Source organism: Rattus rattus, chromosome 8, assembly GCF_011064425.1.
Source record: "Rattus rattus isolate New Zealand chromosome 8, Rrattus_CSIRO_v1, whole genome shotgun sequence".
Taxonomy (NCBI): Eukaryota; Metazoa; Chordata; class Mammalia; order Rodentia; family Muridae; genus Rattus; species Rattus rattus.
In genome coordinates this window covers 36,479,510-36,767,867 of record NC_046161.1, presented here as the reverse complement: position 1 = coordinate 36,767,867, position 288,358 = coordinate 36,479,510, and the positions used below count along the sequence as shown (strand labels likewise).

General features: G+C 46.7%; 1 protein-coding gene across 1 annotated transcript; it reads left to right on the top strand.

Annotated features, from left to right (window-relative positions):
* Positions 1-52,551: 52,551 nt before the first annotated feature.
* Sorl1 (sortilin related receptor 1) lies at positions 52,552-212,405 on the top strand. Its single transcript, XM_032911077.1, has 48 exons — positions 52,552-53,011; positions 70,164-70,280; positions 78,554-78,679; positions 85,269-85,430; positions 87,478-87,545; positions 95,629-95,809; positions 106,309-106,410; positions 107,402-107,571; positions 110,550-110,742; positions 114,185-114,302; positions 114,491-114,564; positions 120,608-120,696; positions 129,575-129,753; positions 132,227-132,413; positions 136,142-136,270; positions 136,759-136,844; positions 141,354-141,526; positions 143,051-143,182; positions 144,946-145,037; positions 146,619-146,865; positions 147,491-147,629; positions 151,915-152,088; positions 154,062-154,175; positions 157,713-157,835; positions 161,295-161,414; positions 167,729-167,854; positions 170,448-170,555; positions 172,571-172,702; positions 174,059-174,190; positions 175,108-175,242; positions 176,307-176,462; positions 180,601-180,750; positions 186,395-186,526; positions 187,057-187,183; positions 187,323-187,492; positions 189,297-189,409; positions 189,937-190,041; positions 191,159-191,231; positions 193,343-193,425; positions 194,467-194,566; positions 195,909-196,093; positions 198,192-198,311; positions 199,449-199,613; positions 201,271-201,445; positions 202,446-202,552; positions 204,918-205,110; positions 207,083-207,295; positions 208,429-212,405. The coding sequence occupies exons 1-48, from the start codon at positions 52,727-52,729 to the stop codon at positions 208,494-208,496; spliced, it is 6,648 nt and encodes a 2,215-aa protein (XP_032766968.1). The 5' UTR covers positions 52,552-52,726; the 3' UTR covers positions 208,497-212,405.
* The last annotated feature ends 75,953 nt before the right edge of the window (positions 212,406-288,358 follow it).

Genomic DNA, 288,358 nt, shown 5'->3' with positions numbered 1-288,358 from the left:
AGATGACAGCCCATCATAGCAGGAAAGTCATGGTAGGAGTTAGCTGTATCACATCCACAGTCAAGAGCACACTTGGTGTTCCGCTACCCTGTTCCACTCTTACACAATGGAGACTTGGTGTTCCGCTACCCTGCTCCACTCTTACACAACAGAGGACCTGATGGTGCTGCCCACATTAAGCTGAGTCACAACAATCAACTAAGATAATCAAGACAATCCCTCCACAGACATGCCCACAGGCAACCTGATCTAGGCAATCTCTCGCTGAGATCCTCTTCCTGAGAGGTTCTAGTTTTGTCAAATTGGCAGTTAAAAAATCACCACCATGGGGACACTATAAAATGGATCTGTGTTAGTTATTTTTCTCTGCACTGTGATAAAATACTCAAAGTAACATAGAGGAGGCTGGTTTTACTTTGGCTAGTGGTCTGAAGGCAGATAAATCATAGAGATTAGGAGAGGGGTAGGGAACTTTGTGATGCTGGAAGAATGGAATGTCTTACTCACAGTTCAGCAGACCAGGAAGCTGAGGGGAAACTTAGGCCAGAATTGGTCACAAGGCCTTCCTGGTAACCTACTACCCTCAGTGAAGATTCACTTTCTAAAGGTTTCACAACCTTCCCCAAACAGCACTACCACTTGAAGACCAACTATTCAAGTACAGGAGCCTTGAAGAACACTATCCATTCAAGTCAAGGTGATCTACCCCTGACTGACAGATTCACAGTTATCTCGTATGCAGAATGCATTTAATCCAAATTCAAAGTCCCTATAGTCTTACAGTCCCAATGCAGGTTAAAAATTCAAAGTTCAATATCTCTTCTAAAGTCGAAGGCAAGCTCTTAATATAAATCCCTCTTGGCTTTTGTAGATCCTTCAATATATACTGTTATAAACATTCCCAGAGGAGAAACCGTGTCTACACAATCCATAAATCTAGCCGGGCAAACATCAAGTCGTAAAACTCCATGTCTAGCATTGAGGGGTCATGCAGTATCATCTGGACTCCTGTAGGCTTGGATATCAGATTCCTCCAGCTCTGTTGCCTGCAGCACTTTGAGCCCCACTCTTAGACTGGATCCATTCCAGGCCTCCAGCTTCACTCCAAAGACAGCCCACACTCCTGGCATCTACAACATTCTGAGGTCTCCATTGCAACTCAGGCTTCATCTTTACAGTTTTACAAAACCGTCTCAGGGCCTCCTTGAGAAAAATCTAACCCTGCTACACCTTGCCTGACTCCTGTACCTTCCTGCAGTGCTGGCAGAAGCCCTGTGACCCTGTCCCTCTGAAGTTTTGTATGAATTCATAATGGACATGCACATCATGGACTTGGTCATCAGCACCACATGGGCATCCACTAAGTTCTGCTGCCATCCTGTGATGTAGGTACCCTTTTACCACAGCTATGTAGCAGGAATTAATAAAAAAGCAATACCATCTCACACTAGCGCCAGCACCGGCAGGCCACACAGCATCAGTGGGATGTTCTCATCTCGACAGACTCTCTGACCTGGAGCTCCAGAAACATTTCTACCTCTCTAGCTAGGTTCCCTTAGCGGGTTGCTGCCATGCTAGCCCCAGCAAAATCAAAACTCTAGAGTCTTGTAATTTATCAATCAGATTTATATCAATTAATTCTCACCCCACAAAATGTCCACGCAATAAACCCAGAGCCAAATGATATTGATATAACTGCCCACCTAGATAAGGCAAATTGTCCTGTAGTTATCCATTCCTTATAAGATATTTATAGCTACCTGTGGCTATTTTAAAGCCTCACGGATCTGGATTGTCCTTCTTTTCCTCCATCTTGGTTCTTCTCTCTTCTTCTTCTATATCTCCTACGTCTCAAAACTCTGTGCCCACCTTTCTTTTTCACTGCTCAATCACAGGCCTTGCCTTATTTATGCCTGCCCTCAACTGCATATGGACATCAACCCACACAGCTACAGTGGCCTCTGTGTATATGGTAAACCTGGGGAACACTTCTTTTAGGGGGGTTCTTTTTTAGTAAGGATCCTCTATAGGGGTATCCTCTAGTCAGACACTCTCCTCTTGAAGGAATCTGCATTTTTATACGATAGAGCCTTTGATCTGGGGTTGTTGTTCTAAAGATGCCTTTCCTTTTCTGGTGTGGAGTAGGAAGTTTCTCCTCACTTTCATTAATCTTTTTAAAAACAATAATCACTACTGTGGTGTCTGTCCCAGGCATTAGTTTGCTCATGCTCCTTCCCTTGCTAAACTACATATTATTTTTAAAAAATCTTACATAAAGCAGGCTAAGAACAGAGCATGAACCATGCCACAGCCTGAAAACTATCCTGTCTTGGAACACTTCCTTCACCCAGCATATCTTTCCCTTTCTTTTGAATTCAGTCTCATTCAGATTTTTCAAGACATAGGCAGATGGTAGGTGGAGGGTCTGGCAAAACGTTCCATGAATGGCTTCTCATCCGATGCTCTCCCATAAAACATTCTGAGTCTGGCCATCATCATCTGCATTTCTGTCTGCATGCGGGTCCTCACTGCAGCCAGAATAGCCCATGAAGCCCTGCTTATAGCACTACAAACATTTTAGCCCACAGCTTTAAACTCTTGCACATCCCCCAAATCAGTTCCAGAGGCTGGCGACCTGACCCACCTGGCTCAATTTCCCAGAGCCACAGTGGTGAGCCGATGTTTTGGTACAGACTTTCTACATCAGTTACTTTTCTGATCACTGTGATAAAAATACACGAAAGGACTAATTTGAGGAGAGAGCTATTTGTTTGGGTTCACAGTCTGAGGGAGCACTGGCATGAGAATCGTTCTCCATGGTGATGAAAACGTGCGGTGAGGGAGAAAGATTTATTTGGTCCCATAGATTGAGGGGACACAGTCCACTGTGAAAGAAAGTCACGGCGGCATGTGGCTTTGTGTTGATGGAAGCATGTAGCTGCTGCATGCTTGCATATCGGCAGACGAAATTACCAAGCGCTTAAGCTGGAACTGGGGTCCATGCTATCCTATATGCCCATTAACAGAACTCCCTTCCTTTGAAAGAGTGTTGTGGTTTGAAGGTGAAACGTGCCCCTCAGACTTGTGCATTTGAATATGGCTGTCCGGATATTAGTGCTGATTCGGGGGCTCTGGATTCTCTTGAAGGTGAGAAGCCTGCTGCACCACACATTATTGCTGCCACAATGTTCTGCCTGAACACAGGCTTGACCACGATGACTCCGCCGGGCCATGCACTGAATTCTATGAAAGAGATGAGTCACTATAAATCTTTCCCGAGAACTGAAACTATCTGCAGGGAGCAAAGGGAAATTGGGAGGGACAAGGAGTTGAAGAAAGAAAGAGGAGATGAGGGGACATGTTGAATAACATACATTTATATGAGAATGTCTCTGTGTAACCCAGTATCTTGTACAATGAATATTTACAATGAAATCTTAAAAATGCATAAGCTGTAGAAGAAAAACCACATTATTAGAATTCATAAAAATGAAAAAGACTCTTTCCTTCCCTTAAAAAACAATTTAAAGGACTCTCAGGTATTTGTCATGACTGCAAAACCCTGAGGAGCACAGTCTGACAGTCTGATCAGGGCTGCCTCCAACCTGCATAGCCAGCACCGTATGTAGTAGAATGTTTTTCACAAACCTGGAAACAGAGAGAGCAGCTGATGTTACATTTCATTTACCACTAATCAGTGAATAAGACAGAGAGAGAGAGAGAGAGAGAGAGAGAGAGAGAGAGAGAGAGAGAGAGAGAGAGAGAGGCTTACAGATCGAAAAGGTGGGAAGGTGCCCTCATTCAAGGCCAGTGTGGTAATGTACGTGGGAACTGGTTTCTTTTTTTTTGGTTCTTTTTTTCGGAGCTGGGGGGGAACTGGTTTCTTTACATCAATCCCAAAGCTCACCTTGCTGGAAGTAAGTGAATTCAACTCAGCAAGGTCACAGGATACAATGTTGACATCCACAAAAAAATCAATTCTATTTCTATACGATACCAATAAACAGTTTGACATAATTTTTGAAGCCACTTATAATAGGGTTGTACTGGCTAGGGTTTTGTCATCTTGACATAAGTCAGCATCATCTGAGAAGAGGCAACTTCAATTAGGAAAATACCTGCACCACCAGGTTGACCTGTAAGCAAGTCTGTGGAATATTGTCTTGAATGGTTGATGGGAGAGCTCAGCCCACCTTGGTCGTATAAGAAAGCAGCATGAGTAAGCCATTAAGAGAAAGCCGGTAAGCAGTGTTCCTCCATGGCCTCTCCTGCTGGAGTTCCTGTCCTGACTTCCTTCTACGATGGACTGGAACTGGGACACGTGTGATGGCTGTTCTTGGCTGTCAGCTTTACATCTAGAATGGACTAAAACCGAAGCGACTGGGCACACCTGTGTTGGGCTTTGTCTTAATTCAGTTCCCCAAATTACATGGCACTCTCCACGTCCAGACACTGAGAGTCTCTGTCTCCAATTGGGTTTTGATTAAATCAATAGAAAGGCAAATGCCAATGGCTGGATAGGGGGAAAGAGAGGACTTTTTGATTCAGGGAACCAGAATCACCATGGCGGGGAAGCAGAAAGATTAGAATTAAAGGCCCAGCAACATGTAAGAATTTGGGAAAATGGCTCCAGGAACCACTTTCCCTATTGGGTTTGGGGTAGCAAAGATAAAATATAGATTTAGCAAGTATTAATTTGAGAATACTGGAGAGGAGTGTGTGCTAGCCGCAGGGAGGTTTGGAAATGCCCAGCCGTTGAGCTAATCAAGGCACATCAAAATATAAAGGGTGTGTGTGTGTGTGTTTGTGTGTATGTGTGTGTGTTTGTGTGTGTGTGTTTGTGTGTGTGTGTTTGTGTGTGTGTGTATGTGTGTGTGTTTGTGTGTGTGTGTTTATGTGTGTGTGTGTGTTTCAATCGTGAATACAGAGCTCTTGGGTGGGTGCAGAGCGCACATAACCTGCTGGGAGCTTGTAGCAGATTAACTATTCACCGCTATACACCTGGGAGGGACTTTTCCTTTATTAAATCATTTGAGGTGAGATGATCCACTTCTAATCTGCATTTTCTAAGGTGGGGAGGAGAAAGCGTTTGCTCCCTGCCTGCTCTTGCTCTTGCTCTCACTGGCAAGTCCGTCCTTTCACTAGCAGCCTACCTCTTTGGGATTTGGCTAATACTGAAGACCAGCTGAGATATCCAGCTTTGGGGACTGAGCAACTACTGGATTCTTGGACCTTTCATTGATAGGTGACCATGGTTGGATCACTTGGATATATGCATATGTGCGTGTGCGTGTGTGTGTTCATTCTATGTGTATTTTATACACTCATTCTATCAGTTCTGTCCCTTCAAAGAACCCTGACTAATACAGACATGTAAGGGTTTATTGACCCTTTTCCTCAAGTTGCTTTTGGTCATAGCCTTTTATCACAGCAACAAAGAGTAAACCAGGCAAGGGTGAAAAAAATCCCAATGGAATGAAGTTAGTGAATGGTGCGTAGAGCCTCCACCTGGGAAATTCCAGAAGGCCTAAACACCAGAAATGTACCATGAGAGTCAGAGGGGACCATTCCAGAGAGGCTCTGGGGACACATGGCTGCCGGTTACTTATTTTAAATTAAGAACTGGTATGCAAATTACTACACAATAATAATATGCCAGTGATAACAGCTGTTGCTTGTTAGTGCCATGACTCCAATTCTGAAAGGGCAGTTCAGCTCTTTGCTCTCTGTTTCAAATGGCTTCTTGTTTTCAGCTGACTGAAAACATTCAGTCTGGTCAGTTCCTATTGACCTCCTGGGTCTCCTCCCGCAGACGCACCTGACACTCCCCTCACACCAGACTCATTGCTGTATTGTAACCTTTGATGGTCCCTTCCTTCAGTGACTCTGCACCCACTCTTATCCCCATGCTCAGCTGAAACCCCGCTGCCAGTGTCTTCTAGTAAACTCCACAGTGGGGTATACTTAACAAATGTCCTTCAAGTATCCCCAAGTAGTTGCTGGTAAATCGAAGGGAGAAGTGCTTCATTGACACCGATCTCGGGGGAGAGGGTAAATGGACACATCTAACAGCTGAGGGTAGAATGGATGTCTAACTAGTACAGGCAAGTTTCCTCCACAGAGGACGGCCTCTTATTAACATTGTTGGGATGAGCTAAGGTCACAAACGTATACATTTGAAGAATCCGAAGAAACAAGGTTATTAAGTATTTATTTATGCCCCGAATTATTTACTTACACAATGGCAAACATTCAGTCTGTAAATGGTCCATGAAGCTTTGGATTTATTTATTTGTTGACTTAATTTTTTTTGTGGTACTAGGACTATCTATCTATCATCTATCCATCCATCTAGCTATCTACCTACTTATCTCTATCTATCTGTCTGTCTCTCTGTTCATTCGTCTGCCTGCCTACCCATCTGTCTGTCTGTCTATCTATCAATCAATCTATCTATCTATCTATCTATCTATCTATCTATCTACCTATCTATCTCTGCTGTGGAGAATCCAAGAGGCCCATGCATTACAAGCATATACTCTACCACTGACCTACATTCCCAGAGTGAACCTGCCATTTTAAATAGGTCCAACTGAGGTCACTGTGTTGCCATTTATCCAAGGCTGGTTCTCTGAGTGTCCAGCCTGTGCAGTTTCTCAGAGACTTGATCATAGAAGGACAGGCTTGGTCTCATGTTACTGTGTTAATGTGTTGAAATTATTAATCGTCTCGAAGGTCGGCATCTATATTTTCCTTTTCCCCTAAGCTGCACAGATCCCTACAGAATACCCAGTCCCCTTTCTTTGAACGTCTCCTGCCCTGAGTCAATTCTGTTGGCTGGAAAAGTCTAGAAAGACCTATGTGGGGATCTGGGAATTGTGATTTCTCAACTTCTCAGCTTCAGAATGTCTTCTGTGACTTACTATAATTCCTACTAGGAGAGTCTAGAAGTTTCTAAGACAGTTTGTTTCTAAAGCATTTGTCATAGAAGAAAATCATGACTCAGTAAAGTACATCCCTACAGTTGCTACATCAGAAACCCATGTATTCTTTTCCAGTTACCTTTTCTATGGTAGCAAATGAAATTCACACAGAGAATCAGGGAAATGCATGGAACCTAGGACATATGACCCGGGTGGAAGCAGGTGGGATGTAGATTTTAGCTGTCTCGAAGGCAGCCTTCTTTCTTTGTTCTTTCACTACAATATTCTCAACTTCCTCTCTGTCTCAACACCATGGTTGACTTTGAGGTAATATCTTTTATTTAGATAAATAAATAAATAACCTGGGAGGAGGGGGCATAACAGGTCAGTGGTAGAAGCCTTGCCTAGCATAAACAGGCTTTAAGTCCAGTTAAGGTAATGGTGACTCTTATTAAATAGCAGGCCAGCATTAGAGAAATGCACTGCTCCCCATATCTTGGAGGGCTGTAGCTAGGCACCATGTTGACAGGGTGCCTGTTGTGTGAGATCTACCCCAGGAACTGAAAACAAGGAAAAAATACAAATCAGAGAGCCTCAGGACACCTAGCCACTGTATCTGGGTGGGACACAGACCAGAGAGGCAGTCACAGAGAGGGGAGGGTTAGATACAAACTGTTAAGAGGTTTGAGCAACAGTGAATTATCCAAATTATCACTATTTAGGGTCTGGTGTGTGGTGACACTGTCCTCTGTGCTGGAAAGCAAGCCCTTTTGTATCCGAGGATGTCTGAGCCTGACCCTGGGGATGGCTCAGCTCTCCGAGCCGCTTTCCTTGAGGCAGCTGAAGTATAGGAATAGGTTGTGTCTCCATATAATAAAATTGGTATATGACAAACATACAGAAAACACTAGTTTCAATAGGGAGGAAATTGAAAAATTTCATTCAAAATATTCAGAGCTAGAAGATTAATGAAAGAAAGGAAGGAAGGAAGGAAGGAAGGAAGGAAGAAAGAAAGAAAGAAAGAAAGAAAGGGGATAAAAATAAGAAAGGAGAGAGTCAAACCACTGTCATCATCAGACAACATGAGCCTAAAGACTCCACCAGAAAACTCATACGCCTGAAAATCACTTTCATAAGAGTAAGAAAATTATCATACAAAACTCACTAGTGTCTCCATGTACCATTAACAAACATGCCGAGAAAGAAATCAGGAAAACCCTTCTATTCACAGCCCCTAGAAGAAACTTAACCAAGTATATGAAAGACATCTACAGTATAAAATATACAGATCTCTCCTCATGTTTATGGATTAAATATTTGAAAAATTGTCAGAGTAACAAAACAATCTATAGTTTCCAAGAAATTCCCATCAAAATTTGAATGATTTTCTTCACAGATCTAAAAAAAAAAATACCAAATAAACAAAGCAACCCCAATGTTGGAGGTGTCTTAGTTAGGGTTTTAGTGCTGTCAACAGATACCATGACCAAGGTAACTCTTACAAGGATATTTAATCGGGGCTGGCTTACAGGTTCAGAGGTTCAGTCCATTATCCTCCAGGTGGGAGCAGGGCAGCATCCAGACAGGCACGGTATGTGAAGAGCTAGAGTTCTACACCTTCATCTGAAGGCTGCTAGCAGAATACTGACTTCCAGACATCTAGGATGAGGGTCTTAAAGTCCACACCCACAGTGACACACCTATTCTGACAAGGCCATGCCTCCTAATAGTGCCACTCCCTGGGTCAAGCATATACAAACCATCACAGGAGGTATCCTAACACCCAATTTCAAATTATACTACAAAACCCTAGTAACAAGAACAGCATGGCATGAGTATAAAACATAGATCTATAGACCAATGCAAGAAAGTTGAGGTCCCAGGACACAGAAGTAACTCTGTGCTTCTAGGACCATCTGATACTGGATAAAAGTAGAAAATTGTATACCCGATAACCAACAATCTTAGCCAGGAGAATCAGGATGTCTGCACGTAGAAGAATGAAACAGGAACCTTGTTTCTCACCCTTTACAAAAATTAGTTCATACAGACCAAAGATTTGAAACTACTAGAAAAAAAACAAGATAAACATTTCAAAGCAGAGGAATTTTTAAAGGAAAATTAGGAAAGGAATTTTTAAAGAAAAGTGTAACAGCTCAAGAGAATAATATCAAGGATTGGTTTTTAGGACACTAAAACCTTCTGCACCACAAAAGAAACAGCAGAGTGAAGAGGCAGCACACAGATTGTTAGAAGATCTTTATTTATCAGTTACTTGCTGAATAGGGGATTAATATTTAGAACATACACAAAGCTTTGAAGAAAACCTCAAGTAACAAAATAATAAATAACACAACCAATAAATGGATGTTTCCTATGGTAGTCCGAATGGATACCTCATAGACTCATATGCTTAAATGCTTGGTCCCCAGTTAGTGGAACTGTTTGGGAAGGATTAGAAGACCTGGTCTTCTTAGAGGGGGTGTGGCCTTGTTGGAGGAGGTGTGTCACTGGGAATGCACTTGAGGTTTCAAATGCCCATGGCAGACCCAGTGTCTTTGTCTTTCTGTCTGCAGATGAGGATGCAAAGCCCTCAGCTCCTGCTCTAGTACCATGCCTGTGTGCTTCTTGCCATGATAATAATGGACTGGGCCTCTAAAACTGTAAGCCAGTCTCCACTTAAATGCTATTTTGATATAAGAGTTGTACTGGTCACAGAGTCTCCTGAAACAGTAACTAAGACACTCCCTAAAAAATGAAGTACAAGTGGCCAATATATACCTGAAAAAATAGTCGACATTTTTAGCCACCAGGAAAATGCACATCAAAACTATACTGAGATTCCCTCTTAGCTTGGGCTGAGTATCTGTCACAAGGAAAATAAGAAAAACACATGAAGACAGTATAGGATATGGAGAGAGGAAATTGTTAGGCTCTAATGCTGGGACTTTAAAAGAGCCAAACTACACAAGAAGTTAGTAATGGAGATTCTTCACAATGCTAAAAAATCAGGCAGAAGAGATGGCTCAGTGGATAGGAGACTTGTCACTCTTCCAGAGGACCCAAGTTCAGTCCCCAACACCCAGAACCAACTGTAACAATCCAGTGCCCTCTTCTGGCTTGTTCAGGTGCCTGCACACACACATCACACACACAGATACATATACATATGCATATATATATCCAATGTTTTATATATATATATATATATAATTCAACAGTAGCCAACAATTAAGAAGCCTGCCTACCTATATTTATTGCAGTTTTATTCATAACAGCCAAATTGTAAAGTCAGCCTAGGTGCCTACCAACAAATAAGCAGACAAAAATGTATATACAATGTTTTATTCTACCACAGAAAAGATTAAAATCACACTTCTGCAGAGAAGTGGGAGTTAAGCAATGAGCCAGATTCACAGAGACAAATATCAAGTATTTTCCCCATATGAAGGCTATGAAGACTCTAGATTTTTAAAAACGTATGCCTATGGTGCTAACACTTGGGAGGCTGGGCATGGCTGTGATTAGGTTAGGTTGATGAGGTGGGACGTGTCCACTGTAGGCAGCACCATTCCTTATGCTAGGGTCCTAGAATGAAAGAAGAGGGAAAGTGGAGTCTGATCGTAAACTCAAGGTTAGCCTGAACTGTACAGAGAGACTCCATCTAAATGAATAAGTAAACAAACACATAAGTGACATAAGAGTAAAGGTAGGACTATTTAGGAGAAGGAGGCAGTGGGGGTTGGGAAGTGAGAAAACATTGTTGCATGCGATTAGCACTACTCATATTGCCCAGTGGCTGCGGTGCAAGTTCTTCACTAACCGTCCCAATGTTCTGGATCCCCTAATGAATGACACACACACAGCCGTATATTAATAGGCCTTAATCAGCTCAATGGCTGAGCCACTCTCAAACTTCCATGTTGCTAATGCTTCCTCTTAATACTCCTGAGTTATTACTTACTAAAATCTATATTACGTCTTTGCTGTCCTAGACCCAGAAGGGGGGAGGGAGGGCTCTTACACGATTGGTACTCTGTCTTCGGAAGCTCTCAAGCCTACATCTTACTCTTTTCCTGGCATGGTGACTCTTCTTCTCTTGGTTTCCCTTTCCTGCAAATCCTGAAGTCCTGTCTCTGTCTTCCTGCCTAGCCATTGGCTGCCAGCAACTTTCTTTACCAGCAAGAACCAACTAGGGGCAGGGACCCTCAGCACCTTACATACAGGTTCTCATGCAATTTTGGGAACCCAAAGAACATAATGCAGACCTTAGACCAAATCCACAACAAGGAAAGGTAATGGAGAAAAATCTGATCGAATTAAGTTGCACAGACCTATGAAAATATTGTAATGAAAATTCAGCTATTCTGTACAGCAAAAATGTGCTATAACAAAAAGATAGCCTGTAAGTTTTTTTTACAGTCTTACTTCATTTTTGGTACATCTCAGCTGTCAGGAAACATTTCCTTTAATAAAGAGTAAAACTCTGCCTCGTAGCAGCACACTTGAAGCAAGAGAACGAACGTCCTTCCTGACCATAAGCAACAGCTGCATTTCTCTGTCTGGCTTTCAGAAAACTGCAAATAACGTTATAGCCGCCACCCTTTAACCTGGGCTGGTCTAATTTTGGTTTTGCTTTAGATTTTTCACAGTTCTGCTTAGTATTGCTTTCCTCATCGCCGTGATAATATATCTGACAGGAAGCAAGGCAGGAAGGCTATGCTTTGGCTCACAGTTCCAGGGTATGGTCCACCATGGTGAAGAAGGCATTGAGGCAGCTGGCCACATGGTACCCACAGACAGAGAGCAGTGAATGGTGCTCTTCCGGTCTCCTCTTCCTCTTTATTCAGCCCAGGACTCCAGCCGATGGCCTGATGCCACCAACAGTGGGCAGATCTTCCTGCCTCACTAATCTAATCTGGGTAAACCCTCACAGCCAGAGAGTGCTTTTGAACCCCATAAAGTCGAGCACCAGTTGTCTCCATATTCTGCACTGATTCATTTTCTAAGCACTTTATAGGTTCATCTGCGTCTCCAGTAAACTTTGGAGTGAGGAAAAAAAAATGCACTTGGTGGTTGTTGTTGCTGCTGCTGCTGCTATTGTTGGTAGTAGTAATAGTAGTAGTAGTAGTAGTAGTAGTAGTAGTAGTAGTATTAGTAGTAGTGGTAGTAGTAGTGGTGGTGGTAGTAGTAGTAGTAGTAGTGGTAGTAGTAGTAGTAGTGGTGGTGGTAGTAGTAGTAGTAGTAGTAGTAGTAATAGTGGTGGTAGTAGTAGTAGTAGTAGTAGTAGTGGTGGTAGTAGTAGTAGTAGTAGTAGTAGTAATTGTCATTGTTGCGGTGGTTTGAAATAAACTTTCATGCAGTCCAAGCCAGCCTCACGTTAGCTATAGAGGATCACACACACACACACGCACACACACACACACACATGGGATGATCTCGAACTCTAATCCTCTTGCCTCCACCTCCCAAGAACTGAATTGCAGGTTCATACTCCTGTGTCCACCTAACTCGTTTTAAAAGGAAAGAAAGAGTTTGAAACCAAACATACCACATTGCTGCTATTCTCTCTCCTCCCCACTTGCAGCTAGGACTATGGGTTTTATATGGATGCCTGGCTTGTTATGTGGGCGCTGGGATCCAAAACTCTAGTCCTTACAATGGTATAACAAGCACTTTTTACCACTGAGTCAACTCTCTAGCTCCATACCATGTTTTTGAAAAAATGTTTTAATTAAAAGAATTCAGCAATAAATGTCCAAAATCAGAAAAAAAAAAAAAAACCTGGACAAAATAATGGTGGTGGGGGCACAGGATAAGTACAGAAACCAAGGCTTCAGGTCACGATAAAAAAAAAAAAAAAAAAAAAAAAAAGCCATCTGGGCCTTGCTTAAGTAAGAGAGTGTAAGAAGGCAAAGAACCCCATTCCCTCTCAGTTGTGTTGGAAAAGTACAGGAAAAGGCTCTGATTGGCCAATTGGATCATTGCCTGTCCCTGGGTAAGAAAAAGAAAGTGCCCTTGGAGTACACAGCCTGAGGTGAGAAGGAAGCATTTACCTCCCAGAAGGAAAGAATGCTGTACAAACAAAAATAAAAATGCCCTCCCGAGGGGGCAGGTCAAACTTTGGAGGAAAGTGAAGAGGATTATTGTTTGAAAGGGAAAGAAAGGTGGAGATCACTACATGATAACAGAGCCGACTGGACAGCAGTAATTCCAGGAGAAGAGTGTAATCGCCTAACACAGGTCCCTGTGGTCCCCTTTCTCCAAAGGCGTATTACTCAAGACCTCCAACAGACACCTGACACTGTAGATGTTACTGAACCTTACACATATCGTCCCCCCACCAGCCCACGGTAAAGCTTGATCCATAGACTAAGCACAAGCAACAGCAGTAAGTAATAAACAGGAAGGTGACACGGGGGCATCTTATTGACAAAGTTACGATGCCCACCCTGGGAGGGTAAAACAGCACAGTGCAAGATGTCAGCGTGCCACACGGAACAGCGTGCAATTTAAAAACCTATGAATTTTTTATTTCTGGAATTTTCCATTTAGTATCTCAGACAGGAGCAGATAACAAGAAACCAAAGCAGGGGAATGTGGCGCTGAGGATAAGCGGAGGTTGTTGCTTTGTTGGGAATTTTAAAAAAGATTTATTGTCTCTTGTTCATCGTTTTCTGTAGTATAAGCTGGCTTCAAACTCCTAATTAGCTCCCTGTGTGCTGGAGTGTGGCTTGACACATGGTTGCTTTTTTTCTTGACGTTTTGACTTTTTGTTTCTCTCTCTTAGGTGTGTGTGCATACAGTGTATGTGCACATGTGTGTGCATACAAAGTATGTGCATGTGCCGGTGTGCATACCTGTACCTGGACTCACAGAGAACAGACAGCATGTCCTACTGAATCACCTTCTCTGACATGCCCTGGGGCCAGGATCTTTCACTGAACCTTGAGCTAGGCTGGCAGCCATCCCAGCAACTCCTCTGCCCCTAACCCCCACGGCATTGTGGGTACAGACACCTGTGCAGCTATATTTCTGTGGGTCTGGTGATCGGATCTTTACCTCAGTGAAGATCCACACCCTAAGCAGTCTTCTCAGCATGTGTTTTCCTTTCTTCTAAGGAAGACAATTGAGCAACAAGGACACGTTAAAGTGTTGAGTATGTTTTTAAATTGATACCTATTAAGATGGAAAAATAATAACTATTTAAATCTTGTCTGCTTATTTGTTTGTTTATGGAGAGGGCCCTGTTTGGCAACCCTTACTGGTCTGGAACTTACCACAAAGACCAAGCTAATCTAGGATTCACTACATTCCTGCTTCCTCAGCCTCCCGAGTCCTGGGGTTACAGCCACAGGCCACCAAGTTCCTTAATCCAATCTATAATAAATTTGAAAGTCAGAATTCCTGATAGGTGGACATGTGCCCAAGAACATATGTTTCGAAAATTAAAGTAGAAAGCGCTTTTGACCGTTGCGATGGTGTTAAGTGTCCACTCGATAGAATCTAGAATCACGCTGCCAATCTCTGTGGGCGTAGTCTTGATTGCGTTTGAAGAGGTGGGGAGGCCCACTGACTGTGGGCGGCAGCGTTGCCTGGCTGGGATCCTGGACCGAGCTGCATTGTCCATTCATTGTTCTTCCGATTTCTGATTGTGGATCTGATGCGATCAGCTGGTACAAGCTCTGACAGCCTGGATTTTTCCCACGGTGGTGACCGTATCTTTAAACCGTGAGTCAGAGTGAGTCCTTCCTCTCTTAGGTTGCCTTGGCCAATGGTTTATCATGAGAATAGGGAAATAAACGAAGGGTACCAGTCGTCTGAGAGTGGAGATGAGCTGGCTGAGGCTGTCGAGGTTTCGAGCCTGGCTGAAAGGTCCTGTGCATCTCTGGCCTTGGCATCCAGACCACAGAGCAGATATTGCAGGCAGGCATGCATGTAAGATCCCTGTCTCCACTGTCGGCTTGAGCCCTGGGAAAACCCAAAGGAAGATATCCATTTGTCCAATTAGAGACATTGCAAGCCACCCCAGTGCCCACAGACCACAGGCAAGGAAGTCTTAGCAGCCTCTGGGACCCAATATGGTGGCTAACTTGTCCGCAGGAAGGCCGCGGGGAGAGTTGGATTTCCTTGTGGTCAGAATCCGTGAAGTTAACAGCCCGAATGTAACCACGCCAGCTTGGAACAGAGTGCAGAGAATTGACGGAGATGAAGCTAGCCTCTGTTGGATGCAGGCCAATCTACCTTGTAGGAAAATGTGCCTGCAAGGCTCTGAAGCTTGCTAGGATAGACTTCGCCTCCCCTGTGTGTCAGAAAGGTCTGATCTCAGTCCACCAAACAAGCACAAAGTCGCAGCACAAACACCCTCCCCAAACCAAGCCCTCAAGCAACTGCCTCCCCCGGGGCCTTGTGAGACAAGAAAGATCAATGAGTCTGCCCAACAGGTAAGTGTATCTTGGGGCCCTCTCAGGCTACTTTGTTGTGTTTTCTCAGAGGGCTTAACTTGTTTGCACAAAATGGAGAGCTACTGTTCAACATTGAACTTTTGCTATTTTGCCTTCCAAAAAAATGAACCTCGGTGGGCATTTTAAGAATCAGTCAGCAACTATTTATCAGGCCTCTAACAACCTGGGAGGTGTTATACCAAACCATTGTGAGTTCCGGGATGTTGTAATTAAAATGTACGGGAGAGATTCTCCATCTGATAACCAAGATGCCTAAGTATACTCTTTCAGTGAGCTTTGTCTTCTCACAGCAAGTGCACCAGGAGATCATGCTCTTTGCCCAGTGGTGATATGTGAGCGGAAAGTCATTTTATAAAATATTTTCTTTGGGCTTCACCTCTCGGGTCTGTGGTCCATTCTTTTGATATTGCAAAGATGTGGGAAAAAAATGGGTACTGAAAGCTTGAGGACTGTCTTCTCTGTCTTTCCTTTTCTTAAGAAAAGGAAATGAAGGGAGATGGAGAAATGGCTTCAGTGGTTAAGAGTGCATTCTGCTTTTGCAGAGGACCTGAGCTCTGTTCCTAGAACCCATATCTGGTGGCTCAGAACCACAGATAACTCCAGTTCCAAGGGAGCTGAGGCCGTCCTCGGGCCTCTGGGTGCACTACATTCAAGTGAACATCCCCGTATGTCCATAGTTGGTGGTGGCGGTTAAAATAAAAATAAATCCTTTGAACAAAAAGAGAAATTGAGTCTATTCACTCACAAGAAAAGTTATGTGTGACGGTCTAGAGCAACTATTACAACTTTAGCTATAATGGCCTCGACTTGGCACACATCAATTGACAAAGGGATACCAGTCTGGGCTACACCCACCTGTAGACGATTACCTGACCATGTGAAGGAATGAAGTAGTGACAATCATTTTCCCGTGGAGGGGCGTTTGAACTGAGTGAAAGACACCACCGACAGAGGATCATCTAACCTAAGATTTCATTTTCAAGAAAGATCTCTGGGAGGCAGAGATGGAGTGAATGAGCAGTGTTCCTCATGCTGAGGGTGAGGACAAGGCATGGAAATGTCCTATAATTGGCTCGGGGTGGTACAAAACGCCATGCCTTACTCAGAATCACTGACTTGTGTATTTAAAGTGGGAATTTTATTAGTAGTTAATGATGCTTCAGTTATACTTTCAAAAGAAAGAAAGATGGGTGTGGATAAAATGCTTGCTGAACAACTATGAGGACCTGGAATCAAATTCCCATAACCAGGTCAGAGCCAGTAGCGGACACATCTGTAATCCCATGACTCCGCAGAGAGCTGGGAAGCAGAGGCAGGAAAACCCCTGGAGGTTTGCAGGTCCAGTAGCCGGGCTTAGTCAGTGGAAAAAGCCAGGAGCCCTGTCCTAAACAGGGTGGAAGGCCAGGACCAGTGTTTTCCACTCTCCTCTGACATCGCCGTGTGTGGTGTGGCTTGTGTGTGTGCGCACTTGCATTAACATACATGTGCACGTGAATGCACACACAGGGAGATTTAAAAATACATAAGAACGTGTGCTGTTAAGTAACCAAATTTACTTGGGGTGAGTTGTGAACCTCAGTTGTAAAGTAAATACAGTAAACAGAGTTTTTTTTTGTTGTTGCTGTTTGTTTTTTAATTCCTATGGCTAAATCAGAGACATAGTGGCAGCACCTGGGAATGGGCATATATTTCTGTAGTGACAGACTGTCCTTTACAGAGTCTGATGGTCACTTCTCTGAGAATGCTGACCCCATCCCAGACTGTTCCCCATACTTACATCCCACTGAGAAGGATGTAGAAAGAGGTATTTATCTTCATCAATGCTCAAAATAAATTAATACCTAACAAGTTAAAGTGCTTTTTCTTTTCTCAAAGTTTAAGCTGATAACAAAAAGAAAATGGAGTTTCCCTTCTTCATAGTGGGTTTGAAAATCCCCTTCAGGTAAGAGTGGTCCCGACCCTCACCAGGATATTTCTCTTTGCAACAGCTAGAGACAGTTTCAGAAAACTACACCCAATCAAAATGTAGAGATCCCAATCCCAATGGAAAAAATCTACAATATAGCTCTTGCATGTAAGATTAGGGGTCACTGCGGAAGAGAGGCAGAAAGATCATAAGAACCAGAGGATGGGGAAATTTCTGGAATAGTGTCAGAGGCTACTCCGGGAGCTGGACAAAAACAACAACCGTAGACATGCTAAAAGGGGTGGGGAAGAGGGTCATGGGGTCTCATTGCAGGAGCTGCAGGCAACTGGAGAATGCTAGGCATGGGAAAGACAGTCTTCGCCAGCCAGCCAGGAGCGCACCAATTGGTTATTCCACACCAAACGGTCAGCCCTGAAGATATACGTGTATGCATGCAAGTATCATTATGTAGACTGAACAGGTTGTACTTACGTGTTTAGGACTATGTTTAAATGGATGCATATACATATGCCTGTGTGTAAAAACAACTAATGAAAAAAGACTGTGAATGTGAAAAAGAACAAGGAGAGGTGCATGGGAAGGTTTGCAGGGGTGAGGATGGGGACTGATGTCAATCCAAAATCTCAAAGAGTGAAAGAAAAGTTGAAAACCTTATATGCACAACTTTTGTTTTGACTTCGAGTTTTTAGCAAGTCCTGCGTGTGACTGGCGAGAGTTGGGCTGAGTAGCATCCACAACCCACAGATTATTAAAAGGCAGTTAAGAGATGGAGAGAAAGCCTTTCATGTGGGAGCATGCTGCTGTCTCTCACTTCCCTCCCTCAAATCCGTTTGATCCCAAGTTGAGGACAAATAACACAGTCGGATGCTGGGTTTTCAGGTTTGCAGATATACAGTGCCAGCTTCCACACCTGTCTGAATGGATCCCTGTGTGTTAGATTTCTCCTGTACAGGGTTGAAAGCCTGCTCTCTTTGCTTCCGGTTCCTATTTCCCTCTACAGCTGATGTTGATAGCCTGTGGTTTTTCTTTTAGCGGCTGTACCAATGACACTCTCTCACGCCTCTCCTCTTCTGGCCTGGCAAGGACACCTCTAGAATGAAGAACGATTTTCCCCTTGCACTGAAAGGAAAATTAACACAGCGAGACTTTTAACACTGAGCGCCAACAGCTGTGAGAGATGGTTCAGCAGTTAAAAGCACTGGCTGTTCATTCAGAAGACCTGAGTTCAATTCCCAGCATCCAAAGGTGGCTCACAACTGCTTGGATCTCCAGTTTCAGGTAACCTGACACTTCCTTGGGAACACCTATACAATTGATTTATACATCATACACATCATACGACACATACACATACACATACACATACACATACACATACACATACACATACACATACACATACACATACACATACACATACACATACACACATACATTCTATTCCAGGGGCAAAGGCAAGATTGGGGACCTGTAGCTATTGCTTTGAACAAACTGAATTGGAGATGAACAGGCTGAGAGAATCCACGAGTTTCTCAGTTGCTCAGTCCATGAGGTGATCTGCTGGAATCCTGAAGAAGCGATTTTAATACTAGGGAAGGAATGCCTGGGTCACAGGATGCCTCGTTAAGAGCATACCTGAATTTGCCAGCAAGATTGAAAGCAAGCAGGCAAAAGGCTTCAGCATAGCAGGGAACTAGGTTTGCTAATACTCTGAGAAATGCTAGTTGACCTAGAAAAGACAATCGTTAAAATCCATTCCCATGGGCCGTACAGAAGGATGGAGAGATTGGTCAGTGGTGGCTGCTCTGAGGGATGGACTGAAAGACCAGAACCAGATTGCCTCTCTGGGTCACAGGAGGAGGGTTGTCTGAAGACTAGGAGTAGGCTCAATGATCTATGTTGGAAGAGCATGCTCTCACTGAATACAGAATAGCCAGGTTGAAGCCTAATGTGGAACTCAAATCCTGCCTGTTAGTCCCTGTGGGAGGACTTGGGGAGAAGTCACCAATGTTGTCTTGTTATGAGGATCTGGCCATTGCAGCAGGTTGATTCCAGAGAGGAAGACAGATGCTCAGTCTGAAATGTTAGCTGGGGGAAAATGGGAATCAATTAAAACTATGCACGTGTTTCACATATTGTATTTGGGTGCTCTTTAGCCATTTTGGCTTTTGGATATAAATATTCAGAGAATACCTATTGCAAACACTTGAACTCCATTGCTGGTGACTGGCCTAGATTTTATAAGGGTATTTAAACAATATTAGACCGGTTTCTAGAGTTTATTCAGGTCAGTGAGCTTGTCTAAAGCATTAGGGGAAACACCACCTCTTTTTTTTTTTTTTTTTTTTTGTCCAGAGCTGGGGACCGAACCCAGGGCCTTGCACGCTAAATCCCCAACCCCGAAACACCACCTCTTACTTCAATAAAATAAATCATGCTAGCCAACAGGGCCTCCCAGATTTGTCATATAAGTTAGCAGTTTAAAAAAATATAACTTATAACAAGTAAGCCAGACAATCAGATCCCGATGTCTGACACCTCCTTTCTAATTGTCGCTAAAGCCTGACTCAGGCTGATGATGCATGGCTCAGGAAGGAAGGAATATTCAATCTCAGACACTAACCATGATAACTAGATCAGAACTGGATACAGCAGAACTGGATCTCTGATGTGACGCAATGGCCTGAAGCTATTCCAGGTTTTCATACCGGTTCATCAGAGGTCGGGAGAATCGAAACAGTGCTGAAGGCAAAGGGAGAGGCCTTCTGCAGGGGAGTGATGGTATCACAGAGGAAGGAACCTTATGTAGAGCCTCCCACATCCAGTGTCTAAGTCCCAAAGGCTTAGGAAATCAGAGACCAATAGTGAGTGAACAGAGGAAGGCTATTTCAGATCTGAGGGAAAGAAAAAACGGTCAATGAACAACGGGAGAGGAGAGAATGTTTACTTCAGAGCAGGGAGAAAGGACAAGAGAGCATTCTGGAACTGCAAGTGGATTCCCTTATTTTTTTTTTTCTTTTTTCTTTTTTTTCGGAGCTGGGGACCGAACCCAGGGCCTTGCGCTTGCTAGGCAAGCTCTTTACCACTGAGTTAAATCCCCAACCCCAGATTCCCTTATTTTTAAAGGTCAAATACTCCACTGGTTGCTATTTATTTAATTATACATTGCTGGCTCTTTGTTTCCACCTCTGCCTATCAGGAGGGACAGTACTATGGATATGGGTGTACACATTCTCCAAGGTCTTGCCTTCTATACTTTTGAAACATATATCTTGAAATATGCATCTAGATTATATTGTTATTAATGAGACTCTTCGAATTGAGAATCCTCAAGAAAGGCAGAGACAATCCAGTAGTTCCTAGCCTTACAGTCAGATCCAAATTCCCTCCCATAAGAAACGTGGTCCCCGAACCTCTCAAGCATCACCTCCCACTGTACTTCCCAACATTATGACGGTTAATGTTGATCGTAAATTTGACAGAATCTGGAATCATCTAGCAGGCAAGCCACACTGTGAGTGGTTATTTAGATTGTTAGCCTCTGGGGGTGCCTTGAGGGATTATCTTCCTTGGGTAATTGAGGTGGGAAGACCCGCCCCCGGAAGGAGGGCAACCCCCTTGCTGGGCGTGGCTCCTGAACTTCAGGGAAGCAGAAAGCATTAGTGACTCTAGACATCATGCGACCACCTTCCTCAAGTTTCTGCGGTCTGTCACCGCCTTGAAATGTGAACCTCTTCTCCCCTAAGTTGATTTTGTCAGGCTTTTATTTTGTTATTCACAACAGCAGAAAAAAAAAAAAAGCAATCCCAGAATGATTGACACCAGCCTGTCTACAGCTCCTGGGACACCACTGAGGGGAACTGACCCTTCTTCCTTTGGCTGGAGTAGCATTGCAAATCCATGACTTGCTTTTTGTCTCGACCTCCAGCCACTTGGTATCCCATCAAAGACAGCCTGTCTTAACTCCATGTAAACTATAATAAGCCACTTTCTTCTCATATACACATATTTAAATTTTTACCCTGATATGCCTTTTTTTTTTCTTTTTAAAAACGGGTCTTACCATGTAACTCTTCCGGGCTTGGAACTAAGCTATGTAGACCGAGCTGGCCTTGAACTCACCAAGGCCTGCCTCTCTGCTTCTGGAGTCCAGGTATGGCGAGTCTTTGTATGCATGTGCATATATACACATCAGGTAGAAATAAGTTTCACAAAGGCAAGAATTTGTGCAATTTCAGAATAGATAAGATTGTCTAGAACATATGTCCAACACATATCTGTTGAAGGAATGAATAATTCAACTTAAATGGCATTTTTTCCCTTTTTCCTTTTCCTTTGTTCAAGCTAAAAAATTTCAGTGGATAAGAGAAACCGGCCACCGAAACAGAGATCTGTTGTGCAAAAGGTTGTAACCTGACTTAGCATTTCTATTGCTGTGAAGAGACACCAGGACCATGGCAAAACTTTTATAAACAGAAACATTTAATTGAGGCTGGCTTACAGTTTCAGAGGTTCAGTCTACTATCATCACGGTGGGGAACATCACAGTCTACATGGCAGCATGTAGCAGACACGGCACTGGAGAAGGAGCCCAGAGTTCTACATTTGATTCAGCAGGCAGAAAGGGAAAAAATGCCACATTAGGCCTGGCTGGAATATCTGAGACCTTAAAGCCCTTTGCTAGTAACACACTTCCTCCAACAAGACCACACCCACTCCAACCAAGGCCACACCCACTTCAAAAGACCACACCTACTTCAAACAGACCACACCCACTTCAACAAGGTCACACCCATTCCAATGAGGCCCCGCCTCCTAATAGTGCCATTCCCTCTGATCTTATGGGGGCCATTTTCTTTCAAACCATCTTATAACCCAATCCCAGTTTTTCTCCCAGGCACACAGCAGCAGCATCCAGTCACTTATATATACTCACTCACTCCTCTTTTCTAATCTACCCCCTCTCTGTACTAGAAAGTTCCACCATGCCGACCTCTAAGATATATATTGCTGTCCTTGTCTAGGCCTGCCACTAGCAGTCACTATTCTCTTTGACCCTTAACTGGTCTCCTCTTTTCTGTTCTTGCTCCATTCTTACCCAGTTTGCATACACCGGCCAGAGAGGGATTGAACAAGCTGGCCAACCAAGGGCGAAATGTTATCCTGCCTAAAAGTCCTTCAGTGGCTACACGTAGTCCGTGTATTAAGCTCCAGAGCTCTGTTCAACATCCCCCCAACCCCTAGCCCATTCCTAGTGACACACTTCCTCCAACAAGAGCATACCTACTCCAACAAGGCCACACCCACTTCAAGAGACCACACCTACTCCAACAAGGCCACACCCACTCCAAGAGACCACACCCACTCCAACAAGGCCACACCCACTCCAAGAGACCACACCTACTCCAACAAGGCCACACCCACTTCGACAACTTTCAACTCCTCCTTTGTCAGTCTTTTTGCCCCTGTGTTCTAGCCCTACTAGTGTGTATGTAACATTTCAGGACTTTGAGTTCATTCTGGCCTGAAACTTTCCAACCTGCTTGCCCCTTTCCCCTCTCTGTAGACCACTCTTTGGATTCCGGCCCAAATGCCACCATATTATAAAGACATCTGTGCTGGTGTGACTGAGAATGGCCCTCATAGGTTCATAAGTTTGGATGCTTGGTGGTTCCCAATTAGTGGAACAAATTGAGAAGGATTAGGAGATGTGGCCTTGGTCATGAAGAGCTTTTCCACCCATGCCCCAGTACCTGAAATAACAACTCTGAGATGTATTATTTATGAATAAATGCCTACGCCACAAGCTTGAGCTTGTTCCCTCGACTAGCTCATGACTTACTTAACCTGTTTATTCTATTCTAGGAGTGCCACATGACTGGTTACCTCTTCTCGGTTTCATACATCTATCTCCTCAGAGTCTGGGGCAAGTCTGTTCCCCTGCCTTACCCTATCCCACAGTTCCTCTCTCCCTACTAAAATTCCCACCTCCTATTTTCTGCTTTAGCTTATTGGCCATCAGCTTTTTATTGACAGATGATGCCTCCATACAGTACATGAGAGATTCTCTTTATAGTCTTGCTTAAGGAGGTGTGTCCTTGTTGGAGGGATTGTGTCACTAGCCATGTGCTATGGAGGTTCCAAAGCCCACACCAGACTTGGTGGTGTGACCCAGGGTGCGGCACTATTTGGAGGTGTGGTCTTGGAGTAAGTGTGGCCTTGTTGGAGGAAGTGTGTCACCATGAGCATGGGTTTTAAGATCCTCATCTTAGCTGACTGGAAAGCCAGTCTTTTCCTAGTGGCCTTCAAAGATGTGGACCTCTCAGCTCCACCTGTACCATGCCTGTCTGGACACTGCCATGTTCTTGCCTTGACAATAATGGATTGAACCTCTGAACTCGTAAGCCAGCTCCAGTTAAATGTTGTCCTTTATAAGAGTTGCCTTGGTCATGCTGTCTCTTCACATGAATGGAAACCCTAAGACTAACTTTACATATGAAATGTTTCCTGCAAGCTCACAGGTCCCCAGCCGGTGATACTCCTTGTAGGAGATCTAGGAATTTCTGGAAGAAATAAATCACTGTGGGAATGCCATTGAAGGTTATGGCTCCAGTCCCCTCCTCCTTTTCTCTCCATCTGCGTGAAGCGAAGAAGCTCTTCTGTCCCACCTCCTTGTTCCTGTGATGTTCTGCGTAAGTGCACGGGGCCAACCAGCCATGGACTGGATCCTCTGGAAGCATGAGATAAATGGTCCCTGCCCACTTTAAGTTGTTCACACTGGGTATTTGTCATTGTGACAGGAAAGCTAAGAAGAGGCACTGCCTAGCCTCCAGAGTGGTTTAGTTTTACTCTGTATTCCCTCCCTCCCTCCCTCCCCCTCCCTCCCCTCCCTCCTCCTCCCTCCCTCCCTCCCTCTCTCCTCCCTCCCTTCCATCCTTCCCTTTACTCCATTCCCTCTCTCTTTCTCTTTCCTTTCTGTTTTTCCTTCTTTCCGTCTTTTTCTTTCCTTTACTTCCTTTTTAATCTTTATCAAATTTAGTTAATATTCCATTTTTCTTTTTACTAATGTGGCCATGTTAAACGACGTCTCGGACAGCGTCTACTACCTGCCTCTCACTCTGGTATGGTTATTTCCCTATGACAGCACTAGAGAGAGAATTGCAAGTCGAGATTTTCATGACTTTAAGGGGTTGCCCGTAAGTCACGTCTGTTTTATCTGGTTTCCATCCACACTACCGTGTGTCCGGGCTTTGACTTTCTTCAGCACAGGTAAAGAAGCCAGGGGTCCCCACTGAACCCCACTCACAGACTGTGTTCCACCTAGCATTCAGAGGTTCTCTTGGCACCCGAGGAGCAGTGTGGAGCATCCCCCTGCTAATGCATATTTTCATAAGGAATCCAGGTGGGATCAGTCCCTTGGCTATTAGCTGAGGCTCTGTTCTGGTTCAAGGTCTATTTGATTTTTAAACTTCTAGAAAATTGGATTTTCCCCAGGTTCGTGTTTTATCCCCCTTAAGTGTCCTTGCTCTCGGTAATCTCAGACTCCTCCTCCTCCTCCTTCCCCTCAGGTATCATCCCTCTTTCCATTTCTAATACAGCTTCACACTCAGGAGAGAATAATGCCATCCACATTACCCCACTCTGCACAAGCCAGCCTATGTCCCAAAACGCCAGCCAGCCTCTGATGCATCTTACTAGATAATGTGCCATGCGGTGTCTCCACTCTGAGCAGACTCAGACCAGAGAGACAAAAGACCAGACTCAAACTGGGGATGCGAAGAATGTTGTTTGTAGGAGGCAAAGTAGCTTTTGTCTAATAAAATGAAGCAGGAGCGGTACTGCTGCAAGGTGTGGATGCAGCCTTGTGGTGAGCGGTGTCTGCAACGCAGCAGGAAGCAGCCTGCTACCAGGTCCACAGGCTGGGTCCGTGCAACCACATCCCTGGGCACTATGTCCACCTTCTCCGAGCTATGCTTGCTACACGACCACCTCACTGGGAACTACCACTAATCCGGAACCTTCTGCCTCAGGCCTAGTTCCACATTGCAAGGGCTATTCTGAGTGTACTAGGACACCACTAGATACCACCATTCATTGTCTGTCCCCAGGTCATTTTCTATCCTACAGCCCTGTTTGTTTCTCCAGAAACTTCACAGAAAAATTACCATATTTAGTTGCTTGCTTGCCTGCTGTCTGTTCCCACAAAGAACCTGTAGACCCCTAAGGGTCTTTATATCTCATTGTTACTGTAGCCTAGTGTCATAGATACTGCTCATATTTATATATTTATATATTTATATATTTATAAACAATAAGAATGAAGACAGACGGGTTGGAGATTTAGCTCAGTGGTAGAGCGCTTGCCTAACAAGTGCAAGGCCCTTGGTTCGGTCCCCAGCTCTGAAAAAAAAAAAAAGAATGAAGACGAAGACAGACTGATTGATGGACAATGAGTGAAAAATTATTTGTGCATATGTAGCTGACTCTATGTTTATCTTGCTATGGGTTGAGTACTTCTTATTCAAAACACTTAGGGCCATTGTGTTTGAGATTTTAGATTGTTTTCATGTACATAATGAGATTATTTGGGACACAAATCTAAACAGCGGGTAATTTTACATAATATTTTTAGTATTTTTTTGCATGAAACTGATTTTCACGGTGTGTAATTTTCCCCACACACAGTCATTGTGGCCCTTGAAACTTTCAGATTTTGGAGCATTTTAGATTTCAGATGCTTGCACTAGGGTCACTCAACCCGTGCGTGTTGCCAGCTGTTGAAGCTGATCAGGTGACAGCAAAGGCTGGGTAAAACTATCACTATCTAAAGCTGTCACCTGATCAGCTTGGAGCCCACTCCTTGGCAGCTTGTTTATTCTCTCCAGGAGAGCAGGGGCTTTGAATGTGTATCTGCAGTCGTTCCGTTTCTGTCCTTGGTCAGGCTAGAAAATCAAGTCAAATGACAGGACGAGCGAACATCACCAGACACAGTTATTTTATAGGGAAGTTATAACTGTACTGTAAGGATTTTCCCTAACCAGTGGCATCCCTAGATGAGTTTGACATGACAATCATTGTGTCTCCCTGGACAGCATTTTCTATGCGGTAAAGGTAGGACCAAAACAACAAGGCTCACGATTTCAGTCTGTGTAATCTCTATACACAGAGCAGTCTGTGCTCCACGTCCCCAGTGCCTGAGAAATTTTCATGCAGCCCTGAAAATGCAGGTGTATAAAATAGGTATGCAAATTGCTGATCGTAATGTTAATAAATCATAATGAAGAGTATTTTAAAACAACTCTTTGATATATGAGTTTGTCATTAAAATCAAAATAATAACGAGATGTATGTGCTTGTTTGTTTACACACAAAAAAATGAAATCTTGGCTGAAGGTTTGACGTTGGGGATGCAGGGCATCATCAGCTGACAGAGTTGATCAGTACTGTGATATGATTATTTATTGTCTGTGATGAGAACACCACTTTGAAAAATCCATAGTACAAAAATGGCAGAAGTATGTTTAGGGTCACTCCAGAAATTTGTTAGAAATTCCATCCTAATCTCGAGCCAAAATTTCATTTCATAATTTTTCTTTTGAGATTCATGTCACCAATTTTTTTTTAATACCAACCAATCTAACACAAAACAACCCAGAGATGTACCAACTTGACGCACCTGAGGAATGATGGTAGGAAAATATTAAAAGTCTTTGTTTTCCATAGTTAAGCGATTAGGTTTCTATGACAACAGAGAACTTGGCTTGTACTATAAAAAAAAAAAAGTCATTCATAACAGAAAATAATCTTGGATCTGAGCTTAGGCATTTCAGGGACTGTTCTTTGGCGTAGGCTGTGTGAGGGCCAGCGCAGAGCAGAATGAACAGGTTGTGTGGGAAACCAAAGCTACGACATCATGAGCTGGAACTCGGTCACACCTGGGAGTTGTGTATATCTGATTTGAATTATAATTATTTTTTTGTGCCTGAGCATACAGAAACTTTTTACTATTGCCAAATTTTTATGACCACCCCCTCTCAGTTCAGTTTTGTGACCTCATATGGGGTCAAGGACCCACAGTTTAAGAAGAGGGGGTCTGTTGGTCAGCACATAAGAAGGAAAGCTCCCAGGAATTTCCACAGGGTTACTCTGGGGAAACTACCTATGGGTTCTCAATCCAGAAGAGGGAGGCTAGGTGGGAAAGGAGAGACTGAAGCCAGGAGTATGGTGCCAAGGGTCTCAGAATACCTCGGACATAGTTCAAGTTCCTATGCCCCTTTCAAAGCTAGAGGATGCTTTGAGAGAGGCAGTTGGACTGAAATCCACGAGCCAAGAAGTGAAGACATAAGATTCCTGACTGGGTGAAGCAGCATGCCCGTGGGGCAGTCATTTCACCCAGGACTGTGGGAGAATGAATGGCGCTAGGAAACATGGGTCCTCTCCTCCATAGCCAGCAATAATTGCTTCCTGCTTCTTTCTCTTCCTCTAATCCTTCAGTGTCACATTTCAATCAAACTTTGTTTTGGGGGGGCAAGAAAAGTCAGTGTTAGTCTAGGTATGGTAGATGCCTATAATCCCAGCACTCAAGAGGTTGAAGCAGGGGGATCACTGTGAGTTTAAAGGCTAGCATAGGCTATTATGGAGTGGGTATTAGGCCAGTCCGTGGTGGATATCAAGATCCTGTTTCATAAACAAAATAAAGCAAAACAAAACAAAAAACCCCACCAAAACAAAATAATGAAAATGAGGAAATGAAGGAAGGAAGGAAGGAAGGAAACATCTGTCCTAGCACAGACAGAACAAAAAGGACTTTGTGTCACCTCTCGCACCCCAATTAATTTTCGTTCTGCCTAGAGCCCCGTGTGGACAGTTCTGAGGCACACCACAGACTGAGTGGGGATGACCAATTAACACTGTCAATCATGGATGAGGGATGCCTAGTTAGCACTGTCAATCACAGGTAATGGCGAGAGTCATGACAAAATGTGCCGTGCCAAACCTCTATCCTGTGAGGCAGAGTGAATTAGTCCAAATTCTACAGTACTTGTTCGACACCATGTGTAGCCTCCGTGGCTTTATTTTCTAATTTAGAAGAGAGGGCTCCGTCTGCTGGAAAGCAATCTCCGATGTCAACAGAACGAGAACGATATTTCAGAAGCTTCTCTAATGGAGGCCACTCATCAAACAAATACACTTCAAAGGCTCAGCTAGCAGCTTTAAGAGGTCTGAATGCGTCTTTCCCTTCCTTCCATCTTTGATTTTTGTTTGGTTCTTTGGGTGTTCTTAAGAGACAGTGTTTTGGGAGTTGGGGATTTAGCTCAGTGGTAGAGCTTGCCCTGTAAGCGCAAAGGCCCTGTTAGGTCCCCAGCTCCGAAAAAAAAAAAAAAAAAAAAAAAGAGACAGTGTTTTGCCAGACATGGCGGCCCACACCCTTAATCCCAGCACTTGGGAGACAGAGGCAGGTGGGTCTTCTCAGAATTCAAGGCCAAACTGGTCTAGATATCGACACCCAGGACAGCCAGGACTACAATGAAAGGCCCTGTCTCTAACCAAAGAAACCAACAAATAACAGAGTCTTGTTATATACAGTAAAATGGCCTGGAACTTAGGACCTCTTGCCTCCACTTCTCAGTGCTGGCATAACCAGTGTGTATTACCACACCAGGAAGAGCGTTTTCTGTATCCCTTACCGAAAGTTCCTGTGCATGTGTTAGAAAGGTTAGGCTTTTAAAAGTGACCTTGCCCCCAGAGAGCTAGTAAGAAGTGGCCCAGTAATTATACCTCAGCGGCATCCTTTGTGCACCTCCCCCCTGCCCCTTTCTCTCATCTGTGATGCTGAGATTCAAGGCCACAGCGTAGCACATGCCAGGGAAGTGCTAATGTCTTTTCTTTTGAGACAGAAGAACCTTCGACACAGAAGTCATGGATGCAGGAACGCATTCATACCCGAAGATTCAGAAAATTTCAGGTGCTGTTGTCAACAACCCCTGAGCCCAGTTAGAACCTGATTGAAACTGTATCCACAGCTCGTGTTTATATCATAGAAAGACCCTTGCAAATCAGATTTAGGAAGGATTGGCCAAGAAAGAGATCCTGAAAGGAGTAATCCTATATTAGGTTCCTGAAAGATCCAACGGGAGCTGGCAAGGTTCTGAGAATAGGAGACTGGGGTTTTCATTTACAAGTGCATTTACTCTAGCTTTTCAGATGAGCTGAATATGTAAATGTCTTTGAGCTGGAGAAGCCATACAAAGAAATCACTTTTTATTCCTTGAGAAAATTCTATTATGCTCTGTTTAAATGACCAAAACTCCAGGGGGCCTGCAAAGATTATTAAAGAGAAATTGGTCATTAAATTGAGGCTATCTTGTAGATGAATTTTAAAAATCAAGCTGTCAAACCCCTCACTGGAAAATAAAGGGGTTGTCATTGGATTATCACAGAGGAGCTCTGAGCAGCGCAATGCAGCTTCTCTTTTGTCTGTCCTTGTGGTTTTTACCCCAAAACGGATTGGGGAACTGAGAGCGTAAGCAAATGCATACAGTAAAAGTAATGGCGTGACTTGCGGGGGAACATTTTCGCCCCCTCAGGTGTGTCTTTAGCCTCTGGCTGAGGAGGCAGAAAGACAAGTTGGTGAAGTGGGGTGCTATTGAGTCACCCATTTACAAAGAACAATTCATTCTTTGAAAAAATATAACGTTTTAATCACACTCACCCTCCCCACAACTACTCCATCCAGCTCCACCCGGGGCCTTCATGTCTGTTATTATTACTGTTGGTATCAACCTGAGTCCAGTTAGTTTACTTAGGCCACTCATGCATGGGCATAGACCCTGCCAGCAGCCACACTCCCAGAGAAGAGTGACTTTCCCTTGCTAAGCAGCTTTCAGCCACCAAGAGCCCCTCTACTAGCGGTGAGGCCTTGGGACCTCCTTCTCATCCATTCTGGGATTTGATTGACTTGACCTTGTGCAAATGTTGTGTGGACAATTATAGCTGCTGTGTATTTATGTGTTCGCCAGCCATGTCGTACTCAGAAGACAGTGTTTCAGAGTTCTGTTCCCGTCCCTCATCCATGTTTCCTGAGCTTTGGCTCAAAGAAGGAGATTCATACAGATGACACATCCATGGCTGATCACTCACAGTCACTCGTTCTTAACGTTTTTGACCAGGTATGATTTTCTGCATGAACCACTACTCTCTGACCAAGGTTGAGATCAGACAAATCTATGAGTATAAATATAAATACAGAGAATGTAGTCTGTCAACATGACCATTAGTGAAAGACTCCCTGGTACCTATGAGTCTCCAAGTCATGGGTTTTTTTTTTTTGTCATGGCTTTATAGTACAAAACTCTTGCCTTTGGAGCAGACCTCAAGTCCAATCAGAAAGCTCCCGGTCACCCTGATAGCCATTATTCAACTAATGCTCCAGTAGGCACGTCTTTCCTGGCAGGTTGGTAAGGTTAAGATCACTGATGGTTTTCCTCCCCCAGCAGCCTGCATGGCACCTTCCAGCGCCGTGAACATTAGACGTCTGGGAGAGAACTTCCGAGTCAGTTTAAGATTCCACCCTTATGCATTTAAACCTAGATTGCAGTGTCCGGGTGGATCATCATCCAACACCATGAAGGGCAGAGAGTTCTGAAAAAATGATCTTCAACCTGTTCATAACGCCATGATGATGTCAAACTCCTTTCCCAATCAGAACCTATACCAGACTCCACAGATGTGAAGACAGTTGAGTTGAAGAGTTTAGAAAAGTCTGTTAAAACAGCTGTTTGTCAGTCTTCCAGTTGAAAAATAGCTTCTGGCCATACTCCATGGCCTGAGCACATGTCTCCAAGTGACCAATTGGACATGTCATTCTCCTGACCTAGAGAGATGGACCTGCAGTACCAGCAGTGTCTTCTTCAGGTCTGATAAGTAGAACGGTCACCGAGGAAAGACAGTTCTGTTTCTCTATTTCTCTAGGAGTGCCACAAGCCAGGGATAAACAGGGATCATTCATGATGTCAGATGGAAACAAAACAAAACAACCTTCGTCAAACAAACAGAATTGTGTTTATGTAACCAAGAAGGGACAATTTTATGCTAGGCTTTGGACATCTGGATCTAGCCAAGCCTGAGGTCAGTTAACTTCTTAGGTTTCTTGATGACTTGAGCCAGAAAATTTCATCTATCACTGAGGCTAGTGTTAGTTTCTGTTTGCACATCTAGAAAATTAATACAGAAGGAAGGGAATGGGGGAAACCAAACATTGTGCCTGTTCAGGATCATGTGGGTCTGAGAACCATCTAAACACAGTCGGTCTGGATGTTGCGGTGTTTAGAGGACGTGGCTCCTGGTCACGCACTTCCTTGTTTCCAGCTTCCTATAGCTCATCTCAGTTTTGTCACTCCCTCCTTAACCTCCCTTTCTTTGCTTCCCCATCCAATCTATTTGTCTCTTGGAATCCACCATCATCCTTAGACATATCACCCAATTTCAGTCCTCTGTTTTTCTCCTATGTAGTAAGCATCTCATGGCCAGTCTTCACATGATGTCAGAGGGGTTATTTGTCCACCCAGAATGCTTCTCTGCAGCTCCAATGAAGGTCCTAGTGTCAGGCAGGGTCTCTTGGCTCCGTAGGATAGGAGGCATTTTAAGTATCTAAGGACAGGAAAGGGATGGGTGAGAGAGAAATTTTTCACTTTGTACCACAGAGGCCTTCTGTTCTGTAACTACTACAGGCCTCAAAAATCAAAGATTAATTCAGTCATGAAAGCATTTATCTGATCTAAATAAGAAATTCATATTCTCCATTATCGTGAATTTGACACCAGAGAACAGTAATTCTGACTCATTTTTAAAAGAAAACATTTATGCTTTCACTGTCCTGAGTTATCGTCCAATCAAAGGGACATAAATCTCTAAATTAACAGAGAATCAAGGGCTCCAGGCTTGTTTCTGTTTTCTGTCACTGAGGTGGGGCCAAAATAAGAGGAAATACCACTTCAGCCGGCCTTCCACTGTGCTCGAAAGATAGGGATGCTCCCATGTAAGAGTGGAAGAAATAAAATATTTAGGGAAAGTTACTTAAAATAGCCTTTGTCCATAAGCTGACCTGATGCTAAAAATCAGAAACTAAATCAGGCATGAACTCAGGAAGGTCTTCCAGTAAAACAGGCAAGAACATAGTTTGGAGAAGTGACTAAGAATCATTTTTTTAATTGAGTAGGAAGGGTTCAAATTGGGTATTTATACTTAAATATTACTTGTATATTAACTGACACATAGCTCTTAACCATGTGCCAGCAATCATTTTAAACCCTTTAAACCATTAGACCAGGAGGTAATTCAGAGTGTACTATTATTTTAACAGTGTTTTGTTAATAGCAACACCATCAAGAGCACGAGATGCTGGACCGAAGGGTAGCTAGGAGCATTATTATTTGCAAATGACATATCTAATAACGTATGGTCACCCAAACGCCGCAGAGAATCCATAGACTCAATGATAAGATGTGAAGAGCCCAACTAATAAATGGGCAAAGGATCTAAACAGACACCGTGCCATCACTAATAGGCAGGTGGCAGATACGCTTGAAGAGGTGCCCGTGTGACAAAGAGGCTGTGAATTAAAACGAACAGCAACAATGGCAGATAACGCTTTTCAAGTGCTTACTGTATTCACGCCGTATGAATCTCATTTAGCCTGCACCACACACATAGCAAGCAGGTGCTATTGATGGACCAGCTAAACGATCTGTGTTTCAGATGTATTCAGCTGAAGAATTTGTTCCTGGATATTTATACTCAAACCCCAAGTCAAGACATCGCTATTCGTTATCATACATGTGTGAAACTGACAAGAAACAAACAAGTAATGGGGGAGGGAGTTGAGAGCCTTGTTTCAAAATCCATTGTACTAATAAACCCAGGAAAATGTGAGCTCAGCACATCTCACAGCCTCCTATTCTGATCTTGAAGTTTGTTTTACCTTTGTTTCCACAAGACTTGGTGCTTGGGGAATTGCAAGCCAGGATCATCACAGTTAACTCAAGCAGGCTGTAAACTAAGAAGAGGAATGTCATCTGGGGACGATGCAGTAGCTGGGGGGACAAACTGTTCATTGCAGAGAAGTCATCAAAGCATGGGCAGATGTAATGCTAACAATTTCTAAATGATCGATAGCCATTCAATGGTTAGGATACATGATCCCATAACAACATACTTCCTTCCTGGAAGAACAACATCAGTCACCCTGGGGTTTGGAAGTTTGCCCTGGACCACCATTTTGTATGCTGTGCTAAGCAATGCTTGTGCATTGGATGATGGAAATTATAGATAACCAATCACAGCAGGACCCGAATCGTGGCAGCAATAGTTATCGCTTCCCTGTGACTGTTGAGGTCTGTAAGAACAGAAGACAAACGAATCAATAGCAGGGACAAACTGTTCAGTTGACCCCGGTTACATGACTATTTTATGGAGAAGAAAAACCAAGACTTGAAGAGATTAAGTAACTTCCCAGGGCACACAGTTAAAAGATTTGTGTCTCCATGTGTCTGAGCTAAAAGCCTGTGCTCTGAATTACTGCACTCTAATCTATTAATATTTAGCCACTTTCAATAATTCACTATTTCAATACAGTTTTACATTCTTACACAATTGAGGAAAAAAGGCAAGTGTATCCAGTACCTATTCATATTTAACAAGGCTATTACCCAGGTACCACGCATCTCGGGGAGCTTATTCCCACTGGACACAGGACACGAGAGCAACAGAAGGGCTTGGGAAAGTCCCCTTTGCAAAAATTCACACTGAGGAAAATGTAGGGCAAGGTCACAGTCAGGATAGAAACTTGTTTTTAGGGACAGTTATTCAGATCTTAGCTTTAATGCTGTCCGTTTGACAGGTCATTGTTATCGGAGCATTCTGAGAGCTGGTGATGTAGATCAGTTAGCAGAGGGCTTATCTACCATGCACAAAACCCTACCTCCAATTCCCAGCTACTACATAACACTGGATAGGTAGAGTGAGTAGCAGATTTCTGGAATCTCAGCAAGAAGGTAAGAGGCAAGGAGATCAGAAGTTCATGGTCATTCTTGGCTATATGGTAGTTTGAAGCTACATGAAATACATTGCTACATGAAATCCCACCTCAGAAAGTGCTCCTCAATGACACACGCGATCAGATATTTTAGGAAGAATTTGGTGGGCATGGTGGTGCCCACTTGAGATCTCAGCATTTAAGAGGTAGAAATAGCAAGATCCTTACCTCATCACTATTTTTGGCTATGCATGAAGTTTAAGGTCAGCTTGGGTTGCATGATACTCTGCATCAAAAGATCATGGGGGACATACAAGGAGTGGGCACTGTCTGGACAAGTCATTGGAGCCAAAACAGGGTATCTGTCTATAGGAGCACAATCCAAAAGGAGCTGGGAGCATCTGAAGAAGAACCCAGCTAATCCCTGGCTATCCAGATGCCAGAAACCGGGGAAGTGCCCTGATCTCCTTGGCACACTGTGGTCCGCTTTACCAGTGACTCCAGTTGGCCACAGTCAACTGGAAGCCAGAGCTCCTGGGATCCCAGTGATACAGCGATACCGTCAGCCTCCTGAAACACAGACAGTGATGAAAACGGTGAAGACTGTGATATGAGTAAGTGAACAATGTCCAGAAAACTGATGGTGGCTCGGGTCGTGCAGATCCTTGATCTAGATCATGGCTCTGGTGAGTCCCTCCAATTGTAGTCCAGTACCACTTTAGGCATTTGATTAGTGAGAATCTTGTAATTCTCTCTCAATCTTTCTCTATCCACTCTGTATTTAAAGAGGACTCTCGTGCAAATAGGTCAGTCCACAGGTTTGGTCTCTTGTATGCTCTTGCTTTGAAGGCCTCTCCCAGTTCAAACGCAAGTTCAGCATTTGTACCTGGCCTTGACTTCTAGGGACTTCCTGCTGTTTAAGCCAAATAGAATGCTTACCTTTACCTGACTTTCTTGGTCTCTATCTCTGTGTCTCTCCCTATCTCTCCAGGTCCCTCTGCCTCAGCCTCTATGTTTCTGTCTCTGTCTCTGTCTGCCTATCTGTCTATCTGTCTATCTGTCTATCTGTCTATCTGTCTCTGTCTCTGTCTCTGTCTCTGTCTCTCTCTCTCTCTCTCTCTCTCTCTCTCTCTCTCTCTCACACACACACACACACACACAGTACCATATAATCACTAGACCTCCATTCTGAGGTAGGCTCACTAAAGTCTAAGCAACGTCAGTGCCTGATGACAGATGTGGCTCTTGTTTCTGGGCTTTTGCCAGCCCAGGTGACTGTTGTGTAAGAAACCATGTGTTTATTCAGAGCATCAGGTGAGGAGAAGGAAGTGTCAAGCATGGTGGCCCAGTTCACAGTTCTCTTTAATTCCCTCTAAAGCCCTTGACGCTTACATTAGGCAGAATGCCTTCCCCTGCATGGAGTCCCACAAGCCTCACCTTGACTAAAGCATGCCACTGCAATGCTTGGCTTATCTTGCCCTTTCAGAAAACCGCCCATGAACTCTATAAAATAAACTCCTGTCCGTTTCTTCTTCCGTATTGCCTTACAGGACAACCACTACATTCAAAAGCAGAAATATGAAAACCCACAACACAGGCCCTTCTTTCGCAAGAGCCTGACCCTCGTCCTCAGAGCAAAACAAGAAAGAGGGAAATGAGTTCTTAGCATTTTCTTAATTAGTGATTGATGGGGGAGGGCCCAGCCTGCTGGGTGGTACCATCCATGGGCTCTTGGTCTTGGGGTTTATAAGAGAACAGGCTGAGCAAGCCAGGGGAAGTAAGGCAGCAAGCAGCACCCTCACGCGTCCAGCCTCTGCATCAGCTCTTGCCCTGTTTGAGTTCCTGTCCTGACTTTTATTGTTGATGTGGAAGTGTAAGCTGAATAAACCGTTTCCTCTCCAACTTGCTTTTTGGTCATGATACTTCATCACAGCATTAGAAACCCTAATTAAGGCAATCAGTACCAGAAGTGGGACATTTGATTTAACAGACTTAACCATGTTTGGGGAAGGATTGTGGAAGGACTTTGAAACTTTGGGCTAGAAAAGTCATTGAGTGTTGAGAGCTCAGTGAGCTGTTCTTGAGGAGCTTGGAAGATAAAAATGTTGAGAGCAGTGCAGAGGATGGAGACCTGGCTTGTGAAATTCCAGAGAAAATCTTAAAGACTCTATCAGAGCCATTTGCTATTTTGAATTGAGATTCTGTTATTCTGGTCAGCTGGGGCTGAAGGGTCAGCCATGTTTAACAAAAGACCAACACCGTTGAAGTAAACCTTTGCGTTACTGGGGCAATTGATACTGCTCAGCTGGAGCTAAGAAATTAATGGTGATTAAGAAGAGACCAGCATCACTGAAATGAAATCTTCTGAGAAGTGTTTCTTGAAAGTAAAGAGAAGCTGTGTTCCAAAGATGGCCAAGGTTGTACCTCATGTTGGCAGCTGGACTTGGTAATATGTGAGAGTCACCCAGGTAGTACTGGTTTTAAAGGCATGAAGGGGTCATAAAGAGCATCTGAGGAGTGGCTATGTGAGAGGCTAGGATAAGCCATTGTTGAAGGTGCAGCTTCAATGGCAGATGAAGACCCAGGATTGAAGGGATCATTCAGAGATGTTGAAGTTTGAAACCATAAAGGGAGTCTATGAAACGCTATTGGTGAAAGTGCAGCCTAGTTGCAGCAAAGGAAACTAGCACTTTTTGAGATCCCAGTATCATGGGAAAACCATTAAGAATAGCAGCAGCAATGGAGTGGAGCCAACCAGAGCCTAGAAGACAAGTTGTATGTGCTGCACAGGACAGCGCTGGAGAAGTGGCTCAAGCTCCTTAAGGGAGCCCAGAAGATCATGAGTGAGTCCCAGATAAATAGACATTGTGTTGTTTATACTGCTGGGATTTGCTTGGTTCAGATAGACTATGCCCTGGTTCTTCCCTTTTGGAGAAGTTATTTAATTTAATTTTGATTTTTTTTTTAATAGGAGCCCACAGCTGAATGACTTTGAACTTTTAAAAAGAGAATTTTGGATACTTATATTTTAAAGAGACTGAAAATTAAATGTGTCAGAAATTGTAAAGATTGTGGCACCTTTAAAGTTATTTATGTTTTTAATGTGAGATCTTGGGGATGAATAAGAAAGGTGTGGCTGAATAGTGATATGTGTGTGTGTCAAGTTGACAAAGTTATGCTGGCTGGTCTTCTGCCAACTTGACACATAAGCTAGAGTTATCTTAAAGGAAGGAACCTTAGTTGAGACTATGCCATGCCAATTGGCTTTTTGGTTATAGTGTTTCAGTGCAGCAATATAAATCTTGACTGAGTTACTCAGCATGGGGTCCAACGCCTATTTAACCAGAGGAGTTTAAAAGAAACTTATAGGTGCTTGTGGCTTCCGCTTAGGACCTTCAGGGAGTGGGGGGAGTTGGTGGGCTATGGAAGGAAGCTGACAAAGGGAATGTGTAAACACCACATGTTTTAAAGATATGGGAGCATAGAAGGCTTGGTTTTCAAAAAAAGAAATAATGTAATTTTCAATAAGGAATATTCAGATGGTGCCAGGAAGAAGGCTCAGTGGTTAAGAGTATGCCTTGTCCCCTCGTTCAATGAGCCAGATTTTGATTCCCACTACACACATCACATGGCTCACAACCACCTGTATCTAACTCCAGAAGATCCAAGAACTCTGGCTCCATGAACTTCTGCACATATTCCTACAATAGACACACATAATTAGAAATAGAAATAAATAAATGAATAAATAAATAAATAAATAACCTGATCCCTGTATATAAAAAAGAAAGCATCAGGAAAGAAATATCTCTTAAATAGTTATGTTTATGTGTATGTATATATGTGCATATGTGCCTATGTATGAATGTGTTTTAGATGGGCACTTGTGTGTATGTTCCTGGGACAAATTACACATACATGTTTGTTCATGTAATGGAAAGAGGTAAACTCTGGTATCTCCCTTGTTCATTTCTTACCTCGGTTTTTGAGACAGGGTTTCTCGCTGAACAAGGAATTCACTAATTGGCAAGACCGAGTGGCCAGAAAGCCCCAGGGACGCTCCTGTCTTTATGTCCCTGGTTCCATAGGATAAGCATGAACTACCACACCCAGCTTTTGACACAGACCCACATTTAGGCTCTCCAACTGCTCTGGCAAGCACTTTACCAACTGTCCCATCTCCCCAGTCCCAGTTTAAGGTTTTGGTAATGTGTGAGAGCTGACTTCTCAGAAGTTGAAGAAGGCAGCATTGCTTTGTTAGTTCAGGATCCTGCATGTTTAAAACCTGCAAGTTTAAAGTCCAAGACTTTTGCTGTTTGTTCGTTTTGTTTTGTTTTTAGTTACTTAATTTGAACTTTTGATCTCAACCTCTCAACAGTATCTCTGACAAGCATTAATTTAGTCTAGAACTGTACATGCTCAAGAACAGGATAGTGGGAGGGGCCATTCCTTTTAGTCTTTTATTTATTTTAAATTAATTTTTAGCCAAAACATAATCAATCACAGGGGAATACACAGATCTGAGGTATAGAGCCCAATGAGCTAAATGAATGTACTTGCATATCCAAGCACAATCAGAAAGTAGAAAACTGGGCTGGTGAAATGGCTAGGTGGATAGAGGTTCTTGCCACCAAACCTGAACAACTGAGCTCGGTCTCCAAAATCCTTATGGTTAAAGGAGAGCTCCAACTCCTACAATCTGTCTTTGAGCCTTTACTTGTATACAACTCTTCTCCCATATACATGCTAGATAGATAGATCATAGAGAGATAGATCATAGATAGATCATAGATAGGTGGATGGATTATAGATAGATAGATCATAGATCATAGATAAATCATAGATAGATCATAGATAGATAAATCATAACTAGATAAACCATAGATAGATCATAGATAGGTGGATTATAGATAGATTAGATCATAGATAGATCATAGATGATATATAGATAGATAAGTGGATTATAGATAGATAGCTAGATCATAGATAGATAAGTGGATTATAGATAGATAGATCATAGATAGGTAGATTATAGATAGATCATAGACAGACCATATATAGATCATAGATAGATAGATCAATAGATAGACCATAATAGATAGATGGATATATTATAGATAGATCAATAGATAGACTATAATAGATAGATAGATAAATAGATCATGGATAGATAGATCATAGATAGATAGATTACAGATAGACCATAGATAGATAGATTATAGATAGATAGATAGGTGGATTATAGATAGATCATAGACAGAGAGACCATATATAGATCATAGATAGATCATAGATAGACCATATATAGATCATAGATAGGTAGATAGGTGGATTATAGATAGACCATAGATAGATAGATAGATCATATATAGATAGGTGGATTATAGATAGATCATAGACAGATAGATAGATAGGTGGATATAGATAGATAGATAATAGACAGATAGATCATAGATGGACAACATTCTCCTCTTGGGTCCCCCTCCCTCCCTCTGACAGGCAGCTCCTATTCTCATTTTTCATTTCCATAGATGAGTTCTGCATGTTGAATTTCACATGAGTGAAGTAATAGGTACGCTTTCTCTTGTGTGCCCAGTTTTTTAAAACAAAACCACTTAACATAGTGTCTCTGGGATTCATCTATGTCACACGTTTAAATAACCTGTTGCTTTTGTGGTTGGACACTGCCTCTCTGTAATGAAAGTACCTCGGTTTTCCATCTTCCTCTTGTGAATGGGCGTTTGTCTTGTTCCAATGCTGAACTGTGAGGAAGAAAGCTATTGTGACAGTCTCATAGGACTTTTGGGTTGACTGTGATTTTATTTATCTTATAAATTCTGAATCATGAAGTGGACTAATAATATTTATATGAAAATGCCAGGTTGGGCCTGGAGACGTAGTTCCTTTGATAGAGTGCTTGCTTAATGCATCCACATTCACAAACCCTGGGTTTGATCCCCAGCAGTGCAAAATCAGGCAGGGAGGCACATGCCTGTGATTCCAGGCTACAAGAGACCCTGCCTCAAACAAACAAACAGACAAACAAACAAACAAAACCCAAAACCAGCCAAGTCAAACCAAACCAGAACAAAACAAAACAAAACAAAAAATAGAGATAAAACCAGAAAATTTGAGCTTTCCAAATGGCTGAACGATTATGTAATTTTTTCACCAACACTCTGTGAAGTCTCGGCTGCTCCTCAGCTACTCTACCATTTGTCACTGGGCGTTTCTGGGTTCAGTTGTTATTAGTCCAGTGGGTGTGTGGCCATAGTCATTGTGGCCTTAATGTGCACTTCCCTGATAAGCCACAAAGCTGAGCATCGTTTTTTAGGCTCGGTTTGGCTGTGTGTGTCTTCTCTTTTGCGAGGTGTTGACTTGTTCTTTTTGCCTATTTCAAAGGTGCTCTGTTTGTTGTTCAAACATTCTGTTTGTGAGTGCGTGGGCACGGTGGAGAAAGTTTCCAGCTTGGAGTCAAACACGTGGGGGCTTGCATATTGACTCTGAGTGTCTTCTTATTCATGTATTGTGTGTGTGTGTGTGTGTGTGTGTGTGTGTGTGTGTGTGCAGGTCAGAGGTCAATGGGGATCTTTTCCTTAGTCATTTGTTTTTGTTTTTGTTTTTGTTTTTGTTTTTTTTGAGACTGTGCTCTTTACTTAATCCAGAGCTTACTTATTGACTGGACTGACTGGCTGCTGGGTTTCAGAGATGAACCTCTCTCTGCCTCTCCAGTTTTAGAATACCAACACACTTGCCTGAATTTTCATGCTGGGATCGATGCTAGAATTGATATCCTCACGCTTGACTGGCAAGCATTTTACTAACTGAGGTCTACCCAGATCTATCTGTGTATCTTTTAGAATAGTCCAATGTCTCTGATCTTTAACAACTTTGCCTGTACAGTAAAAATAATTCCTGTCACACAGGCTTGTTTCAAGAGTCTTAAACAGTGGTTCTCAAGCCCTTTGGAGGCTGAATACCACCCCCCCCCTTTTTAACAAGGATCCCGTAAAGCTATCCCGCATATCACATATTTAAATTACGGTTCTGAACAGTAGCAAAATTACAGTTCTAAAGAAGCAATAAGAACAATTGTGTGGTTGGGAGGGTCACTACAACGGGAGGAATTGTATGAAAGGACCGCAGCATTAGGGAGGTCAAAACCCACCGTTCTAAGAGATCGTCAATGTTCCAAGAGCCCAATCTAAGTCTCAGCACATGGTAGACATTTAAAAGGACGTTTTAAAAAGGCAATGGTTATTCTGAATGCTTAAACGATACAGTGGCATTGCCTCTATTAGGTTAAATTTATCCAGCTCTTCAAGAGGGCCATACATTCCTATTTCTAGATATTGGTGCCAACTTCCATGTAAAAATTCTAAAAATTGGGTAAGTAAAAGGCACCGACAAAGCATTACAAGGGGTACAATCTAGGGGACTGGATTGTACAATCAAAGAGACCCTTGACGGGTCAGGCATTAAAGGTCCAAACCATCCTAAAAGAGGGGCTGGTTGCTGGGGCTTAAATAGTGGCCTGGCGTTGCTCAGGGGTTTGAGAGTGACAGTTTACCACTGAGTAAATAAATCCAGCAGCGTTTTAAAATAACAATCATTGCAGTTTGCCTCCTAGCTATCAGCCCTGCTCACTCTTACTTCCAGATGATTTTGGAAGCAACCAATCAGTGCCCACTCTTACTTCCAGATGATTTTGGAAGCAACCAATCAGTGCCCACTCTTACTTCCAGATGATTTTGGAAGCAACCAATCAGTGCTCACTCTTACTTCCTGATGATTTTGGAAGCAACCAATCAACGACTGCTTCTCCGTATTGTTTCCCACTTCTAACAGGAAAAGAAACGTTGACACGTGGGCGAGCACAGGGCTCCTCAGAGTTAGCCTCTGTGTCCTAACATCTCTTGCATGTAAGTAGTCGAGGACTAGCTTCTGACCATCAGGATGTGAGAGAAAGTGATGCATACACATTGATTCGTGCCACATTCCCTTTCCCCCTGGCTTTCGATGAAGAGCTGGTGAGCCTCTGTGCACCACAAGACAAAACAGACAACCGGAATGGCAGAGAAATGAGGTAGGAGGAACCTGAATTGCTGGCAGCCGTGGAGCCAGCAGAGACTAATGTCGGAGGGAAAGAAACACGCTTCCTGTAGAAGCATTAGCATGCTGGGGCTCCGCGACAAGTGACTGAAGCTTTCTCTCAGCTTATACAATGACTCTGAAAATCCTTTCCCTACTGCCCCAACCCTACCCTAGTTTTCCAACACGATCACTCAATGACACACATTGAAACTGACCCAGATTAGGCTTCTCATGCCTGTTTTTGACAGATAAAGGAAGCAACTAGGTTAGTTAGAATAGCCAAGGTTAATTGCTCTCTGGGACCCTTACTGCAACATTTGGACGGTAGCAACCTCACACCGGACCCCGCTACACATGTGAATGTTAATTAAACAGTTATTAGCAACAGGGCATCTGAAGCCCCAGCTCTTAGATATTTTCATCACACCTTACTTGAATGTGGTTTTAGCAGATGCAAGAAAGAACATTCTAGAATCGGCATGCAGTTGTAGTTACAGCTTGTAGCAGGCTGCCAGAATCCTTAGACACAAGGAAGCAGAGTGGGTTAGAGGGTAAGATGTGTAGTCAATGCACCCTTTTTTTCCCTCCCCCATTCTGTCTCTCCCATCCCTTTACTTTTGTGGGTATGTGTATATGTGCACGCGAACATTTGTATGGGAGTGTGTGTGTGTGTGCATTCGTATATGGAAGATAGATAGCACAGTGCAGGGAAGCATCAAGTATCATTCCTTGCTAAAGATGGCCAGGGAGAGCTAGGGACCTGCTTGTCTCTTCCTCCCCAACACTGGCATTACAAAGACATGCTACCACACCAAGCTTTTGTATGAGTTTGGGGGACCAAATGTATAGCCTTATGTTTGTCAAGCAAGCTCTGTACCCACTGAGCTATTTTTTTCCAGCCTAATTTTTCTTTCACTGTGACAAGGTCTTATTCTAGGCTGGCTAAGAGCTAACTGTGTAGTCTAAGCTGGTCTCAAACTCATAACTGTCCTGCCTCCGCCTCTCGAGTGCAGGGACTACAGGCAGAAGCCAGCACACCCAGTTTAGTTCCTATCTCTGAGACTAGAGGACTCGTGCTTGTGTATGTGTGTGGCCTCGCAATGGAGCAGTGTGTCTTCACTGACATTTTGACAGGCATAATGCCTAAGATACTTCCGAATTTACTGAGAGCAGGTTTCTAACGCTCTCCCGGCCAATTAGCTAGCCACTAATGAAGACCATTCTCTATATTGTTATGCCAATTGTGAAAAAAATCACTTGTATTGATTGAGATTAGGATACCCAAAGCACTTGTAATAGCTACTCAGGAGTGTGGCCTGTCTTATCCAGCTGACCACAGTGGAGGCATGAATTCTTTTATTTGCCTAAATGGCTCCTTTAGGGTAATGTCTAAGCTAACGCAACGCTATCTGGCTGGCTGTGTTAAAGCATTGTACATAGATTCTGGGCATCAGAGAACTGAAGGGATTCCCGTTCCAGGAATCCACACTTGCAAACCTCTATTCCAGTTTCAGTGATGTTGGAGGCTTTTCCTTGTTCACAGTTGCTCTACTATCTATGACTGACTGGTACATGCTTTACCAAAAACAACCCTGGGCAGAACCCATGCCGAGGGTACATGTAAAAGCCCTCATTAGGAATGCATGTTCTGGGGCTGGGGATTTAGCTCAGTGGTAGAGCGCTTACCTAGGAAGCGCAAGGCCCTGGGTTCGGTCCCCAGCTCCGAAAAAAAGAACCAAAAAAAAAAAAAAGGAATGCATGTTCTGGGGCTGGAGAGATGGCTCAGCGGTTAAGAGCACTGACTGCTCTTCCAGAGGTCCTGAGTTCAAATCCCAGCAACCACATGGTGGCTCACAACCATCCATAATGGGATCTGATGCCCTCTTCTGGTGTGTCTGAAGACAGCAACAGTGTACTTACATACATGGAATAAATAAAATAAATCTTAAAAAAAAAGAATTTAAAAAAACAAAAAAAGGAATGCATGTTTGGGGTTGGGGATTTAGCTCAGTGGTAGAGCACTTGCCTAGCAAACGCAAGGCCCTGGGTTCGGTCCCCAGCTCCGGAAGAAAAAAAAAAAAGAAAAAGAGGAATGCATGTTCTTAGCGTGATTAGCCTGTGAAGCATCTTGGACCGGAATCCATGCTAGACGAGAACACCAGCTATCACAAACCAAACCTGAATGGAGATAATCGTGTTTGCAGGCGCAACGCGCAAGACTCCAGTCAGGGGGCTTAGAGGGGATGGCTCAGCAGACGTGAGCGCTGGCCACTTTTCTAGAAGACCTAGATTTGATTCCCAGCACCCACATGGCAACTCACAAACATCTGTAACTCCTGTTAGAGGGGATCTAAAGCCCTCCTCTGGCCTCTTGAGAGAAGAGTGTCAGAAACGGATGTGGTACACACGTGTGCAGGCAAAAATGATCATACATGTGAAGTTAATAATAATTATTATTATTATTCAGCAGACCTGGCAAGCCCAGTTCTCCAGAGCATTCTTGTACAGTAGAATTCCTATGGGTTTTATCCCCATGTTAATAGGAAATTGAAGCTGGTTTTTCTAGAGTTCCCAGAATCCTGCCCTTGGAATGTTATTACACCTGTGTACGACCCAGGCAGAAAAGTGAAAAAGAGAGCAAGAACACAGATTTGGATCGGTCCCACCCAGGCTAAGTGATCTTCATGATTGTGTCTGTTTGCTGGTGTGTGTGTGTGTATGTGTGTGTGTGTGTGCCCCTATGTGCCTAAAACTTTCATTCATTCATTCGCATTCCTCCTCTCTCTCTCTCTCTCTCTCTCTCTCTCTCTCTCTCTCTCTCTCTCTCTCTGTGTCTGAATGGCCATTAAAGAAAAATGCTGGCAATTGAGCTTCGGGCCCTGTGAGTGCTAGGCAAGGCTTCTACCATGGACTTACACTTCTCTGCACCTCCATTAGATTTTTCTTTTTTTTTTTCTTTAACAGTTACCTATTGCCTGGTACCGAGATAGAAGAAAACACAAACAAACCTGCATAAAAACCCGCCAATGGCTGAACGGCCAAACTGACGTAACAACTGTATCTAAGCTGAGCTTTGCAAACGACAGTTGGTGTCAGTGGAAGAGCAGACCTTCTAGGCCAGGCGTAGATTTAAACCTCAAGGGTCTAATCTCACATAATCTTTTAAACCTGCGGAGGGAGGTTTCCAGAGGAAGAAAATTAGGGTCCTGGGATGAGGTAGCCGGTCCAGACGGAACTGAGATAAAATCCAGTTGATTCCTGATGTCAAGCCTCTCGTATCCTATAATACCTTCTCAACCTTTTGTTCTGTTTTTAGGGAGGAAAGGATTCTTGGGAGATGAAATTATAAGGAGGAAGAGAAGAGGGTGTGTGGATCAGATCTGATTGACGTTAGTGGGCAAGGGGAAAAAAAATGAGGACACAGTGGGTGTCCCCCTGCTGGGAGTCTCACGAGGCAGATGGGGAGCAGGAACCACACACCGTGCTTGGCAGGCTGCGAAGTGTTCGGTGTCGTCATTATCACAGGATAGCAGCCTTTTTGAATTAAGAATAGTCCTAATTTGCACTTCGTCGGGTTTTTCATTTACATAATGTTAGAATGCAAAGAAAATTCATACACAAAACCCACTGCTAATTTAGCACTGAAGTTCTTGTTTAAATACACACTGAAAGGGAAACGCGTTTCCCACTTACCCATCAATGGAGGAGGCTGGGCAGTTTGCTAGTTCGGGCGTGGCAGTCAAATCCCAAATGACATCATATGAGCCTCTGAGCAGGTCTGTCGGTACGATCCAAGCCCTAATCGCTGTTTCAATAATTTATTTAGCATGGAGGACTTGATGTCATTTATTTAAGGGCTCTGAGGAAATGTATTCTTTTCTGCAGGTCCTCATTAAAGGTGCTTGCAGCTTTGAGTCTAGTGGGAGGGGCGGCTTTTAACAGGTGTTAATTCAGCTGGTGACACGGTGTAAAATTGTCAGGGTGATGGACATAGAGATGCGGATGTCTGATCAGACTGCAGTACCCTCTGCACAGATTATATGCAAGGCAAACAGGTTCCGATACCCTGCGGTCTACCTGGGCGTAGGCTGAGGTGGTATCATGGGGCTTAGATTTCTTGCAGCAGCCGCAACCCTAACAAATTGCATTCATATATTTCCTTACCTCTTAAAAAAAGTCTCTTTACTCTTTCAGACACCAAAAAAGTGGAGTACTGCAGTGTCCTCTACCTGTTTCCCTCCCTTGAAACATATACCTGAAATCTCCAGTCCAACTTCTCTTCCATCCATGGTCGAGCTCTGGGCTTTGCACCAATGAGATTCCGCCTCAGCCCCTCAAATATCTTTTACTTTGACTTGACACCTCACAGAAGTTGCTCAGGATGTCCTTGAACTTGCAATCTAAGATCTTAGAACTCTAGAGCCTGGGGACATAGTTAGCTGAGAGCGCTTACCCAGCATGCACCGGGCTCCTGACTAAGTGGCTCAGAGGAGGCCATGCAGTAGGACCAGAACTCAAAGGCAACTTTAGAAACCCCTAAGTCCTCCTCCACGGGGCTTGGATACTAGAAAACAAGTTCTCCCTTAAACATGTCTTCTAGAAGATTATACAAAACAGGATTGGATAGATCAATCTCTCGGGATTGAACATGGCCACACAGATGAATCTATTCTCTCAGACTAGAACACGGGCCGAGGTGCCTGGCAAAGGCGAGAGACAGTGGTGACTTGGAGGATGAAACAGGGCTGAGGGCTGGGGAGCAGGCGAGCCCCTTACAGGCTCTTCTTTCTGCCTTACTGCAGGGGAAGGCCAGGGAGACTGTAGAACAGATAGGTTTCTGGAGGTTACAGGGGTGAAGGGGTGGGAGTAGGGAGCGCGGAGTGGGGGGAGGGGGCGGGTGTTCAGTAAGATGGGAAAAGGCAGGAAATAGTACCATGGCCTGACTTTTCCCGGAATAGTGTTTACTCCCATTTTCTGGTTTCATATGGGACTTTTCTGGAGGTGTCACTGTTGGCACCTTTGTAATACCCACAGGCAATTTTGCAAGGTTAATGACATGGAAATGCTATTATAATGAAGCCGAGTACAGTTAGCTGGTTTGACTCGGTCTTGTGTCTTTACTGTTGAAATAGTCACATGATACCTGGCTACAGTACAGCCTTGTGGTGGCCTCAGCCCTAAGGTACCGTGCTCCTAGCCTGTGTCTTTTCTCAGGGTCTACGTAGCTCCCCTTCCTGTTTCCTGTGTCCTCTTTCTCTGTGTCCCTGGTGGTTCCCTTTGTCAGGGGCTGTCATCCTTGGCTGCAGACCTCAGAGAACCGTGAGTTAATAGCCCCAGGTAGTTTTGAATCAGGCGCTCTTGCCTGCCAGCTTCTCACTTTCTCAACAGCTACCGGCTAGAGAGATGGCTCTGTTCAAAGAGTCACTGTGAGTTAGGATGGAATCGAACCCTGTTAACGATATGCAAATATGAGCCGCTGCTATGCAAAGGAAAGTCTATTTCCAGATGCCTCTTTACCAACCTAATGTATTCAAAGGTGAGCATCTAAACTGCTGGTTGTGTTCTAAATGCCTCTCTACCCCAAACTTGGTTTGTTTTCCTGGGCTCTGCCTTGTGTGCTTGCTTGTCTATTTAATTTTGCTTGCTCGTTTTGATACAGGGTCTTTCTATGTAGCTCAGGTTTGCCTCTGAAACAAGGGTGCTGGGATTACAGGCGTGTGTCCTCACGGTCAGCAGCACTGGTCACATCACCCACCACTACTCTGTCACCTCTGTTCTCCATTCATCCACATGAGTCTGTTGGAGATTGGGGGTGGGGTGAGGTTGGGGGCAGGGGGAGGAACCGCTCAATATGGCCGCCTGGCATGCTGAGCGCTTTGGGGTTGCAGCATTGGAAAGGGCCCAGAAGCAGCCTGAGAACCAAAGTGTGGCTGACTTCTGTTCCCCTACCCCCACCCCCACTAGACTCACAGAAGCCTGAGGGGAGCTGTCGGTGAAGTTCCCTTATCTGACCAAGGGAAGTTACTCAATAAGAGAGCAAGTAGTAGTCTTTAACACCCTTGCTGGAGTCTCAGCAAACAGATAAACTCGTGAGAACGGTCTATCAGCCTATTGTGCAAATTCTGGGAAATCCTAGCCGGGGCTCCATTGCTGCGCAATAAGAAGAATTTCCTTTGCAGTCTGCTTCCTCCGCCCCTCTTTTATAAAACTTTGCAATCACCTCCCAGATTCTACAGGCCCCTGAGCTCAGAGCGGTGAGCTGTACAAGCGCCAACTCTGCCCCTTCCTCGAGCCTCGCATAGTGTGTGGCTCCCATGGAGAGTGCGCACAGTCAGTCTGTGTATCTCTGTTGCTAAAAAGACCGTTATCAGCTTACTTCTTAGTGGGCCTCTAGAGGGAGAGACACTATTCACCTAGGTGCGGGGTGAGGCGAGCCAGGGTCCAGGGACTGGTGGGGAGTATTTCCAAATGTCACCAGGTGAGAAAGGAATGAAAGTATGTTGTCAGGATTCCCACCAGCCCCGTTTGTCTCTATAGCTGGAATGATTGCTGTTTTAAAATCCCTCCTTTCTTGTCGTCCTTCCCCTCTTTCTCTCACGGAGCGGGGGATACCGAAGTCTGGGTCTTGGGTCTTTTAAGTAAGCACTCCACCCGTGAGCTATATCCATGTGGATGTCAGGAGACAACTTGTCGTTTAATTTTTGCCTCCACCACTTGGGTCCTAGAGATCAAACTCAGGTCGTCAGGTTTGACAGCAATCGCCTTTACTGGCTGAGCCAGCTTGTCAGTCCTTGGTCTTGTTAAGTTTCATAGGCTTATCTCAAACTCGAGACCCTCTTGCCTTAGCCTTTGCTGGGATTATAGACCTTAGTCTCTCTTGTGCTGGAGAACGGGTGTGCTCCACCACACTCGGCATTTGCTAGCTATTTCATTCATTCATGTGTATGCGAGTGGTATGTGCTCTTACACATACGTGTGTTTGCATGTTGGTTTACGTGCGTGCACACACAAAAGACAGATCCATGTGTGTGCGTGTGCGTGTGTGTGCGCATGTGCATTAGTGCACAAGTGTGCCACCCCCCCCCCCCATATAGCGATCAGAGACAACTTGTTGCAGACATTGGTTCTTTCTTGCACTACGTGGGTCGTGGGAATTGAACTCTGGTTACCAGGCTTGGCAAAAGCAACTCGCCTTTACCTGCTAAGCCATCCATGTACGGATCCGTGCATGTTGATTTTTTTGTGGTGATGTGGTCCAGCGTCAGAGCAAGGCCACTGGGAGGGAGGGCAGAGAGGGCTGGAATACCACCTCCCTTTTGTCTATAGCCCTGGAGGGATGGAGGAAGTGCAAGCTTGTTTACAGCCCAGATCTGGTTTTGAAGTTAGGAGAAACACTCTGCTTGTATTGCACCACTCAGTTCCGACTCCTGCTTTGCGTGAGCTTGCCCTGTGGCTCGTCCACTCTCAGACCTTGTAGGACTCCCAAAGGGAGAGAATGGTCAGCCATGGAAGATCTCATTGACCAAGAACCTCCCCCCAACCCGCACCCTGAAAAGCAAAAACAAAGGAGAAAAAAATCCTCCAAAACCCCCCCAAAAAAACAAAACAAAACAAAAAAACAAAACAAAACAAAAGAAAAACAAAACAAAACAACAAAACAAAACAAACAAACAAAAAAAAACATGGAGGCACTTGCTGCAAGACCAGGACCATCATCACAGCCCTCAAATGCTGCCTGCACACAGCCCTTTTCTGTGGGGATCTTCAAGGCTCTTTCATATACATCTCATCTCGTACTCTGTCTAGAGAGGTGGGTAAGAACTACCATCTCTATTTTATAGGTGAGAAAGCAGAAGCTCCAGGGAGGGCATTCAGCTTAGTTCCCATAGCTAGAATTGGCCTTTTGACTTCAAAACTCAGTGTGCTGTCTTTCTCCTGTGCCCTGTGGTTCCGCAGCCCACAGTCTCCTGGTGAGCTGACTCCCCACCTAAGAATGGCTTAGAATGTAGATAATGATTAGAGAGGAAGGCATCTGAGGAGTAAATTAACCGTGTTCGAGCGTTCTTGCCAGTTTTATAGCATCGAAATCACAAATCCAAATCAAAATGAGCGAGTAGCCGGTCCCGCCCTACTAATCCTCCCTCGAAAATTGCCACCTGAAGCTTAAGCCAGGGAGGGGTTCGCAGGGGCAGACCGCTTTGTCTTCCACACAACAATTAGAAGACACACAGGGTTGTTTTCTGCCGAGACTCTAACTCACACAAGACGCTTCTCATTAAAGATAGCTTGACAAACAACCAACGATCAAATCACATGCAGGGGGTTCTGACTGTAGGCCGCTCCTTTAGGTTTCTCAAAGATGGCAGAAGTGCTGAGGACCCCTGAGTGGGTTCCCATCCCATAAGGTGATACTAAATGGGTAGGGCTGGTCTTGAAGGGCAGCGGGCACTGGCAATGGTTCAGTGGCTTTGTTCTCCGTGGCTCAACAATGACATCGAGTTGGAGGGCAGAAAGACAACATCTGACTGGGGGAGGCAAAGGGTTGTGGGAGGGTGGGAGACTGCAGAACCTCATGAGCTGGGCGGGGAGGGGTCTGGGAAAGACCTATGGGATGGAGTTAGGGCAGGAGAATGCTGGACTGAGGAGGGTGAGGAGATGCTGGCCTTCTTTCACAGGTGTAGGCTCAGTTTGAGCTCATGGGTATAGAGACTGGGAGGGAAGTCTGTGAACATGGTGTTGGCACCTTCTCAGCTTCCGGCGAGAGTCTTATGCTGCATCAGCCCCCGTGTAGCAGGAGGGCTAGCTGTTTCAGTGATAAGACAAGAGGGCGGCTTTGCTTTGCGAGAACTGTTTAAGGCTGAGCTAAAGCTCAAATGCTGCACTGACTGAACAAACGGACTCCAATGACAAAGGCCTGAGTTCCTCTCAATAATATAATCGACTCTTAAAGGCACCCTTCTCTTAACACTACCACAATGGTAATACATTTCAACCCCGGGGACAAACCCAGGTCAGATCAAGACAGCTTCTGGCTGCTGCCCAAGGCCGTGGAGATTGAAGTGGGGAACTAGATTAAGCTAACTAGAATGAAGATGAGTGACAGAACTAAGCTACTGGCTTGTTGAAGAGGCAGAAAGTTGGGGGCATGAGATGGGGGTCTGAGAAAGACCACCCCTTCCCTTCTTTAAACCAATGGATTCAGCAGCACAGCTCTGCCTTCCGTCATCTCAATAACCAGGACCTGAATCTGGAGAGACATAGGATGAAATACAGGGTAATACTTAACGGCTCCCAGCAGCTGGGGAAAAATGTGTAAAAGCAGTTATAGCCTGGCTCTTGGAGTTGATTTTAAGGTGCATTAAAAGGGCAACCCCTCCCCCTCACCCCCGTATCTGTACAGGTGTGGTCTTTACAACATTTACAACTAGCAGTGTGTAGCTGAAGGGACACACTCTCTTCTTAGCCCTGAGAAGAGCTCAATGCTGGGACACCTTAAGGGACCTTAAGCAGGAGGTAGGGCCCTGGGTCATGCCTAGAGTGGTCACCCAGGTGTGGCAAGTGTAGCCTAGGTTTTACTGCTTCTGGGCAGGGTGTTTGTCTGATGTACTCTGCTGGACACAGGGGTAGTTCAACTTGATCAAGGGTAGTTTGAGCTGTGGCCACTTCAAGTACATTTCTGTGCCATAGTTGAAACCATGGAAGTTTCACAAACCCGGAAGGTTCATCTTGACTTTTGTTGTTGGTGTGCTAAGGGCTAATTCTGTGGTTTGCTTTCCACTGGCAGTGGACATGAGGCCAAGGCCCAGGAAGGTGGTCAAACGGGTGCACAAGGTGCAGAGGTTGACGGAGATTTAGGGCGACCAGGGTACCCCAGGAGCCCGGGGAGTAGCTAACTCAACCCAAAGAAATAGAGCACGGCGCCCACGCAACTCTTCACTGCGGCACGGAGGGCGAGGTGTGCGCGCGGGGACCACGGTGCCCTCAGGCGGGCGCTCCCTGCCTTGACTTCCCCATCCCAGGGGGCGGGGCCGCAGTCGAGGCGAGCGGAGAAAGTGCGCGAAGGGGACGCGTTGCGAGCGCACACGTGACGGTGCGGCGCAGAGCGAGCGGGACCCGGCGGCGGCGGTGGCCGTGGCTGCGGTGGCGGGCGCAGTGGAGCGGCCCGGACGGCTTGGAGCCCCAGGGAGCGGCGCGCGCGGCCCCGGCCCCGGCCCCGCGCTGTCCCGGCGCGCGCTGCACATTCTCTCCTGGCGGCGGCGCCGCCTGCGGGAGCGTTCGCCCGAACATGGCGACACGGAGCCGCAGGAGGGAGTCGAGACTCCCTTTCCTATTCACCCTGGTCGCTCTGCTGCCCCCCGGGGCTCTCGGCGGGGGCTGGACGCAGAGATTGCATGGTGGCCGAGCGCCCTTGCCCCAGGACCGCGGCTTCTTCGTGGTGCAGGGCGACCCGCACGAGCTGCGGCTGGGAACGCACGGGGATGCCTGGGGGGCGAGCCCAGCGGCCAGGAAGCCACTCAGGACGCGGCGGAGCGCTGCTTTGCAGCCCCAGCCTATCCAGGTGTATGGACAGGTGAGCACTTCTGCAAGCCACCTCCTTCCAGCCCCTTTCTCTCCCAACACTTCCTCACCCCCGCACCCATCCTTTGCAGTCGCTTCCCAGGTGCTGGCACCGCTCAGGGACTTCCTGGCTGGCATGTTTGTTTCATTTCTTTTTCTTCTCCTTTCCACTCCGTACATCACATGAGTACAGCCGTCAGCACTCTGGTCGCATAGATCTTTTCCTTCTTCTTGCCGATTTTAGCAAATACATTCCAGGTAACTCGAAGGGTGCAGCGCCTCTCTTCCCTAGCCTGTATGCAGACAGACCAGTGTAGTTTCCGGCAGGTTTTAGAGGGGTACAGCATAATTTTTACATCTGGATAAAAAACGGGCATACCCCTTCACCCCCATCCCAACCCCGTACCATCCTTTGGCAGCTGGGGGTGAGAACCCTGCAGTTGTAAAGCACTTAAGCAGAATTGCAGAGGAGGGATTCCCACGTTTATCCTCATGGACCCCCATAAAGGTGGGCAACTCTCAAAGCGCCACAATTGCCCCTTGTGTACCCAGCAGATGTATGTGTGCCTGTGAGCTCGTGAATGTCTGTATGTAAGGCTGGATTATTTTCGTTGGGAGTGTGGCATACCACCCCACCCCCTTTCCTTGCTACCCCTTCAAGGTGATGGCTTTATTTTCGATAGAAACTATCTCTTATGACATTCGGGATTTGAGAGTACTGCAAGAAATTTGCTGGACTTAATGTTCGTTAAAGGATTTATTTCTATCCAGGCAATGGGTTTATTAGGTCATAAGTAACACACATTTCGCTCATGGCCCCCACTGACTGCTAGGGATGGCAAGGAGGTCCCTTAGTATCAACGCTGAGGGGATTAATTTGCCGGTGTTATTGTCTACTCAGAAGCTCCCTGTCCTTCAGTTAAGATTGACATCAGCAAAGCTAGAAGGTTGGTGGGAGAGAAAAGGTGGGCCCAATGGAGGTGTCCAACACAATCGCATCCCAGCGAGACTGTTGCTTTCCAAAGTACAGACTGAGTGATTAGCCTGGGTTCTGCCTTTCTTCACTGATTTTGGCTGTAGCAAAAGTCTTCCTTCAGGCCATACACAGAGTTAAACAATCAACTCCCGGAGCCAGAAGGCATCTCATAAAACATGCCGCCCTATTGTGTTGTGTTTTGAGGGAAGAAATTCAAGCTGTGGGAGGTGCGTGACTAGTCCAAGGTCACATAGGGAAGGGCTGTTAAGTGCTGTAGTTCTCACCTGCCTGGTCTCACTGACCTTTGGGTGCTGGGGGGGTCACCTTGTCTCTGCTCAGCGCTTCCTAAACATCCCCTTTCCAAAATAAAATGTACATGGTTCTGAAGACAGCGGGATGGTGGTGTGTGTGTGGGAGTAGCTGACATCTGTCCACTACCAGACCACCTGGTCCTGGGCAGGGATGTATACTAGGTGACCTGTAACTGTGTGTGTGTGTACTTATGCTTTGGTGCATGTGTGTGCATGCGTGTGCATGCGTGTGTGTGTGTGTGTGTGTGTGTGTGTGTGTGTGTGTGCATGTGTGTGTTCAGGGCTCAGACCTTGAAGCCCACCTGCCCTGCTCTTGGGCCCAGATCCTTCTGCCCCCCTTTTCCACCCCATCTGAAACTTCCTTCTTGTGATTTGGGCGTCAGCAAGATTGCTCTTGGCAGGCATGGCAGCTCGGAACTGCCCTGGATGGGTCTCCCCAGTCTGCCTAGCTCTGCTGTGCTCCTAAGCTGGTGGGCTCTGTTTGGAAGGAGTGAGGAAACCGTGACCCTGGATGCTCAGGTCCCCTACAGCCTAGGTTTTGGTGGAAAGAGGCACCTTCTAGTCTCTCTCCAGCATTCATGCAGGTGCTGTTTACTTCCTCCTTCCTTCAGCTTTGCTGTGTGAAACTCTCCCAGGGATTTAGAGCAAACTAGAGATGAACTCTGTTCTTGTTGGGAGCCACTCCAAACACCACCACCACCCCCTCCCTGCGCTTCGCTTTCATGTCTCCAGGCCAGCCAGACTGGTTCCATTGAAGGATGCAGATCCAGCCAACAGTTGAACTCGGAATGAGGAATTCCCACAGAACAGTGAGGATCCCTCCTGTACCCTTCCTCACTGGGGCTGGCTTCCTAAGCCCTCATTGCCTGTTGCCGCAGACTAATGAAAAATAGCGTTAACCTTCACAGTTGAGGAGTGGACTCAGACAGAAGGAAGAACTTTACGGTGTGGCATTTCTGCCACAGACTCTAACCTGGTGCAGGCCCTTCGGACTACAGGCTCAGGGAGCAGTGGCTGAATGGCTCGAGGCTCGTTGGGGCTCTGGAGTAATGCATGTCTCTTTGGAATCACCTTGGTAGCAAGGGTGGTTAGGTGCCTCTGTTGTTCCTGGGACCCAGGTATGAATAGTGCCTCCACCCCCCCGCCCCCCAAATGCAACCGTGTTGTTAATCTGTATGCTCGTTTGAACTCTCGCCCCCCACCAAGTTATATACATTCCCTTCGGTTCGTAAACCCAAAGAATTGCAGTGAGCAGTTGTCTGAAGGGGATGTGTTTTCTCAAAACGAACAAACAAAAACAACAACAAACCAAGAAGAAAATGACTGAAGGAGGCAGGGGAGATCATTGTAAACGAACCGGTGCTAACCAGCAGACCTGTGCACACCCAGCCAGCCCTGACCCAACACTGGCAGGCTTACCAGACTGAGTGAGGCCCTGAACATGGAGTGATAGCTGGGGACAGGGAGATTTAGGTGCTCTGGTGAGGGTGAAGGAGTAGGGGGGACATTTGTTAGGGATGGAAGTGGAAGCCAGGGAGAGGGTGAGAAGGCCACTAGCTTCAGGGGGGACAGAAGGAAGGCTTTGCCAGGGAAGATTTGGCTGAGAAAAGAGGCCGTGTTGGCTTGTCACGTTGGATTGCCTCTCTCTTCTTTTACCCTCCTCAGTTTATGGAGTAAAGGTTTTGTTATTTTTGACTATATTCCTTCTTAGGATTTTCTTCCTTGGAAGCTTTTCTAATGTGGGGAGGCTGGTCCTGACATGATCACCCAGAAACACATCTTTAACAGTAGAGACCAACAAACAGAGCAGATATTAGGGCTTTTCTATACAAGTTCAAATTTTACAAGGAAGGCCTATTCTTTAAAAGGTCCAATTAAAGATGGAGAAAGCAATAGTTTATAAATATATAACATATTTCATTATTATTGACAATATTCATCAATAAATGTATTGATAATAATTATCCATAATATTAATGATTTGATACTATATAAACATTTAATTAATTTGTATATTAAATTGTTTTGCTCGTGTCGGGGGGTGGGGGTGGTGCTGGCTTAGCCCATGCTGGCCTGAAGCTTAGCATAAAACCCAGACTAGCCTCTCACCGGTGTTCGTACTGTCTCTGCCTCCAGAGCACTGGGTTGACTGTGCTGCCTGGTTCAGTCCCTAGTTCTTGCCACACTGGCTTCTCGCCTGCTCTTTGCAATCGTTCTTGCTTCGTGCTCCTCCCGAAGGTCCTCCTCAAGTCCTCTCTCTGCTTAGAGAACCCCCTTTCTGTTTTCTTCAATCCTCCCAGGCCCTTAGTATTTCCAGCTCTGTGGGAACAGTTCTATGCCTGCTTCCCCCCCTCACTGCCCTGGGTTATAATTAATGCCTCATCTCCCTCTGTGCTTCTCGGAGGGGCCAGGATTTGCCCCGTTTCTGTGCTTCACTGTATGGGAGACCCTTGCTAACCATCTGTGGGCCAGTTTTCTACCTGGGAGAAGAGGCGTAGGGAGTAGGGAGCACATTAAGTTATGTAAAGTTATTTATAAGCAGGAGCTAGGGGAGCCCACAGACCGACAAGTGCTTTGACTCACTCCATGGTGCTGAAGCAAATGGGACGGCCCTTTGGGAGCGTAGCCCTGGTTTTTCTGTGCTATCTGGGAGTTAATTCGAATAAAGACCTAGGGTTCTATTTTTGCAGCGCTCTCCCCTTTAGGGCTCTCCTACTGGTTTTTGCTAATGGTGTTTTTCATTTTTGTGGGGGTGGGGATGGTCGGAGAGCCTGTGGGTGGGGCACAGAGCCCAGCAGGGCTTACAGGTTCATTTTGCCGGCAACGAGCTCCCTGTTCATAATTCTCGCATTTTAGAGGACGGAGAGGATATAGTGTCCTGGTTTGAGACTAAAAAACAAGGTGTCCATTACAACACGAGGGCCTCGGACAAAAAGGCCTCCTCTGGGGAAAGAATACTGTTTGGTTTTAGATCACTCTGGTGCCGATTCTTACACGATATACTTGCTTGGGAAAGAATTGGCCGGTTGATCCTGCAGTTAGGATGCTTGACCTGTGGGCTTCCAGATGAAGCCGAGAAGGCAGCAGGTTGGCTGTGCCAAGCCGAGTTCTGCGTCGGTGAAGACCTGGTTGGCCTCTTGGGTTGGTGAGGGATGTGACCTCGAAAAACCTCTCCTGGTTGCGCCTGGATTTCTTCTATTGAGCTCTGGGCTGTGCCTGGCACTGTTTGGTTCCTCCATCGGTAGACGAGAGACTAGAACAGTGGAGGCTTTGAGGTGGAAGGGGCGGAGAAAAGGGGCCCAAGGAGAGACACTGAGAATTCAAGGCGTGGGAAGAGAACCTACCCTCTGAGCTTCCTTGGCCTCCAGCAGATAATGCCTGCTAACAAAGCCATTGTGTGAAGGAATGTGTGGAGACAGGTGAATCCTTTTGAGTTCTCCCGCATCACAGGGCTCAGTTGGCAATGCCTGTTGCCAGGCGTCTGTTACGATTTCAGAAACGTAGCACGAGTGCGCACACAGCCGAGTTATCAGCGGCCTTCTCTTACCTGCAGCCCTCAGTGTCACGAACAATGAGGTTAATTTAAACTCTCAATACATTCGTGGGGTAGCGACCATGGGTGGTCGGGATGTCACTCGAAGTGTCACATGCAAAATAGACAATTGCTCCTCTTCCAGGCCAGGTGTAAGAGCGTCCTCCCTCTTCTCTCCCGTGGGCCAGAAGTGCCCCACTGCAGAGCCCCCTCCGAGCTTGCAGAGGATTCAACAGTCCCTAGAGGAGTGGAACCTCACTTTGCAGGGACATCAGGATACAGGGGGCACATCACAGACCTTAGCTTTGCGTTCCTTCTGACACTCTTTCCATCGAAGTCTGTAAAATGAAGTCAGTGCTTTTGCTTAGTAAATTGCTTTGAGACCTGGGTCCTCGAGGTGTATCCTAACAGCACCGCACATCCCGCAGCAGCCGGGAGCAGCTGTTCTTGGAGCCTTGCGTTGTTGATTGGAGTCTACTTCCGTAGAGATCACAGGCACTCTCCTGGCGCCTTCCTTACTCCAGGGCAGCCATAGAGCAAGCAAACCCTGTCCGGTCCATTGTGGAGAGAGGCAGGGCTAGTCTAATATTCTGAAAAGCATGAAATTAGACAAACTAATTTTATTTGCTTTTGCATGTCTATTTAGTTTCTCTTTTAAAGCATCAGTTTACCTTCTGAATGAAAGTTTGCTCAGGTGAATGTTAAACGAGTTTGCCTTCTCCACATCACCAATAGGGGAAGTGGTCCTATAAATCTATTCCAGGAAAAGTTGGTGTGTATCATTTACAGTATTTGACAATTATGGATAATTGATGGTTGATGACACAGAACCGTTCTAAACCTGGGGTGTTATGTGGACCTTTCTTTCATCACCCCCCAGGGTTGAGTTTATATGATGGGAAGGAGAGTTCTGTCTCCTTGGACTTGAACATTTGGGGGGTTGGTATTTCTCTGGGAATCGTCTGGGGTTCCAGGGAGGAGGTGTTTTCTTTGTTGATGAAGAGCTCGGCCTTCCTGCACATTCTCCAGGTAGGCCGAGATCCGCTGGCAGATGGCACATTCAGTCCGGCCACGTACATGCAAAAATCAATTTCCCCCAGTTTAAAATGAGTCACAGTTAATTTCGACCTAATTTATTGGTTTATCGACTTGTGAACCTCGGGCCTTCGAAGAAGTGGCCTGGGTGGCCCTTTAGCATCCGAGCAGCTGATGGTGCCAAAAAAGCAGGAAGAGCAGGGTGGGCTGCTGCTTGGGGTCAAGATGTGGGATGTCCTATGTTCCTGGGAGATGCTGGGGGCTGAAACTGGAAGACAGCAGTGCTCTGTGCACAGTAGAGTGGGCTCTGTGAGCGTGGGACTTGGTGACAGGCAGAATTGCAATTGTGAAATAAAGAGTAATTAAAGAATCCAGGTGTCCACTGGGTAATTGTGTGTGTGTGTGTGTGTGTGTGTGTGTGTGTGTGTGTGTGTGTGTGTGTTTCTGAGGACTGAACCCAGTGCCTGGTGCATGCTAAGCACATGCTTCTCTAAGAGATAGACCCTCAGCCACTGGTAATAAAATGGCGACTCCAAGCCCCATCACTGCTGTTAGCAGAGAGCTATCCGATCCTGTGTTCTGGCCTTGTGACCCATCTTCCCATGGAACACTGCTGAACAGGATCTTCCGCAGTGTTGAACATCTGTGCGTTCCTGTGTCTGCGAGGTGAACCATGGGTAGTGTGCCTGAAGAGCTGAATTTCTCTTCACGTAGCATTAATGAATTTGAAGCTTAATAGCACATGGAGGTTCTGGTTATTGCTGTCCTGCCACCTCTGTTAAGTGGGAGGAGGCCCAGGCATCCGAGCTGTAGGCACCTTCTGTTTCACCCAAGAGAGAGGCTAATCATAGACAGAGGAAGTTGAAAACAAGAGTTGAGTGCTTTGAACAAACCTTAGGTCCTGGAGGCTGCTGATGGCCAAGTTGTAATGGCTAGGACGGGCGGGCTGCCTGGGCCACTGTAGAGGACAAGTGGACACTGTTCATTTGTGGGGTTTGCCTCTGCACAGTTTGCCTTCCTTCAGGCCCTTGGAAGGCTGACCCTTCAGAAGAACTCTTTAAACCTGTGTGCCTCTTTTCTTGTGCTGTTAACGGTGAGGCAGCCTCTTTGTCCCTGTCCCCCACTTCCTGTGCTCTTACTGACTTACCCCAGTGGGCCCGGGTCTGTCTTTCATCCCTTAGACCCTTCAGGCTGGCACAAAGACAAACAATAGAGGTGTGTGGTCTTCGTCAGTGTACTGACGCTCCCCCTCCTTCCTTGCTGGCCCTTTAACGTGCCATTGCTGCTGCCGCCGCCGCCACCGCCGCTGCTGCAGGCTCTTGGCTTGGAAAATCGGGACCCTTCAGGATGATTTATCTGCAGGCCCCTGAATTAGATTAAAAACACAGCTAAGAATTCTCAGAAAGGCAGGCTGATGTGATTATATCCCAAATCTGAGTGGCAGACAAGGGCAATAAAAAGACGTAGGATATCAAATGCGGTTTGTGCCATGTAGAGACCCATGTACGACGTTCCCCCCCACCCTTTAAAAAGAAAAGAAAAGAAAAAGAAAACAAAAACAAAACACCTGAAGAGGACCTCAGGGCTTTATTTACTTTGAAAGAAGACTTATCTGTGGTGTGGACAGCTTGCCCCTCAGTACTGACTGAAGGGAGGCCTGGGGAAGTTGGTTAGAGTAACTTTTATGTGGAATAAGTGGGTTGAGTCAGTGACGGTTGTAGGACTCTAAATTGCTTCATCTTTCATCCCCTTTGTAAGCTGGGGGATGGTGTCCCACACACGGGCTCACACTCGAACGCATGCACACATACACACACACACACACACACACACACACGAAACACATGTATGCACATGTACACACATGCCACACACATATACATAAAACACACACACACACCACGTATGTGCATATGTACATATACCACACACACATATATGGAAACACACACACACAAAACACATAGACATGTACACACGCACACATGATCACACAGACATGTACAACACACACACAAAACACACAGACATGTAAGCATGCACACACAATTTCACAATACAACATACACACACAAAACACACAGACATATACACACGCAGATAATCACCTATACAACACCCCCCCCACGTACATGCATATGTACACATGCCACACACACATATATGGAAAACACACACACACACAAAACACAGACATGTACATACACACACACACAGGATCACACAGACATGTACAACACACACAAAACACATAGACACATATGCATGCACACACAATTTCATAATACAACACACACACACGCACACGCACACGCACACGCGCACACACACACTATCAGGAGCCACTTGGAAAGAAGTTGACTCAGAGTCTGTCATCCTGGATGCTCATTGGCCTGGACCCCATGGAACCTTGTTTGTCTGTTAACTGAGATGTTCGTGGCAACGGAAGCTTAACAATCCTGAGACCTAGGAAGGTCAAAACTGGCCTCCTGGGTCCAGGTGAAGGATGTTAGAAGAAGGGACCCTTGATTCTAGGTAGTGGGGACAGAGTGGAGCTGGGTAAGCTATCTGGAAGGTGAGGCTGTTTGAAGGAATTTGAATATTTGATACTTGTGCCCAATTAATTGAGTAATGTGACACCATACCTAAAATTTACCTCATCTGTGTATATTTAGTTCCCTGGAAGTCCCATATTGAGTAGTTATAAAAATATATCTTGCAGTTAACTATGCATGGGGGTTTGCTGGAATTGGCAAGGCATGCTGGGGTGGAGATGACAGGGTAACTGCAGAGACCAAGCTGGAGGAGAAGCATTAGGTGTGAGAGTTAGAGTTGGGCAAGCAGAAGAGAGGTGTGGCCAGCTCCTGTCACCAGGCTGAGCCTCTGGTAGTTGCAGGCCATCTCCTGTTACTGAGAACTTGGCCTTCCTTGCCTTTTGGGGGCTGAGCTGCATGTACCTCTGGACTGGTCGTCTTGTGTGTGTGATTCTTTTTCGTGTGGAAAAGCAGCTGGCAATGGGGTCTCAGGGTTTTCTGCTCTGGGATGACAGGCTTAAATCCTGTGCCTTTGGGGTGAGGACCTTGTTAGGGAGTAGTGTCACCTCATCTTGGGAGCTGGACTTTGGGCTTCCCACCTTCTGAGCCTTGTTGTCAAGCCTGGGCGAGGCTTCCCGAAAGTGCCCACAGCTACTAGTTCAAAAGTCAGTGTGCCATGTGTTGTCTTACAGTTTAACGCACGTCACGCCTTGCTCTTGGGTTCCAGGCCTGGTGATGCCAGTGTTAAGTTTTTAATGTGGCGCCATGCTGTAAAGAATGGCTGATTTGGGCAGAAAGTCATTGGGGCGAGAAAATGAATGGCACTTTTGGAGGTCAAGGTTTACGAAGCACATCCATGGTTTATATCTTCTTCTTGCAACAGCTCCGTGAACTTGGGAAGACTTACTGCTCCTCTCCATTCCCAGGATATCCTGTAGCTCAGAAAGAGAAGCGGCTTTTCCCAGGTTGGGCAGCTAGTGAATTGTGGAGACCAAGTCTCGAACCGAGTTTCTGATTTGTTTCAAATTTATGTGACACCATTGTCTCCTATACATAATACATGGGGGCGTCCTCTTGGGTAGAGAATTATGGCTTGCTTTCTAGTTTCCCTCCCTCCATCCCTCAGTCCCTTCATCTCCCCCTCCCTCCTTCGCTGCTTCCTCCCTCCTGTCGCTCCTTCCCTCCCTCCTCCCCTCCCTCTTCCCCTCCCTTCTTCCTTCCCTCCTCTTGCCTTTCCTTCCCTTCCCTCCCTCCTCTCCTCCTCCCCTCTCCCCTCTTCTCCCTCTTTCTTTCTGTGTAATCCTTAAGTCTCCTTCCCCTAAACCCCATGGTTCTCATATAATCCTCTCTTCTCCTAGGCTATTCTGGCTACACTGCTGTTTTTTAACTTTCTCGAAGATGGTAGATTTTAGGGCTCTTCCAATCCCTGAGTCTTACTCTTTTCTAGATTTGTGCGCCTCTCATTCTGAGCTGGCCTCCCATCCCTAACTGCTCCCTCCCCATCTTTGGTTTTATTAGCTCTTTCAGAAAGTGTCATTGTCCTCTCCACATGAAGTCAGGGCCTGTGTTTGACAACTGGAGTTTAAGCACTCATTAAATTTGTTACTTGGTGCTTCTCCCTCTACTAATTTGAGAGAAGTGAGGCAAGACGGAGAAGTCTGGTGCTTTCCTAACACCTAGGGTAGCATCTGGATTACAGTAAATGCTCAATAAACATTTATGGAATGAACCAAGTAAGCAGTTATTTATAGCAAAGCTGTGGGAGCCAAATAAGAGAGTTTGGAGAGAGTGGGTGGTCTGGAACCCCCCTGAGAGCAGTAGAAGTGCCTTTGGGGGAAGAGGAAGCAGGCGAACTGATGGTTCAAGGTCAGCCTGAACGTCATGGCAGGTTCCAGGGCAGCTTGGGTTACACAGCTGGATGCTTGTCTCTAAAGGAGCAAGTGCATGGCTCTGGATTCTGTTGGGAAACCCTCACAGGAGACAGGTGAGCCACGGCTTCTGTCGTATACTTTGGGGGATGTTTACGGCGTTTGTATGCCTAGCACTGGAGATCCCGGTCGCATCTAAAGTCAGTACGAAATGTTCCCTGTAAATCTCAGAGCAGAGCCTCTCCAGTCGGCAGTTGTTAGGTGTTCTCTGAGCTTCCTTCTGGCTCTGATAATTTCCTTTATTATCTTACCCACGAGTAAAGGAAGGGACAGATTTTTTTTCCCCCTCCAGGTTCATTTTACATTGGAGCGCTCTTGGAACAAGACGTGCCATTGTCTGGTGACATTGTTCACCTGGAGGGTGTGGCATGGCAGTGAATGACAGGTAGGGATGATCCTGCCAGTTAGTCAGAGTGTGGCTATTGTCCTTCTGGTGTGGCAGGAGGAGATGCTAAACCCCCCCCCCCCGGTCTATGCATCTCTCTGTCTGTCTATGGCAACCTCACAGCTCTGGTGGAGATGGTAGCGAGATGCCGGGTTTTAGTTCAAGGTCGTGCTTTTGCTCCCTCATCTGTAATAAGTGCAGCCGGACTTTGTCAGCTCCGTGGCTAGCGAGTTCTGTTGAGCACGGGCCACAGCTCGAGCCAACTCCAAGGTCAAGTGAGTGCGCTGACCCCACAGACAGGGTTGTCTTCAGGGAGCCCTCGGATGCTGGATTTCAGTCCTCCTGAGGTAGGACGTCCAGGGAGTGTAATGAGCTTTCTAAATATAGTGGAGACTTGGTCGGGAAAGGGGACACTGGAAGCCAATTTGCAAAACTCACATTTAGGTCGCCCGGTTGGAGAAAATCCTTGTTGTTGGACATGGGCAGTCCATCATTGGTTTCTGATGGACCCCACCCCATGGTGTCAGGTACTTGGGTCGGTTGTGGGGTGCGAGGACTCAGGAGATGCTGACTCAGTCCTCAGAGTTGAAGGGTATAAGGGTGTTTGTTTTATATCACTGTTCAATTAAAACAACAACAATGACAACAACAACAACAAGGACAACCAGTTCTTTGTATTTCATGGCCAGGGAGGCTGCCTTGTTTGTAACACCTCGGGATGTGTTCTAGGAAGAAGCATGTAGGAGGCATGATGATGTCGAGCGGAGGGTGTCTAGGACATGTTCAGCCAATGTGAAGGAGGTCATGGCAGAAGGAATGAATGGAGAGAGGTGGGGCTCCATCTTCCCGAGTAAGCATCTAAGACCAGACAGGTTTCCTGACAACCCCTCATCCTGTCTTCAGCCCTGCAACACTAATTTCTCCCAGAAGTCCTTGGTATGCTCTCAGAGGTAAGACGCGATTAAAGAGCCTACGGGGTGCCTGGCGTCTAGCAGAGCTCAGTGCACACTTCATGGGGGTGTACAGCACTCCCTTGTACACCTAGCCATTTATTTCTCCCCTTCTATTTATAACAACCCAGAGCCCAAGGAATGGACAGCAGAAGGGAATCTGCCGCACCCCTCCCCCACATCTGAATAATAAGAATCGAATCTTCGTAGCCTAGGATACCCCTTCGGATCCCTTGGATCCCTAGGGCGTGCTGGGGGACTGAGAGATGGCCAGAGGGCGTGGCGATGTTTGGTAAAGACTTTGAGCTATGCCAAGGAATGCGTGATGGCTGAGAGCCTGCAGTCGCTAATGGTCTGGAGCTGAGCCTGTGACGGTCACTCCAGCTGGGGACAGCAAGGTTGATGTGGATGCGGTGACTCTGCAGATGCTGTTTACAGCGCTCTGAAGTATCGCTTTGGCCAGAGACCCTGTCCCCAGCCAGCTTCCATTATGACTCATCTAATCTGCGTATTTTTGGTAGCATCAGGGCTCACTGTGAGCTGAGAGGAAATAAGTATTTCCTACAAGTAGGAGGAGCTCCTAGGTATTGGATCTGCACTTGAGGAGTGTAGTGTTCTACACGGGTCATAAAAAACGTTTTTAAAATGAGGTGGAATTTACATTACGGCCATTGAAAATCCAGTGGCATTCGGTACACACATGCCTTGTGTATCTATTTCTCTGTCCGGGTCCGTGACGTTCTCCGCATCCCAAAGAAAATTAGATATTCCCTCCTCTCCTCTTCCTCAGCCTCCTGGCAGCTGCTCACTTCTTTCTCTCCTCATGGGTTTCCCTGCCCAGGATATTTTATAGAGACTGAGTCATGCAGTGTGTGACCCTTTGTGCCGGGTATGTTGTATTAAAGCAAGGAATTAGCGTCGCATAGAGTCGTCATTAACAACCACGCCAAATTTCAGAAGTCAAGCTTTCTCCCCAGCTCCCCACCAAAGGCCGTGCTGACTCCTCTTCAACCCATCAACACACACAGTGCCTTCTTCGCTTCTCGATACCTGGAAGCGGGAGACTAGGGCAGATGCATCATCTTCCAAACGAGCCACAGGCTTTTTATGTGTTTTCCAAAGACTCATTCATGGGCTACCTTCAGGGGCTTCTGAATAAGTAACTCTGGATGGGACGGACAGGGCTTTTGATCTCGGGCCCTGGCTCTCTAGGTCTCTAGTTTTTAACCAGGTGAATTCTGGGATACCGATCCTGGGCCACATGGCTTCTAGGGTTTTGATTATGGACTTGGGGACCTCTGGGTTTGATACTAGAGTAGCCTCTGGAGGTCTGAACCTCCAGGGCTTTCATCCTAGACCAGGGCCTCTTGGGGTTCCCTTAAACCCTTGCCTGCGAGCCTAGCAGAGGTCCGACAGGCCTACAGATTTAGTTTGTCATCAAAGATGGAGTTTTTCTCGGAGACCCCTGTAGCGTGCAGTCATACCTTCCCTTCCTCCCCACCCCCACCAGCAGAGGCACTCGGCCCCTCTCTGTTGCCTTTCCAGCCCCAATTAATTGTGTCTCATTTATCAGGCTCCAGCTATGCCCTGCAAGCCAGAGACAAGAGAAGGAAGGTTGTTCACACCCCGGGGTTATGGTTATGACTGACTACACATCAAGGTTATGTTCCTGGAAAAGTCGCACTCCCACCTTCTCCCACCCACTGGCAGGCCAGTGTCTCCTAGATCAGCCTGTGGAACTAAGTGGGAGAGGCTGGTGGAACCAGTCTGCAAGCCTGCAGCTGCTGTAGAGGGCAGGTGACAGGGAGAGCTGGCCGCAGCGCGGGCAAACACACTAGAAATCACCAAGGGGATCCAGCCACAGGAATCTGTGGGTTCTCAATGGTGTGGGCTGCCCTGGGGGGCTGTTGGTTTCTTGGCCACAGTCCTCTGGGCACTGCATCCTGCCTTTTCCTGTAGTCCAGCCGTGGATGGGAGGAAAATAGACTGCATGTCGTGACCTTAATAAAATTTATGGCTTGCCTACCTCCTTCTCCTGGCTCCCTTGCCTGTCCTTGGGGTGCATCGATTCCTGCTACTGATTTGGGTCCTGTGCTTTGGAGGAGGGGGGATGGGCACCTGGGCTGCCTTGAAGATTAGTGGTGACTCACCAGGGAGTTATTCTCATGACTGGATGTGCTCGACATCTTTGCCAAGGCAAGGAGCTGAACCGTTTGTGCGAGTGCCTGGTGACCCTTGGACACGTCTTTGCTTGCCAGGGAGCCTTCTCTTTCCCTTCGCTGGGCTGCCCTTTTCCAGTCTGCTCTTGGGAATAAAGGGGACATCAGATAGAAAGGGCTTAGAAAAAAGCGCTCCACCAAGCTCACCCCTCAGAGGCCCTCTTTATAAGAACCCCCCTTGGAATATTTGGATGCCTCTTTTTGTGCCCATTTCATCCCTCATCCCTTAGGATCAGATAACAAAACCTATGTCCTCTGCTACAAAGCCCCCAGCAAGTGCTGTCAGACCTCTTCCCAACTCTGATCCTGTAACACTTTGTAGCCTGTTCAAAGTGTCCTCCGATTGTTAACCCGCCAGAGGGAGGGCTTCGCCCTGTCTTTGAGGATGGCCAGGTTGCATACGGATGGGTCACCTTTTCATCTTAGATCTCATGGGAACTTCAGGCGATTGATTCTCCTAGGTTCCTAACCCCCTTTTCTGAGTGCCATTTACATAGGTGTCTTGTTTGTTCTTCTCTGGTTCCTAGGGTGCAGATGGCTTTGTAGGCAAGAGGGTTTTGGCCTGAGTATCTGAGGTGTCTGTGCTGGTGGGCTTCTGAGCCATCAGTATTTCCAGTTTCTTCCCGGAAGCCTAAGTTGGAAGGGAGGGGGAGGGAAGAGAAAGCTACAGGAAAGTTTGAGTTGTGGGGGTAGGAGGGGGCATGGGAGAGTCTCTTAGCTGTTTTTTTTTTTTTTTTTTGAGTTAAATAATTTATTTCTTGTTTTTCGATTTGCACATTTCTGTTGATGCTTGCCTGGACTTATCTACTGGGAATGAGAAGTGCAGTTCGGAAGGGAAATATATCTATTTCTCAAAAATATCTACGTATCTCAAGTGTCTTTTTATTTGAAGCGGTCTCTCTTCAGGTTTGGTTCTTGGATCAAATTAGATGCAGGTGCTTAAAAGCCGAAGCCGGCCGTTACAGATTAGTTAGCTCCTTGGTGGAGCTGGCTGCCAAGTTTGTGGCCCAGGTGTTTTTCTTCTCCCTTGTGACATCTGAAAGCACCCCCACGGAGTGGGTGGAGGAGGAAAGGAAAGGAAAGGAAGAGGGTGGAGCTGTGAGAGAGGCAGGTTTTCTGCTAGAGCTCTGCAGTCGGAAGTGTGGGCTCACTCAACGTGAACTCCTTAGTCCTAGAGCTAGTGTTGGTGCTGGGCAGATGAGCTCTCCTGGCGCCCGCCGGGTCCCTTAGGCTCCACCTCCCTGCCTGTGGGTCTGAGATGACTCCGGAGGCTGGCAGAGACTAAGCTTGTTTCAGAGTACTCTGAAGGTTTGGGGAGGCCTTGTCCTGCTTCTCAGTGATGCCCCTGGAGCTTGTCGGCTTGTCGGTGTCCCTACCGGTTGGGTGACATGTAGAGCTCAAGTGTTCTGAAAGGCGAGTCTTGGAGCTCATCTCTGTCCTTGCATTGGTGAACTAAAGCGAGAACACATGGTTTCAGAGCGGTACAGCCACAGGTACAACAGGGAAAGGAGAAAAGGCCACACTGCTAATTTTCCATGTGGTAAGAGTGAGGTGAAAGAAAGTTCTTTGTTCCCTTTTGTTCCCTTCCTCAGTTTTAACAGACAAATCTTGAAAGCTTTCTATCGTCAATATATCCCTCAAATCCGATCAGTTCCTAGGGAGTGTTCCTGATCATTGATTGGCAGGCCTGTCTATTGGTCAGGCCCCCAGGCTCTTTCTCTGCTCGAATCTGGGCCATTAGGATCTGGAGTTGCCACCTGTGGATGGGGAAGGACAACAGGACTGTGTGCTTATTTTTAATTGGCACACACTGGTCTGTGTTCCTGAGGTTCAGTGTGAAGCTGTTTCAGTGTGTGTGCAATGGTCAGATACTTGGTACATCCTCGGTACAGCAGGGAACTGATAGGCATCCCAGTCAGAGCCAGTCATTTCTTGGCATTGAGAGTATTTAACATCATCTCCATTTTGAGTACAATTAACCGTTGCTGTCAGTGATAGTCATCCTACTGTAATACAGAATATCTGGTATTTCTTCTGATGGGTGAGATGGCTCAGTGGGTGAAGGTGTTTGTGGCCAAGACAGATAACCTAAACCTGGAACCTACATGGTTGAAGGGAGAGGTCTGACTCCAAGGAAGTTGTCCCGTTCTCTGACCTCCACACATACTGCACTCATGAGCGTGTGTGTGTGTGTGTACATGTGTGTGTGTATGTGTGTGTGTGTATGTGTGTATGTGTGCACATGGAAGCATGTGTGTATGTGTGTGTGTTGTGTATATGTGTGGGGAGGTGGGGGTATGTGTATGTGTGTGTATGTGTGTGTGTGCATGTGTGTGTGAGTGTGTGTGTGTGCTTAGGCTTGTGTGTATGTGTGTGTGGATGTGTGTGTGTTTGTGTGCATGTGTGTATGTGTGTGTGTTGTGTGCATGTGTGTGTGTGTATGTGTGTGTGTTTGTGTGTATGTGTGTGTGTTTTTCTGTGTATGTTGTATGTATGTGTTTGTGTGTATGTGTGTGTATGTGTGTGTATGTGTGTGTTTGTGTGCATGTGTGTGTGTATGTGTGTGTGTTTGTGTGCATGTGTGTATGTGTGTGTTTGCGTGCATGTGTGTGTGCATGTATGTGTGTATGTGTGTGTGCATGTATGTGTGTATGTGTGTGCATGTATATGTGTATGTGTGTGTGCATGTATGTGTGTATGTGTGTGTGCATGTATGTGTGTATGTGTGTGTGCATGTATGTGTGTATGTGTGTGTGCATGTATGTGTGTATGCGTGTGTTTGTGTGCATGTGTGTGTGTTTGCATGCATGTGTGTGTGCGCGCTCAAATATAAATAAAAAAAACCCAGTTATTCCTTCCATCCAATGCCCATCCTCAATTAGTTGGCCCCTCCCCCATCCCACTATTTCCAGCCTATAGAGAATTTTTTTTTTGAACAAATAGTGTTTACAGTTTTACAGGTGCACATCACACATGCAGAGTAAAGATCAGTGAAGCTGGGGACTGACGTCAACAAAGATGAAGCAAAGCAAAGGAGTCCCGTGGGCAGTGCTATCCCAGGAAGCTTCTCTGTAGTCTGGCTAAATCCACAGGGTCACTGTTTGCAGAAGGGGTTGGTGTTTCTTCCTGGGGAAGGTGCAAATGGTAGATTTTGCAGGGCAGTAAGAAGAGTCTGCCCTGACCCCACACTTCACATCTCAGAGTCCGAGTGACAGAGGAGCACCAAGAGCCTCGATTTGGAATGTGTGTGCCTGTCACTCACCACGGGTCTTGATTTCCTTTTGGTCTCTTTCAGGTCAGCCTGAATGACTCCCACAATCAGATGGTGGTGCACTGGGCTGGAGAGAAAAGCAACGTGATCGTGGCATTAGCCCGAGACAGCCTGGCATTGACAAGGCCCAAGAGCAGTGATGTAAGTACCTGTGGAACCCTGGGCCTTCCTGCTACTATTGACATGTCCCTTCTGATCTTCTAGGTTGACATGTCAGAAAAAATCGTGGGGACTCAGGGGATGGATGGTATGAACTATATGACAGTGAAGAGATACGGAAAGTAATGAGTGCATCCCTCGTGTGCTGAACGCAGGGTGGAGGCGTCCAAGGAGATGTGTGCAGTGTAGGGTGGCTTCTGTGAAGTCATAGGTAGTTTGCCTTGGTGGCTGCAGATCTCACAGGTGGCCTGCACTGATAGCTTCACAAAGGGCCAAAGAGCCCTCCAGGGCTGAGCGGCTTGGAGCTGGTCCAGATCGAGTCCAACTGTTTTATTTTTTTTCCCATATGCCAACAAGGTTGATGAGCTGTTGACAGACTCGGTCTCTTTCTTCTTTACTCATCATATACCACCCCTTTATCTGCATGTATATCCAAGCTCTCTCTATACATCTCCTATGTATGTCTGTCAATCATCTATCTTGTATCATCTATCTCTCCATCTTCTGTTTATCGTCTATCATATTTGTCCATCTATCATCTATCTACCTATATCTATATCTATGTCTATGTCTATATTTATATCTAATCTATCATCTGTCCATATATCTAACAACATCTCTATCAATATCTGTCATCTGTCTGATCTATTTTTCTTTCTTTCTTTCTTTCTTTCTTTCTTTTTTTCTTTCTTTCTTTCTTTCTTTCTTCTTTCTTTCTTTCTATCATTGATCTATATTGTTTGTTTGTTTGTTTTGTTACAGGGTCTCACTCTCTAGCATACTCTATAGTTTCCATAACTGTCTCTTGGTTGGCCTTGAACTTACAGCAGTCCTGCAGCCTCAGCCTCTCCAGTGCTTGGATTATAAGCAGGAGTCACCATGCCTGCCTGACACGAATTCTCTTAATTCTTAATTTCCACAGTTTCTGTTGATGATTCTTGTTTTGGTTAAATGATTTGAAGACATGAAAACAATGTTTACAAACCGAGACGCCTGTGCAAGACCCCCAGATCCAGGATGGGAGGGAAGGCACCTCCAAGGTTTACTTGTTTTGTTTTTGTTTTTGTTTTTTCCCTGAGACAGGGTCTCACTGTGTAGCCCTGGTTAGTCTGGAGCTTTCTATGCAGACCAGGCTGGCCTTGGACGGTAGGTCATTTCTGCACCTTTAAAAGAGACACAGGCTTGAGAAACACTGTCTGTCTCTTCACAGCAGTGTGGTGTCTGGTACTTGGTGAGTAGTAGAGAGGCATTCGGAAGCAGCAGAAATACTTCTCAGGGCCGTGCTGAGACAGGTCCTAGGACCTGGAGGCCATGCAGGTTACTGGTCCAGAACAGCCAGATCTCCTGAGCACGCAGTCATATAGGTCACTGGTTTTACTCTGCAGTATTGGGGATGGAACCCAAGGCCTCACACACGTTAGGAACCCCTCTACCACAGAGCTTTCACTCCCAGCCCAGAAGTCTTTTTTTGTGTAAAACTTCCATGTCTTACCAGTTGGTAGATGAAGTATAGATCTTACCGGTACCACCTAGGCCAAGTGAAAATTTAGGGTCAGAGCTGGTCTTTGGTTCCCAAGTCTACATATAGTCCAGGCTTCTCCTTGTGTGCAAAGCAAAGGCCTCTGCCTTGGGGAGGGTGTCTACCATCTTCACAAGGACGACCCTGGGCCTAGAACATGCCGTAGGCCTTCCATTCCACAGTATTCTGGCCAGAGGTCCCTATACTCTTGGTGTAAAGGTGCTCTTGGGATTCGCCGCGCTGTCTGAGAGCTCCCTGTCTGTGTGTCTGCTGCCTGGGTTGGGTGTGTGCAGAGGGAGTCTTGGGATGTTCTCTAGAGAAGTTGATTAGGGTGGCCACAGTCAGGGAGGCTTGAAGAAGGGCTGGCCCCTCAGCTGCAGGCTGTGCAGGGAGCTTTCTGAGGCATTGAGCATGGGGTAATGCAGACAACGGCTAGTCTGGGTGTTTTGCTTTTGAGCAAGGCTGGACTTGTTTGGGGCAATGACTTAGACCAATTTATAAATAAATATGTTCAAGGTTTGCAAGCAGTAGCTGTGGTCACACACGGGTGGCCGTGCAGGAATGCCTGTCGGCCGTGGATGCGCTGTAGTTGCCCGTGTACATGTTTAGTCTAGTACCTCTTAATAGGAGACCCTTTTAGGCACCAAAGCCAGCCCTATGCTATTCTATGCTGAGGAAACTTCAGGGTATTTTATGCATGAAAAATAATCCCTTTTCGACAAAATATTTGTCTTTGCGAAGTAAGTAAACATATTTTAGCGTTTTTAAAAATATTTTGGGTTGGACACGCAAAGGGGCATAGGGTACAAGTGAATTCACAACGGGTGATTCAACACATCAGTAGGGGAGTGAGGAAGACCATCATGAAAATGGAGGTCCTATCATGGATCTGACTTAGAGTCACCAGAAAGACCCGTTTTGGTTTTTTTTTTTTTGTTTTTTGTTTTTTGTTTGTTTGTTTGTTTGCTTGCTTTTTTTTTCTGTGCCAAGCATTGAAAGGTCACGTCTCAGACCCTCTCAGTCTTGAGTGAACCAAGAGTGGTGACCACCCAAGTATTATTAGCCTGCCCAGCTCAACTCTTACTCTGTGGAAATGTTTATGTGTTTTGAAGAGTTTATTGGAGCCATTATTCTACAATGACAATATGAGAGAAGATTAAATGGAAAGGAAACTTAATGTCCAGAGCTAATAAACAGAGATGGCAGAATGTTCCTCTGTCCGAGTACGAACGGCATTAAAGAATTGGCTGCCGAAACCGAAACCGAGATGTTCGGATGTGCAGAGTTAGTGCAAAAATAAACCGTGACTCAGAGGCCAGAGTCGGTGGCGCTGGCAAGGGAGCATCCAAATGTTCCTTAAAGAGTTCTGGAAGCAGGGGTCAGAAAGGCCCCACCTGAAGGGACAGAGCTAGTGTGCAGGTAAGGACCTGCCTGCAGGGCAGAGAATGGCTGAGGTCAGGAGTGTTCTGTATGTAAACAAGGCTGGGCCTGGATACTGGGACCCCAGATGGCTTGCTCTTGAGCAAAGCCAAACTAAACCACCTGTCGTCAGTGATCATTAGCTGAGGACGGTCTCCTGCCAAGGTGACCTGTTCCTGCAGCGAGCTGAAGAGCCAGCCGCAGCATAGGGTGTGCCTCACCCCGACTGTCCCCAGTTCTTTATCTTTGCTTTCTGATGATACGTTCCGGAAAGTACTCATGGGCCAAGGCGATCATTCCAGCACTCAAGGGGCTGAGGCAGGGGGATTGTGAGGTCAAGCCTAACCTGGGCTACAGAGTGAGGTCCTATCTAAAAAATAACAAATACAGTACCTCCCATCCCCAATAACAATCCACTAACTACCAGCAGGCACGAGGGAGTACTCAGGGACAATGTCATTGATCATAAATGCTACCTAGGGACCGTATCCACCAGAGGGTCAGAATCAGCCGAGATGCTGTGAATAATAAGACTCGTTCTCCTTGTCTGTGGACCAGTGCGATATTATGATTGGTTCCCTCCTGAACCAACTAGGTGGCAGAACTCGCACCCTTCCTAATGGAACATCAGAGAGCCTCTGAAATCAGAATGCCTGGGCTGGAGTCCTGGCTCTGCCATTTATAATTTGACTTGGGGTCATTACATTATCCTTGTCTTTTTTTTTGTTATTGTTGTTGTTGTTGTTACTATAACAAGATACTTGAGGCAATGAGCTTATGAAGAGAAAAGTTCATCCCATGGTGTTCAGTTCTCTGGTTGGAAAGCTGTGTGTACAGCCTAGGGCTACAGCGCAGTGGTTACAGAAACAACTGCTTGGGCGTACATGGTTCTGGGTTTGGTTCTCAGTACTGCAAAAGCAAACAGCTCCTCTAGTTCCCAAGCACTGGTGCCTTCGCTGGTTAGTGTTTTTCTAAACTTGACACAAGCTAGAGTCGTTTGACAAGAGGGAACCTCAACTGAGAAAACAAATCACCATCAGACTGGCCTGTAGGCCACTTTGCGGGGGCGTTTTCTTGACTATTAGTTGATGTGGGAGAGCCCAGAACACTGTGGGCGGAGCCACCCTAGGCTAGGGGTCCTGGCTTGTAGGAAAGGCATGCTGAGGGAGCCAGGGGGAGCAAGCCAGTGAGCAGCATTCCTCCATGGCCTCTGCATCAGCTCCTCCCTCCAGGTTCTTGCTTTGAATACCGGCTTTGGCTTGTCTGGATGGTGAGCTGTAACCTGTAGGCCAAACAGACCCATTCTTCCCTAATGGGTTGCTCTTGGCCAATGTTTTTTTTTTTTTTTTTTTTCCCCACAGCAACAGGAAGCAAACCAGAATGGTAATCAAATACGGTCTTTAGGTCATCATATAATGCGGCTCAGAAATGCTGAGTGTCAGGCACCACCCAGATTCCTTTTATAATTTTTAAAATTTGTGGCCATTTGTCTTTCTTTTCTTTCGCTTTTTCAACCCCTTGGAGACTTGCTCTCACATTGTAGTCCAGGCTAGCCTGGGTCTTACTGTGTAGCCCAGGTTAGCCTGGAACTCCTCTTTTCTTCTTACCTTCCCCTCCCTCATTCTGGGATTATAGGTGGGAGCTGCCAGGCCTAGACATCACTCAGAATGGTCCCGGCCAGTGTCTTGCCTGAGCGTTTGTCATGCCCCCTAAGACGATATCAGTGCTATAAAAGACTTGGGACAGTGCCAGGAGGGGATGCCTCTGACATTTCAGTCTCTCCTCCTCCCCTCCATTATCATTACATAATTTTGAACTATGTGGAACATCATTCACTTCAAAGGATCATCTTTATGGATAAAGAAATGATCTACTTGGGACCTTGGGGCCAAGGGACCTTAGTAACCCACCGATGTTAGTTCTTTTTTTCTTTAAGGAACAGTGTCATATTGAGGTCAGAGAGGGACTAATCAGTGGAGAACCCTGCGTCTGAGAGAAAGCAAGCTGTATAGGCTGCAGACTGCGAGCTCAGGTTTAACTGGTGATGGCCTCGGGCAGTGAGAAAGCAGCATCCTGCTGCCCTGAGCAGAAGGCAGTCCTAGATGGGATTTGTACTGGGGGCGGGGGTGCAGTACAGAAACTGGAAAGCCACCATCTTACTTAGCACTACTCCAACTCCCAGAGGCCTTTTGTGTGCCGTCAGCGTGTGGGGGGTAACTGTACCCAGCCCTGAGAATGCTCCGTGTCTGCCTAAGAGAAGGTAAGAAGTTACAGGCACAGGATAAAAATAGCTTGTTTGAATTGTTCAACCAGGACGAGGCGAGGCAGGTTGATGAGCAGCCCGAGATAGGCTTCAGGGGTAGGGTGAGTTCTTGTCAACTTCCTCTTAACCTCTATTAAATGTAATACTCAGGAGGCAGCCTGGCTTGTTTGTAGGTATCATGAGGTAGACATTTTACCGCCACCTGCCCCGTGGCAGCCCTGTTGTTGAGAATCTCAGGAGGTCTATGTATTCTGTCTGCCTAGGTCTCTTCTCCCTTCTAGCTAGACTTCCTGACATTAGTGTGGAGAAGGGGGCCATCCCCATGAGGGTAACTTGCAGAGAGAAAAGACAAGCAGGCTCGGACTCTCGAGAGACCGGCAAAGCCTTACCAGTGATGACCAGTGTGACCCTGGGCGAGTCCTTTGCAGCCGAAGCTTAGATTTTATTGTCTCAAAAGGAAGAAGTAACAGTGTCTCGGCTGTGTCTGTGAGCGTGTCCGTGATTCTGCCAATTGTGAGCTGAAAACGTGAGGGCAGAAGGTGGTGTCCACTCTGAGCACAGACTCTCTCCCCTCCCTTGTCATTGTTAAAACAACGCAACACAAGCAAGTGTCCATTCACACATTAAAAGATGTATATTAATTATCTGAGTTATGGTAGGCTGTTTAGAGATCGTTTCAAGTATGTGGGAGACTCTGTGTAGGTTCCTTGCTATTTTATCTTGGAGACTCGTGTGTCACCCACCGGATTTCAGTATCCATGGGGACTCTGGAACCAATCCACTGCAGACACTGAGCACCATCTTCTCCGTGACTCACCAATTAATTCGGTTCACTCTCTTTGTTCATTGACTCTGCATGTTCATTTACTCATTCTTTGGTTATAATCGCATTTGTTCGTTGCATAAGTCTTCGTTGACTAAGCTGTGTATGTTCACTGCTACCCCGAAGCTACACGGAGGCAGAGGCCAGATGTGTAGGAGGGAAGATTACACACTGAAAAATCCTGCCTCGATGTAAACACAGGACCCCATGTGCGCCTCTCACAGTGGGTTTTTTACCTCACAGGGTCTTGGAGTTGGAAGGGTCCTGGCTTAGCTTTCTGTTTAAGAAGCCGTTAGTTTGCGACATTCAGCTTCCCAACCTTTCTGGGAAGCCCATGTCCATTCTTGGCAAGCGCCTGGTCTTTTGCTGATAACTCAGGTTATCTGTGGATAATCTACCTGCTAGCTGGCCCTGTGCCAGCACTGTCCCGTGAACACCCGGTTAGAGGCAGAGACACCCCGCCTCCTTTCACCTTGACGTGTATTAGATGGTAATGACCTGCTGTTCTCGGTTCCCTGTGTACAGCCTCCTGTCCTTAACCACACGTTCATGGTTCATGGCTTCATTAACAAGCAAGCATTCGCATGTTTACACACCCATCCGCGTCTGATGACCGTGTCTTCTGGGTCTATGTGTGTCTGGCGCCCAGTACTGGACTTGGCTCCTGTTGAACCCTCAAGGCTTATTTGTAGTTCAATCAGATGGGTGGGGATGACAGCTACAGTTTCTGGGTTGAGTCCAGCCAGTCTCTCCTTGGAAATTGCCTGCTGTTTTTCCTTTCATGCCTCTCACAATTACCTTTCCCCTAAGTAACTGAAACAAACAAACAAACAAAAAAACAAACAAACCAATGACAACAACAACACTGTGATCTTCATCTGTCAGGTTTGTGTTTCGTCCCTTGATTATATTAATATTTCATATCTCACAGACAGTAAAGTCTAGGTTACGAATACAGTAACCTAGGTTCTAATAATACAGTAACCACTTTACTCCTCGTGGCCCGAGATAATAGTGGTTTTGAGATCACTAGCTCGAAGACAGACAGCCTTGGTCAGGATCCCCCTCTTTTTTTTTTTTTTAAAGGTTTTTTTTTTTTTTTTTTTTTTTGACAGAGCTGGGGACGAACCTTGGTTGCGCCTTCTAGGCATCCCCACTTTTTTTAGATTTATTTTATTGTTTATTTATGCGGATGCCTGTGCATGCAGGTACTTATGGAGGTCAGAAGAGGGTGTTAGATCCTGAGCTGGATCCAAGCGGCTGGTTGTGAGCTCTCTGAACTGAGTGCTGGGAACTGAACTCCATTCTTTTGGAAGAGCAGCCAGTGCTTAGCTTTAGCCACCGCACCATCTCTTTGGCCCCCTGTCCTGTCGACGTCCTCTGCTGTTACCTAGGCAAGTCCCCGATCTCACAAGCCCCATGGTCTTCTCTGTGCCATGGCTTTGCACAGACAGCATTGCTCTGATGCGTCTCTGTGGTTACTGTATTATTAGAAGCCAGGAGGCAGCGGAAAAGCAAGTTGTTGGCAGGGTCCAGGATCTCGCTGCTGCTGCTGTGGTCTCCCATGCTGTAGAGTCGTAAAGCACTGGTGGGTTCTGTTACCGATGGCACCTCTGTGTATACGCGTGTGCCAGGGGTCGTATATTCTAGACAAACGCTGTGCCTCCCCCTCCAGCCTGCGGGCATTTGAACCTCTGTGCGTGTTTTATCCCTCAGCACCTTCTCCATTTGCACTCACTGGAGGCCGTTGATGGGTTGTTTCTCTCTTCAGGTATGGAACGCCGATTTCCTGGCTAAAGGATGAAGAATTCAATTGTCCTGATTACCTCCTGGGGATATTTCAATAAGATGCAAAAAAATTTCCAGTTCTTTTCCTCCCAGAACTCATTCTTTCTGCATCTAGACTGGAACACTTCACTCAGCAGGAGGAGGCGTCCTATTGACAGTGTTTGCCAACTGATCCTGGGCCCTCAGAAGTGAGAGGACTGTGTGGTCCAGGGGTGCTTCCTATTGCTCTGGCCTGCCCTGACTTTGAGGACAGTCACAGAAGTCACTTGCTTCTCCTTCGTGGGCCATGTGATGCTCATCAGAAGTTCGTGATTGGTCGCCCCAGGGGACCAATGCTCTTTCAGGGTCAGGGGTCAGATGCTCGCATGAGGAGGTGCAGCTAGAGGCTGTTCTGTCCAGCTCTTCACTGACTCCTGTTCTTTCCCCTTTTCTGTGTGTTCCAGGTGTATGTGTCTTATGACTACGGAAAATCATTCAATAAGATTTCAGAGAAGCTGAACTTTGGTGTGGGAAACACCAGCGAAGCCGTGATCTCCCAATTCTACCACAGCCCTGCCGACAACAAGAGGGTAAGGAGGCTCTGGCTTTGGCGCACTGCATTCTGGGAAGATGGCCGCCCTGAAGGGGAAATGGACAAACAAGGGCAGATTCAAGCACAGTAAATATGTCAACCAGTAAATCACCCAGCTTTACTGGCAGCTGGAGCATTTCCTAGGTACACGGTGCCGATCCTGGGCTTCCAAGAGTGGATGCTGAACTATTGCTTTTGTCGGCATTATCGACACGTGTCTGCCTCTCTCTCTCTCTCTCTCTCTCTCTCTCTCTCTGTGTGTACACATGCATGCATGTGCGCCTTCCTTGGAACTTTATATGGAGAAAGAAAAGAAACTCTAAGAAGCAGGTTATAGCCGTTGCCCGTACCTCATACCTTTCCCATTTAGCGTCCCAGTTGCCTTGTTTCTTTGATCAGTAGCCACAGGCAGAGCATGAAAGGAACCCAACAGCCTACTAGGCTTTCCTGCCACTTGGTATCTCTTTGCTCTGGGAGTTATATTAGACCCCATGTTGCTAGAGGTGGAGGTTTCATGGCTTCTAGGAAATGCCCCAAGGTAGAAAACAGCCTCCACAGTAAAAGCTTCCTGAGGTGAATGGAGCTGCTGGGTTCTGCCTGTCCAGGAAGGACCCACTGGCCAAGGCCACAGAGTCCTTCCAAGGCCTTGATGTTGGTTTCTTAGGTTGCCTTGGGTCTCTTAGCAGAGGCTGCGTTAAAAAGATTTAACAAGTCACGAGGTTGCCCTGACCAATCAGAATAGACCTTTCTAGAGGGAGTTAGGTCTGGGAGGGTCCTTTCAATGACTGGATTTGTGGAGAAGGTGTCCTGGCATTATCCACTCCCCCAGTCCTCCTCCCCCCCAATTCCCCTCCCCTCCTTCATGGGGGCCTGGCCACCCATGCTTTAGGAGGAAGTGCTTGCGATGTTTCTAGGTGGTGGCTCTTTACCAGCATGGTTGTTACTGGATAAACAGTCCTGCCTGGTGACCTCAGAGTAAATGGACAGTGAGCTGTACACTTACCATGGGGAAAGCAAGGAGAAATTGGAGGAACTGGCTCTGGTCTGCATTGCCGCTCCTGCCCCTATCTTATGATGAGTCAGGCTGGGCTTGAGGGTCCTAGAGGTGAGGAGTGGCCACCTTATTATGGGATCGTAAGAGGCGAGATGTTGTATCCAGGATGCTAAGGGGCTGACTGCTTCTTCTAGATAGTTCTCTGATTGTCTCTGTCACCAGGGTGTGCTTCCCTGATGATTGTCACTGCTAGATCTCCACCCCACCTCACAGCTTTGGCTGAAGTCCTGGCCTGGAAGCCCCCTTCCCCGCCCTAGACTCTCCCCCTTTATAGCGCCCCCTCCAACTTAGCGTCCAAATGCAGGCAAAGTGATCTTCCTTCTCGTTTCTAGTTAGAGCACAGCTGGCAGACCACAAAGCTGAACACAGGAAGGATGCTCTGAGTTCCTGTGAACGAGTTCAGAGCAGAGAGAGGGCCTGAGCTTTGGGGGGGTTTGAACCGCAGAGAGGGTAGAGCACCTGACATGTCGGGCTAAGAGGGAAGCAGGGATATCTGAGCGGTCACAATAAAGAGACCTCGGCATCGCGTGGAGACGTGGGGGCAGTGTACAGCTCAGGTGCATGGTACATGTTAGGGTTCTCATGGCAAACTGGCCATGCATGCTCTGGAGCTGGCAGGGATGCGGACTCAGAAAAAAAGCAACTGCCTTTTTGGGGAACAAAATGACAGTTGGAGGTGAGGCCTATAACTGAGGATGGAGGGAGGGAGGGAAGGAAGGAGACTTCTTTTCTTAGGGTGTCTACTTCCCCACTCCCCAGATACCTCTGGAAGGAAGTGATGACATTTACTGTACTGGTGGAGCTTCTTTGACCTTTGTCCCCTGGAAGGCAAACCTTGCCCCACTAGACTCTCAGCGCTTCCTGAGAAAAACCACACAGGGCCGGGTGCCTTGGTGTCCAGAGTACAGTGCTGGGCCCAGGCTCGTCACCTATGTAAAGATGCCCGGTAGGGCTTTCAGTGTCTTAGGTGGCTATCAGCAGCAGCTATGGAAGGTCTGGACAGCCAGAAGGGACAGCGTGGATGGCCTGTGGGTTGGGAAAAAGGATAGTCTGTGCCTTTCTTTGCCTTGTGATGGAGACACAGGCATGTATTCTATTGCTGGCTTCTTGGTCCTGCGTGCTGCTCCCTGATGTGATACGCAGGTCTGGCCGTCTGGAAGCTCTCCCGGCCTTGGAGGCCCCCACAGTCATCACAGTCACACAGGCAGTTGCTTTCTGTGTCTCGGTCCCTTGACAAGGGCCATGGAGACGTGGTTGGCTTTAGCAGTCTGACCTTAGCAGGAGTGCAGATGAATCTGGTGCCTCTCCAGGCTGAGAGTGGATGTAGGGAAATAGTAAACAGTCTGTTTCTCCTCTTTTCCCTTGCTTCTGTGCCTTCTCTGTGCTTCAAACTCATCCTCGTGACTAGGTTTCTGCATCAAAGCTGGAGAAAGCCCACTGCGTAGATAAATCCTGTAACTTACTATCTTCAGTTAGGGTTTCTATGGCTGCAATGAAACACCATGACCAAAGCAACTTGGGGAAGAAAGGATTTATCTTAGTCACCGTTCCAAATAATCAAAAACAGTAAGGGCAGGAATTCAAGGACTCAAGTGGGCCAGAAACCTGAAGGGAGGAGCTGATGCAGAGGCCATGGAGAGTGTTGCTTACTGGCTTGGTCACATGGCTTCCTCAGCCCGCCTGCTTTCTTATAGAGCCCAGGAGCACCAGACCAGAGATGGAACCACGCACAACGGGCTGGTCCCTCCTCTATCAATCACCAATTAAGAAAATGCCCTACAGGCTTGCCCATTTCCCGTTCTGATGGAGGCCGTTTCTCAATTGAGACTCCTCTCCGATGACTCTAGCTTGTGACAAGTTGACACAGAAACTGCCTTACTTTGTCTTCACAGGAGTACCTCTGGGAAGCGAAGAGATTACAAACAGGCTGCTGAAGCTAGGGTAGGCAGACATGCTTCTGAGATCTCAATTTAGGAAGCAACTGGTAGGTCAGGCCTCTCGACCAATCTGTGCGGTTGTTCACCAGGGACTCTGCCAGCCAGGCGTTTAGAGACTTAAGACTCTTAAGTCCTCAGAAGACTTAGGTAGGACATTCTGTTCTTTCCTACCGTGTGCCCTAGCATCAAGGTGTACAAGGTGCTGTGGGTGGTGAGGGAAACCTGTTTCTAAGGGGAACAGGGGGATTACTTGAGGTGATAAGGCCCACCGGTGTGCTCTGGATTAGGAATGGGGCTTAGGGTAGACAGTTGGTGTCATTAGTGGGAGCAGAGTTGTTAGGTGGAAGGTATGGGTGAAGAGACTCCAGAGAGCCTGGCTTATGGCATCTGTGCAGAGTGTTCTGCATTGCCACTCGTCTGCTGTTTGGAAGTAGAAGGGATTGAGTTTCACCTTGAGGACTGTGGGGAACACTGAGAGAATCTTTGAGTCTGGGAGTGGTGGGCAGGAACCTTTTGGGAAGCGTGGCTCCTTCTAATATGTGTGATGAATTAGATTAGAAAAATCTGGAAAATGAAACATCTTTAGTCCCTCATAATGGGATCGGAAGGAGGAACCATGACACCTGGCTTTTTGCGGGTGCTGAGGATCCGGACTCAGTTCCCCATGCTTGCACAACAAGTACTTTGTTGACCGAGTCATTGTCCCAGTTCCGAGAAGCTGCCTCTTAACGGTGTCATCAGTTAACATTGCCTCACTAAGGGTGAAGCTTCTAATCTGTAAACCTGTATAGGACCAAGCACATCTGAACTGTAGCAAACCATCCGGCATCTATTGTTAAAGGCAGGGTTTGAGGCCGTGTGGAAGAATACTGCATTGGCAAAGGACATAAGATTCTGAGCATCCAGGCAGGGAGATGGAGATGAGGAATCTGCAGGGTTGTCATGGGAGGAGCATGGGGGCTTGGGGTGGGGGGTTGTAGAAGGTGAGCTTTCTGGGGGAAACCGAGGGGCATTTGAGGGGAATAGGCACACAAGTGAGTTAAATCCCACAGTGAAATGCTTTGAGATCAGGAAATGCTGCGTCTGGTTCGGAGAACACTAAGGATTGATGGACTGTTAAATTCTGGGCTCTGCACCAGCTAGATATGACTTTGCTCCTGCGTCATCTCGGGCATTTAGCTGCCATGAGCTTCAGTGTCCTCGTTATTAAAAGGGGGAGGTGTGACGGGATGACCCAAAACACTGAGTCACTGCGAATGAGGAACAGTCTAAACAAGACGCAGCCTGGGAAACTTCTAGCTTCCTGCCTGTCGTGGAGCAAGTGTTCTTCAGAAAACGACCAAATCAAACCCACCCAACAAACAAACAAACAAAAAAATGTAGCTTGTCATAATCAGTATGGCACTTTACATTCACAAATGGGATATTGTAGGAAAGGCATGACACAGATTTCTGGAGCAATCCTTCCTGATTGAAAGCACCACCTTCCCAAGGAGCCGGGATGGTTTGGGAGCAGGGAGGCAGGGCTATTTTTAGGGAAGACATCCATGGCCAAATTATGATGCTCTTGCTAGGATCGTAATTGTTTTTATTGCATTGAGTTTGCTTAGAGTAGTTCTTGCTTTCAAAACATTTACTACCTTTTTCTCAGATTTAATGAGGCTTCTGCAGAGTGTGAGATTTACATTAGATGCTGGGGAGGAAGTAGAGGAGAGAGAATGCAGGAAGGATATGCAAAGAAGGAGGAAGGAGGGGCCTGGTGCAGGTCAGCTTCTTGAGTGAGGGCTGATGAGGGGGGTTTGAAGCTGTTAAGTAGGGAAATGTCCTTGGACTGACTCCCTTGCACTGGCTGCCTTGTAGAATGTGAAGAGTTGGTTGTGGGTGGTGCTAGGTCCCTTCTGCTCCAGTTCTGTTTCATTGTCTGGTCCTTGGGGCCACTGTTGTTCTTCTGGGAGCATGGCTGTCCCCCACCTCCCCCCCAACACCCTGGTTCCTGTCTCCTCTGAGCTTCCTAGGCTCGTTTCCCAATCTTAGGCCTCTGAGCCGTCATCAAACCCTACTTTCTGCCCAAAGTCACATTCCCCCAGACCTGCAAGGTTCTTTCCTTTTAGAAGTTATACCTTCTATGCTGATGAGTTTTGGTCAACTTGACACAAAGAAGAGTTGTTTGGAGAGAGGGGACCTCCACTGAGAATTTGCTTCCATCAGACTGGCCTATGGTCAAGTCTGGGGGGCATTTTCTTGATGAATAAATTGATATGGAAGGGCCCAGCTGACTGTGAGTGGTACTGGTGCTACTCCTAGGCAGGGGGTCCTGGGTTGTATAAGAAAGCAAACTGAACAAGCCACGGGGAGCAAGCCAGATAGCAGCTTTCTTCCATGGTTCCTGCCTCTGCTCCTGCTTGAGTTTCTACCCTTGACTCTCCTCAGTGATGAGCTGCAGTTGGGAAGTGTAAGCCAAATCATTTTTAACATGGCAACAGAGAGCACACGGATACACCCAACCACTCTTCAGTGACCCCACCTCTTCTATGTTGTAACCTCTGACACCTGGGACTGGACGGGTTCTCACAGTGGCCCATCGGTGTCACCGCTCACTCACCCTCCATCTGGGACTAGCTGTGGGCATGGCCACCTCTCACATAGACTCTGCCACCCAGGAAAGGATCCTGGACCCTGACTGCAGCACACCTAGCATATGGCTGACGGCGTCTGCAGTATTCACACGCTGGCTTGTACCACCTTACTCTGGTCCTCACCAAGTCTTGAGGTGGCAGCTGCCGCCATCTTGTTTCAAGTCGCTGTCCTATGAAGAAGTAAAATAAGGCATGGTCCCTGCTTCTCACACCTGCTTTCAGCAGCACAGTTGGTTCCTGGGGGTCATGCAGTCATCTGGCATAATAGTGAGGGGGAGGAAGGGAAAGAGGAGGGGGGGGGGGGGGAGGGGTGGGGAGAGGGAGGAGCTTATCTTAGATACAGAGATTTTAATGGTTTTCCTGGAAAGGTGTGACCTATGGCTGCTCAGAGGATGCATGGAATAATGGCAGTCCCATCTGAGTTCAGCTAATCTGACAGGCAGGATATCTATGTCCTGGCCGCCAGTAGTCACCTTCTGACTGTGACCGAGTGGCCGGCCAGTGAGCAGGAGTGACCAAGTTGGCCAAGTCAATGGGAAGGAATTAAAAAAAAAAAACAAACACCAGAAAAGTTTGCCAGCCTCATGACCTGGTTTAACAAGCTTCCTTTGTGGTCTTGCCTGGCCTGTCTCTGCAGTCCTTTCTATGTGGACATGAGGGACAGGGGACAACCTCTGGTATTGGTCCGCAGGCACGGCCCAAATTTTTTTCACTTAAAGATATGTCCTAATGTGTGGAAGGCAGGGGCCTTCCAGCTGCGCTCTCCCTGCCCTGCCCCCATCCTAACCGGGCCGGTTTGCTTGCATCCAGCGTCTTTTAGTCCTCATGAGATGTAGAGGAAGAAGATGAAACCCTGTTAGTGCCACGCCCCCTGATACAGGGGAACTTGCACGTGGTTTGGGGACCTGTCAGGTGGCTCTGGCCAGACACTGCCCTGAGATTGCCTGTTCTGTCTTACAGTACATCTTTGTGGATGCTTATGCAGAGTACCTCTGGATCACGTTTGACTTCTGCAGCACGATCCATGGCTTCTCCATCCCATTCCGGGCGGCTGATCTCCTCCTTCATAGCAAGGCCTCCAACCTCCTCTTGGGCTTTGACAGGTCTCACCCCAACAAGCAGGTAAGAACCTTCTGGAGCACAGATGGAAGTGTGTGCGTATGCATGTATATAAGTGTGTGTGTGTGTGTGTGTGTGCATGTGCGAGTATGTGTGTGTGCACTCATGTGTACGTGTGTGTGTGTGTGTGTGTGTGTGTGTTTCTTTTGAAATCCCCTGTTCTGTTTGGGTGGATTACGTGTCCTTTTCATGACCTCACGTCCTCCCACCTCTTCGCTTGGGCTTAGCCTTGGTAGCTACTATTTCACTTGCCACAGCTAAGGAAAAGTATACTCCACTTGGCACTCTCTCTCCATGTCCCTGCCAGCACCCAGGGCCCAACACTTGGCAGGTCCTGTGACTGCAACACCAGGCAGGCCTTCCATGGTGTATATGCATCTTTGCAAGCGTGTGGGGTAAGTCGAGGCCCTGATTTGATTAGAGAGAGTCACATGAGAAGTCTGGGGCCTGGGCTCTTCTGTGGCTTCTGGGCATATTCCTGTTTGACTTCTCTGTTCTGTGCTGCTTTGATTTTGTTTGACTTTTGACAAACCAGGATTGAACCCTCAGGCCTCTCACTCATCCTCATCTCTGCCCCACCTTAAGCACACTGCACTTGCATTTGAACTGGTTATAAACATTAATAGTGTATTAAACGCTAATAGCCCTCCCTTTGTGTTTGCGAGTGCCCATGAGTTCTAAAGTGAATGCTGTGTATTTCCCATTTTGAATCAAGTTTGAAGGAAGCTATCAGGGGAGGGAGAGCCTGTAGAGGATTCCTGTCTCAAGGCTCAAATGTGTCGTGGTGCGAATTCTGGTAAGGCATAAACCTGTGAGCTCTGCAGGTCCTGTATAAGTTCTGGCTGGGGAGGCTTGAATGCTTTTGCTCAAAAGAGCCTTGAAACTGTTCTTTTGCTCTGTGGTTGTTTAGCCAAAACACAGATCTGTTTACCATTGGAAGCCTCAGGGAGTAACTTAAGCTTAGGGGCAGGGTCAGTTTACCAGTAGAGGTGGACTTGTTAGGTTTGGTCTCTGGCTTAATCTTTTCTGCCAGGGACCATGGAAGCCTCTGGTGTCTACAGGTTGAGGGGATTTGATAAAGACGAGCCGGTTAATTACTCACCGGCCAAGTTCATAGGTTCGGTTGATCCTGGTCCTCCGGGCTCAGCCAGTGCCCGCTGCAGTCACCTGAAGTGACCAAGGCATATTACGTAATGCTAGGTATCAGACCCAGGGCTTCTTACAGGGCACACAAGTATCCCGCCATCAGGCCATTCCCGCAGTCTACAGATTGTATTTTGATTCTTTTTTTTAAGTCTATGTTTCTTTTTTAGAGCATCTTACCACCTTAATTTAACCTTTTTGTGTGCTCCCTTGATGGATATGGGTTACATTTATGTGGTACAATATCACCACTGCCCAGCTCCAGACCGCTGTCTTGTAGAACCGAAACGCTGTCTGTGTTAAATCCATACTCCCTGCATCTCCCACCCCCAGCCCCTGCTGGCCGCCATTGTGTTTTCAGTCTCTGATCTTGGCCCCCCTGCATCCCTCATAGAAGAGAAGCCACGCGGTTTGTCTTTTTGTGTCTGGCTGACTTCCCTTAGCACAGTGTTTTCAATGTCCTGGACTCCAGTGTGTGTCAGGACTGCCTTCCTTTTGCAAGGAGGACCATGCGTTGTTGAGTGGACGTCCTGCAAATCACTCCATCTGTCCCTCAGTGGATACTTGCCTTGTTTCCCCAATTTTTTTTTTTTTTGAAGCGCTAGGGAAGGAACCCTGGGCCTTGCACACGCTAGGCAAATCCCCTGTTCTGACACCTCCTCACTTAAGCGGTGAGACAACCCACAAGTGGCAGGCAAGTTGTCCTCAGTTTTCCCGCAGCTGCTCTAGAAAACAGATCCGTCCGTCCTTCCTTCCGCTCCTGTTTGCTGTGCTGTGCCTGAGTGCCGGTCCTCGAGTTGCCCCGTGAAGGGCTGGGGTTCAGTTGGTGCCAGGGGTTGATATCATACAGCGGGACACGCATCTTTTCCCATGTCGTGACCGCTTCTTGTCATTGTGGTGGCTGCAGCTATGGAAGTCGGATGATTTTGGCCAGACCTGGATCATGATTCAGGAACATGTGAAGTCCTTTTCTTGGTAAGTTTTTTGCCACGAAAAAAAAAAAAAAAAAAAAAAAAAAAAAGGGAAGAATAAAACAAAGAAAGCCTCCTGTCTCTTAGCTCCTTCAGCTTGGATTAGTTCATTTGACATGACTGGGACCAAAATATCTGATGGGAACAGGAGGGTTTAGCTCCTGGTGTCAGAGGCTGTTGGTTTGTGATGCTGGGGGAGGATGGTGGGTCAGCTTATGGCAGCAGGAGAGGCTGCATGAGGCTGTTCACATCCAAGTAGACCAGGAGACAGGGGAGGAAGGAACTAGGGACAGGATATGACCTTCAACGTCCTGATCCTAGTCACCTTCTTCTGCCAGCCGGGCCCTCCCTCCTATAGGTTTGACAGCTTCCGTCTGGGGACAGTGCTCAGAATAAGCAGACTTAAACTGTGCACGTGGACAGTGGATGGGCTCTTTGCTCTCATGTGAAATGTGGGGCAGTTGGACCGAGCAATATCCAGTTCTGTCCTGAGGAGAAGAACCTGGAACAAACTCACTGGTTGGGGGTGAGGAAGGGGAGGCTTTTCAGTTGGTTAGAAAGCCTGGGGTAACCTTGAGGCTCTTGCGTGTCTTAGAGCTCCTAAATGCTCCCACATTCAGGGCATTCTATCACAAGTGGGATTTTCCGTGGTATAAAAGTTCTGACTCTGGATACAGTTGTGGAGGAGAATGTAATTTATTGAGTCAGAAGAGGCATTTGGCGTACAAGCCACACATTTTGGTGGGAGTATGCAAGTGCCAGGCAGCTCTGGCTGTCCGGATCCAGGCTGTGGGTGACAAGCGGGAAGCAGGAATAGCATGCTGTAGATCGTTGTAGAGAACGGGACTAGCCGACTGGAAGCAGGTGTGTATTATTATGGTACTTGGAAAGGGAATAATGAATTTTATGTTTGGACAGTGTGTTGTTTCATGTTTGTGAAGAGAAGTGGTGTAAGAATCTTCAGTATGGAGGGACGGCCATATGACTCAGGAGGTAAAAGTATTTGCCACCAAGCCTTTTTACCTGAGTTTAGTTCCCAGAAGCCACAGGTGGAAGTATAACTCCTACACTTGATCTTAGCCAAAAGGCCGAGAAGCGATAGGAAGTATAACTCCTATAAGTTGTTCTCTGAGCTCCGTGCAATGCTTGCACTGTGGTCTGCACACTCATACACACACACACACACTGATGCACATACACAAACTCATGCACACACATAGTCATATACACACACTCATGCACATGCACACACACATACACACACAGATGCACACACACAAACTCATGCACACACACACACACACACACACACAGATATATATAAAGCAAAATTAAGAATCTGCAGTGTTTGAGGAAGGAATTTGTACTGAATTCTGAACGCACTAGGTAACCACCGAAGGTTTTGAAGAGAGTGAGGCAGGCAGACTGTCTGTCAAGAATTCCTGTGTCTAAGTACTGCCACTTGTCACCTTGTACTATGACCACAGTGGAACTCAAGATCTTGACCACAGGTATTTGCACATGTGCAGCGGTTGGGGACAGATTCTTGGGACTGGGTTATAGGGCGAGTGGGTGTGTCTTATCTGGTTGTTCTGTTCCCATGAATAACAGAGAGAAAGGACAAACTGATGTCTCTGGGATTGACTCTTGATTGTCCTGTTTGCCGGGGTCCTTGTTGTTTTGTCCAGGGTGTCAAGGATCAGTTGAAAGATGTTGTGGATGGGGTTGGTGGAGCATACCTTTGATCCCAACACTCTGGCTGCAAAGGAAGGCAGATCTTTGTGTGTTTGAGGCCATCCTGTCTGGTCACATAGCCAGTTCTAGGGCATCCAGGGCTACATAGTAAGACCTTGTTAAACAAAAGAAAGAGGAAAACAAAACAAGAGAGAAAGGAATGGAAGACATTGCGATCATTGACTCTGCATTTGTTTTAAGCTCCACATGTTCTGCATCTGTATATCTGGGGGATTCAATGAGCCGTGTATGTATGTGTGGTATGTGTTTGGGTAAGGGTGGGCAGACATGTTTGTCTCGGTGTATGTACATGTAAAAGGCTTGGAGTTGTCATCCATGTCTCCCGACATTACTCTCCACCCTATCTCTTGAGAGAGGGTCTCTGTGTATCCAGAGCTCACCGTTCTGGCTAGTTTAGACAGCAAAGCAATCTTGCCCCCAAATCTCTGCCTCCAAAATGCTAGGGTTACATGTGGACCTCCACACTTGCCCACTTGAAGGATCAGAATGCCTGTCCTTAAGCTCTCCTGGCAAGTGCTATGGCCACTGAGACACCTCCCCAGCCCTTAAATGACCGACCTTCTTTGCATACTCAGAACCGTCTGCTCAACTACGGCTTTACCTGAAGCTACTATTGTAGCTCACAAGACTCAGCTGTCTCTGGGGTCACTCTTGTCTCCCGGTAGCCCATCCTCAGAACACAGGCAGAACAATCTTTTTGAACCAGGTTGGACCATACCTATCTTTTTTTAACCTTTGTGTATGTATGGCATGTAATGTTTACATGTCTGTGTGCACATATGTGTGCAGCAGGTATGTATACATGTGAGGTGAATGCTGGCTGTCTCCTTCCATCACTTTCCCCTGTATTTTTAAGGCAGGATCTCTCAATGAACCCGGAGCTCAATGAGCTCGGTAATTTGACTTGATTGGCTGACCTCGCCCTCTCCGCCTTAATACTGGTGTTAAGGACAGGAGCCTCCATACCCGTGTTTTACATGGGCACTGAACTCAGGTCCTCAACCTTGTATAGCAAGCACCTTACCTGCTGCACCGTCTCTCCAGCCCTGCTTTGAGCCTTTGCATGTATCACCACATCCCTTAGATGAAGTGTGTATGCACCACAGGGCACCATCACATCCCTTAGATGAAGTGTGTATGCACCACAGGGCACCATCACATCCCTTAGATGAAGTGTGTATGGACCACAGGGCACCATCACATCCCTTAGATGAAGTGTGTATGCACCACAGGGCACCATCACATCCCTTAGATGAAGTGTGTATGCACCACAGGGCACCATCACATCCCTTAGATGAAGTGTGTATGCACCACAGGGCACCATCACATCCCTTAGATGAAGTGTGTATGCACCACAGGGCACCATCACATCCCTTAGACAAAGTGTGTATGGACCACAGGGCACAGGGCCTTTGCACCTGCTCTTTCCTCTGGCTAGAATGTTCTTTCCCAGTCTGTCCTTCCTGCCTTCCCCTTGAACTGATCAGTCCCTGAGACTTGGCCATCAGATCTTACCTATTTATTTACGTTTTATTAGAGCATATGTTCCATGTTGCTATGGGAGAGGTGTAGTTAGTCAAGTGATACCCACGGCAAGGCAGATTATGTGTCCGGTCACGCATGGGGCCTGTGGCCAGAGCAGCTGCGATCTACCATTTAGCAAAAATCCCAAGCACCGGCTCCGATTATAAAGCCCAATCCTCTGTGTATTGTCTCTCTAGACTTCTTTTCTCCTCCGTGCCTTCTACTTTTACTTCCTCCTACTTTCCTTTCCGGTCTCCACCCCCATGTGAGGTTTTACACTTTGAAATGGAAGTGAGAACATACTACGCTTTTTCGTGTGCCGGCCTGTTTGAATTAACTACCATCTCCTAGGTCTCTCCGTATTGTCACGGGGGAGCTTTATTTAAAGGTGGACTAATATTCCACTGTGTCCATATGCCGCAGTCTCTTCGTGCGTTTCTCCGCCAATGAACGCATAGGTATCGAGGCTCTTGTGTGCCGTGCCGCAGTAGCCATGGGAGTGCAGACCTCAGAGGCCGTGAGTTCATGTCTGTCGGTGCTTGTATCCAGACCGCGCAGTCGTATGGTAGTGCTACTTTTAATTTCTTCAGGATCCTCCCCAGGCTTGGTTCACGGTGTGCGCCACGCACAGACTCCGCCTTCCTCTGCATTCTCCCAACACCTCTGTCTACTGTCTTTTAAGTGATGGCCGTTTTTCTGTAGGGAGCATTCCAAAGATGCTGCTTAGAATCACAAGCATGGCTCTGTTAGTTCGGCTTCATCCTGTCCTTTCTGCGTGTGACCCCTCATTACCTCCTAGCGTACAGTCGTCCGGTACCTTAACCGTTTGCTCTCAGTGGGGTGACAGCATCACAGGGATGAGATTTTGTTAGTCTTGCACACTGCTGGGTCCTCAGGGGAATTACGACTTGGGTAGACACTGCCGAATTTTCTACGGACGTCGTCAAATTTACTTTCAACTCAGTAGACTAGAACAGTGTCTTTATCTACAGCTAAGGGCACAGTGTCTCGTTTAGCTTTAATTTGCATTTTTTTCTCACTATGAATGAGTCTGAATGTCTTTGTCTGCTTAAGAACACCTGTCCCCTCTTCCCATAATGTAGGCCTCATGTAACACTGGATAGCTTTGAACTCTTTATGTATTTGGCAAGGATCATGAACTTCTAATCAAGCATAAACTCCTAATAAAGTTTTTTAAAAAATGTTCTTTTTTAGCAAGTTTCATGACAGCTATGATGGCTACACAGGGAAATCCCATCTCAATAAATAAATAAATAAATAAATAAATAAATAAATAAGAACAAAGTAAAATGTCCTTCTTTTGGGGGCATGTCTGCTAGTGCCTCTTGCCCCTTTCCTGATTGTTAATCTTCTTGTTGATTTCTGGGAACTCTTTATATAGTTGAGATTAGGCCTTTTAGGATTCATGCGAGACAGGTTGTACTCGTTCTTCTGTCTCTCAGTTATTATTCGTCTTCTGAGATTTACCTTTAGTTTTAGCCTACGTTAACGATAGTGGGACGAGAGGATGTAGATTCTGCTGGTGTTTATTTTGGCTGCTTGTTTGAACTGCATGCTTTCGAGTTGATATTATTTCCTTAGTAACTAAGGATGGTGATGAAAGAGGAGAGCTAAGCGTCTTCCAAGTCACAAGGATGTTGCTTTCATAGCAGGCAGCTCTCCTGATGCTATGGTTATCTTCCTTGGGCAGAGGCTGTGGGTATTTTAGGAAAATTATAACCATACTTTCATGTAAGAGCAACCTCCATCCAGGAGCACCATACCCTCCTCTTGCCTTTGAGGAGAAATTGATTGGAAACAATTTTAGTTTTATATATATGAATGGTTTACCTGCCATACATACATCCCAAGTGTGCCTGGTGCATCCAGAGTCAGAAGAGAGCACTGGATCCCTGGGGTTAGATGGTTGTGAGCCACCACATGCATGCTGAGAACTGGACCCTGATCCTCTGTGAGAGCAGCCAATGCTCTTAACCACTGAGCCATCTCTCCAGCCCCCAGATTTATCTTTCATCATTTTAATTAACAGCATATTGAGAGGGCAAGCTAGCAGGATAACTAAATGCAGGGTTATTTAGCTTAGAACTTTGTTCTACAACTTCTGCAGGCACACAGATGTGTTAAAGGGATTGGCCCAGTTTTTTTCAGATCTTCGGATGTCTAATATTGGGATTTAAGGTGGCTGGAGGGACTTCTTCCTAAATTTCCCCCAATGTCAGAAACAGTGCAAGCCAATCTTTTGGAGAATTAACACAGGTTTGATCCATCATGTTTAGAAACCTGGGAACAACAGGCAAGGAGGCAGGGACCAGGGTGGAGAAAGCTAGTAAATACATGTACAGTGTTAAGAGACTGTAAGACAGGGTGGAGAGAGACCTGTAGCAGGGGAGCCCATTCAAGGATGCCCTGTGCAGCTTCCTTGTGGGGCTGGGGGCGAGGCAAGTGGGGCCCAGTGGGTGACTATGCTTAGAAATAACCAGTGGATGAAGTTTCTTTATGGAAAACAGAACGAAAAGCATCTAAGAAGCTGGAAGGCAAGGAGATACCAGAATATAGGAGTTTGTAGGTGGAGCCAACCCCAGAATTAGGAGGTCCAAATATGGATGGAAGGAGAGAATTGGGATTAGAGGTATGAGGCCTTCTGTCTCTAGACCTTGGCTTCCTCTTTTGGCTAGAGCAAGGGATAATAGAAATGAGTTCATCTCAAAATATGTCAAGAAGGGCTTCTTCCTCTCCGCCTTTTAAAAATACCCAGCAGTCTCCTCTTCATTTGCATATCCTCCAGGCGAGAGGAAGTACTTTAATCAGTACTTCTAATTGTGGAGAAGAGAACATGTCACCAGCCGCCCCCACACGAGCATCTGATCGGGAAGAATGGATTTCTCCCACGCCCGGACCAGGCTGTTGGCTTCCCTATCACTCTTCAGAGTCCAGATTGTAGGGCTGACATCAAGTCTTCTGCTAGTGTGAAATGAGGCTCTCCCTTTCTATTTCTTTTGTCGTCTTCCTGTGTGTGTGTGTTCACATGTGTGTTGACACGTGTGTTGACATATGTTGACATGTGTGTCAACATGTGTGTTCACATGTAGGTATTCACGTGTGTGCTGACATGTGTGTTTGCATGTGTATGAGTGTGTTCATGTTTGTGTGTGTGTGTGTGTGTGTGTGTGTGTGTGTGTGTGTGTGTGTGTGTGTGTGTTTAGGCCAGAGGTTGGTGTTGTACATCTTCCTCTATCTTATGTTTTTGAGATAGGGTCTTTCATTGAACTTAGAACTCACTGGTTAGACTCCATGCCCACCTCTCTGGTGCTGGGATTAGGACGCCATACACTGCCTTTCATGCAGAGCTTCAGTTTCTCATGCTTCTACAACAGCCACTTTAATGGCTGTACCATGTCCCCAGTTCTATTTCTTCCTTTTAAAAAGAATCTGTTTTCTTTGACAAACACAGCCTTGACACTCCATCTCAGGAGGAATTGGAAATGATCCTCACCTCCATTATGCTAACTGCCACAGGGCATTGTGAAACTGCGTACAGGCAGCTGCAGAAATGACACCCTCGGCTCAATGCCCAAGTCATCTCCACATGGCGACTGTGGAGTTCTTTCCTTGACTTCCCAGTTAATTTTCCATTTGCTGGTTCACCAGCCTTGGCAGGTTTTGTGAATGTCAGGAAGCCTGGGCACATGAGTGGTCTTCCCAGTTCTGGTTGATGCTTTACTTGAGGGCACTAGCTTAGAGCCTCTCCACTGTCCTTTGACCTTACGGTTACAGTTGGGGTTAGTAGGTGTAGTGGTGGTCCAGGCATCCAAAGTGACCATCTCTTCAGCCAGGGATCCTGTTATCTCAGTCTCCCCAGGACATGTGACATGCCCAAGAAGCTTGCACAAAAACATGTGACCCGATGGACAAGAGGGCCCACTGTAGTGCAATGGGACTGACTCCAGAATTCACCCAGCCTCAGTGCTGTCATCCCCTAAGCTGAGTTAAAAACTCCCCTATGAAAGCTTTGAGAGTGAATCTTCAGAGCGAGTGTGTGGCTAACATTGGGAGGAGGAAGAGGAGCACTGGGAAGGATTCTTGGAGGACGATGATTTGAATTTGATCTCAGAGGAGAGGAGGAGTTAGGGGGAGGACTGGAGTTTATACAAAGGGCGCCCTCTACACAGAAGAAGCATGGGGTGGGGTTAGGGGAGGGGGACAAGGATGCCTACCTTCTCTGAAGGACCTTGCATGACAGCTAAGCAGGTGCCTCACGGGAGACGTCATGTACTGGCAGGATGACTCCAGATGGCGTGGATTAGTAGTGTCTGCAATGAACAGGCAAGGAAACACTGGAGGGACAGGTTGCCAGGCTCCGAGGGTTCTACTGTGCCCTGTCTGCTGCTGTACCATTGAGTCTGTAGCACCTGGCAAAAATGTCTATCACCCCAAGCTTCTGAGCTTGGCACCAGGAACTTGCCTCTTGCTTCCAGGAACCCAGTGCTTATTTATTCAGAACCTCTCTGCCTTTTGCTTTATTCATTCTTTTGCAGTAGGACTGGGGATTACTGTGCCCTAATTCCCAGGATGATTTGGAAACAGCCACAGCAGAGCAAAACGCTGTCTAAGTGGCAGATGCCCAACTTCTGCCTCTCACCTAAGGAGCAACCCCAAGGCACATGCTTGAGGCAGAGTGCTATTTGTAACTGGCACCGTTTTGATCCTGCATGGCTGTCCACACAGCGAAATGTCCGTGCTTCTAGTGACTGAGCAGGAAAATGGTAACAGTTGCTTCTTCCTTCCAGGGGGATCGACCCCTATGACCAGCCGAACACCATCTACATCGAGCGGCATGAACCCTTTGGGTTCTCCACAGTGTTCCGCAGCACAGACTTTTTCCAGTCCCGCGAAAACCAGGAAGTGATCCTGGAGGAAGTGAGAGACTTTCAGCTTCGGGACAAGTACCTGTTTGCTACAAAGGTGGTGGTAAGTTGAGGTGGTAAGTGCGGCTGCTCCAGTCGCACTCTGCTGGGTCTGGTATCCACCTGGGCAAGTTTGCATGACATCAGCTGGGTGGTACACACAAGGTAGCTTGGCTGGAGGATCCGTGCTGTCAGTGAGCATGCCTGGAGGGCACAGAGGGTGGAAGGTCCGAGTGGAGAAATCTAGAGCCGGCAATCAAAGTATCAGAGAACCTAGAAATCTGCATGTCTTCCTGTAGCCAAGCATTTCAGAAAAAGACAGATTTCGTTTTTGGTGTATGAGGTTGAATGTGTGTGTGTGTGTGTGTGTGTGTGTGTGTGTGTGTAGGTATTTGTGTGTTGTGGAGGACAAAGTTTGACCTCAGGTGTTTTTTGTTTGTTTGTTTGTTTGTTTGTTCTTTTGTTTTTGTTTGTCCTCCCACCTACCCCTCCTGTAGTTTACTTAAAGGCCTGCTGGCCAGTCAGCTCCAGGGAACCTTTCATTCTGGCTTCCCCAGAACTACTGGGTCTGGTTACTCACCCTACGGTGAGTTCTGGGGATTGAACTCAGGAGCTCACGCTTGCTCAGCAAATGTGTTTCGCCAGCCGAGCCATCTCCTCAGTGACTGAAAACAAACTTCTTTGTTCTCTCAGGAAAAAAAGAATATGGACAGGCACCACGGTGTTTGGAAGCTATGGTTCTTTAAACTCCACTACCTGGTTTCCTTTCAATTCAGACTCATCTCTCTGAGATTTTTGGACACTTTTCATTTACATGGCTCATAGGCCATGTTGTCATTCGAGAGTGGGAGCTAATTCTCAAAGAAAAGGAGTAATTAGGCCTCCAGCTGTCAGCAAGTCGCTTAATGCTCAGCCTTGAGGAGGTTTGATGTGCAAGAGGCAGGTGCTGGGATGGAGGCTTCAGTCCAGAGCAGATTTCTTAGCAGGACTCTGTGACCCTGTTCAAAGGGACTGAGCGTGCTCTGGCAAGGGCACCTTGGATCCGTGCTCCTGGGAGCTGTGACTTTTCTTACTGACCGGGGAAGGCCTCTGGTACCCAGGAAGCTGTCAGTGCTTTCTGTCACTGTTAACTGAGGCACTGAAGTGGGGGAGTGTCTGTCTTCAGATTCTCATTCATTTAGCCTTGGCGTTGGTAGTAGTAGGCAGAAGTAGATCAACCTCCTTGGTAGAATAATCCTCGGGTGTTTTCGAGCAGGGAATGCAGGGAAGAGGGCTGGCGGAAGAGTGCAGGTGACCAGAAGCTATAGACAGCCCCCAGTATGTACCTTGCAAAATCATGTTTTCTTAGTTTATTAAAAGTTCCATTACATTCGATTCCTTATCTACCGTGTGGGTACGTGTTCCTTGGGGGCATGTGTGTGGAGGCCAGAGGACTCCTTCAACCATTTTCATCCCGGGGATCAAATTCCAGATACCAGGCTTGGCCCAAAGCACCTCTACTCCTGAGTTACCTCACTGACCTCCTGCAAAATGTTTTACTTTTAAAAGCCATTTAAAATTCTTTATGTCTGTGTGTCTGTGTGTGGGTATGCATATAAGTGCAGTGCCTGGGGAGGCCGGAGCTGTTGGCTCCCCTAGAGCTAGAGTTCTGGGTAGTGCTGAGGTGCTGCCTGACATGGGTGCTGGGAATCCAATCTCTGCTTTCTGCAAGCACTGTACACTCTTAATCTCAGGGGTATCTTTCCAGCCCCCACAAATAATTTTTAAACACTGAATTGTGGCCATTTTTTTCTGCTTATATTGACTCCTAAGTCATCCCTTTATTGCTTTGCCTGGGTTTCTCATATACACCCGTGTGTGTGTGTGTGTGTGTGTGTGTGTGTGTCTATGTATGTATGTATAGGTGTATACATGTATAGGTGTATACATGTATAGGTGTATACATACATACATACATAGATACACACATGAGTATGTATGTATAGGTGTATACATGTATAAGTGTATACATACATACATAGATACACACATAAGTATGTATATATGTATAGGTGTATACATGTATAGGTGTATACATACATACATAGATATACACATAAGTATGTATGTATAGGTGTATACATACATACATACATAGATATACACATAAGTATGTATGTATAGGTATATACATACATACATACATAGATATACACATAAGTATGTATGTATAGGTGTATACATACATACATACATAGATATACACATAAGTATGTATGTATAGGTGTATACATACATACATACACATACACACACACACACACACACACACACACACACGCACGCACGCACGCACGCGCGCGCGCTTTCAGAATAGCTCGAGAACCTACCCTGCACCAGTTACCGTGGAAATGAGTAGGGTAATCGAAAACAGGCAGAAGAAGAAACCAGGCCTCGGCACTGATGCTCTGTGACCCAAATCGGATAACCCTGAGTTCTTTTTCAGCCTGCAATCTTATCTCTGGCTCCCCAGAGGCTCCGGGCTTTTCTCTTTGAAGTTGTTGGCCTGGAATTAATGTGCGCCTTTAATTTTTCAGTCCTCACACACACTGGTGATACCCTGGCTTGTTCTTGAGTTTGCCTGAGAGGGGCCAGAAGCGGATGGCTGTTGTTCCTTCTCTCAGCCTGCTTCCTAGATCTCATGTCCCACGGTTTAAGTTACAGTAGCGGGGAGCTGTCTGTCCCACTGTGGTCTAGCAGGAGGCACAGAGGAGGACCTGTGGAGTTTCTATTACTCCTGGGTCATCCCTGTTTTGATGGTCACTGATGTTAGACCCCATAGCAGGTATGAAGCAGAGTTGAACATATGCTGTCCTGGAACCACACAACTAAAAGACCAAAATAACAACAACAACAACAACAACACCCCAGACCAGTACATCTTTAAATTTTGTGTATAGTCCTGCCATGTTGATCACATTGAGAAGTACAGGAGATAGTGAATCACACTCCTGGGACATATCCACAGAGGGTTAAATGGGAGTGAAGGTATGGGGACCCCCATCCTACCCGTAGGCTGAGGACCCACCTTGGACATAATATTTTAACACAACAACAGGAAAGTGACTCCTATGGCATGCATGAATGCAGGCTCGTACGGTAAAGACGGAACCCAGGGCTTCCTCCAGGTCAGGCTAGTCATTTACCTGAGTTATGGCCTCCCTTTTCAGCAATCTTTTTCTGAGACAAAGTCTCTCTATGCACAGCCCAGGCTCAGTGAGAACTTATAATCCTCCTACCTCACTCTCCAGGTGCTGGGTAATAGGTGTATCTTGCCATGTCTGATGAGCCATTATTTAATGTTCTTTGTTCTTTAACCATATTTGTGCTACCTGATTTCGACTAGCTGATTCTAATACCCGTACTCTTCCATAGATAGTTTACACAGATACCTCTTCTTTCTTGTCTTTTGATTTTCTTTGTATGTTCAGCAGAGTGTGAGGAGGAGGGGGGAGACAAAGATTGAAGCCAAGGCTTCATGTAGGTTAGGCAAACTCCGTCCTACCGAGCCACATCTCACTATGTAGGCCCAGCCTAGGTTTAGCCCGCCTGCCTTGGCCTGTGTGGTGGTGGCTTGCAGGTGTGTACCACTTCTGCTCATCCTCTGTCTAGACTGATTTCTGTTACTGTGATAAAACCTTCTGACTGAAAGCATCTTAGGAGACAGAAAAGTTTATTTGGCTTACACTTCTAAGAAACAACCAGTTCATCACTGAGGGAAGTCAGGGCTGGAACTTGAAGTGAGGAACACTACTTGCGGGCTCACTTCTCACAGGCTCAGGCTTAGCTAGCTTTCTTATAGAGCCCAGGGAATGGTACCGCCCACAGTGGGCTGACCCCTCCTATATTAATTAACAATAAAGACAATTCCCTATAGATAGGCACATAGGCTAGTGTAATTGAGACAATCCCTCAAGCACTCAACGAAGGCTTTCAGAGGACTCTAGGCTATGTCAGGTTGACAGTTATGGTTCACCAGTACATTTTGTTGAAAATTACACAGTTACTGTGTCTCTTGATACTTACCTCTGAGTCTATATTGTTGTTCTGTGATGTGTTCTTTATTACATATATATATAGAAAGAATTGTCTGTGGTTTCGTTTACCAGGCAGCCGGTGTCTGTTAGATTTCCTTGGGTACTTCGAAGCAGCCAGTCTCTGCCCTTCCTAATGGACTCTGGTGTGGGGTAAAATCTCCTGTTCTCTGCCTGGCAAGTTACAGAGTCGTCCTCGCCCCCTATTTCTGCCGTCTGCGGAGCCCTCCAGGTTAGCTGGAGGTGAGACAGACTCTGTTTTGTACTCATAGCTCTTAGGAGTTTGGCCTTAAAGGTTCTTAGAAATCTTTCAGAGCTTTTCAAACAGTGCCTCTCAGGGCTATTTTCTTTCTGGGTTTTTCTTTCTAAGCTTTGGTTAGTCCCAGCTGTGGATGCTGCCTCTGGCAATCTCGACGTTCAAGTGCCAGTTGTCAGTTGCTGTCCTCTGGGCACACCCTGACTGGCTATTGGACACTGGACTCCTGCGTGCACACACGTGTTGCACGCTTGCGCGTGCGCGTGTGAGTGTGTGTAGGGTCAGGTGTTAGGAAGACGAGCCCAGAACCTACACCTTTCGTATAAGGTAGATGAAGTACTGGAATTTTCTGACTGGATTTTGGGGAAGGGGCAGCCTGTTCTGTCCAGTAGCCACTCAGCTATTACAGCTATGAGGCTGTGTGCTTCCAAGGCTATCTTGGAGTCTGAGAGAGAGAGAGAGGGATTAGGAGTCAGGCAAGGGAAAGGGCAGTGAAGTTCACCGCAATCGCCGAGACCCAGACGCTGCTCTTCAATAAACCACTGCTTGGACATTTGCCAAACCTTTACGTAGTCCTCAGAAACCAGAAGAATGTTGATTCTTGAGAGTGTTTATGTTTTTCTTGCTTTTAGGGATGGAGTTTTAGAGCTCTTTACCTTGTCATTCTGGAAATGTTTTTAATTAATAGCAACTCTGTAAACTTTATTGTGGTCCTTTCTCAATCTGTTAAGGAGAACGGCTTATACTGACGTGAGCTCTTTACTGCCCTCATTTTCTTCAGTGTTCCTTACATAAGCCAGCCACTAGCTGTCTACACTTCTATTACTTAATCCGTTTTCCTTAGGACAGTTTCTTCTTAAAATTATATATTTTTATTAATTTCTCCGTAATTTCATACATATATGCAGTGTATTTTGATAATATTCTTCCCCTGCTCCTCCCCGTAACTTTTTCTGGATCCCCCCCCCGCCACACACACACACACACACACACACACTCACACTCTCACACACACACACACACACACACACACACACACACACACACACACACACACACTCACACTCTCACTCACACACACACACACACACACACACACACACACAATACTCACACACACTCACACTCATACACACTCACACACACACACACACACACTCACACACACACACACACACACACACACACACACACACACACACTCACACACACACTCACACACACACACACTCACACACACACATCACCTGCACATTTCCCATAACTTCATCTCCTTTGTTTGTTTCATTTTAATTTATGACTCACTGAGTCCAATTCACACTGTCATGGGTGCTGGACCATCCACTGGAACAGGGCTGCCCCACCAGGGACCACACTCTAGGAGAAAGCCAGCTCTGTCTCCCAGAAGCCATCCGCCCCAACAGCTCTGCTGCAAGTAGAGGCTCATGCGCGCCTCTCCCCCATGCTGGAACGTCCACTGGTTCGTGCAGGTAGTCATAGCTACGCCAGTTCGTGAGTTCTTTGGTCCTACCCTGTCCAGAAGGCATTGTCTTGCCCAGGTCTTGCTTGACTACTGGCTCTTAGAATATTTCTGCCCCTCTTCTGCAACGTTTCCTGAACCTCGGGGAGGATGGATGTGGTACAGACATCCGTTTGTGGCTGATGCTCCTCTGATGCTTATCCTCTGCGCTTTGACCAGTTGTGAGTGTCTGTGTTAACCATTTACGGGTGCAGAAGTACCTACTTGGAGGACACTTTGAATACTATGTCCATTTAGCAACATGGTAGTAGCAGGTTGTCCCTGTGCTTATAAGCTTCCCAGGTACGAGTTCTTGGTCAGGTTTACAGCATCAGGCAAGCGATGCAGGTATGGTGCAGACCTCTTAAGTCTGAATGAAAAGCCACTGGTTACGGCTAGAACAGTCATTTCACTATTGCACCTAAAGGCACCTCTTGCCACATTGATCATTTTCTAGGTCACAGAGATCACAGCCAGACGGGCTTGTTGGTGACTTTTCCTCCTTGGTGGCTTTCATACTTCCTCTGCTACTCTGAAAGCCAGACTTAGTTTATCTTGTCTGTCTGTCTGTCTTGCTGTGTTACCTAGGCTGGTCTCTAACTCCTAGTCTCAAGTGATTCTCTTACTCCAGCCTCCTGAGTAGCTGGGACTTGTCAATCTGATTAGTGTTCTTACTGGGACAAAAAGACTGCAGAGAAAGAATTTAAAAGAGAAAGGTTGGTTTTGAACTCGGGACTTCAGAGCTTTCAGTGTGTCACAGAGGGGAGGGTGGGGCAGAGCAGGGCAGCTCATTTCACTTCCCGATGCTCTGGAGCCGAGAAGCCTTTCCCTCTCTTTATTCCATCTGGGTCCCGAGCCAGCCTGGGGACAGTGTCTCCAAGTGTTCAGAGTAGGTCATCTCCCTTTTGTTAATCCTCCTTGGAAATGCCCCAGGGACACAGCCAGAGATCCCTTAGGTGTTTCTTAGTGCAATCAAGTTGACAGGGATCAGTCACTGGGTGGGAGGAGGGGCCTGGGCCACTGCGCTGGGTTTCTGTGTTTTAGGTCAGATGTTCCCTGCCGGGAATATCGGCGATGATTGGCTGAAGCTTTGTCATTGATCCAGAGGGGACTGTACCACTGCCTGCCGCAGCTCTTAGCCACTGTTCAGGTCGCCCCACAGCCCGGGAGGCCCCCTGTTGATCACCTGTTCTAGCTGAGCCACTCTGAGACCTGAAGTTGAAGAGCTCTTCATCGCTGCATCCTTGGCCTTTGTGGTTTAAGAATATACCATTTCCCAGATCCTTCTTGATGGTCCATGACTTTGTCTGCCTTGCTATCATCTCAGATGTATACAGGAATCCACCCCATTTGCTTATCAGAACGGAAAATACAAAACTTAAAAAAAAAATCAACCTCTCCACGAAGTATCAAATTCTGTAACATCCACCCAGATGAACACATTCGAACAAGCCCTAGTTGTCACACACGTTGGTAGGACTAGAGATGGACACAGCCTGTCAGGATGTCAGTGCAGAATGAAAGTTTTGCAAGCTGAGCATAGTGACTCATACCTGTAACCCCAGCATTTAGGAGGTACAGCAGGAGGATCAGGGGTTCAAGGCTATCTATCCCCAACTGGACAGTATGTCTGAGGCCAGCCTGGGCTACACGAGGTTCTGTCTCAGAAGAAAGAATAATAATAATAATAATAATAATAATAATAATAATAATAATAATAATCCTTTTTATTTAAACTTAATTCTCTTCTTAGAGTGTGGCCTAGAGATGGTCTGCACTGTGAAGGAGGCAGTGTATTCCCATGGGCTTCTGGACATCACCAGTGTCTGGCATCAGCTATGAAATGATGGAAAGATGTCAGAGATACATGATTAATGAAGAAAGGCTAAACTGTGCTTTGGCAAGGTTTACATGCACTATTTATGAAGGAGGTGCTCAGTGGTTTCTCTCTTGTGACCCAGTTTGTGTGCCAAAGATTGGATTGCACACATCAGGTTGGACTTGTCTTAGCCCCCCCTCCCCCGAGAACACCACTAGAAATCAACATGACAGCCAAGATGGGCATTGTGTGTCTTTCTTGTGCTGCGTCAGGTAGATAAGCAAACTGTGGCTATGATGATGATTGTGTCTTTCTAGTCCAACATCCTGTTGCGTTCTTCCTGTTCTTGACGTGCCCTCATTGGTCTTTGAGTCTCCACCCTGGTAGGAAGACTAAGGTAAAATCAGAATGGTCAAAATGCTATCTCCACCAGCTGATTGGGTGTGTCCAAGTAGCTTCCCCCCAAACCAGCATGATATCTCTCTTGGCACTCCATTAACCAGTGCTTGACTGTGTGACTGTATGTGGTGAGGAGAGGATGAAGAATGGTGCTCTTTGCTCTGGATGGTAGTCAGGGTCCTGCTGTTTATTGGTGAAGGGAGACTCCATGTTAGGGGAAGACACAGTGTTGTCTGTCACTGTATTGAGAGGTTTGTGTGTGACTGTGTAGGTGCATAGAGCTTCTGCCAGTGGACGCTCTGGAAGGTGGAATGGGGACAGGGAAGGACATCGGGAGCAGAACTCTCCATTTTATCTTACACTGATTTGTACTGTTAGGTCTGATCCATGGGGCTTACTAATAACAGTTAAAAAGTAAAAAGGCCGACCACCAGAACCCTGTGGTTTATTAAGAGAAGCATCAGAGCCTGACAATGCCCCGCACAGTCAGTAGTGTGTCATGATTAAATTGCTAATATTTTTTCTTGATGGCCATAAAACAATACAATAACACTTTCACAATACCTTAGGGTGAACCTGAATTATCTCAGGTAAGGAATAACTCTCTCAGAAGCAGGGAGAGAATGCCTTTTGAGACTTCGAAAAAAGATTGATGTATAGTAGTCTATGAATTTGGATTTATGGGATAAGAGTGGCATGCATGCATATGTATGTACACACACACACACACACACACACACACACACACACACACACACACACACACACACACACACACACACACACACACACACACACACACACACACACACACACACACACACACACACACACACACACACACACACACACACACACACACACACACACACACACACACACACACACACACACACACACACACACACACACACAAACACACATACACACACACACACATACACACACATACACACACACACACACACACACACACACACACACACACACACACACACACACACACACACACACACACACACACACACACACACACACACACACACACACACACACACACACACACACACACACACACACACACACACACACACACACACACACACACACACACACACACACACACACACACACACACACACACACACACACACACACACACACACACACACACACACACACACACACACACACACGTATTTGTCTTTCTGAGTGAGGCTTATCTCCAGTCGTGTACATTCTCCTACGAATGATTAGTTGTTCTGTAGGACTGAATACAATTTACTGTGCAAATGAATCACATTTTCTTCACCCAATCCTTTGCCGATGGACGTGAGGGTTGGTTCCCTGTCTATTGTGGTATAAACTTGGATGTGCAAGGACCTCCGCTGGGCCAGAGCAGTTTTGATGTTTCGTCTCGAGGAAGCTTCGTGCCGACAGCGGTGGTTGGCTGCCCCAGTTCACGCTTCTACATCAGGTGGGCTCGTTCTGCACACGCTCGCCACCACCGCGTGCCGTTTATTTTCCCGGCGGTAGCCATTTTGACTGGTGTGACACGGAATCTCGGAGCAGTTTTGGTTTTCATTTCCCTGATGGCTAAAGACATGGACCACGTTTGAATCCCTCTTACTGGCTGATGCGTTTTTTCGGGTGAAACTTCCAGCTGACGTTGGGGCCTTTGGCATTACTGGAAATTGTCTCGTTTGTGGGAAACAGAGTTTAAAAGAGTGAGAAAACATAACGTGCAATATATGTACATCGTGGGCATGTGTATTCACTGGTAGTCATGACGATCGTCGTATGCACAGGACACCTTGACATTTTCATGGCCCAGGGAGAGCTTAAAATCTTTAATGCAATGTGGGGAACTCAACATTGTTGATAATTCTGTTCTATCAGACATATATATATATATATATATATATATATATATATATATATATATATGCACACACACACACACACACACATATATATATACTTATATATATACACACATATATATGTGTATGTATGTATGTATGTATGTATGTATGTATGTTCAGAGATTGGATCATGGAATCACCAAGCATTCTGCAAAGTCTTGCAAATTGAAGCCTTTTCTGGCTTTGTATAGTGAGTGGCTGAGCTCCCCTTGTTCAAGCTTAAAGCCGCAGGCTCCGCTCTGTCTGAACTTCATGGCTTTCTCCCTTCCTAGCACTCTTCTTCATACACTGGTGGCCTCCACCACCCCCTCCCTGTGTCCAAGTTCCCCTGTCAGACCACCGTCTCTCTTGCTCTGATACCCCAGATTGTCTGTAGGAACTGTGGATGGAGCATCCAGTATTAAATAGCTCAGCTCCGGGTTGGCATTGTCAAAACAGGAGAGGGAACTGAGTCACAGACTGCTTTGTTTTCTTCCAGTGGAATCAGAGGGGTTTGACCTGTTTTCTTTCCCCCCATGTTTTGAGAGACTGTCATCTGGCAAAGTTAATTTTCCTTTCCTTTTCCTTGGCAGCATCTTCCGGGCAGCCAGCAGCAGTCATCTGTCCAGCTCTGGGTCTCCTTTGGCCGGAAGCCTATGCGAGCAGCCCAGTTTGTCACAAAGCATCCTATTAACGTGAGTGAGGTCTGCTGGAGGCAGGAAGGGGGAGGATGCTTGTCTCCAAGCATCATGAGAATGTCCTGCTGGTGTGAGCATTTCACATTCTCCCTGTGGGCGCCCTCTGGGGAGCCCTCTGAAGAGATCTGTTATACTCCGGGCCTGTCGGTCTGCTGCTGTGCACTTTGCTGTTGGGAGCGGAGCTGAATGGGAATCCTTTTCTTGCTTTAAGTGGAGTAAGATTGGCAGAAGGGTCAGTGCCCGTCAGTGGCCTCATAATGCCAGTCCTCAAGCGATGGGAAATCTGTGCACGCCATTTGCTTGTTAACCACATGCTATACTCCTTGCAGATGGCTAAGGTTCCAAAAAGAGGGCTGTATCTGAGTTCTGCTTTGTAGAAAGGGACAGGTCAGACAGACCAAGAGCAGAGCGGCGAAAGCATACATAGCCAGGACTCGAATGAATTCTGTATTAGCACACACCTCAAATGAATTCAGTATTAGTACCAAATGCCAGGGAGACGCAGTGTGAATCACCAAGGTACAGCCTGTGAGAAGAGGTGGTCATGGGAGGCTCTGGCATCAGCCTTGGTTGATAGCTCAGCGGTTAGGCAAGGGGAATGATAATCGGTTCTGTCTAGTTTCTGTGGGTTCTCTGAGGGAGAAGAGGAGGGAATGAAACGCGTGTCAATCTCTATGGTGCCTTGTGCTAATAAAAGGTCTGCTGGGGAAAATGTGGAGACATCATTACCAAAAAGAGGTTTCTAGGTCATGTATGGAGGTCAGAGGCCCATTCTTTTCTAGTACTTTACCAGCAAGCTCTACACGTAGACCACTCGTGGATACTTGGAAGGGAAAATTACTTCAGCTTCTTCATTCAGGTTGGGTAGCCACTGCCTTTTATACCCACTTTCATCACCAGGACCCGTGGTGTCACGGCCTGCACGTGAGTCTAAAAACCCACAGGGAGAATTGTGTTTCTGACGGTTTGTTTTCTGACTTTGGCTTAGGAATACTACATCGCTGATGCCTCCGAGGACCAGGTCTTCGTGTGCGTCAGCCACAGCAACAATAGTACTAACCTGTACATCTCAGAGGCGGAGGGGCTGAAATTCTCCCTATCCTTGGAGAATGTGCTGTATTATAGCCCAGGAGGGGCCGGCAGTGACACCCTGGTGAGGTAAGGAGAACCCCCAGCCCCCAGCCTTGGGCCAGCCAGGCCGCCTGCCTCTTCTTACCTTAGTGGTTTGCAGTGTTGGTTGTACACATGGCCTTGCTTGAGGTGCTTTCGAAGCGTGTACCCCCCGCACCCCTGGATCCGGTGTCCTCAGATTGCGATTGAATCGGTCTGGGTTTACGGTTCGGGTTGTCACCCAGGGGGTTTTCGTGTGTGGTTCAGGCTGAGGACTCCTGTTCTAGGTGATACCTAGGACCCAAGGGACTTGGTTAACCATTCCCTTGGGTTTTGTGGTCTCTGAGCTAATGGGACAGAACAGTTGGAAGACACCATCACTTCAGGGTATGCAGGGGTTCTGCTCCCAAGTGACTGAATGACATCTCTTAGAGGTAATTATAAGGTGGTGTGTGATAGTGGAGGCCCCCGTGTCATTGCCCCTTTATCTGGCGATCACAAGTCTAGGGCTGTCTGGTACTTGTAGTGCTACATGCGTTTTGAATGCTACCCTCTCAGAGGAGCTTGGGATCAGGCGAGGACTTTGGATTTAATTTTCTGGATGTTTGACATACATGGAATCACATGATGGCATGTGGCCTTCTGGCTTCTAGCATGATGTTCAAGGTTCATCCCCAATGGCTGAATGTTAGCATCTCATTTCTTTCTGTGGGTGAATAACAGAGTTTGCATGCTTTAATACTTATGACTCACCAACCACTGTCCCTCAGGTCTTTAATTTTCTCCCCACCCCCCACCCCCACCTTGGAGACACCCATGTCTACAGAGTGACTACCACAGCTCGCTGATGACTTTATCATCTTACTCACTTATCAGATACTCAGCTGAGTTTCTCACAGTAGGACAGAGTGGGAGGCCTACCTAGAGAGGACGACCAAGGAAGGAGTCCTCAGTTACGTGACCATAGGGCTTTTTCTGTGTGACAGTCTCCTCCCGTGGTGCCCGACACTGCCATGCGTCATCCAGTTGAGATATTGAAAGGAGATTCGTGTTGACAGTGGTAGGCCAACATCCTGTTGAGCTTTCCTCTTCTTGTCAGGTTTTCTCTCAGGGCGACAGGGGTTCAGACGTGCTCAGTTCATGGCCAGATGAAATGGGGGAGGGTGAGTTATCAGACATGTGGGCAGGCATAGTGTGAGTAGGGCAGTGTGATGCTGATGGACTGGCTCTTGTTACCTTAAAGGAGAAGGGCAAGAAGTCCTAACAGGGACTCACTCCGGCATTTGTGGGTTGTGCTTGGAGGATCTCATGGGGAGCCATGGCAAGTTGTAGGACGCTTATAGGAACTAATGTGCTAACAGTGTGGCAGACCCGTAGGGACAGCTTAGTGGGGGACACTTGGCTCAGTCTGTGGGGATGATTGCCGGTCTGTATCTGCATGGGGTGTGGCTGAAGGGGACCCCTGGTGAACTTTCTGGCAAGTTTCAGCCCACGGCACTTGGAAAAGGAGGGGAGAAATGCTTTGGAGTGGGCTGGTGGTGAGAGATGGGAGAAAACAAGCTCTTAGAAGAGAGTGCAGATATGAAATCTGTTGTTCTGGTGCAAGCCCAAGAGGGAAGTGAAGGCGTGGATTGACATTAGAGCAGAGGATTGTGAGGCAAAAGCTGACAGACAGTGAATGCTAAAACCCCCAGAAGATAATAGGGAAAAGAACGAGGTCTTGAGAGAAACCCTGGCCTCCCACATGGGCATAACAAGCAGTGAGCCTCAGAATGGTAGGTTCTGGAGGCAAGAGAGCTGAGGTGAGCAGTGCAGAAGGCCAGAGCCCATTAGCCCACTCCCCCAATGGAGACCCAAGGAATCTCACATCAGAGGAGAGTCTACACCCCAGCGTATGGTGGTGGGGTGTGTGTGTGGCTTTTCTCATCCTGCCAACCAAGAGCAGCTTCATCAGTACTATGTATGTATACCTTCTTCCCTACAGCAGAGGCTGATGTGCGAGTCTCCCCGTCTGATGTGGTACAACCGCCACCCAGCTCAGGGGGTTCCTACGTCCTATGATGGGCACTTGGTGGCTTGATTTTGCAGCCCATGACTCTGAAACCCTGTCATAAAGGGCACATGTCCAGTTTTAAAAGCCACCTAGGAACCAGGGTGACCATTTCTCACAGGTGTTAGGTTTGTAACGTGCGTGCTATGTTAGTGAAAAACTCCTTTCCAGAGGGCTCTCAGGGTAGCAAGTGAAACCTGGGTGGTCCTTACTGTCCTGTTAGCCACAGCCGCCTCTGGCTTCTTAGAGCTGTCCTCACTGCCTGTACTGTTTCACTGAAAACCAGCAATGGACACTGCTAGAACTCTCGACAGGGAACCCCGTGTGTAGGGTCTGATAATTGTATTTCTAGAGACCAGATTAGACTGTGAGCCTCGGCGTTGTTACCAGTGCCTTGCACAGCTGGCTTAAAGCGTCACACTTATTCAGGCTTCTCGAAGGATTTGGATCAATAGTCACAGCGAAGAAATGGATGTAGCTCTGACCACTTTTTAAAAAACGTCCTCTTCATTCAAAATGTCCTTTGGGGAGTTGGTGGTTGGCTGAGGACCCTGACCCTTAAAAAAACTTTGTGTGTGTGTGTGTGTGTGTGTGTGTGTGTGTGTGTGTGTGTGTGTTAAGAGCCAGTTATTTAACTCTAAAGAAATGAGGCATTGTGCATGTTACATGGGTGAACCTTGTAAACGTGTAAGCAAAGGTAACAAGATTTAAAGGAATATTGCATGATTCAATTTATACAGAGCAGCCAGGTCAGGCCAATCCGTAAAGAGACTCTGTAGAGACAGAAAGCAGACCTGTGGTCACCAAAGGCCTGGGAGCTGAAAGAAAAGCAGAGACATTGCACGCCACTGTGAGTGTCCCTAACGCCGTGATAGTGTGTGCTTTGAGATGGTTCGATAATACGCCGCACACAATGTAAAATGCCAAGCAAATGCCAATCCCAGGCTATGGACGATTGGTTTTTCTTTGCCCGCAGGTATTTTGCAAACGAGCCGTTTGCCGACTTTCACCGAGTGGAGGGCTTACAAGGAGTCTACATTGCCACCCTGATTAATGGATCTATGAGTGAGGAGAACATGAGGTCGGTCATCACCTTTGACAAAGGGGGAACCTGGGAATTTCTTCAGGCCCCGGCCTTCACAGGATATGGAGAGAAAATCAATTGTGAGGTACAGCTGCCTTTTGGCTTTTTTTTTTTTTTGATACAAAACAGAGAGAGCTGTGGTCTAGTGCAGTTTTCTCTATTCAATATTTACGGGAAGCACGCAAGATGATAGAGCTTGCCGTTAACAACAACACACGAACAAACTTGCATATGGACATCCGCCCTTTCAGGTCCCCAGTGCCACACCAAGGCATGTCGGGGGCTGGGATCAACTCAGAGGGGCGCCATGGGATAGTCAAGACTTATGTTTTAGGTACTGGAGAGTGAACCACACGCAGTCCCCGTCTGTCTGACTCGTGAGCTGTATCTTTAGCCCAATATCTCAAGTTTTGTTTGTTAGGAGGCAGACTCTTGCTGTGTAGGTCAGGCTGGCCTAGAATTTGTTATGTGGCCCTCGTTGGTCTCGAACTCGAAGTCTTTCTACATTAGCCTCCTAAGTGGTCAGAGTGATAGGACTGTGCCCTCTACTGTCACACCCAGCTCAATTGGATAGTTTTGAATGGAGCACCATGGTACGTGACACACAACATCTGTTAGACATCACTCTTGTTGCTTGACTGACGAGTTCCAGTTAGCCCACGGCTCCAACACAAGGGCATGACGCATGTCTTTTGAGGACATCACATCTTTGGGGAAGGTGGAGTTTCGTGAGCCAGTTTGATGAAAAACCCAGTGGGACCGAAAATAAGGGTGGAAGTGTCCCATAGGATTTTGAAATTTGAGAGGTTGTGTTATGCCCAGCAGGTGCCTGTTATTCCAATTAACAGGACTTGGGATTGCTCAAACATGAAATGGGCATGGCTTCTCCTCCAACCCCCAGTTTATGTATGCGACTGTTTCAAACTGATGCTCTTTTATTGGGACACACACACACACACACACACACACACACACACACACACACACACACACAGAGAGAGAGAGACAGAGAGAGATAGAGAGACAGAGAGAGAGAGAGAGAGAGAGAGAGAGAGAGAGAGAGAGAGAGAGACAGAGAGATACAGAGAGAGAGAGACAGAGACAGAGACAGAGAGAGACAGAGAGAGAGACAGAGAGACAGAGAGAGAGACAGAGACAGACAGAGAGACAGACAGAGAGAGAGACAGAGAGACAGAGACAGACAGACACTGTTTCGACTTAACTCTAATACATGATGGCATTTTATTTCTTCTGGTCTGGCACTACTATAAAAAAGTGACATCACCAATTTTATTTCAAACCCACAGTGCTGAAGAATGAGGATAGCGTTCCCTGTTTGCAGGCCAGTCTGAAAAGCTAGGCATCTTAAACAGTGTCGCTTGGTCCCACTAAGTGTTCTCACAACTTGACTTTGTGCACCCAGGTCTTCTGGGACAACCACACTTTTCATTTCTATTTCACCTGAGTGGGCAGAAAGAAACCAGATGAAATTAGCGTTAATTTTGGCTGCAGCCATGTTTAGTTACTCACCTAATGTTTTGGATTTTTGAATTGTTTGTTTGTGGTACGCTGTGTTGTCTCCCCTGCATTCCGTAGCTGTATTTCTCTCCTTGGGAAAATTCTTTTGGAGAGTCTCGCCCTAGAACATACTTCCCCGTATTTCTTCTTTCTGGCCACAGCCCTTGATTTGCCACGTGAAATCTAACTCTGGAAAGAAGCAGGCTATAAACAGATGCGGGCAAACACATAGATAAGTCCCCTTCCTCGGTCTTTAGGACCTCAGAAGCTTGGCGCATCTTGCTACGGATGTGTCTAGGCAGTTTTGAACATGTCATGGGGCAGGGGGACAAGTTGGTGAAACAGATTCGGTGGAATTCCTAGTCCTCAGATGGATCAGCTCGTAACTGTGGGGTCGTCAATCGCCTTTTAGTTTCTAATTCTTAGTTTCGGTGGTGGGTTGGGTCCCTCTTCCTTTTTTTGCTGGGACCAAAGAGCCAATAAGAAGCAACTTTAGGAAGAAAGTGTTGATTCATTGGCTCACGACTTGGAGGGTACAATCCATCATGGTGGGAAGGCTCAAGGCTGATGCTTGGTTTTGTTTTTTCCTCCTTTTCCCCTTTTCATTCAGGTAGGGACCCCAGACCTGGGGATGGCACTGCCATAGTCATGGTGGCTCTGACTCTTGCCCCTCAGCTTAGCCCTTCTGGCAGATCCCTCGCAGACCTAGGCAGTGGTGTATCTTCTAGGTGATTTGGGATCAAATTAAGTTGACCATGAGCATTAACTGTCACAGGTGGTATGTTAGCTTTCTGTCGCCATTTTAAGGTGCCCGAGAAAATCAGTTTCTGAGGTAGAAAGGCTGATTTTGGTTCATGGTTTCAGAGGTATCAGTAATTTGTTGTCTGAGCCTGCTTGGCTCTGTAGCTTTGGGCCAGCGGCAAGGCTGAACACCGTGATACAATAAGCTTGATTTAGTATGGCAGACAGGAAATAGATAAAGGAAACCCAGAGAGGAAGAGGCCAGAGTTTCCATATCCCCTTCAAAGGCACACCTAATGACAACTTCCTTGCACTAGGCCCCACCTCCTAAAGATTCGGCCACTTCACAGAAGTACCGAAAATCTGTGAGCAAATCTTTAGAATAGGACCCTTGGGGAGTATTTCGATCCGAACCATGAGGTGGAAAAAAAGAGTATATAGTAATGTATGTGGTGAAACATGATGGTCCAAGGATTCAGAAACACGTCTAAGGATTGATTTCCTTAAATAAAAGGAAGTGGAAGAGGAAGTAGGGAGGAAAACTTTCGTGAGCCAACCTGATTTCCTCCCGTTCTTAATTGACAAATCCGGGCTGCTAGCAAGATTGGTTTGCATTTTTACCCATGCCCTGAACACAGAGTCGCCCGTTTTGTTCACTGATATGTCTGAAATACTTTAGACATCATATTTTTCTGGCCAGGAGAATGAGGCAGAAGCATTTGTGGTGGTCCATGGAATGGTAGGCATCCGCTCACAGCGAGGAAGCCAGTTTCAACACCACTAAAGCCTGCATTTCCCCACAAACATGGGATAAGCCTTTAGCTTCCACATGACCCCTGTGGCATTCATATCACATGTCTTATACGCCTGGTTATTTTCCAACGAGACGTTTGGATCTCTGATTCTTTTTCTTCTGACCAAACTTGTAGGATCGTATTTCAGACACACATGCACTGACTTATAAAGTCAACAGGACGTTTCAGTTCTCTGTCTTTCCGAGTCCCTGGATAACGCCGACATTGGGTTGCTTTTCTCTTAGGCTGGAGTTGACCCTGGCTTGTAATGGTTATTTCTGGGACTTCCTCTTTTCCTCAGTGGTAGACGTTTATGTTAGTTCAGAAGATCTCGGGAGATTTGAGGGCCACTGGGTTGTGAGACTGGTTTCTTCTGGCCCAGACCCTCCTCTGGGTCTTGTTGTGGGGTCCTCGGATAGACTCTTGGGTTTGAGGGAGTCCATGCTGATCCCATCTGGAAATTTCCCTCTACAGCTCTCTCGGGGCTGCTCCCTCCACCTGGCCCAGCGCCTCAGTCAACTGCTCAACCTCCAACTTCGGAGGATGCCGATCCTGTCCAAGGAGTCAGCCCCCGGCCTCATCATCGCCACCGGTAAGTGTGACTTGCCTGCTATCCCAGGGGCATGGGTGGGCTGGTTCCATGCAGCCAGCTAGGCCTATACAGTGATCATCTAGACCTCCAGCAGTGTCCCCTCCTCATGGCTTTATGACGAGCTACTATTCGGGATGTCCGGTTGGGCCAGATGTCTTTCTGGCATATTCTTCCTTTTGTGTTTTCAGGCTCCGTGGGAAAGAACTTGGCCAGCAAGACCAACGTGTACATCTCTAGCAGTGCCGGAGCCCGGTGGAGAGAGGTCAGTTTCTGGTCCTGGGGCTTTCGTTAGTGTGAGCATCGTGACCTGTGAACCAACATTTCAGGGACACGGTGGTCCCTGGTGGAGGTCTGTGGTGCTCTATGTGACCCGCATGTGTATGTAGAAACCCAGGGCCTCACAGAGGAGTTAGCCGCACTCCCATGTCTTCACACCCTGTAAGGCCCTTGTGATTCTTTGCCAGAATATCACTTTAAATAAAAGACAGGCCGTTTCAGTTTTTTATTAGAAACAACTGTGAGTTTGACCAAGCTTTTTCGGGACAATGCATTCCGCGAGGGGGAGAATAGAGTGTCTGCTTTGCTTACTTCCCCAGCCCTGGGCTGTAACAGTGTCTGGCATGGAGAAAATGCCCAGTCAAACTTGGCAACTGTGTCAGAGAATTACAACGCACTTGTGGCGGGTCTGACACTGCTCATTTCCCGTGTTTTCCTGAGCCGTAGCTGGCTGGCCCTTTTCCTCTTCCCCATGCTACAGGAGGGGATTGTTTTAACACTGTTTAACCCATTTGGATCTTGAACACCGACCATATACCCATTCTCAAGGGTCCAGCCTAAGTTGTGGCCTCATCCCGTAACCTAGGGGACTTAGTCTGTGCCGGCCCTGAGGATGGGTGCTGGCGTCCCAGCAGATCACTGCATGGGCAGGCTTGAAAATTCAGCATCCGAAGTTCCTATCCCCACAGTGCTTCTTGTGGAGAACGCAGTGTGCGTGTTTCCACATTTAATCTGCAATATGCACGGCAATCATGTTTGACTCTGCGCAATTTGTAAACATTGCTCTTGTGTTTTATCTCATATGTGACCCAGGCTTATCATCCCTCTAAACGAGAGACAGAAGAAAAGTGTGTGTGTGTGTGTGTGTGTGTGTGTGTTCGCGCATGTGTCCGCGTACGTCCATGTACATGTGTTTATGTGCATACGTGCACACAAGTTAAGGGTTCCACCCAGAATGGCAGAAAATACAAGTCTGTGTTCAGATAAAAGAAGCGGTCGGGACACCATGGTCAAATAAGAGTTGAAGGTTTGGAATTTTCAGGTCGCCCTTCTCCTGCTGCTTCCTTTGCAGCACTGCGTCCTCTCACCAGCAGAGAGGCCTGCGGGCTTTTAGTACCTTCTGCTGCTGGAGACAGCAGGGAGGGGCAGGCACATCCGCAAGTTATTTCCTTTGGGTAGAGAGCTGTGTCTTCATCCTCCTCCCCTGGAGCCGTGTTGCCTGGCTGTTGCCAGGGCAGCTGCTGGAGACTCTCTCCAGGCATACGTAATACCTGCCAGGAAGTACTGGGTACCCTAGGGACCTTGTTCTGAGAACTAGCAGAGAAGTTGCTGGGGGATGAGAGTTGGAGGTTACCTGTGAGGGGGCCTCACAGTCCCTGCAGGTGATCTTCACCACAGAGGCCCCACGTGGGAAGGGGAGCAGTTGTCACCAACACTGGTGGATGGAAGATGCATGTGACAGATTGTTGCAGGGAATAGTGGTGACTGAGAGATTCTGGTCGCCCTCCAACTAGCCAGTGAGGTAAACTCTCTGATCCCCCACAATTTCTTCTTACTCTTGCTTCCGTAACAGCTTCCCTGAGAGCTGTGAACTACAGCAAATCTATGTCACAGTGTTCTGTTTGATAAGAGCCATCCCTCATCTCTATAAATTCAAAATATCAAGCCCCCCCCCCGAGTATCTCTGAATCCTCTTGTAGTATACACCGCTCTCTCCACTGTCTGCATCCACCTCTACCTAGTGTTAGCGTGTCCAGAGTTCTCTACAAGGACTGCTCTGTGTGGACAGAGTGTTTATTCCATATTCCTAGATTCTGTCACTCCTGTGAATTTGAAGCTCATCCAAGAGGCTTCGTTGCCCTGTGGCCTTTTTGTGCTTTACTGCTGTGTTTTGTCCCCGCCATAGGGACGACGGTGGTTTTCTTTATCCAATCAAATCTTAATTGTTCTACCTGCTTGGACCAGTTAGGCTGTTTTAGTGTCTGATACTTGACTTTCCCATTTGTGTGAGTGTGTGTGTGTGTGTGTGTGTGTGTGTGTGTGTGTGTGTGTGTGTGTGTGAGAGAGAGAGAGAGAGAGAGAGAGAGAGAGAGAGAGAGAGAGAGAGAGAGAGCGCTTATAGCTTTAATGTGTTTACACATGCGATTCATTTAGGGTTACTTTCTAAATGTGTCATGAAAAAATGATCACACCCTATTGTTTTCACATTTTAATCTGTTTGAACCACTTTTCGATATCTATTTTTGTCCATCTGTTGAGAAGATGTCTCTTCACCCTGTTGAGTCCCCCCTGGTCCTTCTTTGGAAGTCAATCTGTCATGTATATGTGGGTATATTTGGGGGGTGGTAGTTTTCTGTTGTGTTCCATTGAGCTGTGTGTCTGTCTTTTCCACCACTACCATATTGTCTTGATTACCAAAACCTTACAGCCAGTGTTGGAATCAATTAGGGTAAGCCCTTTGCTTATTTTCAAAATTGCTCTCCTCATTCAAAGTCCTTTGTGCGTCTGCGTATCCTGCCAGTTTTGCTAGGACTTTCACTGTGCGAGCATTAAATTTGTAAATCGATTTCAGGGTAAATTGACATCTTAATAACACCGAGTCTTTTGATCCACGGTTGTAGCCTATCCCTCCATTCCTCCTCTAATTTCTCTTGGTATCTTTCCATTTCCAACGTAGAAGTCTTGCATGCCATTGCCTTCTGTTGTCTGGGCTGGAACTCATGGTCTCACTGCCTCTGCCTCCTGAGCATGGGGATCACAAACATATGCCACCGCCTGACTTAGTCTTTCTTTTCTATTCTCTCTTTTTTTCTTTATGCTGGGGAATGAATCCAGGGTCTTAAACACACTAACCAAGCACTCCACTGAGCTACAACCCCAGAAATGTCAATGTATATGCGTGTTCTTCTTAAATATTTAAACTTGCCATCACTGCAAGTAAAATTTTCTTTTAAGTTTACCCCTAAATTTTCGTTGTTGATGATTTTTTTTTGAGATAGAATCTGTCTGTGTAGCCCCGGCTCACCCGGAACTTGCTCTAAAGGACAACCTGGCTTTGAACTCAGAGATCCACCTGTCTCCGACTCCTGAGTGCCGGGATTAAAGGCGTGTGCCACCAAGCCGGGACTCATTCCTCGGTTTTTATGCTAATGAATAACAATGCTTTCGGCATTCGATGACTTTGTCAAAGGCATGGATTCTTTTTAGTTCTGCTGTATGCGCATTTATTATAAACAGTCATCCCAGACGCAAAGGGAAGCGGTTCCTTTCTGATGCTTTATCAAACTTTCTCTTTCGTCTTGCTGTTTCTCCCCTCTCTGCTGGTGGTGCTCTCCTGTCCCTCTTGTTCTTCTTACTGTGGTGACTGTGACTCTGTTGAGTGGATGTGGGAGGAGTGAGTACTCCAGCCTACTCTGTCTGGAGGACGAACGTTTAGTCTCCCTACCAGTTTTTTAAAGGCAGAGTCTCTGCTTTGTAATCCGGGAAGGCTATTCTTTCGGTCTGTGTTTCAGTCTCACGGATAGTGGGATTACAGGTGTGATATCTCTTGGTTGTACGTGATGTATGTGCAGATATACATATACATACATACATATATATATGCATATATATGCATTCCATTGTCCTGGAGAAAAATCCCTGTTGGTTCTAGTTTGTTGATAACCCTTAACAAAAATCACGTCCAGGTTTTGATTTCTTTGTCAAATGTCATTTCTCTATCAATGTAATGACATAGATTTCCTTCGTTCTGTTACACGGCGATGGGTGGTGTCAACTGACTCTTGAACATTAAGCTAACTTTCAGTTACAGAATAAGCCCCACTTGGTCATGACACATTGTCCTATTTAATATAGCTAGGTTTGATGTGCTAAAGAGTGTAAGAATCTCTTTGTGAGGAATACTAGTATGTAATATTCTATTTGCAGTGTCTGTGGCAAGTTTCAGTACTGGTCCGGCTGCTCTCGTAGGATAGGTCGATTAGCTGTCTCCCTTCCCTTGTTTCTGGCTGCCTGTGTTAAAGTTGGTGTTGTGTCTTCTGTAATTCACTGCCGGGCTGGGAATTTTCTTCTTAGAACGTTTTTGGCAAGAAATTCAATTTCTCCAGTTGGTGTATAACTATTCAGGTTTTCAAACTCAGTGAGTTTTCCTTGCTACCTTCTTAGCATCTGTTGACGCTTTAGGGATAATTTTACTCCTGGTAGGAGTGACTTGGTTGTTTTCTCTTCTATATTATTAAACTTTTCCTTATGTGTTTGCTCCTCCTGGGTTTCAATAGCTATTTACTTTGGATGTTTTCTAAATATGTAAGGCTTTAAAATTTCTTCTGGATACATCTGTTACTGTCCACTTACTTACTGTTTATCCGTGTCTTTAATTTGAATAATTTTATGTATATAACATGTACACACTTGCTTTCTCATAAATTATTGTTATTATTTTATTTTGGGGGGGGGTGCTAGGTAGGTGCGTGTGGAAATCAGAGTGCATGGGAACTGGGTCTCTCCTCCACCATTTGGGTCCTGGGGAGCAAACTCAGGTTGTCAGGCTTGGAGGCAAATGTCCTTATCACTGATCCATCTCATTGGCTTTGCTTGTGTGCCTTTATTTGCTGGAATTAAGCCTTTAATGTAATATCTTTGTTATTTATTTCCTCTGTATCCATTCTGCTGTTTTTCCTTCTGCATCTCCTTTTGCGTTATTTAGATTTTTGGTTTTTGACAGTGCCGGGCGTTGAACCCAAAACCTTGTGCGTTCTCATCAGGCGCTCTACCATTAAGCTCCCTCCCTAGCTACTAGATCTATTCCACTCTGTCTTTTTTGTATTTCTCTCTTGTCTTCTTGTGTTTCCGTGGCTCCTCTGAGGATTAGAACATGCACATCTAGCCTTCCATAGTCTTCACTGAGCTCATATTGAATGTGTATTAAATACAGAACGTTTGCATCCTGTGGGTCTGGGTCCCCTCCCTGACCGTTCTGCTTTTGTCGTAGGTGCCTACATACTTTGAAAACACTCATTTACTTTTTGCTTAAATTCTAATACTGATTAGTTTTGAGTTTCCTGCAGGGAATTTGCCGTTTCTCCTGTTTGTCTGTGGTTCCTGATGATCCTTAGGTAGATACCCATTGCTTTGAGAGGTACCTTGAGCATTTCCTGCGGAGCCCGCTGTCTCTGAGGGGCCCACTGGCTATGGTTCCCTTGGCTTTCCACTGTTTGAGATTCCTCCATTTCTCCTTTATTCCCAGGCAAACTGTTTCTTCCATTGCTGAAGTCTTGGCATCATCTGGGCTAATAGGACCTTGAATATCTTTGTTGACCTCTGTTTCCCCAGGTTCGGGTGAACAGCCTGTGGCTACTTCAGTCATATAATTTGCACACGCAGCAGCCCATTTTCATACAAGCCTATTTGTTCGCGTGTGCGTATCACATCATTTGTTTCCTCTAGGTTCTGTCAAGATGCCTCATTCAAATGTAGTTTGGGAGGGTTAGGTAGAGAGGTACACTCCAATTAAGGGGCGCACGCTCTGGGATTCCTCCCACACTTTCCCCAGCCTGCAAGGGGCCATTTACCAGTTCCTTTTTGTAGAAACAATTTCTATGGAAACTTGAGATCCCTGGCTAGAACCGAGGTGCTTTCGAATGGCCTTCCCCTGAGGCAGTTCTGTATCAGGAAACTGCGTGGGTAGCTTCTCTAAGCACTAAAGTCCCCTTCTACAGGCTTCAGAGACCTGACTTGGTTATAGTAGAACAGCAGCTCTGGTTGACCAGTTATTTATTTTGCAGCGTGGGGACGAGGCCTAAGGCTTCAGGCGCGTTAGCCCAGTGAAGAGTGCTCTCTCTTTCTCTCTGACTCCAGGACTGTGAGGTGTGAATGAGAGGATGGACAAGAACCTGTTCTGCAAACTGGAACCCACATTCCAGTGGCTGTCATTGTGGTGGTGTGTGTCTGGGGGAGGGGGGTGCACCATTCTATATTTACTGCTACAGCAACACCTCACCTCTGTTTTGTTTGTTTGCTTTACTAATTAGGCTCTTCCAGGACCTCATTACTATACTTGGGGTGACCATGGAGGCATCATCATGGCCATTGCCCAGGGCATGGAGACCAACGAGCTGAAGTAAGTGCTTCTGGTTATCCCCCCTCTTCCTCCTCCTTCTCTTCTTAAAAAAAAAAAAAAATCTTTTCTACCCTTCTCTCTACTTCTTCCTTCCTTCACCTTCCCTCCCTCCTTTAAAAAAAAAACAAACCTGTGTAATCCATGCTGTCTTGAAACTTAATTATGTAGCTCCAATTGCTGTAGAAGTTGGCAATCCTCCTGCCTCAGCCTCCCAAGTGCTGAGATCGCAGGCATCGGTTACGGTGCCTTGCTTATTCCTTTCCTTTGGACATCAAACCGTTCTCTCACACTGGTGCTTGTGGTGACCGTTGGATGTTCTCTGAAGCACTAGCTTCAGGACCGAGAACCGAGACCTCTGGAAATCACTTAAACTTTTTATGTCTATGACGTAACTAATTCCTTCTGTGTTAGAGGGGGTCAGGAGAAACAAGCGAAGTAATATTCATTTGTTTGAATAAAAACTTATCTATGGTCTCTCTTTTAATTAACTGTTTCAGGTTAACATATAAAGAATTTCATTATGGGAATTTTATTTATTTACTTTTTAACACATATGACATCATCATCATCATCATCATCATCATCATCATCATCATCATTTTTTGCTCAACTATTCACTTCCTACTGCCCTGTCTGCTGTCCCCTTCTCCATCCTGGTTGCTTCTCTTCCTCCCCCAAGACAGTTTCTCCTTCTGCTTCCTCATTACGTGTAACTAGACAGTTTTGAACATGTTTTTGCTTTTGAAAGTGGTGCTTCCAAAGATCTGTGTGTAAGTTGACTAATAGTTAAAATGACAAGAAGTGGAGACAGGCGAGTAGTGGCTGCAGAATGTATTATCACTTGGTAGCCAGGTGACTTCTGCTGTGCTGCGTTTTGTCTTGGGGGTTGTCATAGATGGAGCGGAAAGGGATGTTAGGGATTAACTGCTTCATTTTACAGATGGGCAAACTGAGGCTCAGGAAGGAGTAACCATTAGCTTGTAGAGTCACTCTTGAGAATTAGTCTTGCATTATGTCTAAGAAAAAAGCAAAGTGTCGGGAGTTTGTAGCTTTTCTTCACTTCGGGCTTGATTTTTATCCAGAATAATCTCTTTGCTTCCTTTCACGAAGCTATTGAACCAGCGTTATCATTGGAGGAGGCCGACTGACCCTCATCTCTGCCTGTTTTTGCCTTGAACCCTTTGGCTGGGTGATCGTGGGAGGCAGAGAGGGCTTCTGTAATCACACCGTGCAGTGGGAAGAAGCAGGCTTCCCCTGCTTTTGCTCCTATTAGAACCGGCCAAGGGCAAGAAGTGGGTGCTTTGAAAAGGGGATTTTAATAGCTGGTTTCCGCCTGTGCTTAACTGGGCATGTACTGAACCTCCAAGAGGTCGAGAGAGGCTAAGGTCTACTATTGGCTTCCCACTTGGCTGCTCCTGGCCTCGGGTGGCATGGGGCAGCTGCTTCTCTAGAGCCTGGAGGCAGGGGAGGCTGTTTTACACGACACCCGCATCCGTGTTCAGATCAGCTTTCCGTTCAGAGGGTGATCTTCACAGAGGACGCTTCCACAGATCTGCTGGTGTTTGTGTGTCTAGTCATTTAACTCGCACCACACACACTGAGCAAATGGTACTTACGCCAGGTACTGTGAGTCTAAAGAGAAACAGGATGCTGTGGTCCCCTTCCCACCCGCACGCACGAGCTCTTCGCCCTCTGGCTGTGAGGCAGGCGAGGAGGTAATGGTTAGTAAACTGCTATGTGAGGAAGGCATACAGGGACCGGGGCTTGGCTTCCTGGGCATAGATCTCATTCTTTGGATAGTTTCAGTCTTCACGTTTGGGAGTCCGTTCTCAATTTTCCTTGTTTAGCTTCTCCACAGATTACATTAGCATTCCAAGCTGGCTCCCCTGAAGGAGCTAGTGTGATTTTAGTTCTCTTACACCATCTGTCGGTGCATATGTGCCCAGGGAACTCAGCGTCATTCTGCGCTAGCTGCAGCAAAACATGGTCAGGAAAATAAACTGGCTGACGGAAAACCATAACGCCCTCCCCAGGCGTTTCTCAGTGGCTTTGGGGGTTGGCGGTGGGCACCGTGTTCTGTTGGCACGGATTGTTTGGAAGGGTCTGCAACACGTAGTTTGAATCAGTGTGGACTGGCCTCCTTCTGACAGGTACATGCGTCCCGAGGTCCAACTCCAACTTGGCTGGGGTCTGTGCAGCCACCTGGCGTTTGCTGAGTGTGTTATTCTCAGAGGTGTCCGCTCCTCCTCCTGCTGTTCTGAAAAGCAGAGGATGATAGGGAAGTTAGTCCACAGGCTTCAATGACAAACAATTCCCCGTGCCTCGTAGACGGAGCGAGGCCATGTGCTAGGCTTTTGTTGTGTGAAATACACCAGAGAAGCAGGGCAAAGCTGGGAGAGTTCGTTCTGAGTTCAGTGTCACAGGATTCAGTCCTTCTCGGCTGCTCCCTTGCCTCTGGGAGGCTAAGCAGAATCGGAGTGTCAGAAGTCAGAGAGCGCATGGCTGAGCAGAGCTACTCAGCAGGGCGGGCATGCTGACCAGGTGCAGCTGTCCAGGGCATGCCCTCAGCAGCCCGTCTTTCCTCCGACTAAGCCCCAGCTCCTACTTTCCAACACCTCCCCATAATGTCACCATGGTACGAGCCCATCGAGGGACTAAAGTCAGAGCCCTCATGATATTGCCACCTCTCAGAGAAGAGCTCCATCATGAGTGCACCAAGCCTTTCCATTCACGATGCCAAAACTGTCCTCAGGCTGTGAGCCTCTGACCTCCCTAACCGGAACAACTTCTCTGTCCTTTGAGCCTCAGAATTTCTCCACTGTCCCATTCATTTAGATTGATTGTGTTCAGAATTTACATTTTAGTTGCCTATCATTCAATGCCTGGATTCTTCAACTCATTAGCAAGGCTTTTGTAGGCCCGTATGCCCGGTCTATACAAGTCAGCAGGCACTTAGCAAATATTTGATGGATCAATAAATAGGTCATGGGTACTTGGGCATCTGAGATTGCTTTTTCCTTTCTTTTTTTTCTTTTCTTTTTTTTTTTTTTCAACACCGAATTAAAAATCGGGAAGGGATCTGGGTAGGGTGCTATTTGCACAGCTCCAAGGGAGACCACGGCTGTTGTGTTCTGTGTAAATGACAAGCCCTGAGCAGTGGGGGCTTCCTGAGTATGTGCAGCCAGACAGTGGGAGAGAGGATCTGATCCACCCTCCTTATCTTCCACACGGGGACATGATATGATGTGTGGGAGTCAGCGCCCACACTGGAACATGAACAGATTTCTGCTCGGAATCATTTCAGGTCAATTACACAAACATTTGTTGAACAACTACAGTGAACCAGATGTTGTGCTAGACGCCAGCGATCGGAGGCGAGTGGGGCCTGGTTCAGGATCCGCCTGTGCCCATGGGAGTACTAGGACGTCAGAGCCAGTTGGCGAGAGTCTGGGAGAAGGAAGGAGCTTGTTTGGAGGGGAGGACAGAAGGTTCTATATGTCTGAAGACGACTAGAATGTGGCCCCTCACCTTTAAGCACTTTACTCTTTATTTGTAATGTAGCAAAGAGAGCCAAATAGAGCAGTCTTTTGTGCTAATCAGAGTGTAGAGATAAGAGACAGGAATGGTGGTCAAAGACAGATTTGGGGTATTCATTTACCACCTCATGCGTTTTCCTCTGATTAGCGCAGTAACTAAGATCCCTCTGTCTGCCTTCCGCCTTGCTTCTCCGTTGAGACTCTATCACTGGTGTTAACTGGGATGCGGAGCGTGAGGTGCAAAGCGTCGGTTTGCCTTTGTGTCCACATGTCTGAAGTGAGCAAATGAGAGAGAGAGCCCGAGCGGCTAGGGATCTGCTTTTGTGTGCTTGACCAGGAGCCTGCCTGGAGGATGCCAAGGAGTGGTTTCAGTCCTTAAGGGTGCACAGCATCCTGCAGAAAAAGGGCTGCCGCTGCGCCTTGTATCCTGACCATCAAGGATCCGAGCACCAGTGTGAGCTGGATCCCGAGGGCCGAGATCAGTTTCCGTCTGTTCTTGGCAGTTCGCCTGTCAGCGCGATGAAATGTTGATAGTTACTAATACTTTGGACTTGCCCCAAAGCATCTTTCTCTGTGAGGAGATCTCCGATTTCACAGGGCTTCCCTCTGGGAATGCCCCCAAACTCCTGCAGAGGCTACAGGCAGCCGCTCAGCTGTAGTCGCCTTTTCTGGATCAGCGTTCCAGGTGAGGCTTCGTGGTTCCAGAGGGTAGGAAGCTGCAGTGGCCTCTTCCATGGTTTCTATGCCAGTGGCTAACAGCATCACCATGAGGCAACTGCAGAGAGCCATCCCCACCACAGTCCCACCCTGGGTGGCTTCCTCTGCTTCTTGAGGCAGAAGCAACCGATGTCCCTATCACCTTTTAACTGTCACAAAGCTAGGGCAGGGTTTTTTTTTTTTTTTAAAGAGAAACTCAGTGTGGGTTGTTTAATTTCCTGCAGCAAATGATGATCATTCTTCTTTCCGGTGGTAAAAGAGGTGTGAGGTGCGGGGATGGGGACGTGGAGGTTTCATCGCCGGTGAGCCACAGTGTGGAAGACACTCATGGATCTGGTCATGTATGTGCATCAGGGTAGGGTGTGAACTCGAGGGCAGGGCCTAGTCTGAGCTGGCCTGAGGCAGTGCCAACTGGGAGGTTGGGCAAGGCTTCTCAAAGGAGGTGAAACTCGACGTAGAGTACGGGTGTTTGAAAGAGCTTTCGGGGCTGGAGAGGTGGCTCAGCACTTCAGAGAGCTTGCTGTGCTCCCTGAAGACCTGAGTTTCAGTTCCCAGCATTGACATCAGGCGATTCACCACTGCCTGTAACTCTAGCTCCAGGGTGTCTGATGCCTTCCTCTGGCTTTGGTGGGAGATACAAGGTTGGGGATTGGGGAAGGGAGCGGTACCCTTGCATGATTGGCATACACTCTCGCATACACGTATGAAAGGAGACACAACTTGAACCAAGGTGGCAGTGTGGGTCTGTGGTCCCCAAGGCCTTCATGCATGAACAGAGTATATATTGAGAGACGCAGTGGTGAGAAATAGGGCTTGAAGTGGGCATTGAACAAGCACCAGTCCCGTGAGCCCTTTCCTGGCTCTCAATGGAGAGGCTTTTGTTGTTGCTTGTATGTGTTTAAATAACGTTATTGTTGTTCTTTGTCAATTTCATATACGTGTGTAATGAAGTTTGGCCATTTTTATCCCCCTTAAACACTCTCACCCCATCTCATTCACATTAAGCTCTTCTTCCAACAGATAGTTCTGTCGATAGGTCGTTTTATTCCTTTGGTTTTCTTCCCTGAGTTCAAATAAGGTTGCTTCACGAGCACAGGTGTGAGGCTATTTCCTGGAGCATGGGCAACTTAACAGTGGTGGTACCACTAAAGATAAAACAACACCCCCTTCTTCAAGCTACCAATTAGCTGCCAATAGCTTCTTTCAGAGGGGCGTAGCCTCACTAGTCCCGCCCTCACTTGTGATCTATATGGGCCCAGTTTTATGAACGTAACCACAACAGCTGGGAGATCATAAGAGAAGTGGCCGTGTATACCCAGAAGGTTGCAGTCACCACTGTCTCTAGCTCTTACGATCTTTCACTACTGTTGTCCCCTGGGCTTTAGAGGGGTGATGTAGATCTCCCCAGGGGAGCTGGACACTCTCAGCACTTGACGACTTATTAGTCACTGTATTGATTGTTGCCCATAGCAAAGAGAAGCTTCTTTGGCCAAGGCTGAAGGCAGCATTCACCTAGGAATATAAGCATCAATATTTATGGGGCACTTTGACATTGTGCCCATTTAGTAAGGCAACAGCAGGCTCCCTCCTATGGTGTTTGAGCAGGTTTGCAGTATCAGGCAGGAATCATCTCCCACGGAGGGGCCTCAAATCCAACAGAGAGCAATTGGTTACCTTCACAATAGTCCTGCCATCACTGCACTAGTGGGCGCTTCTTGCCCTGCAGGTTGGAACGGTAGTTTGAAGAGTCTGTCGTTGGGCAAGACTGAAACTTTGCTTTTGAGGACTTTAAGTGGAGGCTTCCTTTGGAAGAATGAGGAGGATGAATGGATCCCAGAGGAGATCGGAAGTGAAGGCTCGTGGTTTCAAGGGTGCACCCTGTGTGGAAAGGACATGATTTCTGGTTAACTGGAAGGTGATTTTACCACTCACAGAAAACAGAGGCCTGGGAGGCGTGGGGCAGGGCCATTCCATAAAGGCAGATTTGGTCAAGGTGATCCAGGTGGCAGCTGCAGGTTCCAAGTTTGGGTTCAACATGTGGTTGACCACGTGCCTCATGTGGTTCTGCCTTCTGCCACTTATGATGGAGGATCTTCCAGTCCTTGAGTAACTGTGGCAATGGGGAACTTGCCATTTTCTTGGAAACATCATGTGAATGTTTATATTCTCATTCTTGATTAGTCTTTGGACGCACGAAAACATTTGAATTTAATTTTACCAGATACGTCTGTATCTACATCTACAGGTGCATATGTGGGTGTACAACTGGCCTTGTGCAGTTGGGGTTGGGTTGTGTCACATCCAAGTTCATTGTCTAAATTGCCGACTGGAGTGTAGAGCTCGGTGAGAAATTGAAGTTTTATTTTGGTTCGTGATTGAATATGTATCAGCTCACTTCATATTATTTCACCAACAATGAATGAGCGTTTATATGTGTGGTCCACAAGGATATCTTTTTTTTTAAAAAAAACTGCTCTTACATCATTATCCTTCTTATGGTTGGTTTTGGTTATCAACTTGATGGGATTTGGAATCACCATGGAAACAAATCTCTGAGCATGTAAGAGGGATTAGCTCAATTAGGGTAATTGATGTGGGTAGGACCAGTTCATTGCCTGGAGTCTTGGACTGAATCAAAAGGAGAAAGTGATCTCACAGAAGCAAACACTGCTCCCTGCGGATGCAGGGTGACCAGATGCCCCAACGTTCTTCCTGCATGACTTTCCTGTCACGATGGGCTATATCTTCAAAATACAAGCTGAACCAATCCATCCTGAAGCTGCTTCTGTTTTTTTTTTTTTCATGTCTGCATAAGTAACTAATACAAGTCTCTTGTTCAAATCAAGAATAATCAGGAGGAAAGGAAATCCATTTACCTGAGTGCTTTTATTTTCCATTCTCAAAAGTCCCTTTGCTCCTGTAGGTAAACAAGTGACTGCTCCTCTTATGTTTTAGGATCTGTTCCACCTGACTCTTGGAGAAATTACCAAAAAGAACTGATAATTTTATCTCCATCTCTTCTTGTTCCTTAGCGCGCGCGGGAACACATACACATACACACACACACAAAGATCCATATTTGCTTTTTTTCTTGCCTCTTGTCATTTTAATTTCACTAGTAAGTCCTCTTCTCAGTTTCAGCCTGTTGAGATCAGACCAACATGGGTGTTCCCTTAGCTGTTGCTATTGTTAGACAAGTGCCCTTTCTTCAATGTTCCTGAAAAACGCCATGTTCTAAATGAGCAGTGTGTTCTCAGGTACAAGGCTATGCCTGGCCACACACCTGCTGGTTCGTCTCATTAATGGCCTACTGTCTGCACCTCCTGGGAATCTATAGAGAAATGATTCATTTCCTGGGGCTATCTTTGGTTGGATGATCTCTTAAATGGAATTATCTAGCCCATGTAAAAATAGATAGACTTCCTGTATCATCATTGGACAGCTGGACCATCCCAAGCTTGTCTGATTAATGGACGACTCTAAAGGTTTCCTTAGGGGTGGCATTGAGCTTCAGCTTCTCAACATTGGTAAAAAGCTAGGGACTGAGTGGGTTAATCATATTTGATTTAAACCTCGCTTGAACTCCAAGCATGTCAGCTAGTTGAAAATTTGCCCCCACATATGACCTGTGCTGGGTAGGTATTTAGCCCTACAGTGGCCTGGGTGGCTGTAGTACCATCACTTGGTTTAGCCTCTAGGTGTAGAGAAGTCCATTCGCAAGTCTCAGGATGAGAAGAAGTGTTGGGATTGAATGAGGTGATCAAAAGATTCGTGTCTAGTTCTTTATATGTTTGTTTGTATGCATATGTGTGTGTGCATATGTATATATATATATGTATATATATATGTATATGACATATAGATGACAGGGTAGTCAGCTATACTGTCCCACGTTCTAGATTTGTTCATTTGCATCAAATGGTACTGAGAGGCTGGGCTGAATCCAGATGCATGTGGTATCTATTGGTGGTGCCACGTGTGGGTAAGGGTGTGGCTCCTTGCCCTGCATGAAATTGCATTTCCCCAGCAATGAATGGTTGGTTTGTGGGTTCAGATCTTTAGACCACATGGGCATCCTAGTTCCCTAAAATTTTACATGGTGATTTTAGCATTCAGTGATGATCCTTGTCTGATGTGATTACTACAGTGGGGATTACAGAATGGTAACACTTCACATTCTGTTACTACTTTTTAATGGTATTTGATGATGTACCAATATAAGAAAAGATGACTTTCTTCCCTCCCTCCCTCCCTATCTCATCACTGGAAGCAATCCAGACCCTACTTTTATTCACTATGTAATGTTACCATCATCTTTCTCTTCCATGTCAACATTTTTCTAAATTTGGCCTCACAGAGTCCTATCAGCTAGTTCCTGCATCTTATTTTTCAGCGGGGAAAGTTGGGAGATTGAACCTAGCGATGAGTGACCTGCCAGTGTTTGCATTCATTTTAGGTGACAGGATCTGTCCTTGACACTTTCTTGCTCTTCTGGCACAGCCACCACCTGTTGTGAGGTCACCGATTTCTGGAGCACTGGTTATGGTCACTAGCGATGTATGTAGAAACCGAGGCCTGCCTTCTAGGACTGAAACCTCAAGGCTCCTTTTGCTCGTCTTGGGCAGGTACAGCACCAATGAAGGGGAGACCTGGAAGACGTTCGTCTTCTCTGAGAAGCCTGTGTTTGTGTACGGGCTTCTCACGGAACCTGGCGAGAAGAGCACCGTCTTCACCATCTTCGGCTCTAACAAGGAGAGTGTCCACAGCTGGCTCATCCTGCAGGTCAATGCCACCGACGCCTTGGGTAAGCCACTGCCTCTGGAGCCCTGGCTGCAGACTTAATGACTGATCGTCTGGAGTGGGCGGAGCCGCAGCTTAGATAACAGTGTCCTGTTTGAGACTCACTGTGGGAGATGACCCAAACGAGTGTGTGAAGGGCCCAGGGCACAGGTGCTTGGGGCACAGGTCTCCTTAAGGGGACTGCTTATGATTCTGTGTGTCTTGGTTCCCTCGTGCAGTGCCTGGCGTGTACTAAGTCTAAATAGATACCTGTTAAAAGTGAGAGTGGATGGATGGATGGATAGGCGGATGAAAGTGGGTTTTCCAAATTAGAGGTTCCTCCGGGCCCTATTCAAATGAGTTTGCCTGTATTAGCTCTCCATTAGGGAAAAGGAGGAAATCTTTGTTTTGGCTCCTGGTTTCGGTCCATAGTTCCTTGACATCTTCACTACAGTTGTGCTGGGAGCTGTGATGGGAGAAGTCTGCTTGTCACATGGTGTCAGGAATCAAAGAGAGAGAAGAGGAGGAGGGGCTGGGACCCCAGTGCATTCCTTGATATCACACTCCTGATGACCTTACCTCTCTCCTCTAGAGCTCACGTCCTAAAAGTTCCACCATTTACCCACAGTGCCATAAGCCAGGGACTAGCGCCTGGGTCTTTGGGAGCATTAACGCGCGTAGCACAGGTTTGACTTGGGGTTCTTTGACGGCTATCTGGAGCCTCGTTACTAGCTGTTGGTGCACGTATGCATGGAGGTCTGATGGACTCTGGAGGGCTCTTTCTCTCTGCCTCATTGGCCTCTGCCCTTCCTCACTTCTCCTTACCTGAGCCATTCAGCCTCAGTCTCAGGATCAAGCATCTCAGGACGTGCTGCCCGCATCTCGGTTGGAAGGTGTCTCTCCTCTGTCCTTCACACCTTGAATTATATATCTGTGCCTGCAATTAGGTATCACATCCCACCCCCTAATTATAAGGCTCATGCAGATCTCTAGTGCACCCACTGAGTTTCTTTATTGCTTCATAGACGGTAGGGTTTTTTTTTTTTTTTAATAATCCTTTGCTAATTTGAGTGGCATTGTGTCGACAGGTGTGCATCAGCCTTGGGTAGTATTTAATCTGACACACATATAAAAAAAAAGATATGAGTCACCAATTAGATGTAAGCATGGAATTCCCATAGGCACACTACTGACATCTTAAGTGGATGTGGGCTGGTGGAAGGAGTGTGAAGTTATGTCTTGTCATTTCCAGTCTCTCTACATAAAGATCCCGTACCATCAAGTAGGGCGAACGCATTTTCAGCGCTCTAAGCCTCTACTGCCAGATGTGCTTTCCTTCTTAACGAAGCAGGATGGGTCAACAGTACCCCTGCATCACCTGTGTACCAAAGTATCCCAGGAGAGACCCCAGCCCCAGCCCCAGCCCCAGCCCCAGCCCCAGCCCCAGCCCCAGCCCCAGCCCCAGACCAACCCTACCTCATCCCCGCCTGTCACCTAACTTGTAAATGGAGCTACCCACTCTCCTAATAATTTAGAGATTTGGCTGGGTTTTATGGTATATGGTGGAATTTCAGTTCTAGGGATGTTGAGGCAGGGGAATCAGGAATTTGGGGTTCACTTGAACTCTAGATATATCCTCTCATCTCTAAAACATGCGATCAAGCAAGCCAGTAAGGCACCCAGAACTCTGGGCCAGTGAGATGATGGTTGAACAGATAAATGTGCTTGACGCTCAAGCCTGGAGGAGACCCTGGTTCAATCTGGGAACCCATATAAAGATGGAGGGAGAGACCTAACTCCATAGAGCTGACCTCCACATGTGCAGCAGCAGGCACATTCAGAGAAACAAAGAAAGTTTGAATATAATGTAATATAATATAATATAATAATACAAAGTTTAAAATACACAGTCAGTCCTAAACCAAACAAATGATAAAACATATGCACATGACACCCTCCCACATATACACAATAAATAAGTAAATACAGTCAGAAACCAAAGAAATGACCAAAAGCGTGCACATGTGCAAGCACACTTGCACGCGCGTGCGCACACAGTGCACAAATCATCAAAAATAAACAGCAGCTTCCCCCCAACCCCCGCCCCAGTGCCTCAGATTTTATGATTCAGAAGTTGATGGTGTCAAATGTGACTCGCACCTTCACAGCTTTCTCAGAGGAGCTGTGTTACAGGGGTGCTGCCTTCCTCCTTATGGCTGCTGCCCACCCCGTGTTACTAGAGATGGGACGTTTTGAGCTCTCATACTTGCTGGATAGCTACAGAGGCAACGGAAGTTGAGGGCCACCGGAAGTGGATGGCCACCGGAAGTGGGGGGCCGCCGGAAGTGGAGGGCCACCGGAAGTGGAGGGCCGCCGGAAGTGGAGGGCCGCCGGAAGTGGAGGGCCGCCGGAAGTGGAGGGCTGATTTGAGGGTGGGAGACAGGAAACCCTGCACCAGCCTGGATTTGAGGACTTGCTCTGCCCTTTTCTGTTCTCAGGGGTTCCTTGCACAGAAAACGACTACAAGCTGTGGTCCCCATCTGATGAGCGGGGGAACGAGTGTTTGCTAGGACACAAGACAGTTTTCAAAAGGAGGACCCCTCATGCAACGTGCTTTAATGGGGAAGACTTTGACCGGCCGGTGGTCGTGTCCAACTGCTCCTGCACCCGGGAGGACTACGAATGGTTTGTTCTTCCTCCATGCCTAGAATCTGGAGTTGCGTCATATCTGCTCTGTGGTGTGAGGCTAAAAGATGGAGAGCATGTTCTCTTTCTCTGAAGAAGGGGATAAGGAGTCCCCAAACAGGCTGTATGAGTGAGGGCTGTGTGAGGCGCCCTCTACTCATGTTATCTTACAGATCTAGCCGTGCAGTTCAGCAGAGATGCAGACACTTCCGTAGGGACTCCTAGCTCAGGGTTTAGTTCCGGGAGGACCCCTAAAGGGAACACACTGAAAACTTCATTTAGAGCAACTTGTTTTCTGTAGCTGAGGGTGGGGTGCTTGGGCCTAGATCTGTGCCTCCCTTTACTGGAGGAGACTTTTTTTTTTAAAATCTGAACTGGGGGTGATATACATATGTACTATTTTTGTATCACTTATTATTCCTTGAGGAAACTATCCAAGGTGTGTCTGGGGATTAAGTGGAAGTGACATCTGCACTGCACCACCTTAGAGGAAGATTGGCTGCCTTTGGTGTGGACCTTGAAAGGAAGGAGAAGTCTTTGATTTGCAGTAGGAAAATTGGGATTCCTAGAGATGTTTGTGCTGATTCTTAGGGAAAACATTCAGCTACGAGGAGAGGGCAGCATCGGACAATGCAGCAGTGCCATGGTGATGTCGGAGCAGGAGAGTGACTGTTACTGCCAGTCTATGAAGACTGGGGTGGGTGTGTGGAGTGGAGAGAGTGAGTAGAGATGAGGAAGAAAACATGGCAGTCAAAGGGAGGAATCGGAGGTCCTGCAGGAGGGGGACGTCCAGCCTTTGGGGAGAGTTGAGCTGAGCAGAGCTTAGTTGTACATGGTTCCTGCTGTTGAGCACACAGTATCACTGGCTTCCACAGTCTCTTCTGTCAGGTGTGGCTACAGCATGGTCCTGCAGCCCACACTGTGCATGTGTCTTAGTGTTTGCTGAGGCACCGGCTACCTTTTATTTTCGGCGCCGTTGTTCTTGGCCAGCAAAAGCCAGAGATTTAGACCAGAGGTTGAGAGAGGACCGGTGGTAAATGCTTTAGGCTTTGTGAGTCAGATGGTTCCATTGGTGCTGTTCTGCTAGATTCGGCCAGATGCGAGCATGGGTCTTGTTATGATACAAATGCTGCCCCAGGAGTTCCACGGGGCTCCAGGCGCCAGACCCTGCTCCTCTTCATTCACTCCTATTGTGAGCTCCACCAGGGGTGCCACCCACACCTGGATTCCTCAGGGTGTCTTGGAGTTAGTCCTGTCCAGATGCCAAAGGTGTCTGTACCAAGAAATAAAATGAAGACTAAATAAAAAGTGATGTGGGCGAATTAAATGAAGGTTTTGTTTTCTTTCCTCCTGGTTGCTGTTTTGTTTTTTTAAAAAAGAAAAAGAAAAGTCCCACTTGCCCGAAAACAAGCAAAAGTTATGTCTTCTAGGCAAACTGGCTGGGCTCTTTCTGGTTTGCCAGAACTGGCTTGGTACTTATTTTTGCTAGATGCTGAACCTTTTTATTACAAACCAAGGAAACCCCATCTCTGCCCCTTGAGGCCCTGCAGAAATGGTAAGGGGCCCGTTGATGTCAGGCTGCCCTCGGTTTGCTGTGGCTTCTGGAAAGGGGCCATGCTGATCACAGGACTCTGGAGAATATTTTGTGGATTGGACCGTGGCACCGAGAATGGACATGGTCCCAAGACACCAGGAGAGAGGAGATGAGGATGTACCAGCTGTGGTGGCACCTGTCCGTGGGTTGAGCCACCGGCAGGCCGTGGTTTGCAAGCCAAGTGAATTCTCATAACCCCGTCGGACCCTAGTGGGAAGCCCGTGTTGGTGGACATACTCTCTGATTTCAAGAGCAGCTTCTTCTACATCTTTTTATTTCTCCACGTTGCCAAGCCATGCAGCGTTCAGATTCCAACGTGTAACCCTTAGTCAGCAAATTACTTCCCATCGTGACCCACAGACCACACATTTATGTATGCGCAGATTCACACGTTCGCTCGTGAGATTAAGACAGAGCTTTTATGGGACAGTCGCTTTTAAACATGCGATGGCTTTTGCGGTCTGGCGTTGTTTGTGGGAGAGTATGTAGCTGTTGTGGCCCACAGACCAAGGAAGCTGTCCCACAACTGGGCGCCTTGCTGTGGAGACAAGCAAGCAATGTACTAACAGCCCAGCCCAGGTCCTCAAGAGATCCAGAGAAGCCAGACAGTCAGAGATGGATGGATGGAATAAGGGAGAGCAATGAGCTCCTGCCTTTGGGGTGGTTCTGCACAATCCACTAAGTGGGGATTACACAGCGCAAACCATGTTGTCCTGTGGTTTGGTTGTACTTTTCATCCAGGGGAGTCTAGGAAATATTCAATAGATGTCATAATTCAGTGTCAGAAAGTAAAGACTTTTGGGTCAAGCTCATGAGTATGAAAATTCCTATGACTTGAATCAAGTTTTGGAAAGCACAAGTATAAGCCACCGTACTTTCTGGGTAGGGAGACAGGAGAAGCCATGGAGTGATGGAGAGACAGAGTTTAGCCAGCATTTGCCTGCTTCACCCTCCAAGCTGCGAGTTTGGCTGATGTGGTCCCTAGATTATAGGAAACTGTTGTCTCCCACATTCAAGATGAGGCATCGAGGTACGTTAGATGGTATAGGGCCAGGTTCTCAAGTGACACTCAATTCTTAGTCACGATGATTTTCAAGACTAGGGAATGGTAGATCACTTACCCAGCATGGACAAGGTCCTGGGTTTGATTCCCCAGTACTTCAAAAAAAAAAAAATGTCATTTTTTCTGTTTTTAATTCCTCTTCTAGTTCTGATGACTTAAGAAGAAAGTATCATAGTTCTTAAACATTAGCTAATGCATTGTATATATGTGTGTATGTATGTATGTGTGTATATATGTATGTATGTGTGTATGTGTGTATATATGTATGTATATACGTATATGTATGTATGTGTATGTATATGTGTGTATGTGTGTATATATGTATGTATATATGTATATGTATGTATGTATGTGTATGTATATGTGTGTATGTGTGTATATGTGTATGTATGTATGTGTGCATATATGTATGTACGTAAATGTGTGTATGGTAGGCATGTGTACCTGTGATGGTATTCATACTGTGTGCAGTAGCTTTTACTAGTTATCACCCTGACCCCCATGTTATTTATTTATTTGTTTGTTTATTTGTCTGTCTGTCTGTCTATTTATTTGAAATAGAGGTTTGCATCCCAAGCTGGCTTCAAAGCTACTGTGTAGTGGAGGGTGACTTTGAAGATCTGTCTTCTTGTGCCTCTCTCCCAAGAGCTAGGATTACAGATTTGTACCACCACTCCTAGTGCTGATATTGAACCTAAGGTCTTGTGCATGCTAGGCAAGCACTCTACCAATGGAATTGCAGCCTCAGTCCCACTCTTTCCTTTTATCCGAGGACAGACAGGCTCAGAGTCTGGATAGGCAGCCGAATCTAGACGAGCTTTTGCTTTGGCATGATTGATGACTTACCTCCCTTTTGTCTGCTGAGGGGACATAGCAATGGCTTTCCAGATGTGGTTCTGACACATGGCTTCTTTTGTAGGTGTAGCTTAGTGTAACAAAGTAGTTGTTCTTTAAAGGTCCTGTGGAGTATCCCATAGATTGTAAACAGTAGGTATGTGTAGAGGATGCAGGGTTGGTTCTGAGGTGGAGGATACATATCTGTGCTCTAATGGACTCTAATCGTCTTTTCAGTGACTTTGGCTTCAAGATGAGTGAAGATATCTCCTTAGAGGTTTGTGTTCCAGACCCTGAGTTTTCTGGGAAGCCCTACAGCCCTCCTGTGCCTTGTCCCGTGGGTTCTTCCTACAGGAGAACAAGAGGGTATGTATCTGCGCCATACAGTTGGCCGAGTCAGGCTCACAAGGGCCTGCGTGGGGAAGGAGGGAGCCGTGAGAACCACTCAACTTTGCCAATACCCTAAATTCTCAAACCCCAAGTTGTAGACTGCAGGAGGCTGGACAGCTTTTTAAGTGAATAGCATCTGCAATCTCCTGAGCCCGGGGAGAGAACGGAGTCTGCAAGCTTCTCTGCAAGGCTGAGAGCATCTGAAGAAGCCTTGACTGGGGAACTTCTTCAGAGGAGTTTATAGGAGAGAGATTTTTAAGTGCTTCCCTGAGCAGTGCATTAAACCACCTGGGTCTGCCTGCCCTAAATAACCACAAGCAAAACTGACTCAGGGCAACTAAGCACCATCCTTCCAACTATGCTGTCCGTGCCCGGGAATATGTACTCAACTGGGGTGCCTCCGTGACCCAGAAACCTTCTCCATGCTTCTGACTGACTTCTTGCTTTGGTTGGGGGTTAAACAGCTATCGGAAGATTTCTGGGGATACTTGCAGTGGAGGAGATGTTGAAGCACGGCTGGAAGGGGAGCTGGTCCCCTGTCCCCTGGCAGGTAAGACAGATGGTCTCTTCCTTTTGCCTTCTTGAGTCCTGGTTGGGTCATTCTGGTCTACTCCAGTTAGGCATATGGTTTTTCTTACTTAGTGGGGGTAAACTCAGAGAGTTTCGTCATCATGAAGGCTCCTCCTTCCCTAAGTGTAATGGGCACACGAAGCCTTTGTGTAGTTGCACATCCTGAGGGGATGCGAACTATGTGGTGGTAAGTCAGGATTTGGAGGGCAGTCTATTTGGTATCTATTGAATGTTGTCACTGGGGGTTGAGGAGCAGTCACAGACCTCAGTGTGTCTCTCAGTTGTCAAAGTTGAATGTAAAGAGACTGGAGCTCCTTCTAAACTAAGTGCTCTATCTTGGTTTTATAATAAATATTAGTTTTATTAGAATTTTATAGATCTCAATTCACTTGCCCATGTGTTGGCAGTTTAATTTTCTCTACAGCCCAGTTATGCAGAGATCATCAGTTCCATTGAAACGTATCGTATGTGCGTCTATATGAGGAAGCCAGCAGCTTCAGAGGGAAAGATGTCCCTAAAATCATGTATCTCGTAATTGGCAGTGCTAAAACTCACACCTGAAAGTCCAGGATCCAAATGGCATCTAAGTGTCAGTCCTGTTTCCCAGGTCACTGTGCCTATTGATGTGGAAAAACTTCTTTGGAGAGATTATGAATATATAACTGTATTTTGAAGATGTTTTATGCTATTTAGTAGTGATGTAATATGAGTTATTTGTAATATAGGCACAAAAGTATGATACTTTAAAAATGTGATTAGGCAAGGGACATGGCTCGGTAGACAAGAGCACCGTTTATGTAAGTATGGAGATCCAAGTTTCCTACACTAAAGCAAGGCATGATCACATGTGTGCTTGTAAGCCCAGTGCTGTGAACAGGTGAAGACAGGAGGCGAGCTGGGGCTTGCTGTTGACCAGCATGGCTCCAGGTTGGTGAGAACTCTGTCTTAAGGGAGTAAGGCTGGGAGGTAGAGCAGGGCATGTGATGCTCAGCTGGGCACACATACACACACAAATGAACTACACATATACACACTATACACACACATATACACATACTGCACACATACATACACACCACACACATGCACACATGTACACATATACCACATACACATGCACACACATATGCACTCATACACACAGTAGACATACACACCACACACATCACACGCCCTGCACATATACCACACATAATACATTCACACAAGTATGCACACATGTGCACATTCATACATGCATACACACACACCCCAACCCTATCAACACACACACATACACACACACACACACACACACACACACACACACACGTACCATACATAACCACAACACACACATACTGCACATACATACATACACACAAATATGCACACATGTGAATTCACACACAAATCCACACACCCCTACCAACATACACACCCCACACCATATACACATACCACACTACATATACACCATACGCACATACAAACACACAAATATGCACACATATGCACATTCATACACACATACACATATCACATACCATACCACACATGTACCATACCACACATGTACCACACACACACTATAGATAAATATCTACACAATGTACAATCACACAACATACCTATACATAAATATGCATACACATGCACAATCATACACACATACATATACCACACATATCACATACACACACACATACACCATACCACACATACAGCACACACACACACACACACACACACACACACACACACACACACACATCACAAAAAGGGGTTGTTTGGCCTCTTTTTCTTTCATGGTTTCCAGGACTCATTCAATCAGAGCTTCCTTCCTTCCTCTGAGGTTTCATCATCCCAGGGCCAGTGAGTGGCGCTGGCCTTCATCCGCAGTGTTGTTGTGGTGGAAGTGACGAGCTCCCTGCGAATCATGACTCAGGCACGCCGCCTTCTGTCTTCCACAGGCAGGCAGAGCAGGGCAGCCTCCTGCCCTGCCCCTCACTGCTCGTCAGCGTGTCCTGATGCTAAGCTCATTAGTTCCTTAATTTAATCTTCCATCATTACTAGAGTAATTAACATACCTCACAGTGGAGATGTAAAAAGAACCACTAATTCAGCACATTCCTTCAAATGAGCAGATGATATTGCAGTGCTCCCTTCATGAGAGCCACTGTGATGAGGGCTCGGGTGAGGAGGGTTTGAGTGATTGCTCTTAAGGGCTTGGAGTACGGACTTTCTCATAAATACTTCGGGGATAATTCAGCAAGGGATACGATTGTTTGTTTAAAGCCATCAGAACAGGCAAGAAAGCTATTTTCCCTTCTGATAGAAAAGGAGAGAGCAGGAGATCAAATAGAAAAGTCTCATTTAGGGTAGGTCATTCCCTGACAGCAAGCAGAGAAGTACTCAGAAAAAGATGTTTTCTGGGCCTGATGGGAACCATACCATCTTTGCAAAGATGAGGTAATGTGGGCATCTGGAAGGGTTTGTAAAACGCAGCGATTTTTCTTCTTTATGATTACTGTAACAATGTATCTTTCTAGGCTGTGCTTTGCATGTCCTCACCAGCCAAAGCCCTCACCCGTGGAGGCACTGCATGTACTCCAGCCCGCCTCCTACCCAAGTCTCAGGTCTTGTACCGTGCTGTAAGGACACTAGTTTCTTAGAAGAAGCAAAGGGGCAGTGCGGGTTCTGGGTGCTGCCGAGGAATGTGGGTCAGAAATCTCACTGCCCGGCATGTGGCTTACATCTCGTGACCTACATCTTCCCTGCCTTGGAATTCTGTCAGCCCAAAGGTGACACTTAGTTACCTTGTGGTGTGGTATCTTGAATATTTTTGAAACAAGGTGAAAACAAAGAAAAAGAAACAAACTTTTCCTTCTTCAAGAGTTATGTAGACTTATTAATTATTTAAAGCTTTCGAGAAGTAGTGCTAGGGGCCAGGCCCACATAGTGAACAAGTGTTTTGCCTACTCTGACTTAGTGGATCTGTTTTCAATGTGTTATCAGTATTGGAGTTTTGTTTTTTTTTAAATTCATCTATTTGTGTGTATGTGCTGGTGGGGGGGCCAGCATCTGTATAACAGTGTAGATGACAAGGTCAGAGGACAACTTCCGGGGGTCGATTCTCTTCTTCCCCTGTGTAGGTCACGGGGGATTGAACACAGTGTCCATCAGGCTTTTGAACCATCTTGCCAGCCCAGTATTAAGGTTCCTATAAAGCAGGCTATATGGATATGTGAGTTCAAGACAGAGGAAAACAAAACAAAACTTAACAAACAAAGACAAAACAAAAACCCCCACCCAGCGGCCAATTCAAGCACGAAGCAAAGGATTTGTGTGTGCATCTTGATCCCACATGTAGCATAGCATCAGTAGACGCTTTAAATATTTTCTAAAGAGTTTTTTTATTGTTCGTCTATTTGGAGAGATGGCACAAGTAACAAACATCTGGACAGGCCCACACTCAGGGGACAGCATCCGAACGCCGCATGTTTTGTTCTCCCCAGCATCTAGATTGGGTTCTTTTTAAATCTGCTCGCTACACAAGGTATTGCACACAATACAGGCGAACAGCCAGTACAGTGGTCTTGCCACCCTCAGGCACCCCTAAGTGTTCAGCTACCCAGAGGTTCCATAGGTGCTGTGGCTAGAGATGCTCCCTGCCCTCCTGTGGAAGAGTCTTGATGACATCTAGGTTCTTCTCTAAGTAGAAAGAGAGGGTTTTAGGCCTTAAATCATTGGTTGTGGTTTAGGAAAAACTCATTTGATCCTCTATTTATATGCCTTAACAAGTGGCATCGTGGGTATCCCACTATTAAAAGCAGCGTGGTATAAAGGCTAAAGCAGAGACTCTGGATCTGGACTACCTGCTTCCTAGCTGTGTGCCCTTAAACAAATTAATATTCATTCTCCCATCTCACGGGTGCTTTGAAGATTAAACCATGCCCGGTGCATAGGAAGTACACTGTGCAAACATTTGTTCAGCGGAAACGGAACAGTAATTACTCTGTCGAACATTTTGTAATCACTCCAGAAGTACATTGTTGCTCTGAAAACTTGTGAGGTCATCTTCAAGCATAGCAGGCCGTTGTGAATAGATGCGTGAGTGAGCATAGGGGTGGGAAGCCGGGTTAGAAGGCTTGGTAGTTACCAAGTAGTCACCAAGGCAAGGGTGCTATGGGGCAGTGACATACTATGATATGGAGTGACCTGCCGCTTACGTTGACACGTGTGACTGAAGGCTGCAGGCAGAGCTCAGAAATAGAGACGTTGAAGTGTTTTTGTTGCTGTTTCTGGAGTGTAACAAAGCATAGATGAGGAGACACCCTTACTGGGTGAGGAGTGGGACGTTATTCTGTGACCTGAGTCTGTATTAGGCTCTGGCCCTTGATCTCCCCTTGTGACAGTGGGTTAGGGTTTGTGTGTGAGAAGCAAGTAGGCCAGGCCTGCTTGGCCATCTTCAGCATCCCTGGTTATCCTGACTGCTTTACGTCTGCAGAAGAGAATGAGTTCATCCTGTACGCCATGCGGAAATCCATCTACCGCTACGACTTGGCCTCGGGAGCCACGGAGCAGCTTCCTCTCTCGGGGCTGCGGGCAGCCGTGGCCCTGGACTTTGACTATGAGCACAATTGCCTGTATTGGTCTGACCTGGCGCTGGACACCATCCAGGTGAGTCTGTGAGCCCTTGGTTAAGTCTTGAGGCTGTGGCTTCTGACTGCAGTGTTCTGTTGTAATTTTCTTTCCCTGCCTACCTCTGCTCCTATGGGAAAGATAAAGGATGCTCCAGATCTGAATCTTTGACTGCATCTGAGATCTTAGTTTCCTGCTAGATTCTGGGGCCAGTGATATGGAATTGTCAGTTGCCATCTTCCTCGTTAGCATCTCCCCTCCCATTTCAAAGTGTAGTGACATCCAGTTATCTTCAGTCCACACAGCTACCCACTCTAGGTCTCCTGAGCTCAGGAAAGAACCAGGAAATGTCTGGGCATGATGGGAGGCTGGGGGAGCAGGGATCGATTCAGCCCAGAGACTCAGGGCAGATACAGCTGTGTGGCTCAATGTTTGCCCAATGTACATGAAGCCCCAGGCTCAACTCTCAGGACACAAAAACAGAACAACCGCAATCACACACACACACACACACACACACACACACATACACACACACACACACAATTACACACACACACAATTACACACACACACAATTACACACACAATTACACACACACAATTACACACACACAATAACACACACACAGTAACACACACACAGTAACACACGCACAATTACACACACACACACAATAACACACACAACCATGCATACACATACACACACCAGGTTAAGGCTATAGGTTTTGAAGATCTCTAGATAGGCTAGATATTTCCTGCATATGTATTTGAACATCTATGTTCAAATATATGCATTTTAAAGATTTATTTTTTATTTTACTTTATGTGTATGATGGTGTTTTGTCTGCATGTATGTCCGTATGCCGTGTGCATGCACGGTGTCAGGATAGGTCAGAAGTGACCTTTGGAACTGTGGAACAGATGCTTAGGCAGCTGCCATGGGGGTGCTGAGAACTGAACTCTCTTCTGCAAGAGCAGGAAGCACTTTGAACGGCTGAGCCATCTCTCCATCCCGAAATGAACCTGGGGATGTAGCTCAGTGTTAGATCATTTATCTGGCAAGCAGGGTTCTATAGGTTCAGGAAAAAAAAAAAGAGCTCCATCACATTTCCTCACTGAATCCTTAGTTCCAGAATCCATACGTAATGTTAGATTTACATCAGAAGGGTTGGGGTTAGGGGAGACCACTGACTATAGCCCCAACAATGACACCTGATGACCTAGAGCCATGCAAGGGATAAAAGACTCTATAAAAGGAGACAGAAGAAGTAAAACATAGCTGCAGTCTGTTTTGTCATTTATTTTAAAAGACAACAGACTCCTACGTCTTAGTAAAAAGATCATTCTTTTTACTAAGGGTCACGGTTTAGTAATCTGTGTTTATAATAATAGCACACAGTCATTCTGTTAATACATCTTCTATGTGCACATTGACTCCTATAAACCCTTGTGACCTTGGCGAACCGGCTTAGCTGAAGACTGGGCTATGCTGAGGGGCCGACTAGTCTTGAGTCAGCCGCACAGTTCACAGCGTTGATTACGTCCTTCTCTTCCTAGCGTCTCTGCTTGAATGGGAGCACAGGGCAAGAGGTGATCATCAATTCTGGCCTGGAGACCGTGGAGGCTTTGGCCTTCGAACCCCTCAGCCAGTTACTTTACTGGGTGGATGCCGGCTTTAAAAAGATCGAGGTATGAGTAGTCCCGCTCTCTTCATTAAGCGAGCAGGTGGAGCAGCTAGGCTCTGGGCCAAACTTGACACAAAAAATAGGAAGCAACATGTCATATCACTCTGGAAATTCCCCCAAGGTTTTTGGGGCCTAAGCTGGCCACTGAACCTCTGAAGGGATAGAAGGGGGTGGGGGCGGTCATCTCGGGATGTTTACAGCTTTGAGGAACCCATGGGAGGACACAAGGCCCGAGGTGCCATTTAAGACACATGAGCGTTTGTCCTTCGGCCAGCAGAAGCTTCATATAATAATGATGATGATGACTTCTGATTTCATAGTGTTACAAGCACCATAACAACAGCAGTCCATTATTGTCAAAAGCAACAATGTCTCTTTCATCTGTATTGATCTCTACCTATCTATTAGCTTCCCAGGAACCTGTTCCACCTTGTACAGCCATGGTTACGTGAGGGCAATGAAGGGCCTGTAAACCGCCCAGAGTAGTGTGTCAGGGAATCATCTCTGCACCGTACCTTGCAGTTACCCCTGAGGCCCTGGAACACTGGCCCAGTAGCTCTGGGAACTGGCACTGTATGGGGATGCGACACGCAGCTTAATGGGAAAACACAAAGTCAGGAGACACAGAGAGCTGTGTGACATACAGTGAGATGAAGGCAGGGGCTTGGGAGGCTGCCTTGGATCCATGTATCATCCTGTCAGCCGAGGCATATGCAGCAGGGGGCTTCCTGAAACTTCTTTTTCTTCAAGTTGAGCTCAAGTCTCACTTAGTCATTAAACAAGTGCCATTTGGGACAAGATACATGCCAGTCCTGGTCTTGTGTTTAATAATACAGTAATCAAGGGGTGGGAAGGACATACACATTCTCTTCCTGATTGGCTTTCCATTTAGAGGAGACTGGTATGTTGGTGTAGTCCTTTAATCCCAGCACTTGGCTGAGGCAGGAGGATCAGGATTTTGAGGCCAGCCTGGGCTACATAGTAAGCTGAAAGACCAGCTGGAGATACACAGAGGTCTTGTCTTAAAGCAAATAGAAACCATACAAAGGATAAAGAAACCTGTCCTTCTGCTGAGACCATGGAACAAGTCATGTGATCGTGTGGTCGGGGAAATGGATGGCATGGGGAGGTGAAATGAGTGGGGAAGCTTCTGGGGACTTCAGCCTCTGGAGCTGAGCCTGATGCTGGAGTGGAATCTTCTCATGAGCCTGGCAGAAGTGATTGGCTTATAGAGTAGTTCAGTCACCCCTCCAAATCTGTGGTTTCACATCCATGAATTAAATCGAAAATAGAAAAAAAAAGCACAAACAAGACAGGACAGTATTGAGTATTTACTATTTACTTAGCACCAGCACTGTCGTGGGAAATACAGGTGATCTAGGGATGGTTTAAAGCATGCAGGAAGATGTGTGCGGGTTGTGTGCAAATACTGAGGAGTGATCCATGTGGAGCTTCATGGGCTCCAAGGGACCGCAGCAACAGTTACCTTTGTGCAAGTTGTCATGCCCTGGGGTTGGAGTCAGAAAGCACATAGTTCCAGCCTCCTCTTCAGCCCATGTGGACATTATCTCAGCCAGGAACATGGTCAGCGCCTTCTGATTGGGAATCTAGGCAGGCCTCCCGATGGTTCTAGAATGAGACTCGAGCGTAAAGGGCAGGTGTGGAGAGTGTGCTGTAAGCAGGGCCCATGGCGGGCTTTGGGTGTGTGGGCTTTGGGAGGAACTTAGATCCCTCTCCGTCTCCCCGACTCCCGCTTTGTTTTGTCAGGTAGCTAATCCAGATGGTGACTTCCGGCTGACAATCATCAATTCCTCTGTGCTTGATCGACCCAGGGCTCTAGTCCTTGTGCCCCAAGAGGGGTAAGTGTTTTCCCTATGGGAAGCCAGCGTTGTGCCTGCTGCTACAACAGATGCTCATGAAAGCGAAAGCTTGAGGCCAAGTTTCTGCTTCTAGTGATCGTGGGGGAGATAACCTGTTGACTGAGGCTTTTGAAGCCATAGCTTCCTTGTCGTGGTCCGATAACTCCGTGTGTATTTGATTAGGAAGCATCCAACTCTCTTATGGTCTCCAGATGTCTCACATCTGTGGCGTGTTTCTACAGAAAAGGTAACATGAAAGAGAGTCTTTGTAAACCGGGCAGGCCACTGATAAATTGTAAGGATTTTTTTTTATCTTGAGTTCCATGAATCTCATAAACATTTAATTCAATCAGCCGTTTTCACACACAGAACTCCCAGCATATGCAGGCTTTCTCATTTCTTAAAATTATCTTATTTAAAGTTAATATGTACCTGGGGTGTGGACGGCTGCTATTCACTTAACTCCTTCATTACAGCAAACATTTACTAAGAAGAAACTGTGTTAACTTTTCTCTCCGTGTGTGTTTATGATTGAGAATTAACACTATTTTAAAAAGAACACTCTAAAAGTAATTTATGGGCTTGGTTGAAGATTGAAAAGAGAACAGAAGACCTTGACAGGAAAGAAGGTCCTGTCTCATTCTTCACCCTTCATCCCCCTACATCCTAGGGACGTAATGACATCGCTGTTACATGACAGTCACATTAGTCATACAGAGAAGCTACTATTAATTTTTTTTTTGCATTATTCAGAGTCTTTTTACTGGTGTTCAATCATGATCATTAAATATGGCTCCCCTTAGGGACACACATGTCTTGTCAGGTAGAATGAGAGTGTATTTGTGATTTCCTGTGCATCAGTGGACATGTGCGTTGAGTGACGGTGGCTTATCAGAACACAGGCAGCAGTTTAATTGCTGGGATAAAAACATGGATGAAAACCGAGGTAGCAGGAAGGAGTTTAGTTTGCTCGAGGGTTTTAGTCCCTCACTGAGGCAATCCGAGGCGAGAACGTAGGCCACACTTACTGGGTTGCTCCCAGTGGCTCACCCAGCTCGCTTTCTTATATAGCCCAGGGCCACTGCCCAGGGTGGAACTTCCCACCGAGGTCTGGGCCCTCCTGTCTCAGTTGTGAGTCAAGAACGTGGCCCACAGACTTGCTCCAGGCCAGTCTGATGAAGGCAGTTCCTTAATTGAAGTCTTCTGAGGTGACTCCGTGTCATTGACAAAAACTAAGTAACACACACAATATACGGATTTCAAACTACTTTGTATATCCTGTTTTGGGAGCACTGCAATAGGTGTATTCTGTCGTATAATATCACTCCCTTTGCCAATTAGCATTCAGATTAACGTGCATATATGTGCGTTTCTTTGTATGGCATCGGAACAGCGTGATTATAGGAAGACTCCAGTAGGTGAATTTTTGAGTCAAGTTCAAACTACATTTCTGAATGCATCTCAAATATTATGACAGATAATAGTAATAATGATTGCTCTGGGGGGACTTACCTCTGGGAAGTAGAACCAAGGCTGTCCTGGGTCATTCTGATGAGATTGTGTGGTCTCTGTATTGGCCAGAGTGATGTTCTGGACTGACTGGGGAGACTTGAAGCCTGGGATTTACCGGAGCAACATGGATGGGTCTGCTGCCTATCGCCTTGTGTCAGAGGACGTGAAGTGGCCTAATGGCATCTCTGTGGACGGCCAGTGGATCTACTGGACGGACGCTTACCTGGACTGTATCGAGCGCATCACTTTCAGTGGCCAGCAGCGTTCAGTCATCCTTGACAACCTCCCACACCCTTACGCCATTGCTGTCTTTAAGGTGAGTCCTTTCTGTCCTCCCATAGTTGATGTGCAGTCTTCCAGAGAAGGGGAAGAACGTGGCTAGGCTCAGAGCTGAGGCCTTGCTGGACTTTTGCAGAGTCTGTCTGAGGTCTCGGAAACCGTCTGCCTTCCAAATCCGCACTAACTTGTCTGCACCCTTCATGGAGAGATGTAGGCTTCTATCTACCACTCACTGCTCACTTTTCAAAAGGTTGACAGTTGAGGTCTCTTCCTCTGAGGGAATCTCTTTGCTCTTCACTCCTGTGGCCTCGTCGTTGCAGTTCCGTATCTTCATCCCTGGCTTCATTCCCTGCTGACTGATGTGTACCTCCTACATGGCCTTCCAGTTCTTCTCACCCTAGGGAGCAAAGGCGTCTGCCTAGAATGGGGAAACATATTTCAAAACTGAATCACCCCCTGTGCTTCCACTAAATGAGTACTAGATAGCCTTTTCTCGTCCATTTCTTCCTGTCGGTGAGGTTTCATTTAAGTGAAATTTTGACCAGGCCTTATCCAGTCATCATCTGTTGTCCCCGCATGGCAGTGGGTTGAATGGTCCTTGTCCTCCTGAAGTGTCCCGGGAGGACCACTGAGCTGGATTAACAGGCAGGTTTTCTCTTCAGAACGAGATCTACTGGGACGACTGGTCGCAGCTCAGTATCTTCAGAGCTTCCAAGTACAGCAGGTCCCAGGTGGAGACCCTAGCGAGCCAGCTCACCGGCCTGATGGACATGAAGATCTTCTACAAAGGAAAGAACGCCGGTAAGGCAGGGTCCTCTTCCCTCTCCCCAGTCTTGGTCTCCAGAAAGGGGCTGCGTGTGGGCAATCTCGACTCAGAGCAAGATCTGGCAGTTTGCCTCTCTGTTGTCACGACAACATGCACATTATTTAATTTCTTCCTAATGGCATCTTAATTTCTTTTCTAATGATACACAAACAGCTGGAAGACAGCGAGTTCTGCCCGCCCGGAATGCTGGTGCTTAGTGGGTGATTACGCCCTCTTCCCGCCCTTGGCTCCTCGGCGATGGGTGGTGTGGGCTTCTGGTTACAGCCGTGGGAGGCCTATCATGTGCTTCATCCCCCTCTACATTCACAAGGAATGGTGCATGCTGGGTTCCCAGATGCTTGAATGCCCACTGGACACACCCACTTCTGCGGCCACACTTTGTGCAGTCTTTTTCATTCATAATCCACATTGGATGTGTGAACCTCAGGAAAATGAATGTCATGTTTTCTCTTCTCAATGTTTTACCAGTGCCCAGCACTTAGTAGGTGCTTAGCTCTTATTTGTTGAGAGAAGGGATGAGCAGAATTCACTTTTATTTAGAAACAAATTCTCACATTGTAGCTCAGGCTAGCATGAAACTTACCACGGAGCCCAAGCCAGCCATCCCCCTGCCTCCGCCTTCCAAGTGCTGAAATTATAGGTGTGAGCCTTCATGCCTGGTTGTTTCTATTGTTTCTTTTTGAGACAGACCCTCATGGTGTTACCTAGGTTGTCCTAGAAATCTCAATCCTCCTGCCTCAGCTCACTGAGCACTAGGCCTTCAGGTGTGCACCACCTGGCTAAGAGTCTTCTTGTAAAACTATTGGCTCAGGATTCCAGGACCCCCTGTCAGCGGGTCCTGCAGGCCGGGATTGTGGTTATGGGAGCTTCCTTTCTCCTTTGACTGCCTGTTTGCTTATCTTGAAGGAGACTCCCGATTCTCTAGCAGAGAGGCAAGGCGTTGCTGGGAAGAATAGTCCCTTTAAGCACACCTTCCTTATCTCCACGGGATTAAATGGCTTCCTGGGTCTGCTGACTTGCCTCTGTGGACACACCGCTGGGGCTTCCTGTTTTGAACTATAGGGTTGATAGGCACCGTTTTGCAGTTCTTGGCTTACCACATGGAGAGAAAATTGACAAGGAAAATAATACACTTATAGATAACGACTGTTATCCCTTTGGAACTAAGGAAGATAGCATGAGAACTCCCTCAAGGACTCCAAAGCGTTGGGCGAGAATCTAAGTCAGCATTGTTTGTATGGCTTCTTAGCTGGTAGGGGGTTAGCATTACGATCCCGGGTTTGCAGATCAAAGAATGAAATCCTAGATATGAATTAGCGTTCCCAAAGGTTCTCGCCAGTGCGAGAGCTGCTTCTACATGGAGAAGCCATTTTTTTTTTACGGGTTTGTGATTTGAGGTTGTTTTTGTGGGACGGGACATTATATGGCTCCAGCTAATCTTGGGAGATAACCGATTTACAGGAGGACAGGAGGACGGGGCCCTGCTTCTCAGCCTCAGCACCATTCTCCCTGGCCCTGGCTGCTCCACTTGGCAGGCTGCAGAATGTTCTCTCAGATGCCATCTCGTCCAGAAGAGCACGGCTCCACTGCTGTGGGTGCGCATGGCCTGCTGTGTGCGCACCCAGCAGTTTCTGTAGCACTGATTCAGTGAGCCTTCTGGTCTCAGGCTCCCCACTTCCCACCCTGGCTGCCTCTTAAGCCAGCAGCACAAGCACAGCCGAGGGGCAGTCACACCCAGTCCCCGGGGAGCAGTGAGGTGCAGTTTTCAGCTGAGCCCCTGTGCTCTGCACGCTTGATAGAATCTCAGCCCAGGTGTGATTTCCCTTCATGTTCTAAAGAGGAGGTTGGGGCAGTGTCTAGACCTGAGGAAGTGCTGGCTTGAGGGGGAAGTGCTGGTGGCAGATACGGCCATGATGGTTGTCACTTTGGCCTGGGGGCACTTAATTGGTGCCCTTCTTCAGGACCAAGCAGGACTTTTCCAGGGTGAAGAAAGCACGCTTGCAGTCTTAGACTTCCGTGGTGATGTTACTAGTGACGTTCAGGCCCTTATCCGTAAGCTTGTTGGCTTTAACCTCCCTGGCTCTGTAGCGCCCTGAGAGGGTACCCCAGTTCAGGATGCATGCAGGGAGCCCCCAATGCAGGCCACTTGTTATTTTTGTTATTCATTCCCAACACGCGTAGGACTTTCTATCAGCCAAGCATAAAACAATGGTAGGTGCGTTTATTAGGGTATGGCCCTGTCACCCGCACATCACTAATGTGTTTCACAGGCTTGTGTAGCCACCTTTGGTCTTTCCCCTGTCCATGTGCCTTCCCATACTCCCACTGTCTTCGCTGTCTACATGAAAGCTGGGTTCAGTGGCTCGTCTGGTGATACACTTACTGCTAAGAGTTTGAGCCACGCTGCCTTCAAAACTTCAACTTCAGTGCAGCTCTCGGGCTTTGTCCCCTGTCAGCCATACCTTGGTGATGTGACAACAACTTAGAGTTCTGCCATTTGATGGACGCTGGCCTGTAATTAAAAATTGGTTTGCATGAACAGTCGGGGTGTCGGGATACTTGGTTGTTAGTGAAGGCGTTTCTGGTCTCGCTCTGGCTGGTCTTAGGCAGAACCAGCACTATTTCCCCGGCAGGAAGTTCCTCTTTCATCCTTAAAGAGGTCGTTTTTCGAGATTATGGGTCTCTTCAGTGCTGCCATGGCATGAAGCATTTTGGGGTTCTTGTAATTCTCCCTCAGAGCCTGCCTGAAGACAGGCTTCCAAGCACCTGCGAGAGTGGGCGTGGTTATCTGTTACTAGAGGCAGCATGGATTCGACAATTGCCAAATATTTAGATACTGAAAATGACCCTAGTGTGCCTTGTGAGGAAGTCCTAGGCTAGGGTCTTCTAGAGGGGCATTTCTCTCTTCACGAGGGATAATGGGCATCATATGGCTGGCGTCCTGTGTAAAGGGTCCGGGGTGGATTCTCCCTCCGTCTCCTTTGGGCTTTCTTATGTAGCACACCCACCTTCTCTTCTGTGTCGTTGTGGCAGCCGGGATGCTCTGCCCCGCCCAGTTTATGTCCTCAGACCTGGCGGCTTGCTTGGTCTTGCCCTGCATGAGTTCTCATAATGGCAGTGCCATGCAGCTTTGCCTGGGTCAGCCTCTTTAAATAGGGCCCGCATGGTCTCCTTGTCCACCTAGGGACATCCATTCTGTGTGTGACACCGCTGGTCATGTCATTTTATGGACACAGTTCATGCGCAAATCACCCTGTACCAGCACGTGTTTAAGGGACTTAGCCCGCCAGCGCCCCTTCCCTTGGAACACTGAGTGGTTTGAACACACAGCACAGTTTGAGCTTTCTGTCACTGGGAGCGGCTGTGTGTCGATTCCTATAGGGAGCGATGTGGGAATCTGAGGTAAAGGAGCGCCTCATTCCCACAGGCGTCAGGGTAAACTGATGTCTAAGGCGCTGGCAGGCTGGCAACGAGGCTCTTAGGGTAGATTGAGTCATTTGCTGCAGTCTCTTTGAATGTTTTATCGCGTGAATTTCTCTCTCTGGGTGAGCACACATGTGTATGTACAGTGCTGAGCACACATGTGTTTATGTCTGTGTACATATATGTGCATATCTGTGCATGCATATATATGATGCATATATACATGCATGTATATGTATGTATGTATGTACGTATGTATGTATGTATGTACAGTGCCTCTTATTCTCTTCCTCTCAGTATCAAAATGATATCATCACTCAATCATTTTACTTTTATTTGCAATGCCACCTTAACACCCCAAAGGCCCCGTCAATACTAATGGTCATCTGTTGTGATGGTTAGTGTTAATTGTTAACCTGACAGAACCTGGAATCCCATTTCAGGTGGGGCTCTGGGCCTATCTGTCGGGATTTATCTTGGTCACGTTAGCTGAGATGGGGGAGTCTGCACATGATGCGTGTCACCGTACACTGGCTGTGACCCTAGACTGTATAAACAAATGGGACTGAACACCAATATTACCTCCATCCTTCTCTGATCTTTGTGGCCACAGAGGCCCAGCTCCCTCGCTCTTATGGAGACAAGCCACTGAGAAGCCCCCACTGAGGATTAGGCCCTTAGGCCTCCAAACAGAGGTTTATCAGTGTTCCAGAGATTTCTAGGACCCCCACCGCCTCATCTGTAAGATGACTTTCAGTGGCTCGCAGTGGTTCTCTGCCTGCCCCTTGGCACATCGTAGCCAAACTGCGGCTTCTGACTTCTGTGTTTTCTCTCCAGGAAGCAATGCCTGCATTCCTCAGCCCTGCAGTCTACTGTGCCTCCCTAAGGCCAACAACAGTAAAAGCTGCAGGTGTCCAGAAGGCGTGGCCAGCAGTGTCCTCCCCTCTGGGTACCTGATGTGTGACTGCCCTCAGGGCTACCAGAGGAAGAACAACACCTGTGTCAAAGAAGGTGAATCCCTGGTTACCCCACCCTCTTTCTCCTTCCTTCCAATCTCAGTGTTTCCTAGGTTTTGGTTAGAGAATGTCCCAGGGGGAAGTGATACCTGTTAGATACAGGGAGGTGTTCCAGTCCAGGTTGTAAGGCCTTTGCTCTTCACAACAGTCCCTGGCTGGTGCTCATACAAAGGTCATCGTGGCCCTTGGTTTGGTGGTAATGACACAGCTTCCCTCAGGCCCAAAGTCCTTCTGTTCTGTGTATCCCTCTATGCAAGCATGGAGTTGCTTGCCTTCCAAACATAACTGGCCAAACTCTGTCAGAACAGACTGCTCTCTAGTCTAGGTGTTTGGGATCGGGGTTGGCGAAGGTCTAAAAGTCTTGACTTCGGAGCTGTGAGCAAGTCAACAGCAGCAGGAGCCTTGTCTTTAGCCGGTTTGAATTTGAATAAATGGCTTTTTTAGAAAAGAGAGAGAATCTGACTTGACACCTCCCCATTCCTGCAGGTGTCCAACCTCCCATCTTGTGGCCACCCCCTTCCCATCCACCCCCAGTTTCTAGCCTCATACTCCTATCAGTGGGCGCCCAGGAAAGGTGGTCTGGCATCAAGTACGTGGATTGATGGCTGAATTCCTGTGTTTTCCTTATTCTTTAGGTCATATTTACTTTGCAATCCTAGCCACACTTGTCTGAGGCCAGGGCAGGCGAGTGTACAATGGAAGCTTTCTCTGCCAGCTTCCCTAAGAAATACAAATGGAGAAAAGATGACTGTCCCGTCCCCAGAAACAGGGGGCTCCCTTTCATGCTCTGAATGGCATCTTAAAGCTATTTGGAAAGAAAGTCAACAGTAAATTGTAAGAAGAGGGCAAAAAGGTTCAGTCACCATTGGAATGTTTTTCATTTTCCACACAGGCCACCGGTGTCCTTGGCCCAGTGTGCTGAACAATACTTTTATGTCCCCTGTAAGTCCTTGCTTTAAAGAAGCCAAGGACCAAAAAATAAAATAAAATAAAATAAAATAAAATAAAATAAAATAAAATAAAATAATAAAATAAAATAAAAATAAAAAAATCATAAAATCTTAGTAAGCTGCTTGTTTATTAAATTAGTGTATACGTGGATATATAACTGTTATCTAACTATTGTCTAACTATATAAAATCATCCCTTCCTAATTGCAAATCCATGGCTTCCGTGGATAATAGATTCCATGGATCTTGAAGTCCTTTGTATACGAGCTTAGGATTTGCATGTACCCTGCTGTATGCATTTCCTTTGTATAAGAGCATATGTCCAACCTGCTATATACGTCCAGCCACCTCCAGACCACTGCAGTGTAAATACTGCATAGGTAGGGGTCACACTGTACAGTTCAGGGAGTGATATCAGGGAGGACAAAGTTTGTCCATGCGCAGTACAGATGCAATATCCCCCCACCCCTGTGCCACACATATTTCTGGTGTTTGGTTAGCAGAAGGTTGAGTATGGAAGCCATGAGTACACAGAGCCAACGAGGTGTGTATTATAGCTATAGATGTATGGCCTGGGTACATCCCATACTCTGTAGACACAGCCTCTTGAAGGCTTATTTGTGTGTAATTTATATTTTATTTTTGCTGACAGAGAGATTTATTTCCCAGTAGACCCAGTCAGTGTCAGGCTTTTCCTTTTCTTCATAGTAGTCACCTCTGAACACTTGCAGCCTGCCTCATCTTCAGTTTTAATTTAAAGAGGGAAGAAAGAGGCCCGGGAGGTGTGTGTGTGTGTGTGTGTGTGTGTGTGTGTGTGTGTGTGTGTGCGCGTGTGTGTGCGCGAGTGCGTGTGCCCATGTGTGCCTGTCTCCTGTGCATGTGTGCTCACTTGTCCCTTCCCTCCCCCCATCTGCAGCAGAACGCAGTTGAGGGAGGAGGAAAGGAAACTGAGAAAGAAGAGAAAGTTTTGTGGTGAGGTGGTAAGAATAACCCTAACTCCCTCCTCCCCCCACTTCAGAGAACACCTGTCTTCGCAACCAGTACCACTGCAGCAACGGCAACTGTATCAACAGCATTTGGTGGTGTGATTTCGACAATGACTGTGGCGATATGAGTGACGAGAGGAATTGCCGTGAGTCTCCAGGCGTAGGATATCAGACATGCACCACCGCCCAGGGGCCTGCTGCTCCTTCCGGCCCTGGCCTATAGTTTGGGGGTTCTGGCTGGACACTACTGTGGTATTTATCTAAATGAATGGGATTCGGGCAGAAAACCCACACGTAAATATATGCTACGTATCAATTTATTGCCTATGTAAATTTAAGTATACTTAACATTTGAAAGTGAGCTGACTGGATGATGAGGTCATGACCTTGGTATCTGCACTGTATCTGCATGGTGTAATACTGGGTGTCATCACCCGTAGCTCACGGGTGGATGACATGATTTGTTTTGTAAATTTAACCCTGGGACATTTCAAAGCTACGCAACAGGTGTCACCTGCTTCTGTTAACTGATGTAGGTGCACGCCAGTCTGAAGGGAGATTCTTATAACTGGTCGGTGGTGCCACAGGGCCTAGAATGTGAGGGATGTTGGTAGGTATGTCGTGTCCAAGTGACCTTGGCATTGAATAGTTTCTAAGGGCCACTCCATTTTACAGGCCCATTTTGACAGACAGCTACTTAACCTTAGCTCTCCTTTCCCAGCTTTGGTTTTAATGGTTTCGAGATCTCTCTATAAAGACATATGCTCACTGATGTTTATTTAGCCCCTCTGTCTTGGACTTTTTTCTGGGAGGGAAGTCTGTGTCTGAGAAGCCAGTGGACAGTACAGAAGAGTGCAGGGTGTCATGATGGGTAGCTGTATTATTTGGGTAAGTCACTCCGGTCAGCTCCCGGATGCACAAATGAGGGTGTCTGAGGAGCGTGGGGAGCACTGAGCAGAGGTAGCGAGATGGACAAGGGAGCCACGTGCTCCCACTCCTGTAGATGATAGGGCAGGTAGGATACGATGCATAACCCAGGCCAGAAGTTTTGTGGGTGTTATTGGAATAGCAGACGGGAACCACCCAGGTGCTGTGGTAAGGACTGACCTTTGGGAGGATAAACAGTGGGCAGGATGAACTGGATGAGAGAGAACCTGACTACAAGCCCAGAAACCAGAGAGCAGGCAGGCCTGTCTTTCAAATCGGTTATCCCCTGGCTACCCAGAGGCTCTCTCACTATTAGAACTATAAAAGCGGTTGATGAGGAAGCCTGCGGACCCTGGCAGTTGTGTGTAGGCCTTCTATGGAGCACATGCTGGGCCCCCACAGTGCTTTAACATGGGTAGCAACTGTATAGCAAGCTTATCAGTTTGTGTCTAATGTGACTCATTAGGTTCACCTGGGCCTTGCAATGCCCTTCCCTGCCCTCTCTGACTTGTTGGAAGTTTTGTACGAGTCTTTATACACTTCCATTTTCCCTTGAGACACACACCCTCATGTAAAGGCTGGCTGAGGCAACCCAGTAGGGGGAAAAGGGTCCCAAAAGCAGGAAAAAGAGTCAGAGACAGCTCCTGCTTCCATTGTTAGGAATCCCACAAAACACCCAGCTATATAACTATCACGTATGCAGTGGACCCACTCACTGATTGTCACCTCTGTCTCTACAAGCCCTTATGAGAACTGGCTAACTGATTCTGTGGGCCATGTTGTCATGGTGCAAAGGGGTGTCTGAGTGGCAGATTGGGGAAGCCTTAAGCCTCTGGTTGTCCTTATTTTTTTAATAGGCCTTTCCCATTTATCTGTGTTGTTGTAGGAAGGTGTGATGTCATGGGATGGGCAACGCTCTTTTAAAACATTAATAAATGCTATTAATTACATAAAGGAGATGATGGAAGGGAATTATTTCCATATAGGGCTGTGGGAAATAGCTCAGACATTAGGCTTAGCAGAAGAAAAGTATGCTAGTATTCCGGTGCCCGGGGCTCAGGCCTCCTAACAGCTCTGTGTGCGCACAGAAATCATGACCTCTGTGTTTGTGCAGGTGGTTACTGGCCTCAGCCCTGGCCTCCCACAGCCCTAGCCCCGTGACTGGTCTCACGGATTTCTGCATAGTGTGAACCCCTACAGTGGGTGAAATACCAGGCTGGCTCTGTCCTCCTGGTTTGGTGTCTGTCAGCTGAGGTTGATGGCACTCCCCACCCCCGCTTGCCCTTAGACAACCTTTGTTCCCCTCTCTCTCCCATGTCTGAACTCACTGGCTTAGGCATCCACATGTTGGATGTGACAGGGTGAAGTGATCAAGAGTGATGGGGATTTGAAACCTCTCCCCTGGGAACCAAACCGAGGGGCCAGATCTGTCTCCCACGGGCTTCTCCTTATCAAGGAGTGACACGCCTGTCTGCTTATCCAGATGGTGAGCAAAGCTTTGTCCGCAGGCCAGGCCGCAGAACAGGGCAGGTGCGGCAGGGTGCGGTGGCATGGGGTGACTGCTAAGGCACCCTGTCAGCTTGCAGGCGACTTGGGAGGGATGTTGTCAGTCATTTTCCTCCCTGTTAAACAGACTCCTCCACCTGGGTGGGTGCCAGAGGCTCAGGTTTTCACTGAATCCCCTGCTTGTCATTTGTCTTGTCATTTGTATTCATTCCCTGCCTCCTACCAGGAGCTCAATTACAGAAAAGAAATGGAACCTCAAATAAGGGCGGCTGGGACATCTAGCAACAATGTTGCCATTTGGCGTTTTGTTGTACTATGAACCTCACCCTCTGTTCCAGGGTGCTGCCTCGCTCTGTGTCAGCTCCCCGGCAGCTTGGAGAGCAGTCTTCCTTCCCTCATTTCTCCTGAGTGCCTTTCCCCTGGGCCTCGGGGTTTCTGGATAAGCCAGGACATTTCTGTTTAGGAGAGCGAGCTAATTGATTTTTCAGACCCATCCTTACGATGTTGAGGCACGCCAAGGGAAAAGAGAGACACCGTTAGGAGTCCATTACCTCTACAGTCTGCTTGGTAGGGTGTGGACCTAACACTGAACTCTTCTGTACCCATAGTAATGCACTGGGTGGCAGTCACCTGTGTCATATTAGAGGGAAGGGGGTTGCAAAAGATAAGGCCCCATAGACTGTAGATGGGAGGGTGAGTCCTGGCTGATCCGGCAGTTGTTTTACCTTCAGCTTATGACAGAAGAGATGGTAGCTTAGGGAGGGTGAGTGTGAGGATTTAAACCCCAGCCCTTGTGAATGCCGGTTCAACACTCATTTCTGCTGTAGGATTCTGGGTATGTGTTCCTTTCACCCATACAATGTGTGCCAGCTGCCGGTAGGGGACCGGCCATTCCTCTAGGACATCTGAGTTTCTGTTGCTTGCGTGGGAAGAGTGCTTGGATATCTGGAAGGATTTTAGGGGCCACTTCAGCTCTGCACTTCCTCTCTCAGCCAGACAGCGGTGTCTCACGCCCTGAGCCCCATTTCTGTCTACATCTGGCCCTGGAAAACACACGCCCTTACCTAGGTTGGATGGGAGTTTCAGTTCAGGTGTGATTTGTTTCTGCGTGAAGTCAGGATGTAGTTCATGTTATAATTAAAGTCTAACTCTAGTTTTAACTGCTATTCTGGTGGGGACGTTTGTAGGGGGACAAGGGGATGAACTGAATGTAACAAATGTGTCACTGTGTCCCTTCTTTCCCATTGTAGCCACGACCATCTGTGATGCAGACACTCAGTTCCGGTGCCAGGAGTCGGGGACTTGTATTCCACTCTCCTATAAGTGTGACCTTGAAGATGACTGTGGGGATAACAGTGACGAGAGTCACTGTGGTAAGGGGATGCTGCTGGGCCTCATGCTGCTTGCGGGGCTGTGCTAGTAGATTGGGTGGGCTGCAGTCAGGAATTTCTGAAGGACAATTTGGGACTCCCACCTCCATGCCCACCTCTACCCTCATATCAAGGGCCTGTCACTTCTCTCCTCTGCTCAGTTTTAGTAGAGCCACTTGTATGTCTTTCCTGTGCACTCAATTACTCTGGAAAAACTGGTCTTCAGTTAAAGGTCAGGAGATGGCATCTAGACCCCACCTCCATCATTTATTCTTGTTCAGCCTTTGTTTTCCAATCTGAAAAATGGGTCCTGTTTTCTCTTTTAGACAGTCTATACATGAGACATGAAAGCAGGGATGTATGTCTTCTGAGTGAATTCAATTAGTCCTTTTGTTTTTCATTTTATTTATTGTTTTTATGTGTGGCCATGATGTATGTGTGAGTCTGTGTGCCATTTGTCTGATTCAGGATGTGTGTGTGTGTGTGTGTATGTGTGTGTATGTGTGTCTGTGTGTATTTGTGTGTCTGTGTGTCTGTGTGTATCTGTGTGTGTGTGTGTAACAAATCTGGAGCCAGTTCTCACCCCCCACCTTTTCATGGGTTGTGGGGATCGAACTCAGGTTGTTGGGTTTGCATGGGAAGCACCACCCACTGAACCATCTTTCTGTTTCCCCTCAAACTCATTGAATTCTTAATAACCGTACATAGCCCCCTCCACCTTTAATTTCCATTTTTTTTGGAGACAAGTTCTCTATATAGCCTAGGGTGGCTTGGCACTCCAGATCTTCCTGGCTCAGTTTCCTGCGTGCTGGGACTGTAGATGCATGTCTGTGACCAGCTTCACAGATGTGTTGTTCCCTCTAAACCAGTCTGAAGTCATAACCTCTGTTGGGAGCTGGCGGACAGCACTGATGTAGCACCAGCTCTCCAAGTGGAGGGTTTTGTACTTGGAATTCTAATGTGTTGCCAACACCACCGGGACTAGTGGCGGCTCCTGTCTATGACTGGGATCCTCCTTAATGATCTCCTCAGTGGGATTACCCAACACGACAGGATCACCTTCTGACAGAGTGGGGAGCTGGGGCATCCCACTGTCCTACTGATGTTTTGAGCAGGCTCTGGTCTGAAGCTGTTACTTATTGTAGAAGGAGATTTTAGTGCACAAGCCCTGAGGACCTATCAGTCTAGGAGGAAAGTAAGAAGGGAGGGCAGACGCCAGGGCAGACGCCAACCCAGACATGGCGATGAGTTGCCGAGGCCCTGCCAACCCTCCCTTCTGTCCACAAGGTCAGGGCCAGGCAAGCTGTGAGTGTGCACATGGACAGGGATGGCTTTGTTTGCCGTGAACAGGTGGTTTGACTCACAGGGGCTAGACCTAGTGGAACTGGGGCTGCTCACAAATCATTTTATCACAAGCCAATTATTGAACACACTTAGGGCCACTTTTGCGTAGGGTGTACCTGGGCCTGGCTAGAGAGGGGATGGCGTTTTACGTTTTACTTTTTTGTTCCATAATATTCTTACATCAAATGCTGTCAAAATGACCTTGGGTTCTACAACTCCTTCCATCAGTCTTTCTGCCCCAGAATTCAGAGGGTGAAGTGTGTGGGCACGGTAGAAATGTGACGTCACATGGTTCCAAGTCCCTGTGCTTGCCTAGCTCCCTGCCCGGGCACCAGTTGAGCTCCCCACCCCCGTTCTCCCTCCCCATTCACGCCTCATGGCTCATTCTCGCTCGTCGGTCCTGAAACCATCACAAGATCCTACTAAGTGCAATTCTCTGATGCTGCTCTGCTTCTTAAGCCTTGGACTCTTCATGAATGCCTCACTCACCCCCTCGGCGGTCAACAGGTCTTTGAGGAAAGCAACTTTTGACAGCTGTCCTGGGTCCCATGCTTGGCTATTCTTGTTTGCGTTCATCTTTCAAATTATTCTAATAGTTATATATCGTGTGTGTGTGTGTGTGTGTGTGTGTGTGTGTGTGTGTGTGTGTGTACACGCGCAGCACACATGTGGAGGTCAGAGGACAACTTCATGAGTTCTCTCCCTCCACTTTTACATAGTCTCTTAGGGTTTCCATTGCAGCGACCGAGGCAGCTCTTATAAAGGACGACGTTTAGTTGGGGCTAGTGCATAGGTTCAGAGGTTCACTTTCATCTAGGTGGGAGCAAGGCAGTGCGCGGGCAAACATGGGGCTGGAGGAGCCGAAAGTGCTGCACCTCGATCCAGAGGCCTCCAGGCAGCGAGCCCCCCCCTCACAGTGACACTCTTCCTCTAACCAGGCCTCAGCTCCTAATAGTGCTATTCTCTGGGCCAAGCATATTCAAACCACACACGGGTTCTGAGGCTGTAATGAAGGGTGTCGGGTTCACATGGCCTTCATCTGCTGCACAGAGCCAGCCACCTACTCCACTCCTCCTGTAGTTTTGAGACTCAAGACAATTCCACTTAGACATTCTGCGTCTCGGTCCTTTCAGGCTTCTGTTAAATAAAATAAAATAAAATAAAATAAAACTTAGACCATATGATTTACAAACAGTAGAGCTTAATTCCTCCTCATCTTGAAGATTAAGGTACCAGCAGATTCACTATCTCCCGAGGGGCTAGCCTATCATATGGTACCTTCTCTGTGTCCCCAGGAGGCAGAGGTGAGGAGAGCCCGCCTTCTCCCTCAGTGAGGTCATGGCTCCCACTCTTAGCCACCTTCTAAAGGTCCCGTCTCTTGTTCTGCTGCATCCGTGATGCATTCCTTGTGGGGGTTTGGGGTCAGGGCATGTTCAGACCTCAGTGGGATTTTTCGATTCCTCAGGACCTAAAAAAGGTATCACGGGGAATCCTTGCTTCCTTTGGCCAAGCTGCACCACATCATTGGCCCTAGGAACTGTTCCTTCTGGAAAGCAAAGCCGTGGGCATCTCAGAGGGAAGTCCTGATCTCTAGCTCCTCCCTCAGCAGTCTCAGCACTACAGCCACTTTCCCTGAGGAGAGCATCTTCCAGTGAGCAGCCCACAGCTCTCCCTCAGCAATGGGCTTCGTCTCTAGGGTCTCGACTTCTCGAAACTTCTGCTCTCTGGCCTCCCATGATTGTAACCCAGTCTCCTTGCCATCTCAGGTGCAGGAATGTTTGTGGAGTACACAGAGAATGTCATGATAAATGGGAGAGGTCATTTTTCTTTTTCTCTCGGAGTCTCCATGGATCGATATCTTAGCCTATCTAGAACCCATTTGCGACGTGCATGGTGGGAACTGTTGTAGGTGACCTTCCATCCTTGGTTTGAGGCCTTTCTTTCCACCATGTCTGTGGATGGTCCAGGATGGACGCGCTCCTGGCGAAGGTCTCTGTGTCTACCCTGTCTGAGCAATCGGTGGCGCGTGTCCACTTCTGACTTCTGAGGTGTGAGGGGCAGAATTCAGAGTATGCCTTGCTCCTCACCTCCAGTCCCCGCTGTGCTTTCTCCCCACAGAGATGCACCAGTGTCGCAGCGACGAGTTCAACTGTAGCTCTGGGATGTGCATCCGGTCCTCCTGGGTGTGCGACGGAGACAACGACTGTCGGGACTGGTCTGATGAAGCCAACTGCACCGGTCAGTACTTCCTAGGCCTCGTGAACACTGCTCACGTAGCGGTGTGCTAGTGAGCATAAAAACTAGATGCTGAGAATTCGTGTTAGAAACAGCCAGCCTGGCCGTCCTCGGAGCTTACGGGGTAGGAGCTATGAGCAGAGCTCCACAGTGTTCTGGGGGAATCTATCTTCTTAATTCTCCGGGACCAGTTAGCAAGGGATCTTTCACAAAGACTGACTGTGGGTCTAGGAACCATGTCTTTTTTAATATTTATTTTTATTTTGTGTGTATTGGCGTTTCGTCTGCATGTGTGTATTTGTGCCATATGTATGTGGTGCCTCAGAGAGGGTCAGAGAAGGGTATCTGACCCTCTAAAACTGGCTACACATGGACGTGGGCTGTCAAATCCATGGTTTGAGTAGCACTAAACTATTAAGGGTTCCCTAAAAGGGTTAAAGTGCAAACTGGGCTTGTTTGAGGTAAGATTTTATCCTTGGGAACATCATGGGTGGGAAAGGAGTGTTAGATGCTATGAGATAGGGACTGTGTTCTGGTTCCTCTCTTGGTTTCATGCATGTCTACGTTATCTTCGTGAATGACTCACTGGCAGTGTTTACAGGAATGGTGAACTCTGGGTAGTTCAAGGAGTCGGGAATTTTGTGAGAAATGAGCACAAGTCTGTTTTACTATCCTTCCTGCTGACCCTATGTTTTTATATGGCTATAACTTTCCAAGAACTAAAATTAGAATAAAAATTTTCTATAGTTCCTGGATTTCTCTTGAAGCTGAAATTCAATTTGGTCCTAAGCACGCCAAAACAATAGCCCCGTATACTATCAGGATGCCCAGTAATGTCCCCCAATCTCAGCTCGGAGAAGGACACATGTTTTGGGGTGTGATCTCCTTTAGAAGGGTGCAGGACAATTCTTCTCTACAGTGTGTGTAGCCTATTGAGGAAGGAAAGCTAGACTGTCTGTCACGGGAGCCGCCATGAACCCAGAAGCATGTAGAGGCTGTCTGCAGGCTTGAGTTTGGATAGATAATTAGTTACCCTGTTAAAAGGGTGCACCCAGGCATTCAGTATGCAAATCGCAGCGTGGTTGAGCACCTCGTTAGTACTGCCGTGTTAGACCAGCCCAGCTTGCAGCAGCTCCTGTCAGACTTCTGGAATGAATTAACTAACGCTTCAGTACTATGGGTGGGCGTGTCATAAGCTGCAGGCTTCGCCTGTGCTTTCCCGTAGACAGCAGTGGAACTCTGTTCTGCTATTAGCCGCAGCCTTGTGCCATGTTCCTTCAAGAATTCTCCTTCTTGCCGTCTTAGAATAGTTGGAGGGTGGACATGAGCTCATTCTGCCATAGGTGCGACACTTCCTTTTCTGACTTATTGAATTAAGACAAAGAGGATGGGTCAGGCTGGGCTGTCCTTCTGGTGGCCTCAGCTCACTGTCTTCTCTGAGTTGAGAGTGTTCCTCATTGTAACCCACCATGCTGCTACTTAGAGTCCATTTGGGGTCTTTATTCCTTTAAAAACACCCTAATCGTTTTGATGTTCACTTTAGAAAGAATTTCTTTGTACTCATAACATCTTCCTCTCTCATAGATGGATAAGAACTTTAAATCCTTGCCCACAATTCCAAAATTAAAATGCCTAGTAAACTATTGATTATTTTAAAGTGCTGGGCAGGCAATATTCTAGTTTTATCTTTTAAAACCATAAACATCAGGGCTGGGAGTGTAGATCAGTGATAGAGCATTTGCCCAGCATGATTGAGACCCTAGATTTGATTCCCATCACCTCCAAATAAATGAATAAATAAATAATAAATAAGTATCTAAAATTAATCAGTTATTAATTGATTCTATCTGCCTGCCTACCTATCATCTATTTGTCTGTCTATCTACAATCTATTTATTATCTATCATCTATCAATCATCTGTCATCTATATATCATCTATCTATCTATCTATCTATCTATCTATCTACATACTATTTGTCTACCTGCCTGCCTTCCTGCCTGCCTTCTGTCTATCTGTCTGTCTAGTCTGTCTATCTATATATGTCTGTCTATCTGCCTGCCTGTCTATCTATTTGTCCATATATCTACATATCTATCTGCCTGCCTGTCTGTCTATCTGTCTATCTGCCTGCCTGTCTGTCTGTTTATCTGTCTGTCTATCTAACTATATATCTGTCTGTCTATCTGCCTGCCTGTCTGTCTATCTATTTATCTATATATCTACATATCTCTCTATATGCCTGCCTGCCTATCTGTCATCTATCTATCTATCTATCTATCTATCTATCTATCTATCTATCTATCTATCTGTCTATCTATCATCTATCTAGCGTGTGTGCGCATGAGTGCACATATCTGTGAAGATGTGTGGAGGCCACAGGACAACCTTCAAGGAGTCAGTTCTCTCCATCTACCATGTAGACCCCAGGATTGAACTCAGGTTGTGAGGACTGGCAGCAAGTGCCTCCATCTGCTGAACTCTCTTGCCTGCTCCCAACTTACTCCTTTTAGTGACCAAACTCATGTGTCAGTATGTCACTTTACCAGCTATTGTCTTGTGTCCATGTATGCACCTTCAGTGGTTCTTACAACAGAAGACAGATTGCTAAACTGTCTCGGGGCTTTGTGAGTATAAACATGTCGCCAGCCCCCTTAGTTTCAGATTCAAAGGAGTCTGGACGTCTTCATTTATAGCACATTCCTGTAATCTTATTGATGGGATTATCCTAGTTCTTATAGACCCTCGTGCTTGTTTTGCTTCTCTTAGAGAGTCTGTGGTAATGACATCCTTGTTTCTATAGTTTTTAATTGTTATGAAATTTCACCTATTTTCTTTTGAGACATGCTTTCTTTTCAAGATCTGAGAATTTATGCTTTTCGTCTGTCCTTGAATCTTACAGTTAAGTAGTTGATGAAGGTCCCTGGTCCTCAGCAGTTACTCTCAGCCCTTCTTCACTGGGCAGCATCCTCCTGTTGCTCCCTCTTCCTGTTGTTTTATTTATTCCTTTGGATTCTTAGCTGGACTCTGAGTTACTTCTATAGAGCCGCGTTCCAGTTCTTAAGTTCTCTTTTCAGCTAAGTCGAATTCTTGTTTCTATGGCTGTAGATATTTTTTTTTTGTAAAACATCTATTTTTTAAATAAAAACCTTTTTAAATAAATAAATATTGTGCCTAAAACACCTAGTTATTTTTCAGTGATAGCCCGTAATTCTTCCTAGTTCTCTTTATGCTTTTTTATCTATATCATTAATTATTCAAATTTAGTTCCCCCTGTGCATTCCACTGTAATCCAGTGCTGTGTAAGAAGTGAGACAGAGGTCTACCTCCTTAGATTTTAGTCTCCATCTGTTTAGGCCCACTTATATGGTAATGGTTTTAATCAGGTGTTCCAAATGATGTTGAGAGGTTGGGGAAAATCAAAGCCAGAGAGGAAGTGGTAGGGTCCCTGTGTTAAACTGATACTCACCCAATTGACCCCACAGTTACAGTGAATCCCATCCTCCCCAGTCTCCAAATGCTACAGCCTGGCTCAGTCATTCTCTCTATGTGGGTGACTGAAGTATTATTTTTGAGCACATGTTACTTCTCAGACACATAAAATCAGAGGACTAGTCCATTACTCAGATTTATTTTTTAATCCAGAAAAGGAAAAGGCTCTATGTTCCAGGCATGCCTGGCCAGTTGAGTAAAATCTGATTAATCCTTCTGATCCCTGCATCTGGGCTCAAATCTGGAGATCTCAGACACAGCTCCTAGACTATCATTTGGAAACCCTTCGGGCACTTCGAAATTGTTATCAATTAAAAGGAAAGTGCACAGGCTGGGTAACAAGTAGATCCTCCAGGTAACAGCCTTAAATGAGTTTATGCTCTGTGAGAAGGAGCCAGGCTGAAGTTGGCTAGAGGACGAACGGCGGGCCCTCGGCATCGATAAGTCAGAGTGTAGGCAATGCTGTTACTAGACAGAAACTCAGGTCACACCCACTGTTCATAGATTCCTCTTTTCAGCATGAGTAGATTTTAAAAGATGTTTAGTGGATTCTGAGTGCCCTGGCTTGTAAACACTGACAGATCCCCGTGGACTTACGAACGTTCTTCTTCGCTCTTTGAAGAGATGAAACGACAGATAACAGAGTGTGCGTGTTTCAGAATGGTTTGAAAAACCAGGTTCTGGGTGTTTCTGAGCATTGCGACAGAGTGGCCTTCAATTCAGTAGGAATTCTGGCAGACGTGAGCCATTTTTCTGACCCTTCAGTAGTGTATCCCCCGACACCTGCACTGGATAAAGCTCTGTAGCTTGCTCCCAGCAACCCTCTGTGGTTGGTTTTTCTTCTCCTTTTGGGAGGATGCCTATTCACACAACAGGAGCCCCAAGGAACTTGTCTAGGTTATAATATTTCCTTGCCAACGTTTTTGCCTTGTTCTGTTTGACTTACGACCAATAGCCTACACCTATCCAAAAAATGTTAAATAGAAAATTCCAGAAATAAATAATCTTTACATTGTAAATGAGATTTAATTGTCCTATTTTTATTATTAACTATTTTGGTTTTTTAAAAAATTTTTGTTATTTTATTTTTAAACTTATTTTTAATTTAATTTTTATTAGCTAATTTATATTTTCTATTTCTGTGATTAAAACATCATAGGACTGTACGTTAGTGTTCAGTATTATCTAAAGTTCTAAATATCCATGTACTGTCTTAAAGTGTACTCCCTGTAAATCAGGGACCACTGTGTACTTCTTTCTGTTACTTGTAAACAACACAGGTCTGTCTGGTTTTCCTGCAGCAGTGAACAGATATAAAACGGTTTCCTGCTTCTTCATGGAGGACCATCACACTGTGGTCTGGGTTCATGCAAAGTATCTTTGAGATTCGGAGATGCGTTTAATGACCTTTGTGCGCAAATGAAGCCGTTAGTTTACATCAGCGCTTCTAGGGCTGTGTGTGGTGGTACGGCCTTCAATTCCAGCATTTGGGAGGCAGAGAAAAGTTGACCCCTGTAAGTTGAAAGCCAGCCTGGTCTATAGTGAGTTTCCCGGGGAAGCCAGGGACACGCAGAGAGATCCTAACTCAAGCTAAACAAACAAACAAACAAACAAACAAATAAGTAAATGGGTAAAACAAAACCAAAAAAAAAAAAAAATGGAAAGATGCATCTCTCTGTCTCACTGGCTTCTTTTTAAGTCAGCAGTTCTCAACCTGTGGGCGGTGACCTCTTAGGTGTCCAAATGATCCTTTTCACAGGGGTTCCATGTCAGATACCCTGCGTATTTCATATCTATAATATAATTCATAACTGTAATAAGGTTACAGTTATGAAATAGCAATGAAAGAATTTTATGGTTGGAGCTTCACCACAACAAGAGCTGTATAAAGGGTCAGTGTTACGATGGTTGAGAGCCACTGTTTTGGGTGATTGTACTGGACCCTGAGTGTGTCAGGTGTTGCGCTTGCCTTTATAGAAGTTTTAAATCGTTCCTGGTTCCCGGCTTGCTTTCTTTTAGATTCTGGATGAATCCATTGTGTTCTGTGGGTCTGGAAGTTTCTGCATTTCAAACAGAGTGGTGTTATTTAGAATTACTTTATTAAAATCATGCCGCTTCATAACTTAGAAGAACTCTCGAGACACTAGGCCTCCAGACAGTTGCTGAGGAAGGTCTAGAACCTTCCGTCAGAACACACAGCATCTCTTATCTCATGGCATCTCTAGGGAGGAGGCTTCTCTGAGAGCGTTCAGTAGCAGCGCACTGAAGAGGAAGGGCTCCTGTAGACGCACATGGCCTGCTGTGTTACAGCAGTGTCTGCTTCCTAGTCTCTCCCAGCCAGCTCCTCCTGTGTAAAATGCTCCATGGTTGTGAGGAGTCTTTTCTGTAGGTGCCTAGGCCTGTACACTGACTTACGCCACACTGTAGCCTGCCGATGCCTGTTAAGACATTTCTGAACTAATTCTTGGTGACCTCGGCTCTTGTGCAAGGAGCCATCTGCACAGCAGTAACTTCCCTAGAGCTGCCTTCTCTTTCCTTTCTAAGCGATTGTGGTAGACACGATGCTCTATCACTGGCTGGTGCATGGAGCTGGAGAGAGCTAGTGCTCCCCAATCTCTGAGTGCTCCCTACTCTTCATGGCTCCCTGGTCCCTCTTTCCTGCCCTCCCCTGTCTCTTTAGCAGTAAAGATATTACTAAGGGAAAACTACTTGTACCTCAGCTGCTCCCAAAGTCCCCACCTCGACATCTAGCGTAGACCTTCCTTCTGGTAGTTAATGGGGGAGAGTGGAAAAGGAAGAATGACTTTGTCCTCTTCTCGTTGGCAGCCATCTACCACACCTGTGAGGCCTCCAACTTCCAATGCCACAATGGCCACTGCATCCCCCAGCGATGGGCGTGTGACGGTGACGCGGATTGCCAGGACGGCTCTGATGAAGATCCCGTCAGCTGTGGTAAATGCAGATTCCCTGGCCCTTCCCCAGGGTCTGCCATTGAGGGGAGGGGCAGCCAATGAGCCAGGAGGTGAAACTTTGTACTCCTGTGTTAGCAGTCTCACAAACACACACACACTCCACACACACACACACACACACACACACACCAACACGCACACTCACACACACACAGAGAGAGAGAGAGAGAGAGAGAGAGAGAGAGAGAGAGAGAGAGAGAGAGAGAGAGAGAGAGAGAGAGATCTTTAGTGCTTTCTCTGCTACATAGTTAACATTCCTTTGCCGGACATTCTGAATTTTCATGGAAGTGGAGTCGCTGGGGTCAAATATCATTATGTAAGCCCTTACACACTCTTCTCTGTTCAGATTCAAAGTTTAAAATTAGCTTTTTCCATATACCTGCATTTCGTTTAGTGAGCATTTTTATGAAGGATGCACAGTAATTATGATCTGGTTTATCCAGTTGATCCTTGCTGGGCATTTATTTGAAAGCGGTTTTGTTCTCACTGTTAAGGCAGCAAGTGCTCCACGTCCTTAGAAGGCCCGTTTTCCCTTTGCCCTATTTTGGGGGACACTTTGCACAGTATGAACTGATGATGGCAGAGGTTCCCATGCCTTCCCATGGTTCCCTTCGCTGCTAGATTATCTTACGTGCTCTCTGCCCATCCTGAGCTGCACGATCCTCGTCACCTCCCCTGATGGCTTCACCATCCCACTTGTTTTCAGGACTTTATAACTGTGCTAGCTTCTGTTCTATCTCTTTCCAAAGTGGTTTTTGCATAGCAGCATTAAGCGTTTTCCCCAAGTCATAGACTCATGGGCCTTTTCTCTATCTGAATGATGCTCTTCGACTAATTTTCTAGGAATACCAATTGCAACACATTTCCTTGTCTTAGAATCTAGTCTCTGTAGAGGGAACCAACTGCAAGGTACTGAGCTCTCAAAGGCTGTGCCTGCCCTGGTAACGGCCTTCACTCTAGCAGTAGGCTTAGGGCAGAGAGATGGGGCATCGGGATGCTTTAGTTCTGGTTTCAGTTTCACCAGAAATGGCTGTGAAACCCCAGGCTCTCTAAGCAAACCCACTCCAGAAGGGCTTTGTTCTAGGATTCCCGAAGAGTAAGTATCAAGGTGCTAAGTGTTTCGTGGAGCATACAAAATCCGGGATTTAATAACTCAGATTCATGTCCTTTTTTGTCTCTATTTGCTGAACCTTCTCTCTTTGTTATAAAAACATAATGAATTGTTTTCTAGGTATTTTTTATAAACCATCCACTAATATTCACGGCACTGTCAACATTTATTTGGTATTAATCAAGAATGATCCTTAATTCTTGTGCCAAATAAAGAAGCCAACAGTGGAGTCTTATATTAAAAAACTCACGTCCTTTCTTTTTGTCGGTTATTTTAATAGTTCAGTCTGGGAGTTGAAAGCGTAAAAGAGTCTAGAGTAAAATTTGCCCCCACTCACCCCCATACGCTCACCCCAGTCTGCGTACTTCTTCTGCCCCATTCTTGTAGAAAACCATACTTTAAATGGCTTTACACATTGGTGTTTTTTAAATGCTCGAGACTATTTCTGGGCATATATGAGCCATAATAAGAGTGTCTCAGGCAGCGATGGGCTCTGTTTACAGTAGTCCTATGGATGACAGGGAGATGTGACGTTTCTGTCTGGTAGCAACTCCAAGCCACCTAACATCAGTGTGGCATGTGTCATTGTGGGTGTGTGGCGGTGTTCGGGTAAATAAGCCTTCAGTGTTGCCAGCCACATACACATGTGACACACACAGTTGCGTGTTATGTGCAGTGCAACAGCGATGACGCTTATGTGCGCTGCTGAGCGTGTGTTTCCCGTGTTATCTCTATCCTTCTTATCGTTCCTGAGGGACAGCTAGTCGGGCCTGCCACTTCACCGGGTGCCACACCTCATCTGTTTACCTCATCTCTCCAGAGCATGTGAAGTGACTGGCCTGCAGGTGCCATCCAGGTCTGCCTCCCTGACGTCTTGGGATGTTCACACAGCAGCAAAACTGACCACCTCTTAGCACACAGCCCACTGTTATGTGAAGTGTGATTATAAATTCGAAGGCACATGTATTCCTTATACCTCTCTCATACACACAGTGCCACCAATGGTCTTCTGTACCTTGTTATTATTGCATAGTTGTATATCCTGGTTGGTTTTTTTCAGCGAAGTCTCCTTCAGACTCAGGTGCCCTTTTGTTGAGCATTCGCCTGGAACAAGTGACTTGTTCCTGCTGCAACGTGTTGCAGTGTAACATTGGTGCTGCCACTAAGTTCCCGCTGCAGTTTCGTCATTGCGTTATTTTTGAGTTATGTAAATAGCATGTTCATCTGCTTTTGGAATTGCAGGATCATATATATATATACACATACACACATAATGCTATATATATCATACATATGCTGTACACACACACACACACACACACACACACACACACACAATCGGTTTGTAACTTCCCTAGCCAATAACAGACCACCCCGGAGGTGGTGTGGCCTGGCCGTCAGCCAGTGTGAGCTCCTGCCTGCTTCTTCACTGTTGTTCTTCTGTGATTGACTTAAATTTCAGAGAAAAAGTGCAATGGATTCCACTGCCCAAACGGCACGTGCATCCCATCCAGCAAGCATTGTGACGGGCTGCGGGACTGCCCCGACGGCTCCGACGAGCAGCACTGTGGTGAGTCCAGTCCTTGCCCTGGTGGTTGCACCAATCTCTTCTCTGGTCCCTGGCCCCAGAGTTCTCGACCTAGGGAGTGGGTCAGGCAGGGAGACGAGGCCCAGGAGAAAGGGAGCATTAAGCTGAGCAGGGTGACTGGGACGCTAGAGCACACTTAGGTAAACGCTGCCATTTGGCTGCCACGTGAACCGTCAGCCGCACGGTTCTTTTTGCCTGGGCACTTTCCTCTTCCACTTGCCTGGTTTCATTAAAGTTTATCACTGAATATCACTTGAGGAGTATTTTAGGCAAGGCGAACCTTTTTCTACCCCATTTCAATCCTAGAGGTACACATCTCTGGAGAATGCTGGAAACAGCTGGGAACTTTTAAAAGCCATGGTGTCTGGGAGCTACCCCAGACTTTCTGAGGTACTTAAAGTGTGGCTTGGATGTTGAGATCCTTCTGGGTTTTGTTTATCTTTTCACGGTGCTCCACATGAATCTAATGTGCGGTACAGTTTGGGAACAAATGTGTGGTACAGGTTGAAAACAAATGTGTTAGTTCAGTAGTTGTGGTCTGGCCTCTAGGCAGGATCTGGCCCATCACTCAAAGGTGTGTTAGTATAGGCATGGCTGACTGGCCTGTGGCCAAATTCATCCCAATTCTTCGGAATGAAGAACACAGTGTGTGTTGCATGAGGCTGTTCTCGTGCTATGGTGGTGAAACTGAGTAGACAGATGACACTGTGTTCTAGGCTTCTATAAAACACAGGTCAACGTCTCTCTCTAATGGCATGGGAACAACATCTTAGGTTAGACATCTTTGCACACACACACACACACACACACACACAAACACACAATTGGAGAGAGTGTATATGATAAGGAATTGGTGCCCAAGAGTATGAAAGCTTTAATTTTTCTTTTCTTTTACTGGATATTTTCTTTATTTACATTTCAAATGCTATCCCCTTTCCCTGGTTTCTCCTCTGGAAACCCCCTATCCTATCCCCCCTCCCTCTGCTTCTATGAGAATGCTTCCCCACTCACCCACCCATTCCCTCCCACCTCCCCACTCTGGTGTTTCCCTACACTGGGGCCGTCACAGGACCAAGGACCTCTCCTCCCATTGATGCCCAACAAGGCCATCTGCTACATATGCAGCTGGAGCCATGGGTCCCTCCATATGTACTCTTTGGTTGGTGGTTTAGTCCCTGGGAGCTCTGGGGATTCTGGTTGGTCGATAGTGTTGCTCTTCCTATGGAGTTGCAAACCCCTTCAGCTCCTTCAGTCCTTTCTCTAACTCCTCCATTGGGGTCCCCAAGGCAGTTGTTCCTCATATCCAGATTTGTTCGTGCTATGGTTCCCGAGATCTCTACTCCGCATGCATTTTCAATGTCTGCTCTCACAGGGACACCTAACCTATTGTGATTTCTCTCATCCTAGTGACCTTTGCTTTGACCTAACACCAGTGGCTTTTGGCTTTTCTAAAGGACCTGCCTCTTGAGAGAGTTAGTTACATTGGTCTCAGGGTTTCCACAGAGGGGTTGGAGACAGGTGTGTGTGTGCTTCAGCCTGTAATGCTGACTGCTGGTAGAAAATGATTACTCATCTCCTTATCAGAGAGTCGGTGTCCTGTTAATCATGGTTAAGGTGTGGGCTTTGTGCCAGGCAGCTCTGGGGTGCAATTTGGGCTTCTCTCTCATTAGCCTGTGCCCTTGGCAGACAGAGTACTTGATGCTGCCACCCCTATTTCCTTGTTCCATATGTATGCAGAGACAATAAAATCTCTTATACTGTTGTCTCGAGGTTTAACGGTGCACTTTATGACAAGTGCTTTCACTCAGGGCCTTGCATAAAGAGGTGCTCCACCCCCCAAGTGGCTCAGGGCCTTGCATAAAGAGGTACTCCACCCCAGGTGGCTGTCACCACCAGTCACTGTGTACAGTAGTCTGTCCTTGAGTGTTTGTTCAGGGCTACAGAGCACCTGTGCCAGCCCTAGCCGCTCACAGCCCTTCCTCGCTGTTCTCTTTCAGAGCCCTTCTGCACACGCTTCATGGACTTTGTGTGTAAGAACCGTCAGCAGTGTCTGTTCCACTCCATGGTGTGTGACGGGATCATCCAGTGCCGAGATGGCTCTGATGAGGATGCCACCTTCGCCGGATGCTGTGAGTGCATGGCTGGGGGAGGTTCCATGACCACGCAAGTCGGCCACTCTGTGGGGCACCTAAGACCTGAATGCAGGTCAAGTCTCAGTGCCTAGGCCTGCTGTCGTTGTTCCTTTTCTCACAGAGCACTGATGCTTTGCATCTGCTAGTTATACATGATTGTGATGAGGCTGGGGAGTGACCAGGGCCTTGTCAAGTGTCACCTTATGGGAGAGACTGGCCCTCCATTTATATTGATGGGCTAATCTCTCTGTAGCACAGTTTTGCTCCCCTGGTCTTCCTGGCGAGGACCCCCACTTTGTATACTTTCTTTTACAGCCGCCCTTTCCTGCTGCTATCCCTAGTCATCACTTTAGTGTCGCTGTGACCGAGTAGCTGGCAGAAACAGCTTTTTTTTTTCTTTTTTTTCGGAGCTGGGGACCGAACCCAGGGCCTTGCGCTTGCTAGGCAAGCGCTCTACCACTGAGCTAAATCCCCAACTCCAGAAACAGCTTTTAAAGAGGATTTACTTTGGCTCATGGTTCCGTGGGGTTTGGCCCATGGTTGTCTGTCTTCATACGCTTGGGCAGAGAATTGCGGTGGGAGTGTGGAAGGGGAGAACATTTTACAGCACGACACACGGGACGCAGAGTGAAAAGGACTTGTGGACCCAGTGCAACCTTCAAAGGCCCAGTCCGAGTTTGTACTTTCCCTGGTCATGTTCTACTTCCCAGGGTTCCCATAGCCTCCTAGATTAATGGCACCGAGTAGGGACCAAGCCTGTTGGGGACATTTCACATTCAAAGCATAGCACTAGGTCTGTATAGGTCTCAAGCTATCAGGACAAAGTCCAGTAGACTGACTGGGTGCCTCAACCAACAGAAACTCTGTTGACCACTCTCGACGTGTTGGGAGTTCTCTCTGGGGCCTCCCTCAACCCATGATCTTTCTCCTGTATGTATCTGTGTCTAAACTTCTATCATTGTATATTTTTATTTAAAGAAACAGGGTCTTGCCATGTTGCCCAGGTTGGCACCAAAAACCTGGGCTTAAGTGACAGTCTTCTCCTAAGGACACTAGTCATACCAGATTAGAGTCCACCTTGATGACTCCATTTGAATGTACATTTTCCTCATTAAAATCATTGCTGAAGCAGGCACAGCGTGTGAGCTCAGGGGTTCAGCCCTGTCCTGGTCCCGTGTGAGTGGGCAGAATGGGTGAGTTAACGGTGCTCTGCTGACACTGGGTCCCGCCTTGATTTGTCAGGGCCCCCTCGGCTCTCGGCAGCGTTGGACCTTGGCTACCAAGGAGCCCTGCTGCTCTGAACTCTCCAGCGTGGAAGTCACCTGACCTTGACCCACATTTCTCGCCCTCTAGCCCAAGACCCAGAGTTCCACAAGGAGTGTGACGAGTTCGGCTTCCAGTGTCAGAACGGAGTGTGCATCAGCTTGATTTGGAAATGCGATGGGATGGATGACTGTGGAGACTACTCTGACGAGGCCAACTGTGGTAAGAAGCCAGAAGACCTGCCTTCCTCAGCCAGCCTAACGTTACAGTGACGGGGACGCTCCAGTGCCTTCCGCTTCCTCAGCAGCACGTGCTGCCGGCTGTCAGGTCCTCTCAGGAGGAACGAGTGGAGTGAAGGGGGAAGGTGGCATCCAGTAGGTTCTAGGGCAATGCTCCTTCCACCCCCTTTGCACAGTTGCGAGGCCCACAGCTCATGTCGGGAAGATAATGGGTCAGGGATAATGGTGTCTTGGTTACTTTTCTTGTGGCAGAATGCACAGGAGAGCCACCTTTAGAAAGAAGTGTTCATTTTGGCACATAGGGTAAGGATGCCGTCTGCCACAGCAAGGAACTCGTGACAGCAGCAGTCTGAGACGGCCAGGCAGTCAGGAAGCCGAGGAGTGAGTGCGGATCCTCAGTTTAGTTTCTCCTTTGGAACCTGCCACGCTTTCCTGCTCTGTTAAACATTTTGGAAGCTCCCTAATGGGCATACCCAGGGGTACGATGTTTCCATGACCATTCTGCATCCCACTGTGTGTTGACAGAGGAGATTAGCTGTCATGATGGTCAGTGCTGAGGAACATGCTTCCCTCTGGCCATCACAGACCATACCGTCATCCTTGGACTGTCTTCACTCACACTTAAGCTATTTCTTCGGTAGAGTGTCACCATTAGAACTCAGAGTTACCGTTCTCCGGGTACCAGAATAGGTCAGAGAAATAGGAGTTGGGGCCTAAGAAGATGGGGTGCTGTTGAGTTTGCAGGCATTCTCTGTCCCTCCTTGGATCCCTGAAGATGCCATACGTTCTCTGGGAGAGCCGGACGGGCACCATGGGACTTGGCCTAGGGAGATAAGCAGAGGCGGAGCCTGGAGTTCCCACTGGTGCAGTGGAAATGACTGTTGTGCTTGATCTCGGCAGAAAACCCCACAGAAGCCCCGAACTGCTCCCGCTACTTTCAGTTCCACTGTGAGAACGGCCGCTGCATCCCCAACAGGTGGAAATGTGACAGAGAGAATGACTGCGGGGACTGGTCTGATGAGAAGGACTGTGGAGGTGAGAGCCCTGGGGGCCCCCCACCCCATCAGCCTAAGCCCCACTCCTCCTGGACAGCAGGACGGCTCTGCCTGGCTGCAGACTCCCACCCTCCCTAGAGCGCCCGGCTCAATCCTTACTGTTGGGTTTTCTGTGACGTGAGTTCTCCTGTGATGTCATCCCCCTATTTCTCTTTCGTTTTGCGTGTTTGTGCAGGTGCTTATGGAGGCCACGGGTCAACTCCGCTGTCGGTTTTCAGTCTCTTTTCACCTTGGTTTATGAGACAGTCTCTTACCGGGGACCCGGGGCTCACCAATTAGGCTAATCTGGCTGGCCAACAGACTCCAGAGATGGCTGTGTGCCTGTCTTCCTCCCATGGGCTTACAAAAGCATGAGCCGCCATGTTTAGCATTTTGTGTAGGTTCTAGGGACTGAACTCAGGCCCTCGGCCCCAGGATCCCCACTTCCTGTTTGCCCGTCTATGTGATCGATTTTCACTGTCTCCGAGGCTGCCCATTCCTGATTCCGAGGAGCCCAGAGCTTGGCGCTCAGCATTTGGTTTGCAGTCCCCACACGCATTTCCCTGGAATATCTTCGAAGTGTCAGAGGACCCCGTATCAGTGGGCTTTGATGAGTGCCCAGATCCTGTGCTCTCTGGCATACTTAGGGACCCTGGTTTAGAACATGTGCTTCTGTTGCCTTTTGCTTCTCATCTTGAATCGTTGTGGTGTTGTAGCTAGAGCCACGCGAGGCTTGGGTGAGAATGCTCTGGCCGCCTGGGCCTTCCTAGTTGTGTGTCCACCTCTTCCTCTGGCAGCAGCCAGGAGCCCTTGCAAGAGCAAACACATGCAACTGTCACATTATTGCAGGTGCTGTAGTTGATTAAATCTGCTAAGCAGTATTGAAAGGCTGCCATCTCTTCAGGAACCCCTTCCATACCCCATATACGTGCTGTTTACGTGGGCTCATGTTCCGGGCTGTCTGTCACTGGTGCAACAGGGACATCAGCATAGGTTGGGGACACATTTTCATTGGAGACCAAGCTTCTACTAACACTTTGCATCTCCTTGCTTATTCCTTCTCAGATTCACACGTTTTCCCCTCCCCCACCCCCGGACTGTCCACATGTCTGCCCAATTACTTCCGCTGCAGCAGCGGGGCCTGCGTGATGGGCACCTGGGTGTGCGACGGCTACAGGGACTGTGCTGATGGCTCAGATGAGGAAGCCTGCCCCTCTCTAGGTGAGTCGTAGCCCTGGTTTGCTCAGCTGTCATTTTCTCTCGGGAGGGGACTCTGGGAGCATTGTGCACCAAGACCATGTGGCAACCAACCCAAGGGAAGCATCCCAGCTTTTAAACCTCTCTGTGTGCTTCCTGCCGGAAAAGTCCTACTACTCTGCCTGCCACCCCTGCTTCCCTTGCAGTGGGGAATTACAGTTGGGATAGTAAGGCAGCAATGTTTTGTGTGTGTGTACAAAACTCAGAGGAGAGGACCCAATTTTTACCCTTGCTGGCTGGCTGGCTGGCATTCCTTCTAAAAGAAGGGTAGCCACTGCCATCTAGTGGCTGATCACAGAAACAGCTGAAAGGCTTACAACCACTGTGATGCCGGAGGTCCACCTTTGAGAAGTCACCTGTCCTGTAGACAGAACTGGGGTGGGGTACGGAGGCTTTCCCTGAACTAGAAGCAGTCCAAGCTTGCTTTTGAGAGGAGAATTGACACTTAGTTGGAATGTTTTGCACAGTCCTTTTCAGAGCCCACTTCTAGGTCTGTAGAGACTCTCTTTCTCCTGCACACCCACCTCTTCCCTGTTCAAAAGTGACAGTGGCTTCTCGCCTGCTAAATCAGAGGAGGCTTTAGGGTTTAGTGGTGGGAGATTCTGTGACTATTAAACAAATATCTTAACAATTAGGCCGTCGTTTTTAACTGGTGGGTTGCTAATTCATTTTTTTTTCAATTTTGGTTTTTAAGAATCGTTATATTCATTGTACGAGATAGTGTGGCTTTTTATGCTTTTTTCATACATGTATACCGTGTGTCTTGTCCACAGCCACCCACATCATTTCTCTACTTGTCAGCTTGCTCTCTCCCAGTGGTCTTGTAGAAGATCAATTAGTTTTTTAAACCCCCTTGTGTGCATGTGTGTATGTGTACATGAGTCTGTGTACATGTGTGCACGAGTGTGTGTGTATGTGTGTGCATGTGAGTGTGTGTATATGTGTGTGCATGCTCATGCATCTTCACATGTAGGGATGTGGAGGTCAGAGGACAACCACGGAACTCACTGGTCTTGCTTGAGACAGCCAGTGTCTCTGCTGTGTGGTGGTGCATAAGCCAGTCTAGCTGGCCCTCAAGCTTCTGGGAATTCTCCATTTTCACCTCACCCGAGGAACCCTGGGGTTACAGGTCCTCACATCTGTGAGGCAAGCACTTTATCCACTGAGCTGTCCTCCCAAGCCAGGAGAGCAATTCTCAACTCCCAGCATTTCCTCTTCCTCTTTCCTCCTGTCCTCTCTCCTCTTCTCCCCTTAGGTCTCCCCCTCCCTCTCCTTTCTCTCCCTTCCCTTCTCTTTGCTCTTTTGCCTCTCCCGTCCGTCTGCTTCTGTCCCCTCCCTTCCTTAATTACTTTTGGAGAGGCTCTCAGTGTGCATCCTAGTCTAGCCTGGGAGCCTTGCTATAGCCCAGCCTGCAGAGACTGGGTTGGGTGGATCTGATGCTGCAGCGGCTAAGTTCACAGCAGGAGCATGTCAGCATGCCTGGTTCAGGCCGTGTTACTACGGCTCTTACCTGTTACCCGGATGTTCCTGCGGTTGTCTTCGTGAAGCGGTCCACAACTATGTCTCGAGTTTTCTCCTCTCTCCTCTCCTCTCTCACAGTTAGTATGGAACGCTCCCGGAAGAGAGTATGTAGGGAATACATCTGGAGACTGACGTGTTTGAACTGTTTTTGTCCTGCCTTCAGGTCAGATTGGCATCTGAGCTGGATTTAGAACACCGGCTTGTCAATGACGTTTCTTTAGAATCGTGGGGCATCTGCGGTGGTCCTTTGAGTCACTTTTAGGAAACCAGGGCCAGCTTGAGCTGACGGTCTGCGTGTGGCCTCACTTTAAATTTCCTGCTCGCTTAGCATATCTTCCTCTTGGCTCCTGGGTTCCGACTCTTATTAGGATGAGCTTCGATGTGCGTTTCTTCTCCTTCTGGTGGGGAGATCCACGGGCTGGGGTCTGAGGGGCTTTTTCTGGGACTGTTCAGTTAGTGGCGTAAGCCTCGGTCTTTCCTGGTGGCCTTGTTGTCTGTCACTGTCTGCTGATTGGATCTATCTCCTCATGCTCTTTTTGATTTGCTTTGTCTCTTTTTCTCAAACAAAATCTCTCTACGTAGCCCTGCGATTAGCCGTGTAGACCAGACGGGGCTCACACTTGTGCTAATCCTCCTGCCTCTGTCTCCTGACTGGCTGGGATTTCAGGCATGAGTCGCCACATCTGCAACCCTTACTCTTGCTTTTTTTTTTTTTTTTTTTTTTAATCTTCTTTAGATGTAAAGGTTTTCGGTTTTCTTTACGTTTTCTGTGATATTTGTTTCATTGCCAGCTCCTCTCCGAGTGTCTTCGTTTCTCTTACTCTGGTCTTTCACTTTTACTATCGTTCCTTTCAGTACCACACCTGTTCTCACTTGCACGGAGAATATGTCCATGAGCGGACTACAGACATTTGGCTTTGAGGCTTGCTTCTGTGTGTGTTTGGTGGTGGGTGTGTATGTGCAGGATGCGTGTATTCGATTTGTGTGCGTGTGGGTACACACACAGAGGTCACAGCAGGGCGTTGGCGTTGGGTGTCTTCTTCTGTTGCCTTTCAGCTTGTGCTCTGAAGCGGCCCCTCACTGAATCTGCTCAGCTTTGGGCAGGGGTGCTGGGTGTTCGGAATCAAGTCCTCGGGGCAGTGGTTCTTAGCCACTGAGCCATCTCCTCAACCTCCTGATAGCTGCTTTTTATAAAGTCTCTATTTCCTCCAAACAGCCTTTCTTGGAGGGGTGTGTGTGTGTGTGTGTGTGTGTGTGTGTGTGTGTGTGTGTGTGTGTGTGTGAATGAGTATGTGCATGCATGCTTGTGTGTATTTGTATGTATGTGTATGTGTGTGCATCTGTGTATATGTGTATATGCATACTTGTGTGTGTAAGCATGTGCGTGCACACTTGTGTGTGTCTGTGTGTATATGAGTGTTTACACATGTGTGTGCACACTCCTGTGTGTCTGTGTGTATGAGTATGTGTGTATGCATGTATGTGTGAGTGTGTACACACTTGTGTGTGTGCACGTGTGCATGCATACATACACATGTTGCATTTTATTTTGTTTTTGAGGCTAAAGGTTTTCCTTAGGTAATTCTTTACTGCTACACGTGTTTCAGGACAGGAACTGAAATGCTGTTGAGTGATTCTGAGCTCACTGCTCAGTGTGCCAGCCTTGTGCTTTGCGGCTGGCCTTCTTGCTAGGAGACCCCAGGCCTTGGTAATTTCCTTGTTTAGCCTTGAAGCTGCTCAGTGTACTTAGAGGCGAGCCTAGGCCTCCTGCCTACACTGTAAGGCCCCATGTCAGGGCTCTCAGGAAGTGTCCTGACTCCTCCTTGGCTGACTGAGTCAGTACCTCTGTTTCCAGTAGCGTCTTCTTTCTCAGGTATGACTGCTTAGACAGCCCCTTTGTTTTGATTCTTTGCAAATCACAGTCAGCCAGGCTTCTGGCCTATTCAGACATGGGCAGTTGTCTCCAGGGGCTGGATCCAGAAGGAGATGGTAGTGAGGAGGCTGCTTTGAAACTTCTGGCCCTTTTCCAGTCATCTCGCTCACCTGATGATTTCTGGACCTTTGGGGGACCCTGTGATATTGAGCCGGCTGGCTCAGAGTGTCCTCTTCCGGTAGTGGAGGCTGAAGGCCATTCCCAGTTCAAGACCAGGCCGGGCAAGAAGAGGCTCTGTCTTTATTTTATTTTCTTTTTTTTTTTTTCAGAGCTGGGGGCCGAACCCAGGGCCTTGTGCTTGCTAGGCAAGCGCTCTACCACTGAGCTAAATCCCCAACCCCGAGCGTCCTCTTCCAATGGCTTCAGGGGGATGCAGCCCCTCCGACCTTCCTGAATCACATGCGTTGACCCTGTGCTCTCCTTTCTTCCTCTCCATGCCTGGGTCTTTAAAGAGAATCTCCCAAGTGAGACTGTGGTGGGGCCCCGAGAGGAGCATCATAAGGCATTAGCGTCCCATTCGCTTTCTCTGTCCATAGCGGGCCAGTGTCCGCCCCCCACCCCACCCCCAGCAGATTGACTAGCGGAATGGGTTGCTCTTATAGGCAAGCTTCCTCCATACCAAAAAGTAATTTAAAAACATTTTCCTAGCAAATTCCACTGCCGCCTCCACTCCCACCCAGCTTGGGCAGTGTGACCGATTTGAGTTCGAGTGCCGCCAACCAAAGAAGTGTATCCCCAACTGGAAGCGCTGTGATGGCCACCAGGATTGCCAAGACGGCCAGGACGAAGCCAACTGCCGTGAGTATCCTCTCACGGCCATTTTCTAGAGTCCCGAGGCCCCTCCTCCTGCTTCATCTTTGGGCAGTTGTCTCCTGTCTGCCTTGGGGTAACCATGTTTACTGTTACTGTCCTTGAGGGCCCTGGTGAATGGGAAACATCACATGTGATAGTGCTACTGGATTCAATAAGCTGACTAAACGTTAAATACCAGGCACATGCATCTCCAGCAGAGAGATTCTGAGTGGAAGAAACGTAACTTAAATGAGGGGTTTTTTTCCTTCTAAATGGTTTTAAATCCTAAAAGCACTTGCTGGTAAAGCCATGGCCTTTTGGAAATAGTCAGTGAGCATCATCTCAGACATTTAGAATATTCTGTTGGGCAGATCACCTACAGTGCTGTGTTAGAACCTCAGGCTTTATCCCTGGAGTAATTAATTATCCTTAGGGGAGCACAGTAAGCCACACAGGGAACCTGAGCACCCTGGGAGGTGACACCTATAAAATGGCTATGTGCCGAACTGACAGTTATCCCGCTGCCTGCTCCTCTGGTGTATCCAGGGAAGCTTCTCAGAGTAGGCGATGGATGGACAGACACACAGGCTGTCCTGCTAACTGACGCACAGGGCCAGGGGAGAAAGTAGGCAGCCTGGATGTGAGAAGACAGAGAGCCTAAGTTTAATGCTCGGCACCCAGTCAGCACCTTTAGTGGCCGGCTACGCAGGAAACTACCTGTGTCCTGGGAAAGGGGAGGGAGATTAGAATGATGCCACCCTACCTGCTACTCACCTGCGTTTCTGACGGGGGACACTCCTCGTGGATGGGGGTTTGATTTACAGGGATCCTGTCTATCAGTCACCTACTCACTGCAGACGAAGATGTCTTAGCCCACCGCATGTCCAGTAGCACCAGGGAAAACAGGAGCTTTTCCTCACAGGCATCTCATTTTGCTCAGTCCACACATAGCAGAGTTGTAGAGTATCTTCCCTGTCCCCAACAAGCTGCTGGCTTGGAAGCCTTCAGGAACCTCCACTCCTCACTATTCTGTGTAAAAAATAAATCATTTTTAATATAACTAGAAGAACTAGATTAGGCCAGTGGCTGTACTTCCTTACCTTTGCTAATCCCCAATAACCACACAGAGAAACCAAGATTTATTTGAAGCTACACCCCAGTAGCTGAACAGTTAAATGATCTACCTTAACCTCTGAGCCAGTTTGGCTTCCTCCCAGCCATGAACACATGATAACTGCATATTATTGATCTGGTCTTCTCAGACCCCCTCCTCCTCATGGTGACATGAAAATCTCCCCCCCACCCCTCCTTTCCCTGGCTGGCAGACATCCTACCATACTGTCTTGTCTGCCCAGCCACTGGGTGATGAGCATTTATCAACAAGGCAGAGAATAAATGGTAAGAATCGCTTACGCAAACTTGAGACAGGAGATTCTTGACCTAAGCACTACAGTGTCCTGTGTGTCTGGACTGAAACAAGATTTGAGGGCAGAGAGATCAGCATTTGAATAACACAAGGACGCCCTTTACACAGTGCACAGAAACATTATGCCTACAATCCTGCTCTCAATGTTTGTCTCTTAAAGATTCTTAAGGAAAAGAAAAGACTGAGCAGCCCCCAAAGTGAATCCGACCAAGTGTTGCCATTTCATGATGGAATTGGTCCTGGCCCCTGAGCTTCAGTTAGCAGGACAACCCGTGTGTCTGTCCGTCCCTCACCTACTCTAAGGAGCTTCCCTGGGTACATCAGGGGAGCAGACAGGGACAACTGCCAGTTCAGGACATAGCCATTATGTCCAGCCATCAGCTGCTTCCTCCAATTTAGCTCTTAGCTAATAGATGTGACTCAGAAGAATCATTTTTTAAAAGGATACTGTCTGTTCATTTTAAAATGTCTTCAGCACCTTGGCCCAAAAATTCGAAAGCATGCACGTCATACCTGCAGGTAACACGGAGGGGTCTCTGCTAAAATAACAAAGACTCCAGGGAAATAGCTCTGAGACTTGGCTCCGTTGGAAATGTGCCTGTGACCTAACATCAGTGCACAGGACCCATGAGAACTGAGAGATCAGAGAGATCTGTGCTTCTACTCCTGGTAGTGGAGAGCCAGAGGCAGGAGGATCGTGGACCAGCCAGCTTAGCCTAGTTGGTGACCTCTGAGCCTCCAGAAGCCCTGGTCTCAAGGGAGGTAGATGGCATTCGTGAGGATGAGATTTAGGCTTGTCCTCTGACCTCTGTGCTCACAGCCGTATATGTGCACACACACGCTTGTGCACACACCTAAGAAGGAAGGCAAATTAACATATCGTTGTGAGTTTTACTATGTCATTCACCACTCTCACTTCCTGTGCTTATGTTCCCCCAGTCTCCAAATCTCCTTGTAATTTTGGTATCATCTCCCGTTTAGCAAAAGGAAGATTAAGCTTCGAGGAGAACAACCCAACCTTCACCATTTGCCCCTCATCCCTCACCCCACCCCTGGTCAGTAGCATGGGACCTTATTCTGTGGCTTTGCTGTCCTTCCATGTTCTTATCAAGGGGGAATATAAGCACGACACAGAGAAATTAAGTACAAGTTAGCAGAAACTCCTACATTTGCATGGAAAGACTGAAGAAAGCGAACCCCTGGGGCATTCTGATAGCCGGGCGGATTTACCTCATACTCAAACTCCGCTAAAACCACAGTGGGAACAGCTTAGCCAAGAGCGAGCGGGGGCATCAGGTGAATGTTAGAAATAATTAACAGGAAAGAAAAGAAGCAGAGCCTCCCTCCTGGGTGATTGGAACTCGCTAATTGGCATCCTTTTAAATCACTGTTTTCAACTTGTTCCAAATCTATCTTACTCACAGGGGTGTTGCTTAGTTAAGGGTCTTAAAAATCAAATGTACTATTACCCATAATTCCTTTGTTCCACCCTTGTGATCACCTTATCAAAGAGAAAATACGTGTTTCCAACACATTCTGTGCTCGGTGCCCGGCAGTCACGTGTCTGTTAATCAATTCAAGTATCAACGGCAGTCTTACTTTTGGGTTTTAAAGCTATTTTTTGTCCCTAAAGTTTCAAGGCACATTTCACAAAGCCGCCTCAGATGCCCAGTCACTCCGTTCACTGTCGCCTCTGTTGTTGCTTCGAGTTAGTGCCCAGTGGGAGATGTCTGTGGCAGGAATCTTGTGGTTTTCAAGGCAGTCCCCTTAAGAACAGTTTGGCACCTTTCTGTGTCGCCAGCCTACCATCCAGCATCCCATGTCCCCAGAAGAACTTTGGGATGTCCTTCGCCTTTTCTCCTGCACTCCCCAGTTCCTCTCATTGGAGGTCACGCTGGGAGGGCAGGTCCTTTGCAGTCATGTCATGTCACTGTCACAGACAGTAGTGCCTGTATCATGCCATGCTCACTGAATAGATACGGGGGGCATCTGGGGCTGGTGAGGTGATGGCGGCAATGGTTCTCAAACATCTTTTTAAATCACCTTCATAGGACACATAGCCCTTGCCCTTATGCTTCCCAAGACAAAACGGTTTCAGCTCAGATTATAATAGACATCTGTAACACCATGCACTTCCTGTAGAAGGGGGATTTCTAGTCATAAAAATCTTCATTAGGGTTGCAAGGGAGATGGCTTCATGGGTAAAGCATTTATCATGCCAGTGTGAGGATCATAATTTGGATCCTCTGCATCCACATGAAAGCTGGGCAGGTGTGGAAGCCTCATCTATAATTTCAGCATTTAGAAGATAGAGACAGGGACCCGGAGACTCCCTGTCTAGCTAGCCTCCACCAATCAATGAGCTCTGGATTCAGCTGGGAGATCCTACTATAATGAGTAACAGGAAGAATGATTGGGGAACATACCCAAGGCCAGCCTAGCCCCTCCACACATACGCACTCACATAGACACAAGCACATAGGCCCATATGTAAACCTGCATTCATAACACACACACACACACACACACACACACACACACACACACACACACACACACACCTCTTCATGAAGGGTTTTGGCCCTTCCTGATCCCTTGTGTGTCCATGGATTCTACGCCTGTGCATTCCAGTGGGCTGGAAGCTTTCAGAACTGACCTTGAACGACACACGTGGTGAGTCTTTGCTTGTTTTATTCCCAGCACAAAACAGTGTCACCTACTTACATACAGTATGCCCTGCTGGGGACTACAAGTCATCTAGAAAAAACTTAACGCTTGTGCGGAGAGACACAGAGGCTTTGCTTCCTTGCCTTTGCTACCTAAGTTGACTGTCGAGAGAGAGCTTGTTACCCACAGGGAAACCGGGGCGTGTCACAGAGATACTGGAACCAGCCCTTCCCTACACCAGTTCATGTTTTCCAAGTACCAAACAAATTTGCTCCTCTACCCTAGACACTCCTGTAAAGACACCTCGAACCTTCCCTGTGAAAGCCAGCCATTGAACGGAGTTGTTGCAACAGTCCTTAACCTCTCCTGCTACTCCCTTCCTCCCTGGCCCATCCTGCGTGTTTTACGATCTGGAAACATCTCTGAGGATTCTCTATGCCTTCCCTTTGAGCGTCTTGACTGTGGATGAGAACACCACCCACTTTCTTCCTGGGTCTCACACTATGTTCACCACAAGTCCAAAGGAAGCTATAGAGGCCAGTGGTTCTCAGTCTGTGGGTCGTGACCCCTTTAGGGTTGCATATCAGATATTTACCTTATGATTAATAGCAGTGGCAAAATTATAGTTGTGAAGTAGCAAGGAGATAATTTTATAGTTGGGGTCACCACGGCCTGAGGAACTGTATTAAAGGGCAGAAACATTAGGAAGGGTAAGAACCGCTGTTCTTAACAGGAATGCAGGGCTCGTTCTACGGCAGAGACACTTGATCCTGGATGTCACGTGGAGATTGAAAGCTGCATACCCCACCGCAGTACGTGTGGAGCAAGTCCTAGGAATCTAACTTTTAAAAATGGCCTGAGATAACTGTGAGGAAACAGAACTGTAAATGTTCTCCTAGCTGATCTCTTTGGAGACTCCCAGGCTAGCTGATTCTTTTCTTTTCCCAACATCTGGGCAGCCGTCTCCCAGAGGCTCATGGCTCCTCCACCTTCAAATCCCTCTCTTTCTGGCAGCAGCAGGCAAGTTCTCTGCTTTGAAGGACCGGTGGAGTTAGCTGGGGCCCAGTTGGGTAGTAGATAATATAGGTTGGGCATTCAACATCACGATCCTTCCAGTTGACATAGAGCTAGCCAGAACGCCTCGGATGCAAAAAGCCCTGGGTTTGATCCCCAGTACCGCATCAACTGGGGCATAGGTGTACCTGCCTGTAATTGCAGCACCCAGGAGATGGAGACAGAAGGATCAGAAGTTCACAGTTATTCTCTGGGACACATCGAGTTAGAGGCAAGGCTGAAATTCTCGAGACTCTGTCTCAAAAACAAGTAAAACCCTCGTCTGGTCTAATTGACTCTGAAACTCCCAGTCTTCCTGCAGGGAAATGCTAGTCGATTAAATGCACGCTAACACATGGCCAGCACTATTTGGCTTCTCCTTCCAGAGAATCTTGGAAATCAGTAGTTCCAAGGAGCCAGCCTACTTTCCTTAAATGTGATGACCCTGGCCCAGCCACAGCACATGCCTTCTCTCTGGGTTTAAGGAAGTTCTCTGTATTTCAGCCACTCACAGCACCTTGACGTGTATGAGCAGGGAGTTCAAGTGTGAGGACGGCGAGGCATGCATTGTGCTCTCGGAGCGCTGTGATGGCTTCCTGGATTGCTCTGATGAGAGTGATGAGAAGGCCTGCAGTGGTGAGTCACAGCCCCGCTCTACACATCCAGTGGGAACTTCTAGCTGGGACCCCCGGAACTCTGTCTCCACTTGAAACTGTGCTCAACCTGGGAGAGCCAACCGAGGGGAGGTGTGGTCTGATTCTGATGGAGCACACAGCCAGTCATTCCCTGACAATGAAGCCTGGGAGTGTGTCCCCCATGATCTCTACCGCTGCAGAAGTACACACTGCTGCTGCTCCCACAGACCTCTGTGCTGCATGTGGGGTTAACTCAAGCCTGTTGTGTAGACAGTGTCTTCTATTGACAATGAGGCCTAAAACTGATCAGACATAGGGGAGGTAAAATGTGTAAGGAAATACGGTGGTAAATTTGGGAAAGGGACTATGGGTACTGTCATATTTTCTGGGTATCTTTTCAGATAATGATTGTGTCCTCTTAACAATTTAGTCCGTAGTGGTTCCACCTCAAAGGAGATCTTTGAACCTCAAGGATATGTAAGATAGAACTTTCTTGGACTTCTCTTTCTCTCTCTCTCTGTATCTCTGTAGATGAGTTAACAGTATATAAAGTCCAGAATCTTCAATGGATAGCTGATTTCTCTGGGGATGTGACTTTGACCTGGACGCGGCCAAAAAAAATGCCATCTGCTTCTTGTGTATACAATGTGTACTACAGGTAGGTCCCTTTAGCTGGTGCCCTGGATACCCTGTGAGTTCTCCATTGATGTTTATGGAGAACTCCCTTCTAGTGGGCTCATGCCTCTCTGTCACCCCACACTGCCTCTCTGTAACAATGTCCTATTTGTTTTGGTCAGGGTGGTTGGAGAGAGCATATGGAAGACCCTGGAAACACACAGCAATAAAACAAGCACTGTGCTGAAGGTCCTGAAGCCAGACACCACGTACCAGGTTAAGGTCCAGGTGCACTGCCTTAGCAAGGTGCACAACACCAATGACTTTGTGACCCTGAGGACTCCAGAGGGGTGTAAGTATTATAGCTGATTCGTTCTTTGGTATGAACATGTGACCCTGGAGGTTGAACCCAGGGCCCTGGACATTTCCGAAGGCACCCTACCACTGAGCTGTACCCTGGGTCCTTTTTAAATTTTATTTGTACCTGGCCTCAACTTGCTCTGCAGCCCAGGGAGGCCTGGAATTTGCAACCTTCCTGTCTTTTCATCCCAGGTAGCCAGGATGACAGATGTGCACAGTCACATCTGTTTATAACTTGTTTTAAAAGTTAGTGGTATTTGGGGTTTGTGAGGAGGCGTGGGTGTGCATCTCACACATCTGCATACCTTACATGCTTGGGTGGAGACCGGAGGCCAACCCTGAGTATCTCTGTCATGCTCTCCCTCTTATTGTTTTGAGATTGGATCTCTCACTGAATGTGGAGCTCACCAAGCATTTTATTGCTAAGTTTACAAAAACTTAACAGGTTCTAAGAGGGTTTCCCACCTGCTGCTTCCTTCAGAGTAGGCTGTTCTTTGTATAAGAAAACGTATTTAATAAGTTTGTATGTGCAAACTTATTTAGTATTTAAATATTAATTGAATGACAGTTGTCCAGCCGTGCTGTTTAACCCCAGGCCTTCTTCCATTTGTCCCTTCACCCGTTTTTCTCTCAGCCCTATCCTGCCGCTCTACTCTTGCAGTAGTCTCTGCACTGCTGTGAGATCATTCTGCACTCTCTCCAAACAAGTGAGAACAGCCAGGACTCGTCTTTTGGTGCTTGGCTTATTTCACTTGATGTATATAATGCCCTCCAGGTTTATCCATGCTCCACGAATGGCAAAGTGTCATTCTTTATGACCCAATATTATTACACTGTATCTATGTACCACATTTTCTGTTTGTCTGCTGAGGGATGTCTGTGTTGATTTCCCATCTTGGCTACTGTGAGTTGCTGCAGAAACATAGATTGTAGGTATATAGATTTCTTCGGATATATAGTCCCAGTACTGAGGATGCTGAGTCATGGTGGGGATGCTGAGTCATGGCGAGGATGTGAGTCATAGTGGGGATGCTGAGTCATAGTGAGGATGCTGAGTCATAGTGGGGATGCTGAGTCATAGTGGGGATGCTGAGTCATAGTGAGGATGCTGAGTCATAGTGGAGATGCTGAGTCATAGTGAGGATGCTGAGTCAGCAAGGATGCTGAGTCAGCAAGGATGCTGAGTCATAGTGGGAATGCTGAGTCATAGTGAGGATGCTGAGTCATAGTGAGGATGCTGAGTCATAGTGGAGATGCTGAGTCATAGTGAAGATGCTGAGTCATAATGGGAATGCTGAGTCATAGTGAGGATGCTGAGTCATAGTGGAGATGCTGAGTCAGTGAGGATGCTGAGTCATAGTGAGGATGCTGACTCATGGCATAGCACTAATGCTAGAGTTTGAGAAACCCCCGATGCTGTTGTGGGCGATAATCTCACCAGTAGTAGGTTCTTCTATCTCTGCCTTGTGCAAACTCCTGTTGGTTTCTTGTCCTTTCAATCAGTCCTGCCATTATTGGGTTAAAGGATATCCCATCATATGGATTTGCACCTCCCTCAAGATTAGTGATGTTAAACTATTCATAATTTACCTTGGAGTGGATCCAAGATGTGGGCCTCCTAGAGAGCTGCCAGCAGCTCTAAAGAAATAAAGAACTTACTGCTCTAAGCCCTCTACACCATCCATTTAATTTTTCCTGAATTCATGTATCAGTCCCAATTGCTTATTGGCAGAGTTTCTTTTTTATGCATATGATCAAGTAATTTGAACATGGCTTCTGGCTTGGCTGTTTTCTAGTGCCGGATGCCCCTCGGAATCTCCAGCTCTCCCTGAACAGTGAAGAGGAAGGTGTGATTCTTGGGCACTGGGCTCCTCCCGTCCACACCCATGGCCTCATCCGTGAGTACATTGTAAGTACTGTCTGGACATTGGGGTGGGTGTCAGAGAGCTTCAGGTCACTAGGATGTGGTTTGGTGCCGTGGAGCATGACCCCATCTGCCAGGTCGCTACACACCTCTTACTTTGTTTTCCCATCGCTGTGATAAAATATGCTGACAAAGCAACTTAAGGGAGAAAGGTTTACTCACTGTTCAAGAATGTAGCCCACAGTGGCAGGGAGTTCAAGGACCTAAGAGCTGAAATAGCCAGACTCATTGCATCCGTAGTCAGGAAGCAGCAGTGGGTGCCGTTTGTCCAGCCCAGCATCAGCCCAGGAAAAGGATGTGCAGGCTACACCTCACTTATCCTAATCGAGATAGACACCTGCAGGGGTACCCACAGCCTCCTCTCCCAGGAGAGCCTAGGTCCTCTCAGGTTGCCAATTAACACTAGCCTTCACAGTGCCCTACCCCTCCCTTCTCCGTGTGAGTCTTTACAAAGTATTGGACAGGCCAGACCTCTGATTACCTCTTCGTTACGCTGATACTTCTCCTTGTAGGTGGAATACAGCCGGAGTGGATCCAAGATGTGGGCCTCCCAGAGAGCTGCCAGCAACTCTACAGAGATAAAGAACTTACTGCTCAATGCCCTCTACACCGTCCGAGTGAGCATCCTCATCCTCTCCAGCCTCTGGCCAGTCCTAAACCATAAGGAGATGGCTCCCTTTGTCAGTGCTATGCTTACCGTTAAGAAATGAGTCCTAGTGTTCTTCACGATACACAGTTTGCTGTCTTTAAGAGGGAAGTCCAGCTTCCCTCTGAGATAACCAAGAACTTGCAGTAGTGCAGTCCTACCCGCTTCTAACCAGACACTCAGTGGCCTCTGGGCTCCGTCCTTCTGTGCACGCCTCTTTCCTGCTTATCCTTAGCTACGGGGCGATACGGTGCTAAGTGGCATTTATAAACCAATTTTGTGAGGTTCTTATGAAACGCAGTATTAATATATTTAGCAGAAAGGAGATAGATTTTATGTAAAGGGTATTTACTGAAGCCATTAAGACAGACCCCCTGGAGACTCCCTGTACTGATAATTTCTCTAGGACTCCTTTCATATGGGTGTACATGCGTCTATGGATATAGAGCTTAAAGGTCTTATGCATGTATGCACTCACGCATACACACACACACGCACACACACACACATTCATACACACTCACACACACACATGAATACATACACTCATATACTCACACACATTCATACACACTCATACACACATACACACACAAATACACACACTCATATACTCACACTCTCACATACACTCACACATACTCAAACACACACACTCACATACACTCATATACACTCACGCATACTCAAACACACACACACACACTCTCACATACACACACTCATATACACTCACGCATACTCAAACACACACACACTCTCACATACACACACTCACACATACTCATACACACACACTCACACATTCACATACATTCACACAAACATACACACACACCCTTTAGAAGAATCTGGATATCAATAGCATATATTAAATATAAAATAGACATTTTATATTCTTAGGACTACTCTAACTCTTTTAGCCTTGTGGCCTCTTATTTCATTTGCTGGGACCTCTCGGTTCACTCTGTCTATATATATTCTTTTTCTGCTCTCACTGCTAGTCTTAGCCATTTAGCTTATTCAGAATTCTTACTGTATGGTGCGTTACTTTTATTTCCTACTAACCCCCACTCTGATTTGAAAAGGTGGCTGCGGTGACTAGTCGGGGAATAGGAAACTGGAGCGATTCCAAATCCATCACCACCACAAAAGGAAAAGGTAAATGACCCAGCGCTTGTGGGTTTATAGAAGGTAGAAGGAAACCCTTTGGAGTGACCTCCATTGAGCTGGAAGCATAGGTTAGAAAGCTCCTCAGAGCCTCCTCTTCCCTAGCAAGGCACCTTTGGGATCAAAAAAAAAAAAAAAAAAAAAAAAAAAAAGGAAATCTTTTTGGGCAGCCATTGGGTGTATTTTTCTTTCAAGCATTGATTGACAGAAGTCTTTATGCCAGGTCCCTCTTGTGTGCTTGGGCAACTTCTAACATCAGAGTCCCTTTTCACTGAAGCTGAACACGGTTTGCACACTCATTTGTGAGTTGTTAAGACATCTCACTGATGATGTTTGTGCCCCCTCCTTTGGTTACACAAGCCATGCTAGGGCTAGGGGTGATCCATGGACCCAGAGCTGACCCTCGCTGCTCTGCACCCATGAGTTTGTCTCACTGGTCCCTCAGAACAGCTTCGAGACAAGGGAGTGGAATGTGGTGTGTCACTTGCCCTAGGACACACATAAAGGGCAACGCTGGGGCAGAGCTGTACATGCCTGACCCAAAACCTGTGCTCTTAACCTTCTTGCTGCACACCTCCCCTGGGCTGAGCTCCCTGGGCCGCTGGGCGTCTCTGCTTGCCAAGAGGCTGCTCCCCATCCTTCTCGTGGTCCTTTGGGGGCCGAGGATTTTGTGTTTGCTTCACTCCATCCTTAGTATCTATGGGAAGAGAAAGCTCAGTTGGAGGGTGAGCGGGTTGAAGCATCTGGATGAAGGGTCCCAGTACCCACTGAGCCCTGGTGGGAAGCCCATCCTCCAGAGTGGTTTTCTCAGCGTAGCTATGTCCCTGAGGCCTTCCACCCCATGGCCTTGCAGATCTTAAAACCAACCGATCTCTGTGGCATGGGCATGCCATTGGGTGGTTCTGCTCTCTCCTGAGTCTCTGAGAAGTTCTGAGAGATGAAACCCCTCCACAGTTATTCTAAATTCTGTGGGACCCCACAACTGGAGTAGAAGGCAGCCAGAGTGAATGCTGCTGGCCAGTCAGTAGGCAGAGTGCGAGCCGGCCGTAAAGGGGCTATGCCAAATCCACTGTTTTGTTTTGTTTTGTTTTGTTTTGTTTTGTTTTCGGAGCTGAGGACCGAACCCAGGGCCCTGTGCTTGCTAGGCAAGCGCTCTACCACTGAGCTAAATCCCCAACCCCAAATCCACTGTTTTTGACAGCCTGTTTGTCTTATTAGTTCTCCCCATGAAAATCTGCCCAAAGTATACAGAATCTAGAAATCCAAAAGAAGGGAGTTCGGAAGGCCGTCCACCCTGTTCCTGAATGCAGGGAACACAAGTCAGATCTGCACCTAAAGGTTATCCTGAGCTGTGGTTTCCTTCCTTCCCTCCCTGCGATTTGGCCACGTCTCGGCTCCTCATGTGTTTTGCTAGGGCTGTAGAGGGTAGCTCTGTATTGCACCTAAGAGTATTGCCGTGAAATACCTGTGACCTGGGGTCTTAGTGACTTTGGAAGAAAGACGAAGGACAAAGAGCAGTGGTATCAGCCAGGTTCGTCCATGATGCCTGCCACAGGTTAGAACCGGCACCAGTGAGCAGGCCGCCCTGCGTGGTGTGCTTCTTGCAAGCCACACGCTAGACTTCCTGCTTTACATGACTCCTGGGAGTAAAACGTTGTCCTCGTTCTGTAGCTGAAGGAGAGTTGTGACTGCCCACGGTCACCATGATTATAGTCCAAGCCAACTTTTCCATAGCACCACATGTCCTACAGAGGGGACTGGAACGTTATTCCCCATAGAGACATCACTCACAGGGGTCCTGACTCTTCAAGAGCCAGGCTGAAGCTGGGCTATGTGGGGCCATTGGTACAAGGAAATGTATCTGCTCACCCTAATTGCCGGGCCAGTGGACTGAGCCAAGTTGGTTGTGTGCTCACCAAGCAACAATGGACCCAGCCCCAGTCAGGGACGTGGTGGTGAAAGAGATGGATGGTTACAGGCAGCTGGGGTGCCCTTTATCCCCTGGCTGAAAGGCCACTCTGTCCGTTGAGATGAAAGCTGTGAAGTCCCGCCGTCCTTACTTTCCACGGTGTGGGTTCTCTCAGACTCTTCTTTCTTTTCAGTGATCCAAGCACCAAATATCCACATTGACAGCTACGATGAAAATTCTCTCAGCTTTACCCTGACCATGGACGGTGACATCAAGGTAATTCAGAGTTCTCAGACTGGCAGCGGGGTGGGGCTTTCCTTTGCACAGGAACTCACGTGTCTTAGTGCAGGGAGCTTAGGAGACAGGAAGGCCCTAATCTGGGGGTGCCAGACCTGGGTTGTTTCCTTCCCCCCACGAAAAACAACTGGAGTCTCCACATGTAATTATTCTGCCTCAGCCTGGTGCCTTTCTTCTTTAACCGTATAATTAAATGGTTCACAGCTCCAGCGCATAGAAAGACTTGGTGTTAAGAGAATATGTGTACCCTGTAATTTTCATCTTTATTGGATTTCCTGGTACTCGCGCTAATGCCGGAGTTCTCGTTGTGGTAGGGCAAGCTTCTGGGGACAATGAGATGCCTTGGAAACCCATTGCTTTGTGTCTCCCATAGCCACAGTCTCCCCTCCTCTGCTACCGCCGGTCCCTGGGAGCACCCGTCTGCATAACCCGCTCCACCATGGTTATCCGTCCCTGTGATCTAGTGAATCGAAACCCACTTTAATAATACCGTTTCCCATCTGCTGCTTCCTCTCTCCGTCCCTCTCCACCTCTGCTGTTGTGGCAGGATGGTCGTCAGAGTCCTTGTGCCACTCTTTCAGTGCACTTGCAATCCTGTCTGCTCTTGGTTTTCAGAGAGGAATCACAAAATAGAAGCCTTTGAGTGGACCTTCATCGCTAGGGTTTGGTCATCAAGACTTTTCTTTTTCTTGTTTTCCCACATGTAATGGTTTTTCTTTTAGAACCTTCTCTAATGGAAAACTTGGGGAAGGAAGTCTTTCCTGATTTGGGGGGTTTTATAAACCAGCCTTTATATTGGCCTCTTGACCTCGACTAAGAGGTCATCCTGAACTGAGATATCCCACTAACTTCCACTTACTGTGAATAACTGAATGTACTTAACTATAGCATAAAAATCAGAAGAGACACCTGTCCGTTGAAAGAGGCAAGACGTCTGAGGAGGCCAGCTGTGCTGGTGTAGCCATCATGTCCTCTGAGCGTGTCAGCAGGTCGTGTCTCATGCTTTCTGGTTCTTGGCAGGTCAATGGCTATGTGGTGAACCTTTTCTGGTCATTTGATGCCCACAAACAAGAAAAGAAAACCTTGAACTTCCGAGGAGGAAGCTCGCTGTCACACAGAGGTAGCTCCCTGAGCTGTGTTGCTATGTAAGCGGGGAGGAGTCAGGTAGAGTGGAGCTTGCCGGGGAGTGGAGCTTGGCGGGGTGGGGCTGGAAGTGAGGGGGTTTTCTCTGGAGATGGTTTTTACAGGCAGTCCTTGCCCACTGAGGACACCATCTGCTTCCTTCTGAGGCAGGTAGAGCCTTTACTTGCTGGCTCCTCGAGCCTTCCTCCAAACCCCCTGGTCCTCAGTGGAAACTGGAACAAGGGAAGTGGCAGAACCTGTAAGCAGCCAGATTAGCTCCAGTGGGTGATTTGCGCTGTAGGAATCCATCCATATTCTTTTACCTGCTTCCTTTTTGACTCCCCTTAGTAAGAGGTAGCACAGGCCCTGCTGAGCGGTCGGCATTCAGTAGATTTGTCAACCACACAGAAGAACAAACAACTGAGAGGCGGAGGCCTGGTCTTTGCCTACTCTGTGCAAAGTGCGAGCTCTATTAAAATTCGTTAGCCTGGAAGATTCTAACGTATTTCTAAGAGAAAACCTTCAGTGCCAAAGGCTGCTTGTGGGTGCTGTGAGTGGCCTGGGAGCTTTCTTCTTTCCTCCTCTTCCAGACTGTTTGAAAGGACTGTCAATCAGTTTTATTCCCTCCTCCTTAGTCCTATGGAGGAAATCACATGAGTGTTGTCAGACATCACTGTCATCATCGTCGTTATTTATTATTATATTGTGTCTGTGCCGGGAATTAAACCCCGAACCTTGTGCGTGCTAGGCAAATCCTCTGCAGCTGAACTAGCTCACAGCCCTTGGTTTTTCATAAACCGCATAGCTCAGGTTGGCCTGACACTCACTCTGTAGCTCAGGTTGACCTCCTGTTGACAGTTCTCCTGTCTTAACCAGTTGGGTGCTTGGGTTGTAGCTCTGACTTTAACTGGGATTGCTCTCATGAACATGGCTGGTTGATCATTTACTGGGGCAAGGACAACTTCTCAGAGGCTACACCACTGAAGAAAAGGACTCCCCATTCCCCAGCCGGTGTTTACTATAGCAGACCATGGATGTCCTTGTTCATAGTTGTTGAGACCCTATTTGATCTCCTAGGATAGTCAGATTGATGAGTGTGAATCTCAAACCTCCTGCCACACAAGACCAATGTGAATTGTACGTCCACAGGGTCAGCTTTAGATCTTATCCGGACTCTAGGACTTACATTGCGGAATACTAAATACATAGTAAATACATAGTAAATACATAGTAAATGAATTTGCAAACTATTGAAAAGTGGGTGCGTGTAAGCCCAACCAAATCCTTGGCTGTCACCCACATCCATCCAACCACAGCATCCCCCTTTCTTCTTTTCACAGTCAGCAATCTGACAGCTCATACGTCCTATGAGATTTCTGCCTGGGCCAAGACAGACTTGGGGGACAGTCCTCTGGCCTTTGAGCACATCTTGACCAGAGGCATCAGTCCACCTGCTCCTAGTCTCAAGGCCAAGGCCATCAATCAGACTGCAGTGGAGTGCATCTGGACTGGCCCCAAGAATGTGGTAAGTGGACAAGAATGACCATCCCAGGCTAGTCTGAATCCTCCCAAGCCTAAGCCCCAAGATAGCCATGGGGATTTCTTCTCTGCTGCTCTTGCTTCTTTTCCTAAACACAAGTTGCTGCTCAGGCCAGCGTAGGATTACCCTCTGAAGGGACCTGACATCCCAGCCATCCCCCTGCTTCCCTGACCTTACTCTGCTGTCCTCAGAGATACCCTGATATTTGTCACTGAGTAGGCCACACATGATGGAGTGCTTGTTTTATTTATGTGCTAAGGAACTCATCCTGGGTGGTGGGCTTGGTCACATCTTTTAATTTAATAGCGTCTGCTCTTTTGCATGGCCCTTATGTGATGCTGACTAAAGGACAGTGAAAAAGATCCCCAGCTCCCTCCACACCCCACCCCTCCCCCGCACTCCCTTGCACCTTGAGGAGAGTCTACCCACAAGTCATGGTTCTCTACTAAGAGGCCCAGCTTGGTGCTGGCCCACTTGTCCCACTCACTGAGCAGCCCTCCAGAGTAAATACGGTGTAGCCTTCAACAGTGGGGCAGCACACAGGGCCAGGGCCTCTCTTTACATGCCTGTTTAAAAAAGTAGCCTCCCTGTGCTATGTTCCCTCTGGCTTGTGCATTCTCTGGTCACACACAGCCACCTTTAAGAGGTGATGAGTGAAACAAGGCCTGCTGTGGGCAGCCATATCCTGCTCCCATCTCGTCACTGAGCATTGTGGCAGCGTTCACTGTTGTGAGGGACTTTTCTTCTCCCCCAACTCCCATGGCTCTGGGGTCCCTTCCTAGTCACCCCACCTCATGCTCCTCAGGCCCCATTATAAAGAGATCATCCTCCTCCTGAGGACCGGGCCTCCCACTTAAGCCACGTGACTCACTTCTTCCTTCCTTGCTCTCTCATGTGCATTTGCTCCTTTCAGTTAACCGTTCCCCACACCCCCCAGGCCACCTTTCCGATCATTACCTAAGCTCCCTCTTCTCCAAGCTTTCAGCTGCTGAGCTGGGTCACAGGAAGTAGCTCCATGGTCTCGGTCAGACACCCCCTGTCAGCCTCCTCTCTGTGCCCAGGACACCTGCAGACAGTGCTCTCTTTCTTCAGGCACTTGGCCTCCTGTGCATATACTCAGGGGAGGAAGTATTCTGATCCCACTTTATCTCCTTCAGCTTGTTCCTTCCCACGTAGAGGGACTTAGCTGTCATTCCTTGCGTGCATGCTTAGCCCAGTTCCCACTCCCCCAGCCTGAGATTCCCTCGGCTTCCTACACGGACCCATAGAATGTGCTTTGAACATAGCCTTGGTCACATGAAGTTCAGGGCCTCTATTGCATCAATACACTTCACCCTGGAGGGAGCACAGGCCATGCTGTCTCCAGCCAGTGGTGTGCATCTCCAAAGTCATCTCACGGGCAGACAGCCTGCTGGAGCCACAGTTCATTTTCTGCACTCTAGGCAGCAGGAGAGCTGGAAGATAGGCTATCCTGCCATTAGAAGAAGCTTCTGGACCACCCTGCAGGGCACTTCTGCTTACCTCTCATCGGCCGACATCTTGTTACTGGCTTTTCCAGCTTCCAGGGTGGTAGAGAAAGCAGGGTTCTACTAAAGGGAAATGGGGGTGCTGGGAAGGCTGGCTGCATCTGTCCTCCTGGGTCCGGCCCACATGTGGCTGAGATTCCCATGCTCACTTGACAACCTGCCCGGCTTCCCAGCCCACAGTGCAGCCACTCAGCTCGCCTGTCTCTGCTGTTGGATTGTATGATATGAAGGGTTGAGTACCTCTCTGGACACTTCACACAGGCCTCGGGGCAGCATCCAGTGCTTCCTTTTCTCTCATAGCTGAATACGTTCTTTTTCCCTTCTCTGCCCATCCCTCCTCAGGCAGAAGCTCTGTGTCAACAGGAGCTTCTTCATGGTCACTTTTGCAGGTGCACACTGGGCATGCCCATTCCTAAGCATGGTCGACATAATAAAGGTTGACGGAGGATTTCTCTGCGTACTTTACAAGCACTTCCAAGGTTTTAAGTCAGCAGTTTACAACCACGAGGACACCGACCCCTCAGCTGATGGTGTTTCTCCTTCTCTGCCTTCACTAGGTGTATGGTATTTTCTACGCCACATCCTTCCTCGACCTCTACCGTAACCCTAAGAGCTTAACTACTTCACTCCACAATAAGACAGTCATCGTCAGCAAGGATGAGCAGTATTTGTTTCTGGTAAGCTTTCTACACCTGAGTTCCAGTATTCAAAGATTTATTAAGCCTCAGGGCTCTTGAGTTCCACCCTAGAATGGGGGCCCTGGGGACCTGGATTCATCTTCTGTGTAAGTTCCCACAGGCAGCTTCCTAAGTGCAGCTCAGTGGTGGAGCACTGGTCACGAGGCAAATGAATCACAAATCCAGACAGATAGAAAGCCTTTGTCCAGGCCACTCGTAGCGCTCTAGCATCTGTAGTGTTCCGAGTACGTATGCCGGAATGTGAGAAAGGCGTGGGCTGCCTTGCCTTGCTCTCTGCTGTTGAGATGAAGAATGCCATGACCTAAAGCAACTTGCAGAAGAAAGGGGCGATTCCATCTTATAGGTTAGAGTCTGTCACTGAGGGACCTCAAGGCTGGGAGCAGAGGCAGGAGCTGACGCAGAGGCCACAGAGGAGTGCTGCTTCAGTGGCTTGCCTCCTGAGACTTGCTTAGTTTGCTCTCTCATAGAACCCAGGACCACTTGCCTAGGGCGGCACTGCCTATAGTGGGCTGGTCACATCCATTATCAATCAAGCATATGGCCCAGAGACTTCCCCACAGGCTGAGTGATGGAGGTAACTCTCACCTGACGTTCCTCATTCCAGACGACTCTAAGACGTGCAGGGTTGAGGAGACAAATGAGGCTGGCACATTGGCCAGTATTACTGATGAGAACCAAAGATCTGATGACAACCCAAGTAAATTATAGCTTATCCATGGATAATAGATGGATGTATTCATGGATAGAATATGGAGCGACTGTCCAAAGGAAGATAGTGCTGAGTGTACCATATGGGAAAACATCCAAGACCATATTTCTCAGTTTTAGGAGGGAAAGCATAGTTGTATGAAAAAGATTTTTTTTTTACAAGATAAGCTGCACACGTGTGTGTGTGTGTGTGTGTGTGTGTGTGTTTGTGTGTGTGTGTGTGTGTACATGTGTGTGTATTTATATAGCATATCTATGCTTACATATGTCTGGTCAGGGAACGATTTTATATTGTGCTAATCAAATTTTAATTGTGATCGTGTGTCACTAGCTTATTGGAAAGCAGTTTAACAGTGGTGGTTATGAGCTTGTGTGCTATTGTTTTTCCTATGTGTGCTTGGGCCCTAGGTCCGGGTGTTGATCCCTTACCAAGGGCCGTCCTCTGACTACGTTGTAGTGAAGATGATCCCAGACAGCAGGCTTCCACCTCGGCACCTACATGCCGTCCAAATAGGCAAGACCTCAGCAGTCATCAAGTGGGAGTCGCCCTACGACTCTCCTGACCAGGACCTGGTGAGTCAGAGTCGGCGAGGCCTGTAGGCTGCTGTGCCTATTCGTGGCTTGCTTTGGGAGAGGGGAGTGGGGTGGAAGGGTCTGGTAATACAACAGGTAACACAGGCACAGTAGATCAGATTAGATCAACAGGCCTTGTCCCCATGGCTGTGTGGTCCAAGACAGACCTTCACAGGGACCCCTTCTGAGTTGGCCCTCCTCCATCATTCCCTGCCACCATATTTCTTGGTCCTTTCTCACCTATCCATGTCCCCTTCATTAACCCAAGCTGAGCACAGGAAGGCCTGTGGGCCAAATCCAGACTAGGGATGATTATTTTAAATTAACGTTTAACTGGAACCGGGTCATACCCATCTGCTTACTTATAACTCCTGTGTGCTTTTGTGCTATTAGCAATAGGATTATTTGTGGCTGAGATCCTAAGACCTTCAACACCTAAAATAGCTACCATCTAGATTTTTTCCAGAGTTTGCTATCCCTTGCTAAAAAATAAAAGTTCAAGGCACCGATCCTAGAAATACCCCACTCTTCCTTACTGTGGACTGCTGCAACCTCTGTCCCTCACCCCCTACACCCAAGCAGTGTGGTTCCCTCTTGACCTCTGAGTCTCTTCCTAGAGATCAAGTTTCCTGTGCGTCCTATGTGTGTCCTTCCCTCTGTACTCCCTGTATAAGAAGCAGCCTGAGAGAGAGCAGGCAGGGCTCTTTGTGCTGTAGAGTGCAAAGATGAGCATCTCATCCATGGCCTTCCCTCTGACAGTGTCCAGAAGCTGTTGACAGGACAACGAGACAGAAGCCTAGCTTCTAATGCCACAACAAATATGGCCTTCCATAGAACGTCTTACCTTCCTCCCAACTTTTTACTCCCTCTTCTTCCTTTTGCATTGTCCTGCTTCCCTGTTTCCCTTTTCCTTCCTTTTTCTTATCTTCCTTCCTCCTCTCTTCTTCTTTCTCTTTTTTCTTCCCCCCTCCCTTCCCACCCCTCATCTAGCTGATACCTATGCACGTCATTCTGGGCGTACTTGCTTGTTATGAGAAGGACCCTGGCTATACCACAGACTTTCCGAAGGGCATTAAAACTTTGAGGTTCGGAATGGTCAGCCCCATACCTGAGTTCTATATCTAACTGCACGTTGGAAGGATAGAAAAGAGAATTGTATCTCTGTGGAATGCACACAGACATTGTCTCCTGTTATTATTCCCTGAACTAGGTGGTAGGTTAACTGTTTCATGGCTGTGGCAGTTGGAATAAGAATGGCCCCTTAGGCTCATATATTTGAATACATCGTCACCAGGGAGTAGAACTGTTTGAAAGGATTAGAAGGTTTAGGAGGTGTGGTCACATTGGAAGAATGGTGTTCCTACAGGTGAGCTTTGAGGTTCAGGAGTTTAGGGATCTGGAAGTAAAGCTCTCAGCTAGTCAGCACTGTTTGTACAACCATGCTCCCCACTGTGATGATCATGGTCCAACCTCTGAAACTGTAAATGCTTTCTCTTATAAGAGTGACCTTGGCCATGGGATCTCTCCACAGCCATAGAACGGTGACTAAAACAATGGTATTTATATTGTGTAAAGTATTGTTAATAACTAGTAGTTGATTTAAAGTAAAGGACCTTGCTTCTGACCGCCACTTAGAGTCTCCCTCTGTCTTTCTTAGTTCTACGCCATTGCAGTGAAAGATCTGATCCGAAAGACAGACAGGAGCTACAAAGTCAGATCCCGCAACAGTACTGTGGAGTACAGCCTTAGCAAGCTGGAGCCTGGAGGGAAATACCATATCATTGTCCAGCTGGGAAACATGAGCAAGGACTCCAGCATAAAAATCACCACCGGTGAGCCCTGCCACACAGTAGGTGACCATGTCACTGCAGCCTGGGCATAGACAGAGGAGGTCCATAGCATCGTAAGATGCCCAAGCACTCTCCTTCTCTGCCCTGCTACAGCAGACCCAGGCAGGGATGTAGGTTTTCCTGGGCTGTGGTAAGGGGATCATGGCTTAGTGAGCTGATAAAGACTCTGTATATAAATATATATATATATATTTATATATATACACACACACAAAATAATGTATATGATAAATATATAATGTATATTTGCAAAAGACTTCAATAATACAGAAAATAAGAGAACACATGTATTCTCTATATCTCTATACATGTATACTATATATATATATATATAGTATATATATATATGCATTTGGAGGACTTACACTCAGAGTATCTAGAGTGCTAGACAAGTACTCTACCACTGAGCCACATCCAACCTCTGAGTCTTTTTCACACTACCCTCCCTTAGTGTGTCTTACAAGAGGCATGCTCAAAGAGCTAAGAAACCCGACAGCATTTCCCAGTTGACAGTGCCCTTGTGTTGATCAGGCAGGTCGGATGGAGGGCAATGAGGCCCTGTGCTGACTGTCAGTTAGGCTCACGATGGATGAGTGAGTCATGAACTCAGTTGACTCGATGTCAGCAAACAGTATCAGTGGTTGTCATTGTGGTGGACTAGGACCAATCTCCATGTCCTCCTCAGGGCCCCTGTGTCCAGATATAACTTGTTCTCTCTCCTCGTTCCTTGCTGCCTCTGCCCGCCATCTGCTTTTGTCTGCCCTCAATTCCCAAGGGCTATGATTTTAGCTACTGTCCAAGATCTCAATGTTAAAGGACTAATGACAATGACAATGGGGGTCATACTGAGCAGCACATGTGTTTTATGTTCGTTATCCCAGCCCTTGGATGCTGGGAGTCACTTTAGCCTTTTTCTAGGCGAGGAAACAAAGGTTCTGATACATGTCTACTAACTGCGACTTGCTTAATCTTTCACTCTCAGTTTCATTGTCAGCACCTGATGCCTTAAAAATCATAACCGAAAACGACCACGTTCTCCTCTTTTGGAAAAGTCTAGCTTTAAAGGAAAAGCAGTTCAATGAAACCAGGGTAAGTTCCTCCTGCAGCCTCAATGACTCTGGACCTCTGGCCGTAACTCTGCTTTAGAGATGGTCATTAACAGCTGGAAGACAGCGTGAAGGAGGAAGGCAGGCACCGGGCAGTAGTGAACGTGAGAAAGCAAGGACCATATGTGGATGAGTGGAATGTTTACATTAAGTGCACAGGGTTGGGGATTTAGCCCAGGGGGAGGGCACTTGCCTAGGAAGCGCAAGGCCCTGGGTTCGGGCCCCAGCCCCAAAAAAAAAAAAAAAAAAAAAAAAAAAGAACATTAAGTGCACAAATGCCTGCACTCAGCACTCACCAGCCACACACTCGTCCTTGGCAGAGAGCAATGGTGCGGACTCATGGTGTTTCCTGAAACTGGACTGTGCTCGGCGTTAGAGCCAAGAGCCCCTCCCCTTCCTGACCCTTGGACAACTAGGTTCTGCTTCCAGCACCAGGAAACAGAGCCACACTCTCAACCTAGCACCTTGTCATTGTCTCCCCAGAATAATTAGAAGGATCAAGAAGTACATGATTCTTTGTTGGCTTATGAAAAAATACCTCTGCTTTGCTATTGGCCGGCCGGTACTCTGTCCACCATGGGAAAGGAGGAGGGATGAGATCCAAGCCATTTACCCAGGAGGGTGGACTCACTGAGTAGAGCTGGCTCGATCCCCTTGAAGGCAAAGTGTGAGCACAGTAGGGCTGTGAGGATCCAGCTCCCCGCCTGGAGGAGCAGTGTAGACAGAGTCCAAGGGTTTAAAGCAGTGTAACATGAGAGCCAGGCTCAGATGGCGAGGACCTTGGAAGTCCTCATCATCTGTGAGACTCCTCACAGCTCCCATATCTGTGATATCTACATGGTAAATTCCCTTAAGAATATCAAATCCACCCAGAAATACTCCAGTTTTGAAAGTGTACTGAACAGTAAAGTCTTCCAGCAGCCATGAGCAGGAAAAGAACGGCCCCTAGCAAACCAATGAGGAAGACACGAAGCCCGCAAAGATCTTTGGGGGAGTAGCGCTAGTGTGGGGAGCAGCTGGGAATGACCCTCTGGGAATGTAAGTTAGAAGTTCTGGAAGGCTCTTTGGTAATGCTTATCAGAAATATTGAAACGTTCACATTCTCAACCTAGTTATCCTAAAGATTTTATCCTGAAAGAGTAATGCATTAAAATCCGATATGGTCTACTTCATGATAGGAAGAAGAAAGATAAATGCCTAACAGGACGGGAAGTGCAGGTGGCTTGTGTACATTGTATCATTTTTCATTGTTTCATTGTTACGTGTTTTACAAAAGTTCCACACTGGATTCCCACCAGATAGTAAATATTGATTACTAGCTTGTAAGAAGAGCTGTGGGTGTAGGATGCCAGGCAGGTGTTAGGAGGCCCTGCTTGGCAGCCAGTTGCCACTAGGGGAGCCTATTGGGCAGCAGAAGCCCAGCTTTGGGTTGAGAGTACAGGTCAGGGGTCTATTTCCAGTGGAGCGTGCAGGCTCTCCTCCTGACTTAGCATTGCAGACAGGTCCATGGAGTAGGAACAGGGGCTGACAGTGTGGTGGGCTCCGGTGTGGACAGAGTTTGGCACTGGATCTTTGGAGGGCAAGCAGCGAAGCTGGCCACCAGCCTGAGCCCAGCTGGCATCTGGGGTCTGGCCTGTCACTTTCTAGCCCAACAGTCAGGGATTTCCCGAGTCGACGAGGGGGGACATTATTTCATCCTGTCTTCCTGAGAAGCACTTAAGCAGGTCGAAATGTGTTTTAGAAAGATCATCAGAAAAGAAAAGCTTAGAGCTTCTAAGCCTACAACCTGCTTAAGCTCTTCTGTGTCTTAAGTGCATCAGGCTGTCTGGCTCTGGGATCAGGCTAGAAGGAGCTAGAAAGCAAGGAGACAGAAAATGAATGACAGTGGAATCTGTGGTAGGGAGACATCTACCTCCCTTTCTGATTGCTTCCTCCCCCCACCTCCCACCCCCACATCTTCCCTTCACCCACTGCCCACTGCCACCAGGAGGTGTCACTAGTCAGATGCCTTACTGCAGAGTGTCACTGAGATGCCTGGTTCTCTGAGGCATTGGTACTGCTGGCCACCAGCAGCTGTGCTCCCAAACTTTGGGTATGTGACCGTTGAAATGGTTCTTCCCCTGGCCGTACCTTGCACTTCCTCTTATGCACATTGTTAGGTAGGGTAAGTCCTGTTTTCTGAGTTCAGTATCACAATCACACCATCAAAAGAACTAGCAAGAACACTGAGGTACATTAGCATCTATAAAAGCCTGCAGTAAGGTCTCCCCTATAGCTGGAGCTGCTAACAGAAACCTTCAGGTCCTTCATTCAAGCCTCTGAATGGTCCTGTGTGTGCTTGTCTACAGGGCTACGAGATACACATGTTTGACAGTGCCGTGAATCTCACCGCTTACCTTGGGAATACGACTGACAATTTCTTTAAAGTGTCCAACCTGAAGATGGGTCACAATTACACTTTCACGGTCCAGGCTCGATGTCTCTTTGGTAGCCAGATCTGCGGGGAGCCTGCCGTGCTGCTGTATGATGAACTGAGCTCAGGTGAGCCGCCGTGTGGCCGTCTCCTCTGGGTTCGTTCTGAGGAGGGAGAGGCATGTGATGATTTTCCTGATGATCTTTCTAAAACCTTTCAAGTACTGCCTGTGTGCCAGAGGCAGTCACTTAGGTGCCGACTTAGTTGGGTACTAATGTAGTTGATAAATACCTCTTCCGCCCATGGTACCATGATTGCAAGGCACCCCACTGAGTGGTGTATTAGTTCCTTTATTCCCTTGTTACTGGGACCAGATACGATACAAGAAGCAAGTTGAGACTGGAAGGATTTGGCTGCTGGTTTGGAGAGAGAGTGCAGCATGGAGAAGGCGTGGCAGCAGGAGCCTGAGGCGCTGCCTAGCGCTCTTAGCACTTGGGAAGCAGAAGTAACTGTTGGCACTTGGCTCGTTCCTTTTCTTCCTCCATTCCCTCCAAGCCCCAAGCCCATGGGGACAGTGCCACCTACATTGCAGGTGGGTCTTTCTTACTTACTTCCTCTGAAAGACCCTTGCAGAAACACCCAGAAATATGTCCCATAGGATGGGGTAAATCCAATCAAGCTGACAAGGCTAACCGTCGGACTAGAAGGACAGGAGTTTTGTTGACCTTACTCACCCCATCTTGGACGGTTAGCACTTCCCAAGTAAACCCCTCTTAGATAGTGGATGCTTCCTTCCTCCGTCTCCCTCTGGAGGGTCATGGCAGAGTCAAGACCCTGGGAAAGTCCTACAGAAAACAAACAGCAAAAGTCTTGATAACAGACTTTCTCCCTAATAAGCCCTGGTTTTAAGCAAAACCACTTATTAGTCTGTGCAATACACATTGGAAAAACAGTCACGAGGTCTCCCAACAGCTGGTTTTAGGGAGTCAAGCCGATTAGGATCTCAGGGGTCCAGCCACTCCTCCACCTTATCATTTGGAATAGGCTGGAAAATATTAATATTAATTTCCTGGTTAGAAAATGAAAGAAATTTAGAGACCATACGTACTGAACTGCTAGATTAAGCCCACATGACATGGCTGTTCTCTGGTCCATTTTAACGGGCATTCTGCCCATCTGCTTTCTCTGTGGGATCTCCCACCATATCAGGAGGCTGTGCCCAAGGAAGGATGGCCTCCTTTGCTAAAACTGAATCCAAACCTTCATTCCTTGCCCCAAGTTTAGACTAGCCCCAAGATTTGAAACGAGAGAAGCTTACTCACTCTCAAGACCCCGGCCCCAACTACAACAGGTGGGGAGTTGAAGGACGGGGACTGGCCCTTCTTCAGAGCCCCAGTGGGTACCGGATCTCATGAGTCACCTAAAGCCGAAGCTGGCATCTGTAAGACCTTGAGAAGGCAGCATCGCTGACAGCTGATTGGCTTTCAGAGTCAGCTGTGTATGGAAACATTGTTTCTCTTTTTTTACTTAAGAGAAAGGAGGGGAGGGACCCATAAAACTTCATGAGCTGTTGAGTCACTGCTGCCGTAAAGGAATCTCGTTTATATCACTTAACGGAGCTTCAGGTAATTGCAATGTAGAGTGACTTTGGTGCCAAGTAGGGGAAATAATTGCAATCTCGTTAATTAGTGGTCTGATTTCACATCCTCTTATGGAAGGCAAGCAAGCGGCCTTAAGTAATAATGCTAATGAAATCAGCGTTGATGCCCCAACAAAGGTCTCCCTTCCAAGAGATTATCTAAATAACCAACAAGGCGGTGATTAGGAGTCTAATGTAATTACTGTATTTGCATGTGCAAGGCCCACAGTCTACCAGCTCGTGGTAAGCACTTGGGAGACATCGGCCTTCATGCATGTGCTGGGACATGTCTCACAAGAAAAGCGAGCCGGTTGTGTGGAACCCTTGTAAATGCTGGGCTTTTTTTTTCTTTCTTTCTTTCTATTTTGGTGGGTGGGCGGGGCATGGAGACGTTGCCTGGTCCGTCCTTTTCTGGCTGGCCCTCGTAGGAGGCTCACCGCAGGGATTTATTGCCTGAACAGGTGGAGATGCCGCCGTGGTCCAGACTGCCAGGTCCACTGACGTCGCGGCTGTGGTGGTTCCTATCTTATTCCTGATCCTGCTGAGCCTGGGAGTCGGCTTTGCCGTCCTCTACACGAAGCACCGCCGCTTACAGAGCAGCTTCACTGCCTTTGCCAACAGCCACTACAGCTCCAGGCTGGGCTCCGCCATCTTCTCCTCCGGGGATGACCTAGGTAAGTAACCAGGGGCGCCGGGGGCAAACGAACACCATGGAGTGGGGAAGACTCAGTAGACCCTTTCAGGACGGGTATCTCTCCTGAGATCTTTGCCTTTTCTTGTCCCTCAATCAAAACACCACATTCTCTGAAGTCGTACAGTCCTGGCCCCAAACGGGAGAAGTGAGAGGGAGTGCTAGGTCCCGGGTTTGAATGCTCTCCAAATTGCAAAACGCCCCTCAGGGATGTCCACCAGACCCTGGTCTAATCCTTTCCCTGGAGGGCTTCGAAACAAAAGTATCACATCTTTGGTCAACTTCTGTGGGAAGCTCTTCAGTCAGCTACACCCTTTCTCCATAGCTACCCCAACCTGTGCTGGCTTCTTATTCTGTGGGTTATTGCACAGTAAGGGGATGGAAAGTCTTCGGATCCCTGTGAGAAGTCCTTGTATGCTGCCAGCCCTAAGCTGACAGAGCTAGGAGCCAGGTCACATAATACAGAGGAGGTGGGGAAGGCTCTCCCCAGCATCAAGGCACCAGACGTGAGCGAGTTTGTGGGTTTACTTGTGCTGTAGACGAGTTGTCGCTGCTTTCTGTTTAGTGAGCAGTGTTTTCTGCTGCAGTGATCCTGTGAGATCACCTGCGTTCCCTTGTCTTCTGTTTTCTTTCCTAATCATCTAATCATCAGCAAGCACCAGGAGCACCTGAATGACTAGGGTGGCTCTTTTTGGTTGGTATATTAGGATGCCATTCAATAGTCACTAAAGGCTGATCACCAGGCGTCTCAAAGGGACAGCCATGAAGCCTGGGAAAATTGCCCTCAGAATTCTTAAGAACCCCCACCTCCCATTTCCTCAGAGCAGTTCAGATTCAAAAATGCAGACGGAGATAACTCGAGTAAGAGAACCCACCCATTTGGCTGTAGGAGATGAGAGTCGTCTTTCTACAGGTTTTACTTGGAATAAATTTTAATTTATTAAAATTAGTGGGGTCACCTAGGGATGGGGAAAGGGTGACCTGGCCGGCCACTCTGGGGTTCAGAACTACTTAGCGTTGGTTTAGCTAGGGTTCAGCAGGCACGGGCAGAGTGGGAGCACGTGGGCCATTTAGAACTCCACCGGAACTCACCAAGGCCGACTGTTTTATCTTCAGGAGAGGACGACGAAGATGCTCCCATGATTACCGGATTCTCAGACGATGTCCCCATGGTGATAGCGTGAAGAGCTTTTCTCATTAGAAACCAAATGGTGTAAATATTTTATTTGATAAAGATAGTTGATGGTTTATTTTAAAAGATGCACTTTGAGTTGCAATATGTTATTTTTATATGGGCCAAAACTACAAAAAAAAAAAAAAAAAGGAAAGAAAGGAATGAATGAATAAACTTTGTAGTATCAACTGTGAACTTGAAACCGGGTTGATTTTAGTGACCACATTATTTGATTTGACGTTGATGTCATCTTACAGGGCCGTGCTTGCTGGGCATGCTTTTAAGTCTGTGAGATCATTTTGCTTCATTAAGTTGACCATTCTTTTCGTTTTCCTAAGACACAGAAATGTATTTAATAAAACCTTCAAGAGAGAGTAATGAATGGGGTACATTCTCCTTGAAAACTGCTCAGATTTTACATCTCGTTTGGGTTTAGTTTACATAAGTATGTGGGTGTCTTGTGGGGGAAGGTTCCGTGCTATTGTCTTTGTTAATTTATTGGGACTCTGTGTAAGGCCATATTTTAGTGGCTGTCTGAAACCCCATGTGTGAAGGGCCCCTTGCCCAACAGGGTTGGGGTAGGGAACAGGAGCAATCTGTTTTTATTTGCTCCTGTGTCAGGGACAGGTCTTTGGCAGAAGAGGATTCTAGGTCACTGCTAGATTCCGATTCAACTGCCCTGTAACCCGCGAAGCCCTGCAAGCCATAGCGCCCCCTGTCTTCTAGTAATCCATGGTCTTTTACTGTGCATGTCTCTGTACAAAGTGTACCTCTGGAAGCTGCCAAGTGATAACACTGCTTTCTTATACACTGGGATCATTGTCACTTGAAAAAAAAAATTACTGTGGTTGTGGGAGAAAGTTCTAGATCTGTGCCACGATAGATATGCATTTCGAATGTACGCCGTGTCTCCATTTCATTTGAGTTTTCCCTTTGTTTTCCTCACCACCAAAGAATCTCAAATGTAAAACTTCATATTGGGTTCTAACCACTGACTCAAAAGTCCATTCTGATATATGCAGTCATTTTGAATTTGGTCCTGTGCCTTCTCCGGATCCCTTCCCTTCCCTTCTGCCTCCCTCGCCCGCTCCCCCAGCCATCCATAGAGAGTTCGTAGGTGTTGCCAGGGATGGAGGGGATATAAACATTTGACCTCTCTCTCCATCAGCAGATTTGTTCATTTGCTTTCTCTGTGAAACTCCATGATTGTCTAAACAAACCCCCCACCCCCTGAACCCCTCTGTATCACATCAACGGCCACTTGAAAGTGCTGCTGCCTGCCTTGTGGCCTCTACCCACCCTTCAGCCTGACTTGTAGGCACCGATGTCCAACCCGTCGTGACTTGTGCTGTGTGAACAACCTCACTGAGGATTTCCTCCCAGCGGAAAAGCAGCGAGCTATGCGACTATCCCAAAGCTATGCCTCTGAACACGTTTTCTATATGCAAGATTTGTGAAAACCGCCTCCTTCCCGTGCAGCGTGTCCCTCTGAAGTGCTTAGTTTCTTTTAACGAGAAGTATCATTCTTGCGTTGTGATAGGGTCTCCGTTTACCTGAGGGTTGTTTGGAAAATAAGAGCCAATTTTTCTTAGGATATGTAAGTACATTAAACGAGCATTCTGACCTGTAGATACATAGTGTGCCATCCGGCCATAGCTCCTGGTGTCAAATGCTAGGAGTAAGGAGTCTTCTTACAAATTACTTTTCTCCTCTTTCCTGTCACCCTCTTTTTCACTATTGTTTTTCTCCCAGACTGGAATTTCCTCAGCCTTTTCTTGTCTTGCTTTGAAGTTTTGTTCAATGTTCCTCCCCTCCTACCACTTCCACTTAAACAAAGTCTTTAAGTAGCTGAAAGATTAACAGTCTGGTGGGAGGCAAAGCCATTGAACTGAACCACTAGGAAAGTATATTTTCTTCTTCTCTTATCCTGCCAAGTTTTTGGTGGCATTTGGAGAAGCTGGTGTAAAAGGCTATGAGGCATTGTTTGCTATTACTCCTCAGCGAAGCCTTTGCACAGAGCATATGTCTCTGGCAGGCAGTGCGAGCTGTTGCCAAGCATCAGAACTGGTCTCCAGGGCCTCCCGACGCTGAACCATAGCCCTGTACAGACCCACCGCCACCCCTCTCCTCGGAAGATGCACTGTGCTGTTTGAAAACATGTAGCCGTTTCAGGCTAGAGTATTTTATATAAATAGATGAGCTTAGGTCCCGAAGACCAAGGCAGATAGATGCAGCTATGTGTAAATTGTCTATTTTTGTGAACTTCTCAAGCACGCAACTCCTGTCTCCCCCTGCCTTGTGGAGGTTTGGATGTTCCCCTGTCATCAGCAAGAGTCCAGAGGTTGGGGTGACAATAGGAAGTGAAAATAAGCTATGTGTAGTCTCGGAGAGTTCCCACCTCCCAGGGAGTGAAACATACTGCAATGCCAGGTACTTGGTTCCCTGTGGACTGTGTGGAAACTGGATTTTCTCTTTTCTATATTGAATACCCTTTGAGATTTGTGGGACATGGGTCCACATGGATTTAGTGACAGAGCAGAGTTCCTCCAAGAACTCTTGGAGAGGGGCCACATCTGAGGAGACAGGCAAGAATCTAACCACTGCTCGATGCCCCGTAAGCTGGAGAGCTCCGCCTGCTGCCAGACAACCGGCCGGCACTCTGACTTTGGGAGGAGTGGCCCTTGAGGCTCTACTTCTGATTGCATCACTGTGCATGACTGCAAGCTGGCAGGGGACACTCCCTTGCGTGTTCCCTCCTGTCCAGATGGCCTGCTAGATAGAGAACAGGCCCTTCGGAAGGCACTAGGTGTCTGGAAGTGAGCTAGGAAGGACAGTGGGATGTTGAGCCCCTTACAGATGGATAAGTACCAGTGTCTCTTTGGTTCACCTTGCCTTCAGATGTCCCTGGTGGGACAGCACAACTAGCAGGACCCTAGGCCCCTGGTTCCAGACCCATCTCCTATGTTAACTCCCTGTCCCATAAAGAAGGCTATGGTGTGTTCCTGAGAATCTTTCCTTCAGTGGAGAGGTGAGGGTCCCCTCAGGAGAGAGACTCAGACACATATCTAAGTTGAATACCATCCCCATTGCAGTTGTAAGAATTGACTCTGCAGAAACTCCCTTCCGTCGGATCGTATCTCGACATTCCTGTGATGTCTTTCTTAGCTGGAGTGTGTGCTGCCTTTCAGGTACAACTTTTGTGTAATATAAGCCAGAGCATTAAGTTTATATAGACTACTTTCTATGCAAGACTGAGATAGGGACTAGGTTGCAGGAAATGTGCGCTGTTGGCTACACGGACAAGAAGTGCACTGTCAGAATAGTATCCCTGAACAGAGCAGAGGGAGGACCAGTTGCATGTGTTTCTGCCTACCTGTTTTGAGCAGCCATATCATAAATTTAATCATCAGAGCTGAGTGACAACCCAAGAATGGTACTGGTTTCATGCGTGATGACTTCAATGGGCTGAGCATGAATGCCAGAGCGGAGCATCGTTACCCTCAGAGAGTCCATGTCCCTCCTCGTTTAAAGACTCTTTTTTGAGACTTACTAAACACTTTAGGCAAAGTCAGAAGGATCTGCAGCAAAATAAAGGCCTGTTCTGCTCTTATTTAAAGTGAAACACTGTGTACTTGCTTTTCTCCAAAGTAAAATTAGGTTATTTATAACTTCAATCGCCTTGGCTAGGTTTCCAAGTCACTGATTTCTGCTGAAGATTTTACTACATTGTTGCACAATTTTAAGATAATTTCTTTTGTCTTGGTGTCAATCTTTTTCACTGAATAAAAATTTAACTGGGTTAAAGAAAAACAATAAAAAAAAAATAAAGACACCGCCATCACCTATTTAAATATCCACTGTGTGTGTCGTAAAGTTGTTCTTTTGAGTGCAATAAAGATAGCTTAACACAGTCTCCAAAGCGGCAGCCGATTTGTCTCTTTGAAGGGGGTATTTATGTCATAAGAGGAGAGAACATTAAGCCCTGGGATAATTTTGTTATTAAGGAGCTGGTCTCCGATGGCGGATCCGCGAAGAACACAATGTCTTGTGCTGACTGGTGAGTGGGAAGGGGTGATGGTAGCTGCTTTGAAGTAAATAGAATTATTCCATAGGGGTGTTGGCTCGAGTGTCTCGCTGAGAACTGTAACTGTGTATGGGACAATCTGTTAAGGAGGTGATTTTCGTATCTACAAGAAGAAAGTACAACAATGCAGATAGGTGGGCTGCCTACGAACACATCTCTCACACAGTGAGGCCGAGTGGAAAACACTGCTTTAAGGACCACTGAGTATCAAACATACTCTGAACCAAGAGATGGTCAGAACCAGTTGTTTTCTAGATTCTTAGCAGTTCTAGCGTGTTGTGTTTGTGTGGACATGGACCCAAAACAAAAGTCTGAAATGGTTTCAGTTTCATGGATGAGATAAGAGGAGGAGGAGGAGGAGGAGGAGGAGGAGGAGGAGGAGGAGGAGGAAGAGGAGGAGGAGGAGGAGGAGGAGGAGGAGGAGGAGGAGAGGACGACAACAACAACAACTAATCAGGAAACAATGTATTCTGCTTGCCCTGGTTCTCTACTTGGGGGTCAAACAGGGGTTGCCTAGTACCATCTGTATATCAGCCATTTGCATGATGATTCATGAAAGTAGCAAAATGACAGTTATGTAGTAGCAATAAAGTTTATGGCTGGGGATCATCGCAACATGAGGAACGGTGTTCAAGAGTCACATCATTGGGGAAGTTGAGAACCACTGAGGAAAGCAGAGTAAATGGCTAAGCCAGCTTCATTATTAGGTACTGTTGACCCTAGGCCTAAATTCTGAAACTCCATGCCAAGAGTCATTCAGCTGTCATTCAGTGGTGGAATGAGGGCAATGTTTTAACACATTGTACCAAGAAAATGCAAAGGGTATCGCGCTTAGTTTGGGTTTCATTGCCGTGAAGAGATATCATGACCACGACAACTCTTATAAAGAAAAACATTAGACAGGGGCTGGCTTAAAGTTTCGGAGGTTCACTCCATTATCATCGTGGGAAGCATGGCAGTGTGCAGGAAGACACGGGGCTAGAGGAGCCAAGAGACCTACATCTTAATCTGAAGGAAGCAGGGAGAAACCACTTGGTGTAGATTGAGCATATACGACACCTCGGAAGCCCACCTTCACAGTAACACACCTCCTCCAGACAAGGCCACACATCCTAATAGTGTCACTCCCTATAACCCAAGCTTTCAAGCACGTGAGTCTGGGGGCCATACCGATTCAAACCACACATGCTATCTGTGTAAATTTACATGACCGTGGCCTAAACTTGAGTTTTCAAACCTGCATAACACGCTTGGATATTCATTTTTCATGGCCATACACACCCTGAGCAACCTCATGAGACTGGCAGGTAACATCGCACCATCTAGCTGAAGACTGCCCATGGCAAACTCTTGTCACCAAAGGCCACAAGGCCAATGTTGTCTTCCCTCCGTGAGAAGAACTGTCTAGGCAGCCACTCACAGACAAGGCATGACTTCGGGGGCAGTTGTGAAGGACACAGGATTAAGAAGCTGAGTTAAATTTGTGGTTGCCCTGGCTGTCTTGGAACTCGCTCTGTAGACCAGACTATCCTTGAACTCAGAGAGCCATATGCCTCTGCCTCTGAGTGCTGGGGTGTCTTAGTCAGGGTTCTCTAGAGTCACAGAACTTATGGGTAGTCTCTATATAGTAAGGGAATTGGTTGGTGACTTAACAGTTTGTAGTCCAACTCCCCAACAATGGTCAGCAGCAGCTGTGAATCAAGGATCTAACAGTTGCTCAGTCTCACAAGGCAAGCAGGTGAAGAAGAGAGAATCTTCCTTCTTCCAATATTCTTATGTAGGTCTCTAGCAGAATGTGTGTACTACCACACCTGGATATGGGACTTGGCTTTGTCCCAGGCTGACCTTGAACTCAGAGATCCCTTTGCCTTAGTCTCCTGGGATTCATAGCCTCAAATTCTCCATGCCAAGATCTGAATCAGAAACTTGTATCTCCCAGCCTCAAGATCAGGATCACAGGTGAGCCTTCCAGTTTTGGATTGTAGTTCGTTCAGATATGGTCAAGTTGACCACAAGGAATCGCCACTACATGGGATTAAAGGCCTGTGCTAACACACCTGACTTTATTTAGGTATTCATAACAATCACAAGTTATCCACTTTTATAAACAGTTCAACTAGAAAACTTTAAAATTCAGAGGGATAAATAGATGAACAGCCCCGATCTTTGTGAGCCATTTATATAACACACAGTCTTTATTGATGGTATAGCAATGAAACCTTTAAAGAATGATAGTTTTATAGATCTTTTCATGATTAGAAAAGTAGAAGATTATTTTGCTTTGCAGCAAATCAATACGATTTTATCAAAACCCGTTGCATTGTGGGAGGCTTTCAGTGTCTGCTTTGCTCACTAGTGTGGGCTCAGTGATGCCCAGAGCTGCCGTATCTCCCATTAGGGATGTGACAATGTGAGCTTGAGACCATTAGCATCCCAGATGAAGGAGGTGACTACACTTCCCACTGGCTTTGATACTAGCATCCATTGATTTTTAAAAACAGATTATGTGTAGGGTAATATGAGCCTGCAACAATTTACAAAAGAACAATAGCGATAGACTTTTGAAAATGCTAATGTTGCCATTGTGATATTATCACGCTATTGAATGCCAAAATGACAACTGGCAAACGCTTGGTAATATCTGTGTGAAAACAATGCTATTTCATATTTAAAAACTTGGCGTCAGCAAACTTCGAAGTGGGGAGGTGAGGACTCAGATTTAAATGTAAATCAGACTTTTTCTGTAATTTGCCCTTTGGTTTTAGTCAGTTCCTCAAAGCCTTCTGGGCTAATCAAAGGGAGAGGATTTGTAATTAAGACTTAGTTTTCGATCTCTTTCTGGTAGAGGCCAAACCTATTAATTACCCAGGGGTGGATTGGCCCTGGTTGCGGCTGAGCCGTCTGGATGCGTGTGACATGTGTGGTTTTCACGGAGAATAGAGAAACTCGAGAACGGTGTGCTCTTGGTTTCAGAAGTGTGCAGAAGGCTCTAAGTTTAGAGTTGCCTGACCGCTCCCAAGAACTAACACAGTGGAGGAAACTGTTCATGGACAGTGGCAAGGAATGTGTTTAAGACTGAAAAGAAAACTCTAACATGAGCCAAGAATCTTTCGACCATTGGCAATGCTGCTACACCGAGGAACAGCGTTAAAGATGTCATTGTCAAGGGCCAGGCATCCTTCTGAGGGTCGCTCATTTAAAGCCATTCAATCCTCAAAACCTTGTAACCAGGGTACTGATATTGTCATGCAGCAAGGGATCTAAAGGACGTTTGCCTGTGGTCACATCGGGTAACAGGCAGGATTGAGATGGGAGTCCAGGAAACCTGGCTCCAGACTCCACCTCACTCCTTACTACAGAGCCCTTCCATGAGTCCCCTTTAGATAGCAAATTTGAGTGTATACATTGGGAAATTATTTAACCAGCTGGTTTACCATTTTAAGTAATGCTCCTTTGTAAGAAGGGGATTAGACAAGGAATTTGTATCCATTATAGAAATTTGAGGGAAATAAAAGCACCAAGAAGAAAATGAGATTTCCTGGTAATCCCAGAGATCACCGCTGGCGACATCTGGTGTGTGTCTTTTTGTGCTTTATTCAGTCAGTCGTAGTGACTGCGTGCACTTGCAGTTCTGCTGGGAATAAGTCCACACAGGGGAGAAGACCACACCGCAGCTACTTCTTTTCTTCTTGGTTCAACTGAAAGGCAAGTCTGAGCTCAGAGGTCCAAAGTGGGACCACAGCTTCTTCCCCTTAGTTTTTACAAGCAGTTTTGATGCAGACTTCCTTTGAAGACAAGAGGAACCAGGGAACTGTCGGGCACCAGGCCGCCAGCCTATGGTCACATCGCCCTTCTTCTGCCAGTAGAGTCAAGGGCTTAGCATCATCGTCCGCACCGAGGAGCTCACAGGAGGAAGTTTCTGAGTCTTTTCCTTTCTAGCTCCACAAACTTTCATTTTGTCTCTCAGAAGAGAGGAGGGTTGGCGATGAATGTCTCTCATCAAAGAGAATGGGGAACATTGGCAGACATTCAAGGGTAAAGAAGGCATGAGCACACGCACAGGATGGGTCACAAGCATGGTGGTCACTGTCACTGTTTAGTACAAAGGGAACTTGACTCTCCAGCCATGGTTGTGTCACAATTCTACAGAAAAGATGGGAACTAAAAGATACTAGCAGCTGGGTGAGGGCCCTTCTCCTTGGATCTATGTCACAGGATGAGAGGAGGAGGATGTGGGAGGAGCTCAGTGGGTACTTAGTGCTGGCTGGGGAATACACTGTCCATTTTAACTGCCCAGGGACTTCATAAAAAGGTTTTCCTGAGTATTACAGTGCGGTGTCGAGCTTCTCTTGCCAGAGCTGGAAGGAATAGGGTGTTGAATCCACTCGAACAGATACCGAATCACCTGTTACAATCTCTTCTAGGTCTACTGTTTCTATGATAGAGAGGTATTAAAGGCAAGAGAAAAATCAAAAGATTAGGTAGCCACAAGGGAAAGAGAAGATGAAGGTCAAGTCTCGAGCTTTGATTGGTAAGATATTAAACCCCTTGGGTGGTAGAGTCAATGGTCATGGATCCCATGGCAACATCCATCCAAGAACTCATAAACATTCTTCTTTATCCAGTACCCTCTGCAATACTAAGAAGATAACAGGAACAGGGTAGATATGGTTCCCGCCCCCTGGGACAAGTTAAACAAATCATTGGGGCTGAGAGGACATTGTGGATTCCATGTGATTTTTCTAAAAGAGGACACGGAGAGTGAAGATTTTCTGTGACTTGTCTAAGAGCTCAGCTAGTCAGCAAATTTGTCTTCTGAATCCCAACGTCCTGAAGTGGAGGCTGTGCTTGTGGTCCCTGATCCTGGGGTGTGAAGGCATTGACTCCAGTGCCATGTGCTCTACCTTGGGGTAGAAGAGTGGGCAGTCAGCTGCTTATTCAGATCTCGAAGCCCACTTCATTGGACCACCAGCCATTTTATTGTACAGAGTCTTTCTCACCCGGAGGGGGGAGGTAAAACTAAAAGAAGCCCAGGACCCCAATACAATCCCATAACCCTCGTACCATTCTGTTTTGTGCTCAAGGATTAAAAGCTGATTGGACAACCTCAGTAAAATGTACAGAGCTATCCACTCTTCTTGCTTTATAAAATATACAAATAGTAGGAGGTCTTAGTAGGTCAATCCTCAGGTTGCTGTCATCTGGGAGAAGGAAGCTGTGGTCTTGATTTTGCTCATACTGGTCAATGGCTCATAAAAAAACCAAAAAAACAAACAACAACAACAACAACAAAAAAAAAACAAAAAGGCTTGTACATACTTTCAACATTCATACTTGGATCTGAGGGAGCTGAAGGAAGCCTTGTCATCCCAATCTCATGACCCGAAAGGCTCCATCTCCCAATACTCTCATTTTGTGGGAGCATGATCTCAGTCTATACATGTGTGGGGAACACAGACATCAGGTCTCGAGCACAGACGATGATGGCATATAGGAGGTTTGACAACAGCGTCTGGTGGGGCAGAGAGTGGGGGAAGATAAGCCACATGTTCTCCATCCCTGCCTCACCCAGGCTTCTCCCAGCAGCCAACAAGCCGCTGTGTACATGCACGTGCATGCGTGCATGAACGCATGCATGTGCGTATGCCTGTGCATGTGCGAGCGTTCGTGGGTGTTGATTGGTAGCAGGTGTGGAGGTTGGGTTTGGCTGGTAGTCACCCACGTGAGGAAGGAAAGGTGAGGGATTCAGGATGAGTCAGAAGGATTAAGGGACTTTGTGGGGAGAACGTTCCCGTTCCCTCCCCTCTCCTTCCACCAGTCTTCCAGGTAACAAAACTTGTTACAGTGACCAGGGAGCCAAAGTCCCTAGAAATCCTGGCTGGTTTATGCTGTCTTCCCTTTGTGTGTTACATCAGGAGAAACCCAGGCCTGCCTGTGAGACCTGATGTGCTAACTTGTAGCAAATCTAGAACCCTTTCGGAAAAGGAAAAAAATGGAAGTTTTTCAGGTCCAGCAGAACTGTTTGCCTTTTCACAGTCCCCTAGAAAGGCTGTTTGGGCTCAGAAGGTCTTGACCTTGCTCCTCCTTGCTCCTCCTTTTCTTACGTCATCTCCAAGGGCCCTGACCTCCATTGATTTCATGTCTCAAGGTCACAGTATTTAGGAGATTTTCACAGGTAGAAAGAAATGTCAGCGGGGGGTCAAGTAGAGCGAACTCAAGTGCATCCTGCTAGATCCCACAGATGTGTGCTCGAGATTTGCACGTCAGACCCCTCCCCCCAGTTCAGGAGAACCGTTAAAAAAAATAGGGGGAGTTATCGGTTAAGGGAGTTCAAACCTGCCCCTCTTTTATCTAATGAAGGGTCCTTTTGTCATGCAAATAACGTCGTCATTCTTCCAGTTGAGAGTCTGTCTTGGCTTCCAATAAGTGAGACACACCTCCATGGGGCAAAGAGTGGGGATGATACTCCGTAGGATTTCCCGCACAGGCTAGCGACCACCCTTCTCTGCCTTTGTTGCAGCGCTGGCTTTGGTGCCCTTTGTTTATGACAGGTATTATTTTGGCCACTGGAGGGCGCTCTAGATAGCTGGAGAATTCCAGTTCTCGCCCGCAGCTCACGCCCAGATTTTTGAGCAAGCGGCGAGCATTTCAGTGAAAATCGGATTTAACTGGGAAAACTAGCAGTAGCGGTCGACATTCCTTTTATTTAGGAATTTAAGCATACAAGAAGCCTCTATTTAAAAGAGCAGCTTTTGGATTATGGTCTGTTTGGAGCTGGAGGGGAGGGGCTGAGCTTGTGGTGTGTGGAGAGTGATCTTGCAGGATTCAGCCCAACTTAGGAGAGCGAAGCTTTGAACAAAGGTTATTTTTTTCTGTGTGGGGAGAATCACGACAAGATGGATGGAGACAAGCGGGGAACAAATTATTTTTATTCTAGGAAAAGAGAGCCTTGGCCAGGACTAGAACAATTGTTTGGGGATATAACCCTCCACAGGGGAGGGTACATTGCTACTCAGGTTTGCTTGTGCCCCACATTGGGTTTTGTTTTGTTTTTCCCTGTCTCGTTGTTGAAGTCTACTTTAGAGGTTTTTGTTTTTCTGATGTTGATAAGAACATCGCAAACCTGAGTTCTGCGATGATGACATAGTATAAAAAGTTTCACATCCTGCCCTCTGTACTTCCAAACGCAGACCTGTTGCAGAACCAGGTAGGGAGAAAGAAGAGGGGGTTGTGGGAGGGCCAAGAGACCAGAAAGGAAATATGAGAGCGTGAGCATACGGTTTCCTCTGTGGAACACAAAGACAATCCGTCAAAACTCTCCATACTAGTCCAATATTAAGCCAGGCCAAGAGGAAGTTTCATGTTCTGGCATTTTACCGCCCGGAACAAGAAATGAACAGGGAAGGGGCCCCTGACAATGGGGGCTGGTAGAGAACCAGAGCCAAGAGCTGCTGGGGACAGGTGAGCCTGCAGGGACTCAGGTTAGCTTGGGCGCTAGTAATCTAAGAACTCACTCGCTTGGTACCATGGAAACAGATATGGTCAGTGGGGACAGCTTCTGTCAGGCTATGTGGTGGACAGGCTTGCTTCTTAGAAAATGTGTCCAGCTGTTAAAAAAAAAAAAAAAAAAAGAGTCTTCTTCTGAAATCCCTTCGATGGTAGACAGGGTCCTGACCCATAGAAAGAACAATTTTTTCTATATTTGTTTGGACGAGGGGTAGGGAAGGATGCAGTTCCAATAGATAGCCTCAGTTTTCCTTTTAAACCTGTAAGTTTGTAGGTTAGAGGACAGTCAGACTGTACAGACAGACTTACTTCGAGGAATGCTGCCCCAGAGCTGAGAATGTGCACAACAGGGACACATGAGTCCCTGGCAAGTTTACATCTTTTTGACCAGCGCATTGTTTTTTATTAACTCCTTGTCACCTATGGTATGTATGTATGTATGTATGTATGTATGTATGTATGTATGCATGAACACATACAGTTACACAGCAACATCTAAGAAATCTGCATCTGGTAAGGAAGAGATGATTGGGAATGGAGCCTGGGTCCCCGACCAAGGCTGACTTGGAGTAATGGTGGTCCTCTGATACTGTTCCCAGAAAGACTGAGAAGGGCTTATCTGTAAGGGCTGGAGGCTAGGGCAGAAGCAGGCTGAGGGGAGAAATTCCTCACTGAGAGCAAAGGTGGATTCCACATCCCTCCTCTGTAGTCCTCTCCCTGGCTCTGAGGTCCCAGCTGTCATTGTGTGTAACACTGACATGCACACATTGTCCTCTGACGTATTTGTACACATGTATACTTCATGCAAACAGTTGTGCTGGGCACCTGTCAGGCAAGCAATGAATAACTTGGGGAAAACTGGAAAGAAGAAAAAAAAAACAAAAAACAAAAAAACAAAACCCAGCCAAGGTTGTATGTCATGGCTGTCGGCGTGGCTTCTGTTCAGAGCTTGGATCCACCACTGACCTCTTGAGGTTGGGCGGATTACACATAAAGGGATGGACAAGCTCTGCCTGACCAGAGTAGTATTCTCTGAACTATGGAGCATTCTCAGACCTACTGCACAAAACAACCATAGCAGGAAAGAGAGCTGGTTGGTGGAAGTACAAGGCGGGAGCTGGGAAGTGGTTTCTTTGTTCTGGGAGATTTCAGCCGGCACGAACCGCAAATTTTACTGTCTGCAAACCAAGAGCCCCTCCCCTCCCCCTTACCGCCTTCCTTTCCAACCTGAGAATTCATTCGCTGCCTCCCTCGTTTTTTTTTTTTTCCTCTGCCCCAGAGCAGTCTCCAGGGAAAGATCTCTTTGTTGAGAACACTGAGACAACTCGGAGTTGCAAAGTTCCCCGAGCACAGCCAGGGTTGTCCTCCGAGGAGAGTGGTCTCCCCCGCACAGACCCCCACCTGTTGATGTCTCCCTTCCCCCGGGGGGGGGGGGTGAGCGGCAACCTGCATTGTGCTGGGATCTCACGCCTTTCCCCGGCAGGCTCGGCAGATGGCGCTCGTGAGCAGAGCCACCTCGGTCCCTTCCCGGCCCCTCCCCACTGTCGGGGCCTCGCTGGGCTAAAGCAAAAACAGATGTTTTCATCATTTCTGGATCTGGCACGTGACTTGCAGTTCAGCAATGTGCCGACAGAACCCAGAGTTGTGCGTTTCCTTCATCTCCCGCAAAATAAAACAATCTTCCTTAAATGAGCTTTCCTCTAAGTGAGCCTGCGACACACGATCTCTTTCGCATAAGGGATTGTTTGCTTAATGGAGCTCCGACTGCGAATGCCCTGCTAGCCAGGCCTAGGTCTATAATGAGAAGTGGTCCGTTTTCAGAGAAGACAGTGAGCAGCCAGACTGGCTATCTTTACCTTAAGGGCTGGGGACAGGCGTAGCGTTTTTAAAATAGCCCTGGTCTGGCTGGCGAGGAACCTGCCTTGCGTGGGTGCTAAGGGGTCGCGAACAAAACAGGAAGGCCAAGGCGGCGCGCCCTGTTCCCCGCGCCCACGGCAGGTGGCAGCATTGGCCCGAGCTGGCCTCTGCCACTGGCCAAGCCCAAAGCGGGCCCTTTTACTTTCGGTGGCCTCAAAATTATTAGTTCCAGATGAGTTCTTGCGATTGTAATATTTGGTTTAACCCAATCGGCCCGATTGCGTCAGCGTACGCTCACACTCAGCCGTCTGAAGTTTAACCAGACATCAGAGGCTTGTTTCAGGGGTGTCAACATTCCTCATCCTTTGAAAGAATTAAAACAAAACGCAAACGGAGGTTGATTTATCCCCAAAGGAAAGGGGGGTTGAGCGGGCACTGGGCTAGGATGACAGGAGGGAATGAACGTGGAGATTCAGGAGGGAGTCAACAGTTGAACTTTGTCGAAGCCTGCTAGAGTAGAATTGAAGTTCTTTTGTCGACCTAGGACGGTCTGCTGGGTTCTAGGAAGGTCAGGGCGGATAAGCTGAACTGGTTTGAGAAAGACAAGAGGCCTGGAGTCCTGTAGACTGCTATTGCCAGGCACAGAACACAATGAGCCTCCGTTTAACCCTGGCAGGAACAGCCAGGCCAAGACACAAGCTCCTGACAGCTTTGGGGGATTTCTGAATCTCCCTTAAAGAGACAAACTGTGTTTCCTGAGGATAGCAGCCCGCACCCCAGAGGACCTCTTGAAAAGATGAGGCCTCCAGCAGACCTTGCTGAGTGGATCCGCTGGAATGATCATGTCTTGTAAACAGCCCTTTTGCAGGATAACACAACCTGCGGGGATACTTGGGGACCCATTCTGGTGGCCCCGGCCTCTACAGGTGTCCTAAAGACTGAGCTCTGAGTGCAAGGGCACTATTAGTTAAATCTACCCACAAGACATACAGTTCCACCCACTAGAGCAGAAAGGGTGCCTGGCCTCCTTCGGCTAAGCTGGAAACGACTTGACCTCGATGAAGAAGGTCTGGTCTTTACTGTGCAGCCCCTATCCATGCAATTTTTTTTCAGTCTGTGCTCCCATTCTCCAAGTAACTTGGTCAAGGAAGCTAGGGAGAGTCTTGCTTGTTAATTCCAGGGAGCTTGCCGGCTTTGGAACAGGTCTCTGCCTCGACAGGGTGCTGATCAAAAGCCAGCACCCATCTAGCAGATGCTTCAGGTCCTGCCTGTGGAGAGAGCTGGTGGTGGCTGACTGGGGTTGGAGTCTGCCAGGCGCAGCCATCTTGTTCTTTCCTTTTCTCTGCTCAGCGGTGGTTCTAGCTCTGTGAATCAAGCATGGAAAAAAGAAATGGCAGGTGAACACCTCCAGAAAGTTTTGAGATCTTGACGTCCTGGCTCTTTGTATCTCTCATAAAAATTCACATTTCTCCACAGTATGCTGCCTCTGCAGACACTGTACTGAATGGTGCTCAGCCCGAGGTGAGGAGGGGGCAGGGGGATGAACTAAGTTGGAGAAGCCCTCATGTTGACAACAGCTCTCCTTGGGATGGTGGAAGGATTCCAGAGTTCTACGGGCTCACTGACTTGATTCTCTCCTGAGAATCGGCTTTTGAAGGTCTTACTATGCAGAGGTTCTCAGTCCTGCCTGCTTTAGATCAGTTTGAACCAGTGATCCCTAAATTTCTGAGAATCAGAAGTTTACTTTGAGGTCAGCTTGGGCTCCAAGTGATCCTATTGGTGTGGGAAGGAATGGGGTCCCATTAAAAGCTGCTTCCATCACAGCCGGAAGGGAATGGGTTAAAAACCCGTAGTTGTAGTGATACCCGCAAGGTGGTTGTGATATACAGTCAGAAGTTATCTATCTATCTATCTATATCTATATCTATCTATCTATCTATCTATCTATCTATCTATCTATCTATCATCTGTCTATCTATCTATCATCTCTCTATCATCTCTGTCTGTCTATCTATCTATAGTCTCTCTGTCTATCTATCTATCTATCTATCTATCTATCTATCTATCTATCTATCATCTCTCTGTCTGTCTGTCTCTGTCTATCTGTCTGTCTACCTATCATCTCTCTGTCTGTCTGTCTATCATTTATTTTAAGTAACTGCAATTTTCTTCTAACTCAGCGTCCTTTGCTTCATAGACAAAGTTCCTATAAGTTAAGCAGCTCAGCCAAGGTCATAGGAGTTCCAGTCCTGGCCTGGACTCTCTGTGTAAAGTCTCTGGCTCCTCAGAAATGACTGACGCTTTTCCTTAGTCAGATAACGTTCATGTCTGAGCCAGCCTCTTCTTCCCTCTGTTTAGTGAAGCCCTTCAATAGCTACCTAACCTAGGCTGCTACTGTCTGTAAAAAATTAGAAAAAAAAATTGCTCTGAAATTCTTGAGGGATGTTCCATTTTTCTGCTTTAAACAAATGCCTCTGTTCAGATGGTTCGATGAGAATTACTCTGCATCCAGATTTCTCTAACTTATCAGTTATGCTTTCAAAAGGGCTTCAGTGCCCATATATGGCTAGCATGGTGTAACTGCCATTCGGTGCTCTGTGTGTAAGGGTAGGGCTGGAATGAAGGTCAGAAAAGTTCAGCTTAGGGTAAAGTAGGTGATGGCTGGCTAGGCGATGATAGTAGGAGACATCCCATCTCCTAGCTTGGTGAGACGGTCTTCACCATCTTCTCCTGAGGTTCTTCTAGGTGATGGCCACGACTATCTTTCCAGTGGAGGCAGCCAGCATTCTCAGAAATAACTCAGGCTTCCTGGGCCAGGAAACACTACTGGCATTAGTAGTGTGAGAGAAAGTCTTCCAAGATGAGCTAGTATTGGGGTTGGAGATTTAAAAATATGCACAGTTTTAATCAAAAGAAGGTAAGACATTTGGGGAGAAAGGGGCGATAAGCAAAGTTAAAGAGTTACCAGACCCCTGTTTCTGGTCATAGGCCTTTGTGTAGTTGTTCAGTTTTTTTGTTTTGTTTTTGTTTTTGTTTTTGACAACCAAAGGTTGAGGAAATCTTTGATTTGCTACTGTCTTGATGAACACCGAAATGGCCTGACTAACACAATGCATGAGTTTGATTGGATCTTCAATCTAAAGAGAGAAAGTTCTGACAGACATCTCTGACATAACTGGGAACTTTGTAGATCCCGGGAGATTAGTGATAATTAGATTTGAATAGATCACTATGGTTGTACAGGAAGAAGTCCACATGGCTAGGGGAAGCATACTGAAGTTTTTGGGGCTGAGTGTCGGGATGCTTGCTTGCAACGTAGTTTCAAAAGATTCATTTAAAATAAAATGTAGCAAATATTCTAGAAGGTTAGCAACTGGTGACTGTGGTGACTCATGGATGTGTGTATCAAAGTTCATCAGGGACTAACCTCAAATCTTCTGCAGATGACAAGGTTTCTAGTAAAAATAAAATAGTTCTGCAACCGGAATATACTCCATCCACAACAGCTTACCACACTCTTCATGTATCAAACAACTGTGTGAAGCACTGTGTGTAAGCCAAGGTGGAAGGGAAGCATAGCCAGAGGGACATTGAAGAAGTCTTAGGGAATGAGTCCTTCTTCCTAGGGCATTAGGAGAGAAAATCTTACAAGATGGGCTAGTGTCTGGGCTGGAGTTTTTGGGGTTTTTTGTTTTGTTTTGTTTTGTTTGTTTGTTTGTTTTAATGCAGTTTTAATCAGAAGAAGGCAAGGCATTTGGAGACAAGGGAGCAATAAAAGAAATAAAGTTAAAGACCTGAAGACTGTTTGGGGAACAGATCACTCCATGCCAATGTGGTGGAGGCTGTGCAGGTGTGAAATCTGGTGTCTGGGGACAATGGCTTTGAACACCATACACACGATGTTGGGAAGAGGCACATGGAGCTATCAACACTAGGCTGTGTGGAACTTTCTTCTATAGAAACTCCTGTCCAGGCTTCAAAAGCAGCATATGTGATTCCCCTCCAGAGGTTTCCCAGTGTAGACAGGATCATTCACCGGGGTCTTTTCTGTTCCCAAGCTCACCTCCACTCACTGCTGATGTCACACAGACCCTACATGAGTCCGATCATGATGGCAGCTGCTGTGAGCATTGTTCTTAGAATCAGTCAACACATTCCCGATTCTTATTCTTCTCACATTTCCATTCCTGACACAATTCAGCTCCCCATATTTGCCACAGGCTTTGCTTTTGGACCAACTGGTGGTCATGGGTTCTTTGTTCTCATGGTCGTTTGCTTTACTAGTCTTCTGCTTCTTAGTGGGACTTCACTAGTGTAGAAATAGCGTTCCCTTCGGTTCCTAAGGACTTTGTGCCCATATTTTTGCTTTATTACTTAGCATCTCTGTCATGATCATTTTGTGCCCATATTTTGGCTGTATAACTTAGCATCTTCTGTCATGACCACTTGCCTGTCCATTGTATCTACTTGACTATGTCACTAGAGGACAAGTCAGCTCAAATGCTCCAATATTTAGCAAGACACCTGGTCCTCAATGTGAGGTTAATAAATGCTTCTGGGAAGAATGAGTGGGCCAATGAAGGAAGAGAAAGAGGAGCTGTTATCTATATAGATGTCTACACTATTAGTTCTCTACCTGGGTACATGAATGAGAACTCATTATTTAGGTAAAATGCAGCATCTATAAGTGGGTCACAGAGTTTCTGTGATGGAGGCTTCTTCTTCTTCTCCTCCTCCTCCTCCTCCTCCTCCTCTTCTTCTTCTCTTCTTCTTCTTCTTCTTTCTTCTTCTTCCTCTTTTCTTCCTCTTCTTCTTCCTTCTCTTCTTCTTCCTCTTCTTCTTCTTCTTCTTCTTCTTCTTCTCCTTCCTCCTCTCCTCCTCCTCCTCCTCCTCCTCCTCCTCCTCCTCCCCTTCCTCCCCATCCCTCTCTTTCGTGTGTGTGTGTGTGTGTGTGTGTGTGTGTGTGTGTGTGTGTGTGTGTGTTCATATCTGTGTGCAGGTGCAAGTGTATGTACATCCATAGGGAAGCCGGGGGCTTCTGTTGACACTGGTACTGTGAGAGACAAGGAGAGTCCAATGAAGGAGCTACAACCCTACTAGCAGTGGAATACCCAGGATCGACTCCCCAGGCATCACCGGGAGAAGTTGAGTAAGATGAAGAGGGTCCAGGAGAGGCTATGGGTGAAAGTTCAGTCTAGTTGTAGCATTAGAGCACAACACTTTGGAGATGTCAGTACCGTGGGAGGACCACCAAGAACAGCAGCAATGGTGAACTGGAGTGCGCCAGGGCCTGGAAGACTAGCTGTGTGCTACAAAGGGGAGAGCTGAGAAGTGACCCAGGAGGTCATGAATGAATCCCAGGTATTGGCCACTGAGTTATTTACAGTTTAGAATTTGGTTTTGCTTTGTTCAGACTGTGAGTGTGCCCTGGTTCTTTCCTCTTGAAGTAACAAGATATTTAACTTAATTTTTGATCTCTACAGGAGCCCACTTTGAGAGACTTTAAGCTTTTAAAAGAGATTTTGGATCTTTAAAGAGACTTCACTTCTCTTTAAAAATGTGTTTGAATTTGAGAGTCCCATTCCTGCCTGAGCTGAAGAGAAAATGCGTTTGGTCACGGGCCCATGGCCACTTCATCTCTGAGTCATGATAAGAGGTGACAGAGATAACTCCAGAGCCTGAAGCTGTTGCTGTGACAGTCCCAGGCCAGGAGCCACAGGGTCTGTTCTGATCACTGCACAACCACCTCTCACCCATACAACAGACGCTGTGTAATTGGGTTGGCTGTGGGCTTTGTCCTGGCACTGCTTTCTTGACTACTCATTTCAAGCATTTTCTCTGTCCCTGATCTCCTTATTCATATACAAAGAATAAGGAGTCTGTGATTGCTCTGATGGTTCAGGGTCAAACTAGTCATCTCTGTAGGCTGCTTACAAAAGTTCTAGACAGACTCAAATCACAGTTTAAACCTCACTCGGGGTGACTTGATCGCGCTTGGTGACTGTTTCTTCTATCCGAGAATGGACATCTGTTAAGCTGACTGAGCTCAGGTCATTGAGTATAGGGACTTTATCCAAGATGAGGGAGAGCTAGTCATCTCTTTATTCCAGATCCTCAAAATAGAAGCACCAAGATGTCCGCCCTAGAGGTGACCAAGCCTATAACCAGGAACTCACACAGTACACTCTTTTTGAAGTAGTACCCACACGGCCATTTCGGTTCAGCTCAACTTGTAAAAATCAGTGATTCACTGTTGAACAGAGTCTTAAGTGGGGCTCTTTTCCAGGAGCTATAGGCCATTACAAAACCTGTGTGTGCTCAGAGCTGTCTTGCCCTACAGCATCTCTGCTCCCAGTTTCACTGGGGAGGTTTAGAGAAATTCGTAAGATAAGGCATGGCAAAAGGCTTTACTGCAGACCAGGGAGTGTAGCTTAGTCGGTGGAAGACTCTTGAGAAAAAGCAAGAATGAAGAAAAAGAAGAAGAAGAAGAATGCAGGTGAGGGCCTGGCCCTGCAAAAACGTTGTTAGCAGGGATGATAGCCATAACTATGAGTCACTCCGAAGGGAATTTTATCAGGTTAGGAAGCATGGCACCTGCCTGGGAAGCACTCGTGCATGCACAGAGAATGACTAAGCACTTGAATGCCCCTGCATCTTCTATCAGGTCCGGATGTCTCAAGTGCCTGCAAAGGGGCTTAATACAACCCATTTCCTACGTATAACATGCAAACAGCAGTTAAAGAGTTCCTAGAACCTTTCCGTGGTTCATGGATTCTGAATGATGTTGAGTTATCCTCCCTGCTAGCCTCTGAGGTGAGTATGGCTTGAATGGTAGGTAACTCCATTACTATTAACCTTCTAGCCCTGGTAACACCAAGCCTTTCTGTGATCTCCCAGGAAGCCCTTACATCTTTACCTCATCCATCCCTGCTGGACTCTGAAGCCAGAGCTCCAGCATCCCTTCTTGCCTCCGCCACTCTGTGTGATTGGCTAACTTTCCCTTTCTGTTCTACCCAAGTCTTTGTATCTCCCATGAAAACCAGCACAGGGTACTGCACATGGTATGTGTTCAATAAATATTTATTGGATGAATGGTTCATTTTCTTCTCCATATGATATTCAAAAAAGACTTAATTAAGGGATTAACTATATGAGGCACCGCGCCAGGTGCCCTACAGAGATAATTACATGGAGGAGCCCTGTCCCTAAGTAGCTTAACATCTAAAACTATTAAACAGATATAAACACTCATTTATAGCAGCCAATGACCTGGGTTGTTAATCTAGACTCTATTGACATGCCCCTCCCCCAATGGTTGACTCCATGAAAGCTCAGAATTCATATGGAATCTGTTGCATGCAAAATGGGAGCCGTAATCACTGAGACAATTCAAACTCAAAACGCGGTAAGAAGCAGGGGATGCCGAGTTTCCTCCAGATATGTTGGTTGGTTAGACGAAGGCTATGAGAGAAATGGTGGCCACATGGGTAATGCTTGGGATTACTCCATGAGCCATTGGGTGGATGTTTGTTCTGCCAGATAGTGGGAGGGTGATATCTGGGTGGTGAGGTGGCAGGAGACCTCAGAAGGCAGGTGCTAAGTACGCTTGAGATGTCTACCAGGCATAGATTTCAGGGAGGAGCTGGTGGATGAATTAGAGCTAAGGAGAGAGGTAGACAGGGGATGTAAACTTGGGGAACGGATGTGCATGGTGTCCTCACATGCAGAGTTGACCATGGCAAGAAGGAAGCAGTGGTCAGCTCCGTGAAGTTTTACTCTTAGGGACCGCATCATTTCAAGTGCTGGCTTCGTGTTTCTCTGGCTAAACTGAACTGGAGTGTGGAAACCGTGCCTTGTGAGTCTTAGAATTTCTAGGGTGCACCATTGTGGACATAGTGAGTGATATTCACTCTTATAAATGAAAAGGAAGGAAGGGAGTGAGGGATGGAGGAGGGAGGAGGGAGGCAGGAGAGAGAGAGAGAGAGAGAGAGAGAGAGAGAGAGAGAGAGAGAGAGAATGAGAATATGAATCTCAAAAAGTCTGAGCAGGAGAATTAAATAACCTCAAGCCCCAGGCTTCTGTGGCTGAGATCAGCACTGTCTCTAGCAACCTTTAGGTGAAGGATAAGAGTGGGTGTGGCATCGAATGTCCCCACCCACTGGGATAGGATTGCTGCACTGCTGTGTCAAAGATCTGGAGTCCTTGGTAGGACACACCCAACAATGACATCTGTGTACAAGGGCACTTGGCTGGGGAACAACTGCATTTCCACCTTGCCATCTGCTCAGTGAATTCCCAGCCCACTGGCTACAGTGTTGCTTACCTCTTAATTACCGGCCTTGGCTCCCACCTGGCTCCAGAGAGCCGCTCTGCTTCCCTTCTGCATTTTAAACAGTGACCCGACAAAGCCTGTGTCTCTCGCAGAGTTTGCCTTTGGTCAACCCGAGCCAGCTCTTTTCCCCCTTGGATATCCTGACCTTGCCCATTTAGTGCTTCTGAGCAGCCTGACATCCTGGTGGCCCTGGCAGCTCTGAGCTGATTCTGCTACTCAGAGGCGATGCCCCCACAGGGCAAATTGGCATTTAGAGCCCCTGACAGTAGCTGGCACAGGGAAAACCAATTAAGAGGGCAGTTGAGAGGTGCCTGGACCTATGGCACAGGCACCATTGGTAGACTGTCCAAGTGGCAGGGACGGTAATTATCTGAATCTCTCATGCCCTGTTAAAGACTCTGGCATCTTGGGAGAGAACCGAATTTGGGTGGGAGGCCCACCTTTTTTCCCAGTTTTTAAGAGTAGTGTCCTGGGGTTCGGCATTCTAGTTCAGAGCATATATACCACAGGTGCAGAGTCTTTCCGGCTTTCATACAAACTGCCTCCTTTTAACACTCTTTGGTTCCTTCTTAAACCCTGGATCCTAGAGAACCTTCCCAACCTTGGCCTAGCCCTTCTGCCTTGAGTTGCTTTCACTCTGTGGGTGTGCTAGTCTTTCCCTCTGTGTCCCCTTCTCTAATCATGACAGGGATGGAGCACAACGCCTACGTTTCTGCAAATCCTTTCCCCCCTCAGCCGTTTAGACAACAAAGCCTAGGTGCTTGCGAAAGCCCAAAAGGCAGATTTTTCAAAAGCATTCTAGGGACCGAGTTTTTATTAAGAGAACAGAAGGATGTTTGTGAATTTTGTTTCAAAGTGCCCCCCCCCATTGGATCCTAATTAGTGTTTGCTGTAACAAACCGAGAGGGAAGAGAGGAGAGAGAAACAGGAACCCAACTCTTTGCAGATGGCAAACCAGACAGAAGGGTTTAGTTCCTCACCAGGAAGATCTGGGCTTGAATCTTAGGGTTTTAAGGTTCTGACTATCAAAAGAGTTTCTCTGCGGGTAGAAGGCGTAGCGTGCATCACCTGGTTCATCCATCTGGGATGAAGATGGCAGAAAACTGCTCCGAGAACAGGCCTTCAACTCCATCACTACCCCTTCGGTGTCTGTTGGGACCTTTAGAGTCTTGGGACCTTTAGAGTCGGCAGGGGAGGAGAACATTAAAACTCAAGTTTAGAAATATGTTCATCATATATTCTTCTTTGTAAGAGAGGTATTACTGTACAACGGAAGCTCTGGCACAAAACAGCTAATGGGATACTGCTTGAAATATTAAAGGAGAAAAACCAGTTCTATCTTTTCAGTCCTTTAACCAAGAAACCAGGCAGTGTGAGCTGGGATGACCACTGCACTACCCGACCAGCGTCAGACTACACCCTGACGACTGACGGGGTCAGGAGGATTCAGGGGAATCCATGATCAGATAGGATTCTTGCTTGGCCTTAGATGGAGCAGACCTGAGCAAAACGTTGAACCAAGGATGATTCTTCATTAACCAACAGGTCTGACTAAATCCATGCTCAGGGCTGCTGGAGATGGTGACCTTGAGGGGTTTGCACTATGGTTAAATAGTCAAAATCCAATGCTTGGAATTAGATTGGGCAACATACACAACCGTACACCTTACAAGCTGTCGGTTATTGAAAGGCAGAGTGGGTAGACCTATGGGTCTACCAAGCCTAGCGTATTGGTCTATACGGTGAGGCCAGTGAGAGACTCTGTTTTGTTGTTGTTCTTTGTGGTTTTTTTTAACAATGCACATCTCTCGAGGAATAATACCAGAGGTTTTGTCTATGACCTGATAATACTTCCTGTGCTCTACTCTTTTATTGTTTTGATTTGTGTTTGCTTGCTTTTATTGTAAAGTTGGCTACTCTGTCAGTTTAAACAAGATCATACTAAAGTTACAAAACTCTACATTTAAAGCATTAGTACAGCAAAAGGCTTATTTCTTGCTCAGGTAACACATGCAGCCAGGGTTGTTGGGACTTCTTTGTGCCATGTGTCAACCTGGAACCCTTACCAAGGAACGCTTGCACGCCATCTTAGATCTGAACTTACCAATGCGGGTTCCAAGGTTACCCAAGGAAGGGAAGAGAAGGCCCATGAAGAACACTGTCTGCCTCTCAGCTGTCACCACTGTTCACAGCCCATCTGGCTCAGGAAGTCACGTGACTCCAAGGTCATGCAGTGGAAGCTGGATACTATAGGACACTAATGGTTTCTGCTACGAACGTGACATGGATGCAAAGATAGATGTGGCCTTTACCTCCATCTCTGTTCGAAACTCCAATGCCAAACACAGGGTTCTGGGAGTCGTCAGGAAGATGGAGACCAAGTGCTGAGAAGGGGCTGGATCGGTCGGCAGGGCTGAGTCTAGGAAAGAGCTTTGTAGACCATGGTGCTTCGGTGAAGGCAGGAGGATTGGTAGGTTTGCATAGGCTCTTGAATGGTGACATATTGGTGGAGAGGTCTCAACAAAACAGTGGGAACATCTGCAGTGGGATCTGATGCCCTTTTCTGGTGTGTCTGAAGACAGCTACAGTGTACTTACATATAAACAACAACAACGATAACAACAACAACACTACAAACAACAACAAAAAAAAACAGTGGGAAGTTTGTTTGAGGCACAGAACACACGATTAAAATGAAACAAAACAGAAAAATAACCATCCTAAGGTAGTGATGTCTGATGATGGAACAAACATATACTAGGCCCAGGTACCCTTTGTGTCTTCTACCTCTTTCAATAATTAATAGTTTTTTTTTATTTGTCCAAACTTTTCCTAAGATAAGTTCAGTAACCCAAAACCATGACAACGTGTGACAGAACTAGTGCTTTCTCCAGTGGGTGCATTAAACACTCCCTGGAGGATTAGGTGAGGGCAGGTACCAGAAGGCCATGAAGACCATTTGCTCTGGCGGCAGAAGACGAGGTGGAGGGTTTCAGAGCAGGAGAGCCATAACTAGTGCTGGGCCAAGTGTGAACTGTGGGAGAGCGAAGCAAAGGAGTTGGAACTCAGTCCTCCGGGCAGCAGAAGCAGAGGCTATGGCCCATTAGGTAATGAAGTGTGCTCCGGGCAGGGCTAAGCCAAGTGAGAACTTGACTTGGAAGCAGATAGCTGTGTCTGAGAGCCATAGGTTTCAGGGAGAGCATTAGATGGGGCCCTGCTAGGGTTCCTGAATCAGGCATCAGCCTGTTTCGTTTAGCAGTCAAGGGAGACATGGACCCTTTAAATACACAACTGAGGAATGTTTTGAGCAATGCCTCTTGTCCTTCACTGTCCCCAGCCTGACTCTAGTCCTGTGCCTGGCATACCTGTCCTTTCAAAGCCCGAGGACATATTTAAAACAAACCCCACAGACTCCTTGCCTTTCTTTCACAAGTTCTCCTTTTCTCGGTGAGTGGTAAAATAATGGAAGTGGGGATGTTGTCTTTCTCTCTCTCCTCCCTTCTTTTCTTTTTTACAAGAGCCATTACAAAGGTGTGAAATATTAGACACTTACACATCTGTGAATAAGATTGTAGACTAAAACGTGTGAGTTCCCATCTCAGCTAATGAACCAGAATATGGTTTCAATTTTTGAACAGCAAAAATGTTCGGCCTTTTTTTTTTTGGTCATCCTGCAGAAGACTTCATATTTTAATAATTCAGTGGGGCCTAATTACTTTAATTAATCACCTTCTTTTGAGAGATGTCAGTGGGCTTCATTATATTCTTGTTGCTGTAGGTACTGTTGGGAATTTTAAGAATACACACACACACACACACACACACACTCTCTCTCTTCCTTGGTCACTGACAGACACAGTCCTGTTCATACCTCCTTGTCATATTTTTGCCCTATGACTAGATAACAGAGAACCATCTCTGGTCATTCCTTGCCTTTAAAATTGCTGTCTAGGGAGAAAAGTAAAACGCTAGTTAGAGCCAGTCAATATTTTTGCATCTTTCAAAGTCATGATGGATATTCTGGGACTGACAATCGCCCTTATTGTACAATCAGTGTAATTTGCTTCCCTTCCAACAAAGCATAATTAGCTTGTAGTTCATAGAGTGGCAATGAAAGTCTGTTCATTTCTGGAGTCTGTTGGTGAAGGCTCTCTTCCTCACTTGAATGCAGTGTCCCTGTTTGGTCCTGACCCAAGCTCGCTAGGCATCATTAATCGATCTTTTAATCTGTGTGGGATTCTGTGAGTTGTGTGTGTGCATGCGTGTGTGTGTGCGTGTGTGTGTATGCATGTGTGCGTGTGTGTGTGTGTGTGTGTGTGTGTGTGTGCATGTGTGTGCATGAAGGAAGGACAGTGCTGTTGGACAATGTTAATAACACACACATTGGATCATTGGATGTTTAGAAGCTGGATGTTGGAGTTGCCCTGGAAGGAACCTGTGTGGCTTAACTGTTCATCTGGCTTCACGGCTCTGCTCTTTACTTACTGACTAGTTTCCTTAGAGACTGCTTCATGTTGTTCAGTCTGACTTCGAACTGACTGGGTTGCTGAAGATGGCCTTGAACGTCTCACTCTTCTGCTTCCACCTCCCTGTTGCTAGACTTGCAGGCTTGTGCGTTACTCCTGGTTGGTGAGGTGTTTGACATGGAACCCAGGCTTCATTCCTGCTTGGCAAGCACTCTACCAAGCCATATCCTTCTCATCGTGTTTTAAACTACTAAAGAGAGTTCAGATCTTAGGATTTTCCCCCAGCATCCATAAAGTAATACCCAATTCATCAACACATTGAAGCCAAGGGACGCCTTCCTTTAGGGGTCCCCTTCCTCTCCTTGGCAGCTGCATGGCTGTGTAGGTAGCCCCCTGCCTGGGCCTGGGGGCTCTGCTCAGTTAGGACAGGATGGCTAATTCTGCCAGGCCGTTGGGTTTTATGAGGACGGAGAACAATGGTAGTGTGCAGCCTGCCCCGGTGCTCCACAGTATCAGATTCCTGGAGACTGCAGGAAGGAAGACTTCCATTTGAGGCTCAGGCTGAATACTTTTATTTTGAAATGCCGGCTGTCTGGAATCAGATTTATTCAGCTCTGACTTTGGCTTTGAACCGAGGCTCACATGGTACCTGTCACCTGAAGAGTGCAATTAGGTCCACACATGGAGCTGTGTTTTCTGTCAATGCTGTGGGGTGGACGTGAACAGAGTCTCGGCTTTGTTTGCTTGACAGAAAAAGAAGGCCTGTTTAGAAACCGTTTTTTGTCTCACCTTTTCCCATTTTCTACTAGTGCCCCGCCCTCTATCCTCTGAAATCCGCAGCAACTTGGGCGGACCCAGTAATTGACAAGAGGGGGAAAAAAATCAATAATCAGATCAATTCCTGCTATGGATCCAGAAAGACTTGTGGTCAAAAAACAGCCTTGGTCCTTTTGAGTCCCCTAAAATTTTTGTATTGCATCCAGAGATGGTAATTGGTTGAAACTGCCTGTGGTTTTAGGAAGTGCTCCGGTTACAAGGAAAAAATCCTTTTATGTTGCTGGACGCCAGCCACAAAATCTCTGAAGTCAGGAATCTGGCAGAGGTTGAGCCTCCTCCAGGGTGTAAATAAACCAGCCTGGTCTATAACCCAATAGAAGTCAATTTATTGTGTGTGTTTCAAATCACTCAGCTTAAAGCCCTGCCCAGTTATTAAAGAAAAAGGTTCGGGATACAGCTGCAGCTTAGACAATAGGTAACTGACTAACGGCAATGTTAGGCTCCGTAGAACTCAGAGAGGAAAAGACGGGGGCCCTGCAGGCTCAGTACATCTTCTCCTCCCTAGTTGCAAAGAACTGCTCAGAATCAAGGGACTAGGCATGATTAGCACCCAGAAGTGCTTACTATGCTAGCTGGGAGCCCTGGGGCTCCAAAAGCTTAAGTGGGTGACCGTTTTATAACGCTGGTCAGGAAACCCAGTGACATTCTTTGCTGCAGTGTTCAGCCACGTGGAAGGCATTGGAACTGGAGGTTTGGCTGGGCCAGATCTTATTACCCATTGAGATGCCCACGGCAGTGTGTGGTGGGAGCCTGTTTCAATGTCTTGGGCAGGGAACATGTCGATTCCCAGTTCACACAGAGAGCCGCTTCACTTACACGGCAGAAGGTTATTTGGGGTTCATTTAATCCCGATCAAGACTAGAGGAAAAATCCAGCGCTATGCACCAGCACCCCTGCCTCCAGCTTCAGTGTAGCCGCAGTCCCCGAACGGTGTGTGGTGGCAGCGGGTTGAAGGTGTTAAATATAGGAGGCCTTGCTTGCATCTTGCTCCAGACTGGCATTGACAGTGAATTATTAGAGAAACCCATGGTAGTCTGCACGAAGCTGCCTCTTAAGTGCTTATTTTTCAACCCTGGTCCATTGGGCACCATTGCCCATCCACACCCTAAAACACTCTAAAAGACCCCACCATAACTTCACAATATTCCACTTCATTTTAACATAGCAAAGCATTAATAGTCTGGCCGGAGGGTGGGTTTTTTTTTTTTTTTTTTTTTTTTTTCCTGGTGGCCTTCCTCCCAACTCCATCCCCTTCGATCTCATTGGCTCCTGCCAAGTACTGGGGAACCAATGAGAGTCCTCTTCTTCATTCATGTCCTAGCAACAAGCCCAGTTCCAATCTTTCTCTGCCAAACTAACACCTGAAAAATTACATCATGAATAATGGCAAAAAGCAGCAAGGGCCAGAGAAGGGCTTTTTTTTTTCCTTCAACTGTCTGCTGCAGAGTTCATTTAAGGTGTTTTCGTCTAGATTCTTAAAGCAACAATGTCCTAGGTTTTTGCTGATCTTTTTCAGCACACCAGTTAACTATGAGTGTGTGTGTATACATATATGTGTGTGCGTTTGCGTGTGCGTGTGTGTGTGTGTACCGAATGCAGCAACAGCTTTTAAAGCTAAATAAAAGGAAAACATTTTAATGGGGTTCGCTGCATAGTCCTCCCACACCCTAAGTCTGCATTTAGAGGAGCGGAGGAGAAATAGACTGCTCTCGAATATTCTTTAGGAAAGGACTAAATTGCCCCAAACCTCACAAGGCGGCAGGCACGACCACTTTTCAACACAAAAATGTAGCCCCTTCTTGGCTGTTCCCCCTGTTTTACTTAAATATCCCCAAAGTCCCCCTGCGTTTGGGATAAAGAACCCATTCTTTATGGGGATCATGGAGCCAGGGTATGAGGTACCTGGATAATCTTTCCCGGAAGTGAAGTTGTATGGGGTACAAGTACACAGAGTGGGGATGCTTTAGCACATTTAGGTCTGTGCACGTGGGGGCAGTGAATGCAAACTCGTAGCTGGGAAACCACAGGGACAATGACATCCAGATGACCTGGGAGGGGGTGGGGTGGGGGGAGGAAACTGAGAAAGCAGCGAGGTGAGCTGATGTGGAGTGGGCTTGCAGGGGGATGATGGGGGGTGGGGATGGAGGCCCTGGAGGGGGTCGGGGTTGTGAATGGAAACGTCCACCCTTCTAGGCATTTTTCAAGCCCCAGACGCCGCTTCCGGCTTCCCCCACCCCACCCAGTCTAGAGCAGACTCGCGCGCGAGGAGACTCAGACACAAAGGACCGCAGCCCTGAGCAGGCATGGAGGGGGAGGGGAGGGACACCTGCCCGCGTGCACGTGCAGGGGCGCAGCCGGCGGCGAAGACCTGGTGCTCAGTATGTAGCTCTCCCCTGCAGGCTAGTGGATCTATGCATGCAGGATCTGGCAAGGGTCCCGGGAGTCGGCTACAGGGGGTGCTTGACTGAAGGAGCAGAAAAATAGGTTCACTGGGCGCCTGACTCTCAGATAGTGTTTGCAGCCATAGCCTTGGCAGCAGGGTAGTTGGTGCCTACAGACAGCCTGCCTGGGTGCTTGAGAAAGCGAGTAACGGCATAAATCCTGCGTAGGAAAGAGAACCATGCCAGCGAAGGGACTGGGTGGAGGAGGAAGAGGGTGTGTGGGAGCCTGCTCTTGGGAAGGAGGTAGAGTCGTAAGTCCTTAATCACTCCACATATAGGTTCCAGTGATATTTTTGCTCAACTGCTGCCAGGGTGGGTGCGGGAGGAATAACAGAGTGGCCTGAGGGGCTCTATGTGATCCCTGTCTCTTTTCTGCCTACCAGAGTCTTAGCCTGCTTTTCCGTGACCCAAGAAAGAGACCCAGACTCGAAAGCATCCCATCCCACTGGGCAGAGAATTTGGATGATGTATTGATGTTTGGGAGAAACAGGTGGTCGTGAAGCTCAGTGAAAAAGTCAGGAGGGGAAGGAGCACTATAAAGGGACTCTGTTCTGGTATTGCATCGATCTACCTTGGGCAGGGAGGTCTTAAAACAGTGGGATCCTGTCTCCTGCCCAGTGTGATGTGGATATTTGGGGTTATGGCTACCACAGTACTCAGTCATGCATGTGCCAGCATGGCACCCTTCTTGGTGCTGGGCAGGGACACTGCCTTAGGGTTGTTATGCCCACTTTGTTTCTCCTCGAAGGCTCATGTCCCCTCCCGGCCTCTGTAGTTTAACTTGTTTCTGGATGTTTTTCCTTCTGCTTGGATCCTCGTCCTAATTGTCCTTCCTGGGATGAGGTTGTTCTAGGCTTTAAGAGTTGGTTTTCTGAGCCAGAGTGATGGCTCAGCGGGTAGAGCAGAGATAGAAGAATTCCCTGGAAGCTCCTGAGACAGCTAGCCCATCACACAGAGCAGCGAGCAAATGACCCTGTCCCAAAAAAGACAGAAGGCACAAACTAACACCCAAGGTTGTCCTGCATTCTAACATATGAACACATCACACACATACACACACACACACACACACACACACACACACACACACAGAGAGAGAGAGAGAGAGAGAGAGAGAGAGAGAGAGAGAGAGAGACAGGGAAACAGAGAGAGAGACAAAGGCAAAGAGACAGACACAGAGACAGACAGAGAGAGAGAGTGAGAGTGAGAGAGAAACAGAGACAGAGAAACAGAGAGAGACAAAGGCAAAGAGACAGACACAGAGACAGACAGAGATAGAGAGAGAGACAGGGAGAGACAGAGACAGGGAGAGACAGGGAGAAACAGAGATAGAGAGACAGAGAGACAGAGACAGAAAGAGACAGGGAGAGACAAAGACAGGGAGAAACAGAGAGAAGCAGAATCAGACAGAGACAGAGAAATTGAGATTTTAGAGAAGTTGGTTTTCCCCCGGGCTCTGTTCTGGGCCGTTTTCTCCTCATGTGTCTTCTTTTGCCTTCTCATCCAAAGGTTTTGATGACCCCCTCTATTCTCATGGCCATTGTCTACAGCCCCCAGGAAGCTGGACTCAAGAGGTCTCTCATCTTCTCCGTCCTTCCGTTTAACTTCTTCGCCTGTATCATACTTCTGATGAAGAATGCCTTTCTCAGAACAGTCGTCCAGGCAGGAGGTTTGACTCCCATTATGGACACGTGGTAGATGCCTTATCCTTCACCCCCAACCATCCATGGCTGTTGCAACTTATGTCTCAGACGGCCCCTCTCTCCCCTCCTCACTGCCAGCAGACAAGATGGCAGCTTCCTTAAGCAGCCTTGGACCAGTACGTGCAGCTCCTGCTTAGGGCCCCTCAGTGGTCTGGATCTGTTCCCTGCCTTTCATGCTTTGTCTCAATTCCTTTTTCTGAGGGCTTCAGCACACTAAATTTCCTTCATTCCCCTGAAAAGTGCTTCCCTCTTCTATAGCGGCTGTGTGATGCGATACACACCCCTTCACCGGGTACATCTATCCCAAAGTCCTCTCCCTTCTCATTGGACTCAGCCAGGCTCCTTTCAAGGGATCTCAGGGCTGCTCAGGTCCTTTCCCTGTCAGAGCACAGAGTGTACTGCTCAATAACAAGCACCGTCTCTCTTCAGGCACTGGAACTGTCGTAAGAACGAGACTCGGTGCTTTCCTAGTCATGGTCACAAATGCCTAGCGCATAGTAGACATGGAAACACTTGTCGGAATCAGAGTGTCTTCCCACCGTGTGCCCCCATGTGTTTTGACAAGCAAGGTTTACTGTTGCATATGGAATAAGGCAAAGTCAGTGTTTAAGTCCAATTTACACCATCTCCCTTTATTATTTAAAGTCAGCGTTACTGAGATATGATTCACAGATACATGATGCACACTAAGTGAACTCACTTAAGACTGGGAGGACGGCTCATTTGGTAAAGCGTTTGCCACATAAGCATGTGGTCCCTAGCTTGATCCCTCAAAGTTAACAAGTGCAAGAGCTGGGGACAGTGGCGCATGTCTGAAATCACAGCTCTTAGGGCGGGTGTGGGGGGGAGACAGGAGAATCCTGGAGTTTGCTGCTCTTTCAGTCCCGTTGAACAGGTGAGTTCCAGGTTCAGGGAGAGACCTCAGCTTAAGAAAATAAGGCTGAAGCTAGGTGCGGTGGTGCAGGCCTCCTATTCCAGCACTCAGGAAGCAGAGGCAGGTGGATCTCTGTGAGTTTGAGGCCAGCCTGCTCTATATATTGAGTTCCAAGTCAGCCAGGGCTTTGTAGAGAAAGCCTGTCTCAGGAAATAAAAAAGGCAGAACACTTGAAGAAGACATGGGAGTTTGATCTGTGACTTCTACATGTATACACACACACATGCACACACACAGCACTACCAAAATAAAGACATGACCATTCCTGTCACCTGCCATGCCCCTTTGCAAATCACCAGCACCCCTCCGTCTGTCCTCAGTCCCTTCATGAGTGCAATCGTTATTATGGTGCTGTCTGCTGAAGAATTTCACTTAAATGGACTCACGTGGTCAGTGTCATTTGTTTGGGGGCAATATTTCTACTGGGCACAAAGTCGGTGAGATTTACTTATGAGGTAAATATTGAAATGGTTCTTTTCAATACTGAGAAGCACTCCTTTGTGGAGACCGCCCGTGGTGTGCAGTCATCCACCTGTAGAAGGACGTTCGGTTCATCTCCAGTTTGGGGCTGTTACGTCAACATCAAACATCTCTGTGTGAGACACATTTCACATTTCACTCTGGAGTAAGGGTGGAAGGGTGGCATTGTTAGGGCTTCATGTCAGTCAGAGTGTCCCTAGCTTTATTAGAGCCCACCACACATTTTTCTAAGGTCCCATTTTTATTCTCCTACGGAAGTAAACAAGCATTCTCCTCATTCTGTGTACTTCCCATGACTCAGCATGTATGTGGTGGTGACTCATTGTACAGTTAGCTTTTATCTCCATCCTGACTAGCGAGCTGATCTTTTCCCATGCAACCTGGCCAGATGCTCACCACCACTTGCCGGTTGTCCACGTTGCTTTGCTCCTCTTCCTGCTTCCCTTCTTCTTCCTCCTCCTTCTTCATATTCTCCCTCATCGCCAAGATGTAAAAGCTTTTCACTTTGGATACGAATCTCAATAAAACGACACTTCGACCTCCTCCGTCCTGATTTATAGCTTGCCTTTTCATTTTTTTATTTTCTTAAGGGTATCTTTCAAGGAACAGAACAGACGATTTTAATTTGTATGGAATTTTTATCCTTTGGATACATTTTCTTCCTCCATTTCCTTCCAGGGGTTTTATAGCTATAAACTTTGGGTTGGAAATAATGACCCGGCTTGAGTTGCCTTCTACATATGACATGGAGTGAAAGTGGAGATTTATAGTTCTCTCTACGAGGGACGGGTGATTTTTTTTTTCTTTTCTTGTTTTTAGCATAATTGTTTAAAATTATTTTTCCCGCTTTTATCCTTGGCAGTTCCACTGTTGGTTAACTTCCTAAAATGCTGAACTCAACTGACCACGTGTGGACGAATCCCAAAGCCACCCCCACCCCCAATCCGGATCACTGCACGCCAACACTGCACCCCGAGGTTTAGTAAGGGCACTGAGTAATCATGAGATCCAGCAGCATAGACCTCTAACTTTGTTCCTTACCCAAAATGATGTAACTACATCGGACTCCCACGTCCATAGTTAGATTTGATGGTCAAGGGTCTGGAGAGGTGGTACCGCATTTAACTAGCATCACTTGCTGTTTTTCTCAGAGAACTCGGTCAGGTTCAGTTCCCAATACCACGCCAGGCTGCTAACGTCCCTCTGTAATTCCAGTTCCGGGTCATCTGACCCCTTCTTCGTATGCCACGCAAGCACCCAGCTAACATACGTACTCACATGTAAAATAGAAATAGGAAACTAACTAATTTATCAAACCCATCAATAATTAGTATTTTCAATGAAGCTATATTGATAACCGAGATTAGTTTGAGAGAGACTTTTTATATTAACATTCCGGTTCCTAACCCACGAGCAAGGCACATACTGGCAGTCGAGCTTTCTCTAGTTCTTCTCGACGATGCCTTTGCACAGCAGTGGTTGGCGCACCTCTATACCTATCCTCACTTACCCGATGATTTAGATGCTAATGCCGTCACACTGTGTTTAAGGTTCTCCCGTTTTCACCGGTTCCAGGTGTGCACGCCAACCCAGCATGCTGTGCCAAGCCAAAGGACGCTAAGGCAGTCATATGTTTTTCTCTTGCGTTTTGTGGTTCTGGTGAGTGCCAACAGTTGATCTAACGGTCACCTAACCCTTGCATTCTTGCTGTGAACCGTGTTGGGGCGTGATCTGTTGCCCTTTCCATGCGTTGCTGAACTTAATTTGCTAATAGGCATTCAGCACTTTTGCATCCATCTTTATTAAAGGGCGTTGGTTTGAAGTTCTGCCGTTTGGTTTCGCCAGCAGAGCATTGGTATCCTAGAAAACAGAGAGGACAATGCTCAGGTTTCTTAAAAATGTTCCATGAGATGGGTATCACTGCTTCCTCAAAGTTTTGATAGAACTCAGGATTCCCAGCAACTCCCAGAAGTAGCCCAGAACTTTGACCTTTTTTGTATGAGTATTATGTGACTGGACATCCTGAACAATGACAATTTAAGAATAAAATCAGATTATTCATCAACTCTGAAAAACACCAAAGATATTCCATCTTGCATCGTCAAATACACCATCAAGATTTGATTCTCTGTGAGAAATAAAAATAAGCAGCACGATTGTTTCATTAGCATCCAAATTTACTTTCATATGTAATAAGTAAAATTATATGTATATTGAGGAATTTTTTTGAAATACGGTTCTTTATGATTCATTACCAGTAAATATTTGACCCGCATGTTTTATAATAGCTATAATATATGATATGCCTTTGGGGTTTTATAAAAATAATTCCTAGGCGGAAAGAGGTTGCATGTGGAAAGAGTTTGAGGAGTCTTGCTCCATTCCGCACGTCTGGCCGGCCGCCTGGACCTGCTCACACTGTGACCTCCGTGTCAGGGCTACAGCGCGTTCTTTGAGCCTCTTCACCCTGGGCTTCCAGACAGAACACACAGTCTGCTGCGGGCACAGCTAATGTGGGTGTCCTTTCTCTCTCAACCCAGCTCAGCCCCGTTTGTTCTCTACTGATGGCAATATTCTTGTTTCCTTTGTCTAGCTTTTTGACAGTAGTTTATTTATTATTGATTACAGGAAGGCAGATCTGCTATCAGGGATGGCTCACGGGCATGGACGTGTTCCGTGATAAGACAGTTATATGCATGCACACGCACATATATAGTAAAATACCCAAACATAAAATATTACATATATTATTTACCAACTTTGTAAAAGAAAAAAATATAATAAACATTGAAGATGTCTGACCTCAAAATATTATATATGTGACTTTACTGCATTCATCTGCCTACTAGTCCTTTTTAAACAAGATACAAGATGGCGTCTCTGAGTTGGTGATGGGGAAGCTGTGCTAGCCAAAGGGATGCTGTATTGTCCTCCAGGAGCCATCCATTTAGGGGCATTCTTCAGGATCCTGTCTCTGCAAAGATAATGTCCGCCATTAAGTATTTTTCAAAAGTTGATTAAAAAAAAAACTATATGAACACAGTGGTCTACTTCCGGTATCCTGACACAGTGTTTACTAGCAGCATTTACTGACTTTCCTGTGCAGGTCACACAAGAGTGCTGCAGCATGACAATTATTTTTACGGGTCATCTTTTTTGAGCTTTTATGATACTGTGATTTAAGATGCTCTGTTATCACAAGGTAGGGGCAGAAAATAAGAATTATAGGTAGAAAACGATGTGCCCGGGGCCACTCAGCCAGAAAAATGAGGGGCTGGACATTTGAATCAAGTCACTTCGATCAGAAATTTTCAGGTTGACCATTAGACTTTCCACAGTCTCTCCTTCCTCAGCCACCATAGCTCTTAAAAAAAATTCCTAAATACCAGCTGAAGTATTGTAGTGAAAATTTTGGTTTATTTGAAAAGCACAGAAATATTATGAGAATGTGTTTCTGTCTTAGTCCTAGGTGTGGGATATAGAAATGCTGATTTTGATTAGTCTCGTGCTGTAGCAAGGGTGTGATTTTGCCAGCTGCAGACAGTTTCCGTGAGTGTGAGACCTTTGGAATAGGACTCTTCAGAGGGTATATAAATGCTTGAGCTCCCAGAGGGTGGACTGCTGGCTGTTGGTCACTGTTGGTTGCTGTTTGTAAAGTAGTCATGCATGCAAAGAAGAAACAAGAAAACTTAGATATCCTGATGGGAAGATCAAACTTGCCTGGAGCCAAAGTCTGGCTACAAAGTAGCATGGTGGATGCAAACTGAATACAATGAGACTCTAGCAACTTGAGAAGGTTTCGTAGTAACCTCACATGGATGCTGTGAGGGTAGAAAGGAAGGGCACACATGCAAGATGCTTAAGGTACTGATAAGGAAAATGTACCCTGAAAGTTTAGTCTTGTATTTGGTGTAGCAATGACTATAGCATCTGTGTGGAGTTACTCAATGCTTTCCTAGTGCAGAACACACAGTATTTAAACAAACCACAGAGTATGGCTGTCAATGGTCTTAGGGGTCCATTGTTCAGCAATTAATGCATGTAGAAGCCCATGAGATTAAGAGCTGGACACACACAGGAGCTGAGTACAGAGAAGATCCTAAGGAAAGACAGACCAGCCTTCTGTTGGCCGTCAGATGGAAACCAGGAGAGTTCGGTGAAGACAATCTCGGCAAACAGAACAAAGTGCACAACAACATAGAGGCATGAAGCAGGTCATAGTCTATTTGATTAGCCATTTGAATTGTGTACGGACCATTTGAATATGTTCAAAATTCTGGTTTCCTCTTTGGAAAACCAATGAGTTTACAGTATAATTCAGCAGAGAAGGCACAATTATGAGCTATAAATGTCAGTACGTTATCGATACCTAATACGTTATATGTTAAATGGAGCAATGTCAGGTAGTGCATAGTCTGAGTCAGTCCTGCAGGAGGGCAGAGCAGAGCATCCCCTGACCCCTTGCATGCTATGATTTACAGAGTCCTCAGAGGAAAAGTGGGCTTGGCACTTTGGCATAAGTTGAATACGTGGATCGGGGGGAGATGTTCCAAAAGTGTGAAGAACGGCCATCAATAGAACTAAGTAGGAAACAGACGTGCTATTCTTTTTGCAGAGCTGAGTAACTGAACCCAGGACCTTGAACATTCTTGACACGTGCTCTACCACCGAGCTGTATCCCTAAGAGGCAACTCCAAGGCAGGAGAAGAAAAACGGGAGGGATGAAAAGTCAGGCATCAATACTTCATGCTGGACTGTCAATACCTAAACTTTGACCTTTGCATCTGAGTCTACCTAGAAGTTGGCGGGGGAATCGTTTGTTTGTTTATTCCATGATGGAATTTCTTTGTGTAACCCTGGCTGCCCTGAAACTTGCTCTGTTGGCCAGGTTGGCCTTGGACTCAGAGATACACCTGGCTCTGCCTTTTGGGTGCTGAGATTTGAGGCGTGCACAACCATCGCCTGGCATTTGTGGGGGAAATTCTTAAAGGATTATGAGCAAGGAACTGACGGGATTAAAGCAACATCCTACTTTCGTAAGCCCGGGTGAGTTATGCAGACCTAAACAGGTTACATCAACAGCAACAGAACTTTTCACAACCCTTAGGCACCCTCTAAATATGGCTCACAGCATGAGCGCCAGGCATAGGGTGAGTGTCACGCACAGGGCTTGGTATATAAAGTCACACAGCACCATTCCAAGAGCTGGGACCCTAGACTGAAAGCTATGAGCCAGACTAAAATCTCCCTTTCTTGAGCTGCTACATCAAGTATTTTTGTCCCACTAAGAAAAGCATCTTGAGAAGTAGCTTAAGGGACAGGAGTTGCCAGAGAGAGCAGTTTATGAAGCAACTGAGTTAGTTTAGGAGCTCAGACCTGAGAAGGTGGGGGGTTGTTGAGGGAGAAGATAGGGAAAATGACGGGTACATGTGGCAGTTCTTACACAGACAGTATTGGGACCCAAGATGGCTGCTAGGAGCAGAATGAACACTGAGCTTGACTAGAATGGAGGTTTTGCCTATGGCAAAGACTTAGAGTTCACATTCTTGAGTGCACTAGATACTGTTCTACTATAGATGTGAGGAGGCATTTCCTGGGCAGAACCGTCTCCGTGTGCATGGTGCTAATATTCTGGTAGAAGATTCTGACACTGTCCACCCTAACCTCACATTACGGATCTAGCCGTTGGCTGTAACTGATAGGTTATTAGGTAGAAAACTAGCTGCTCCCATTTTTACAGACAGGGAAGCTGAGGCTTGGATAGTGAAGAACAGTGTCCAGTTTTCTGAAAGGAATCATTGTGGAGCCACGAGAGCATAGCAGAAGTCAGTGTCTCTGGCACGGTTCTCACAGGTTCTGGTAGTGCAATGCTCTGTGAGAATCTCCCTTCCGTCTTCCATACTGTGGGGAGTTAGGGCATGAGGTGGTGTCACAAAATGGCTTTACCTCTGTTTTCTTGCTTGTCTAGTTGCCTGCTCTGACTATATCACATTTTTTTCTTAGCCTCACAGAGAAAGGGGAATTTACAAAAACACCTAGGGACTGTGCTGCCCAGTCATATCCCATTCTTGAAAAGCACCTGGCACCTTCACGATCGTGGTGGCTCAGTGAGACCATAAGCAGCTTTGACAGTTTAAATTGGAGATTTTCTAACCCTTTCTAAAGGCTGTTAAACCAGTCAGGAAACCTGGACCCTTTGAGAAACCTCTGCGACTAGGGACACAGAGGCCTGGAAGGAGCCAGTTGGCGGTGCTTGGGACCCAAGTGCAGATGGGAGCAGGGGAGGTGTAGCTCCCCGGATTCTCAGGTTCCTCAACCTTTGACTCAGTCTTTCCCAGCTGTCTGTCACTCAGGCTTTGACTCAGTCTTTCTACCTCCTCCTGGTTGGTGGGTCTTTAGAACCTTGGCAGTTTTGGCAGGAGCCAAGGGAAAAAGACACCAGAGGCATTTTGCTGCCCTGTGTGGGAATTCATTGGCTTGTCACTTAGCAAGGTTTAAGAGCCTGTGGCAGACACAGAACGTGTACAGGGGTCAGAAATAGCTCCCAGGGTGGCAGAAAACATCTTTACTTCTTTTGTAGGCACATTGTGGGCTTATAGCACTGCTGGGGTGAACGGGTCCAAGGGGTATTTGAATAAGCCCAGGCACTCTATTTTGATGGTCTCCTTTTTTCCTGCCTTTGTTCTCATTTCCAGTTGGCTGTTTTTGACCACCCAGAAGGACCCAGGGTTTCAGTCTACAGAGGGCATAGAGGTGCGGGCACTACAGCCACAGAGGCTGTCTCCTACCTACTTAGGTCTCTCTGCTGCAGCACCCATTTCCACACAGGATCCCTTCCCTGGTTCCTAGGCTTTTATAGCCTGACTCGAGTTCTGGGCTACGTCTCTCTGGCCTTCTTGCCAGGAATCAAATGTTTGAGCTCATTTTATTAGAATTGGCTCCTGAAGAGGACGCATTCTTGTGACCACTCTCTGATTAACATCTACAGTCACCAGAGAGGAAAAACAAAGCTATCAGACACCCAGCAAGATCGAGTGGATTGCCAGTGGAGCTTGCCTCCAAATACTTGCCCCAGAAGGGATGTGACAGTAACCTAGAACTCGGTTGCTGTGAGTTGGGTGCTCTAGGACAACCTTACATAACCTCTTTATGAACCTCCTATTTAAAAAAAGAAAGGAAGAAACGGAGAGAAAGAAAGAAAGAAGGAAAGAAAGAAAGAAAGAAAGAAAGAAAGAAAGAAAGAAAGAAAGAAAGAAAGAAAAAGAAAACCTTCTCCAGAAGCAGCTTCCAAACAGCTCAAGTTTCAGGTTTCACTGGGGGAGGAAGTTGGGGTCTGCTGCAGCCTTAATGAGCCTGGTTTACTAGGACAGCTTCCTGTGGGGCTTACTGTGGTTGGGAATGATAGAATTCTTATTGACAGAGGCTTTCTCAGCCCTTTAGATGTCTGCCCATGCCTCCATCTTGAAGGCACAGCTCCTCTGACAGCCTTGCTGCCTTTACTGACAGCCGGATGCTGGCTCCTGACCCACTAGGCTCCACTCTGTCGGAACCTCAAGATCTGGCTTCGGGGGGTTCAGCACAAGGGTCTGCCTATGTATCTGCTGCATTTCCAGTGAGACACATCTGTGACCATTTGTTTTCCCCTGAAAGAGATCTCTCTCTGTGGACGCATGCTACAACTTTCCCCTCTCTGTATGCCTACAGATGCCCTACACAAACAGCCCCCGCCAGCCTCATGTGGCTACTCCTTGACATGGGGCTCGTCCTGGTTCAGCTTTCCTCTCTGAGTCAATATGTGATGTGCAAGTGCACATCAAGTTTTGTAGAAGATAAAGTATATTTAAATTTTTATCTAAATGTCTCAATGAAATGGTTGTATTTGAACATATTGCAAGCAAAAAACCAAGAGCGTGAAGTTATAAGAATACCTCTTCTAGCTAGGGAATAGTGCTGCCCATGGTGGGCAGGTAATCAAGATAATCCCCCATAGAAATGACTGAAGCCAGGATCCTGTCCTCGAAGGATGAACCTTGCACTTATACACACAGCATTCTTCCTCATTGCCAGGAGAAGACCAACTTTGGTCAATACACACTCCACTACCCTGGTGTTCTTCGTTGCTTTCACAGGCGCAAAGCCGTGAAGCAGGCTGACTTAACTCCCCTGAAACCATGAACCCAAACAAGCATTTTCTCCCTTAAGATGTAGTTCTCAGGAGTGTTTGTCCTAGGGTCAGAGACTAGCACATCAATAATCTTTGACAATTTATTTCCTCTCAAATGCTGACCATCAACAGGTTGCTATGTTGGGCATCGCACTTCCAGCAGTGCGTTCTTTATCTTTCCTTGAAATTCAAAGGTGGAAGGAGGCGTTTTGAACAGTGTGGTACTCACCCACGGCAGGGAAGTGTGATTAGATGTTAGTGGCTGCCATGCAACATCCCGAGTCCAGGGGCTGACTCAGTGGTTAAAATGCTTGTGGTGCAGCAGCAGGGATCGAAGTTCTTGCCCCTGGAAATCCACATTTATAGCAGGGGTTGGGGGGGGGTAGCCCAACTGTCGTTTCAGCCTCGGAAGAAGGAGCAGGAGATCTCCAAAGCAAGCTGTCTAGCAAGAGAGCTCTGGTTCTGACTGAGAAACCTGCCTCAATGAGTCAGGAAGAACAGCTATAGGAAGTGATTCCCAGTATCAGCATTAGAACTCCATGTGCATGAGCAAACCCATATACATATGCAAGTACACACACACACACACACACACACACACACACACACACACACACACACACACACACACACACACACAGAGAGACAGAGACAGAGACAGAGAGACAGACAGAGAGAGAGATAGAGACAGAGACAGAGGGGAAACCGATTCTTCACCCTCTGCTTAGTGTTTAAGGTGACATGAGGTGTCCTCTGGCCTTTGGGTCTTGGAATAGATGTAAAGAAGTTAAAATGCAAAGGCCGTGGTGGAACCGACGAGGGGACGCTGGAAGCTGCTGGCTGCTCACTTCTTTTGTTCTCTCTTGGCTGTTGGAACAGACACTGATGGGCAGTTGCTGGAGTGGACAGCATTGCAAAGTGGCCTGATCAGATTCCCCAGCCTCTAGGTCACCGGGCAGGACGGCGCCTGGCCGAAGCCTCTGTTCTTCTCATCTGACCTTGTGAGGTGTGACAAGTGGATCTGCACTTGTGCCTGCACTGGGAGCCTCTGTTGGGTGTCTGTGATGTGCTGCACACGGGCATCAACTGACTAGACAAACTAGAGGCAGGGGAGCTCATGAACGACACCCCCCACTTCCTGTACATTTTTTCTCTTCTTTTTTTTTTCAGAGACCCAGGTATCTGTATTCCTCCGGGGTGGTGGAATGGATGGATGAAGGGGAAACTATTCACTTGTAAAATAAAGCTACTTTGGCCATTATGATTTATCTAAGTTCCTGGACAAGCTGCCAGAGACATTAAGTTATTAGTCTGTAGCAAAATAATTAAAACAAAAAACAAAAAAACTCAGTGGCTTAGCAGCAAGTTGACAGACAACATTAGTTTCACAGCAGACTCACACGCGCACATACACACATTTCTTTTACAATTATGAAATACATTGTATCACAACAACAACAAACAGAGATGGTGCAGTGTGTACATTTTGTTGCCAGTGCATGGCCCTGCTTCTGTACAGTTCCCTCTCCCTTTCACTTTCTTCTTCACCAGCTTCACCCTTCCTCTGAAGCAACCATGGATGTCTTACGGTATCTCTTTTCCTGTGCTCATTTAATTATGCCCACGCACCATTACATACAAATCCCATAACTTCTTTCTTAGCGCATCTTAATGAAAGTGGACTACAGCCGCCTAGCCTTCTTGTTGTTTTCAACATTCAGTGACACCAAGTAGAATCCTAACAAGGAAATTTTCTGCAATACTGGCCCATCCCTTTTCACAGCTGCATAATGTTCCACTGTGTGGCATAGTGCTATTTTCCAATCAGCTTCTTAGCAAGAGGTATTCTCTGTGCTTCTTTATACACTATGATCAATGCCTGCCCATCCATTCTTTTGTTGTGGTTGGTTTTGATTTTGTTTGATTCGTTTTAGTTTTGGTGTCAATATTTTCAAAGATAGAAGCTAAGCACCCAAGAATAAATTATAAACATATATGTGTATATATCATTATATTACTTTCTAAAAAGGGAATGCATTTTTTTTATTTAAGATCCGTGAAGACATATTCCTTACTGCATCTTTTTATAAAAATATCTTGCCGGTATGATAGCCCAGTGGTTCTCAACTTTCTTAATGCTACAACCCTTTAATATAGTTTCTCATAAAATTATTTTCATTGCTGCTTTATAACTGTAATTTTGCTAAATTTTATGAATCATAATGCAAACATCAGTGTTTTCTGATAGTTTTAGTGACCCTCGTAAAAGGGCCCCTGGGGCTTGTGACCTACAGGTTGAGCATAGTTGCTCTGGACACTAGGTTCTTGGCTACTCTTTGGAGGTCAGAGACACATTCTCAGAACTCTCTCTCTATCTCTCTCTCCTCTCTGTCTCTCTGTCTCTCTTCTCCTCTTATCTCTGTCTCTGTCTCTCTGTCTTTTTCTGTCTCTGTCTCTGTAGGTTACATAAGACCATGAAGTAAAGTCAAGTATGCTATAAGTAGTCATCAAATATTCAAAATACAATTTTGTACAGAAATGTATGTGTCTCTATTAACACAATAACTCTCCAGGTCTAGTTGCAGGCCTGATGTCCACCATAAATTCACAGGAAGGCTGACTCTAATTCATACTTTAAGTTTCATGAGCCAACCCTAACTTTCTGTAGTTGGTCACAACACCCATAATTAAAGGCCTCATCTCAGACAGTAATGACCATAAGATGTCATATCGGCTGTGCTCTCTTTGGTTGCTTTCTGTCCAATAGTTGGTCACGACGCTAAGTAACTCCGCTGGGGTCGGTCATATCTGCAATTCTGGGAGATCCTTGCTGTGGAAGAAAGGACCAGAGTGGCGTGCTTTTCCTAGGGCAGGCTCCCTACCTCTTCCTGTGGGTGTGTTTTCACTCTTCTGTGGCTGGGCATGGAGGCCTCAGCATCCTTCACCCTACCAGGGAAGTAGTATGTCTCTCAGCAAGGCTCGCCGATGCTGTGCAGCTCTGAAGAGGGCTGGGGAGCTGATTGTCTCGGTTTTGAAGGAAGGAGAAAGGCAAACCATCTAACAGGCATGTCAGCCTTGCTTTTCCCTGGGCTGAGGCTGTCATGGATAAGCAACATGTGCTCACTCTTCTCAGAAAGGGGTCACTCATTCTGCAGTCCATTTCTGCGGTGGTCACTCCTCACAGGGAGACCCCTAACCCCCGCCTATTCTGTCTTTATTCTCATCCCTCCTTGGTTCTAGTCCCCTCCCCCACCATTCAAACATAGATGCTGTTCTCCTAAGGCTGTTTGGCCTTGACCTCTCTGTGCTTCTTTTCTCAGGGCAGCCAGTCTACCTGAGTCTGGGTCTTTTTGACTCCCCAGGTCACCAGTTGTCCCAGCCTGTTGGGTTGTATAAATGACCTGTGTATAAAGGTGGTCCCCTTAGCCGAAGCAACGCCTGGACCATGTCAGGGTAGGGAAATTGTGTAAGCAACGCACACACTTCCCAGCCTACAGGGTGACTATAGATCGTTTCCTTTCTAGAAAGTGCCACCAGCCAGGAGACAGACTGGGACAAATACTTGGCCTCAGGCAACTCGGAGCCCAGGGAAAACTTTCCTCGCATGTGTGTTTTCTCACAGAATTGTAAAGGCCAGCAGCTCGCAGTGCCAGAGGCTGCGGAGTTTGTGTGTTTCTGGACTATTCATTAGTGATTACGTACCCCTCCGAACACCTGCAAGACCAATTCATAAAGCCAGCATTCATGGGCCTTGGCAAGGGTTTCATGGGAACTGCAGGGTACGGGGTACAGTCATTGTATCTGCAGATAAAACACATTCTCTTACCAAGGAGGCCTCTGAAAATAGGAGCAGGCTGCAAGTCCAGTTCAACACCGCGGGGTATTAAAAAGAAAAGTGTTACTTCACCTCAGCTCTTTAGAAAGCCGGTTCGCTGCGCGGCTGTGGCATTCCTGGACAAATTCTCTTTCAAGACCCTCTCGGGGGGAAGAAGAGAGGAGCAGTGGGCACTGTGTGCATTGTGACGGGGGACTGCCAGGCCATCAGAGCAGCGTAGCATGTTCCCCTGCAAGTCACACTGTTTTACCTCCGGACAACAGGAAGCACGGAGTCTGGGTGGCCTGCTGTGTATTTCTGGGTGACAGGTTGCTGCTGGCATGTATAAAAACGGTACCATGATTAATCCAAAAGAGGCCAGGAATAATAAACACACACACACACACACACACACACACACACACACACACACACACATCACCTTTACACAAAATACAGAAGCAATCTTTTACAAGAGTCGTTTGTACCTTTGGTTTTCTTTGGCGTGAGCTCTGTGAAGGAAAGAGAGAGATGCAGGACAGGGAGGCTGCAGAGACAGCTGGGTGTATCCTGCCTGAGCTTCTGTGGCGGTCAGCAGCACTTGGCGACTGCTCTGTGGAACAGAGACCCTGAGCCTTGTCTAAGCATCTGAAAACACGGGCTCCCGGGAACAGGAGTGCAGTCACCCCTGCACCAACACCAAGTTTGTTCCAGCTCACCCTTGGACCTGTCTGCATGATTCAGCAGCGTTTCTGTTACTGTTTTGTTCTCTTCTCTTCGCCTCCTCTCTCTCTCTCTCTCTCTTTCTCTCTCTCTCTCTCTCTCTCTCTCTCGTTACATTTAAATAATGTATGCATGAGTGGTATACATATGTGATTGTGGTGTGTGTGTGTGTGTGTGTGTGTGTGTGTGTGGTGTATATTCATGTGTATCCACACCTACGGTATGTAGCATGCATTTGTATGTGGTGTGTCTGTGTGGTTACTATGCCCGTGTGTGGTATGTGTGATGTGTGGATGTTCAGTGAATGAGGTGATGGTGGTGGTGTGTGTATATGCATTTGCTTATAATGTGTTCATGTGGCTTGTGTGTATGTGTGCATGACACACCCATGTATGTGTGAATGAGGCAGGGATGGAGAGGGCCCCATAACTCCCCCTCTGTTCCACCCGTGTAGACAACCTAAATTGCTAAAGAAAACTCTTGAAGTGTCCAGCTCTTTGGGGCCATGCAGAATGTCTCATTTCCGTACTTATCATCACACACTGAGGCTGGGAAAGGACTTTCCATGCGCTCTCTCTCTCTCTCTTTCTCTCTCTCTCTCTCTCTCTCTCTCTCTCCCATAATAGGTAAGTGTGAGGTAGGGTACCTTGTTACTTTCCCACAACCACACGGAAAACTAGAGTCTGCTGTCACACAGAAAATACCACTTTTGTGCCTCTTATGATGTGAGTTTGCTAGTAAGAGTGAGCAAAAATCAAACAGCTATAACTGAACGGATCACCAGTGATTTGACCTATGTCATTGCTCTGAAGGGTAGAGATGCTAAAGCCCTAGGCAAATGAAACACCCATGGCCCAGCTGAGAGTGATGTGGTAGCAATGGGACCGTGGAATCACAGGGGTCACCCTCTTCTGCTGGGGAAGAAGGGGACAGTGGCAACGATATAGATTTTGAAGCTGGAAGTCTCAGGTTTGAGTCACGGCTCAGCCATGCACTGCAATGTGATCTCAGACCCAGACTTTTCAATCTCTGTATGCTCTCAGAGTAGAAGGAACTTTCTAATCTTCCAATGGTACAATACTAGCTTCTCACATCAGAGGGCTATAACACGTATTAAATACAACAAAGCACTTTTAACTATATAAATGTTAATTGTCCCAAGTTGAATTGCGCAGATCACTAGGCACTGGTGAAGAACTGTGGAGATCGTCCATCCATCTGGCTTCTCCTGGTGACTCTGCTGTATGTTTAGCAATCAGAAATTACCCAGTGTTCGTTGCCTGCCAGGTAATGTGCAAGCCTGGACCCTTAACACAACAGCTCTTCACTTTACAGAGAGGACACTGCGATCAAAGAGAGTGACTAGCTAAAGGTCACACCACTAAAAGGTAGCAGGCCTAGACGCTAACTCAGATGGACTCCAGCGAACATGCCTTCCCGATCAGCAAGCTAACCTACTCCCGAAGAGTTAAAAGAGTCCACAAAGTTTGTGTTTTCTCCTTCTGTAATGTTCTTAGTGTTCTGAGTCATAATCTTGAAAAAAACTGGTGTGCGTGGATGGTGTGTGTGTGTGTGTGTGTGTGTGTGTGTGTGTGTGAACTACATGTGAGGGGCTAGAGGTTGGGGTTGCCTCAATCACTCTCCACCTTATCTTTTGATAGAGTCTCTCCCTAGACAGAGCTCGCTGATTGCCTACGATTGCTGGCCAGTAAACCGAGGGAATCTATCTGTCTCTACTCCACCCCTCAAGCTTTGAGGTTGCAACACATCTGGCTTTGACGTGAGCCCTAGGGACCTGAACTTAGGTCCGCGTGTTGGTGGGGCAGGCGCTTTGCCCACTGAGCCAGCTCCTCGACCCTTCTGATTAATACTTTTGGAACAGCTGTAGGTGATGCTGACCGTGAGGCCCATGTGTGCAGAGTGACTATATGGGGCTGTCCCAGTAGACAAGATCTGCTTGGGATTTATCCCAACGTGAGCTGGTCCCCATGACCCCATGGCTGCTCAAAACCTTAAATCTTCCCATCCAAAAAATGGGAACGACAAGGCCTTCCTTGGGGAGACTTTTCCACGTGAAAGTGACAACTGTTGAAGACCAGAAGCACCTTTTATTACTATTAGCAGTGGCCACGTCCTCAAAGAAGCCAGCAGATTATTCTGAGGAAGTAGACATTGATAATCCGAACAGAGAGTTCCGTTGACTACAGTTAAGACCCCTGGCAACAGACGCATAAAAGCATGACTTCAGACAGCCATTATTTAAATCACTCATTCTATGCAAAGTGTCCATCAAATCCGGGATTCACCCTTTCCAGTCTCTCCTCCTGGTAGGAGCTTTTGTTTCCTGTGGATGGCCCCTTTCAGCCTCCCCCTGGCTCTGTGTGGAGGTGCTGGCTTAAAAAGAGCAACTGGGAAGGGAGGAACACCCTAGGCTGCCCCTGCCATCGCCTGCTAACTCCAGCCCAGCCAGCATACCCAGTTAACCTCGTGTTGTAAGCACAGGAAAGGTTGTCGCTTACCTAATAGTGATGAAAGTCTGGATAATTTGGGCAGGATAAAGAGTTTGCTCTCTTCTGGCTGATCTGGTTCATTATCTGGTTAAATTAGGTTATAAAACCTTTTTTGTCAGGGTCTCTAATGATCTGGAAAAGCAGGTAACTGTGCCTTTTAAAGAGTTCTTTGCCTTGAATTATTCATTGGCCCAGCCTCGATACCCTGGGAAGACTCCCAATTCTTCACCTGCCTTTTTGTGCAGGGCTCTGGAGCTTGACTCTCAGGATGGTTTATTCACACACACACACACACACACACCACCCCACAGATGTGAAACATTCAAATCATCTCTGTGTTTTCGTTTTTTTTTTTTTTTTTTTTTCTACAAATGGAGAGAACCAAATTGCAGCCATGGGGGGATGATGGTGCCTGACTTGGAAGATGGGTAGAGCAGATTTCCCTGGGAGACACAAACAAACACGGGCAGCATAACTACAATAGCAAGCAAGGGGCCATTTTAGAGGCAACACATTAAAATGCAAGGCAGGAGATAATGAGATAATCGAGCAGGGCAACTTTCAGGTTTCTTAATTCTAGTGTAAAGGAGGGAGGGGGACAGAACAGAAAACCTCCCGTGGGAGCTTAGCAAGGGGGGGTGGTGTTGACAGAGCTTGTAAGGGGAGGCTGTGGGAGGGGGGCTATGGGAGGTGAGAGAGAGAGAGAGAGAGAGAGAGAGAGAGAGAGAGTTCTCTCTAGTGACCTCAGTGACGTAACCGACATGGAAAAACTACTTTGGAGGTGATGGGGGTGGGGTATGAAAATCACACATGCACAAAAATCTTTGTCTCAGCTCCTTGTTTATGTGTTTCTCACTTCAAAGGCATCTGCATGAGAGAAATACAGGGCACCTCCCAGCACCAGCTCAACTCCTTCCTGGCCTTTCTGGAGAAAACTTAGTCCCTCCCCACTTTTCTCTATTTTTATTTAGTGCGTAAGGGTGCTTTGCCTGAATAGAAGTGTGCACACCATGCCCATGCAATGCTCAAGAGTGCCAGAAGAGGGCCTCAGATCCTCCAGAAGCGGAGTTAACAGAGTGTTAGTCCCTGGCGCGTGGGTTCTGGGAACTTCACTCTGGCCCTCCAAGAGAGCAACAGCTGCTTGCTCTTAACTTCCAAGTCATCTCCTCAGCCCCGTGGCCACCATTTCTTCGGAATAGACTTGAACCAGACGCTGGGGGCTTTGCCCTCACTTCATACTTCTGAGCACACTGTGGGTGATATTGTTAGCCTCTGGTTACAGGTAAAGAGGCTGAAACTACAGGGTGGATGTGCAGTAATGGTGACTTGGTTCCTGCCTGCCTTGTATATCCGGTGTCTGTCAGGCTCCTTTCCGTGTACCCCTTTCATTTAAAAGGGAATCCTAAGCTAGCTTACATATGGGTGGGGTGAGTGTGGAATGTACCCCAGCTCAAACACAAACCGTCTCTGAGGCCTTCTCTGGTTTTCCCATCCAGAATGACCTTACTTTCCCTCTGGTGTCACAACTCTGAGCTCACCAACCAACACAAGAGTTTCTTCACCTATATTTCATTTGCTAGGCAGAGGCATCCCGGAAGACAAGGTTTTGTACACATGACCTACTTCATGTTCCTGTGCAGATTCTCACAGTGACAGAGGCAGGAGAGCGAGGCATCATCAAGGCTAGCAATGTTTGCTTACCTGTCAGAAAAGGAGAAAAATCTTTTTAAATATTTGGCAATTTTGAAAAATGCAAGGCTCATTAATTTATTAGTATTTTTATTATTTTCATTAATTTTAGCTTTAAGGAGGCATCATATAAATGGGAGAATCAAGATCCGGCTATACATTGCAAGTTATCTCTACTTCTACTGGCTAGATTTCACTTCCCGAAGGCTTTACAAACTCTCCAAAAACATTTACACCAAATGAGGAGCAGGAGATCAAACACGTGAATATCTCTCTCTCTCTCTCTCTCTCTCTCTCTCTCTCTCTCTCTCTCTCTCTCTCTCTGTGTGTGTGTGTGTGTGTGTGTGTGGTCTTTTATGTCCAAACCACAATGGGTACACGTTCTGAGGTCTGGGTTAGACAGTTTGGTTTAGCAGATGAGCATTTTCTCAGGAAAGCCCATTCTTTTGTACTGGTTTTTGCCTCTGCACTGTTTTGGACACAACTGACTTTAAAACAGTGATTTCAATGGAGTCATCTCATTGCTAGAGATATCCTCCCAAGCCTCAGTTCCATTCTCATGGTTTCCCATTGGTTTGGAGTACGAAGTTCCTGGTGAAGAGTTGGAAAGACAGCTTAGGTAGGTAAGAGTGCTTACTGTGCACACACGAAGACCACAAGTTTGAATCAGCAACATCCATGTTAAAAGCTGCACATGGATGTGCAGACAAACATTGAGAGCCCAACTGGGCCAGTCTGCTTAGCTGCAATGGTGAGAGATCTATCCAGTGAGAGATCTATCTGAGAGCAATGAGGCAGAGAGCCACAGAGAAGGACATTCAAGTTTAGTCCTCTGATTGCCGTGTCCAAGTGCATGCTCACAAATGTGCACATTCATGTACATGTGTCACACACACACACACACACACTCACACACACTCACACGTGCAACACACACACACACGTGTGCGCGTGCGTACGTGTTCATGCACGCAAATGCAAGCACAGATACTCTTTCAAAAATAAAAATGAAAAAGTTGACCCTGAGATTTTCTTCCGATCTTCCCATGTGTCTCGACATACAGCCTTGGCTTCCATGCTTTTCCAGTGCTTCATGGGAGACATTAGCTTCATCTGCCCAGGTAGAGCAGTTCTGGAGCCTCACGGAAAAATAAGAACGAATGAGAACAAAGAGAAAGGACTCAGAGACCTAAGAGAATAGGCAGAACCAAAGCCCATTGTTATCCAAAGCCAGCAGCGTGGGGAGGGGAAATATTTTCGTTTCTGCAAAGGCCATATGAGTGCCTGCAGGGAGATCATATCCACAGCCTCGCGACTGAACCAATAACTCATATCTGATTCAGAAGCCGACTTTGTTGGATCAATGTGCTACAGCTGTTCTCAGTCTACGACCAGCCTCTCCCAATGGGACCGATTGTAGCAACACGTCTCATTTATAGATCTCATGTGCAGGGGCCTGGAGACCTAAATTAAAACCTGGTGCATGTTACTTTGGCGAATTCAACACCAAAGCACTTCGGCTCCTCTGAATAGGCCGTTCTCCACATAGAGAGGCTCTGGAGGACAATGGACAGGGTGCGTCTTTTGAACTTAGCCTTTCTCCCTGCGGGAGGGGATTTGCCATAAAACTAATAATGGAATATATTCTAATAGTACGTTGGGCTGTGGTCAGGCTTGGTATGGGGTTGGATGGACAAAGGAGAGGAGGGAAAGCGAGCCAATGGGGAAACGAGACGGGCAGGACTCAGGAACTCAGATATTGTTCCTTGGGGAATATCTGGGCTGGGAGAAGGCAGGACAACAGAACTTATTCTCCAAGTTTGTTTTCCAAGGCACCGAGACCCAGAGATGGGAAACCTCCTGACCAAAGTTATCTCCGTGTGTAGCAGAGGTAGGACTAAGCACTCCATCTGGATTACAGCTCAAAAATTGCCTTCAAGTTGCTATGGCGACATTAGAAAGACCTAGCAGAGAACAAATGCTCTATACCACCTCCCCGAGTTGGGTGAAGTCATAAACCTGAGGAAACATTCAGGGTCCTAGGTCAAGGGGATTCTTCCTGCTTGTCCCACGTCAGACATAGTCTAGTCAGACTCTGCTTAATGATGGTGTGAGAATGGAAACAGATCTGAGAGATGTTTTACAGAGGACAAGCAGGTAGGATGAGATGCCGGGGAAGAGGGAAAGGACACCCAGTGAAGCACTGGATTCGTTCTAGAAATATTCCCATTGTCTGTGTTCAGTTTGTCTCAACTGCTTCCTTTCTCCCAGTCTCTCATTCCTTTCGATGTGCTAGGATGAAACCCACGAAAGGCAGATACAGCTGCCGCAGAGCTCAGGAGGAAAGACTGAGGTTTGAATGACCAACTCACTACAGACACACACACACACACCTTGCGCGTCTAGTCTCCACCACTGCAGGGCGTCAGACTAGGGAGGAGACACAGAAGGTATGAACGCCATTGTGGTTCCTCTGGGAGGAAACTGAGGAAGGATCTGGAGCACCGAGCAAGGGCAATGGTTGAAAAAGCTTCTAGAAGAGACTTTATTACTATTTTCAAAATTATTTTCATGTGTAATGGTGTTTTACCTGCATGTATGTCTGGTACCCAGAGGCCATAAGACAGTGATGTATCCTCTTGTATTGAAATTACAGACGGTTGGGGACTGCTACATGAGTGTTGAGAACCGAACCTGGTCCTCTAGAAAAGCAACCAGTGCTCTTAACTACTGAGCCATTTCTTCGGCTCCAGTCCAGAAGGAACCTGTAGGGTGGTTTAAGCTAGTCTTTGGGAGGGTGGGTAGGAGAATTAGCAAGTCATGGAGAGAAGACAACAAACTCAAGGCCACATTGGAAAGGTACGTTTTGTGTTTTTATCCAGTTGCAGTTACATATGTCTAGAGAGTGGGATGTGAGAGGCCACCAGGAGAAAATAAATTGGATAAGAAGTTTGTGGTCAAGCTAGAAAGCCATGCTGAGCCCAGACCTAATCCTTGAGATAATGGGATGGAAGTGGGGTGATTTTTACGACATATAAACCAAGGAATGACATGCTCAGGTGAGCATCTTATGAAGCCACTGCCAGCTTAGACAAGAGTCATTAAAGAAGAGGACAGGCCTGAGACATGGAGAGGAGATGTACTTGTCATAGTATGGATGGAGAATGGTCTAGACGTGGGAGATGGCTCAGAGGGGGAAGCAACAAGACCTGCGTCAGACTTCGTTCCGGAAAAGAGGAGCAAGACTGAGAAGGAAGAGAGTTAATCTCATTTGTCGAAAGCCTCCATCTAGCTCGTGTGCTAGATGATGCCTTAGGTAAATCTCATTCCCATGACCAGTTTTCCTCACTGGGAGAGACAAAGCTTCCATCCTGCCCTGTGCTGTTAAGAACTCAAGTATTAACTCTTCTACTCTTCTCCTTTTCCAGTTATGTCTACCATTCCTACTAGTCATTTTTAAAGATGAGTTTATTTACTTAATTACTTATTTACTTATTTATTTGTGTGCACACATGCTGCACACACACACACACACACACACACACACACACACACACACACACACCCCATAGCATACCTGTAGAGGTCAGCAGACAGACAAGTTTTAGGAATACGTTCTTCCCTTCTCCCTGTAGTACCAGGGACTGAACTCAGGACTTGCCTTGGTGGCAAGTTCCTTTACCCACAGAGCCATCTTTCTGGCCCCCTTTTTTGCTATTGAAGCGTCTCTAGTTGTGCTGTTTGGGAGACAAAAATATTTCTACACCAAGTAGAAAATCCCAAAGATAAGTTTTCAGCTGTGTTTCTTGCCACACCTACTCTCTCATCCTTTGTAAGTGGAATTAATTCCTTAAATATGCATTTTGAAGGTAGTTATGCTATACCCATATTTTGTGTGGAATTTAAAAGCATGTTGCAGGGGACTAGCATCAAAGTCTCCACGAGTGTGCTAAGCATTCAGAGATGGGGATGCCAGGAGGGTTGGGACAGCAGCCAGGAGGGTTGGGACAGCAGCATGACTTCATAGAGGAAGTAGCAGCTAGGATTTAAGTCTTAAGAAACAGAAAAAGGTGAAATGGAAGAGTGAAGGGCCCAGGGGCTGGGGAATTTGAGAATCGGTTGGCTCATGTGTTCTGCACTGTAGATGACTGACAGGGAGGGGAGAAGCAGGGATCTATTTCCCAAGCATCTATGTGTGCTGGTGTTTAGACTGAGTTCTGAGCTGTCTAGTGATTCATAATGTGAGCCAACAGAGTGAGTGGATGGGATTCTATGGCTAGAATTTTAGGGGAGCAGCATCTATGAATGAAGGAGCAGGGGACTGACAACTCTCGTATTTCCTTGCTTTAATGAATCCAAATCTACTCCTCAGCCTTGCACCTCTTCCCTGGGGCCCAGCAGAGTAGATCCTCCAACAGAAAAAGACTTTCTTGGCATAGCCATAGCTAAAGGAATGGTTTTTGAGATGAGACATATCTCCTGTTTTCTTATGTGCTCCCCACTTGGTCCGCTAACTGGTGTACCCTACCATCACTTGAGGGGTGGAATGCACCTAGACGACCCTATTCTCTAGGAATCCCAAAGCTCTAACAACCATGGCAAATATCAATGCAAAGAGTATAGTGTTGAAGTGTAAAGAGTCTAGGTGGCCGTGGACTGTAGCGCCCCAGATGATTCCAACCTGAATCTATAGGATATGATGGTCTCCCCATTCCCCACCAATCCTACCATGTTCTGACTATAAAGAATATCTGATCTCAGATGCCCTCGACCAGTAGGCTTCATGGTGTTTGAATCCTACCTCCTTATGCCTTTTCCTGGCTCAGGTGAGGACTTCTGTTGGCTTCAAGGATAGCCTATGGTACTTGTTATTCATCCTACTCACCTCCCTACTGTTGTCCGAATGTGACCCTCAAAAGTGCCTACACTGTAAAGTCAATCAGCAAAGTCACGTGGCAACAGTCTTTGGAAGTGAGCCATGGAGATTTACTGAGCTCGAGAGACACCCTAACTTAGTATGGCTGGTTCTACAAGTAAGAAAGAGAGACCTATCTTGTGGTGCCCTTCACCATGTTACGACCCAGCAATAAGGTCATCCCCAGCTCTTGGACTTTCAAACCTCCAGAACCACGAGCCAGATCGTTTGTGGTTTTCTACACTCCCCCAGCTGTGTGGTTCCATTATATCATCAGAAAAATGGGTTGAGCCGGCCTCCAGATCGGATCCAGCATGTCTTCTGTATACACTGCTCTATCTCACTGAGGTTGCTACCTGTTTTAAGGCCATAAATCTCAAAGTCCTTCCTCCCCTCCCCTTGCAGAGTAATTACACATTATCTTGTCAAATCACTGGTAGTGTTATCTTTCCCATAATTTAACTCTTATACTGGTACTTAAATCTGATATGTTTATGCTTTAAGCTCCTTGTACAAGAGGGTCAGAGGCAAAGCTTCCTTGGGTAACCATGACACTTGGCATTTCTTTAGCATTTACTGCTTATAAATCCTCTCCACGTGTGTTACCTTATTGGAGCTTCTCGATAATTCTGTCAGGCTGGCAAAGCCCACACTATCAGTGTTTAGAAGTCTCAGGTGGTGGTGGGGGGCATCCCATAGTAAGAAATAGGAAATGATTTGCATATGTTACACTGTGCTACCTTTTCTACAGCTCTGGAAACACCAGAGGTACTCAGTAAGCATCACTGATTTATCTGTTCATTAAATCTCAGCTCAAGCCCACAGCTGGCTTGATGATTTGACGAACAGGATTTGTGGTTTAGGGGAGATAAATAGCTATAAGGACAGGCTGCACTCGTCTGCTTAACATGCAGTCTTCCGACGCTTCCCATCTGAAGCGCTCTCTGCCAGTCAGGGCAATCCTGAACTCATGAGGTCCATAGCGACTGCGCCTTCTTGTGTTTCTCCAAAGAAGGTTTTAGGGCTCTCCGTCTGCTTCACCTCTCCCTTCGTTGCTGCCCATAAAGACACAGGTGGGGGTAATGAAACCGTGGGCTTTTGATTCTCCCTTCCAGATGTCATCTATTTAGTTCTTGTGGTATTACTTGGCAGCCATATTGGATTTGGGAAGTGGCAGGATTACTTGAAACCATATGAGCTGGGTTTTTTGGTTTTTTTTTTTTCCCCCTCATGGAAAAGGGCTTTTGGTTGTAAAAGAGTTGCGACAAAAATGCAATTCATAAAGGGAGGTTTTTATGTTCCAGGAGTCTGACAACCTGGCGAGGATAGCGAGACTGTGCTCTGTGTGTCTCGGAAGCGCTTTCCTGCCCAAATCCCTAACACAGAGCGTGTCTGAGGCGGAGTCAATTAGCCGTGCCCACCCCCTCTGCTCCCATTCTGCCTTCAGTGCATTTAGACTAAAGTAAAGTTTTCAATTTGTCTGAATTACCTGAAAAGTTGTAAGGACAAATGAAGTGTGAAAGGCCTTTGAAAAGAGACAATTGCTTTGATGAGCTCAAAGGTAATCTAAACAGACTCCTCACTCCACCGTCTAAGGAGAGTGGGAGACACAGGCAAAGAGGAAACGGGGTTTGGATATACGCTGGGTCAAGGACAGCTCTGGACTTTGGAGGTCTTAACACAACTGTCCCTCGATAGTGAGGTAACCAGTGTTGATTTATTAGATTAAAAAAATAATAATAGTAAGTTTTCTTGAAATGGTGGCAGTCCCGCTTGTCTCCTAATGTGGCTGTGAAGAGCAAAGGAGATAAGCCACAGAGAAAGGCTTTGTAAATTGCAAGGCTCTATCCGAGGATGAGGGATTACAGTTGTTTAAAACAGTATGTATAAGCCTTTGACGGGGGTTTGTGGAGTGTGCTGTGGTTTTCAGTGTTTCAACAAGTAAGGCAGGCACCCATGTCTGCAACGATGCATAAAGACTCCGTGGTGTTATTTACTGGCTTTCCGGAGAGTGAATCAATGCCCTTGAGAACGCAGACCTGCTTCCCCGACCACCCGCCATTCTCCATGCCCAGGGATCTTCCTTCGTTAGCCTATGGCTTCTTTTCTCCCTTTCTCTGCTTGGCTGGAATGGAGGTTGTAAGTCCATTTTTGTGAGCCTTTCTTTTCTTGTTTCTCTGGAGCTTTTCTTGAGCACTCCAGGAAGAAAGCCTGTCTCTTCCCGCAAGTGTGCGTGCCCCAGGACTGACTTTTTAGTTTAACATTTGTGCTCTTCCTCAGTTTAGATGCATTGCCTCAAACCTTGACTCTCATCAGGACTGTGACTTTAATGCAATGTAGCCACTGCTTGATGTCAAATGGCCACTGTTTGGAGTCCCTTCAGTTGACTTCACTTGCTTTGGTTTTTGTTGTTGTTGTTGTTGTTTGTTTTGTAAAGGTATTCTTGGATCAATTTAATTTTAACCCGTGATACTCATTTTTAATATTTATAATTTGTGTAAGGACATTTTATGAACTTGTAGAAATTACCTTCTAGAGTGATCACCGAAATGTCACCAATATAGAACAGTCTGGTGGACTTCATGCTTTGGCTGACATGATTAATCAGGACTCTCACTTAGTGTTCTTGCCGAAAACTAATCGGGCAACTGTTGATGCTGAGGCATGACAGTATCCAGAGGTCTAGAGACTCTTGTATATGACATTAGGTGTTAACAGCACACACTGTGAAGTGTGAGCTATCTCACCCTCGTTACCATTCCCAAGGAGCAATAGGTTTAGACAACGGGCTAACCTGAGGTACAGCTAACAGAACGAATAGGCAAAGTCGTATCAGGTCACAGGAAGATAAGGCAGCAGCCTGAAGCTGAAGGGCAGGACATTGGTACCAGGAGTGGCAGAAGCCTGTAGCTCACAGCTGTACTGCAGCCTCTGCATCGAACCATTTACTTAGTAAAGTTACGCAGACACAACCAGGCAAGCCCTGGGCCTGCTTCTCCTTGGTTTTTCTGGATGAGAAGATACTTCTAACCTTCCTTGTGGAGGCTTGGTATTTGTTGATTGCCCATCCAATCTGAAAGGGAGAGAGGAGGGAGGATCCTAATATTTTCCTCCCGTACATCTTACCTAACTTAATTCTTGATTAAATTGGATGAACCACCCTCATCCCCACCTCCACGGTTAGGCTGGCCCATCAAAAGTCCATCTCCCCAGGTTGTGCGGTTGTCAGACCCTAGAAGAACAACGCCAGCTCTAAGTTCCCTTCTGTAGCACTTCTTCAGAATGCTAGGTAATCAATCAAGGGGGGGAAGGACAGACAGAGAAAAGCAATATCGAAAATGACTTATGATGTAAAAGAGAACCTTGCTATTGTCCTTTATCAAAGGCGGCCACTAACAAGCATAATGTAATTCACTGCGCTTAAGCAGGGTGACTTAATTGCAGTAGTCATTAAGCTCACAGGATCATTAAATACATTAAAGGAGGGAGCCAACGAGTTATCATGAATAAAATAAGGCCCCTACTCACCCTCTTCACCTATTTAATTGGAATTGAACTCAGTCTTGGGCTCTGATACAGTTATAACCCTTTGCCTTTCTTTCTTTCTATACTAAGCCACTGGTCAAAGAATTTACAGGCAGCATCTAAGAGCAGACAATGGCAGAGAGAAGTACCAACCAACCACAGGTTAGATTTACTAACTGATTAAATATTGCGTGTGTGTGTGTGTGTGTGTGTGTGTGTGTGTGTGTGTGTGTATGTGTGTGTGTGTGATGTATGTATACAGCCTTCCAATACAACTTAACAAATTGGCAATAATAAAAGAAAAAAAAAACCAATGTTATCTGTTGATGAAAATATGTAAAGAAATAAATACTTTTCTAGTTTAAGGTGATTTGATATCCTATCTTAACAAACATTTCCAAATAATTATATATGTATATATAATTTTTATTTATATAAAATACATTTCTATTTAAAAATGCGATATAAATATATTATTTATATAAATAAAATTAAAGTTTGGAATATATGCGCATATGCATTTATATTGTATTTCCTAAATTTTGAAATGTTGTTAATACACATTGAATTAAGTTTCTCTGCAACTAAGAAATTATTGAAGACTATTGAGTAAGAAGTTTGAGGAGTGGAGAAATGGGTCATTGGGCAAATGGGTCAATGGGTCCTTGCAGACAGGTGCGAGGACCTGAGTACAGCAGGTATCTATAATCCCTGCACTCTTAAGGCAAGATGGGAGGCAGAGGCAGGAGGATCCCTGGAAGCCCAAGGCCAGCAAGCCTGTGTACACAGTAGCAAACCATAATAGACACTGCCCCGAACAAGCATGGCGGAGACCCAAGGTTGTCCTCCGACTTCCACCTAGGTGTAGGGATGTGGGCTTGCCTTACTCATGCAGTCGCACACGGGAGACCTAAACAAGCAAACAAAACCTAAGAGAATCCGGAACAGCCTAATATTCCGCAGTAAGGTCGGTGCTTTGTTCAAGCCTCCTCACAGTCAGCCGTGTAGGTTCACACCAGCTCAGTCTCCTGTAGCAGACAGAAAGGCTCTCAGGTTTGGGCTGCGGGTTCCCTCCAGCCTCTTTTTCCATTCGGCCCATTTCACTTGTCCATTTAGGGGCTGCCTTCCTTCTTCCCTCTCCCACCATAGCCTCAAGCTTCACCCAGGGTTACATAGAATATCCATACTCAGGAAGCCCTTCATTGGCTCCTCCTCCTATGGGCACTCATTTCCGGGTTGGGCGTTCCTTCATATACTTCTGTCTCATGGCGTACATCCTCCATCACTTTCATTTATGTCACTTGTCCTTTCTGTGAGAAGAGAGGCAGGTTCAGGACCTCCAGTGCTGGGTGTGGTGACTTGCTTCTAGATGGTCACCATCGTGACTCTCACTGGCTTTAATCTGCATGGAAAGGTGCAATTTTTCCCTTGCTTTGAGCCTGGGTTGGTCTCAATGTCCCACTTTGATCTGTGGGTTGCAGCAGGAGTGATGATGCCTGAGGTCTTCTAAGGCTTCTACTTGGGTTTCTGGAAATATTTACTGTGAGGAAGGCAGTCATCATGTAAGGAATAGGCCCATGGTGGGAAGACCAGGCTGGAAGGAATCCAAGTGGTAAGTGTGGATGATGAGACACCCTGTGGAGAGGGGGAGGTGGAAGAGGAGAGAGTGAGACACGTGCACACACAGGAAGAGAGAGAGAGAGAGAGAGAGAGAGAGAGAGAGAGAGAGACAGAGAGAGAGACAGAGAGAGAGACAGAGGGAGACACACATACATACACAGAGAGAGAGAGAGAAAGAGAGAGAGAGAGAGAGAGAGAGAGAGAAACAAAGACAAAGAATTAGAGCCAGAGACAGAGAGAGAGACAGAGAAATAGAGACAGAGGGAGACAGAGACATAGGGGAAAACAAAGAGAGACAGAAACAGAGACAGAGAGACAGAATCAGAGACAGAGAGAGATAGAATCAGAGACAGAGAGAGACAGAGAAACAGAGACAGACATAGGGAGACAGAGAGAGAGACAGAGACAGAGACAGAGAGAGACAGAGAAACAGAGACAGACATAGGGAGAGAGAGAGACAGAGAGAGAGAGACAGAGAAACAGAGACAGACATAGGGAGACAGAGAGAGAGAGAGACAGAGACAGAGAGAGACAGAGACAGAGAGAGACAGAGAGAGACAGAGAGAGAAGAGAGAGAAAGAATTCTAGGCCTGGGACCAAAGATGCCTTTTAAGGACTTAATCTTTCAGTCCATCAGATGTCAAATGGATCCGCTTGGGCCACTTCCAAATTCTTGACTCACAGAACCACAAACACACACACAATAGTTATTTAAGCCAATGTATTATTAGGTGGTTTGTCACCTAGTAATAGGTAACCAAAATATGAATGTAGCATGCAGTGTGCCCTCAGGAAGTTTCTGCTAGAGGGATGCATTATGGGAGTTTCTTTTTCCTGCTATTTTTGATGTCTCCATAATTGTATGTCAACCTTAAGCCACAACAAAATACTACACAAATGAAGTGAGTCATCAGAAATCCAAACCAAAATAAGGGTGCGAGAAACTTGGGTCTTCTCACCGAGGAGGATCTTTGACATGACCTGATTATGAAGCAGTGTTCTGAGAGTGTGGCTGTCCATGGCGGTTTCTGTCTAGAAGGGGTGGGGGGATCGGCCGTTATCTCAAGATCCAGGTGTCAGAGAGAGAATTGCAAGTGAACATCACATTTTCAATACCATAGTTTCTAACTATGATCACAGATGGCCTCTTACCTGTTCATCTCAGCCTCTGAACTGGACATCCCTGTGTATGGAGGGTTAAAAAGAACAGACTGGGTGTCCTATTTTTATTTTTATAACAGCCTTGGGTTCTAAAGATTAAGGGCACCCGAAGCCTTCATTTTTCTTCCAATGGAATTTCCATCAGTTGGTGGCGGAAATGCCCATTAGCTGATTGGGCTGTGGTGGGGAGCGTCGAGCAAACCTTTGTAGGAGAATTCATATCCAGACTTGGCCATGACTAAACTTCTCTTATGAAGTGTAGGGAGGATGGTTGCCGTCCGTGATGTGTCTGGGATGAATTTGGTGTCATGGACAAATGGAGTGCAGCGCTTTCTTGTGACAAGTAGGGGATTAACTAGGTCGTGGCTTTTAGTCCAGTGGTTCTCTGGTGTCATGGAATCCCACTTGGGGTACTGTGTGCGCAAAGCCTTTTCCCCAGCTTAACAGTTCAGATCCCATCAACTGTGGATATGTTTATACAGTCTGGGTGTCCTTTCAAGTCTAACGTAGGATAGATGGTGGCCAAACAGATGTGCAGTGAATGATAAATAGATTAATAGATCCATGGTTAACTTTGTTTCCATGGCGGCAAAGTGTAACAATAAGCTATACAGGGACATTGAGCCCATTCCCAGGGCTGTGTACCCACCGCTTCTATTTCCCAACTCTTCAGCTTAAACACATACCTAATGAGAAATCTTTTGTGTCTAATTCACAGCTTCTAAATGACTGATGCCATCAAAGATCTATTGCCAGAATCCTGTACGAACGAAACTTTTCACTAGACAAGTGGTATGGGTGATTTCTCTGTGTGGCAGTTGTGCCAACGGTTACAGTACCATGGAGAGCTTATGGGATAGCTCAGTGGTCATATGCCTATGCCTGACCTTGACCTGGGTTCACTCCCCGTGCCCTACTTAATGGGAGAAGAAAACTAACTCCTGCAAACTGTCCCCTCACCTTCACTGGTGGGTCAAGGTGCAGAAGAACACATGTGGGTGCTCTTTGCCCCGCAACACACACTATGTGCATAAATAAAATTCAATAAAAGCTTTTAAAAAGAGAGAATGTTGTGGAATTGCCCCAGGAATTCTTCTCTGCCAGTATGGATGGGCAAGAACCAGGAGGCACTGTTGGAACCACAGACTTCTCCACAAGAATAAGGAGGCAGCTTCTGATGTTTTCACTACTGTCTTTAATTACCAGGAAGGTTGTCTACGAGGAACTATCAACAAGGTGGAAAATCCTAAAGTCTCCACTGCTCTCCTCACCAGTGGTACTGGCAGCATCCAAGAACCGGCCATGAAGTCACTTCTACTTCCCAAGCCTTGTGAGGCTGTAGACATGGATACTGTGTTTACCTAGGGAAAAGAAACAGTAGTGACCAGAACATGAGTGGGATAAGCTGGCTCCTGCTGTCTGAAACTGATCTATGCAGCAAGTTTTCTGCCGCCTGTCTTAGTGTGACGAGACACCAGAGACAAGTAAAGGGAAGTCTTACCGTGGGTCACAGTTCCAGAGGCTTCTGTTTATGACTGCCTGACTTTATCGCTATGGGCCTGAAGCAAAGTTGAATATTGTGGGGGCAGGGGGAGAGACTGAAGACGAGATGCCCTCTTTAAAGGCATATCGACCTCAACGTACATCGTGTGGTCTGTTCTCCTGATGGTCCTTTCAACTCTGTATACATTACATCAGAGCTCTCATTAGCCTATCATGTCCCAAGGTTTCATCGCTGAGCACTGCTGCACTGAGGACCAATATTTTGATAGGAGTCTTTGGAATAACATTTCATAATTCAAATACCAACACTGACATTGAGGCAGAGGATGAGGAGGAGGATGTATTTGAGGAGGAAGGTGAGCTGGTGAAGAGATCAAACGCCACTCCATGCAGGAAGTACCTGAAGGATCTGAAAACACAGAAGGGCGATCGGACAAACTCAGGATTTGGTTCAATGTTAGAAAGACTTTCCGGTGTTGCCTGAACAAGAGAAGGGAGCTTCTAGTCAGGTCTGTGGGAAGCCCGAGCTGCTATGAACGACGACTTCACCTCCGGAAGGACCGACCATTGTACGCAGGACCAGGTGACAGACGTTGTGGAAAACCTTGCCGTTTGTGATACTTGGATTGATTGTGACTTCATTAAGAAGTTACTTTCGGAGACTCGATTCAAAAGTGTTTTCGTGGGAGAGGTAGGAGAATGAGAAAGGGGGATGGAGTTTATTATAGACAGGCATGAAACTGTCAAAGAATTAAAAAAATAAGGAGAGCAGCCCCCGAGGGTGTAGGTGGTAGCCCAGCCCACGGTCTGCATGCCTGAGACCCTGGGTTCAAGCTGCAGCATCAAATATGAATAAATAAACAACCTGACTGTAGTTTCCTCCCACTTGGCTGGTGCAGCGGCTTCCCTTTGCACTGAGAAACAGTTGCTCCCTACCCAGGCGTTCATGGTGCCTGCTGATGTGGTCCTTTGAAGTTTTATCTGCAAAGTTCTTTATCTTCTGACTCACTCCCTGGCTCATCTCCCTGCCCTCCCGCTGGCCTCCTGTAGGTTCCTCTAACCCTCTACATGGGCTTCCTCCTCAGGGATTTGGCCTACGCTGCTCTGTAATCTGGAAAGATCTTTTTCATCCTTCAGAGCTATTCTCAAATCTCACCTCCTTATGACCGGTCCCCTATAATATTCTCCACTAATTCTCCACAGTGTTTTGAATGTTGTAATTACCTATTCAGTCACGTCTCATCTAGTGCTTCCTGTGTGTGTGTGTGTGGTGTGTGTGTGTGTGTTGTGTGTGTGTGTGTGTGTGTGTGTGTGTGGTGTGTGATGTATGTGTATGTGTGTGTGATATATGTGTATCTGTGTGTGTGTGTGGTGTGTGTGTGGTGTATGGTGTGTGTGTGTGTGTGTGTGTGGTCTGTGTGGTGGATGTGGTGTGTATCTGTGGTGTGTGGTGTATGCAGTGTGTGTGGGAGGTGTGGTGTGTGGGGTGTGTGTGTGTGTGTGTGTGCATTTCCAACTTCTAAAAAGGCATCTAGTTTTGTTACTTAATAGATAAAGAACTGTAAAACAAAATGAAAGCAATCACAAGAGTGTTAAAAAGAAAATAAATATAGCACGTTCTTTTAATTTTTTAGGAATTCGAGAATGTTTTTTTTCCTAAGTGCGGCATGAAACCTCGAAGTTATCAACACAAAGACCTGAAACTTTGACAATGTTAGGCATTTCATCATTAAAAAGAAGATGAACTGAAGGGGGAGGGAAACCCTTCACAAATTATAGAAGATCTCCTCAAGTCAGTAAGACTAGATGAACAAGCCTATGGAAAAACGGGGTTGCGGAAAGACGATAAATTTCAAAATAAAAACAAGTGGACATGAAACACACTTTGAGGGAGATACCGAGACTCGTTACTGAAGCCGCTGGGTTTTCTCAGGCGTGTGCAGCGAACACCTGGACCATGACCACTTAGGAGGCTGTGGAAGGGCGATGAGTTCCAGCCCAGCCTGGGTTGCGTAAGACCCGTTTCAAAGCAAACGATAAACAAAATTGAAACAGAGAGATGAACAGGTACCTCATCAGATCTCCTCCTGGTGTCTCAGTAAATGCTCTGGCAGGCCGTGTGCAAAAGTAGTCAGGTATTCGTACACCACCATACGCATGCGCATAACATAAGCAGCTAACTTTCTTGAATGTATTGCACATTGGTATCAGAGTTCATTGTTGTTGTTGTTGCTGTTGTTGTTGTTCAGAGACTTAGTCAAGTCTAATGAAATTTTAAAATGTGCCTTCCCTCCGAGTTGGTTCTTAAATAATCCTTTCCCAGAGCCCCACACAAAACCAAGTCCTCAGGTTTAACATTGTCTTAGTCAGCATAAGCCACAGACATGGGATGATTCAATACCATTCATACAAGAAACGCAGACATACCAAGCAGCTATGTGAAAAAACCCGGGTCCAGGTCTGTTTGGGAGAGACATGACTAAAGTCTGATAGTGTTCTGTGAACTGTGAAGATTTGTGCATTGATAAATCTCATGGATGTGTCTAGGAAGGAAGAAAAACGCAGCAATGGCTGAAATGCTGAGCTGTGGATGCAACTGGGAAATTGGATTTATGGGGAAACTCCTTTTTATGGCAGACATACGGACATTTTTGCATCATTTATTTTTTTTTTTATTTGTTTAACCAACGGGAGGGAGGAGGAATGAGAGAGAGAGAGAGAGAGAAGAGAGAGAGAGGGAGGGAGGGAGGAGGAGGAGGGAGGAGGAGGGAGAGGGAGAGAGAGAGAGAGAGAGAGAGAGATCGTGGAAGGAAAATGTAGACTTTTTTCTGAGCCTGGTGGGAGCTGTCCCACCTCCCTTGAGGCAGGGCAGACACCGTGTCAAGGGTTCTCCTTTCTTTCTCCCATTCTAGCTCTAGAAGGAAAAACACATGAGCATGGAAGGGTTTTGCGAGTGTCAGAGGAAAACAAGGTTTTTATCAACTCCAAAAACAGAAGGCTGCCATCCCACTTTGCATGACAGAGAGGGTGGCTGGTCACAGAAAGTCCTCTTGTGTGCGTTCGTTGCCAAAAAAGCCCAGCAGTCAGTCCTCTTTCTCCGCTAAAGCTCTGGACTGGAGTCCCCTCCTTCTGACTCTCACAGAAGGAGTCCGCAGGCCACCCGCTCCATTGCTCCATCCCAGCCCTGGCCCCGCCACTTCCCAGCAGAGCTTGGCTGTTCCTTGAACTTTCAAGGCTGGTTTGATTTCCTCCTGGGGTACCACATGCTGCTGTGCAAACAGAGCACGTGGTCCCGCTAAACAAAGGAACAAGTGTGCTGCAAACCATTTCCCCCCACCCCGTCCCTCCTCCCCCTTCCCCGATCGCGCCGGCTGCACCGGGAGAGGGCCAGGCCTTGCCTGCGCTGCCATTTGTCACCGCAGCCCGCACACCCCGCCAGGCCTCGGGGCGCCGCAGGGATGGAGGGGGAGCGGGGGCTCGAGCCTCTGCTGCTCCCATCACCGCCCTGGAAATAGCATCTGAGCTCGCACCACCCAGCTTTCCCCCCCAAGCTGCTAAGATTTCATTTCACCTCCGACAGGCTTCATGGGGACTCGCTGTGAAAAGATCACTCTCCCGGGACGCGGGCCGTGGGAGGGGGCCCGGGACTGTATACAGCTGTTAAAACGTCTCCGACAGGAGGCTGAGGCCCAGCTGCTCCAGCCTGGCTCAGGCTGCCGGGCACGCGGGGAGCACAGTGGACCTATCAGTGCTGCGCCGAGCAGTAATTGCATTAGGATTAGTTATCTCCCGCGCCTAGCTCATTAGCCCAGAGGATGGCTCGCATCCAGCGCGAGGATGGCACCGGGAGAGGGTGTGCGTGGAACAGGTCGTGATAATGAAAGACTGCTCTCTTGTTCTCCCCCCTTCCCACCCGGCCCTCTATTCTCCGCCTCCCTCTTCCTGGAAACCTCATTTCCTGACTTTTTCCTGACGGTCTTATGAAATGTGCAATTTAGGAAGACTGTAATGAAGAAAACCAAAAACCCACCACGTGGGTGGGGGAGGAGGGATTGTTGCAAAGGGTGTGGGGCCCGGGCTGCTGGAGTCAAGGTCAGGGAAGAAAGCTCTTGGCATTCTCTTGAGGCCAGTGCTAGGGGCTGCAGAAAGGCTATCTGGAGAGGCTGGTTCGGCCTAGAACCAGGCTGAAACAACACCCACTCTGGCCGAGGTAGTCTCTCCTTGCTTAGAGGCTCCCTGAGAGGAGTTAGCTGATGGCTGATAAGACTCAGCCAATATTTTTTAAATCGCACCTAGAGTTGCCTGTGACATACAGACGTTGCTAAAAAAAGAAAGAAAGCTCACAGTGAAGGAGAATTTTGAACAAGACAGGTGGGGCTGATGAGACAGCTCAGTTGAAAAAACACTTGACTCGCAAACAAGATCTGAGTTCGAATCCTACTGCGTCTAAAAAACGCTGGGGCCAGGTGGCATTACAGAGATCCCTGCCCTGGGGCTGGGTGGGTGGGGCAGGTTGAGGACAGGAGGGGGCCGGGTGCTTGCTTCTTTGCCAGTCTTGCAGAATCGGCGGACTCCAGGTCCAGTGAGCAACCCTGTCTCAAAAAAATACCGTGGAGAGAGATAAAGGAAGACAGGGCGCTCACCTCTGACCCCCACATACACTGCAAGCACACACACGTGCGCCACACAAACACACATACGCACACCACTGAAAACGGGCAGAAGTCATCATCAACTCAAAGGTAACTAAGAACAAAAACTCAATTCCTTACCGGACGGATCGATCACTGTGTGACTAATGTGGGGTAATCTAACTTTTCTAAAGACCCTTACATTTTCCGCAGGCTCATTTGCCCGTGTGGAAATTGCCCAGCAGAGACCCAAAGTCATAGTAGGTGTTCGGGTGATGTTAGTTCCTCTGCTTCTTGTCTGATTTACCCCTTAAATAGAGACACACACACACACACACACACACACACACACACACACACACACACACACACACCTCTACCAAAACTCTTTGATGTCTCAGGAGGAGGTAATTAGCTTTCTCATAACCCATCTGAAAGGGCCAATGGAGTACAAAGTTGTTTTATAATTAAGAAATGTATCAAACTCTGGGTAGGACTAATTGCTGTGCAAATTTGATTGAGGCCTGTGAGGACAGGATTGCCTTTAATGGCTGCAGCGTAGGGGACCATTTAATATGCTTCAGGAAAAAAAAAGTTCAATACCCAAGTCTCCTCACTAGAGGCAATTGCGTCACCAACCATTAGGAGCACTCCTCGATGGTGCAGAAGGAATACACCAGGGCTTTGCTTAAATAATTATTTTGAAACTGGGAGGTTTATGGAGAGTTCAGGGTTCAGATTTAGAAATGTCAGAAATAGAGTTTTTATTTGTTTCCATTGCACGCAATGAATTGCCCTTTAAATAATGAAGCGAAGAAATGCCAAGTGTTACATACTCCAGTGGATTGCCAAATGTTGAATCAGCCCCCCCCACCCCAACTTTCTCCTTTGGGACCGGGGCTTCAAAGCCACATACATTAGAGAACTGGAACTGGGACATTTAAAACTTCCACAAGAATGATCGACTCACACAGAGCTACAGCCCTTCCTTAAGTCTATAGCCTAAACCTTTCCAACTCCTTGGCTCTCTTTTGTCAATGGGGAATCTGCAGTGGTATTTTAGTTCAGGTTTCTATTGCTGTAATAAAACACGTTGGCCAAAAGCAACTCGCAAAGGGGAGGGTTTATTTCAACCTATAGCTTGTAGTTTATCATCTAGAGAAGTCGAAGCACTAACCCAAGGCAGGAACAGAAGCAGAGGCCGTAGAGAGTGCTGCTTACTGGCTTGCTCCTCATGGCTTGCTCACCCTGCTTTCTTGTACCATTTGGAACCACCAGCCCAGGGGTGGCACCACCCACAGTGAGCTGAGCTCTCCTGTATCGATCACCAATCAAGACATGCACCATGGTCTTGCCCGCAGTTCAAATTGGTTGGGACATTTTATCAACTGACATTCCCTCTTCCAAAATGAATCAAGTTGACATAAAACTATCAGAAATGGTATTGATGGGAAGTGGGCATGGAAGAGAAAGCCCTAGAACAACTCACTTGATGTCTTAGTCACATTTTTATTGCTGTGGAGAGAAACCGAGGCAACTTATAAAAGAAAACCTTTAACTTCGAAGGGGGGGCTCGTTTATAGCTTTAGGGGGCAAGTCCATGATAATTATGGTGCCAGTCAGGTAGACATCATGCTGTAGTGGTACCTGGGAGCTGGGAACTTACATCTGATCTCCAAAGAGGCAGAGATGGAGATACAGAGAGAGAGAGAGAGAGAGAGAGAGAGAGAGAGAGAGAGAGAGACAGAGAGAGAGATGACAGTGACAGTGCTGGTCTCAGATTTTGAAACTTCAGAACCCACCCACAATGACACACCTTGTCTAAGGCCACAAGGGAGAGAGAGAGCGAGAGAGAGAGAGAGAGAGAGAGAGAGAGACAGAGAGAGAGACAGAGAGACAGAGAGACAGAGAAACAGAGACAGAGAGAGACAGAGACAGAGACAGTGACAGTGCTGGTCTCAGATTTTGAAACTTCAGAACCCACCCACAATGACACACCTCGTCTATGGCCACGCCTCCTAATCCTTACCAAAACAGTCCTACCAAAACATTTAAATATATGAACCTATGGGGGAAGGGTCATTCTCATTCAAACCACTATACGTGGATCTGGGATACAACTATTGTTCCTTTAACAGAGAGTCCACATACATGTGTTTAACTTTGTAGGAATGAGAAATCTTCCCTCTGCTGGCTGATGCAGACCCTGGTTCAGCTTCTCACTGGTCACTATTATTCACAGCCTAAAAACTTGGAGTCTTAACCATAGCATGCTCTTAAGTGAAGTGATGCTTCTCTGAAGCCAACAGCTTTCTCTTTTACTTCTGCAGTGTTGGGATGCCCTCACTAGATGCTATTAGCCTGCTCATAAGACTTCCCTGTTCCTAGAACTACATGCCAAAGCATGTCTCTGTCTTTATAAGTCGCCCAGCCTCAGGTAACTCTGCTATAGTAACAGAAAACAGACTACAAGAACAATGTTAAATCCCAGTCAGTACTGTCTGACATTCGAGTTCACTCATCAGGAGCTGCCTTGTTGCTCCCATGGTTCCATTTTTCCTTGGCGAAGTTACAGGGTGGCTTCTTCTCTATTTCCAGGTTGCAGTCTTCCATCTCCCTCAAAGTCAACTCAAAAGCTACCAAGGAAATGGAGTCTCTCGGGTCCGTGCTCAGCCTGGGAAATGATTGTTTCATATAACATGGAGTAACTTGGCAGGGCATTGCTTGGTCCCAACAGCCATCTCCCCAGCCTCTTGTGGTTAATACTTTTAATTTGCCCAGTTTGTTCTGTGCTTTTCTGTTTCTGTGTCTCTTGTTGTGGTCGAGAGTTCTCCAAAGTACACACTTCTCATGGCCACAGTGGAACCTCCTTCTTCCCTAGCTCCTACAGGGAGGTTTTCTAAACAAGTGTGGGACTTGTAAGGACAGATACCACCCAGATCAGATCATTCTGTCTGCCTTACCCCACTTGCTTTAGGCTCTGATATCCATGAATGCAAATGCTACAGGTCTATCCTGGAGAACTTCAAGCCCAGGATAAAGAAGAAGGGGACCTCGTGAGTTCTCAGTGGATAGAGAATGGAGTGGATATCGGGGAGAGTGTCAGGGACCTGCTCTGTTCTCTTCCTTTCTCTCCCCATGTCTTGCTGGACAAAACAAGTAGTGAATTTAATTGGTGTTTTCAATAAATGTATTAGAAGGATACTATCAAAGCAGAATTTCTACTATGAATTAAAAATGCATTCGCTAGGGGTGAACTTTCCCTGCCCCTGAATGTGGGAGGGTCCCACAAATTTTTAAAAATGACTGTTTATTAGGAGTCAACTTACATCCAATCATGTACACAGCCCCGAAGTGTTCAGTTTGATGGGTCTGGTAATTGTACGTGCACATGAAAGCACTTTCCCAAACAAGATGTTGCTCCATTACCCTTCAAACTGTCTCTAAGCTAGGTAGCTAGACTCCAATCACAGTGCCACAGCAAAGTCCTCTGCCCACGAGGGGCCACATATGTGCCTCTGGTCCTAGAAAACTACAAAAATCTGAACAATTCCTATCATGTGTAGAATTATAGGTTGGGGTGAAAATAGGGCTGGACTTACTTCCCAGCCACCCACTCCTTCCAGCTAGGTCCCACCTCCCAAGGGTCCCACAAGCTTCCAAAATAGCACCAGAGGCTAAGGACAACGGTTCAACTAGTGAGTCCCTTCGCATCACACCTTAGCCAGAGGTCTTGTGAGTGCCAGTCTCTCTCATGAATGCTCTGTGCCATGGAGGTTTGCACAAACATGCTGTGATGTTTGCACAATGGTGGCATCACCTCTTGAACCGTCTTTGGAACACTGCCCTTCTTAAGTTACATGTGACTGTGTTTACTTCCCACCAATGGTGACCCCATTTGTACTGCCTGGCAGATGCAGCCTCTGTTCTAAAGGCTCTCGTAACAGAAGAGTTTTGTGTGCTCCTGACTTCCTAGGGCTAAATGCGCAGAATTGTCGTTCTTTTGTATCTGTGTTCTTCTTTCACACTGTGTGTTTTAGGACTCATCCTCGTGGGGCGAAATTTGTTCCTTTTCTGTTTGGCTAAAGAGTGCTCTGTTGTGTGAACTATTCCATACTCTGCCCATCCATTTACCTGGTATTTGACACAAGTTATTTCTAGATTTTATGAATAAGGTTGCTATAAATACGTTTGTGACAGGTTCTTTTTCCTGCTTTGATTCCTCTTGACTGAGCAGGATCGTTGAGTCATGGAGATGTATAAGGCACAAAACATCTGTCACCAGGGCCCCGTGTTTACCTCAGAACAGCCTGGCAGAATGGAGTCACTTTACTGAATGTTCTGGACGAGCCTTCATTTTCGGTGTCTTCTCTTCTGAACTCAGCTCTGAATCCTCAGGTTGCTAAGCACTGGTCGCTTTTTATTAAACATTCAAGGAACAGACTGAAGAGCTAACTTGAAACTGTAACTTTGTGTTAACTTACGGGGGTGAGATTCAGACGGCTTGGGGGTTCTGCAGGTTTTAACACCCCTATGACCCAAAGACAGATCGACAATGTTCATCTTAGAGATGGAGGGGTCGAGGAATAGGGTGGCAGTGAAGAAAGTAATGACATCTGTTTCACCTAGACTGGGATGTTTACTATGCCAGGATGGATTGTCACCCAACTCAGCAGGCCACCAGGTCCCCGGTGTATGCGCACTGTCATTTTTCCATTTCAACTCATCGCCCACCGCAGGAACACAGGACCAGCCCCCAGGGCACTATGCACTCCATTGTGGTCTGTTCCAGAGGCTGACTCTTTGATTGGAATACAACCCGTACGAGACACAGAACGCCACAGCCATTTTGGTTTTGCTGGTTTCACGACGGGTGGAAGCTTGTCTTTCTAGTGGAGCTACCCCAGGGGAGCTTAGCCCAAGTGGTGGGACAGAAGGATTGGTAATTCACCAGTGAGACAGGGGCTGGCATCAGGCCATTCAAGGAGAAGAAGGTGCATCTGAGTTGACATTAATGTTTGTGGTATTATGGGGTGAGAGGGCCACTGCCACTGAGTAGAAATGACTGCTCCCGAAGTTACTCAGTGTTAGAGAGATTTTTTTTCCAGATTGATTAAATAACCCCTGAGTCTACAGAGAGGTTCCCTCCCCGTGGCAGAGAGACAGTAGTGTTTTATTCTCTTTCCATACACTATTTGTGTGTATTTTACAGATTTTTCTAAAATTATTATGTGGTACTTTTAAAAGTCTTTTTCCTTCAAGTTTGAGGAACTTATACAGAATCATCTCACATACTATTAGCTGTCCTCAACACAAACACCTTAAAAAAAAAACCAGAAAAACCAACTATAGGGCACTGTCACCATTGGGCGACTCACACCTACGAAGTTAGCTCACCATTGGAGACTCTCAATCCCACATACTATCAGCTGTCCCCAACACAAACACCTTAAAAAAAAAAAAAACCCAAAAAACTAGATTGCGCTGTCACCACTGGGCGACTCACACCCACGAAGTCTGCTCACCATTGGAGACTCACAAGTTTCTCCTTTTGGCCACAGTCACCATGTCCACCTAGACTGCCTCCTCGATGCTGGGATCTACGCATCTGTTCTTCATCTCTGATTACCATTTCATTATACACATTGCAACACTCCGTGTGTAAGTTTCTACCATCTTTATGCCGACAGTCACTCCTTGTTTTTGCCGGATACTATCCCACAGTATGGACGTACCACGGGTTATATCACCTTGGGATCCCTTTCAGTTTCCTGCTGCTGTGTGGAATGCTGCTGCGGATGTTGCGTCCGCGTCTTTCCGAGAAGAGTAAAGTTTTCTTCTCTCTGGAAGAGATGCTAAGAATTGCGTTTTCTGGGTCATATAACGCTGCTACTTTGTATTGTTAATCAGCTACGGAACTTTCTCCGCAGTGGCTGTCCTAGTTTGCATCCCTGCTGTCAAGGTACGGCGGAGGGCTCGCCTTTCCCCATCATGGCAGCATTTGGCGAGGTGCTCGGTGCTACCTGATTATCGTCTCCGTCTGCATTTCCCTCATGGCTGGCATCTTTTCATGTGCTTATTGGCCATCTGCAGGTTCCCTTTGATGAAATGTTTCTTCTCACTGCTTGTACACTCTCTAATTGGATTGCGTGTGTTTCCCTCTCGAGGTTCGAGAGAGCTCCGAATCTGTGCAGGTCCTAACCCCTCATAGAGTCTCACTTCCGAATATTCTCTGCTGCTCCTTTTATTTGGTGCCTTAGTCTCACAACAGGCTCCTTCTTCTCACAAGGTAGAGGTTTATAATTTTGACAGAGCCCGGTTTTATCGCCTTTTTCTTTTATAGATTGCGATTATTATGTCAAGCCTAGGATCTTTGCCCTAGCCTTAGGTCCTGAAATTGTTCTCCATTAAAAACAAAAAACAAAAAACAAAAACAAACAAACAAAAAACAAAAAACTCTTCTCTCACCTTTCCCCCTCCTTTTCCTGCCCCTCCCTCCCTTCCCCTCCCCTTCCCCTCCCCTCTTCTTTCTCCTTCTCTTTGTCCCTCTTTTCCTTCTCCTTTTCCACCTCCTTCCCTCCTGTCTCCTCTCCCCACTGTTATTCCTGGGGACTAAACCTCTGCCCCACACACATCAAGCAAGCAGTCTACTACCACTAAACCGTGTCCCCAACCTTCCAGTTTTGCTTTTAATATTTAGGTTGGTGAGCCATCTTGACTTAATTTACACAGTCTTGGTTAGAAGGGTAGATCAGGTTCACTTCCTCTTTCACGTCTCACCCTTCTTCCCTCTCTTCCTGGTGTTAAACTCTTTCCTCTTTCCTTCTGTTTTATTTCCACTCTCCTTCATTTTCTATCTTTTCCTTTTATTTCTCATTTGTTGGGGGGAAAATAAAAATCTGCTTTCATCCATTACGTTGTTGTGAAGCCGTGGTCCAAAGTACACAGGGAAGAGCTGGAGAAATGGCTCAGCCCTCCAGAGCGCTTGCTGCCCTTGCAGAGGACCCGAGTTCTAGTCCCAGGATCCACATGAGGGCTCAGAACCATCTTGGCACCAGGCACACGTGTGGTACATGTGCAGGCCTAAGACTTGTGTACACAAAATAAAAGCAAGTCTTAAAGAGATCAATCGGGCATACAGGTACGAATCTTTTTCTGGATTTCCTGTTCTGGATCATTGGTCAGTATGTGCATTCTGCTCTCGGCACCGCTGGGTCCTCCTTACAGAAGCTGTGCAGAATGTCTTGACATCGGGCGTGTCGATTTTCTTTCCACTTTACCTTCCCATTAGGAAAAAATTTTTAAATAATATAAAATTCTAAAGTGGTATATTTTAAAATGTGTGCATTTCCATGTCAGGGGAAATCTTGTAATAGTTCTATCTACAGCTGCAAAGGATCATTTAAGGATTTTGATGGGTGCCATATCAAATTTGCAAATATATTTGGGGATAAGTGAGATCCTTCACCCTTTTGTGAAGACAGTCTACACCCGATTTCTTTAGACTTCCTTGTTTTCTCTCATCCTTGTCTTGTAGTGGTGAGCACACAAGATTATTAGTTTTTTAGAATCACTAAGTTCTGGTGGACAACTCTAGTGTCCACGTGTATAACAGTGTCCCCATGTATTTAAAAATAAAAACTATCTGTTCTTGTCTCGTGTCCTGGACATTTGCTAGACCCGCTTGTTCCTTACAGGATGATTCTTTGGGAGGTGAGTTTCTTACAGAAGAATGTAATTGGGTTATCATAGTTTAAGATCACACACTGTCAAGTTCTGGCTTTAAGTAGATATAGTGAGAGGACCTGGCTTTGAAATACTTCTGACATGTTAGGGATAGATGGCGTCTACTTTGGGAGGATACTCTGATGTTGGGAGTTCTAGATCTTGCTTTCCATGCTCTCTGTTCTCTAGATTTCTCACTTGTTTTCTGAGCTACATTGGGCTATTTGAATATTGTTATAAAGTCCTATTGCTTTCAAATTACATTCTAAAAATTTATTTTATTTTTGTTTATGTGTATGTACGTGTGCCTGTGCATTTATGTGTGTAGGTTCTTGAGGAAGCCTGAAGAGGGTGTAGGATGTCCTGACTGGAGTTACAGGCTATTGGGAGCTGCCACGGGGCTGCTGGGAACTACACTCTGGTCCTCTGCAAGGGCAGCAAGTACTCTCACCAGCTGAGCATCTCCCCATTCTTCTGTCACATCGTTTTTTATTTATCATTTTACTTGTGCTTGTTGCGGCCATGACATCTTTCTGCCTGATGGATGTATCATGGTCTACTGATGTAATTGTACCACAACGTCGCCATGAAGTATACAAATCTTACCTCCCTGTAGCCTCCGCTGTCCGTAAACTGTCTTAAACACTCTTGCACAGACAATTGGAGCTGTGTAGACAGGGTCACAGTTCTTGCTTTATGATCAAGGATAATTTAGGAAACAAGGTGGAGTCTTTTACTCACTGGACAGGCATGCTTTTGTTTGCTGCCCTGATTGTTGTTGTTGTTTTGGTTTGGTTTTTTGTTTTCTGTTTTTTTTGTTTTGTTTTGTTTTTTGTTTTGTTTTTGTTTTTTTGTTTTTTGTTTTTTTGGTGGCCCAAGTGACTTCTACTTTCCCCTTTTATAAACTTTACTTTCTATTTTTTAAAACTATTATTTTAAGATGGATCTACCAACAAGAACTACGTTTAGCTTTTGGTCGTGTTAACATGTCGATTCTTCTTTATCCTTGAAGGGTATCCTCACTGGGCATCTGATTTAGATTCCACCATCCTGTGCTTTTAGCCCTTGAAAGCTGTGTCACTCCCGTCCAGTGCTCCAGTTTCTGAACAAAACTTGCCGCCATTACAATTGTCTCCCCAGACTTGTGCCTTGTCCTCCCGTTAGTTGCCGTCAAAGGTTTTGTTCTGTCTTCGGTTTGGGGAAGCTTGACTGTGTGTGCCCAAGTGTGGCTTTCTTTGACTGGATCTTATTGGATTTCTTTCAGCTTCTTGAATCTGTGTTATTGTTCTCAAAGTTGGGACATCTCAGCCATTTATTTGAGGACAAATTAAACCCCACCCAAGCTCTCCTCTCCCTCTGGAACTCTGATGACATAAATATTACATAATTTTTTTTATTAGCTCGCAAGTCCTAAGAACTCGGCTTATGTTTCTTTTGATCTGTTTTCTTCTTGGTTCCGAGTGAATAATTCCTATTGTCCCTATTTTCTAATTCAGTGATTGGTTCTTTTCTATTCTGTCCTTGAACTTACCCACTAAGCCTTTCTTTTTAATTACTTTCTTAATTTTTAGTAATAGATGTTTATTGTGGCAAACTCTACATAATATAAATCTTACCCACACCGATCGTGTTCAAGTACATAGCTTAGTCATGTTATGTCCGTATTGATGTATCAACATCATCACCTTCCATCTTCCCAACTCTTGGAAGTTAACTCTTTGCATTCTTCAGATGACAACTGTTCATTCTCCGTGTCCCTCTTACATCTTCAAACCCCCATTCTATTCTGCATCCCAGTGACTTCCTGGAGGCATTTCGTATGTGCAAGATTTCCCAGGACTTAGCTTAATTATTAGATGTTCATTTACATTGCAGCATGTGATCACCTGCATGCTGTCACCACAATAAAGCACCTGATAGAATTAATGGATAAGGAGTAGAGGCTTAGTTCGGTTCATGGCTGCAGAAGTTCTAGTCTAGATTGTGTGGACCTAGGCATTGTTTTAGGCATCTGGATAGCCAGGCAGTGTGTGGTAGCGGAACAAACTGTTTACCTAATGGCCAGGAGAGACAAAACAAGAGGTAGGGGCCTGGCATCCTATAGTTTCCCTCAAGGGTGGCTCTATATGCTTCCCACACCATCCGTTGGCAGGATGGCAGGCATGGACAAACGTTCAAGCTTCAGACTTGGCTTTTCTGGGATCATCTGGTGAGGGTACAGGGGTGTCTCATTGTAGCTTAGCACAAATAGAAATCTCAGGAACTGGGAATGCAGGTCAGTGAGAGAGAATTTGCCTAGCACACCTGAGGCAGTGAGTGTGTCACACCTCCCCCCCACCCCCCCCACATGGGAATTCTAGTTTATCCCTAGCCTTCACTGCGTCACTAGCATAGATAGACAGTGCCATAGTGCAGTGCCATCTGTTTATTTGGTGGCACAAAGTAGTTACCATAAAAAGTTGAAAGCTCTACGAGGCTATCCTACCCCCTTTCCAATCTTTTGGATATTTGAGGACCAGCTTTTGTTGAATCTATTTTTTCCAGGTCCTTTGGTATTTCCAGGTTGCTAATTGCTTCCCAATCCTGGATATAAGAAGCACAAAAGGAACCTGAGGGAAGTCGGTGAACTTACGTCGGCGCTGTTCTGTGAGTCTTTCCAGCTGGCTGGTCTTGTTCGCTCCAGCTGTGTCTGCTCAGCATCCAGAGCCTTCTGCTGCACCCAGTGGGAAGAACAGGGAGGGCCTAGTCTGTATCTTTGGAGGCTGAAGTCTATCCATGCATTGCATTTGAAGGAAACGAAACTGATCTTTAACAACATTAGAGGGATATGAGCCAATAAAGAGGCATGAGTTTCATCTAATCCAAGGACAGTAAGGTGAGTAGCCATGACAGACATGATGGTTTGAGGTAACAACTGTTCTGCATTGAGCATGTGCTGTGAGGTTTGTAATACCCTCAATGTGCTTCTATCCTTGCCCCCGACAAGGCCAGCTTTAGTCCCACTTTTCAGTGACAAATCCTGAGAAACGGTGTGAGAAATATTTGTCTCAAGTGTGTATGATTACACAGGCTTGCAACCCCTGCTTTCAAGACCCCGATGCAGCAGGATTGCAAGTTCAAGTCCAAACCTAGGCTACTTAGTGACTTTGAGGTCAGTCTGAGCCACAGAGAGATACTGTGCCAAAAAGACGGGGCGCGGGGAGTGATGGGGAGATGGCTCAGTGGGTAAAGTGGCTTGCTCTGCAGGCATGTGGACTTGAGTTTGGACCCCTGGCAGCCATGCAAGCTGGGTCCTGTGATGTGCATTTTATGACCTAGCATTGAGGGGTGAGTGGGGACAAGTGGATACAGGTGGATTCTGGGGACATCTTGGCAAACTGGCATGACAAAAATGGCTAGCTTTGGATATAGTGAGAAATCCTGTCTAAATAAATAAATAATGATAGAAGGAGACACGCCTGACATCAAGCTTTAATCTAATTTCAGCAAGAACATCCGTATACATATATACATACATGTACCAGAGAGGGGAGAGAGAGAGAGAGAGAGAGAGAGAGAGAGAGAGAGAGAGAGAGAGACAGAGACAGAGACAGAGACAGAGAGAGACAGACAGACAGAGACAGACAGACAGAAGAGAGAGACAGAGAGAAATACAGAGCTGACAGAGACAAAGACATAGAGATAGAGACAGAGTGACAGAGACAGAGATACACACAGAGACAGAGAGAGACAGTGACATAGAAATATAGAGAAAAAGACATAGAAATATAGAGAGACAGACACAGATGAGTGTGCACACATATGTGCCCACACAGAGAGAGAGAAGAAGAGGAGGAGAGAAAAGAAGAGACAAGACGAGAAGAGATGAGATGAGATGAGATGAGGAGAGGAGAGGAGAGGAGAAGAGAGGAGAGAAGAGAAGAGAGAAAAAGAAAACAGAAAATCTCCAGGCTATAAACTATACACTATTGAATTCGATAGGGAAAATTCTAAACCCATTCAACCTAACACAGATTCAGTCTTCTCCACCTTCGTGTAAAGTGCCTTCACGTAGTTCGTTTTAGAAGAAGGGAGGCTGGAAGTATTTAGGGATGCCCTGTGGAGAACAGGAAATGTACTCTGTGACCTAGCAGCCTCCACCATCTCTGGCTTTGCAGAACACGCTCAGGGGCCCTGGGAGGGAATACGTTTTACTTAGTCTCCTAATGTTAGCCCCACACAGCTTGTATTTTATATTACTCCCTTCCAACAACCCCAAGGTGTAGGTGGAAGCAGGACTCATTACAACCAACGGGGAATCTGCAGTCCAGACAGTCAGAGACTGTCCTGAGGCCATATGGCATTTGAGGCTGGAAGGGGGCCTGGGCGGCAGGTCTTGGGAGGCAGGAGCCACTGTCCTTCCCCCTAGCTCGCAGCACTGCCTAGGGCTTGGACTCTGTACTGTGGCTTTGTTCTTCTGAAACTGAAACCTGCTTTAGTCCGCTGAAGTTAAATCAAGGCCTCTCCTCTGACAGCCTCTTGGCTTGTACCAATGTGCAGACTGCATCTGATGGAAACCTTATGTGGAACAACGGAAAAAAAAAAAAAAAAAAAAAACCAACCTGAAAACCCGGCCCATCTCAATATCTCCATGCACTGGATAAACATCTCCAAGACAGACGTACAGGGAGGCCAAACTCCCTTGGCCAAGTTTTTAACTTAAAGTTTGGAAGTGGCTTGTGTTTTCCACGGAGCAGGAAAACCTTTTCGTTCCTGCTACAGTGAATGACTCCTTATGGGGTGGTAATTTCCTTTTAACCTCTCTCTCCGGGATCCACGATGTTGCCTGTTTGCTTGAATGGAGTTATGAGTTAAAAGAAAAGAGCCACTTAAAGTTTGCTTCGACCCCACCTTTCTCTCCTCCCTTTGCGAAAGCCTATTATGTTGGTTTCGGACTTTTGGAGCCTGTAGAACCATGCCTCTTTCTTCAGAGAGGACTTGGCTCCTCTGCGGTGCCCCCATTCCTCAGGCCGAATCTAATCTGACCGTTCTATTTATAATTCTTGAACCAGATGAATCTGGTCTTTGTATTTCTCCTCAGCAGCAGCATCCCCTCCCTAGGACTTGAGCCGTTTCACCTCTGCTAGAATCTTTTTTAATTTCTCTGCAATTTGCCAGAGAGCCAGCAGCTGAAACCCTATCAGGTCCTGGATCATATCAGACCTACTTTAAACTGGCACCCTCCTCTCCCTCCCTCCCCCACCACCAGTCTC

Bases quoted from the DNA above. Each gene is read 5' to 3' on its own strand.
- Sorl1 (XM_032911077.1), top strand. From the start codon at position 52,727: ATGGCGACACGGAGCCGCAGGAGGGAGTCGAGACTCCCTTTCCTATTC. The intron at 106,411-107,401 runs GTGAGTGAGGTC...ACTTTGGCTTAG, and splicing joins TCACAAAGCATCCTATTAAC to GAATACTACATCGCTGATGC. The intron at 180,751-186,394 runs GTGAGTATCCTC...TCTGTATTTCAG, and splicing joins CCAGGACGAAGCCAACTGCC to CCACTCACAGCACCTTGACG.